Source organism: Argopecten irradians, chromosome 13 (genome assembly GCF_041381155.1).
Source record: "Argopecten irradians isolate NY chromosome 13, Ai_NY, whole genome shotgun sequence".
Classification (NCBI taxonomy): Eukaryota; Metazoa; Mollusca; class Bivalvia; order Pectinida; family Pectinidae; genus Argopecten; species Argopecten irradians.
Genome location: NC_091146.1, coordinates 4,664,052 through 4,934,742, shown reverse-complemented (window position 1 = coordinate 4,934,742; position 270,691 = coordinate 4,664,052). Strand labels below are relative to the sequence as shown.

At 36.8% G+C, this 270,691-nt stretch overlaps 5 protein-coding genes across 8 annotated transcripts; 2 read left to right on the top strand and 3 right to left on the bottom strand.

The window, feature by feature from the left end:
* Nucleotides 1-5,502: 5,502 nt before the first annotated feature.
* LOC138306612 (uncharacterized) lies at nucleotides 5,503-10,868 on the bottom strand. Its single transcript, XM_069247051.1, has 3 exons — nucleotides 9,690-10,868; nucleotides 6,671-6,716; nucleotides 5,503-6,523 (listed from the first exon to the last, which is right to left on the bottom strand). Exons 1-3 carry the CDS (start codon nucleotides 10,866-10,868, stop codon nucleotides 5,736-5,738), a joined length of 2,013 nt encoding a protein of 670 aa, XP_069103152.1. The 3' UTR covers nucleotides 5,503-5,735.
* A 15,628-nt stretch (nucleotides 10,869-26,496) lies between these two features.
* LOC138305473 (multidrug resistance-associated protein 1-like) lies at nucleotides 26,497-53,030 on the bottom strand. Of its 2 annotated transcripts, XM_069245711.1 has the most exons (29): nucleotides 53,013-53,030; nucleotides 52,700-52,828; nucleotides 52,063-52,179; nucleotides 51,678-51,739; nucleotides 51,346-51,486; nucleotides 50,748-50,999; nucleotides 50,094-50,280; nucleotides 48,820-49,140; nucleotides 48,274-48,411; nucleotides 47,420-47,504; nucleotides 47,270-47,331; nucleotides 47,088-47,172; nucleotides 45,009-45,078; nucleotides 44,759-44,885; nucleotides 44,307-44,483; nucleotides 42,640-42,807; nucleotides 42,071-42,260; nucleotides 41,498-41,600; nucleotides 40,708-40,858; nucleotides 39,961-40,219; nucleotides 39,323-39,633; nucleotides 38,486-38,685; nucleotides 38,033-38,156; nucleotides 37,518-37,619; nucleotides 37,208-37,354; nucleotides 36,727-36,885; nucleotides 31,818-31,984; nucleotides 30,173-30,367; nucleotides 26,497-26,786 (listed from the first exon to the last, which is right to left on the bottom strand). In XM_069245711.1, exons 3-29 carry the CDS (start codon nucleotides 52,129-52,131, stop codon nucleotides 26,645-26,647), a joined length of 4,194 nt encoding a protein of 1,397 aa, XP_069101812.1. In that variant the 5' UTR covers nucleotides 52,132-52,179; nucleotides 52,700-52,828; nucleotides 53,013-53,030; the 3' UTR covers nucleotides 26,497-26,644. The 2 variants fall into 2 exon arrangements, with proteins under 2 accessions (XP_069101812.1, XP_069101813.1); XM_069245712.1 differs by lacking the exons at nucleotides 50,094-50,280; nucleotides 50,748-50,999; nucleotides 51,346-51,486; ... (2 more) ...; nucleotides 52,700-52,828; nucleotides 53,013-53,030 and adding an exon at nucleotides 49,637-49,669.
* Nucleotides 53,031-122,772: 69,742 nt separating this feature from the next.
* Nucleotides 122,773-154,598, top strand: LOC138306192 (corticotropin-releasing factor-binding protein-like). The gene is made up of 8 exons (XM_069246589.1): nucleotides 122,773-123,191; nucleotides 147,091-147,139; nucleotides 147,626-147,783; nucleotides 148,284-148,494; nucleotides 149,340-149,515; nucleotides 151,105-151,213; nucleotides 152,004-152,146; nucleotides 154,384-154,598. The coding sequence occupies exons 1-7, from the start codon at nucleotides 123,126-123,128 to the stop codon at nucleotides 152,138-152,140; spliced, it is 906 nt and encodes a 301-aa protein (XP_069102690.1). The 5' UTR covers nucleotides 122,773-123,125; the 3' UTR covers nucleotides 152,141-152,146; nucleotides 154,384-154,598.
* Nucleotides 154,599-159,432: 4,834 nt separating this feature from the next.
* On the bottom strand, nucleotides 159,433-220,242 carry LOC138305926 (echinoderm microtubule-associated protein-like 1). Of its 3 annotated transcripts, none has more exons than XM_069246219.1 (27): nucleotides 208,186-209,581; nucleotides 207,623-207,760; nucleotides 207,022-207,118; nucleotides 206,538-206,701; nucleotides 205,777-205,897; nucleotides 205,032-205,234; nucleotides 204,159-204,256; nucleotides 197,911-198,085; nucleotides 197,038-197,425; nucleotides 195,066-195,137; nucleotides 194,187-194,297; nucleotides 191,670-191,826; nucleotides 191,025-191,174; nucleotides 190,687-190,753; nucleotides 189,755-189,859; nucleotides 188,775-188,861; nucleotides 177,707-177,850; nucleotides 168,724-168,864; nucleotides 167,679-167,792; nucleotides 165,792-165,947; nucleotides 164,669-164,809; nucleotides 163,848-163,918; nucleotides 162,862-162,956; nucleotides 162,271-162,377; nucleotides 161,720-161,819; nucleotides 161,028-161,254; nucleotides 159,433-160,206 (listed from the first exon to the last, which is right to left on the bottom strand). In XM_069246219.1, the coding sequence occupies exons 1-27, from the start codon at nucleotides 208,468-208,470 to the stop codon at nucleotides 160,084-160,086; spliced, it is 3,837 nt and encodes a 1,278-aa protein (XP_069102320.1). In that variant the 5' UTR covers nucleotides 208,471-209,581; the 3' UTR covers nucleotides 159,433-160,083. The 3 variants fall into 3 exon arrangements, with proteins under 3 accessions (XP_069102320.1, XP_069102321.1, XP_069102322.1); XM_069246221.1 differs by lacking the exon at nucleotides 208,186-209,581 and adding an exon at nucleotides 220,053-220,242 and having other exon boundaries at nucleotides 159,434-160,206; XM_069246220.1 differs by lacking the exon at nucleotides 195,066-195,137.
* Nucleotides 220,243-234,654: 14,412 nt separating this feature from the next.
* On the top strand, nucleotides 234,655-243,964 carry LOC138306611 (sodium-dependent glucose transporter 1A-like). The gene is made up of 4 exons (XM_069247050.1): nucleotides 234,655-234,906; nucleotides 242,313-242,485; nucleotides 242,707-242,992; nucleotides 243,882-243,964. Exons 2-4 carry the CDS (start codon nucleotides 242,318-242,320, stop codon nucleotides 243,962-243,964), a joined length of 537 nt encoding a protein of 178 aa, XP_069103151.1. The 5' UTR covers nucleotides 234,655-234,906; nucleotides 242,313-242,317.
* The last annotated feature ends 26,727 nt before the right edge of the window (nucleotides 243,965-270,691 follow it).

Below are 270,691 nucleotides of genomic sequence, written 5' to 3'. Positions count from 1 at the left end.
AGTTTGAGGACAATTCGTAGACCATGTTACGTATCCGATCGAAATAGGTTCCCTATCAGAAACAGTTTGAGGACAATTCGTAGACCATGTTACGTATCCGATCGAAATAGGTTCCCTATCAGAAACAGTTTGAGGACAATTCGTAGACCATGTTACGTATCCGATCGAAATAGGTTCCCTATCAGAAACAGTTTGAGGACAATTCGTAGACCATGTTACGTATCCGATCGAAATAGGTTCCCTATCAGAAACAGTTTGAGGACAATTCGTAGACCATGTTACGTATCCGATCGAAATAGGTTCCCTATCAGAAACAGTTTGAGGACAATTCGTAGACCATGTTACGTATCCGATCGAAATAGGTTCCCTATCAGAAACAGTTTGAGGACAATTCGTAGACCATGTTACGTATCCGATCGAAATAGGTTCCCTATCAGAAACAGTTTGAGGACAATTCGTAGACCATGTTACGTATCCGATCGAAATAGGTTCCCTATCAGAAACAGTTTGAGGACAATTCGTAGACCATGTTACGTATCCGATCGAAATAGGTTCCCTATCAGAAACAGTTTGAGGACAATTCGTAGACCATGTTACGTATCCGATCGAAATAGGTTCCCTATCAGAAACAGTTTGAGGACAATTCGTAGACCATGTTACGTATCCGATCGAAATAGGTTCCCTATCAGAAACAGTTTGAGGACATTCGTAGACCATGTTACGTATCCGATCGAAATAGGTTCCCTATCAGAAACAGTTTGAGGACAATTCGTAGACCATGTTACGTATCCGATCGAAATAGTTCCTATCAGAAACAGTTTGAGGACAATTCGTAGACCATGTTACGTATCCGATCGAAATAGGTTCCCTATCAGAAACAGTTTGAGGACAATTCGTAGACCATGTTACGTATCCGATCGAAATAGGTTCCCTATCAGAAACAGTTTGAGGACAATTCGTAGACCATGTTACGTATCCGATCGAAATAGGTTCCCTATCAGAAACAGTTTGAGGACCATTCGTAGACCATGTTACGTATCCGATCGAAACAGGTTCCCTATCAGAAACCGACAAACAAACGAGGAGAATGTACATTACACTGAGTGTACAATTGTTGGTGATCGATAATCATAATACTTACTGTAATAATTACCAACCAGACTATTTTTTGGATGAGTAAAACCAAAAATAACTAAGCGATTTACAATGGATTAAAATTTCATTGAATACCATATCCAACATATTGAGAAGCATACTATAATATTAAAAGATATAGCTAGATCTAAACGGTGTAAGACAATCGATATCATGTTATGCAGATTAGCATAACTATTTTAACTTATATTTTACAATATACCAATTATGTGCAAATCACAAAATAAATTGCCGAAAACCAACATACTTGTAAAGCATAACCATTCAAATTTAGACTGTTCTAGAAAACTTCTGGTATGAAAATGCGAAATTCAGGTCGTCACGATAATTGGTATATTTAAAGTATTTTTATTAGACTCTTTGATTAAACATGTCTTGATGCGCATGTGATTATATATACATGTAGCTATAGATAATACCATGGGCCTCTGTAACAAAGCAGAAAGCAAAATCGAATATACTGTCGGTTTGATTAAAATTTTTTAAAAAAGTTAGTTACTTTTTATTTTATCAAATCAAACTGTTGTTTATTAAAATAAAAAGTGGAAATAATGGGTGTGTTTGTGTGAGTGATACAAAAGAAAAAAATCTAAGTGAGAGCGATGAGTGGATGTAAGAGATGATAATTACATGTATATATTTTAATGACTTTGTACGTTTTGTAAAAAACAAACAAAAAGATATTCCAACAATTTATTTTACTTTATAATTGTAAAGCAAGTATTATTTCTTTTTAAAATGCCTTTGCTGAAAAAAAGGTGTTTATTTATATGTGATTAAAATGTATTCACTCTTTCCAATTCAATGTACACATTAAAATTAACATTAATTGTTAAGTTCCCGTTACATAAAATATGTTACTTTTTAGTCATTATAGAGAGAAATTACAACGTCAATATAAGGCTTGTTTTGCATCACACACCTGAGCCATTGTTTCTAAAAACCAATAAAGTCAGTCAATTGATCACCATACTGTCTTTAGACATTATTTTGTGATATTTTGTATCTATGTGGTTTTTAACAGAAGCAGTTAAATCATTTGTATATTTTGTACACAGCTCGTTCTGTATGATGTTTTGACCTTTATGAGTCACTGACGATATTCGATAAATATTAAATTTGTCACAAAATATATTGTGTTTGTTTGTGTTTCGCTCTTAGTGCAATTACAATTACAAGGTCCATTTTCAAAAACATATTTCTTATGTATGATATATTCATATGCAGATCACTACGTATCTAAAACATAGGGCGATTTTATCTAAGATATTACAAAAAAGAAATGCTACTTGTGTTTCCACAGCAGATGATAGATATATAACACTTTACTAACAGATATCTTGATTAGATGAATGGTTTACCTTTAATTGTCCATGAGGCGACCTCATCCAAAAAGAAAGAAATCCCTTCGGCAGATAAAGAAAAAAATATTACTATATTGAAATGTATTTGGTTATGTCTTTACTTTAAACCTTGACAAGTTACTGTTGGGAAACAATTAATTGTCCTTGCACTGTTGTACAACGAACTTACATTACCTTTCCAACATAAGGTATATGTATTACGTTCGCTAACAGTAAAACTGTCCTGTAAACTTTGATCTTTACGCGTGGGTGACATTTCCGCTAATTGCTTAATCGCGAAAGATGTCCTTGCGCCTAATATTTTGTACGTGTACGAACATTGTTACTAAAAGTACAGGTATATCTCGCGTAAATAACAACGCCGCGAAAGTTTTATCTGTGCTAATCAGTAAGAACAAACCCTCGCGAAAAAATCAACATTCACAGTAGGTATGTACACTATCAATAAAAAACAGAAATACAAAAAATTACCACTCTGACAGATCAAAATGCTATATGACATTTTGATAAATTTAACACTATTTAGCACATATTAATTTAAAACAAGAATATCTTTCTTAAAACTAGAACATGACCTCATAACAAGGAGTCATAGGAATAGTTAAAAACAGTTAAAATATGTTAAACATGAAGACTGACTAAGTAATGGACTAAAATGTTTTATTTGAAAAAGCGTAAAAGGACAGTTTTTTTGTACACATAGCTAATTTGACAGTTCCAAGATAAACATTCATCAACATTCACACCAAGCAGTTTTCAGATTTTTCATTTTAAATTACAGAGTAATTTATAACAATATTAAGGCTTCTCTTTTGTCTACACTTGCGTTGATGAGTACTGATTAACGTAGCTTTTGGGTTTTTTTTGCAGTATTTATACACATTTGGTTCGATCTACACCAATCAGAAATACGTTGTGCATCTGCATTCAGAATAAATACATCAGCGTACATATGGGAGTTACAGCCTCTGTAAGGTAGAGGTTAGTCATTAATGGACATCAGAGGATCAAGTATGGATCTTTTGGGAACACCAACGATAAGCTGCTCTCTATCACTCAAAGAATTTTTAAAACTTAATGTCTGAAACCGATCGATGGGAAAAGATTTTAAAAAGTTAAATGCATTTTCAGAGTAGCCGTATAACTGAAGTTTTTTTGTAATAAAATGTTGTGGTTGACCTGGTCAAAAGCCTTGCGAAAATCAAGGAATAAACACCTCTTATAAAACCTTTGTCGATAGCTTCAAACTAAATTTAGTAAGATTTGTCAAAGTTGATTGGCATGAATGACGAAACCAAACTGATTTTCTAATAACTATTTGTGTCGTGATGAAAAGTCATAGAAATATTTGTGTACATGTCCATGTTTTCAAGACATTTTGAAAGCACAGGAAGAACAGATATAGGTCGAAAATTGGAGATTTGTTCTTTATTACCTTTTCGGAATAAAGGACACACTTAGCTGTTTTCCATACTGTTGGAAAAGTACATGTATCAATACAATAAATCATAATTTTGAATAAAACCGGTGCCACACTATAAAAACAATGTTTTAAAAATAGTGTTCTTAAATTATCTAAACCAGTCGATGTACAGCACTTTATGAACTTTAAAAAGAATGAATGACACATCCATGTGTGCAATGGAAAAAAGTATCACCAAGTACTTTCTCTGATGTAAAAGCGATGGGTCATAAAGTTTTCATCTAAATATTGTTTGGAAATATTTAAGGTTTTTTTTTTATTGTTTTTGAAATTCACTATCATGATAATCTTATTCGAATAAATTCACATTCATATAGGAACGAATAGCCTTGCAGCATAGAAAGTCGCTATTGACAGGCTTAGACAAGGATGTAAGGATTCCAAACAATAATGTCTCTCAATTATTTTGGAAAAAAAAAGAATTTTTTATACTAGATTGAACTATAAGAATTATAATTCGAATATATTATGATCTGAGCGCACTTTAATCATCAACCAATTCCATATTTAATTGGAGTGCATTCAAATTTCTGTGATATGTCAGGCTTTTGCTTATAAAAAGAATCGGTGCAAAAAGGTTAGATAAACATTCATGGAATCAATGAACTATATAAGACCTTAATTTTCTTCTATTGAACACAAATATGCATAATGAATGTATTCAATTTTATAAATGGCAATTTCTGTCAACAAAGATGTAACTCGATCTGATCTTTTACCTTCAGATTCATCAGAGCGCTTTTAAATAGTTGTCGCACATGCGTATGTATGAACCGGAAGTGTTCGCTGCTCTAACGCAGCGTTACACGTTACACAGCTTCCTTTTTATGCAAATTCATGTTCATGCATTCATGATACACCGATAGCTTATGTCTCAAAACAAAATGAAAATATTCCAGAGTGTATATAATGTGTTAATGTCATGGCGTGTTCGGAGGAACTAATTAACATGCATGACATATTAAGTCCATCACAACATCATTTTCTAATTAAACATAGATAAGTACACCAGCGGGGTATAAACTGCGTATGATATGTATATCGATATATACCTAAGGTATTGAACACGGGAAACATTCAGCGAAGATCACTACCCGGGTCACATTTTATAGTGTCCAAATGAAGCTTTTTTATCTTTAGAAATCGGATATTGGAAATCAAGCCGTCGCCGTGGCAGATTGATATCAATAAATATTCTATTTGATTATTACCAGGTTTTATTTACCAATTCTGTGTTGCAACTTACATGATTTCTCTTCATTTAGAAAATCTATCAAAACATTGAATGACCCTATAATAGATAAAACTTCCGGATTGGAATAATGCCATCTTAGTCAAAACATATTTTATTTGAAACAGTCATATGTAATTAGGCACAATGTATAGAACTTAGTAACACCATATCTTTCATACAATAGTTTACATTCAAAGTGGTTATTGGAAGCATGTAATAAAGTATTTAACATATAACATAATATAAATATAAAACTAAATCATATTTCATTTTATGAAACAATGACATTTGCTTTGGCTTTAAGACCATAGAATTAGTAAAGATAAAGTGGATAGAGAGATAAGGAGCTTTCGACTGAGAAATTTGCGTTGTGCTTATCAATACATTTTTGCTGCCTGCTTGGGTACTAAGCAATCCGGTTAGATTTGACTTTGATGATATGACACATTTACAAAATGTTGATACATTAATTGAAACAAAACAACGAACAATAAAAAACTTACTTCTTCGGGCTAACCTTAGAAGACTTACACAGACACATGGATAAATCTATGGCTAATACGCTAGCAAATACTGTACACAAAACAGCAATCCCACAATACCCCAGTCCAATGGCGGACATCCGGTCGTCGGATGCACTTGTCAACTTGCGTATCGCGTTTGAAGTATTTTTCTTGTTTATTATTGTCATTTCCCTCAATTCTTTCTCAGTCCATGTCCGGTATGTTGTCTTGTTAAGACTATTCGAACAAAAACAGCAATCTTCTTTTTGTCCTGTTTGTGCAGCTGTCGTTGTGTATGCTGTTGTTGATACGGCTGTCGTAGGCTGTGCTGTTGTTGGTACGACTGTCGTTTGCTGTGCTGTTGTTGGTACGACTGTCGTTGGCTGTGCTGTTGTTGGTACGACTGTCGTTGGCTGTGCTGTTGTTGGTACGACTGTCGTTGGCTGTGCTGTTGTTGGTACGACTGTCGTTGGCTGTGCTGTTGTTGGTACGACTGTCGTTGGCTGTGCTGTTGTTGGTACGACTGTCGTTTGCTGTGCTGTTGTTGGTACGGCTGTCGTTGGCTGTGCTGTTGTTGGTACGACTGTCGTTGGCTCTGCTGTTGTTGATACGGCTGTCATTGTCTCTGATGTTGTTGGCTCTGCTGTTGTTGGTACGACTGTTGTTGGTTCTGCTGTTGGTGATGTTGTTGGAGACACAACTGTAGTTTTGAAAACATGAGTTGTTGTGTCAATATTTGTAGTTTCTTCTCCATGTAATCCGGAGCCTTCCGTTGTAGTTAGATCTGAAGAAAAAAGGTTATTTTCCAGTAAAACAGTATCATTAACTTGATGAAGAAACATATTTTAACTGCAATTCAAGTGTACCGTGAATAACAGTTTTGGTTAAATAACAATTGATAGATATACAATATATGTACAAATGTACTTACCGCTTATCCTTAATTCCAGATGTTCACAACAGGTCGGTTGGCCCTCCTAGAAAGAAATCAATAGTCAATAGTCAATTCATAATTTCAGTAACGGTTAATACAAAACAAATGCAGCAACACAAATACAATTTTATGAATTCCATTCCGTGTTCGAAAAAAAAACGTTATACAGTTGTGTGACCGCACAACGTTCCAAAAACTGCGTGCGCACATCGTGCATACATCGTGCGCACATCGTCCGCACATCGTGCGCACAGCTGTGCGATCAGGACTATTTGGTCAATCAAATTTGCGAAATCGATCGATACACGGGCCGTGTTGATGAGTCTAATTTGTTTGTACTGTCAGTTTAGCGATATCTAAATCTAATAATTAATTTCTGTTTAAACATATGTTTCTACACATGTAATATTTCATCATAATATTTGAAATATATTTACATGTAATTTTGATTTATTCATTGTATTGACAGTTTGGGTGATTTCTATATATATTAGATATGTATATAAACATGAATTCTAAATTAATGTGTGTACATTTAATAGAAGGTTAAATAAATTTGTTAATTAAAAGTGATGACATGAACATAAAATAATGGGGAGTGTCATATAGAATTCATGTTGTCACGATACATTTTAATCATACATGTATATCTGTTTTAGTTTTTATCCATACACATAAAATAAAATATTTTATCATATTACATGTGCGTAGATGTACATGTACATGTGTGGTATACCCAATTTTATAGTCACAGAAGTCTGTCACATACACTTATATACATGCACTGTACAGTGTACATATGTACGTGGGGGTCGTTATATGGTCACTTGACCTAGGACCCTTTTCTCCCACTTTTCCCATCCCCCAGCGGTTCATTATAGCATTCAATTCAATTGATAGTAAGTTGTAACCGCCTGTGTACATACCCCTACATGTAAATCGCATGTGTAATTCGCCGCTCTGACAATTTAACTAATATCCTGGCTTAGGTATACATACATGTAGATTGTATAGACTAGTGCGAAAGACCTAGTGTAGAGAATGATTTGGATACGTGGATGAACGTACGTAAAACCAGATAGTTAGACAATATACATTCGTTGTACTATGTAAATTTCAGGTAAAATATATAGTCTAGCTAGAATAAATGTAGCTACATATGTACACTGTTTCTTTCAAACGGTTTTGCATATAGCTAAATTTGAATATCTAAATGCAATTTCTTAATGAGACCACATGAAAATAGTTTTAATTAATAAAGCTGTCTTGCTTCAAAATATTTTTGTTTAAGTTATTTATAAACAATCAAATTTTAAAACTGAAATATTGTAACAATAGACAAAAACAAAGTCTGAAGATATTTAAAATTAACATTGTAAAGGTCTAATTAGCCAGTACAGAAGACTGTTTATCAGCCCCAAGTACGTAAATTGTCAAGTAAACAAAACAAAACAAAATACATATATATTATTTAATGGATATCCCTTATATATATCACATTTAATTTTACCATGTCGCCAATACAGTAGAAATAAAACCCCCTCATCGTTTCGCTTGTTTACTCAATAAAATTGAATTTCTAAATTTGTATCAACCACGATAGCTATTTCCCAGACACCGTTCCTTCCGCACAGACCGCACATTCATCGTCCGCACACCGCACATTGTGTAAAGGTACTGGCCGCTTCGGTGTTTTTTTCTCCGGCTTATCAGCTACCAACAACGCTGGTACGTCTTAAGTGATCGCGGTTGTTAATATGATGTTAAGCTTATAAAACTATAGCTAATAAGTGCTGATTACATAAAATGATATGACTGATGGCAAGGCCCTAAAGGGCGCAGCCAGATGTTTCAATACCTATTGATTGTACAGTATAATGTAAAAAAGTGCAATTTCTGAAAATAACGGAGCCGAATTTCTTGTTTAATTTTCATACATATATTTACACTCTATCCTTTTCCCAAAACCCTTACTAGAGATGGAAATCCCAATTAGAAAACTAAGAAATGTTATTTCCGTAACGGATATTCCGTTTTGGTCAGCTGGTTACTGTATATTGGAAGGTACTCTAATTCACTTGAACGCTTGCAAATAAATTGCGGATAGCACTGAGCTTCTGTCGGATAAATATTAGGTTTGTCAGATCATAAGAGCGTTTGAACCACTCGATTATTTAATTAACTTCCTTCGAAGAATCATATCCATCGTGATAATCAATAATTCCCTCCCAATAGGTATAAAAAATGGCGGCCGCAAAATGAGGTTGTCAGTGAGTGGGAATAGATTTTGAAGATTGGGTTTTTTCTTATATTTTCTTATACCTCAGAAGTGCTTCGCACTTTGTGCCCTTCGGGCACGAAGGGCTGTGCCCTTATAACATGTAACATAATCAGCATATTGACAGTGTGTGAACAGTAACAATAACGGGCGGTATCTAGTCCAAATGGTATCTGACGTAAAACTGAGATGTTGAAAAATTCAACTGTTGAGGATTAATGTGGATGATGTTATGAATCTAGAATATCGATGTAAAACTTTCATTGGCGGTTTTTTAGCGATCAAGTCATTTTTTGTGAAAGTATACTATACCTGGGAATACAATGAAAGATTGATAACATGCATAGCGTATTGCGGTTACAAATAAACAATGCGCAAGTTTCAACTCTATGCATAAAAACGCAATAAAGAAGCTATGCAGTACAATTAACTATGTACTAGTGTGTTTTTCTTACCGTATCAATACACTGGCGGATTAGAAGAATATATTCGAAGATCGGTAACAGATTTGTTAAAGTAATGCAGTTTATTCCGATTTTATGGAATTATCTCCCGTGCGGGTAGGTATGCTTTCTGAAGTCATTATTTTGTGAGCGAAATTTACGTCGTTTTCTCTGAAAAGTATGACGTTACGCTCGCAAACACATTACAATCAATATTTATCCACATGGGCAGATAACTCTGCAATATGCAAATATAGAATAGGCTTTATCAAAACCATTTGCGTATAGTACTTACATTATAGGGTAGGGGTATGAGGTTCATCACAGCAAGCTTATAAGTATTCCGGACTATGAGATGACCTCCAAATGGTGTATTAGAACTACTTGATATAAACAACAGTCCATTATCAACACTGACTGATCTGTAGCTCCAGTCCGTGCTAGCTATTTCAGTCCATCCATTATTGTTTAGAAGCGTCCCGTTAAATATGATATTTGAGATATCGTTGGTTTTAATGTATAATAAAACCATGCTGGTGTGGGCGCCGACATGGTTGTGGGGTACATACACCGTGTAGGAATGAGAGAGTAGGTTTGTTGGAAAAGGAAAGTACATCCCGGGATTGTCCTTTATTCGGATATGAGCAACAACTATCTTGAAGTTCGACGACAGAACGTATCCACCGCAAGTAAAAGAGTCCTCAATGAAATCGAATACTCTGTTCAAAATGATCGTCTTTTGTGTACAGCCACTGATGTTAACGATGGTGTTGTCTTCTGTAGCAATGATTTTGACAACATCTTGGTAATTAGTTGAGTCTATACCGACTATTACATAATCATAGCCCCATGCCTGGGTAGGCGGCAGGGCTCCCACCAGATGGTCCTCCTTCCCCTCAGTCAGAGGCATGGTCTGATTCGCACCTGCAAAACATGCCACAGGGTTGTTCGACGTCACTATTACTCCCGTCAGGTCGGAACTTGACTGTAACTGATAAACGTAATGAGCTTTCAGATCCACAACCATGTTTTTATTTGGTCCATAGGTTCCTAATTCGCCGTTCTCCATTATCAAGTCGACAGAGAACGGGAAGTACATAACCAGACTCGTGCCATCGGTAGTCGACACGACACCTATCTGACACGCTAATGTTGCTTGACAATAAGTCACAACAAGATATTCTCTACTTAAAAGGTAAGTAGGTCGAACCAAGAATGAGTCCGTGGATGATTGGATTCGGTTTATTCCCTCCACTGCGACACTTCCATTGCTTTGTACATAGATCCCGGTATTGTGTATTCCCGTCCCAAATGTGTGGCACACTTCCACCGGGCAGAATACTACTTCCGCTTTCCCCGGAAACAAGATGGCAGACGAATTGATGTGCGAGACGGTGACATGCATATTTTCGTTACTAGGGTTTATAACAACAATGTAAGTGTCGTCATTGGTATATACTGCCTCATTCTCCATAAAGCACAGGACGTAAGTATAATTACCACACACTGGCATTACTGTAAATAGAAGGGAAAAAACAGCATATATTTGTACTTTCAAAAGCTCAGATGAAGATATACAATTTGATTTTAACATATCCATGATTATGATTAGATAACTTTGTTGATTTTGCAAGACCCATGGTAGGTTAACTAAAGCTACGTGCGTACAAAATGCTTCCCAGGGCCCTGCCACAATTGTAATAAGTGTCTTGGTTATATTTTCATTTAAAATAGAAATGTAGCTGTTTGCAATAAGGTTTTGTAACATGCCAAATTTGTCATTTATATTTTCAGCAGATCATTTCGGTTCTGGAATTATGAAATCCAGATCAGTAAAACAAATGAGAACATATTATAATTACTTTTATAATTCAAATCGACAAGTAGCTTTTTACAGTCTGTTGAAGTAAAATACAGAATGCAAGTACTTTGGCCCTGGATTCATAGGATCGGATGAATGATTTTTGAAATTGAATTTAGATTCAATTCTAGATAGTATTCATTTAAGTATTGGACCATTTTCTGTTAGCATTTATTCGATTATTAATGCAAATTAGACAGCGACAAATTTAAAGTGCGTTAACGTTATATGTTAAATTGTCCGCTGTATAGTTGGCATCCATACTCCAACTTTGGCGAACTGAATGCATTTCAATACTTATATATATATTCACATTCGATAATTATTTTTTAATACAATTGCAAAGGATGTTGCATAAATGGCGAAAACAAAAACATATTCACACAGTCAGTGACAGACAACCATTCTTTAGCCAGCATCCATGACCGCTAATGGTCACGTCAAAAGAAATAATAAAAATCAGCTGATATCAGTTAGTTCATGCGCTTAACAACGCCAACTCCATTTTGTAAGGTTGCATATTGAAGTTGTAGTCAAAATGTAAGTATGTAGCTGTATTTATATAATGTCAGTTATAAACGTGGAGAAACAAACGTGTTTTTTTGTTTTGTTTTTGTTTTTTTCAAATATGAGCAGGTGTTCATATAACAGAAATTAATATCAAGAATGCTTTAACACTGTTACCACTAAATGATTTGTATTACTTATAAGCGGGATAGAAAGTACAGATTCTATTAATAAAGCAAAAGGTACTTACAAATAAATTACTATTGATAACACTGCATATACATACCTTTAATTGCCATACATAAGAAATGTAACCAAAGCTTCCGAAATCGAAATTTCACATCAAACGTAGACATGTTGGTGTTTCTAGTTTGTATATCATATGTGAAATACCACGAAAAAGCTAGCGTCTTGGTAATGCTATAGCAGTAAAGTTTTAGGTATTGAAATATCATACATTATAATGTCGCTCATCTCTGGCCTTTTAACATGCTATATGCTACATTCTAATCCATGCCAATTGCATTAAGTGTACCCTATCGCCTCTTCCATCCTCTCCCTGTCGATCCCAGGCTAATTAAAGTGCTGCCTGCTGATCAAGGTATCGAACAGCGCCGGCGGCTGTCTTTGAACGTTGACTTACCATATCACACTGGAATACTGAGATGAAGCTAACGTCTTGACACATTTGCAATATGCGGAACACTGTCAAGTTACTTTTATATCCTATGGCGATCTTCGCTTTATTCTGAAATCTAACAGGTAATTGAAATCGATTTCATTTGATGTAAGATTTTATCAGTGTGGTTTTATGGACATAAAAGGAGAGGCATCATGTAATCCAATAAAGATGTTATTACAAGAGAAAAAAATGTTTGATATATTCCCTCTATCGATCAGGCCATCTTTTCCTGATATTATTTCAAACCTTATGTATCCATGAATCGTGTAATTGAAATACATCAAATTGTAGTATAGCAATGCCTTGAAATGGAAATTTAATTTAAATATTTACGAGAAAGTAAGCTATATATAATTTGATAATTTGATTGACCAATGTGAATATGTCTTCAGGCAGTTGATTCAGGAACATCGTCTAAGAATTAAGCCCATATAGGAAGTTAGTTCATATCTAGGAAGTTGTTATTGAATCATTGCCTGACATAATTTTAGGAAATCATGACCTTTACGCCATTCCTGCTTCCTGGTATCGAATATATAAGAGACTCGAGATATTCTTTTAACACACTCTACACTCTACACTCTACACTCGACACTCCACAGACACTCTACACTCCATAGACACTCCGGACACAACATACACTACAGACATGGCACACTTCACACCAGGACACCTATGAAGATACCAACACTAGGAAGCATGGAAATAATTTTGTACATGTATTTTAGTAGACGGAGAAGTTATGATTGTAATTCCCGTCAGGATGTATAGGACTATATGGTCCTTTATCCACTGTACTAAGTATGCATATGGAACCAAATAAAAACCATGCAACTGAAAGTCAACGCCTCCATCATCATTCAACTCTACAACTACATCGACACGAACATCACGAGCCATGGGACAAGAACGACCCACATCCATCATAAGCCCATCAAACATGAAAATATTATACTGATGCCGTGACAATGCGATGGAATTTTGGGTTTCGCGGGTATCACCAACGGAGCTACGCCGCTATACGATCATCAGTGCCACAAGAACACAGCCACCCAAACCCATCACCACAAACCACACAATGAACGAAACAAGAGGAACCAAAATGCAGAGACCACCAACAACACCCTATTGACCACTACAAAACCAGCGTCATGAATGAGCCATAAAGTTAAAAGACAGAAGATCGAAGACAGAAGACAAACAAAAATGAACTGTAATTACTTCTTAAAATTTTGGACATTTATAAATGTGTTTTTATATATTGGAACTTACTTTTTGGTAATGTATAGTGTTTTATTGTTTTATAAACTGATATGATTATACATTTTTTAAAAATTAATTCCATCTAAATATCATATGTTTTAAGGTACAACGTATAAGTAAATTTATTAAGATTTTTTTTTACATACATATAACAGGATGATAATTGTTCTAAGCGAAACGTTATGTAGTAATGTAATACATTTTTTTAATTCAATATGGTAAATATAATTTACTTCATTACACTTGAATATTTGATATTACCATACTATCAATTCCATTTTCATATTTTTTTCCGGAGCTAACAGATTTTTGAGATTTTTGGATAATAATGTTTTGTAAATTTCATTTCTATTAATATGTTCATGACTTGTGCTGTTCATTTATGTCATTTACGGAGAAAGTTCCCCAACATACCTTTTATAAAATTATTATTTTTCATTTACACAAATACATTTTTTTTATACAATATATATTTAAACGTCTGGAAATGTTCTGCTGACATGGTCTAACATGCAGTTTTAAAAGTAATTGGAACTTCCAGTATGTCTGAGAACAATAGGGTGGTGAGCTATCTCATTAAGGCCCATTTTCTCGATATTAATGACATATTTACGTTTATATATATTATTTCACGTTGGGAGGAATACCCGATGCAGTTTAATGCCGGGCACACTCAAGTTTTTTTTATGTTCCTCTCAAAGTTTACATATACAAACACACAATATGGAACTTTCTTTGTAAAATGATTTTCATTTCATTTTATGCATTATAAGATCTTAGCCTGATTGGCGTGCAAGATTTCACAGCTTGATTGTTAAGACGGTATGACGTCAGCACAAGCATTTTTTTTCTTCTCATTAACGTCATTTTTTATATACAGCACAAGTCTTAATAGTACTAGATCAGGATAATTGATTTTTTTTCTTTTGAATTTAATAACTATTTACAATTGATTTTTATTTTGCTTACGAACTGTTATCATCCTATATTTTACAAAATCAAAACATTTCAATATGGAATAATTACGTTATTCATTTCAGTTAACACATTTTGTAATGGTTGGTCAGGTATCTGCCTGAAGACATATCTGCTTCCGCTTTGACAAATTGTGCCCCAGGTCAAAAAACACTTATAGATATCTTATTAATATATATTTGATAATTACGGTAGCTTAACTGTTCATATTAACAGTACAATTTTTTAAAAAGTTTTATAACATTTTATTTTTAAATTTCTAATACACGTTACATCTTACTTTAAAAAAAAAACTCATCCAAGTCGCATTAATTTTTTACAATGACTTGTTCATGATTATGCTGTTGTTATATACTTAATATTTCATATGGAAGTTCTTTTAACAATTTTTTTACTTTATTTGTTGACACGTATACACATTTTACATATTATATATACTTATGGGAAGTTTCTCTCACGTGCTAATGCATGGAGAATGAAACGTATTTATAAACTTCCCATTTTTTATGTTAGAGGCGGAGTAGTGATGTGATATAACACACACATTTAATTGTTGTTGCTCCGACGTTCTAATAACATATCACGCACAATTCACAACATTTTTTTTACACAATAACAAAGAACTTCCAATTTCATTTTCATTTGTTCCTTCTGATAACAGCATATCATGAACCTTAAAAGTCATACAGAAGTAAGGATTTTTTTTTATTGATAACATCATTAATTTACATACCACTTAATATCATCAACATATGTCAATACAAACATCATTGTTACATTGTACATTTACCCGAAAATTTATTTTAATGTGTTTTATTGAAATATTTACATTGTATGGCAAAAGAATAGTGAACAGTTATGTTAATTTTGACAATATCTTTTTTTTGCACATTTCACAGTGAACTTTCTTCAGATGTTTTTAGTATAACGATGCCTTGAAATGGAAATTTAATTTTACTTTTGTAGCATAATGATTTCAAATTTTAGCTAATTTGAAATCATATATGAGTATATGGCGAATGTAGTATAGCAATGCCTTGAAATGGAAATTTAATTTAAATATTTACGAGAAAGTAAGCTATATATAATTTGATAATTTGATTGACCAATGTGAATATGTCTTCAGGCAGTTGATTCAGGAACATCGTCTAAGAATTAAGCCCATATAGGAAGTTAGTTCATATCTAGGAAGTTGTTATTGAATCATTGCCTGACATAATTTTAGGAAATCATGACCTTTACGCCATTCCTGCTTCCTGGTATCGAATATATAAGAGACTCGAGATATTCTTTTAACACACTCTACACTCACACTCTACACTCGACACTCCACAGACACTCTACACTCCATAGACACTCCGGACACAACATACACTACAGACATGGCACACTTCACACCAGGACACCTATGAAGATACCAACACTAGGAAGCATGGAAATAATTTTGTACATGTATTTTTAGTAGATGGAGAAGTTATGATTGTAATTCCCGTCAGGATGTATAGGACTATATGGTCCTTTATCCACTGTACTAAGTATGCATATGGAAACAAAATAAAAACCATGCAACTGAAATTCAACGCCTCCATCATCATTCAACTCATACAACTACAACGACATGAACATAACAAGCAACATCAAGCCTTCCAACCATGTAAAGAAAGGCATTTCATTATAAAATATTACATGTTTGGTGCAATTTCATGTTAGCGCAATGTCGAGAACGAGGACGTTTGTGCTGTGGTGAGTCAATGGAATGAAATTATTACTAGTTTTAAAAATTACGGGGAAAAAAAATCAATTTAACACAATTATATTTAACACATATTCATGAACAAGTAGAAACACGAGAACAGACTAGCTTACTTTATCTGCATTTTTCAACACGTGCAATGTTAATTAGCGTTTTTTTCTTAACTAAAGACAACTAAAATGCAGAACGTTCCAAAAACTGCGTGCGCACATCGTGCATACATCGTGCGCACAGCTGTGCGGTTTGTATCGCATACCGCACACAGCTGTGCTGTACGGTCCGTACCGCACAGCTATGCGATCGGGACGATTATATTAGTCAATTTAATTTGCTAATTCATTCAATAAACGGCCCGTGTTGATAAGTCTTATTTGTAATATTGCATCATAACATTTGAAATATATTTTAATTGATATACATGTATATATTTGTTTTTGATTTATTCATTGTATTGACAGTTTGGGCGATCTCTATATATATATCATATATCAACATGAAATCTATATAAAGTTGTGGACATTTATTAGACGATTAAATAAAATCATTAACAAAAGGTGTTGACATGAACATCAAATAATGGGGAGTGTCATATAGAATTCATGTTGTCACGATACATTTTAATCATACATGTAGATATGTTTACAATCAAATCCACACAAAAATAAAGAAAAGAATAATGAAAATAAAAGTTAAATAGGTCGGAGCTCGCTGCTGGAATATACAACCTATGGATAAGTTATATAGCCGCGCGGTTCAGTAACGTTGGTTAACTTCAATGGTTCACAAAAGGCATCGCGTACAACATATTGGATTGACTTTACAAAGAATTGTCTTTGGTCTGCAACACTGGTGAAGGGGATTCCTGTACTGGCTCCTAAAAGGCTACGGGTGAAGGAGGAATTATCCAAATTCTCAATGAAATTAAAAATAGAAACGTAAAGTTCAGATTGAATATCTTCTATGAAAGTTTGTCTTAGGGTGTCGTAGAATGTACATTCAGAACAAAGATGAACTGCAGCGTTGTCAAAAGTCAGAGAGCAGAGCGGACACTGGTTACCGGCAAACACTCTCGGTACCGCCAAAACTTTACATAAACAGTAGATGGTCTTAATATCGGACAAAGATTCAGCAGCAAGCCACAGTATATATGGGTCGTATGAGAAATGTACAGTTTTTAAAAAGGATAAGTCATTATCATTTGCCATACGATCCTCGAGCGCCGAATTTTCACGTAATCTGATATTGGAATTTATCATACGTTTCCATTGGATCTTGGAATACAATATTTTATCATATTACATGTACTTAGATGTACATGTGTAGAATACCCCATGTAATTGGTACAAAAGTCTGCCACATACACTTATGTGCGTGGGAATATACATTATGTAGGTATACACTCTACCTGCATACAAGTAATTTTGAATGACTTGTGAACTGCAAACTATATAGGCATACAGGGCTGTCGTTATGGTCACTTGGCCTAGGGCCCTTTTCTCCCTCTTTCCCCATCCCACCACCTAAGAAGGTGACACCTTACCTGAGATGATAATCAGTCAGGCGTCACAGGTAAGGTATACCTATTTTCTTTAACCCCTGGGGGTCCATGATAGCATTCAATTCAACTGATAGCATGCTGTGACCGCCTCTGTACCTGTGTAACCTGATTAGTTTTGTAAAGTCTCTTGACTCCATGTGTGGTTTTATTTCAAACAATAATGATGTTAAACTTCTGGCTACTTTTTATCAAATTGCACTTATTCTTTCAATTGAGAATAATTGTAATAATATTGATTTTTTTTCTCAAAATGAAGATAATGTATACACATTTTTTTGTTATTTGTTTGTATTTTATTTATCTTTTTTTTCAGGAGAGGGAGATACTATAGAGGGGTTTATCAATACATGTAGATACAGCTATACTACATGTATATGTATATATGTGTATTTCAAACATGCTTCGAGACAATACCCATTAATTGGGCTCCCTTATACCCCTGCCCCACCCCAAACTGATAGCTACCTACATGTACTACAGTATATATACAAGTGTATACATTTGTAGCCACATGTAGCTACATGTATATAGCTATTGTATGTGTTTTCGCCGCTCTGACAATAATTTTGGCCATGAATTGTTTTTCCTTCAATTTAAGTAATATCCTGGCTCACATATACATATATACAAACAGATCTAGTATAGAAAAGGATGTGAATACCTGGATGAACGTACGTAAAACCAGATAATTAGATAATATACTATATAAATTTCTGGTAAAATCTATAATCTAGCTACTAGCTAATAAATAAATTTAGCTACATGCATCCTTCAAACGATTATGCGTGTAGTTAAGTTTGAATATCTAAATGTAATTATTAATGAGACCCGTGACAGTAGTTTTAATTAATAAAGCTGTCCTGCTTTAAAATATTTATGTATTTGGTTTAAAATATAAACAATCAAATTTTAAAACTGAAATATTGTTAAGTTAAAAATAGAAAAAAATAGTTTGAAGATGTTTATTAAATACGTAGTAAATCAACATTGTAAAGGTCTAAATAGCCACTACACAGTAGACTGTTTAGAAACCTCAAGTACGTAGATTGTCAAGTAAACAAAACAAAACAAAATACACATTTGATATTTTATGGATATCCTTTATATATCACATTTAGATTTACCATTTCTTCAATACAGTAGAAATAAACCCCATCATCGTTTTGCATGTTTACACAATAAAATTGAATTTCTAGATTTATAACAACCACGATAACTATCGACTAGACACCGTTCCTACCGCACATACCGCACATCGTGCGCACACCGCACACCGTGTAACGTTGTGCGGTCACACAACTGTGTTTAAGTGTATATTTTGAACAATCATCAAGATATATTCCATCAATGTCTGAATAGTCATTTTACAATACAGATACCTAATGTTCTTCAATATTGTTTTCATATAACAGCACCTTCTGAAAACGAATTCGCCGTCCCAAATTACTTCTGTAGATCGGGGTTTACCTATATTCATGACTTAAAAGCATTCCTGCATTCAAAAGTTCACCAAAGGATGAATAAGGAAGATATCTCGTGAGAAAATCTGCAGGATTTTCATATTTAAAATTAAAAAAAATCATTCTAGTTTTCCTAATAGCAATAATGAAAAATAACTTTTTATCTTTATTGTGGAGTTACGTCTCCATATATATATATATATCTATAGAAAAATAAAAAAATGAAACACGTTGTTAGTTTAGCATTAGCGCTTTCATCATGTTCTTCAGATGCTTAACAACATAAGATGACGTCATGACAGTATAGTCATTGTGTATTGTGACGTCATATTAAGGGAGGTAATTATACATATAACAATTGATTTATACAATTACAACAAACGATTCAGTTTCGGTTTCAGAGTTCTAATAAATTGTTTTTCTTGTTCTTTTCTTTGGATGGTATTATTATTTAACATTTTATAGAACGGAAATATAGTAAACCTTTTCTTTCCGCAAATGTCCAAATGTTCACTTAAATTTATTTTCCTGTACTCCGGTACATTAATATGTTGTTTATGTACACGGACACGGGCCCTCAGTGTATTACTGGTCTCTCCAATGTAAAATTCCTTACATCCGGGGCATGTTATTACATAAATAAGGTCTTTCGAATCACAACACATATTTGCATTCACTACGAATGTTCTGGAGTGGAATTTGAAAGATTGACCTTCTGTAATGTAGTCGCAGGTTCCACATCGTGGGTCCATACATTTTCTTACGGTGAAATTTTCTTCGGTTTGGAAGTTAGATTTACATAGTACTCTCTTCAGATTTTTGGGTTGGCGCCAACCCAAAAATCTGAACGCCAACCAAATAGGTTTACTATATTTCCGTTCTATAAAATGTTAAATAATAATACCATCCAAAGAAAAGAACAAGAAAAACAATTTATTAGAACTCTGAAACCGAAACTGAATCGTTTGTTGTAATTGTATAAATCAATTGTTATATGTATAATTACCTCCCTTAATATGACGTCACAATACACAATGACTATACTGTCATGACGTCATCTTATGTTGTTAAGCATCTGAAGAACATGATGAAAGCGCTAATGCTAAACTAACAACGTGTTTCATTTTTTTATTTTTCTATATGTTTACCGGACACTGAGAATTTAATGTTATTCAATATATATCTATATATATGTTGTTTTCGTCAAAAGCGTTAATCTATAAACACTGCCCAAAGTCCCAGACTTCCATATGTTCACAAGGTGATTAGCTCCATCACGGAGTGAATAGCGAATTTTATATTTCTTATTTACTAAGCAATCTCTCTAAATTGAATGTTAGGTGAAAATTGGAATATTTCAGATATTAATACAATTTGGTAAAATTTGTTTTACAAGAAATTATTGATTTGAAAATTATCGTTGAAGTGGAAAGAGCCTGAACGCCTTTTGAAAAACTGGACCATGATGTCTAATTTCCTAAGCAACCTCTGAAAGCTATTAAAGGAATATCAGCTATGTAGGCTGTAGTAGTGCCACTATACGCATGGACAACGTTAAGAATATCTACCCTAAAGATTAGGTATGTAAATATTCAAAAACATTAAAGATGCTTGTTAACAATTCTAGTATCATGCTGCGTGGTTTAGCCACACGCCCATTCCGTAAACGTTTTATCGGGTACAGAAAGGTCCAAGACGATGGATTTATTCGTGTAAGTATGAAATCGATATATTTATCAATACCTGAAGGAATCAAAATAATCAATTATTTGCCTATTTGATGTTGTTTTCTAGTCACCATTGTTGATGTAGCATGGTATTTCAGCTTGTTCATTATCACAGTTTCAGTTAAGGAAATGACTTACTTTACCTTTCGTCCCTTCCGTCAGATTTGGCGATGTTCCATAATCTATTTTCGACATTGGCAAGTCATAATATATCGATTTGTGGGTAGGAGACCTTTCTTTTAAGTAGATATGAAAATGTGGTGTTTCGGTATAGGAATCGACTTATCGAACTTCAAAAGGCGGGACTTCATAGAATTGTAACAAAACATCGAGATATGAGGAAAAAAATGTACTCTTTCACAAGTTGAAATAAGGGGCAGGGATATTCTACCGTTGGGATCGCCTTTTACCCTCGGATAGAATATCCCTATTCTTTGTATTTAGATATAATTCATTTTTCTTTGTTTTCATACCAAATCTGGCTTTCGGATTTGCCAATATTTTTTTTTTTTTTTTTTTTTGCATACCATTATGAAAGAAAAATTCCGAGAATCGCGCGAAACCCCGATGTTATTGTGACGTCACAATAGAAACATTGACGTTGCGTATTGATTCGGAAAAAAGAATCCCTTGAAAAACCACTATAATGTTACATTTAAACATACTTCATTTTATCAAATAGAGTATAAAATTAATTATAAGTATTGATGTCACTATTTTTTTAATCTTATCGGGTTATGAAAAAAAAAAATTGTTGCAAACTTTTGTGAGAATCCGCTACGCGATTCACACAGTTTGCAAACATTTTTTTCATATCCCGATAAAATTAAAAAATAGTGACATCAATGCTTAAATGAAAGAGACTCATTCCGTCTTTGCATGATACAGAGTAAGCTCCCTTGCAGGTAGGTGGATTGTTACATTGTTACGTCATTATTTTGTGAGCGCAATTCACGTCGTTTCTCAGAAAAGTATGATAAATACAAATACATAACGTCATAAGGGCAGATAAATCTGTAATATGCAAATACAGAATGTTACTATGCTAGATGACAAAACAGCGAAATTAACCTTTATTGTTAATCTAGATTTACGGAGGAGTTTACGGATACATTTGATGTTGTTTTGTTCTTTATTTAAGCCCATTTATATAAACATTTCCTTTTGATCCCTTTTTCGGAAACGGAGTGGGCCTTTACGGAAATTCAGTTATTCCAGTGAAAATCAATGATAACCATGATAGTGTTTCCATGGAATAATACATTAGTACCTGTGCACAATGATTGATGTGTATTTCTGTAGCCTGATTTATATTATACTTAAATATACGGTCACATGACGTAAGTATAGCTCATTCCAGGGGCGGATTAAGGTTTTGAGGTTAGAGGGGGCGTGTGACCAAGCAAATCAGGCGAGGGGTCTGGGTGCCGCCTAGGCCCCCAGAAGCTCTAGAATAAATGGTGCAAAATCCTGCATTCTGAGGATTTCATAAACACATTTTCCAGAAAATAATTGAAGCCATTTTAAGGATGTTTATATATGGTTTTCGTGTCAAGTGTCATATTTTTTTATTTGAAGTTTTGATTTAATTTTTTTTACTTACAGAATTGCAATATCAAAATCTTAATATTTATATGGACATAAAGCGAAGAAGGGTGGGGGTCTGGGGGCCGCCTAGGCCCCCAGAAGCCCTCGAATAAATGCTCATAAATCCTGCTTTCTGAGGACTTCATATACACTTTTTCCAAAAAATAATTGAAGCCATGTAAACATGTTCGTTTATTATTTTTGACGTCTAATGTCATATTTTGAATATAAAGTTACAGAATTGCACTACCTAAAATCTGAATATTTATAAAGGCACGAAGCAAAGAAAAGAATGGGGGTCTGGGGCCGCCTAGAACGAATATACGTACCCGGCCTACTATGCCTTTAGGCCGGGTACGAATTGGTCCCTATGTCTGTCAAAGCGCACAAAATATTATATAGTACTGTATTGTATACAGATATATCGATATCTCTCTATCTATTTCCCCACTTTTGATAAACTAGAGGTAGCTCAGGTAAACGAACACAGGAAAGCACAGGTAAAAATTATTATGGAACTGACTATAATTGGTTTTCCATTGTTCTCCTATACCAACACTTTTCTTTGTTCTCTAAAAAGTGGGCAAATGGAGAACATACCTCGTAGTGGAGCACTGCCTCCGAAAATCACTCGGGCACAGTTTTTCATACGTTTTTGAAGATTTAAGATTATTTTATGCATATAAATGCATTTACATATTATTTTTGTAAAAAATAAACATGAATACCATGCTGACTATCTACCGTACCGCTCACAAGACGCCAAAATAACATTTTGTGAACTTGCCGTATAAATTCCCTTCTGAAAGACCTTTATATGTATAGTGTAAAAAATAATGCCTCGATGAGAATTTGATATTTTATGTGGTTCAGTTTTATTGCCTAGTAGGTAAGCTTTATCAATTAAGTACGATAAAATGCAAAGAAACGTTTTATAATGGTTTGCATCATCATTACTTTGCTCCATTAGCAGTAATAGGGAACAATTGTAGCTCTAAAGACGATACCATTTTCAGTCTAAAATACTTTTGAGCTACAATATTGCAGCTAGGGGTCGCCTATTGAAGGTTTTTATAGGACTAATAAAAATGTATGTGAACTTTTTTAACGATATAAGCTTTTACTTTTATATATTATCTGTCAGATTAGATAATTTATTTGCCCTAACATACACAATCTTCATAATTCGTGTATTGGACAATGAAAGAAAAGAAGGCTAGTGGTCTGTCTATGGCCAGACGCTACCTGGAATTATTACTATCATCCTGTTTTCTAATAGGGAGCCTTTTGTCATGTGCATTAATTTTTTAACATCGTTTGTCCCATCTTATAACATTATCGTTAAGATATGTTTTTGTTGAAACAAAAAAGGAAGGCATCTGGCCATGGGGTGCACCCAGACCCCTAGAAGCTCTCATTTTCTGTTGCATTTGGTTCTCCATTTGGTTTGATTTTCCACCTTTTTCTTTACACAAATTTTCTTAGGACAAATAAAAAGCTTCTAGAAGCATTCGACGTCAGTAGTGATCTTGTAACTGGCGTTTTGAAAGTACGCACACATTTGTGAATTGATAGTCGGATTTAATACAGGACTTTAATGCTGATTCAAAAATGTGTAATGTATCATTTACAACCTGAAGAACGAAGGATATGACGTATAGTCAACCAGCGAGACATATAGTCAACCAGCGAAGACTCATGGCCAGCTACAATTCCTTCCACCCACCCCCTCCCCCTTTTCTTTTATTGCTAAGGATATCGAGATATAACCTGTCAATATTGAATATTAATGACAATAATACTTGAAGGGATTTACATTGTACCTTTTAGCGTACCTTTTAGCGATGGAGATAAAACCTTATGTTCATGCATGTATGTACCACAAAGTCGAATTCATTTAAATTTTAAAATGATAACATTAAACGGTAAAGGTAGGAAATGGAGCTTTCTGTCTAATTCTCACTCTTTATCTAATTCCTTATTTTTCCCCTTTTCCTTTCTCCCTCTATTTTTTCTTTCTTCCTTCTTTTCCTTCCTTCCCCTCTTTCTTTTTCCCTTCTTCTTTTTTTTCTCTCTCCTATTTTAGGGGGGGGGGCGTACGCCGGGTCCGCCCCCCCTTGGATCCGCGCCTGCATTCGTATATAGTAAGGAGCTATATGTATAGAAAATGTGTCATACAACGTTTAACTGTGTTTGCGGAAGGGAAGTAACTCGTACAGACCGACCAAATATTCGCAATTAAACAATTGATACCTTTAACGAAACTAGTGCTTTTTGATACACCGAAACCATGAAATGACTAGCAATCCTAATTATATATATATATATATAAACCTCGACTTTATTAGCCATTTTTGTGCTGTTACTTCTAGTGAAGTTATAATATCCGGTGTGCCGACAATAAAAGATTTTATAATTAAAATTCCTACACTATAGAAGAAAGAAGGGAACATTTAAAGATTTTCACAGACGACCTGTGATTCTCCTGTGTCTCAGTAGTCCAGGGATACATCGGCTCTCTTGCGGAGCATTTGAACAAAATCATTAAGTCCAGTTATTTCAAACGATAAGACAACGGTAACCAGCTGAGTAGTGTTACCAGAGGATGATTACAGTACCCGTTCGGAACCGTGGTTTTATCAACTGATTTGGCTGACGTTCACTGTTATCCCACCCTCCCAACCTGCCGAGTGAATTGTTTTATACAACAAATATGTTGCATAGAAATGGTACAACTCATTTACATATACTAATAGATGTATCACCCAACGTTTACCTTACGTTTTCGGAAGGGAGGTAACTCGTACATTAAGTCAAATATATAATATTTTTTTTACGTATTTCAACATCTTGCCGAAAGTACGCCCCTCATATAATAAAGAATTTGTCAAATTGTTCTTTTGACGATTTCAGAAAATTCTGAAGCCAAGGAATGACAGGCAATTATAATTTGAAATATGTTAAAACCTTGATTTAGCTAGCCATTTAGTGATATCGCGGCGAATATAGTTATATCGACGATAACTTAAGTGAATATAACAAACCGTTAATAACATTTTACAGAGTCATACTATCTAGTACCATGATGTATGCGGATTTTTTCCTTTGTATAAAAATTCTAACAACTGTAAGGACACAGTGAAATAAAAAGAACAAATGACAATATATCCCTATATACATGTAGCGGCTATAATATCTTATATATTTTTACTACAAGGTATACAATATATGCAGAAATTTATTTATAATATATACTTATATTAAATTCTATTTTAATTTCATGGTTACTTCTTGCCACATATTATATTTATAAACCTCTGAATATAACTGATATAATTAGAATACGTGTGAGTCCTTTGTTATGTACATACACACGTTCTAAAAATGGACAATTTAAATAAAAGGTTATAAAAGAAAACTAAAGTGTATTAATTTAATTACATATTGACTAACAAATAAAATCTAAATTGTTATACATATACACATGCATATTCTTCTAGCTACTGTAATGTATGTATGCTCGGTACATATCCGGTATATATATATCCGTGTGATGTGTGGACACCCTTTCACCTGAGTGGACGTGCACGTGCAGTTACATGCATATGGTCACGCATGGTTAGTGACACTTTCAAACAATAATAACAACTTACATACATATGAATTTACTTGTACAGGACATCATTTGACACAGGGACGGACATGCAAATTAAGACAATACACAGAGCATTTATTTAAAACACCTAATTTATTACATGTTATATACATGTTTATGGTGAATTTAAAAACTGCGACAATAGTCTAATGTTGACACCCCACGATTCTATGTCCACCTCTGTTTTCCCTTTCCAGGTTGGAGAAAGTTTTAGTAACCCGGCTATCTTTGCTTGTGTTCCGTATCGAACCAGTCCACGAGATCTGCGTCCTTTGCCATGCCATAAAACACTGATCCTTTGTCCTCCAACAAAGTCTGCGGTCTATCAAACTCGACAATCACACCTTTGTCAAGTACCATAACTCTAAAAATATATAGAAGATTTGTGTGAGATTATAATATATCAACGTGTTTCTGGCAATTGTACAGATCCTTATACTCAACGTTACATGAGGGGTCACGTTCTAATGACCTCTTGGATTGGCCAATGACACAATGTAATTAAAACATACTCCATCAATGTTAGTGGTAGAGCACGACGAGACACTTTTGATCATAACGTCGTGTTTAATACTAATAATCGAGGAAGGATTCACACGGCGCAAAAATGGGCTGGGTATAAATTCAAAATTTCAAGTTGTGTTTACACTAACCATTCACATCCTGAAAGAATTATCCCAAATCATGTTAAATCCAAAATACAAAACGTCACTTTTGCACTTTAATACTGAATTTAGACATTTATTTACGCCACCACTATTTTTCAGTCTACCAGGTCGCCATTTTACGCGGTACTTACAAATTACGGAATTCTTGCAGTATTTCGACTCAAATGTATTATTGCTGTAAAATGTTTCCAGAATTCACCAGAACTCATACTAAAAAAACGTGTTCATGCATTTAAACAACCTTGGTTACCTAATGTAACATTATCCTTCACTTTAAGCACCGTGCTATATTTTTTTATATTTTTATCAACCGGAATTAACGAATATTGGAATATGATTTAATCTAGATTGTACAGCGCTGGACATGATTGCTATGGGTCACCTACAAAATGTGTAATTATTCCGTGGATTTATATATTGTTATACCTATTTTTATAGCAGGATATGTTCATAGATAACTACTGATTAACGCTATGCATTTTTTTGACATTCTGATAAGTTTTCACTTCGTAATTAAGCGTCAAATATATGCCCTAGTTCGAGGGCGGAACATGCGAAATCTCACATAGGGGTCGGGAATTATATGTCGATATTGCCCATCAGAAGTTTCTCAATATCGACGTCTAATATTATTGGATTATTAAATCACAGATCCTCATAACCACTCCGTTCAATAGAGGATTTGACAATATTCCATAAGGGGTTTCGTCCAGATGACCTTTATACCACGTGTACTTCATATCACATGCAGTTTCTACACCTTTGTACATCAATTGAAAACGTCCTTTCGCCCCACTATACATACGCAATTAACTTTGTTGTGCTCTTTGGGCGATATGACTACGTTCACGAACATAATTCTGACGGCTTTCTCAAACTATTTCGTAATTACTACATTATAAACATGTAAGCGCGTTCGTTATAAACCTGTTTTACTGTACAACTAATTATCTATTTTTGAAGATAGTCAAAATTCCTCTCAGAATGTTAAATCGAGTCTCTAGTCATTTCGCCACAAATTATATAACAATCTATTAGGTTGATATATGCTGTGACGAAATGTTCCTTACAGTTGATATAGCCAAATAGTGAAAATGCATTTGAACTAAAGTTCAGGAAGGATGAAGGGCACAAGAATGTGACCAATAATGGGATGTTGTCACATGAAAAATAAAATTAAAAAAAAATATTATAGGTATTTTTATTAGAATGTGCTTCTGATATTTTCTCTCACAATTATGATTAATTGCAAGAAAAATAAAAATGCATTTATTAAGAATACAGCAAATAACGACATATATAAAGACTTGATAAAATGAATGTTATTTGAAACACTTTGTCTGGAACAACTTAATTGTCAGATAGCATTTTGTGTTTTCTGAGAGGGATAGTTTAATGTTCATATGAAATAAATGGAATTTCAAAGAAAAGTGATTACGTTATGTTGCACTTTGACCAAAAACCGGATTTCTGTTTCAAACATGTTTTTTAACTTTATCTGGCATATTCAAACTTACTTGCGATCCACGTTTTAACGAATGGTAAATTACATTATTTTTCAAATTTTACCTAATGCACGATGCTATGTAGAGAAGTGTATTGTCTTAAAGATATATGTACCCTTATTAACCTAGACTGAAACAATTTTCACCAATGCAACACAATACTAATGCCATTTAATGTGGTCTTATATAAATATTCACTAAACTCAATTAATATTGTTCTTTGTTTATCATCAGCTATCCTTGAATCTTTTCTTAGTTCGATTAATGGTCCGTGATACTATTCATAGGGTCTTATTGATCTTTCCTTTGATGTGAATATCTTCCAGTATTCTAATAATCCAGCATTACCCTAACATTGGTGCTGATTTCAATGGGGTTTTATGGATTTGTCAAGCGACCGAGCTTTCTAGGCTAAAGTGGAAATAAGAACTACGGAACCAGCTACACCTTTGAACCTTTGATGAAAATACATATAGATGTAAAAGTAAAATAAAAATAAAGATTGTCCGTGATCCAGAACCAACCATTGTCTGAACAGGAACGTTTATGGGCTTATTAGGATTAAACATGCTCCACCGCTAACAAATGAAATTTGTTCACGATCAAAAACAGGAGCAGACGATTTAGTATTTTTTTCAGTTACAAAAGTTACTCACTTTACACCATTACCACCATTGAAAAGTTTGAGCTTCTAATTTTACTTCAAGTTAAAAATATGAAAAATGATTGATTGCATCCCGAAACAATTCCCTGGTACTATACCTTATATGGAATGAAGTACTGATTGCGCATGCGACAAAGGCAAAATAAATCATTTCATTTTCTTTTTTTGTGTTAATTAGGCATACATATACACGATACACCACCAAATATTGTTCAAATGATGAATATCATATATGCGCTGTCGGCGGTGGAGCATCTTTAAAATATTTAAAGATGCTCCACCGCTGACTGATGGTATTTTTTCACTATCAAAAACAGGAGCAGACGATTTAGTATTTTCCTTCAGTTACAAAAGTTTCTTTACACCATTACCACCATTGAAAAGTTTGAGCTTCTAATTTTACTTCAAGTTAAAAATATGAAAGATAATTAATTGCATCCCGAAAAAAATCCGTGGCACTATATCCTATATGAAATAAAGAACTGATTGCGCATGCACCAAAGGGGAAATAAGTTATTTTATATCATTTTTTGTATTAATTTGGCTTATATATACACGATTAAACACCAATTACTGTTCAAATGATGAATATCATTTACGTTCTGTCGGCGGTGGAGCATCTTTAAAGATATATATATATTTATTAAACAAATGTAGCTCTTGCATAACATCATATATCATATTCTCAATGATTGCCCGTGATCCAGAACCAACCATTGTCTGTAAAGGAACGTTAATTAGGATTAAAATATTTACTAAACTATATGTAGTTCTTGTATAACATCGTACATCATATTCCCAATCTTAAAACACCAATATATTTCAATTACAACCGTAAGTTTACACAATAGCGGATCATGTACATGTAACACCTGCGTTTGTAAAGGTGCTGGATTATCCATGGTATTGTTACCTGTCGTAATCCATAATTGTGTTGAGTCTGTGTGCTATAGTTAGAACCGTACAGTCCTCAAATTCAGTCTTTATCGTCTGCTGAATCAGTTCGTCTGTTTCCATGTCAACGGCCGCTGTCGCCTCGTCCAGGATCAGGATTTTGTTCTTGTGAAGCAACGCTCGGCCTAAGCAGACTAATTGTCGCTGTCCAACACTGTTAAAGGATTAAAAAGAATATGAATATATAATTATATCTTAGCGTCACAAAAACCATGCATAATGAAGGCAATCAATATTGAAATTGACGGCAGCAGCAGTAACATGATAACGTGCTTTTATTTCGGTAAAATATTGATAACGATACTTAATATATAAAATGTGTGAATCAGTATGATGTGCATTCTTTTATAATTCATTTGCATTTGTTTTCATATAAAATCCGACTTTCTGACTGGCAGTTTATTTTCGGCATACATACTACTATGAAGACAAACAAAAGGCCCATGGGCTTTCATTGTCACTTGATATTCGATACAAATTAGTTATGTCATTTGCTACCCAGTTAATGTCTTTTGTTCACGAATTAGGAACACAGATTTAATGTGTATAAAATTTCATTAAGCTTTGTGCATATTTCCTCACGTTATCATGTTCAATAATTATTATTGCACATGGCAGTAATTCCATAATTCAGTTACAGTCTAATCAAGTTGATTTTCGAAGTCGTCCTAGAACTTTCCAATAAAAGCCTATATACAAAGTTCCATTAAGCTCGATTTATATTTAGTCAAGTTATCGCGTTCACAAGGAAATTGTAACGGACGACGCGTGAAGACGGACTAAATACTATTTCAATGATTCGAGAATGGCGTGGAAACCTAACGTTATTATGACGTCAAAATGGAGACGTCGACGTTTTGTATTCCTTTGCAAAATATAGTCAATTGGAAAATCGATGGAATCGTACGAATAAACGTAATTAATTTTATGAAGTAGTCAGAAAAAATAATTATAAGCATTGCTATCACTAGTTTCTAACTTTGTCGGGCTATAAATAGATTTTGTATGCTAACTTTTGTGAGATTTCGTTACGCCTACGACCTAATTTATCAATGACATATTATGAGAACGATCTGAAAATATATTAGATATGTATTAAACGAATCTATGATTACCGTTTAATTAAGCGCGAAATGTTCCAATACATTCGGAAAATACCGAGACAAAAAATGGCGGCCGTGGCATGATTTATCAATAGGTATGTCAGTAAATATATATATATATATAGCAGTGTATGGAAGACACGTGATCAATAGTATCAAACACAGCGAACTAGGTCCGCTTCTGGTATAAAAGTAACGTGTTTTACGGTTTTGTGTATCCTATTCATGCTTCAAGTTAGCACAGTATTTGGCCAATTTGATACCGTATATCAAACACATAGACATAGATAAAGCACTGTGTTCTTAGAGTGTTAGCCAAACAAATTTTAAATTAAATCATTTTCCGGAAACATGTTACATGTCATTGCGGATACGGTGACAAAACCTCAAAATAATCAGTGCGGCCAAATGTTGATTACAGTCCATTGTTTACATGATTTGTGGCTGAATTTGTCGGTGTATGAGATCACATGACCTCTCCATACCGTGTTTAGTACAAACCTTAGACTCAAGCCGTCTTCTCCACATTGGTGGTAGATTTTGTCTCTCTGCTCCGACACAAACTGTTTGAGATGTGCACTTTCCAAGGCTCTCCATATAGCGGCATCGGTAAATCTTGTGGACGGATCTAGGTTTGATCTGATCGTGTCGGAAAATATCACAGGATCCTAAAACAGAGAAAAACAAATCTATGATATATACCCTTGTTAAATCAGCCCTGAGTTAGGATATGTTATTAAGATATTTATTGTTGTTAGTATTACCATGGTATTGTTATCTATCATGACGCCCGTCTACTCCCGTCTAAAACGTCATTAAGCATTCATAGCTATGAATTCTAATGATATAATAAGAATTTTTTTGTACTATGTTCAAAAGTGATACATTAATAACAGTACTCGAATTTCTTTTTCATTTTAAAATCGTATTTGTTGTTTTTCACTAGTATTTATAGAGATTTAACGACGTCACCTATGATGAGTCCTTTTCATGTTTTATTTTGTTATTGTATTGATACAAGGCCTAAGTACGTGTAGTTCTGATATATAACCTGTGGTAATATGGTGATACGGGGCCTAAGTACGTGTAGTTCTGATATATAACCTGTGGTAATATTGGTGATACGGGACCTAAGTTCGTATAGGTCTGATATATAACCTGTGGTAATATGGTGTATACGGCCTAAGTACGTGTTAGTTCTGATATATAACCTGTGGTAATATGGTGATACGGGGCCTAAGTACGTGTAGTTCTGATATATAACCTGTGGTAATATGGTGATACGGGGCCTAAGTACGTGTAGTTCTGATATATAACCTGTGGTAATATGGTGATACGGGGCCTAAGTTCGTGTAGGTCTGATATATAACCTGTGGTAATATGGTGATACGGGGCCTAAGTACGTGTAGTTCTGATATATAACCTGTGGTAATATGGTGATACGGGGCCTAAGTACGTGTAGTTCTGATATATAACCTGTGGTAATATGGTGATACGGGGCCTAAGTTCGTGTAGGTCTGATATATAACCTGTGGTAATATGGTGATACGGGGCCTAAGTACGTGTAGGTCTGATATATAACCTGTGGTAATATGGTGATACGGGGCCTAAGTTCGTGTAGGTCTGATATATAACCTGTGGTAATATGGTGATACGGGGCCTAAGTTCGTGTAGGTCTGATATATAACCTGTGGTAATATGGTGATACGGGGCCTAAGTTCGTGTAGGTCTGATATATAACTGTGGTAATATGGTGATACGGGGCCTAAGTACGTGTAGTTCTGATATATAACCTGTGGTAATATGGTGATACGGGGCCTAAGTACGTGTAGTTCTGATATATAACCTGTGGTAATATGGTGATACGGGGCCTAAGTGTCGTGTAGTCTGATATATAACCTGTGTAATATGGTGATACGGGGCCTAAGTCGTGTAGTTCTGATATATAACCTGTGGTAATATGGTGATACGGGGCCTAAGTTCGTGTAGTTCTGATATATAACCTGTGGTAATATGGTGATACGGGGCCTAAGTTCGTGTAGGTCTGATATATAACCTGTGGTAATATGGTGATACGGGCCTAAGTTCGTGTAGGTCTGATATATAACCTGTGGTAAATATGGTGATACGGGGCCTAAGTTCGTGTAGGTCTGATATATAACCTGTGGTAATATGGTGATACGGGGCCTAAGTTCGTGTAGGTCTGATATATAACCTGTGGTAATATGGTGATACGGGGCCTAAGTTCGTGTAGGTCTGATATATAACCTGTGGTAATATGGTGATACGGGGCCTAAGTTCGTGTAGTTCTGATATATAACCTGTGGTAATATGGTGATACGGGGCCTAAGTTCGTGTAGGTCTGATATATAACCTGTGGTAATATGGTGATACGGGGCCTAAGTTCGTGTAGGTCTGATATATAACCTGTGGTAATATGGTGATACGGGGCCTAAGTTCGTGTAGGTCTGATATATAACCTGTGGTAATATGGTGATACGGGACCTAAGTTCGTGTAGGTCTGATATATAACCTGTGGTAATATGGTGATACGGGGCCTAAGTTCGTGTAGGTCTGATATATAACCTGTGGTAATATGGTGATACGGGGCCTAAGTTCGTGTAGGTCTGATATATAACCTGTGGTAATATGGTGATACGGGGCCTAAGTTCGTGTAGGTCTGATATATAACCTGTGGTAATATGGTGATACGGGGCCTAAGTTCGTGTAGGTCTGAATATATAACCTGTGGTAATATGGTGATACGGGCCTAAGTTCGTGTAGGTCTGATATATAACCTGTGGTAATATGGTGATACGGGGCCTAAGTTCGTGTAGGTCTGATATATAACCTGTGGTAATATGGTGATACGGGCCTAAGTTCGTGTAGGTCTGATATATAACCTGTGGTAATATGGTGATACGGGCCTAAGTTCGTGTAGGTCTGATATATAACCTGTGGTAATATGGTGATACGGGGCCTAAGTTCGTGTAGGTCTGATATATAACCTGTGGTAATATGGTGATACGGGCCTAAGTTCGTGTAGGTCTGATATATAACCTGTGGTAATATGGTGATACGGGCCTAAGTTCGTGTAGGTCTGATATATAACCTGTGGTAATATGGTGATACGGGGCCTAAGTTCGTGTAGGTCTGATATATAACCTGTGGTAATATGGTGATACGGGACCTAAGTTCGTGTAGGTCTGATATATAACCTGTGGTAATATGGTGATACGGGGCCTAAGTTCGTGTAGGTCTGATATATAACCTGTGGTAATATGGTGATACGGGGCCTAAGTTCGTGTAGGTCTGATATATAACCTGTGGTAATATGGTGATACGGGCCTAATATCGTGTAGGTCTGATATATAACCTGTGGTAATATGGTGATACGGGGCCTAATTTAAAGTTCGTGTAGGTGTCTGATATGATATAACCTGTGGTAATATGGTGATACGGGGCCTAAGTTCGTGTAGGTCTGATATATAACCTGTGGTAATATGGTGATACGGGGCCTAAGTTCGTGTAGGTCTGATATATAACCTGTGGTAATATGGTGATACGGGCCTAAGTTCGTGTAGGTCTGATATATAACCTGTGGTAATATGGGATACGGGGCCTAAGTTCGTGTAGGTTGATATATAACCTGTGTCGGGGCCTAAGTTCGGTATATATATAACCTGTGGTAATATGGTGATACGACGGGGCTAAGTTCGTGTAGGTCTGATATATAACCTGTGGTAATATGGTGTACGGGGCCTAAGTTCGTGTAGGTCTGATATATAACCTGTGGTAATATGGTGATACGGGCCTAAGTTCGTGTAGGTCTGATATATAACCTGTGGTAATATGGTGATACGGGGCCTAAGTTCGTGTAGGTCTGATATATAACCTGTGGTAATATGGTGATACGGGGCCTAAGTTCGTGTAGGTCTGATATATAACCTGTGGTAATATGGTGATACGGGGCCTAAGTTCGTGTAGGTCTGATATATAACCTGTGGTAATATGGTGATACGGGGCCTAAGTTCGTGTAGGTCTGATATATAACCTGTGGTAATATGGTGATACGGGACCTAAGTTCGTGTAGGTCTGATATATAACCTGTGGTAATATGGTGATACGGGGCCTAAGTTCGTGTAGGTCTGATATATAACCTGTGGTAATATGGTGACACGGGGCCTAAGTTCGTGTAGGTCTGATATATAACCTGTGGTAATATGGTGATACGGGACCTAAGTTCGTGTAGGTCTGATATATAACCTGTGGTAATATGGTGATACGGGGCCTAAGTTCGTGTAGGTCTGATATATAACCTGTGGTAATATGGTGATACGGGCCTAAGTGTACGGGCCTAAGTTCGTGTAGGTCTGATATATAACCTGTGGTAATATGGTGATACGGGCCTAAGTTCGTGTAGGTCTGATATATAACCTGTGGTAATATGGTGATACGGGGCCTAAGTTCGTGTAGGTCTGATATATAACCTGTGGTAATATGGTGATACGGGGCCAGTTCGTGTAGGTCTGTATATATATAACCTGTGGTAATATGGTGATACGGGCCTAAGTTCGTGTAGGTCTGATATATAACCTGTGGTAATATGGTGATACGGGCCTACTAAGTTATGTTACGGGGCTAAGTTCGTGTAGGTCTGATATATAACCTGTGGTAATATGGTGATACGGGCTAAGTTCGTGTAGGTCTGATATATAACCTGTGGTAATATGGTGATACGGGCCTAAGTTCGTGTAGGTCTGATATATAACCTGTGGTAATATGGTGATACGGGCCTAAGTTCGTGTAGGTCTGATATATAACCTGTGGTAATATGGTGATACGGGGCCTAAGTTCGTGTAGGTCTGATATATAACCTGTGGTAATATGGTGATACGGGGCCTAAGTTCGTGTAGGTCTGATATATAACCTGTGGTAATATGGTGATACGGGACCTAATTATAAGTTCGTGTAGGTCTGATATTTAACCTGTGGTAATATGGTGATACGGGACCTAAGTTCGTGTAGGTCTGATATATAACCTGTGGTAATATGGTGATACGGGGCCTAAGTTCGTGTAGGTTGATATATAACCTGTGGTAATATGGTGACACGGGCCTAAGTTCGTGTAGGTCTGATATATAACCTGTGGTAATATGGTGATACGGGCCTAAGTTCGTGTAGGTCTGATATATAACCTGTGGTAATATGGTGATACGGGGCCTAAGTTCGTGTAGGTCTGATATATAACCTGTGGTAATATGGTGACACGGGGCCTAAGTTCGTGTAGGTCTGATATATAACCTGTGGTAATATGGTGACACGGGGCCTAAGTTTGTGTAGGTCTGATATATAACCTGTGGTAATATGGTGACACGGGGCCTAAGTTCGTGTAGATCTGATATATAACCTGTGGTAATATGGTGATACGGGGCCTAAGCTCGTGTAGTCCTAGGTCAGCTATCCTTCTCTGGTCGATGGTGATACTACCGGAAGCAGCCTCCGTCAGACGGAACAAGGCAAGGACGAGGGAGGACTTCCCGGCTCCCGTCCGTCCTACTATCCCTACCTACAACACGACATACACCTGCCTGGTTACTTTGGTTTAATACTTTATCAACTCGTAGAAAAATCCTACGGTCAGTACGGACAATCGACCCACATGGTAAGTGTGAGTGGTATGATAAGACAAGGTTTTAACATGAAGTTTAATTGTCATAAATTAACATCCATCCCTGGAACTTAATTTCTTAAAAGAGTGAAAAATGTACAAATGAAACTTGTCTCGAACTAATTTTGTAAAGGACTTTCTTTAAAAAACAATAAAGGAAAACTTAAAATGATTGTAATATGTATCGTGATTGTGTAGGAGTTGTTTCGGGATACTCTACCTTCTCGCCACTATGTATTTCACAGTTCACTCCGTTTAGCACCAGCTCCAGGCCTGGGCGATACCTGGTGGTGTAATCTTTGAACCTGACTGCCCCATCATCCGGCCAGCTATCGTGAGGGCGGTGATCTGTCGTGGTCCATTCCGCCTAATAATGTAGAAATAGGAAGTGATGTGTTTATACGGTGTTATAGACTTGCCAGATACATCAAATGATTCATCATTACTCGAATCCACATAACGGTGATGCGGGTACATTCCCTCAACCTGGTTACGATAGAATATCTTCTGAATCGAGGAGGATGACCTACCTCAGACGGTAATTTGGTGTACTCCTCAACTCTCTCAGCTGATACGATATTCATCTCCATTTCACTAACGGTGTACACACAGACGGCAATACCAATCACAATCTGTAGGTGTTAAATACGCTAAATACGGTAAACCCATATATATATATTGACATGATAGTTATAAACAAATATGTAGGATTTTCCGAAGTTGTGATTATTTTAATGGGCTCCATTATGAACAATAATTTCTAAGAGCCTTTCTTTTTTGATATGACAGTAAAGAAAAAAATGTAGCATTGATTATTAAAACTATATAAAAAATCTCCAAAACACGAGAAAAATGTCAACGTCTCGGCGTAAAGGAAAACTGGATCAAAACCTGCACAAGGCCGGATGGATGAAAGGCCAATGACTAGTACACAAGACTCGACTGAGTTCGAATGATCTTACATGACAGATGCAAGAACAAATTATGCACGTGTACCTTAGCAAATGCAAATTATTATTCTCGTTAACAGATTCTGTATGAGTACCTGAGATGCGTAGGTAAGCGAGAGGCCGGCATCACTACCCGACACTGTGGGCGATAACACGGTAAATAGGGCTGCCACCAGGATCAGGAAGTTACTGATAGACTCAGATGATATCCCGATCCATCTGAAACATATATTAATACCGTGATTCTAAATGTGTTCCTACATCGATGATGTGCTTATAAAACTCAAAATAATCAAAGAACTGACAACTTTCCAAACACGCAGTACACAAGCTAGGCTTCCAATTAGACATTGTAAATTATGATCAAATGTAACAAAAGTTATTTTACAAATTGCATTTTGAAAATGTCGACCTTTAAACGTTCCAAAAGTCTTGATTTAATTCAAATTTATTTTAATATGTATGCTCACTCTGTTTCCAACACAGTTGATATATTATGTTTTAAAATATATCGAGATGAAGATTCAAACACGTAAGTAATGCTATACCGTGAAGCCCCGTTCGCGGCGTGATAGAAGGCTAGGTTGGTGTCCACCCGTCTCTCGGACTCCTGTATAAATCTGTCTACTGACCCATAAGCTCGGATCACACTGGCACCAGTGAGGGTCTCACCAAAGTGGCTGTAAACCGGAGACCGAGTCACAGACTCAATTCTCTTCAGCTGACGGGCCGTGGGTAAGTAGAATTTCTTCAAAGAAAAAACATTGTGATAATACAATTTCGTTACGTTTGTGATAAACTGTATTAATACATGTTTATTAGATCGTTTATCATTTTTCAGGGCAGGTATTAGAAAAAACAATTGGAATAAGCTGCAATAATTACGATAATAGAATGACATACTGCGGAAGGTATGTTTGACCTAAGACTTTCTATAGAATTATAGTAGAATAAGGATGTTGTACATACCTGATCGTCAAATAGCAAGCTTACATAAAATTGAAATAAAAGGCTGTCATACCAGAAGGACTATCGGTCAATATATTGTGCCTATTTCGACAGATGAACGTTAAAAAAATTATGATATCATCTTCGATGTTAGGGAATATAATCACTGCCTTATATATTCTACCATGGAATATGCTATAGTTAAACTAAATGTTACGTGCTCAACAAGAAATAAAGCAGGTCGTTTGGTCCAAAATAATCGAATAATGGTGAATTGCACTCTCTATAATTGTTCCAATGAAGTTTCTCTAGGCATGTGATTTTAGTTTATTTCCCTTAAAATGCCTTTAGATTAACTGTTACATAATCCAACCGCAGATGTGCTGAGAGTGATGTCATAGTAACCACTGCCGTATCGAGGATGCTACAACACGTACCAAAAGGACAATAAAGATGACACCACAAGGGATGATTGCGATCAGGAACTCCGGAGTCTGTATCCCTATGACGATGAAAGTCACGAGTAAGTTGAAACCGAAATAGAGCAGAAGTCGAAAGGTCCGAGGTAGACGGTCATCGATCACGTCAAGGTCACTGGAGAATCTGTTCAGAATTCGTCCGATAGGTGTCGTGTCGTAAAACGACATGGGTGAGCGGAGGATACATTTTAGCATGGAGGAGTGGAACGTCTTACTGGCTCTAATCATTCGGAAAAGGTAAAGGATGACAAACAGGAACATTGCTAGAGCTGTGGAAACATCAAATAGAAAAAAAAATGTTTCAAGTTGTATCATAAACAAACATTCAGATACAAACGTAAAGGGGATAGACAGTGCTAATCTCTGTTAAGAATCCACAAAATATTACTTTTGAAAAGAATATTTAATCAAAATAAGAAATGTTAAATAACTCAAAATGTTATGTATTTAGTTTACCTTAGGAATGTTTTTCCTAAGTAATGGTTAGATACCATTTAGAAATACGATGTTGCTTTCGATCAGAATTAATCATTATTCGTTCAAATGAAATATGACTTTGCTAATTTTCCTTTTTTTCCAAAGTTAAGGTCGTTTACTTTGCGATAAACCGATTATGAAGTAGGTCGTCAGGTAGTAAATATTTTTGTCCGTGTAATCAGGAGCATTGTTAAATGTGTCGTTCGTTAGAACAGTGACATTAGATTCCATGCCAACATCAACGTCTGCCGTCCAAAAGTCGATCCAGAAGTTGAGTAATGCTCCTAAGATGTGATTGATAGCTAGCATTGTTACCGCCAATAGTGTCGGCCACACGCCCATCGCTTTCAAGTAAGCAAAGTACACTCTCCAGCTCACCTAGAATAGCCAAAATTCTTGTAAAATTTCACATGAAAATGCAAAACAAAATCAAACATAAGTCATCAATATAGACTCGTTATGAGAAAGAATATTACTATACGCCATTGTCAATTTCCATTCGCATTTACTGATGAAAGAATATAAAAGCTCACACGTACAACGTATCTGATAAAAAACCCTTTGAATTCAACACACCGAAAATATCATCAGGGTAGAAAGTGGTAAACTACCAAGAGCTTTTGCTCTATATTTCCACACTACTACCGACTAGTGTCTGTATATGAGGGGTCTATACCATTACTTACTAACGCGTTTATATTGCGATCCTGACGTGTTAACACGTCCGAATGTCATCATATTAAAACAGTATTTTATGCTTAGCGGTTTTTGACTAGCTGATGTAATTTACTTTACGTCATGTTTGAGAAGAAAATATTCATATATAATTAATGACCTTACAATATACCAAACAAAACTATGCATACCATTCCTTCCTTTGTTGTTTCCTCCGTAATAAGACGCCCGGATGTAAATCTTTGTTCGTCGTCACATTTAGGTATTGACTGAGAGAGAGACAATAGTGAGTCTACTGTAGTGGTAGACAGTGTGCTGGTAGTGCGGTTCCTCAACGACTTCCTAGAAACGAAAAAAAACAACCGTTTACCGCCTAAAACATCAACGACGCATACATGTAGTAGGTATAACAGTACTATAATAACAAAAACATGAACAAAAGCAATATTGATTATTGAGTCACAACGTGTGGTAAACAATATTTTGAAATAATATCAATGTTCGTGAGCCTTTAGAATTAAAGCAAATTAAAAATCTTTCATAGCCATCATTATGGCTCACTTTGAATTTACTTTGGGGTACCACTACCAGCAAGGTGTAGTCGGGGTGGTACCAAAGAGTACCAGTGGTTTTGGGGTACCACTACCAGCAAAATATGCGCCATCTATTGGTTCAGAGACTTATATATAATGTCGTTATAGACACAAAAATGGAAGGAAATATACAACATAATGGACGTGCATTAGAAAATGCCTGCTTTGCAGTCGTATTAAATAATAGATTTAATGCATTGAAATGCAATGTGCCTAAAATATAACATTTTAACACTTTTGGTGATGGAATGTGAAATACGTTATGCCGTTAGGATACGGAACGATCATTGTTGCTGCTTATAATGAAGTTATTGTGTGCGATTTGTGAAAACATATTCATTGTTTTATTTCAACATTTCAATTTTGAATATATCAGCCATACACCTACTTATGCCCTTTCCTCAATACATCAATGTTATCGTCCGAGGTGAAGCCATCCGATGTCAGTTGGTGATCTATCCGCTCCCTGAGTCGTTCTTTTATCAACCGAACTATTTATAAATATTTATAAAATATGGTAAGAATTAAAGGTTAATCAAAACTTAACACTTTTATTTTGTTTAAATTTGTTTTAGTTTAGTTTCGTCTCATTTTTTATCTATTTTGTTGTTTTTGCATTCAATCTAAAAATAAATATGTTTTCTTCTATCATTTGGTCCTGTCTTACCATTAATCCATGATAAGCCGATGGAACAATTATAGCATTTATAAAGAAACAAAATCCATGGTTCAATAAAAAGTACAAACAGAAAAAACCAATACTAATCAAATGAACGTGAATATCCAACGAACATAATTCCATTTTATTTGTTGAACAGGCTTAAAGGGAGACAACACTTAAATCAAAACGATGTCCAATATTTATCTGAAAACCCAGCGTTATACTTTATCATATATACACCACATGAGGTCATGTCATAGTAATGCTCGTGTTTGTTCTTTCTCTTTTTTGTTATTTTACCTTCCTCATCAGACTCTTCATCCTCCGAATCTCCCTTTAGCAGGAAATTATTGAGGAATATAGAGAAAGCCCCCTTACTGTCCAGCAGCTGCTCGTAACTTCCGACCTCCGATATCTGCCCATTGTCCATCACAATGATTTTATCCACCTTCGGGAGCCAGTGTACCCCGTGGGTCACCAGGATTCGTGTCTGTACGATACAGAACAAAATGTTGGGAAATGTACTTATCGCTCTAAGACTAATAGGTTCAGGGAAAATGCATAAAAATCTTATTGTAATTTACGTGTCCCCTAATTTTTTGGTAATGCACTATAATTGTTTTCATCGAATGGTATTGAGTCTTTCTCGATGTGTTCAGTTTTAGAGTAAATCAGAAAACGTTTAATATGCCAAAAAATTTAATTGTAACTCCAAAACATGTTTTACGTATTTCCGAAGTCTATGGCGCTTCCGCAAACACTGCAAACCCCTTAAAGGCTCCCTCAAAGTAAAACCCTTCTCGAGATTGATACCGCATTTACCCAGTCACTGTCTGTTTGATAAAAGTTTCACTTCTTTCGTTACCTACCTTCCCCTTCAGTAGACCCTCATTTCCGATCACCTTGTCAAATATAGCCTTGCCCACGTGACTGTCCACTGCACTGAGAGGATCGTCGAATAAGTAAATGTTGGAGTTACTATATACGGCTCTGGCCAAACTGACTCTCTGTTTCTGACCACCGCTCAAATTTATACCCTGAATAATAATAAAAATGTAAATAATATTCATAATTTTACCATACCGTACCATACCGCACAACGTCATCTGATGTTCTCAGGTCAACGAAATGAGGAAATGAGACTGTACATTATCCACACGCTTTATGTATCAATCATACTCCCATATCTTTCATTTTAATCAAATTCAATCCTAAACATTTAACTTCAAATATTTATCTGAGTCAATTACAACCCATGCTAACCGTCTGTAATATCTTAGCCAATCCATGGATACGCCTACCGTATTCTCTAGGTATCAATCTAAACCCCTAATTTACCCCCTAATTCCTGCCTCCCGTTTGTGATTTATTTGACCTTATTTAAACCCCTGACTTAACCAATGGTATTAGCAACGCCGAGATTTACACAAATTCTATTACACAAGGGTTCATTCCCTAACCTATGATATCAGCTACCACATGCTATACAAGAGTAATTCCCTAACCTATGATATCAGCTACCACATGCTATACAAGAGTAATTCCCTAACCTATGATATCAGCTTACCACATGCTATACAAGAGTAATTCTGTAACCAATGACATCAGCTTACCACATGCTATACAAGAGTAATTCCCTAACCAATGATATCAGCTTACCACATGCTATACAAGAGAAATTATGTAACCAATGACATCAGCTTACCACATGCTATACAAGAGTAATTCTGTAACCAATGACATCAGCTTACCACATGCTATACAAGAGTAATTCCCTAACCAATGATATCAGCTTACCATATGCTAAACAAGAGTAATTCCCTAACCTATGATATCAGCTTACCACATGCTATACAAGAGTAATTATGTAACCAATGACATCAGCTTACCACATGCTATACAAGAGTAATTCTGTAACCAATGACATCAGCTTACCACATGCTATACAAGAGTAATTCCCTAACCAATGATATCAGCTTACCATATGCTAAACAAGAGTAATTCCCTAACCAATGATATCAGCTTACCACATGCTATACAAGAGTAATTCTGTAACCAATGATATCAGCTTACCACATGCTATACAAGCGTAATCTCTAACCAATGACATCAGCTTACCACATGCTATACAAGAGTAATTCTGTAACCAATGACATCAGCTTACCTCATGCTATACAAGAGTAATTCCCTAACCTATGATATCAGCTTACCACATGCTATACAAGAGTAATTATGTAACCAATGACATCGGCTTACCACATGCTATACAAGCGTAATCTATTACCAATGACATCAGCCTACCACATGCTATACAAGAGTAATTCTGTAACCAATGTCATCAGCTTACCTCATGCTATACAAGAGTAATTCCCTAACCTATGATATCAGCTTACCACATGCTATACAGAAGTAGTTCTCTAACCAATGACATCAGCTTACCACATGCTATGCAAGCGTAATTTCTAACCAGTGATATCAGCTTACCACATGCTATAAAAGCGTAATTCCCTTACCAATTTATACGTAGTGTACCTACCCTCTGTCCGATCTCCGTCTGATCGCCAGCTGCCAGTATAGACAGGTCGGGTAGCAGTTGACATGCCTTGATGACCTTCCTATAACGTTTGTTACGGTACTGACTACCGTACAGGACATTATCCTTCAGTGTCATGTTCTGGATCCAGGCTTCCTGGGGAACGTACGCTGTACTACCCTGCAATGGCAAAAAGTAGGTAAAATGACAATAGGAATAATATTATTATAGGAAGAAATAACCAAGCTTTTATCTGACGTGATATTGCTTAAACATTCACACAAAAAATAGGTAATTGATCCAGAAACATATTTTGTGCTAAGAATTTTTCACGTTATAAATTTGTTTTGTTATTAATTATATTCATCTGTTAATTCTGATAATAGGATAAAACGATGTAAGTAGACAATCATAATATAAGTGTTCACAAAGCAAACTGTATTAACATAACCTACCTTGATGGTGACGCGGCCCTGAATTCGCGGTATCTCTCCAAGTAGAGCAGACAGCAGTGAAGACTTCCCGGAGCCCACCAGACCGACCACAGCCACCAACTCACCATCCTCTACGGTCATGTTGATGCTGTAAAACATTATCCTGGGTTAAGATAATTTTGATCACATTTAAAAAAAATGTAGCAGCAGGTGTATGAGGACATTGTGACCCGAAGCATGATCAGTGAACCGTAACAAAACTATATCTTACTTGCGCAGAGTGGAAATCGGTGTCTCGGGGTCCCAGGTAAAGGATGCGTTGTCTACGGAAACGGCATGATCTGTATCAAATCGTACAATATACTATTATATATTCTAATGTACATTATGATATCATTTTTGCCGTTGAAAGATATCTGTGAACGCCGAAAGTGTAATACAATTACGACAAGTATCAATAGTACATGATCAAAGACAAGTGCTCCGCGGCGTCGAGAATTAAAACGTTTTCTCATTGGATGGTTCGTTAACAAGGTGGGCGAGGCCAAATATGACATGAAGGGCACATGGGTTTGGATGTTAAAATTTGGTGTTTGTGCCGCAGCTGGACGAGACCTTCATATGTACACATGTATCAGCGAGAACCGATGATATGTTAACATAGACAATTATAATACCTAAGATTGATCAAATTATCGTTGGTATTATTTTTCTTTTATTAATGTATAGTTCCCGGAAGGCTTAGTTTTCATTATTGACAACATGAATTTGGGAAGGTCAGGAAATTCATCATCTATACATCTATCCAGTTCAAGTTTGGAGATACACACATGTAATGAATGTAGAAATCTTCATCTTACATCTCTGGTATTTTTGGTATATTTTGCCTTGGTATTTTTGGTATATTTTGCCTATCATACTGAAAAGTATCACATGTATAGGCATATAAAAATTAATTCAAAATTATAGGCGAATGTTTGTGACATAAGGAAAATTAAGACGCGGGGTTTGCTTAAATTTTAATACCTCTCAAATTTGACCTGAATATAGATTTAAGATTACAAATTAAAAACCGTTATGATTTATGTAATAAACTGGTACAAATTACTATGCATGTGTTAGTAATACAGATATATGTAAGCTTATAATTAGGTGTAGTGAAACTCGTCATGATCTAATAAACTAGGAGTTTTAAAAATGAAAGGCAAATTCGTATACCAAAAACCGTAATGATTTCTCTTATAAATCGATACAACATTTGCTAAATGAATTTTAGTGATAGCGAATGTATAGTTGAAGTTATTAAAACAACTGTTATGGTAAAGAACTGAATTTCAACGATAATATAAATTACAATACAATTTTCAAATTTACAATCTAGGTGTATTTGATATGGTTTGGTTTTGAAAATAATTAACTTTATTAAATAATATTTAAAGTCGGATAAGCAGCGATCATTTACTTGAAAAAATGGAAACTTCCATAAAATGCCAACATGTTACCATCTCCAAATATTATCAAAAACAAACCAAGAAATAAAATGACTTAAACACACAAAAAAAAAAACAAAAAAAACAAAAATAGATAAAATCCACATGAATCTTCATGTATATCCCGGACTATACTCGGCATGAAATTTTGATATCTATATAAGTTTTATATATTTCCGAGAATTTAGTTTTATGACATGTCATTTTGTGAATAAAACGAATTTGTATGATTATGAAAAACGAATCTGTATGGTCATGACAAATATAATTTATTACTGTTAAAAGGAAATAGAACTTTTTGTCAACGAAAGTCTAGAGCTACAAAATTGATTAAAAAATTTATGTTTTAGGTCAATGAAATAAAATTGATCTCAAATTAAACTCTTCATTCTACAAGCAGATAAGCTGAAACACTCGCTACAGTAGTATTATAGTACTTTCGTTGTTCACAGAGTTCACATGGTTCAACGGCAGTAACATTATATATACGATAATATCTAACTGCAGACATACAATGATATTCAAAATTGGATGTTGTTGGTGTTAGAATACATCATACATTATATATCAGTTCATATTTATTTCTACTAGACAATGTTGTTTTGTATAATTCATTAACTCTATGACAATGTGTTTTTAAAGTATAAAATACCGTATATCGTACATTACACAGGACGTTTCATGTCAATTTGAGGACCAGTATCAACTTGTTTTTGTATGTTTAGAAACGGGAACATAGACCGATTCTTATTCTTAAAGTGTCATCTTATATTTAGACGATATCTAACACTCTGGCCTATTGACATCCACACACATATATATATATATCTTTAGCAAAGTGTACATTGTTTTGTACTTACCTGATTCAGAAACACGATGTACATTATCAGTATCGATATCCTCCGTCCATAGATATTTCTGTATTCTACCAATAGAAACTCGGCTCTGAAATGGGATTTTGAAAGATAAATTTAGGTCTTTTTTCAATATATTAAGTGTAGCGTAGGAAATTGACAATGTATATCACCTGTTTGTTTCTTACCTGTATGATAGCCGTGATGACGTAAGGTAAGAAGGATATGGTGTAGCGTAGGAAATTGACAATGTATATCACCTGTATGTTTCTTACCTGTATGATAGCCGTGATGACGTAAGGTACGAAGAGATATGGTATAACGAAGGAAGTTGACAACTGATAGAACTTGGAAGGCTGTAGCAGCATCTAAATACATTGACGGCTTGGCTACCACATAACTGAAGAACACCACCAGGGATAACTGTGGAGGGAATTTAAGATGAATTTAAGAAACAATTTAATTCAGAAAATGATCCTACAAACTGGCGTTATAATTTGACCGGAGGAGTGGGTTTGGCAGAATGTTTTAAGGTTAATTGATTGGGCTCAACATTCGGTGTTACTTAGGAACGGTCTTCCTTTCATGCAATGCTTTGCATGTGTGGATGTCAGTATGCGCTGTGATACTGCGTTTTTATTATTTATATTTAATAGTATAGTGTGTTAATATGGTACTGACACATGCCAAGGAAGATATTAACTAACACCACCCACGGTCACATTATGTTAACAATTGGCACACCAGTAACCCGACTGCATTTATGGTGATCGCTAATAAAGCAAAGACGTTTAAAAGTTTGCCTCGGTTAGGGGCAGATCCAGGGACTTCCTTACATGAACGAATACTCACTTCAACCCAAGCAGTGAGGAGGTATCAAGACATATGTTAGGGAGAAAATAAAATATAGGTGATAATATAAAAAATATTGCGGAATACATGTAACTTTACCGGTTGAAAATCAAAAACACGTCATATCTCAATTTGAATGTAGACAGCACCAATTATTTGTTTGATTAGAAATAAATGTGATGATGTGACGAGGAATGATTTGACATATATTTATCTTTCTTCATGTTCTGATACATGATAAATAATGTTGTGTCATTTATTTATGAAACGATCCCAATGGATGACGTCGATTCCTGCCACAACATTCAACCTTGCTGATATATAAACAGTAAACACTTACCAGAAATGGATTCTGAGTGGCGAGCGTCACTGTGAATGAGGTTACCACGGAATATTTCTTCAGGAATCCGATTTCTGCATTTCGGATGTTTAACAGTTTGTTACCAAATATGGTCTCCCAAGCATACATTTTCAACACCTGCAAAAACATTAAATAGATATTTTTTCAATTACATAAATGAAAACAAAAACATTCAGTAACATTCGGATAGTCGGTTATTTCAGGAGGGTAATTTAGTTTAGTTGGGTTAAAGACGACCCTTCGTCCATTTGATGACACTTCGTTAGTCACAGGAGCCACATCCTACTGATTTAACATGTCATTCAAGTGAAGGCTACAATCCAAGCTCGATCAGTTACCCTAACCCTCAAATATCAATACCTGACTTTGTTTGTTTGTTTGATTCAACTAACGTCCTATTAACAGATCTGGTCATGAAAGGACGGCCTCCTTTGTATGCTGTGTATTGCGTGTAAGTGGTGTGAGGAGCGTGTTTTGGGAGACTGTGGTATATTCGTGTTGTGACATATACATGTATATATGTACCTTTATTCCACCAAGAACCTCGTTGAACAGTTTCATCCTCGAACTTTTGTTTTGCAGAAGTCCTAGTTGGTACCGCTGTTGGAAACGACCGAATAGAATATTGAGTCCTATGAAAAGGGCAACAATCACTAAGCATAGAATGATGCTTTCTGCCACGGCGTCCCAGATCTCGTACAGACAAACGGCCAGCGACGTGAAGAAAGGTATCATATAGTTAAAGTAGACAACAGAGTCTTGGATTCTCTGACAATCCACAGACATCAGATTTACTATCTGGCCGACAGTGTAATCCTTTTTCACACCGTTCCCCATTACCAAAGCCTGAAATCAAATACAGAAGTTAAATTCTCGTTTATCAGAGGCATATTTAAAGCAAACTTTCCCATTTAAACGCATAAGCTATTTATATAACGGGTACATAGGATATCTATTATTTATCATATAACCTTTTATCACATGGTATATAAACCTTTAAATTCTTTTTGAAAAAAAAAGTTGACTAGTTAAATATCGCCGAAATGTGATAAGACCTAAACAGGCTCATGAACATAGAGTAAATTATTAATATATAACACAGGTTCAATACAATAACAATAGAGTAGTTACAAGGGGGAGATTCAATCATTATCAGTTTTGGATATCTCTGGTATTAAATATTAAAGAAATACTATGAATTTGTTTCGTAAAACAAAGCTAATGTGTCTCACAAATCTCAAAATTCTTTATGTTGCGTAGTATTAGTGTTGCAAATCCAACCATTTACTTACTTTTCTGTATGGGATTCCTAATATTAGAACGCCTTTGATCCTATTCTTACCTTTCTGTATATGATTCCTATTAGTGCGCCTTTGATCCTATTCTTACCTTTCTGTATATGATTCCTATTAGTGCGCCTTTGATCCTATTCTTACCTTTCTGTACGCCTTTGATCCTTACCTCTTACCTTTCTGTATATATGATTCCTATTAGTGCGCCTGTGATCCTATTCTTACCTTTCTGTATATGATTCCTATTAGTGCGCCTTTGATCCTATTCTTACCTTTCTGTATATGATTCCTATTAGTGCGCCTTTGATCCTATTCTTACCTTTCTGTATATGATTCCTATTAGTGCGCCTTTGATCCTATTCTTACCTTTCTGTATATGATTCCTATTAGTGCGCCTTTGATCCTATTCTTACCTTTCTGTATATGATTCCTATTAGTGCGCCTTTGATCCTATTCTTACCTTTCTGTATATGATTCCTATTAGTGCGCCTTTGATCCTATTCTTACCTTTCTGTATATGATTCCTATTAGTGCGCCTTTGATCCTCAAGGCCAATGTCAGAATGAGATGGAGACTGGCGTTATATATAAACGTGTTAATCTGTGAAGCAGCAGCGAACAGTACCGCTAGAAACACACCATTCCATAAAGGATAGCCCGGCTCGTTTCTATACCCAACGTACGTTATTATCTTACTGAAAGGAAAATATTTAAAAATTCAAATTAATTTAAAATGCGTCCAAAGTTGATACTCTTGCTAGTGGAATATTTCAACTTTATGAAGACATAACATCAACGCTGCTAAATAAAATCTCTGGTTAATAAATATATATTAGATCTGGTTTAAATCATAACCGAAATAATGCCTGTAAATGTGTAAATGTTTTGATTATATCTAAGGATTAACCTGAATGTATTTTTATAATATGGAGAAGCGGTGTTATTGAGATCACACTCCGATATTTGTATTATAACTCCATCATACAAGATAAAAACAAATATATGGTATAAATTTTATATTGAACCTCGCTGTAATCACGAGTAATTCACGTCGTGTGGGACTTTTTCTTTGAAATGTTTGCGCCGCTGTTCCATCCAATCAGAGCCTTCGTTACAAACGGAGCGTCATTTTTACGTTATCAGATGACTGCATTATACTTACTTGAGTAGAATCGGCTGTGCTAATAAACACAAATCGGATGTACATTTGAGCAGGTTGCTGTGGAGCCAATACCAGCCGTATGTTTTGAACAAAGCTTTATATAAAGAAGGTTTTAGAGTGTATGTACTGTCCTTATCTTGTAGGTGTTTTCCACTGGATCCGGAAGTCAACAAAGGAGTCTCCTCGCTCGTCAGGTGTCCATTTCGGATGGCTCCGTTTCGATGAATGTGTCCTTTGGTTTTGCTACGTTTACTGGAATATTAAATTTTGATCTTTTAAAACATCAATATGTTGCATTAATTAACAGCTCAATTTACTTGTTTTCCATCGTATCATAATTTTGTCTTGTGTTGAATGCCATTATGTATTGATGTGGTAATATAGTTATATATACTCAGTGTTGCTTGGAATGTTAAGGGCGACAGGAAGTCATCTTGGAATTTGATATTTAAAGTAGAAAGCAGAAAAATCCCTCTTTGCAATGTCAGACATAGATGCTTCTTTGGTGGGCGCCATGATCCTTTTGGGATCTCTTATTTGAATTATAAAAAATGAAGTATGATTAGTAATTAATGTACGTGTTCACTTTGTTACGTACCTTTGTTTAATCTCCAGTTTCCGCAGTTCTTTTGTCCATGTTAGCTGTAGTTCTCTCACAGTATTATTACTCTTCAACCTCTCCGTCTGAGTCCAAAGGTCATTTATCGTTATCTTCTGTTTGAAGGCTTTTACAACAGTCCTAAGCGATGATTGTTTTATGTTAATTCGCAAATGATGTTACCACAAACAATTATGGATTTCACATCCTAAATATTGCAGTGATGTTAATTACAAATGTATATATTTTGTATAAATTATTGTTCATAGGAAATAACACACATTTAATAGTTATTTTATGGCTAGTAGCTTTTTCTTCAATGATTCACTTACGGTGTCATCCACGAATAAACTAGATTCCCCAATGCAGACACTTCAACATCCGGACAATGGTGCTTAAACACAAGGTTTAACGACAATATTACATTTCAGATATCCAATATACCGATGGTTTTATCGCTACCAGGGTTTAAACTCTTATTTAAAAAAGAAAATCGCAAATTATATTTGTAGTGTAGACATATCAAAAAAGTATATTTTGAATAGAATTGGTCTATAAATACTTGTATCATATTTTTGGGTTGACTGTTTTGGTATACCGTCATGATGACAGCTAAGATCATTAAGAAGGATAAACTGCGTTTTTGAATGTCTGTATATTTTGGAGAAGTAAAGTGTTGTCTGACGTTAGCATGCCTGTAATATACAGCGACTTTACCTGATCTTGGTAATCCCGGATGCTGCGTTTATCCGCGAAGCTGTGTAGAATCAGCTGGCCCAGTATCATGACGAAGTAGAAAATGTGGTACACAACGTTACTGTTAGAACAGTGGAGCTGGGGAGGGAATAAATTAGATTGTGATTTGTGCAAAATATTTACTTTAAATACATTTTGATTATGTGAAAGGTCGTTGTTGCCAAGAACAAAAACTACATACAGAAGCGGTATGGTTATGGTTTCCAAGTGTGTCAGTTCTCAATCATAGCAGGAAAAGACTAAGATATGATATGTCTGGTGTCTAATACATGTGTCTAATATATTTGTGATTATAATAATTAGAAATTGCAATTAAATCATAAAAAATTGTATTTATTAACTGTAATTCCGTGTAAATTTGTTATACCAAAATTAAATACTGTTATTACTATTCCGTCTTCCCATATTACATAGTTAGCTCCCTTGTGGGTTGGTATCGATTGTTACGTCATTATTTTGTGAGCGCAATTCACGTCGTTCCCCCCAACGAATGATGTTACGCTCGTAAACACATGACGTCACAATTAATACCTACCCACAAGTGCAGATTACTTTGCAATATGCAAATTTGGAATAATATCGTTTACATGATACTTACGTCGTATGACAATGTAGATTGGAGGGGTATAATATTACAGACCAGTAGCAACAGCCAGTAAGCGTAGATCACTGCCGAACTGATGAACCCCCATCTCCTCACTAACTGTATAAATATCCCAACAACCGCCTGGCAAACAAAAGCATTGATACATACTGTGGAAGGTATAGCTCGCTGTAATAAATGCACGTCACCATACAAGTATTAAAATATCTTTAATATACATGTAGTATTGTCGATGAATGAAATTGAGTAAGGAATCGACATTTAATAAAGTCATGCGGAGTATATCATATGTTAAAAGAAAACTGACCAATGATCCAATTGGCCATCTAAAATGTCCAAAGTTTCTGTGACTTTAAGATGATGGATATCACCTCTGTTAGTTTTCGGTCAATGTGTTTGACAGTAACACTGCCGTAGCACACATCATATGGCTACATCACAACAGATGATCTGTCACTAACTGTTCGTATTGACTACAGTAGAGTATCAGCTTGGCATTTCATAAATGAATAAAAAATCATGAAATAATTTACTCGATATATTTGTATAAAGTACATATGTGAATAGTGATGGTATGTATATGCCCGTGAATATTGAAGATCATGGTTAAGATCAACACGTTAAGATAATAAACGCAATATCACGAACATATCATCTATTTAACTTACAAACGATACACAAGTCAGCCCGTATCAAAGGTAGTATGACGCGTTTGTTACGGATCGCCTGTCACAGCCAGGGCCGTTCTGGTTCACTGACAGCGCCTGCGCAATGGTCAGTATAATCAGGACCAAACAAATAACCTGTAGAACACAAAATAAAAAAAATAAAAATAAAAATGTAATCAAATTGATAAACTATGGATGTTATAGCCAATCTGACTTTTTCACATAATTATGGTGTCTAGATAAGCGACGTGTTTTTGTTTCTGCAAATTCAATGTTAAAGTTAAAAGCCTAGCTTCTTGTCATTCGTCTTCGGCAATCTCAATATGTGGGGTGTTAGGTAGGAATAACCAACATAGTATTACACGGATAATTATCTTCTAAGATAAAATATTATAACTCATCTCAAAATTTAGGAATGTTACAAACCGATTTTGCAATGCTGAATGACGTCAATGGAAGACGAACTTCCGGTGGTCTCCGAAAAATAATGATAATGTAGATAGGAAGTGATAAACAAAGCCAGAAAAATGGCAGCCATTGTAGGATGGTGTTCTGGAAACAGGCTGTGAACTTAGGGGCTGACGAACTTAGGACTTCCGAGGTCTGAAAGTTTCAAAACACATATTAGTATACGCATGGAATTAAAGTGTGACATGAACTTTTGCGTGGTATCATTTTGACAAACTAGAATACTGGCTACCGTTCGAAGAGACCCCATAACGGTTCCAGTAGTAAACAAAGTGTAACATGACTGTCAAATATGGATATATAAGTTAGCTTCTTGTGCTGTTACAAAGATATTACAGGTAGATTGTAGTTATGTCATCAGTTTTTGTTTAGATCGATTTGTAAGAATTAAAGTCATATTAACAGCTAGGGTAATTAAAATACGGCTCCCCATGTGTGTATAATGTTGCGGTGTGCGAATGTCTGTATATTTAGTGAAGTTGTGACCATCTCATAGTGAGTGACATTTGTTTTGTTTTTTTCTGCTGTCGTCCATGAACACCACAACCATTAATCTGCATGATCATTAGTAAACATGGTTATCCAGAACTCACCTTTTCCACTTTGTAATTATGCCATGATATTTTCAACAATATAGATGTTTACCGCTAAACGCAAATTAAGCGGGACGACTGGTTTGCTTTATGCAGTATACTATAGCGGATAAGGTGTGCTCTTTAGTGTCTATTTTAGCATGCTTTAGTGATACAGCATTATAAAAGAGAATCTATCCCACTATTACAGGTAGAGACGCAGCACGAATGTACCACAGCCTCCTAAACCAAACATGTACATTCATACATGTGTATTCATACAGATAGCAAATTGCATACATGACAGTGCGTCAATAAATAATCCTTATTGTTGAAGATAGCCAACTAACCGACTTATAACGTAAGAACTTTTTGATGAATTGTTATGGATATATACAAACTATTATTTTCCATAATACCAGTACAATATTTACCCAGAACGGAGAGTCACCACAGATATCTGGGAACAAGTAAATATTTCCATCGTCAGGTGAACTATTACTTGTCATGATTTTATATTTTTTCTACTTGAAGACAACGTCAGACACTTTCTCCCGAGAATCATTAATCCTGTGTCGTCTAATTCACACATCCAGCTGAAATGCCTGATTTATTTACGAGTATATCCAATGCCATGTAACAGGTAGTCAGTCACAAGTATATGTGCATAGCAGATTGATTTACGCCGATAGACTATACATACGAATCGAGACTTCGAATAAATATCAAATTACGTATGCTTGCATCACTTCGTGGAAACTCTCCGAGAATATTTGTATTGTGTATAGTTTGACCCGTAGTAAGACCTATTAAAATCACGATATGGATAGACACTGTTTTATAGTGAACTCGGTCCACAAACTGACTTCTGGGGTAGCTCTGTAATGACAGTCTAAATGGAATATATTGATGTCAAGTCATGTATATACATATATTTCCATTTACTTGGGGCTGACACTATATAACCCTGTCATACGAAAAGGAATTTTACGATGTCAAAATTATCCTTCTGTCCGTCTACTCATGTTATTGTAGTGATATGTAGAACATGTCTGGTGACTTAGTTCTGACCGACACCTTGACGAAATCTTTGTGCGTATCCTTGCGTGCTAATGGAGTGAACAACCTCAATTTTTCTATGTTATTCGCAATGATATTTGTAGTTTTTGTTTTACAAGGTTGAATATCCTAAAGATGATTTATTGGTTATTTCCATGGACCTATTTGTTAACGCGAATGTCGTCGAGGATACGTAGGACGTCACAAGAAGAAGCTAACTTAATCATACATTCTTGGAAGAATTATACATGCAGCACCATAAATCCCCCAGAAGGCAGTTTAAGGTCTAAATATCTCATCATCTGTTCATAGTATCGTCGTGTTAAGATACGAATAAAACAAAATTCAATCACATTTATTACATTGTGTTAACCATAAAAAAATCAATATTTGGTATCGTATTATGTAACATCACATTTTGAAATAAAATCTTTGTATAATTCTGAAGGAGTAGAATTATTTCTAACTGCATTGGGAAGTAGAAAAAAAAACCGTCGTATAGAGCCACGCCTCTATGATTCGAGCATCGATGATTCGATTTAGGTCCATTTATTCTCACAAATGTATATATATACATATATATATATATATCGCTTTTAGAACAAAAATCCGTGGTTCGAATTTTAACAATCGGGATTTTTGATGTAATCGAAATTTCTTGCATGCATGCTTTTTTTTACACAAAAATATTTTAATGCCGCAGAACATTTATACATCTGAAGGATGACAAGCCTTGTCCTGGAAGGGGTCAGCCTTTTAAATAAAAACACGGGGATGTTTCATTACACACACCTTGACATATTGTTAACGTATGCGTGCTGTGTTGGGGAACATAACATTTGTTTGTCTGCCTTCTTGTTATAACACTATACTAGGGTTCCACAGAAATTATAAAATATATCTTTATAATGGACAGTTATAATCTATCAGGCCGGCAACACTTTTTCGTCTTGCTGATCACTTCGAAATAGATTTTGAGGAGCTAGTAAATTGAAACAGCTTAAGAATGTACACCTCTGAGAAGTCAACATTTTCTTGTATTAAACTTTTTTTCTCATATAGATTTTTGGAAAAAGGAGTTCATACCATAAAAAATGGAAGAAAAACATATGTCGTGTGCTCGTTTTTGAGCTTTTGTCATTCAAAGACACCTAGTTGATAAAATATTAGATTTTATGTGAATTTTGCCGTTTTGACCATATATGATAGAGATTAAAGCCATAATTTCCTAATTAGGTGTTTGATATGTACGAATGTTTGTAGAATTCATTTTTAGTAGTCTTCTTTAGAAATATACCAGTTTTGATCAATTAGACTAATATTTTTTCTCAGAATAACAACATATGCTACCCCTACCCCTTAATTTTGAACTACAAAATGCACCATTTTCAGCCATTTTGCCAAATTTAACCATTTATAGAAAAAATTCTGGTATTAAACTTTTGATATTATTTTGCATATCAATAGAGAAACGGCTGTTCTTTCTAAATCAAGGAGAAAAATTGGGGGTCCGTGTGCTTACTGTTTTGCCCCATTTGAATTTTTGTTATTTTTCAGTATTTTAGAGTAAAAATAAAAGTGCCCAAATTACAAATAAAGTCACAAAAGTGTTTCGTTTCATTTATTAATGCTCAATATTTTAATCACTACGAACCTAGAAACGATTTACAGCAAAAATTAGCTAAATACAGCTAAAAATGCTGGTGCAGTAATGATTTAAGTAAAAACAATTTCAGTAAAAAAAATGGTAAAACTGTGGCTCTACTTGAAGCGAAAAAAGACACAATTTCAAAATGGCCGCCAAATGGGCCATTTCTTAAAATCCCTGTATATAAAATCTACTAAAAATAGAAATGTAATTTTTTAACAAAATTTGCATCTGACAACTTTCTACATATACTATATATATAAATTATATTTGAAAATCTCATCTTCTCTGATCTATGTTGAATCGAGACTTCAACGGGACGGAAACCTTAGAAGAATACATCCTTAAAATTATATTGCATGCTAATTTCACTGTAACGATATGTCACTTAAACATTTGATATTTGATCATTGACATGTAACTTGATGATTTAGCTCCCCAAAAGCATATATATATGTCGGCCTATAAGATAGCCGAAATCTAAGGATCATATATATTCCTGGTTTTGGATAAAGCGCCTTCAATCAACGTTATGTTCAGTGACTTTGGGTTAGGTCGGTTTGTTTGTTTGATTCAATTAATGTCCTATTAACAGCTATGGTCATGTAAGGACGGCCTCCCATGTATGCGGTGTGTTGCGTGCATGTTGTGCGAGGTGCGTGTTTTGGGAGACTGCGGTATATTCATCTTGTGTCCTCTTGTATAGTGGAACTTTTGCCCTTTTTATAGTGCTATATCACTGAAACATGCCGCCGAAGACACCCAGTAACACACCCCACACGGTCACATTTTACAGACAACGGGCAAACCAGTCGTCCCACTCCCTGTATGCTGAGCGCTGAGCAGGAGCAAAACTACCACTTTTATAGACTTTGGTGTGTCCCGGCCTGGGGACAGAACCCAGAGCCTTCAACACAGGGGCGAACGCTCAACTCATGGCCAAAAGTGAGGCGGTGCCAAGGGAGGCATTAGGAAAGATAAAGTCAGTTAGGAAGAAAAGAAAAGATAAGATCCTAAATTTAGTCGCCTTTTACGATCATGCAATGGGGCAGCAGGTACAATTTTATCACCCTACCTACAGGGCAGGGTTATGTCGGATTCCGAATCGTATCACGTGACTGACGTTCGGCACGAGCTGCAAGTGATGAGCCTGGTAACTAGTGTAAGCGCACATATGTTTGTTTATGTTTTTCTTCTGGCTTATATGAGCAAATCATGCTGGTATATATATGTACACAGAATGAGTATTTGAATCATCCAATTCACACACTGCCGTAAAATATTGTGTGTATCAAACTTTGTAATGTTCGAGCATTATTTTCGTTGTAGATCCAGTCTGCTGAGGTCGACTTCATGTTTTATTCATGAAACATTGTTGCCATTTTCGCTTGGTTTCACAACTCTCGTGTTACTTCGAGATCGTCGCGATGATGTTCGGAAGAGTCCGGAATGCTTCGGCATCTTTCAAGTCTATTTTTCATGTGTACACGTTAAAAACATTTTTTATTTTTATAATGAAATATACTTCAAATGCTGCAACTTTATAAAAAGTGGTAAAATTAGAAAGTTAAAACTCAAACAGAGGGAGAAAAATATGTATAACACCTTAAAGTTATAAGTGCCGTAACTGGTCGAAAATTTGGACATGTTATTTTTTCTTCAATTATCTATTTAAAACCATAAGTTTTAATGAATAAAGCTGTGAAAATCATTCAAATGGACAGACATTCATATATAATGCCTTAAAAACGTTAGTTAGAACACATTGGTTATGCACTGTGAAATTCTTGATTTTATGCCTTATACATGTTTAGATGGCAATATTATACCTTCAGAAACCACTTTACAATTACTAATACTGTAAAAATGTGCAATGAAATTGTGGACACCAAGATTGTAATGATTTTTGGCAGTACTGCCAAAAATAATTTTCAGTCCTTTTTGTACTTGTAAAATTAAAACCTATGCATTGAAAATATTGTAATTCTCAAAATGTTGGTAACTTTTGGATTTTAATAACATATCAAAAGCTCTTCTTGATTCGTGAATATGAAAAATTCGGCACATTTATCTTGAACAGTTTTCACTAAGACAAAAAGAGCGAAAGCTATAGACCATATAACTTCAAGCACTGTCAATTATGTTTAAATTCCGAAATGTCGAACATTTAACCTGAATAATATTATGCAATTTCACAATTATTATACAATATAAGACTTTTTTAAAGGACCTACCGATCGCATTCAGTAGGTCAGACAGGCGTTCAGGGTAAATACAAGGCTTTAATCATCGTGTGTAACAATATCTTACGCTAGTTGGTGATTATGCATATCATAAAAATAAGTACATGTTTGAGGACAATTTCTATGAGTGTTCACAACTAAGATGTCGTCAAAATAATATGAAGTAATAACCTTATTTTAGATACATAAATTCCATGGCATAGGATGGGACTACTGTTCGCCATATAGCTGAGACCTTTTTAAAAGCTTAGATGGTGCAGTGACGGATTTCACATGTGTTGGGTATGATGACAGTACATTTGGTACGTTTGAGAAATATTAACAATTGTCATTCTTGACCACTTTTTATAGTTACATAACAATGCCTACCATACACACTATGACAACAGTCAACCCCTCTTCCTAAACAATCATCAGAACTCAATTATTTTATGAAGCAAGTGTACTTAATCTTTTGTGTTTAGGGAATGTAATGTCAATTTAAAAGAATCTACTAGAGATCAGATTATGAATTTTAGTTTGAACACGAGACGAAGTCTAGGGAAGAACATTTGGTCGACGAAAAAGATGTTATAGCACTTACTCGATTAGTTGAGCCCTACGATACACCATTCTCAGATTTAAATCGATGTGTAGCGATTGTCGCCCTTTGCACATTATTACAAACGCGTACTTGTATACGTAGTCATACATATGTACCACACTTTAGGATGCCTGGTCTCCATATAAGGCCTGTAGGGGAAATATGTTATGTTTCTCTCAAGACTCATTGCATTCTGTTCTTGTGATATTTATATATTTCTATATTTCTCCGTTTTATATCCAAAATCGTATATATCATTCATTTATATAATATAAAGCTTGAAAGTTCTTTTTCTTGGATGCAAATGAGAAACCACCTATAAAATCCCCATAAATTGTACTGGTTGTTTGAATTAACATCATAGTTAGAGTCAAAGCATAAGTCTAATACCTACCTGCAGAGGTGTCCCTGGCGACCCTGTAGGTAGGGCTTTAGAGGTGTCCCTGGCGCCCCTGTAGGTAGGGCTTTAGAGGTGTCCCTGGCGCCACAGTAGTTAGGGCTTTAGAGGTGCCCCTGTAGGTAGGACTTTAGAGGTGTCCCTGGCACCCCTGTAGGTAGGGCTTTAGAGGTGTCCTGGTGCCCCTGTAGGTAAGGCTTTAGAGGTGTCCCTTGCGACCTTGTACGAAGGGCTTTAGAGGTGTCCCTGGTGCCCCTGTAGGTAGGGCTTTAGAGGTGTCCCTGGCGACCCTGTAGGAAGGACTTTAGAGGTGTCCCTGACGACCCTGTTGATAGGACTTTAGAGGTGTCCCTGGTGCCCATGTAGGTAGGGCTTTAGGGCCCTTTAGGTAGGGCTTTAGAGTGTCCATGGGAGTGACCCTGTAGAGGTGTCCATGACGACTTTGATAGGAGAGGTGTCCCTGGTGCCCATGCAGGTAGGACTTAAGTGGTGTCACTGGTGCCCCTGTAGGTAGGACTTTAGAGGTGTCCCTGGTGCCCCTGTAGGTAGGGCTTTAGAGGTGTCCCTGGCGACCCTGTAGGTAGGGCTTTAGAGGTGTCCCTGGCGACCCTGTAGGTAGGGCTTTAGAGGTGTCCCTGGTGCCCTGTAGATATGACTGTAGAGGTGTACCTGGCGACCCTGTAGGTAGGCTTTAGAGGTGTCTTTGGCGACCCATGTAGGTAGGGCTTTAGAGGTGTCCTGGCGACCCTGTAGGTAGGGCTTTAGAGGTGTCCCTGGTGCCCTGTAGGTAGGGCTTTAGAGGTGTCCCTGGCGACCCTGTAGGTAGGGCTTTAGAGGTGTCTCTGGCGACACTGTAGTAGGACTTTAGAGGTGTCCCTGGCGACCATGTAGGTAGGGCTTTAGAGGTGTCCCTGGCGATCCTGTAGGTAGGACTTTAGAGGTGTCCCTGGTGCCCCTGTAGGTAGGACTTTAGAGGTGTCCCTGGTGTAGGTAGGACTTTAGAGGTGTCCCTGGCGACCATGTAGGTAGGGCTTTAGAGGTGTTCCTGGCGACCCTGTAGGTAGGACTTAGAGGTGTACTGGTGCCCTGTAGTAGGGTTTAGGTGCCCACTGTAGGTAGGGCTTTAGAGGTGTCCCTGGGTTGCCCCTGTAGGTAGGAGGGCTTTAGAGGTGTCCCTGGCGACCCTGTAGGTAGGGCTTTAGAGGTGTTCCCTGGCGACCCTGTAGGTAGGGCTTTAGAGGTGTCCCTGGTGCCCCTGTAGGTAGGGCTTTAGAGGTGTCCCTGGCGACCCTGTAGGTAGGGCTTTAGAGGTGCCCCTGTAGGTAGGGCTTAGAGGTGTCCCTGGCGAGTAGGTAGGTGAGGTGTCCCTGGCGACCCTGTAGGTAGGGCTTTAGAGGTGTCCCTGGCGACCCTGTAGGTAGGGCTTTAGAGGTGTCCCTGGTGCCCCTGTAGGTAGGGCTTTAGAGGTGTCCCTGGCGACCCTGTACGAAGGGCTTTAGAGGTGTCCCTGGCGACCCTGTAGGTAGGGCTTTAGAGGTGTCCCTGGCGACCCTGTAGGTAGGGCTTTAGAGGTGTGTCCCTGGTGCCCCTGTAGGTAGGGCTTTAGAGGTGTCCCTGGCGACCCTGTAGGTAGGGCTTTAGAGGTGTCCCTGGCGACCCTGTAGGTAGGACTTTAGTGGTGTCACTTTAGGTAGGTTTAGGTCCCTGGCGACCCTGTAGGTAGGGCTTTAGAGGTGTCCCTGGTGCACCCTGTAGGTAGGGCTTTAGAGGTGTCCCTGGTGCCCCTGTAGGTAGGGCTTTAGAGGTGTCCCTGGCGACCATGTAGATAGGGCTTTAGAGATATCCCTGGTGCCCCTGTAGGTAGGGCTTTAGAGTGTCCCTGGCGACCCTTTAGGTAGGGCTTTAGAGGTGTCCCGTAGGTAGGGCTTTAGAGGTAGGGCTTTAGAGGTGTCCCTGGCGACCCTGTAGGTAGGGCTTTAGAGTTGTTCCTGGCGCCCCTGTAGGTAGGGCTTCAGAGGTGTCTCTGGCGCCCCTGTAGGTAGGGCTTTAGAGGTGTCCCTGGCGCCACTGTAGGTAGGGCTTTAGAGGTGCCCCTGTAGGTAGGGCTTTAGAGGTGTCCCTGGCGACCCTGTAGGTAGGGCTTTAGAGGTGTCCCTGGCGACCCCGTAGGTAGGGCTTTAGAGGTGTCCCTGGCGACCCTGTAGGTAGGGCTTTAGAGGTGTCCCTGGCGACCCTGTAAGATAGGACTTTAGAGGTGTCCCTGGTGCCCGTGTAGGTAGGGCTTTAGAGGTGTTCCTGGTGCCCCTGCAGGTAGGACATAAGTGGTGTCACTGGTGCCCTGGCGACCATGTAGGTAGGGCTTTAGAGGTGTCCCTGGTGCCCCTGTAGGTAGGGCTTTAGAGGTGTCCCTGGCGACCCTGTAGGTAGGGCTTTAGAGGTGTCCCTGGCGACCCTGTAGGTAGGGCTTTAGAGGTGTCCCTGGTGCCCCTGTAGGGACTGTAGAGGTGTACCTGGCGACCCTGTAGGTAGGGCTTTAGAGGTGTCCCTGGCGACCCTGTAGGTAGGGCTTTAGAGGTGTCCCTGGCGACCCTGTAGGTAGGGCTTTAGAGGTGTCCCTGGTGCCCCTGTAGGTAGGACTTTAGAGGTGTCCCTGGCGACCCTGTAGGTAGGGCTTTAGAGGTGTCCCTGGCGACCCTGTAGGTAGGACTTTAGAGGTGTCCCTGGCGACCCTGTAGGTAGGGCTTTAGAGGTGTCCCTGGCGACCCTGTAGGTAGGACTTTAGAGGTGTCCCTGGTGCCCCTGTAGGTAGGGCTTTAGAGGTGTCCCTGGCGACCCTGTAGGTAGGGCTTTAGAGGTGTCCCTGGCGACCCTGTAGGTAGGACTTTAGAGGTGTCCCTGGCGACCCTGTAGGTAGGGCTTTAGAGGTGTCCCTGGCGACCCTGTAGGTAGGACTTTAGAGGTGTCCCTGGTGCCCCTGTAGGTAGGGCTTTAGAGGTGTCCCTGGCGACCCTGTAGGTAGGGCTTTAGAGGTGTCCCTGGCGACCCTGTAGGTAGGGCTTTAGAGGTGTCCCTGGCGACCCCGTAGGTAGGGCTTTAGAGGTGTCCCTGGCGACCCTGTAGGTAGGGCTTTAGAGTTGTTCCTGGCGCCCCTGTAGGTAGGGCTTCAGAGGTGTCTCTGGCGCCCCTGTAGGTAGGGCTTTAGAGGTGTCCCTGGCGCCACTGTAGGTAGGGCTTTAGAGGTGCCCCTGTAGGTAGGGCTTTAGAGGTGTCCCTGGCGACCCTGTAGGTAGGGCGTTAGAGGTGTCCCTGGCGACCCCGTAGGTAGGGCTTTAGAGGTGTCCCTGGCGCCACTGTAGGTAGGGCTTTAGAGGTGCCCTGTAAGAAAGGCTATAGAGGTGTCCCTTGTGCCCGTGTAGGTAGGGCTTTAGAGGTGTCCCTGGCGACCCTGTACAAAGGGCTTTAGAGGTGTCCCTGGTGACCCTGTAGGTAGGGCTTTAGAGGTGTCCCTGGCGACCCTGTAGGTAGGGCTTTAGAGGTGTCCCTGGCGTGGCGACCCTGTAGGTAGGGCTTTAGAGGTGTCCCTGGCGACCCTGTAGGTAGGGCTTTAGAGGTGTCCCTGGCGACCCTGTAGGTAGGACTTTAGTGGTGTCACTGGTGCCCTGTAGGTAGGACTTTAGGGGTTTCCCTGGCGACCTAGGTAGGGCTTTAGAGGTGTCCCTGGTGCACCTGTAGGTAGGGCTTTAGAGGTGTCCCTGACGACCCTGTAGGTAGGGATTTAGAGGTGTCCCTGGCGACCATGTAGATAGGACTTTAGAGATATCCCTGGTGCCCCTGTAGGTAGGGCTTTAGAAGTGTCCCTGGCGACCCTTTAGGTAGGGCTTTAGAGGTGTCCCTGTAGGTAGGGCTGTAGAGGTGTCCCTGGCGACCCCGTAGGTAGGGCTTTAGAGGTGTCCCTGGCGACCCTGTAGGTAGGGCTTTAGAGTTGTTCCTGGCGCCCCTGTAGGTAGGGCTTCAGAGGTGTCTCTGGCGCCCCTGTAGGTAGGGCTTTAGAGGTGTCCCTGGCGCCACTGTAGGTAGGGCTTTAGAGGTGCCCCTGTAGGTAGGGCTTTAGAGGTGTCCCTGGCGACCCTGTAGGTAGGGCGTTAGAGGTGTCCCTGGCGACCCCGTAGGTAGGGCTTTAGAGGTGTCCCTGGCGACCCTGTAAGAAAGGCTATAGAGGTGTCCCTTGTGCCCGTGTAGGTAGGGCTTTAGAGGTGTCCCTGGCGACCCTGTACAAAGGGCTTTAGAGGTGTCCCTGGTGCCCCTGTAGGTAGGACTTTAGTGGTGTCCCTGGCGACCCTGTAGGTAGGGCTTTAGAGGTGTCCCTGGTGCCCCTGTAGGTAGGGCTTTAGAGGTGTCCCTGGCGACCCTGTAGGTAGGGCTTTAGAGGTGTCCCTGGCGACCCTGTAGGTAGGACTTTAGTGGTGTCACTGGTGCCCCTGTAGGTAGGACTTTAGGGGTTTCCCTGGCGACCCTGTAGGTAGGGCTTTAGAGGTGTCCCTGGTGCCCCTGTAGGTAGGGCTTTAGAGGTGTCCCTGACGACCCTATAGGTAGGGATTTAGAGGTGTCCCTGGCGACCATGTAGATAGGACTTTAGAGGTATCCCTGGTGCCCCTGTAGGTAGGGCTTTAGAAGTGTCCCTGGCGACCCTTTAGGTAGGGCTTTAGAGGTGTCCCTGGCGACCCTGTAGGTAGGGCTTTAGAGGTGTGTCCTTGGTGCCCCTGTAGGTAGGGCTTTAGAGGTGTCCCTGGTGCCCTGTAGGTAGGGCTTTAGAGGTGTCCCTGGGGCCACTGTAGGCAGGGCTTTAGAGGTGCCCCTGTGTCGCCCTATGGATGGCTGTGTTGGTCGATATTACGACAAGGAGTAGGGTAGAAGCTTGTTGACGGCTTTTATTCAAAGTGTAGACAAGAGTTCTCACTTTCTCTCTCTCTCAAAGGTGGCCCTAGAGGAGGCGGTGACGTAGGTGTATGTGAGGCGGAAGTACCCAGTCTCAGTCTTATTCCCGTCTAATGTCCGTCTAATTTCAGTCTAGTTTCAGTCTCCGTCTGGTTTCAGTCTGACTGGGGCCTATTGCGGCCCTCTATTTATAATGATTGGGTACGTGACTGGTACACGTGCCGTTGGGACAATGCTTGCCCCAAAGGTTACCCAGCTCATCATAAACTGTCAAAATTTACTAATTTTAATTCAGAATACAGCCTTACCGGCGCCTGATGCAGGCTTAACAAAATAGAAATGTTTTGATTTTCTGACTGGACTTGGTTGAGGCTGGACAGAACCGCCTGTAATATGCACATTTTGCACAAACTATACTGCACAGTTAAACAGGTGTGTGGACCACGTGATGTCCTGTCATTCCTTCCAGAACATTCCACGTAGTCCCTACCATACCCATACCTATTTGGTAACAATTAACTAATAAATTGGTCACCTAGTTTAACACGTGCATAGACCGTGCGATGTCCTGTCATGCTTTCCAGAACATCCCACATAGTCGCTACTAAGTAGGTGCCGTAACAATTTACTGATATTTCGGTCACCTAGTTTGGCCATGCCTTAAAACAACAACCTAACTCTGGCTGCAAACATGAGTAAACAATCCCGCGTTACTGACCTTTAAATATACTACACATCAATACTAGGTCTAAGCAACACTATATACACCACAATAATGCACTATGAAATTAAACACAGCCTAATAAATATATACATGGTTGTTATTAAATAACTAATACTTGTACTCTTATAAAATACACTATAATTTAACTCAGCCCCGCGATCCACAATTATACACGGCTAACATAACAACTTCTGTCAAGGTTCAACAGGTACCCCACTTCCTGTTTACCTGGCGGGAATATTCAAATATCATATCTATTAGTGATATTCATGGGGACTTAAGCAGGGCTACTAGCCTGTCTATCTCTATAGGGTTACAATCATATATCACCAATAATATCATTGGGGCTTAAGCAAGGCTACCAGCCTGCCTACCTCTATAGGGTTACAATCGCCCCTTTCTTCAAACAAGACAATATGTAAGGCATTTCTCAGAATGGCTTACATATTTCTTAACGCAAAGTATCAAGTATTATTAATATTTCAATTTACCACCGCCTCCTTTAAAAAAAACAAAAACATTCCCTGAATAGTAACTAGTGGCCATTTCATTCATTTCTCCTTTCAACCTTCTTTCATTCGCATGCGTCATGCAGTATATTTTTAATTATCGCGAAGCTATCCTATTAAACGTTAAACTATTAAACTCTTTTACCTTAATGCACAATATGTACATGTAATATAAAGTCTTATTTACAGTCACAGTTCTATGGTCACAACATCTTAAAATTGACCAGTAATTATATTCCACAGTTCGTCCATTGTAGTTCAAACATATTTCACAGTTCGTCCATTGTAGTTCAAACATATTTCACATTCACTTCCATTGTAGTTCGAACATACAATGTATTTAACAGTCACACAGTTCCATGGTAACTACATGGTTGAAAATCAGTAATATTATTTCACAGTCACGTCAATTTTAGTTTGAACCTATTCAACAGTCACACAGTTCCATGGTCACTTCATCGTTAAAAAATCATTCGTAATAATATGGCTGCTCATATATAAAAATCCACAGTTTATCTCCACAGTTGCTGCTTATTTAATTATATCCAGAGCTTCTTTATGTTCTTAGGTCCGTCATCCACCACGGTTCTTGAAGAGGTCACATTTTGTCTTATCCACATTAAGACATTGTGATTTTTTTTAATTGATTAACGTTAATATCCAGACAAGAGTTGGGCTTGTTAACACCAAGACGTTTCCGTATTGTCTTGTAATAACCGAGACATTATATGTATACCTTTGTCTCGTAAGTATCTTTAATCGTTAAATATCAAGGCATAATGTTTCACCGGGTCATTATCATTTCCTTCTTCACATTTAGACATTGTCTTGTTACGACCAAGACGTTACTTTATATCTGTCTATGGAAGACTGAGATTTTTTCTTAAGTCTGGGTATATTACACTTCGTACTCGGGTTGTAAGGCAGTCTTGTTTACCCGATTCAATTCCTCCACTTCCTAATGGGGCAGTTACATCTGCCTCGGCGAGGTCAACGCCCTCAGGGTAATTTCCTGACATCAGTGTAGGTTTTTCTTTGTTTTCTTGTTCCTGGTGGATGAGTTCCTTGATGTATGTTGTCATCAATTCTTCTAAGGCTGTCATGTCTTCTGTGGATTGGTTACTTTTGTGTCTTTGCATGGGTCTTGAGGCTTGCGAGACACTCGACTCTGACTTTCCCCTTTTCACTGACCATTTACCTAACCTACATTTCTGACATTTATCCCTAATTCTCCTACGACATAAATATATCACTATAACAACAACTACTACCACACCTACTATCGACAAGTAGGTCGAGAGGGGCAAATCAGATTCCATGGGTTCAAGATCAAATGAATTGTCAAGTTCATTTATCAACTCATCAATGGGGATTTCCTTTATAGGCTTAAGTTTATGGGGTATCTTAATGTTTTTTTACATTTGGTAGTCTTTGGGTCATTGGCTTCCAGAGTTCAATGGAGCCTACATAATAATTTGAAATCACCTGTTGAAAATGATCTGTTAGGTTATATTTACTCTCTGAATGATAATATGAGGGCAAGGTCATATATTCATTTGATGCAGAACAACCTTCCGCAAGGGATAAGGTGTCAATAGGGTATCTGGTCACCACAGTACCAGATTGGGTTCTATAGGGGCATTTCAGTGTAAAGGTCAAAGATCTATCGTGGACAACTATCCATTGGCCATTGGTCAAATACTGGGCCATAGGGGAAGTGTTTGTATTTTGTACTACTGTAGTACAATATTTAACTAAATTATTGGTCCAATTCATAAAAAGATTAACAATACATTTCTTATTTCCCATTATAGTATACATTGGACTACGAAACCTGCAGTAGTTTTTAACGCTATTTACACATTGATTCATCTCTTCAATTGTCATTGTAACCAATTGTGTTTTCGCTTCATTGATTGCAAGAGCTTCTGCTTCTAATTTATAAGTCGCCAAAATATTTGTTTGATTCGATCCAAGGTACGGAAGAGGAAGGTTATGTGCTCGGTACACAGCAAACTTGCCAATCATGTCTATTAATGGAATGGAAATAACTACAATAAGGCTATCAGTACTAATAAGTGTCGTACAGGTCACTGTCTTATAAAATTCCCAAAGGTCAGTTTCCGGGTCAAAAGGTACTCTTACACCTGGGTCAAGGTTGCTTTCTACTTCTATAAGGAGTTCGTACACGTCTGGGGGTGAAATGACTGAAGGGCTTAAATGTCCTAGAGTTAGCATATTGATCTGAAGTTTCAAATGATTAAGATAATCTCTAGCTAATCCAACTAATTATTTTGCTTCACTAAGGGCCCTGTCGATCTTAGTGTATGAACCTAGATATTCATCAATAGCTTAGATTAAGAACAAAAGCTCATATTTCTTTTTCTGAAACGATAAGAAACGATTCACTAATGAATCTCGTTATTGATCTCGAAGAAAATATTTCAGACATTTTTTAAATAGCTCTGAATTGTCCTCAGAGTCTCTTGATATATCTCTCTTAACTTCATCTTTTCTATTGTGGAGTCTATCATCTTTACATAGTTTATCTACTGCGGTGGAGATTTGGGGCGTAACTTCATTTGCTAATTTATTTATCGCATCAATCTCCATGTCATCAGCAGTACAACCAGTCTCAGACGCATCTACAAAATCATCATCATCGTCATCTGTCTGAGTGTCAGCGTTATTGTTTTCTTTTAACTTACCTTTCAATTGTGATAAGGGTATAAGTTCATCATCTGAATCAATAGGACTAGCTTTGTCCAATTCTCGGGTCCGGAGCCTTTGTCTTAGCTCTATTAACGGAATATCATCCTCAGAGTCCGAATCTGACCTTTCTTGTCTTCTATATCTTATGACTCTTTTTAAGGATGTTTCCTCCTCAGACTCCTCTGAACTGCTCTCAGGGGGAACTACATATGTCGATTTCCTTAAAGGTCGACCTATATTATCTTTGGGCAACTCCCATTCATCAACATTTGCTAATCGTAAATGCCTCGCGTGTGTCTTCGTGACTTCACCTGTAAGCTGGTTTCTTACCTTAAAACTTACTGGTCCAGTTTGCTCAATAATCCTATAGTAAGGTGTCCATTTATTGTCCAGTTTTGAGGTACGCTTATGGTTTCTTATGTAAACCGGATCTCCTGTCTTAAGATTCTCGTCTTTACAGTTCCTATCAGCGAGTTTCTTCTGTTTCTTCTTCGCTTGCTTCATGTGTCTATGCACTAGAACAAAGGACTTATGTTGCTGCTCTAAGGCGATCTTGTGTAACTCTTCACCGGCATACCGCCGTCTTGGCTTTAAGATTGTGTCCAAGGGGAGTACTACATCGCGGTTATAAAGCAGGAAGAAAGGCGAAGCCTTTGTTACCTCACTGGTATGAAATCTTACTGCGGCCAATACTTGGTTCAAGAAAAGATCCCACGTGTTAACGTTTTCTTTGATCTTCTTGGCCAAAATCTCTACCATCGTTCTATGAAATCTCTCCACTTTTCCATTTGACTGAGGGCAATAATAAGAATTGGTAACATGGTGGATATTCAATGCTTCTAGTGTCTCCTTTACTGATCTAGCGATATTCTCTGAACCGTTATCTGTAACCAGTTCTAATACGCTACCATATCTTGGGAATAGTTCTTCCAAGATAAGATGTACAATGTTTGCTGCTGATTTATCAGGGACTGGAAATGCTTCCGGAAAGCCAGAGTAAACATCTATGAACGACACGATGTATTTGTTTCCTGATAATGTCTGGGGGTAAGGGCCTGACAAATCCATTGCTACCTTAGCAAAAGGGTATGGGGGTATCTGGCTGTCTTGAAGAGGAGGATGAGGGTTACTGTGACTTCTTTTCTGACAAGTCACACACTTTTCAATGTGTTGGTGAACCTTCTTGTATAACAAAGGAAAATAATACTTCTCTCTTATTACGTCATATGTTTTGTCAACTGCCATATGACCTAGGAAATCATGATACTGTCTTATCACCATTCCTTCAAGTTCCTTCGGAATGTAAAGTCTCAAGACCGGGTCATCTGATTCCGCGTTTGACAAATAATACACTAAGTTATCTACAACCAAGAAGCGCTCCTCCTCACTCTTGGTTGCTTGTCCATTACAAAGTCTAAGTCTCAGCTTTGATATGTCTTCGTCATTGTCTTGCGTTTTTCTTATGTCTGTGTCTTTAGGGAGATCCATATGAGGTTTAACAATATCGTCTGGAGTATCAACTGTACTACTGACAAAGTCTCTTGGCTTAGATTTGTTAGAGTTGAGAGCTCCAATCTCTAAGGCTCTGTCATCTACGTCCAAGACATCATGAATGTCTTTAGTTTCCTGGGTTTCTCCTTGCTTATCCTCAGCTTCTTCCGCTGTATCTGTTGGTAGTCGCGATAGTAAGTCCGCGCAACAATTAAATCTACCTTCAATATATTCTACCTTACAATTATAGGACGCTACAGTAAGGGACCATAAGGAGAGTTTCTTATTCAATGTCTTCTTGTCTGAGAATATGTAAGAAAGTGGGCGATGGTCCGTTCTTATTACAAAGGAACTGTTGTGTAAGTAGTTATCAAGCTTCTGAAGAGCATATACCACAGCAAAAGCTTCCTTCTCTATCACAGACCACCTGCGCTGTGTTGGGCTAAGCTTATGTGACAAGTAATAAAGTGGCATTTCTTCACCTTCCTTTGTCTTCTGTGTAAGACAAGCTCCAATGCAAGTATCTGATGCATCTGTATAAAGCACATATGGTTGCCTTGGGTCTGGGTATGCTAGCAGAGGTACTACTGTAAAACTTTCTTTAAGATAGTCAAATGACTTCTGACATTCTTCAGTCCATTTGAACCTAGCATACTTCTTGGTTAGTTCTGTAAGACATTCCGCTATTTTTGAGAAGTTGGGGATGTGCTTCCTGTAGTAACCGCACATTCCAATGAATGCTCTTACATCTCTCACGCATGTAGGGGTTGGTAAGGCCCTAATAGCTTCAACTATCTTTTGGTCCTGCTTTACACCTTTGACTGTAATCATAAAGCCAAGATATTCCATCTCTTTCTTGAAGAAAGTGCATTTCTTAAGCTTTAGTTTGAGTCCATGTTGTCTTAATTTGTTGAAGACTATCTGTAAGTGTTTCAGGTGTTCTTCAGCTGTCCTACTGTAAATTATGACATCATCAAGGTAAGCCGTGGCGAATTGTTCGCATCCTTGTAAGACAATATTCATCAGTTCTTGGAAGACAGCAGGGGCGTTACTTAGTCCGAAAGGCATTCTGTTGAACTGGAATAGTCCTTTGTGACAGGCAAAAGCTGTCTTTTGTTTACTTTCCTCGTCGAGTTCTACTTGCCAATATCCACTTTTCAAATCTAATGTAGTGAAATGTTTTGAGTGTCCTAGGAGGGTCAAAATGTCATCTATCAAAGGAAGAGGTACTGACATCGGGGTAACGATCTTATTTAAACTCCTAAAATCTACACACATTCTCTTACTTCCATCTTTCTTATCAACTACCACTAAGCCAAAACTCCAGGGACTTCTAGACCTATCTATGACCTTTGCCTTTAACATCTCGTCAATGGCTTCGTCCACTACTTGACGTTTCTTCAGGGGTGTCCTGTAAGGTCGGTTCTTAATTGGTTTGTGATCTCCTGTTTCTATATGCATCTTAACTGTCTTTGTATGTCCAAGCTGAGAATCCTTTTTGGCGAATAGATCCTTGTTTCTTCTTAATATCTTTAGTGTCTCAGCACTGTACTCGTCTGGTACATCTACCTCCTTAAAGTTTTCTTCGTCTTTGTCATCGTCTTTTGTCGCAGTTATACTTGAAATGTCTTTGTCTTCTAAGGCCTGTGCTTTGCCTACTACACTTCCTCGTTTTAGGTTAATCGTCCTGTTTGTTTGGTTAAGTATCAAGATAGGTATCTTGCGAGGGTTCGTGACCTTTGTTACACCGTTTTGTAAGGTCAAACCAGGTTCATCATATATACAAGTGTCATTTGATGATATCTCTAAGAGCTTTGATCCTGGTATCTTAAAAGTTCTTGGGAGTCTTACCTGACATATCGTTGCCGTTTGCGGTCTTAACAATGTCTTGTGGGTGGTCCTTATTATTGAGGCAATATGTATGTCTTCCTCTAATTGAACATAGGTCTTACCTATACGCATACATGCAAGGTCAAAATACATTCTAACGCCATTTTGTTTAAGAAAATCTAAACCAAGGATGCAGTTTCTGTTCATGCCATCAACAACATAAAATTTATGTCTTAAGGTCAAATGTCTTATTTGAAATGAAATGTCTGCTGAACCTATTACCTTGAGCGGTGTACTGCTGACGGATTGGAGAGTCATGCTTTCTTTTCTTAGTCGTGGTTTATTCGGTAACATCTTAAAAATCCTATTGCTGATTATGGAAACCTCAGCACCTGTGTCTAAGAGAGCTCTTAATTTTTGTTTACCTATTTTTATCACAGTTGGTACTTGGGTTACCCGATATTTCTATTTTCTTAGACACATGCTTCTTATTCTTTTTCAACCTCGCCCCATCGGTTTCCTTATGAAGCGAGGTCTTTAGTTTAACGGCCTACCTTTTCTATTTAATTGGGGACAGTTCTTTCTTATGTGACCTTCTTCATTACATTGAAAACATCTGAATTGTGATCTTTGTTTATTTCGACCTAATGACTGCACTTGTGGGGGTTCTGAGTTTGCACTCTGTTACCTGTACTATACGACCTATTTTGAGTTTGGTTATGATATCTGCTATTGTCTGAATACCTATTTCTAGGGGCTCTATTAAGGGGTGTCTGTCTCTGTGTTTCCCTAAAACTATTTCTGTCTTGTACTGGGCGTGGTCTATGTCTTATGATATTGTTTTGTTTACATTTATAACACTGTCTCTGTCTGGTGTGGTCAATGTCCATTGGTACTTCTCGCCTCGTGTTAGTTTCGTTATGTCTAAGGTTAAAGTAGGTGTCTTGCGTAGGGGCTACCTGAGGGTCATATACATGTTCCTGTCTTGGCCTTAAGACTATGTCATTGTCATCATTCATGTCTTGTCTTAGATTGAACCTTTTCCTAAGGTTCTGTTCGCGCATAGCTATATGTACCGCCCCTCTCTAATGTGTCTGGGTCCTCGCGCATAACCTTCATCTTAACATAGTCGAAATGCAACCCATCACAAAAGGCGTTAACTAATTGTCTTTGAACAATGCCCTTTTCACATTCCTGGGCATCAGGATACGCGTCTTCTGCTACTTGCAGGAGTCGTTCAGCGTATATCTGGACGCTTTCGTCCCGTTTCTGTATTGTTTTACGTAATAAGGCCATAGCTTGATGCGAATCTGTTATGTCAGCGAATCTTTGTTTGAGGAGTTTCTTAAGGTCCTCCCAAGACAGATCTCCCTCTAAATCGTCTAAATATCGTTTGATAAAATCCCCTACTGAACCTACACTTGTTTGATACGCTATATTAGGGATTGCCTTGTCATCTAGCCCTACTAATTTCGCGTATTTTTCTATTTCTTTTATCCATGTCTTGAATTTAGTGGGGTCACCCTCAAATGATCTAACGACCTGGAAAACTCCCTGCGCTGTCATAGCCGCAGAGAAGTTCTTAAAATGTTGCGCCATGTTTCTAAACACTACCTCACTATCGTCATGAGCAATATTCTGATCTGTGGGCATATTTTGATTTTGTTCTGTCTGTGTTAGACCTGCCATACGCTCAGTTAATTGGGCCATGTCTACATCTAAATTGAGAGACATTTTTTTTTAAATATTGCCAAAAATATGTATACTGACAGTACCTGGTTTCTAACTAACCAAATTATACCACTAAATACCTAATACAACATTAAAAATGGTCAGCTACTAGAGGTACTAATCAAAGTAGAGAAAGTTCGCTTACCTTTAGCCCTGTAGGTAGGGGGTCTTGTATAGTTCTTTCTTGACTTCTTTACCCTGAAGATCCTGGTAGGGGGTTACCCCACCTTGTCGTCCTATGGATGGCTTGTATAATGTCGACCTTACGACCCTGTAGTAGGGGGTAGACTTGTATGACGGACTTTTATTCCCTGTGTAGGGGTACAAGAGTTAATCACCCTTCTCTCTAGGTAGGTGTAGACTTGTATAATGTGACCTTCTTTACCCCGTGTAGGTAGGGGAAGTACTTTAGTGACTCAGTCTTATTCCCGTAGGTAGGGTCCGTCTAATTTGTATAATGTGACCTTCTTTACCGTCTAGGTTTCAGTCTAGACTGGTATAATGCGACCTTCTATTTATAATGTTGGGTACGGACTTGGGTAGACTGGTACACGTTGTGACCGTTGGGACAATGCTTGCCCCAAGGTAGGGTTACCCAGCTCATATAAACTGTGACCTTCTTACTAATTAGGTAGGGGTAGACTTCAGTATACATGCCTTCTTTACCTGATGTAGGTAGGGGGTAACTTAGTATAATGTGACCTTCTTTACCCTGACTAGGGGTACTTGTATAGGCTGGACCTTCCGCCTGTAGGTAGGGGGTATTTTGCATAAACTGTGACTGCGCAGTTACCCAGTAGTGTGGACCACTTGTATGTCCTGTCTTTACCTGTAGGTAGAACATTCCACGTATGTGACCCTTTACCCTGTAGGTATTTGGGTAGACTTGTAACTAATAAATTGGTCACCTAGTTTTAACACGTGCTTTACCGTGTAGGTATGGGGGTATGACTTGTATAATGTGACCTTCTTAGTCCTACTGTAAGTAGGGGGTAACAATTTATAATATTGACGGTCTTTACCTAGGTAGGGGTCCATGCCTTAAAACAACCTTCCTGTAGGTAGGGGGTAGACTTGAGTAATGACCGACCTTTCCCCTGTATAGGTGACCTTGTATCCCGCGTTACTAGACCTTTATAATTTGACCTTCTTTACCCTGTAGGTAGGGGGTAGACTTGTATAATGTGACCTTCTTTACCCTGTAGGTAGGGGGTAAAATGTGTATAATAGAGGGTAGACTGTATAATGTAATACCTTCTTTACCCTGTAGTAGGTAGGGTATAACTTGTATAATGTGACCTTCTTTACCTGTAGGTAGGGGGTAGACTTGTATATAATGTGACCTTCTTTACCCTGTACCCCACTTCCCTAGGTAGGGGTAGACTTGTATAATGTGACCTTCTTTACCCTGTAGGTAGGGGTAGACTTGTATAATGTGACCTATCTTTACCCTGTAGGTAGGGTGTAGACTTGTATAAATGTGACCTTCTTTACCCTGTAGGTAGGGGGGTAAGACTTGTATAATGTGACCTTCTTTTTACCCTGTAGGTAGGGGGTAGACTTGTATAATGTGACCTTCTGTAGGTAGGTAGGGGTGGGTAGCTAGACTTGTATAATGTGACCTTACTTTACCCTGTAGGTAGTAGGGGGTAGACTTTATAAATGTGACCTTCTTTACCCTGTAGGTAGGGGGTAGACTTGTATAATGTCCCTTTACCCTGTAGGTAGGGGGTAGAGACTTGTATGGTGACCAGGTGAACCCTGTTCTTACCTCTTTACCGTGTAGGTAGGGGGTAGACTTGTAGAGGTGTCCTTCTTTACCCTGTAGTAGGTAGGGATTTAGTATAATGTGTCCTTCTTTACCCTGTAGGTAGGGGGTAGACTTTATAATGTGTCCCTTCTTTACCTGTAGGTAGGGGGTAGTACTGTATAATGTAGGTGTCCCTTTATATGTAGGTAGGGGTAGACTTGTATATAGGTGACCAGGCGACCCCTGTAGGTAGGGTTTAGAGGTTGTCCCTGTGACCTTCTTTACCCTGTAGGTAGGGCTTGTTAGAGTGTCCCTTTACCCTGTAGGTAGGGGTAGACTTTAGTAGGTGTCCTTCTTTACCCTGTAGGTAGGTGGTAGGACTTTGTAGGTAGGGTGACCTTCTTTACCCTGTAGGTAGGGGGGGTAGAGGTGTCCCTGGCGACCCTGTAGGTAGGGGTAGACTTTAGATTGAGGTATGGGACCTTCTGTGGTAGGGGTAGACTTTGTATAAATGTGTCCTGGTTGCTTACCCTGTAGGTAGGGCTAGGGTAGACCCTGGCGAGACCCCTGTATAGGTAGGACTTTAGAGGTGTCCCTGGTGGTAGGGGGTATAGACTTGTATAATGTGACCTTCTTTACCCTGTAGGTAGGGGGTTTAGAGTCCCTGGCGACTTGTAGGTTTAGAGTGTGTCCCTTTACCTGTGTAGGTAGGGGTAGACTTTTAGAGTGTTTGTAGGTAGGGGGTTACCTGTAGCAGACTTTACCCCTGTATGGTGTACCCTGGGTAGACTTTATAGGTGTCCCCCTGTAGGTAGGGCTTTAGAGGTGTCCTGTGCGACCCTTTACCCTGTAGGTAGGGGTAGACTTTTGTAGGTAGAGGTGTTTACCCTGTAGGTTGGGGGTAGACTTGTACCCCCTGTAGGTAGGGTCCCTGTTAGGTAGAGGGTGTCCCTGGCGACCATGTAGGTAGGGCTTTAGAGGTGTCCCTTAGTGTAGTATAATGAGGTGACCCTGGCGACCCTGTAGGTTAGGGCTTTAGACCCTGTAGGTAGGGCGCTTTAGAGGTGTCCCTGGCGACCCTGTAGGGTCTAGACCCTTTAGGTAGGTTAGGCGACCCTGTAGGTAGGGCTTTTTGAGGTGTCCCTGGCGACCCTGTAGGTAGGGGCTTTAGAGGTTTGCGACCCTGTAGGTAGGGCTTTAGAGGTGTCCCCTGGCGACCCTGTAGTAGGGGGTAGGGGCTTTAGAGGTGTCCTTCTTTTATGTAGGTAGCTTTAGAGGTGTCCCTGGGCGTAGTGTAGGAGAACTTAAAAGGTGATCCTGTAGGTAGGGCTTTAGAGGTGTCCCTGGCGACCCTGTAGTAGGTAGGGCTTTAGAGGTGTCCCTGGACGACCATGTGTAGGACTTTAGAGGTGTCCCCTGGCGACCCCTGTAGGTAGGACTTTAGAGGTGTCCCTGGTGACCCCTGTAGGTAGGTATTAGGTGACCTTCTTTACCCTGTAGGTAGGGGGTAGACTTGTATAATGTGACCTTCTTTACCCTGTAGGTAGGGCTTTAGACTTGTATAATGTGACCTTCTTTACCTGTAGGTAGGGGGTAGACTTGTATAATGTGACCTTCTGCTACCCTGTAGGTAGGGGGTAGACTTGTATAATGTGACCTTCTTTACCCTGTAGGTAGGGGGTAGACTTGTATAATGTGACCTTCTTTACCCTGTAGGTAGGGGGTAGACTTGTATAATGTGACCTTCTTTACCCTGTAGGTAGGGGGTAGACTTGTATAATGTGACCTTCTTTACCCTGTAGGTAGGGGGTAGACTTGTATAATGTGACCTTCTTTACCCTGTAGGTAGGGGGTAGACTTGTATAATGTGACCTTCTTTACCCTGTAGGTAGGGGGTAGACTTGTATAATGTGACCTTCTTTACCCTGTAGGTAGGGGGTAGACTTGTATAATGTGACCTTCTTTACCCTGTAGGTAGGGGGTAGACTTGTATAATGTGACCTTCTTTACCCTGTAGGTAGGGGGTAGACTTGTATAATGTGACCTTCTTTACCCTGTAGGTAGGGGGTAGACTTGTATAATGTGACCTTCTTTACCCTGTAGGTAGGGGGTAGACTTGTATAGATGTGACAGTCTTTACCCTGTAGGTAGGGGGTAGACTTGTATAATGTGACCTTCTTTACCCTGTAGGTAGGGGGTAGACTTGTATAATGTGACCTTCTTTACCTGTAGGTAGGGGGTAGACTTGTATAATGTGACCTTCTTTACCCTGTAGGTAGGGGGTAGACTTGTATAATGTGACCTTCTTTACCCTGTAGGTAGGGGGTAGACTTGTATAATGTGACCTTCTTTACCCTGTAGGTAGGGGGTAGACTTGTATAATGTGACCTTCTTTACCCTGTAGGTAGGGGGTAGACTTGTATAATGTGACCTTCTTTACCCTGTAGGTAGGGGGTAGACTTGTATAATGTGACCTTCTTTACCCTGTAGGTAGGGGGTAGACTTGTATAATGTGACCTTCTTTACCCTGTAGGACTTTAGGGGTAGACTTGTAGGTAATGTGAGGTGTCTTTTACCCTGTAGGTAGGGGGTAGACTTGTATAATGTGACCTTCTTTACCCTGTAGGTAGGGGGTAGACTTGTATAATGTGACCTTCTTTACCTTGTAGGTAGGGGTAGACTTGTATAATGTGACCTTCTTTACCTGTAGGTAGGGGTAGACTTGTATAATGTGACCTGTAGGTTTTACCCTGTAAGGGGGGTAGGTAGACTTGTATAATGTGACCTTCTTTACCCTGTAGGTAGGGGTAGACTTGTATAATGTGACCTTCTTTACCCTGTAGGTAGGGGGTAGACTTGTATAATGTGACCTTCTTTACCCTGTAGGTAGGGGGTAGACTTGTATAATGTGACCTTCTTTACCCTGTAGGTAGGGGGTAGACTTGTATAATGTGACCTTCTTTACCCTGTAGGTAGGGGTAGACTTGTATAATGTGACCGTCTTTACCCTGTAGGTAGGGGGTAGACTTGTATAATGTGACCTTCTTTACCCTGTAGGTAGGGGTAGACTTGTATAATGTGACCTTCTTTACCCTGTAGGTAGGGGGTAGACTTGTATAATGTGACCTTCTTTACCCTGTAGGTAGGGGGTAGACTTGTATAATGTGACCTTCTTTACCCTGTAGGTAGGGGTAGACTTGTATAATGTGACCTTCTTTACCCTGTAGGTAGGACTTAGACCTTCTTGTTACCCTGTAGGTAGGGGGTATACTTGTATAATGTGACCTTCTTTACCCTGTAGGTAGGGGGGACTTGTATAATGTGACCTTCTTTACCCTGTAGGTAGGGGGTAGACTTGTATATAATGTGAATTTCTTTACCCTGTAGGTAGGGGGTAGACTTGTATAATGTGACCTTCTTTACCCTGTAGGTAGGGGGGTACCTTAATGTGACCTTCTTTACCCTGTAGGTAGGGGGTAGACTTGTATAATGTGACCTTCTTTACCCTGTAGGTAGGGGTAGACTTGTATAATGTGACCTTCTTTACCCTGTAGGTAGGGTGTAGACTTGTATAATGTGACCTTCTTTACCCTGTAGGTAGGGGGAGATTTGTATAATGTGACCTTCTTTACCCTGTAGGTAGGGGGTAGACTTGTATAATGTGACCTTCTTTACCCTGTAGGTAGGGGGTAGACTTGTATAATGTGACCTTCTTTACCCTGTAGGTAGGGGGTAGGACTTGTATAATGTGACCTTCTTTACCCTGTAGGTAGGGGGTTAGACTTGTATAATGTGACCTTCTTTACCCTGTAGGTAGGGGGGGACTTGTATAATGTGACCTTCTTTACCTGTAGGTAGGGGGGTAGACTTGTATAATGTGACCTTCTTTACCCTGTATGGGGTAGACTTGGTGTGACCTTCTTTACTGTAGGTAGGGGGTAGACTTGTATAATGTGACCTTCTTTACCGTGTAGGTAGGGTGTAGACTTGTATAATGTGACCTTTACCCTGTAGGTAGGGGGTAGACTTGTATAATGTGACCTTCTTTACCCTGTAGGTAGGGGGTAAGTGACCTACCTGTATAATGTGACCTTCTTTACCCTGTAGGTAGGGGTAGACTTGTATAATGTGACCTTCTTTACCCTGTAGGTAGGGGGTCTACTTGTATAATGTGACCTTCTTTACACTGTAGGTAGGGGTAGACTTGTATAATGTGACCAGCTTCTTTACCCTGTAGGTAGGGGGTTTAACTTGTATAATCAAAATGACCTTCTTTACCCTGTAGGTAGGGGGTAGACTTGTATAATGTGATATTTTCTTTACTGGACCCTGTAGGTAGGGGTAGACTTGTATAATGTGACCTTCTTTACCTGTAGGTAGGGGTTAGACTTGTATAATGTGACCTTCTTTCCTGTAGGTAGGGGGTAGACTTGTATAATAATGTGACCTTCTTTACCTGTAGGTAGGGGGTAGAATTTGTAATAATTGTGACCTTCTTTACCCTGTATAGGTAGGGGTAGACTTGTATAATGTGACCTTCTTTCCCCCTGTAGGTAGGGGCTAGACTTGTATAGTAGGTGACCGTAACAATTTACCCTGATACCCTGTAGGTAGGGGTCACTTGTATAATGTGACCTTCTTTACCCTGTAGGTAGGGGGTAAACATTGTATAATGTGACCTTCTTTACTACCTGTAGGTAGGGGTAGACTTGTATAATGTGACCTTCTAATTACCCTGTAGGTAGGGCCTAATAGACTTGTATAATGTGACCTTCTTTACCCTGTAGGTAGGGTACTTGTATAACTAATACTTGTACCTTGTATACTTAGGGGGTAGACTTGTATAATGTGACCTTCTTTACCCTGTAGGTAGGGGCTAACATAACAACTTCTGTCATAGGTTGTGACCTTCTTTACCCTGTAGGTAGGGGGTAGATTTGTCATAATGTGACCTTCTTTACCCTGTAGGTAGGGGGTAGACTTGTATAGCCTGTGACCTTCTTTACCCTGTATAGGGGGTTAGACTTCTATAATGTCACCAATGTAGGTAGGGGGGACTTGTATAATGTGACCTTCTTTACCTGTAGGTAGGGGGTAGACTTGTATAATGTGACCTTCTTCAAACCCTGTAGGTAAGGCATTTCTAGAATTGTATAATGTTTCTTTACCTGTAGGTAGGGGGTAGACTTGTATTAATGTGACCTTCAATTTACCACCTGTCCTTTAAAAAAGGGGGTAGATTTGTATAATAGTGACCTTCTTTACCATTCAGGTAGGGGGTAGACTTTTCATGTGACCTTCTTTCACCCTTCGTATGGGTCAGCTTGTATATGTGACCTTCTTTACCCTGTAGGTAGGGGGGTATAGATTATTATTTGTCTTATCGCGAAGCTAGGGGTAAACTTTAAACTATTAAACTTCTTTTACCTGTAGGGGTAGACTTGTATAATGTACTTTACCTGTAGGTATAGATATAAATGTCTTATTTACAGTCACTGTTCTATGGTACAACATTGTATAATTGACCAGTCTTTATATGTCCAGGTTAGGGGGTCCATTGTATAATTCAAACATATTTTACCACTGTAGGTAGGGGGTAGTTTGTATATATGGTCACTTCACTTCCATTGTAGGTAGGGGTACATACTTGTATAATGTGACCCTTCTTTACCCTGTAGTTAGGGGGTAACTTGGTGAAAATGTGACCTTCTTTACCCTGTAGGTAGGGGGTTTAGTTTGAACCTAATGTGACACAGTTCCATGGTCACTGTATCGTCTTTAGGGGTAAGAATATTGTATATATAAAAACCTTCTTTACCCTGTAGGTAGGGGTTATTTATTATATCCAGAGCTTCTTTATGTTCTTAGGTCCGTCATAATCACCACGTTTCTTGAAGAGGTGACCTTCTTTATCCCATTAGACATTGTGGTAGATTTTTTTTAATTGATTAACTTTAATATCCTGACAAGGTAGTTGGTAGACTTGTTAACACCAAGACGTTTCCGTATTTCTTGTAGGTAGGGAGACAGATTGTATAATGTCTGTAAGTATCTTTACCCTGTAGGTAAAATATCAAGGCATAATGTTTACCGGGGGGGTATAATGTGACCTTCTTTACATTTAGGTAGGGGTTAGACCTTGATGTTACCTTTTTATCTGTAGGTAGGGGTAGACTGATGTGCTTTTTTCTGTAAGTCTGGGTTCTTTACACTTGTACTCGGGTTGTAGGCAGTAGACTTGTTTACCCGATTCAATTCCTCCACTTCCTGTATGGGGCAGTTACATCTGCCTGGCGAGGTCAACGCCCTCAGGGTAATTTCCTGTAGTGTAGGGGGTCTTTGTATTTGACCTTGTTACCCTGTAGGTATGGGTAGACTTCTTTACCCTGTAAAAGGGGTACTTTAACTGATGTATATAATTGACCATCAATTACCCTGTAGGTAGGCTGTCATGTCTTCTGTGGATTGGAATACTTTTTGTGTCATTGCAATGGGTCTTGAGGCTTGCCGAGACATCGACTCTGACTTTCCCCCCTTTTCCACTGACCATTTACCTAACCATACATTTTGTATAATTTATCCCTAATTCTCCTACGACATGTAAATATATCACTATAACAACAACTACTACCACCCCACAACCTACTATCGACTAAGTAGGTCGAGAGGGGCAAATCGTAGATTCGCATGGGTTTCAAGATCAAATGAATTGTCAAGTTCATTTTCAACTCATCAATGGGGGATTTCCTTTATTAGGCTTAAGTTTATGGGGTATCTTAATGTTTTTTTACTTTTGGATAGTCTTTGGGTCATTGGCTTCCAGAGTTGTCAATGGAAGCCTACATAATAATTTGAAATTCACCTGTTGAAAATGATCTGTTAGGTTATATTTACTCTCTGAATGATAATATGAGGGCAAGGTCATATATTCATTTGATGCAGAACAACCTTCCGCAAGGGGTAAGGTGTTTGTCCTATAGGGTTTCTGGTCACCACAAGTACCAGATTGGGTTCTATAGGGGCATTTTCAGTGTAAAGGTCAAAGATCTATCGTGGACAACTATCCATTGCCATTGGTCAAATACTGGGCCATAGGGGAAGTGTTTGTATTTTGTACTACTGTTAGTACAATATTTAACTAAATTATTGGTCCAATTCATAAAAAGATTAACAATACATTTCTTATTTCCCATTATAGTATACATTGGACTACGAAACCTGCAGTAGTTTTTAACGCTATTTTACACATTGATTCATCTCTTCAATTGTCATTGTAACCAATTGTGTTTTCGCTTCATTGATTGCAAGAGCTTCTGCTTCTAATTTATAAGTCGCGCCAAAATATTTGTTTGATTCGATCCAAGGTACGGAAGAGGAAGGTTATGTGCTCGGTACACAGCAAACTTGCCAATCATGTCTATTAATGGAATGGAAATAACTACAATAAGGCTATCAGTACTAATAAGTGTCGTACAGGTCACTGTCTTATAAAATTCCCAAAGGTCAGTTTCCGGGTCAAAAGGTACTCTAACACCTGGGTCAAGTTTGCTTTCTACTTCTATAAGGGTTCGTACACGTCTGGGGGTGAAATGACTGAAGGGCTTAAATGTCCTAGAGTTAGCATATTGATCTGAAGTTTTCAAATGATTAAGATAATCTCTAGCTAATCCAACTAATTATTTTGCTTCACTAAGGGCCCTGTCGATCTTAGTGTATGAACCTAGATATTCATCAATAGCTTAGATTAAGAACAAAAGCTCATATTTCTTTTTCTGAAACGATAAGAAACGATTCACTAATGAATCTCGTTATTGATCACGAAGAAAATATTTCAGACATTTTTTAATAGCTCTGAATTGTCCTCAGAGTCTCTTGATATATCTCTCTTAACTTCATCTTTTCTATTGTGGAGTCTATCATCTTTACATAGTTTATCTACTGCGGTGGAGATTTGGGGCGTAACTTCATTTGCCTAATTTATTTATCGCATCAATCTCCATGTCATCAGCAGTACAACCAGTCTCAGACGCATCTACAAAATCATCATCATCGTCATCTGTCTGAGTGTCAGCGTTATTGTTTTCTTTTAACTTACCTTTCAATTGTGATAAGGGTATACGTTCATCATCTGAATCAATAGGACTAGCTTTGTCCAATTCTCGGGTTCCGGAGCCTTTGTCTTAGCTCTATTAACGGAATATCATCCTCAGAGTCCGAATCTGACCTTTCTTGTCTTCTATATCTTATGACTCTTTTTAAGGATGTTTCCTCCTCAGACTCCTCTGAACTGCTCTCAGGGGGAACTACATATGTCGATTTCCTTAAAGGTCGACCTATATTATCTTTGGGCAACTCCCATTCATCAACATTTTGCTAATCGTAAATGCCTCGCGTGTGTCTTCGTGACTTCACCTGTAAGCTGGTTTCCTTACCTTAAAACTTACTGGTCCCAGTTTGCTCAATAATCCTATAGTAAGGTGTCCATTTATTGTCCAGTTTTGAGGTACGCTTATGGTTTCTTATGTAAACCGGATCTCCTGTCTTAAGATTCTCGGTCTTTACAGTTCCTATCAGCGAGTTTCTCTCTGTTTCTTCTTCGCTTGCTTTCATGTGTCTATGCACTAGAACAAAGGACTTATGTTGCTGCTCTAAGGCGATCTTGTGTAACTCTTCACCGGCATACCGCCGTCTTGGCTTTAAGATTGTGTCCAAGGGGAGTACTACATCGCGGTTATAAAGCAGAAGAAAGGCGCAAGCCTTTTGTTACCCTCACTGGTATGAAATCTTACTGCGGCCAATACTTGGTTCAAGAAAAGATCCCACGTGTTAACGTTTTCTTTGATCTTCTTGGCCAAAATTCTCTACCATCGTTCTATGAAATCTCTCCACTTTTCCATTTGACTGAGGGCAATAATAAGAAGTGGTAACATGGTGGATATTCAATGCTTCTAGTGTCTCCTTTACTGATCTAGCGATATTCTCTGAACCGTTATCTGTAACCAGTTCTAATACGCTACCATATCTTGGGAATAGTTCTTCCAAGATAAGATGTACAATGTTTGCTGCTGATTTGTCAGGGACTGGAAATGCTTCCGGAAAGCCAGAGTAAACATCTATGAACGACACGATGTATTTGTTTCCTGATAATGTCTGGGGGGTAAGGGCCTGACAAATCCATTGCTACCTTAGCAAAAGGGTATGGGGGTATCTGGCTGTCTTGAAGAGGAGGATGAGGGTTACTGTGACTTCTTTTCTGACAAGTCACACACTTTTCAATGTGTTGGTGAACCTTCTTGTATAACAAAGGAAAATAATACTTCTTTCTTATTACGTCATATGTTTTGTCAACTGCCATATGACCTAGGAAATCATGATACTGTCTTATCACCATCTCCTTCAAGTTCCTTCGGAATGTAAAGTCTCAAGACCGGGTCATCTGATTCCGCGTTTGACAAATAATACACTAAGTTATCTACAACCAAGAAGCGCTCCTCCTCACTCTTGGTTGCTTGTCCATTACAAAAGTCTAAGTCTCAGCTTTGATATGTCTTCGTCATTGTCTTGCGTTTTTCTTATGTCTGTGTCTTTAGGGAGATCCATATGAGGTTTAACAATATCGTCTGGAGTATCAACTGTACTACTGACAAAGTCTCTTGGCTTAAATTTGTTAGAGTTGAGAGCTCCAATCTCTAAGGCTCTGTCATCTACGTCCAAGACATCATGAATGTCTTTAGTTTCCTGGGTTTTCTCCTTGCTTATCCTCAGCTTCTTCCGCTGTATCTGTTGGTAGTCGCGATAGTAAGTCCGCGCAACAATTAAATCTACCTTCAATATATTCTACCTTACAATTATAGGACGCTACAGTAAGGGACCATAAGGAGAGTTTCTTATTCAATGTCTTCTTGTCTGAGAATATGTAAGAAAGTGGGCGATGGTCCGTTCTTATTACAAAGGAACTGTTGTGTAAGTAGTTATCAAGCTTCTGAAGAGCATATACCACAGCAAAAGCTTCCTTCTCTATCACAGACCACCTGCGCTGTGTTGGGCTAAGCTTATGTGTGACAAGTAATAAAGTGGCATTTCTTCACCTTCCTTTGTCTTCTGTGTAAGACAAGCTCCAATGCAAGTATCTGATGCATCTGTATAAAGCACATATGGTTGGCTTGGGTCTGGGTATGCTAGCAGAGGTACTACTGTAAGACTTTCTTTAAGATAGTCAAATGACTTCTGACATTCTTCAGTCCATTTGAACCTAGCATACTTCTTGGTTAGTTCTGTAAGACATTCCGCTATTTTTGAGAAGTTGGGGATGTGCTTCCTGTAGTAACCGCACATTCCAATGAATGCTCTTACATCTCTCACGCATGTAGGGGTTGGTAAGGCCCTAATAGCTTCAACTTTCTTTTGGTCCGGCTTTACACCTTTGTCCGTAATCATAAAGCCAAGATATTCCGTCTCTTTCTTGAAGAAAGTGCATTTCTTAAGCTTTAGTTTGAGTCCATGTTGTCTTAATTTGTTGAAGACTATCTGTAAGTGTTTCAGGTGTTCTTCAGCTGTCCTACTGTAAATTATGACATCATCAAGGTAAGCCGTGGCGAATTGTTCGCATCCTTGTAAGACAATATTCATCAGTTCTTGGAAGACAGCAGGGGCGTTTACTTAGTCCGAAAGGCATTCTGTTGAACTGGAATAGTCCTTTGTGACAGGCAAAAGCTGTCTTTTGTTTACTTTCCTCGTCGAGTTCTACTTGCCAATATCCACTTTTCAAATCTAATGTAGTGAAATGTTTTGAGTGTCCTAGGAGGGTCAAAATGTCATCTATCAAAGGAAGAGGTACTGACATCGGGGTAACGATCTTATTTAAACTCCTAAAATCTACACACATTCTCTTACTTCCATCTTTCTTATCAACTACCACTAAGCCAAAACTCCAGGGACTTCTAGACCTATCTATGACCTTTGCCTTTAACATCTCGTCAATGGCTTCGTCCACTACTTGACGTTTCTTCAGGGGTGTCCTGTAAGGTCGGTTCTTAATTGGTTTGTGATCTCCTGTTTCTATATGCATCTTAACTGTCTTTGTATGTCCAAGCTGAGAATCCTTTTTGGCGAATAGATCCTTGTTTCTTCTTAATATCTTTAGTGTCTCAGCACTGTACTCGTCTGGTACATCTACCTCCTTAAAGTTTTCTTCGTCTTTGTCATCGTCTTTTGTCGCAGTTATACTTGAAATGTCTTTGTCTTCTAAGGCCTGTGCTTTGCCTACTACACTTCCTCGTTTTAGGTTAATCGTCCTGTTTGTTTGGTTAAGTATCAAGATAGGTATCTTGCGAGGGTTCGTGACCTTTGTTACACCGTTTTGTAAGGTCAAACCAGGTTCATCATATATACAAGTGTCATTTGATGATATCTCTAAGAGCTTTGATCCTGGTATCTTAAAAGTTCTTGGGAGTCTTACCTGACATATCGTTGCCGTTTGCGGTCTTAACAATGTCTTGTGGGTGGTCCTTATTATTGAGGCAATATGTATGTCTTCCTCTAATTGAACATAGGTCTTACCTATACGCATACATGCAAGGTCAAAATACATTCTAACGCCATTTTGTTTAAGAAAATCTAAACCAAGGATGCAGTTTCTGTTCATGCCATCAACAACATAAAATTTATGTCTTAAGGTCAAATGTCTTATTTGAAATGAAATGTCTGCTGGAACCTATTACCTTGAGCGGTGTACTGCTGACGGATTGGAGAGTCATGCTTTCTTTTCTTAGTCGTGGTTTATTCGGTAACATCTTAAAAATCCTATTGCTGATTATGGAAACCTCAGCACCTGTGTCTAAGAGAGCTCTTAATTTTTGTTTACCTATTTTTATCACAGTTGTACTTGGGTTACCCGATATTTCTATTTTCTTAGACACATGCTTCTTATTCTTTTTCAACCTCGCCCCATCGGTTTCCTTATGAAGCGAGGTCTTTAGTTTAACGGCCTACCTTTTCTATTTAATTGGGGACAGTTCTTTCTTATGTGACCTTCTTCATTACATTGAAAACATCTGAATTGTGATCTTTGTTTATTTCGACCTAATGACTGCACTTGTGGGGGGTTCTGAGTTTGCACTCTGTTACCTGTACTATACGACCTATTTTGAGTTTGGTTATGATATCTGCTATTGTCTGAATACCTATTTCTAGGGCTCTATTAAGGGGTGTCTGTCTCTGTGTTTCCCTAAAACTATTTCTGTCTTGTACTGGGCGTGGTCTATGTCTTATGATATTGTTTTGTTTACATTTATAACACTGTCTCTGTCTGGTGTGGTCAATGTCCATTGGTACTTCTCGCCTCGTGTTAGTTTCGTTATGTCTAAGGTTAAAGTAGGTGTCTTGCGTAGGGGCTACCTGAGGGTCATATACATGTTCCTGTCTTGGCCTTAAGACTATGTCATTGTCATCATTCATGTCTTGTCTTAGATTGAACCTTTTCCTAAGGTTCTGTTCGCGCATAGCTATATGTACCGCCCTCTCTAATGTGTCTGGGTCCTCGCGCATAACCTTCATCTTAACAATAGTCGAAATGCAACCCATCACAAAAGGCGTTAACTAATTGTCTTTGAACAATGCCCTTTTCACATTCCTGGGCATCAGGATACGCGTCTTCTGCTACTTGCAGGAGTCGTTCAGCGTATATCTGGACGCTTTCGTCCCGTTTCTGTATTGTTTTACGTAATAAGGCCATAGCTTGATGCGAATCTGTTATGTCAGCGAATCTTTGTTTGAGGAGTTTCTTAAGGTCCTCCCAAGACAGATCTCCCTCTAAATCGTCTAAATATCGTTTGATAAAATCCCCTACTGAACCTACACTTGTTTGATACGCTATATTAGGGATTGCCTTGTCATCTAGCCCTACTAATTTCGCGTATTTTTCTATTTCTTTTATCCAGGTCTTGAATTTAGTGGGGTCACCCTCAAATGATCTAACGACCTGGAAAACTCCCTGCGCTGTCATAGCCGCAGAGAAGTTCTTAAAATGTTGCGCCATGTTTCTAAACACTACCTCACTATCGTCATGAGCAATATTCTGATCTGTGGGCATATTTTGATTTTGTTCTGTCTGTGTTAGACCTGCCATACGCTCAGTTAATTGGGCCATGTCTACATCTAAATTGAGAGACATTTTTTTTTAAATATTGCCAAAAATATGTATACTGACAGTACCTGGTTTCTAACTAACCAAATTATACCACTAAATACCTAATACAACATTAAAAATGGTCAGCTACTAGAGGTACTAATCAAAGTAGAGAAAGTTCGCTTACCTTTAGCCGTCTGTTTCTTCGTCTTCAGGTTCTTTCTTTTCTTCTTTATATTGAAGATCCTGGTCACAGCACCAAATAACATAACCCCTTACCCCACCTTGTCGCCCTATGGATGGCTGTGTTGGTCGATATTACGACAAGGAGTAGGGTAGAAGCTTGTTGACGGCTTTTATTCAAAGTGTAGACAAGAGTTCTCACTTTCTCTCTCTCTCAAAGGTGGCCCTAGAGGAGGCGGTGACGTAGGTGTATGTGAGGCGGAAGTACCCAGTCTCAGTCTTATTCCCGTCTAATGTCCGTCTAATTTCAGTCTAGTTTCAGTCTCCGTCTGGTTTCAGTCTGACTGGGGCCTATTGCGGCCCTCTATTTATAATGATTGGGTACGTGACTGGTACACGTGCCGTTGGGACAATGCTTGCCCCAAAGGTTACCCAGCTCATCATAAACTGTCAAAATTTACTAATTTTAATTCAGAATACAGCCTTACCGGCGCCTGATGCAGGCTTAACAAAATAGAAATGTTTTGATTTTCTGACTGGACTTGGTTGAGGCTGGACAGAACCGCCTGTAATATGCACATTTTGCACAAACTATACTGCGCAGTTAAACAGGTGTGTGGACCACGTGATGTCCTGTCATTCCTTCCAGAACATTCCACGTAGTCCCTACCATACCCATACCTATTTGGTAACAATTAACTAATAAATTGGTCACCTAGTTTAACACGTGCATAGACCGTGCGATGTCCTGTCATGCTTTCCAGAACATCCCACATAGTCGCTACTAAGTAGGTGCCGTAACAATTTACTGATATTTCGGTCACCTAGTTTGGCCATGCCTTAAAACAACAACCTAACTCTGGCTGCAAACATGAGTAAACAATCCCGCGTTACTGACCTTTAAATATACTACACATCAATACTAGGTCTAAGCAACACTATATACACCACAATAATGCACTATGAAATTAAACACAGCCTAATAAATATATACATGGTTGTTATTAAATAACTAATACTTGTACTCTTATAAAATACACTATAATTTAACTCAGCCCCGCGATCCACAATTATACACGGCTAACATAACAACTTCTGTCAAGGTTCAACAGGTACCCCACTTCCTGTTTACCTGGCGGGAATATTAAAATATCATATCTATTAGTGATATTCATGGGGACTTAAGCGGGGCTACTAGCCTGTCTATCTCTATAGGGTTACAATCATATATCACCAATAATATCATTGGGGCTTAAGCAAGGCTACCAGCCTGCCTACCTCTATAGGGTTACAACTGTAGGTAGGGCTTTAGAGGTGTCCCTGTAGGTAGGGCTGTAGAGGTGTCCCTGGCGACCCCGTAGGTAGGGCTTTAGAGGTGTCCCTGGCGACCCTGTAGGTAGGGCTTTAGAGGTGTCCCTGGCGACCCTGTAGGTAGGGCTTTAGAGGTGTCCCTGGCGCCCCTGTATGTAGGGCTTCAGAGGTGTCCCTGGCACCCCTGTAGGTAGGGTTTTAGAGGTGTCTCTGGCGCCACTGTATGTAGGGCTTTAGAGGTGCCCCTGTAGGAAGGGCTTTAGAGGTGTCCATGGCGACCCTGTAGGTAAGGCTTTAGAGGTGTCCCTGGCGACCCCGTAGGTAGGGCTTTAGAGGTGTCTCTGGCGACCCTGTAAGAAGGGCTTTAGAGGTGTCCCTGGTGCCCCTGTAGGTAGAGCTTTAGTGGTGTCCCTGGCGACCCTTTACGAAGGGCTTTGGAGGTGTCCCTGATGCCCCTGTAGGTAGGACTTTAGTGGTGTCCCTGGCGACCCTGTAGGTAGGGCTTTAGAGGTGTGTCCTGGTGCCCCTGTAGGTAGGGCTTTAGAGGTGTCCCTGGCGACCCTGTAGGTAGGGCTTTAAAGGTGTCCCTGGCGACCCTGTAGGTAGGACTTTAGTGGTGTCACTGGTGTCCCTGTAGGTAGGACTTTTGGGTTTCCCTGGTGCCCCTGTAGGTAGGGCTTTAGAGGTGTCCCTGGCGACCCTGTAGGTAGGGATTTAGAGGTGTCCCTGGCGACCATGTAGATAGGACTTTAGAGGTGTCCCTGGTGCCCCTGTAGGTAGGACTTTAGAAGTGTCCCTGACGACCCTGTAGGTAGGACTTTAGAGGTGTCCCTGGTGCCCCTGTAGCTAGGACTTTAGTGGTGTCACTGGTGCCCTTGTAGGTAGGACTTTAGAGGTGTCCGTGGCGACCCTGTTGGTAGGGATTTAGAGATGTCCCTGGCGACCCTGTAGGTAGGACTTTAGAGGTGTCCCTTGTGCCCCGGTAGGTAGGGCTTTAGAAGTGTCCCTGGCGACCCTGTAGGTAGGGCTTTAGAGGTGTCCCTGGTGCCCGTGTAGGTAGGGCTTTAGAGGTGTCCCTGGCGACCCTGTACGAAGGGCTTTAGAGGTGTCCCTGGTGCCCCTGTAGGTAGGACTTTAGTGGTGTCCCTGTAGGAAGGGCTTTAGAGGAGTGTCCCTGGTGCCCCTGTAGGTAGGGCTTTAGAGGTGTCCCTGGCGACCCTGTAGGTAGGGCTTTAGAGGTGTCCCTGGTGCCCCTGTAGGTAGGGCTTTAGAGGTGTCCACTGGTGCCCCTGTAGGTAGGACTTTAGGGGTTTCCCTGGCGACCCTGTAGGTAGGGCTTTAGAGGTGTCCCTGGTGCCCCTGTAGGTAGGGCTTTAGAGGTGTCCCTGGCGACCCTGTAGGTAGGGATTTAGAGGTGTCCCTGGCGACCATGTAGATAGGACTTTAGAGGTGTCCCTGGTGCCCCTGTAGCTAGGGCTTTATAAATGTCCCTGGCGACCCTGTAGGTAGGGCTTTCGAGGTGTCCCTGGCGACCCTGTAGGTAGGGCTTTAGAGGTGTCCCTGGCGACCCTGTAGGTAGGGCTTTAGAGGTGTCCCTGGCGACCCTGTAGAAAGGCTATAGAGGTGTCCCTTGTGCCCGTGTAGGTAGGGCTTTAGAGGTGTCCCTGGCGACCCTGTACAAAGGGCTTTAGAGGTGTCCCTGGTGCCCCTGTAGGTAGGACTTTAGAGGTGTCCCTGGCGACCCTGTAGGTAGGGCTTTAGAGGTGTCCCTGGCGACCCTGTAGGTAGGGCTTTAGAGGTGTCCCTGGCGACCCTGTAGGTAGGGCTTTAGAGGTGTCCCTGGCGACCCTGTAGGTAGGACTTTAGAGGTGTCCCTGGTGCCCCTGTAGGTAGGGCTTTAGAGGTGTCCCTGGCGACCCTGTAGGTAGGGCTTTAGAGGTGTCCCTGGTGCCCCTGTAGGTAGGGCTTTAGAGGTGTCCCTGCGACCCTGTAGGTAGGGTTTAGAGGTGTCCCTGGCGACCATGTAGATAGGACTTTAGAGGTCCCTGGTGCCCTGTAGGTAGGGCTTTAGAGGTGTCCCTGGCGACCCTTTAGGTAGGGCTTTAGAGGTGTCCCTGGCGACCCTGTAGGTAGGGCTTTAGAGGTGTGTCCTTAGTGCCCCTGTAGGTAGGGCTTTAGAGGTGTCCCTGGTGCCCTGTAGGTAGGGCTTTAGAGGTGTCCCTGGCGACCCTGTAGGTAGGGCTTTAGAGGTATGTCCTGGTGCCCTGTAGGTAGGGCTTTAGAGGTGTCCCTGGGGCCACTGTAGGCAGGGCTTTAGAGGTGCCCTGTAGGTAGGGCTTTAGAGCTGTCCCTGTAGGTAGGGCTGTAGAGGTGTCCCTGGCGACCCCGTAGGTAGGGCTTTAGAGGTGGTCCCTGGCGACCCTGTAGGTAGGGCTTTAGAGGTGTCCCTGGTGACCCTGTAGGTAGGGCTTTAGAGGTGTCCCTGGCGACCCTGTATGTAGGGCTTTTAGAGGTGTCCCTGGCACCCCTGTAGGTAGGGCTTTAGAGGTGTCTCCTGGCGCCACTGTAGGTAGGGCTTTAGAGGTGTCCCTGTGTAGGAAGGGCTTTAGAGGTGTCCATGGCGACCCTGTAGGTAAGGCTTTAGAGGTGTCCCTGGTGACCCTGTAGGTAGGGCTTTAGAGGTGTCACTGGTGACCCTGTAGGAAGGGCTTTAGAGGTGTCCCTGGTGCCCCTGTAGGTAGGACTTTAGTGGTGTCCCTGGCGACCCTGTAGGTAGGGCTTTAGAGGTGTGTCCCCGTGCCCCTGTAGGTAGGGCTTTAGAGGTGTGTCCCTGGTGCCCCTGTAGGTAGGGCTTTAGAGGTGTCCCTGGCGACCCTGTAGGTAGGGCTTTAGAGGTGTCCCTGGCGACCCTGTAGGTAGGACTTTAGAGGTGTCCCTGGCGACCCTGTAGGTAGGGACTTTAGGGGTTATGTTGTCCCTGTAGGTAGGACTTTAGGGTAGGTGCCCTGTAGGTAGGGCTTTAGAGTGTCCCCTGGTGCCCCTGTAGGTAGGGCTTTAGAAGTGTCCCTGGGACCCTGTAGGTAGGGCTTTAGAGGTGTCCCTGGCGACCCTGTAGGTAGGACTTTAGTGGTGTCACTGGTGCCCCTGTAGGTAGGACTTTAGAGGTGTCCGTGGCGACCCTGTAGGTAGGGATTTAGAGATGTCCCTGGCGACCATGTAGATAGGACTTTAGAGGTGTCCCTGGTGCCCCTGTAGGTAGGGCTTTAGAAGTGTCCCTGGCGACCCTGTAGGTAGGGCTTTAGAGGTGTCCCTGGCGACCCGTGTAGGTAGGGCTTTAGAGGTGTCCCTGGCGACCCTGTACAAAGGGCTTTAGAGGTGTCCCCTGGTGCCCCTGTAGGTAGGACTTTAGTGGTGTCCCTGTAGGTAGGGCTTTAGAGGAGTGTCCCTGGTGCCCCTGTAGGTAGGGCTTTAGAGGTGTCCCTGGCGACCCTGTAGGTAGGGCTTTAGAGGTGTCACTGGTGCCCCTGTAGGTAGGACTTTAGAGGTGTCCGTGGCGACCCTGTAGGTAGGGATTTAGAGGTGTCCCTGGCGACCCTGTAGGTAGGGCTTTAGAGGTGTCCCTGGTGCGACCCTGTAGGTAGGGCTTTAGAGGTGTCCCTGGCGACCCTGTAGGTAGGGCTTTAGAGGTGTCCCTGGCGACCCTGTAGATAGGACTTTAGAGGTGTCCCTGGTGCCCCTGTAGGTTCCTGGTGCCCCTGTAGGTAGGGCTTTAGAGGTGTCCCTGGCGACCCTGTAGGTAGGACTTTAGAGGTGTCCCTGGTGCCCTGTAGGTAGGACTTTAGAGGTGTCCCTGGCGACCCTGTAGGTAGGACTTTAGAGGTGTCCCTGTGGCGACCCTGTAGGTAGGGATTTAGATATGTCCCTGGCCCTGTAGAGTAGGGCTTTAGAGGTGTCCCTGGCGACCCTGTAGGTAGGGCTTTAGAGGTGTCCCTGGCGACCCCTGTAGGTAGGGACTTTAGAGGTGTCCCTGGCGACCCTGTAGTAGGGCTTTAGAGGTGTCCCTGGCGACCTGTAGGTAGGGCTTTAGAGGTGTCCCTGGTCGACCCTGTAGGTAGGGCTTTAGAGGTGTCCCTGGGCGACCCTGTAGGTAGGACATTTTAGAGGTGTCCCTGGCGACCCTGTAGGTAGGGCTTTAGAGGTGTCCCTGGCGACCCTGTAGGTAGGGCTTTAGAGGTGTCCCTGGCGACCCTGTAGGTAGGGCTTTAGAGGTGTCCCTGGCGACCCTGTAGGTAGGGCTTTAGAGGTGTCCCTGGTGCCCCTGTAGGTAGGGCTTTAGAGGTGTCCCTGGCGACCCTGTAGGTAGGGCTTTAGAGGTGTCCCTGGCGACCCTGTAGGTAGGACTTTAGAGGTGTCCCTGGCGACCCTGTAGGTAGGGCTTTAGAAGTGTCCCTGGCGACCCTGTAGGTAGGGCTTTAGAGGTGTCCCTGGCGACCCTGTAGGTAGGGCTTTAGAGGTGTCCCTGGCGACCCTGTAGGTAGGGCTTTAGAGGTGTCCCTGGTGCCCTGTAGTAGGCTTTAGAGGTGTCCCTGGCGACCCTGTAGGTAGGGCTTTAGAGGTGTCCCTGGTGACCCTGTAGGTAGGGCTTTAGAGGTGTCCCTGGCGACCCTGTAGGTAGGGCTTTAGAGAGGTGTCCCTGGTGCGACCCTGTAGGTAGGGCTTTAGAGGTGTCCCTGGTCGACCTGTAGGTAGGACTTAGGGTGTCCCTGGTGCTGTAGGTAGGGCTTTAGAGGTGTCCCTGGCGACCCTGTAGGTAGGGCTTTAGAGGTGTCCCTGGCGACCCTGTAGGTAGGGCTTTAGAGGTGTCCCTGTGCGACCCTGTAGGTAGGGCTTTAGAGTGTGTCCCTGGCGACCCTGTAGGTAGGTAGGGCTTCAGGTAGGACTTTGAGGTGTCACTGTAGGTAGGACTTTAGAGGTGTCCCTGGCGCCCTGTAGGTAGGACTTTAGTGGTGTCACTGGCGACCATGTAGATAGGACTTTAGAGGTGTCCCTGGTGCCCCTGTAGGTAGGGCTTTAGAGGTGTCCCTGGCGACCCTGTAGGTAGGGCTTTAGAGGTGTCCTGGCGACCCTGTAGGTAGGGCTTTAGAGGTGTCCCTGGCGCCCTGTAGGTAGGGCTTTAGAGGTGTCCCTGGCGACCCTGTAGGTAGGGCTTTAGAGGTGCCCTGGCGACCCTGTAGGTAGGACTTTAGAGGTGTCCCTGGTAGGACTGTAGGTAGGGCTTTAGAGGTGTCCCTGGCGACCCTGTAGGTAGGGCTTTAGAGGTGTCCCTGGCGACCCTGTAGGTAGGGCTTTAGAGGTGTCCCTGGCGACCCTGTAGGTAGGGCTTTAGAGGTGTCCCTGGCGACCCTGTAGGTAGGGCTTTAGAGGTGTCCCTGGGCCCTGTAGGTAGGGCTTTAGAGGTGTCCCTGGCGACCCTGTAGGTAGGGCTTTAGAGGTGTCCCTGGCGACCCTGTAGGTAGGGCTTTAGAGGTGTCCCTGGCGACCCTGTAGGTAGGGCTTTAGAGGTGTCCCTGTGCCCCTGTAGGTAGGGCTTTAGAGGTGTCCCTGGCGACCCTGTAGGTAGGGCTTTAGAGGTGTCCCTGGGACCACTGTAGGTAGGCTTTAGAGGTGCCCCTGTAGGTAGGGCTTTAGAGGTGTCCCTGTAGGTAGGGCTTTAGAGGTGTCCCTGGCGACCCCGTAGGTAGGGCTTTAGAGGTGTCCCTGGCGACCCTGTAGGTAGGGCTTTAGAGGTGTCCCTGGCGACCCTGTAGGTAGGGCTTTAGAGGTGTCCCTGGCGACCCTGTAGGTAGGGCTTTAGAGATTCCCTGCGTGGCGACCCCGTAGGTAGGGCTTTTGAGGTGTCCCTGGCGACCTGTAGGTAGGGCTTTAGAGGTGTCCCTGCGAACCTGTAGGTAGGGCTTTAGAGGTGTCCCTGGCGACCCTGTAGGTAGGGCTTTAGAGGTGTCCCTGGCGACCCCGTAGGTATAGGGCTTTAGAGGTGTCACTGGCGACTCTGAACGAAGGCCTTAGAGGTGTCCCTGGTGCCCCTGTAGGTAGGACTTGAGTGGTGTCCCTGGCGACCCTGTAGGTAGGGCTGTAGAGGTGTCCCTGGTACCCGTGTAGGTAGGGCTTTAGAGGTGTCCCTGGTGACCCTGTATATAGTGCTTTAAAGTTGTCCCTGGCAACCCCGTAGGTAGGTCTTTATAGGTGTCCCTGGTGCCCCTGTAGGTAGGACTTGAGTGGTGTCCCTGGCGACCCTGTAGGTAGGGCTTTAGAGGTGTCCCTGGTGCTCCTGTAGGTAGGGTTTAGAGGTGTCCCTGGCGACCCTGTAAGTAGGGCTTTAGAGGTGTCCGTGGTGCCCCTGTAGGTAGGGCTTTAGAGGTGTCCCTGGTGCCCCTTTTACACTTGATGTGACAGATGAACCTAGATTGTCAGGTACATAAATGTGACATTTTCTATCAGACGGAGGCTTATGATTGCCGCGGTAATCCCTTTATTACAGAAAATATGGACCTTCTCATGGTTTCTCATATCTAATGAATATCTTTAACTTTCTGGTATTGTAAATATGAATTTTTGTGTGTGGTAGAAGCCATCAAATATCGGTAATCCGGGGTGACGCTGACGTAGTATTAAACCCCAAAATTGCTATTCTCTATATATAATCTATTTGTAATCTTCGGAGTAAGGCTTCTCTGTGATCGTCTGTTGAGTTTCTTATGCTAGGAAAATGGATTATCATATCTGTAATGCTATCAATCAGCATTATGAGGGCAAAAACCGTCGACTGGTGTAGATTTACATTAAATCTGTAGGATTGCCGATACTCTAAAATGTCCATCTCTATCACAATGCTAGTTCATTATTCGGTATTCAAGGAGTCCGACAACTATGTCCTTAATAAACATGGTTACCGGATTTATTGTACTGCCAGCAACCGTGGCGATATGGTGCGAAAAGTAATTAATATAAAATATCTCAGCTACGACAATAACATCTTAATGCATGACATTCTCTTAATACCTGCGCGCACATGACGTGGTGTCACAATATTTAGGCAAATCTTGGTGAAAACGAGATAAATATATATAAATGGTCTATCACTAATAAGCCCTTACAATAAGGCCATGTATTTGCCTTTCACTACTGCAATCTGCCCACTATTCTGTAAAAACTTTTAATTGATTTCAATCAATAGTTTACCAGCAGCTATTTACCAAAGATCGATCAAAGTCAACCAATGTTGACAAAAGTTTCACTATTACAAAAACTCACTGCATGAACATACTGCAGTCTCCCAAAACACGAACGCTCATCATAAACGGCACAAACCGCATGCACGTTAGATCGTCAGAAAGTGAGACTAGCCGTTGACATTAATCTAATAAATCAAAAAGTGAACTACAGTTGACTTTTGAGAGCTTTTGAACGATCATGGTCAAAATAAAATTAAAAAAATATTGAAGATAGTGAAGACATTATATAACACTAAAATATACTGAGAAAACTAACTTCTTTTAGGGTAATTGTTTTACCCTAGAACTCCGTTGGTGTCAAGGCAGATCGAACATTCAGACCCTAAACAAATTGATGAAATGTGACAAAACACAAAGTACATTTCTCATGAACTAATCAACCAAAAAGATACAGACATCACCGTGTCACCACTGTGGGAAGCTGACAAACCCGATAGCATGTCATTGTTGGTTTTTTTGGTATTGGAGCATCAGAGGGGTGAAAAGTTACAACGATTACATTGAGGTGCCTGTGAAATGATCGCCGTCTTGCGTTAGTAACACCATTGATTTCATGAAACTTTCCTATTAAGTTATACAATTCTGTGGCATTTTAAATTAATTTCTAGACGCGTCGGGCATTGAAAAGACTTCAGTGGAAAATGTTGTAACTTGCATTTCAAATCAGTAGTCAAATGTCTAGTGAACTTCGATAATACAAACACTTTTTATGTTAATATGTTATACTCTGTATTATTAATTTAAATTATTTAGAGGAGAGGGCTTCATATAAGTTGGAAAAATTGCGCCCAATCCCATTTTATATAAAATATCGCAATAATTTTTTTTTAAAATAAAACTTGCGATTTACGCCCACACCGTCCGAAATAATAATTCAACTCATTGACATGGATGTTGTAATAGTTCTGTTACCTGGACAAGAAATCCTACTGTGTCAAAACCTATAAATAATGACGTAACAATCATAACCTACCTGTAAGGGGCTACAATGTAATAAGCAAAGACGGAAAATTACTTCACGATTAATCTAGTATGAACAAATAGCAGATTGATGGTTGTTCTGTGTACAAATCTAAGTTACCGATTTGCAAACTGTTGACAAAAAATGGTTTAATGTTATTCCGTTTACCGTATCCATAGCATCGTTCCTACAGCAATAATAATCGTCACTTTTTATACCTTAGATAACCTTATTGTTAAACTTATGGTCGTTTTTCTTAACGGATGTAGTTGAATTGTGTTGGTTAACTTATAAACCTCCAATTACAGCTGAGGTCATTTATATAATTAAGGATGGCCTTTCCTGTATGCAGTAAGCAATAATGGACCACAGGTGGTATATACGTAACATATGAATGAAAATTATATACCTATATCACTTGACCTATCGGACTACACAGGTATCTGTACATGTTTCACGATTAGTGACCATCACGATATCGGATGTGATCCACGTAATCCCTTATAAAACGCCGGCTTTGGTCTATCTATGTTTATTGCTAATCACCAATTAATTAAGCACATAAAATAAACATGATGTGTACTGAACGTTCCTGTCTAGTAAGCAAAATAGTTATAAACAGGTTTTATGTACAGGTTACATAGGAATATTACGTGAGTGACGGTAATTAGTCTATAACATGCTGGTTTTAGCAACAGAAAAGAAGATACATACAACCTTACACGAAAAACCTCTATCACATCATCATGTGTTTTCGTGTAATCGTCTGTAAATACAGATGATCAATTTGTTAGTAACCTGTATATATATTGAAAGTAAGAAAGATTTCTTTTTGAAGCCATGGCATCCAACATGAAAGTGATAGTCTTATAAAACAAAATGTACACAGGCATGACAGAAAGCGCCTGTAAACGACCTGTTTGTACATAGAACGTAACGCAAAATTAAACAAAAACATTGCGTATACCGGATATTGGTACAAGAAATGAACTCCCGTATACAACATACATATATGTTTTTCTCTACCAGTGTATTCGTTTCGAAACGTAGCTTAGCACATTGTATATCGCCTTCAAGTCTTCAACATTAAAATGATATTCGCCCTTTTCTCTAGATGCCTCATTCTAACAATAGATATCATACACACTTTGATTGTAACATGTCATTCCAATTTACATTAGGCATGTCCCGAGGGTCACTAACTAGCCTGATTTGTGATTATTGTTTTCTACAACTAATTTTCCGTCCTAATTTAGATTTTTACAAATCTGTAATCATGTCCTTTGACACGTTTTAAAAGACCCTCACAATGGGTGTTACAGGCAAATATAGAATATCTAGGTCATGTGTTACATGGTAATGAATTTTGACAAAGCCTTTACTTTGAAACATCAAGGACAGTATTAGACAAGCATCACATATTGTGGAAATTTCGAACAAAATTTCAAAAATAGACCTGTACTCATTAGTAAGATTCTCATTTGTTCTAATTAGGTGTAGATTTTACAAAAACAATATACCTCGCATGCTAGTAATGAGTTAATTTGTCAAACCCATAGGCTAGATTTAGAAATGAAAACACACACTACAGTTTCGTGGTATTTTGCATTTACTAAAGGGAAAACAATATCTAATGAGAGCTGACGTCTGACTTTCGCGGAATCATATAAACTTCAAAATATCACGATATTTACTATAGATAATATAGCCCTCAAGCGTAAATTCTGTATCGCAACGGAATAATTTTATTAAATATAAAAAATTCCTGTATTCTAACGCTAAATTGTATCGGTGTATTTAATTTTGTGTTGATTGGGTAATTAATTTTCATTTTAACATCTCGTCGCATAGGCTTACACAAAAACAAGCCTCGAGTTGATTAGCCAAAATATTTCACTCGGGATGAGATATCCCTGTCCACCTGACAGGCTCATGTAAGATTATGACAGTTACTCTCACTGAAATATACCAATGGAGATACTGAAGAGCAAACGCACCACGAGTTTTTTTCCAACATATGTTAATTCTACGTTTGTCACTATAATCAGTACATTATTTGGTATTTTGATATATATTCATCTCTATATCAATGGGTTTGGTTTGGTTACTAGGTCTAACATCCGAGGTCTAATCAGCCATATTTATAGTGTTTGGTTATTTCATTTCTGTCGTTTCCTGATTCATGATTTCAGATGTATGATTGAAAAAGCGACTGTTGCTTTAAACCAAAAAAAAGCGACTGTTGTGTTAAACCAGTGAATCAAATAGTTCAACACTGAATATTTGATTTCAGGTGAGTATGGGAGTTGGAATTTTTACGTCATCAGCCATGTTATAAGGATCGCTTCACAGAAACCGTACCTCAGCCCAATATCGAATATATGTTTACAAATCATTAACAAGAGACAATCAGTTATCAGATTTTACAAACTGATCTGGAGTATTTATGTACCCGTACTATGTCCGATTTATAATGGAAGGCGTGTTAATATGGGTTTACAGTCGTACATGGGCCTATTACAGAAGTCGGAATGATGATGTGAGTGAACGATTGTTTACAATGTTCCGTACTGGTTATTTAGTAAAGATTAGTAATGACATTCCAGAGTAATTGTTACAACATTAAGTGATGTCATTGTTATGACTTATTGATTTGGTAATTACTGACAACTGTTGAGTTCTGAGAGCCGGTTACGCCTCTCCTGCATTCCATACATTAGTTTTGTTTTGGTATTTCTTTTGTTCAATATTTTAGGAAAATACCGTATTTCACCATAGAGTTGGAGGATCGGTTATGAAATTGAATTATTTTAACGAAATTGTTATAAATAGATCAAATCCATTATTTCGATGTACTACTGCCTTCTTTGTCAGTACTATATTATCATTAACACTGATAGCTTACCGTAAACCATCCTAGTTTTGTTAATACTCCGACCCTTCCGTTATACAAATGTAACAGGAGGGATAGGTGGGTCGACGCTATCTCGAACCCCCCGTATCGCTCCTGCCCCAAGGTCAACCCAGGTTCAATGGGTGTACTGTTTTGTTGAAGGAGAACAAGACTCAGAAACTCAATTAATACAATTTATTACATGTAACATTAATATTTACAACGTTGACGAACGAGACAACATATACATTCATGTGACAAGGATACAACATCTACTTAACAAACCTAACAAGAACCATTCCTCACAGTATTTACCTTTATACTAATGGCAGCCTCAGGAACTTAATCCAACTTTCTGCCCCGTTCAATACCTGACTATAGACCAATCACAACGAACAATACCTAACAAGACAACATTGCACGAGAAAATACAGACAGAACACATGTATTACAGGTGACAGTCAAGGACAGATGACATGGAACATTGCACAGGGACTTGACACACCGACAAATAAACACAGCCGATCACACTGAGGTACAATTGACACGTGATTATAGCTTAACTTACAAAGCTGATCAATATCGTTATGTAGCACGAACATAACTTGCCATGTATTCCAATCCAATTACTTGCACATGTTATGTATTTTGTTTTAGCAATCATATAGTCTGGACTAAATGGCACAACCTCAAGTGGTATCCATACAACATATTTATTATAAAATTAAGTACATTAATGAAAAAATTTTGTGGATAGAAATTGTTTGGTTTTGGATTCAGACACTTCATTGATATATTTCCTTTAAAAGCTATAATGCAGAGATGAGACACCATATCCTGACATTCATTTGGTATATAATAATGTATTTCTGTTTGCTTTTTCCCTTCTTTTTCCATTTTTAAATCTGAGGGAGCAAAACGAGTCCTGATGCAACTTAAGGACGACCGCCTCAGCTGCTGCCCCTATTGCATGATCGTAAAAGGCGACTAAATTTAGGACCTTATCTTTTCTCTTCTTCCTAACTGACTTTATCTTCCTAATGCCACCTTACTTCTGGCCTTGTGTTGAGCTTTCGCCCCTGTGAGGAAGGCTCTGGGTTCTGTTCCCTGGCCGAGACACACCAAAGTCTATAAAAGTGGTAGTTCCTGTTCCTGCTTAGCACTCAGCATAAATGGAATGGGACTACTGGTTCGTCCGTTGTCAGTATAATGTGACCGGGTGGGGTGTGTTGCTTGTTGTCTTCGGCGGCATGCTACAGTGCTGTAGCACTATAAAAAGGACGCCAGTTCTTAAATACAAGAAGACACAACACGAACATACCGCAGTCTTCCAAAACACGCACCTCGCACTTCACACATGCTACACCCTGCATACATGGGAGGCCGTCCTTACATGACACTGGCTGTTGATAGGGCGTTAAAATAATCAATCAAACAAACAATGTATGTATGAATTTATCTCTGTAGTATGTGTGAATATTTATATGTAGTACGTGTGAATATATATATGTAGTACGTGTGAATATATCTCTGTAGTATGTGTGAATATATCTCTGTAGTATGTGAGAATATATATATATATGTATTATGTGTGAATATATATATGTAGTACGTGTGAATATATCTCTGTAGTATGTGTGAATATATCTCTGTAGTATGTGAGAATATATATATATATGTATTATGTGTGAATATATATATGTAGCATGTGTAATTTTATATCTATAGTAAGTATGAATATATATATATGTAGCATGTGAGAATATATATCCGTAGTATGGATCGCTTGATTTTAAATAATTAACTCATTGCAATGAAATATGTTGAAAAGAAATGCAGCGGTGTCAATGTTATAAATAAAGAAAAAAAACCTATAAGTTGTTTGTAAATAAATCCAATCAATACACACACATAGAACAAAGGGAATCTTGAAATAAAATAATCATTTGGTCCGTGCTCTAGTAGCAAAATACACATTGATGAATAATGATGTTATGAATAGTTTTTGTAATGTGGTCATTTATGAGCTGCTCCAGGGTTATGTTAAACAACCTCGAACGATGAAGGTGATGGTTTATTTTTGCCATTATTCATTTGTTAGTTATACGAAATCAACGACCAAATCCAAGTCATAAAGATATACAGAGGACCCAGTTAATTTATTTAAAATTAAGTAATGGTCCTCATAGGCAATTACTCGTTCATCGAGCATAACACCGAGGGAGTCGCATAGTTACGTCACCAGCCGAACCTGGGAATATACGACAAATCGGCATTTTTGGGGGGCTCTGTTGGGCAATAAAAAGTCTAGCCATTGTCTTGTCACACACGGATTTATTCCCAAAACAAACGTTAGACCATTGGTGCCGAACTCATAACTACATTTATATCTGTCTATGTCTGGTATTGTCGTGATTTAACCAGATAATATGTAATACATACCAAAGGTGCACGGATATTCTGACAAAAATTGAATTTGAATAAACATGAAATTTTCTTGCATATGCTAACATGTTTATTTTGGGTTTTTTGTTTAAACAAACCATATCTCTTAAGGTATTAAAGAAGTTTAATAAAATACAATGGTGTTGCCAGAGGCCTACCCTTCATGTATTATATGTATACCGTATCTATTTCTCTTGGTTAAAATAGTCTTGTGCAAGGCCGTTCAAATCCAAATAAAGTTTAGTTTATTTTTTTTGTGTTAAGTTTTAGACACAGCCCTGACAGGATAGGTGGTAAGTCATTATTGTTATCCTTTCTTGGCTTTGCGTTATGGTAACAAGGTATCCATTTTTGCTAGATCCTAATCACTTATATCAGTTAAGGCATATGCATTAACATCACCTTATGCGAAAAAGTCGACGGTTCCCGATTACTTCAACAACATTCAGTATTTCACTGTTGCGGCAAAATAATAATTGACAATGACCCCACACCTAGAACGTTTTCACACGAAAATGAAGATATAGTACATGTATGCGTGTGTTTCGGTCTTTTGATTTGATTGCAATATTGGTTTGAAAACAAACACTTATGTTTGAAATTATTTCTCCATGGAGGTGTCTTTACTTAGTCTTATAGAGAGCTCCGAGAGAAAAGTTACGTTCTTTTAAACACTTGAATATATCTCCTCGATTAGAAATCCGCTGTCATTAGTCCTAACGCATCAAGTGTCATTTTAATATGGCTCGACACATTGAATGCGTAGATTCAATTTGCGCAGAGGCATACATTTGATATCGTGCATTGCATTATAAATATTGATGTATTTCATCATTGTTATTACGATAATTTACATTTATTTGAATATTTTCAAAATACAGCAAGTGCCAATCTGATTAAAATATAGATCCCTATAACCACCCCGTTAAATATAGGATCTGACATAGGGGGTCACGTCCAGATGACCACGTGGTATTTATACCCAATCCATTTTTCTACACCTTGCTTCATTAATTGAAAACGATATTTCGTCCAAATATATATATTTAATTAGCTTTGTTGTGCGCTTTGGGCGAAATGACTACGTAAACCAAAATAAGTCTGACAGCTTTTTCAAACTTTTTCGTCCCCAGAAATTCACTGTCAGTATTTTACAAGTAGCAAATTGATTGGCCATTTTCCAAAGGTCACCAGAACGTGGCCCCCAATGGGATTTTCTCAGATCCTCTTATCAAACGTAATGACAATAAGGATCTGTATTTTAATCAGATTGCAGCAAGTGCGTGCATGACACTAATTTCATTGGATTGTGTCTCCTTTTTGAAAACCAAATTACATGGCCAAAATTTCTAGAAGAAAAAAACAACAACATATGCTTAAGGCCACTGCATTTCATAGAGGATCAGTCAACATCCTATTAACCCCCCCCCCCCCCCAAAAAAAAAAAAAAAAAAAAAAAAGTTATTGTAAGTTATATATATAAGAGTTACCCAAAATATTACTTCCAATATTCCGAAAGTCGAAATTTGATTGACCAACAGTTGATTGATCTACTTGTAATTTTATATCGGTTAATTCGCTCCAACGAACGACTAACTGTCAAACTAGAACAAAACAAGGAGGAGCTCTTATCAGTTAGTCACTAATAGTTATAGCTGATGAAGGGCAGATAGAATTATTTGATTTTCATTAACAAAACAATTAATTCCACGGATTACTGGCTATAGATTGAATGAGAAATCCAAAATGCCCATCTGGGACCTATTACATTAATCCGACAACGTCTAATTAGACAAATCACTTATAAAATAATTATGCGTTGTCATGCGGAAGAGGCTAATTGCAACACAATTAATTTAGTTTCCTGACAATGTTAGTCGTCACACAATCAGAAAATTATAGCCGTGGCGACCAGGATGAATACATCTGTAGTAACAGCAGTTACACGACTATTTATTTATAAAAATCTGGTTCAATGAATAGCTGGTTAAGCATAACGTTATATTAACCATCGATGTGTCTAGTGACGCACACCAGTCTGTTTACGATGTGTCTAGTAACGCACACCAGTCTGTTTACGATGTGTCTAGTGACGCACACCCGTCTATTAACGATGTATCTAGTGGCGCAAACATCTGTCTGTTAACGATATGTCTAGTGGCGCAAACCCGTCTGCTAATAATGTGTCTAGCGACGCACACCCGTATATAAACGATGTGTCTAGTGGCGCATAACTGTTTTTTAACGATGTGTCTAGTGACGCACACCCTTATATTAACGATGTGTCTAGTGGTGCATACCTGGCTTTTAACGATGTGTCTAGTGACACACACCCGTTTGGTTACGATGTGTCTAGCGGCGCACACCTGCCAGTTAACGATGTGTCTAGTGACGCACAACCGTCTGTTTAAGATGTGTCTCGTGGCGCACACTCGTATGTTAGCGATGTGATTAGTGATGCACAACCGTATGTTAACGATGTGTCTAGGGACGCACACTCGTATGTTAACGATGTGTCTAGTGACGAACACCTGTAAGTTAACGATGTATCTCGTGGCGCACACCTGTCTATTAACGATGTCTCTAGTGATTCACATCTGCCTATTAACGATAAGTCAAGTGACGAACATCCGTATGTTAACGATGTGTGTAGTGGCGCACAACTGTCTATTAACGGTAAGTAGTGACGAACATTCGTCTGTTAACGATGGGTTAAGTGGCGCACATCCGTTTGTTTACCATTTGTCCAATGACGCACACCCGTTTGTTTACGATGTGTCTAGTGACGCACAATCACTTTAATGATGTGTCTGGTGACACACACCCGTCTGGTAACGATGTGTCTAATGACACACACCAGTCTATTACAATGTGTCTAGTGGCGGATACCTGTCTTTTAACGATGTTTCTAGTGGCGCACACCTGTCTGTTAACGATGTGTCTAGTGGCGCACATCCGTCTGTTAACGATGTATCTAGTGACGCACACCCGTTCGTTTGCGATGTGTCTAGTGACGCATAACTGTGTGTTAATGATGTGTCTTGTACACACATTCGTCCGGTTATGATGTGTCTAGTGACGCACACCCGTTTACGATTTCTAATGTGGGTGTGTGGTTTGAAGGGTTTGAGGAAACCTAGGAAGTTATAAATTGCTACGGGCATTGCAAATGGTGTATGATAACAATAAGGTACAATGTGCCCTGCAGGTAGGGCGTTAGAATTGTATCTGCTGCCTACATGATCGCAAGAGGCGACTTTGTTTTGGATGCCATTTCTGTTCTTCCTACTAATGTTTCCTTGTCACAGCTTTGCAAGTTTTTTTGTATGTTTAGATGTGATTTTCAGATATCTATTGATGATTTCAAAACAATAATTGGTTATCTGAAGCGTCCAGAGAATGTGAAGTATATTAGCCCGACCATGTGGAATACAAAACGAGTTGGTCCTACGTTATACAAGTCTATAATTGAACAATACAGTTATCGGGTACCCGGTGTCACGTTCAGTAAGAAATATCCGTTTTCCATATACTTGGAAGTGGTTTTTAAATTTACATCATTTAGATATTTGATATGATGACCTTCGCTTGGAAAATGACAAGAGGCTATTCTATTCCATTTTTATTACGGTTGAGCTAGACTCTCGACAATTTGCCTGACCTTTTATATTTGTTAGAAAGCATTTTCTGTCGCGACAATTTATTAGAACAGGTAGTTTCATTCTTTTCATATTAAGATTTTTCTATGAGGTCCTGGTTCGGAAAATGAATTCGATTTTTCATAGATAAGATCAACAGTATTGTCGATTATAGCTGTATAAAAAGAAATCAATTTCGTAAACGCTAATTCTAATGTTAAGTAATGTCAATGGTGGCATATTGAAATTATTACAAATCTGAAATGGTAAAAGGAAATTTCTATTGAGAATAATATTATCATGATGTTGACGAGTTAAATAGGATGTAGTTAGTAAAAAAAAGCCACAATATCGAGACAAAATCTACAATGACAATAAAACTAATCTATATTTGAATGAATAACACAATAAATCCCAACATCAATATGGACACGAAGTCAGATATTATCGCGATAAGGGATCACAAAATAGCATGACAGATCGGACGACGGTCCATGCTATCATTAATTTGTCCTGTGTAATGCCCACCTCCTTAATTACATAACCACCTGTATTTATCACCCATTTACATAACAAAGCTTTGATATTGCATTCCATTTATTTTCCTATTATCACACTACTAATGTTTGTTGTGTGAACACAGTCAAGACGAACTACATTATACAACGACATCTGACCTTATACAATATTGCCTACCAATAATACGTTGCCTCTTTGAGGCAAACAGAGAGCTAATTCTGCAGCTACAAGAGATGTTTAAGAAGTTCAAATGGTGCGAGGAAGGTAATCATATTTTTTCAATACAAGTTTTGTCCGTTATAGTGCGTCATATGTTAACTTTTCCTTGAGAACACGATAACTATTTAGCGACCTAATGAAACATGATGTCCAGACTTACATTGGTACGACCGCGGAGGAGTTATTCCCTTTACATAATAATAAAAAATAACATTGTGGACACAATCACTAAACCAAATAATAGTCACTAAGGTGTATACAACAGCCCCTAGTATTAATAAGCATATGATAAGTTATGAGTTCGAAAATTAAAAATTATAGAGCGGTAATTGCCCTTTTCAATATTAAATTTTTTGAGCCATGTGATCATTATTACTTTAGTAAATATGTACCAATCTGAATGGGACTTTTAATATTTTAATATTTCAAGTCATAACATGGAAATTGTCTGACAGTAACCTTTAAAGTCATTGCTCTTTGTAATGATGGATTTATTTAATTTGATTATTGCTTGATGCGACTGTATGCTGCCTAAACTTATTGAGAGAGTTGAAAATGGAAATAGTTTTCCATTAACATATGGAACGTTTGATGAATCCTAACGACAGCTTTGTATCGTATGTCATTTTCAGGTGACAGTTAAGGCCCGTGGGCCTCTTGTTTAATTTATGTGTACTTAATTTACCCCACATTTTAGTACACAAAACAATTATATTATTTGTAGGACGACTTTCTCCATTCTGACGTCGCCCCCTTGACAACGGTTCAATGGTTCCCGCATTCATATTCTAAAAGCATACTGTGTAAAACAGCGACTACAGATCTCAATAACTCTTTATCCCGCAAAGCAATTAAGGCATTTAAAATTATCAATTAGGGAAGCATCATAGTATTAGTGGGGAATTGAATGCTGTTAATAGGACGTTAATTAATCAAACAAACAAACAAACAAACATGACGTATGAAGCACAAGAACTTGCACGAGATACAACTTGAAAATCAACTACTTTTATCGATTTGGAAGCGTTTAGTGAATTGTATTGTCTTTGTTTGCACGTATAAAACAACATTATAAATGAATTGTGTTTTTGATAACTGACGCTTCCTCATACTCTGAGTATTTCTCAAACTAATAGTGTCCACCTGGTCTCTTGTATCAGGCCAATCCTTAGACAACAGTCATTAGTAAGTGTCATTACCAGACATCGCCGATCTCGTCCTCATCACAACCGGTGTGTGTTGTCGACACGTATCGCTGGTACTGACAGGTGGCAACAGTTCCTTATAAGGTTAGACGTCACAGCATCTGGTTAGGAAACCTAACCTGGCCTAATTGCCAGAAATATCCGAAATTGATTGTCGCAGATCAGTGGGTGCTCATTTTATGTGAATTATTATCTTTATTAGTATGAAGTGTAATCTAAACGGGACCTCTATCATGTCAAAACATTTTATTTGATATCCTTATTTGTTAACAGTGTAAGTTAAACGGGAAATCTACCCTACCATGACATTTCACTACTCTTCATGGATAGCTCAATTATCAATGTATTCCTACTAAAAAAAACACACAAAAACGGGGAAAACATGCAAACCATTCGTAATTTTGTCAATTTGGTGACAGACTGTTTTAAGGAAATTATCAATGTCGCAATAGTTATTCGCGATACTTTAGCTGGCGTTTTGTGACCGCAGTAATAAAACAAAACATATTCTGACAAAAATCATTACTAGGCCGATTATGTCATAGAGACCGTTAGAGGGCGTTAGAATTGTACATGCTGCCCCTATTTAGTCGCCTTTTTCGATAAAAGAGGAGCTAAATTTAGGATCTTATCTCTTCTCTTCTTCCTAACCGACTTTATTTTTTCCTAATGCCTCCCTTGGCACCGCCTCATTTTTGGCCTTGAGTTGAGCGTTCGCCCCTGTGAGGAAGGCTCTGGGTTCTGTCCCCTGGCCGAGACACCAAAATGTATAAAAGTAGTAGTATCTGCTCTTGCTTAGCGCTCAGCAAACCGGGAGTGGGACGACTGGTTCGCCTTTGTCAGTATAATGTGACCGGATGGGTTGTGTTGCTTTGTGTCTTCGGCGGCATGCTTCAGTGATATAGCACTATAAAAGGGCAGCAGTTCAACAAGAAGACACAACATGGCTATACTGCAGTCTTCCAAAACACGCACCTCGCAAAACATACACGCGATACACCGCATGTATGCGAGGCAATCCTTACATGACCATTTCTGTTAATAGGACGTTAATTAATCAAACAAACAAACAAAAGAGACCACGCTATATATGTACATATTTTTTTTAAGTTGTTAAGTTTCTGCCACGTGGAGGTGGTACGATTTGTATGTTAGGTTGATTATATCAACATCATATTAACAGCCCTAGTAGTTTACAGACGGTGTGTTCAGTTTGTGAAGTGTATTTTGGCTGAGTGCAGTATGCTCCTGTTATGCCTTCTTGTAATTGTGGAACTCTTGACCTCTGCTATTTAACTCAGAATGGCAGCTCTTGAGTAAAGAAAAATACCCAATTTACAAGATGGAAGTTTTCATCAAAATACGTATTTCAGTGATAAAGTCACTGTGTAAGGACTTTTACGTCCGGGTACAAGTATCCCACGTGTTTCTCATCGGTTTGTAATGCCTCTGACTTAACATTATTCACTGTACGGTTTTTTTCTGGCTGGAAAATGATATTTGCGACATACTGATAATTTGATGACAGGTGTATTGAACAGCAGAAGAACGGGAGTTGATTATATAAACTTGAAAGAAATCCTTGACGAATTTTGTATTTAGATATCAGTTTGAAGCCATTTGTATAAAAATGATAATTCTGCTGACGGAGTTCGTGATGAAAGATTTGTTTGTTTGATTCAATTAACGTCCTATTAACAGCTAGGGTCATGTTAGGACGGCCTCCCATGAATGCTGTGTGTTGCGTGAATGTAGTGAGAGGTGCGTGTTTTCGGAGACTGCGATATATTCGTGTTATGTCTTCTTGTATAGTGGAACTATTGTTCTTTTTATAGTGCTATATCACTGAAACATACCGCCGAAGACACCAAGCAACACATCCCACCCGGTCACATTATACTGACGACGGGCGAACCAGTCGTCCCACTCCCGGTTTGCTGAGCGCTAAGCAGGAGCAGAAACTACCACTATCATAGACATTGGTGTGTCCCGGCCAGGGGACAGAACCCAGAGCCTTCCTCACAGGGGCGAATGCTCAACTCACGGCCAAAAGTGAGGCGGAACCAATGGAGCCATAGCTAAGATAAAGTCAGTTAGGAAGAAGAGAAAAGATAAGATCCTAAATTTAGTCGCCTTTTACGATCATGCAATAGGGGCAGCAGGTACAATTCTGACGCCCTACCTGCAGGACAGGTGATGAAAGCAAACAAATCGAACGGGTCGCGTAGGAGGAGAAGACAGATATAAACAATATATGTATTTAAATTTAGCACCTTTTACTTAAATAAAACAACATTGTTTTCACACAAAGTTGTTGTTAGTCTAACGAAATTAAATGCGAGCATTCCAGTATGTCATTCGATATGATCGGGAATGTATATGATCCTTTTGTATAATTATACAAAACAATAATCTGTCTGACGTCACGTAAAGTTTTAAATGGCTAGTTAATCGGCCGCAGTTCTCCTGTTACAAAGCGACAGAGATTAAAGCGCCATTGTACAAAGCGTGTTTTGCATTTCGCGACTCTGTTCACGTGAGAAAAGGCAACAGTATCCGTTAATATAAGGCTTGACTATCGTTTATTGACACAACAGTCATCCCTTTTGCTCTATCCAGTCATAAGCCCATTAACAGAAATATTGAACGTGTTACGTGGTCATTGAACTAGATATATGTTAAAACTATAATACAAGGCGTAAACAGTCTTCTTATATTTCATTTATGACGTCACAGTTGTCTTCCATTTCATTTATGACGTCATGTCTGTGTAAGTGACCACGTTCTGTCAGACGATATACCACTTTACATTAGTTAAAACACTTGTTTAATGGTACTTTCATGGGTGTTTATCCTTTACTTACATTACTTAATCAATCATTGATGAAAAAAATCAGAAATAACACCGGTGGTTCGGAATTAAACATTGCACATTATCTCGTACTAATGCATTTAAAGTGTACATTTTAAAGAGAAGAAATATAGGATCTTTTTCGGAAAAATAAATTGTGGATCGAATTATAGTTTTTCAATGCAAATTCTCTACCATAAGGTCTACGTAGCTTTTGGAATTTTTTTTATTTTTTTTTGTGTGTGTGTTCGTTACATGATTTTGAGAGAACTGGTTTTACATTTTCAGTATAATGTGACTGGGGTATGTTTATTACAAGAGAATAGCGCAAAAAAGACGAGAGTTTCGTTAATATAGCACAATAAAGACAAGAGTTTCGTTAAGATATCACAAGGAGACACACCAGGAACAGCCGCAGCCTCCAGAGACATTCACATCGAAACACATTGCACACATAAGAGACCGTCATGTAAAGACTCCGGAAGCTAATACTGTAGAACGTGCAACCTAAAATACACGTATACATATTTCTCTATCCCAACAATCTATGAAATCGTATTATTTTATCTGCATTCTATTAACCGCCAGGATCAATTAAAGGCGGTCTCCACTGTATGTGATGTGTATGTACATGTACAATGTATTTTATAAATTTACCCAAAAGCTGTGAGGGTAAATCCCATATCAATAGAATAAAATCATAGATTTAAAAAAGAAACGCATACACAATGGAAAATAAACTGAACATGGTATGAATGCCTATTTTGTAATTGGAATATTCCATCTATTTATACATGTAGGTTGTAGTATACAAAGTAAAACTGCTTTGGGGTAACAGCAAACAATTTTGTAATAGCCGATAAACCATCATAATCAGATAAATGCATACAAAGCAAGTTCTTTAGGAAAATCATAACAACATTTTAAAAGGCGACAAAATTAAGGATACTGTTCTTTCTCGTCTTCCTAACGTCTTCCTTGAAACATCTTTTGGCGTTGAGTTGATTATTCGCCACAGTCTTTTGGCTTTGAACCTGGTTGAGACCACCGTAAGGATTTCTACTCCTGCTTAGCGTTCTGCATAACGGGAGTGGGACGACTGGTTTGTCCGTTGTCAGTGTCATATGACCAGTTGATCGTGCTTACTTAGTATGTGATAGCAATAAAAAAGTTTCCACTAGATCAGAGAGACAACGTAAATATACCGCAGCCTCCCAATACATTAGAGACATTCCCACGCGCAACACATCGCACAAGAACGGGAAGTGTTAGAATTGTACCGTTGCTCAAACAAGTGACTAAATTTAGGATATTTTGTTTTTCGTAACTTGTTTTTTTCTTCAATAACGTTTCACTTGACACCGTCTCACCACATCTGTGAAAGGGTCGTGGTGTGGTTTTCTCTAGCCGAGACACACCGTACTAGTCTTTAGTAAGTGGTAGTTTCTGCTACTGGTTAGTGGCAGCGAAAAGGGTCGACAGGTTTGTCAGTTTTCAATATAATTGGCCGGCAGAGTGCACTTACTCGGCGTCTTCGGCAGTCTGTAATGACATAGGACTTTCAAAGGTCCACTATTGAAAGAAGACAATATTATAAACAATGAACTTCCAATACACTTGTCCTGAAGGTAGGGCGTTAGAATAGTACCTGTGTTCCTATTGCATGATCGGAAAAATAACTTGGATATTTCAATGATGGTAGTAAGTAACTTTTGCTACTGAAGAAAATCACTAAATTTCTGCACTTGTTTTTTTAATAATTATAACATTCGATTCAAACGTCCTTAGGTGTTAATGGGACATTATACTCTTTTCATTCATCAATGGCCATGATATACAAGTGTGAAATGTACGTCATCGGCTCGAGTACATTCCGTTATCAGTGTTATCAAGACGATTGATTTCAAAGCATACTTGTATAGTTCTATTCTATACTGTAAAAAGGTCGGCATTGTTATTTGCTATTTTTATGAATGAATACAACATGCACATGTCTGTAGTCGTGATTGATAAAGATCTATATGAAGTACGCTGTGAATGTACTGATAGTATATAAAGTGTCCAGAAGATATGTCCAGATTTGGCCATTCAAGCACTCCCTGGACATTATTGCTAATTTTAAATAGACACGACTAGCACATTTAATTACCATCTTAGAATCACAAGATCACAAACCATTACAAGACCGGAAATGGCACGGAAGAGCTCCACTTCACCAGTCGTCCCAGGGGCATAGTTTGCAGACCAGACCGAAACAAAATGGCGCCGATGGGAGAACAAGTCGTCTAGGCCTAATCGCGTTACGAGCCTTCTTTTGGAACATGACGTCACGTATCTACATTTAAAAAAGGAACCTGAAGTAAAAGAGCCCATGAAGTGATTGTTAGGTTTATATGGTATTCTATATTTCTATATGGTGACATTGAATCTATTTGGATGTGATAATACCATTTACACAATCGGACATTGGTATCAATTAGATGATAGTAGATAAGTGTCACTACCGCTTTCTGCCAATACAATAAAATCAAATACAAAACATATTTAACAAAAGACAAAATAAATGCATAAGTATGACGGGATGTAAAGAAAGTTTGAATTGATGTGAACAAATGGTAGTAAAAAGTATCTTCTGAATACAAGTGACAAATATATTGATATATGTATACCACAGTCTTCCAAAATAAACACTTCGCACTTCATACACACAAAACACGGCATATTTGTGAGGCCGTCCTTACATGACCCTAGATGTTCATAAGATATTGATATGATAAAACAACCAAACCAGTAATGATATATATATGTCCTAACGTCTAAGAACAAAAAATATAACTTGGACAATGACACACTTCATCACCAGAATCAAACTGGTGGAAACATATGCGTACGTGTCGCAGCCTCCGAAAACGTGCAGATATCCACCTATCACAGCACACACATGAAGACACCCCTACCTGATCCTGGTTGTTAATGAACCAAACCAAATCAATATGTTGCCAATACATTGCTCAAACATTGCTAATATATTGTTAATACATTGCTAATACATAAAATTATAGATGTGCCTTGAGGAACATAGTAATTTGGCTTCATTGACACACCTGTTCCGTTACGTAAGTAACCTATGTCTAAACCACGTTTTAAGCAATGGTAGATGAGATTTTATTGGAAAAAAAACGGTTGTCTGTCCCAACGCCCTTCTTACAGATCAGCCTGCGTGTTTGAGAATTCTGGCAGCGGATCCAACTAATAACCTATATCTATTTCTAGCCTGGTATTATCGAAAGTCGTAAAACCTTTTTGTCCGGGAGTGGAGTCATTTGATTGACCATTGTCCAGCAACACACTTAATAGTGATCTCGTCACAGAAGGGTTTAGTCGGCCATGGCCGCAGCAGGGTTGTAAGCTTGACTATATTCCGAAAGACTGTGCTATCAATCTGAGAAAAACAGATCTGTAATATCACTCCGTTTTACAGAGGATGTGACGACATCATGATAGAGGTCGTAGAGGATACGACACATTTTGTGCGTAACTTTAAATGCATTGTCTCCATCCAGCTGCCATTTTGTAGCTCAAAAGACTTCTACACAGATAATAATAATGTTTTAGAAAAAAGTATTATAATAGGCTGGGTACATATATCCGGCCCTATGTCTCCACCTAGCTAAATATAGCATTAGACGATTTTATATCTAAAACATATTAGTATTCGGCAATTGGAATTTACTAATAAGCTCATAATTTCTTTACTCCAGAGAAATACCATTGTGTGTACAAAATTATGTAGCAAGGATTACAATCAATGCAGATGTTCCGTGAATATTTTTTGTACAACACATTATATGCAAATAATGTTATATATACTTAATATCAACCTTGATCGCAAAACAAGATAAATAAAATTAAGATTTAAATTAACAATTCATGCAATATAATATAGGTGAAATAAAACGATTAAGAGTCATTCATTCCAATCGATTCCATTATCACTTCTGGTTGCAGTGAAAGAAAACATTCTTAAATGAAACTTTACACCTACTTCTTGTTGAACCTGTAAACAATGTCATTAAGTCTTTTATCGGTATTATTGAAACACCTTAATCTCCTTAATGACGTCAATCTAGATAGAAAAAGTTCAAACCCTTTTGTCTTGAATTTCTTGACACTGTCGCTTGCACTGCTAACATTTCGATAAAACCACATTAACTCGATACCTTAAGTAGTATGCCACAAACGATGAATTCTTTGTCAGACGAAGCGTTGACACTAGCTAGAAATTGTCACTTTAATATCGATATCGTTAGGTGCTAAAATTATTATTTAATTCTATTAAAGAATACAATTCACAACATTTGGAACCTGGTGTTGATGCTATCGTTGTTTAAGAAACAATGCATCATTGACATGCAGTGAACCGGTTACTGGAAAAGAAACATATGATTTTTTCCAAAGCAATAATATATAATTTTAACGTAAATGGTTTCGAGATGCACATGTATCTTTCGCGCGGGATAGGCTCTGGTTTCTGCCCCTTACGAGCCACGCCAAGTTATACAAAAGTGGTACTGTTTCTGCTTAGCGGTCAGCATATATGGAGTGAGACGACTAATTCGCCCGTAGTAAGTATAAGGAGACGGGATGGGGTGTGCGGTTTGGTGTCAGCATGCTACAGTGAGAACACTATAAACGGATTAGAGTTTCACTATACAAGGGAAAACACGAATATACCGCAGGCTCCAAAAACACGCAATGCATATCCGCACCACACCGCATACCATACCCAGGAGATCGTCCTTAAATGCACAAAGCGCAAGGGAATTTGCCCATTATATCTATGAACATTTCAACAATCACTGGCATCTTTCAATACACTCACATAAAAAGCAACTGTAAATAGGTGTTCAATACAACTGTGGTTGATAATTCAAGCATGTTGATATACCGTGGGGAGAGGGAAAGGGCGGTTTAGGCATGATGTATATTGCCTAATTCCTACTGCCTTTAAAATCTGACAAAAACATGACCTGAAATGAAAAGTTTCACTGTACAGGTGGTTATTTGCATGACGTGGAAGTGTTTGTGGTTTTAGATTCAATGATTGAAGCTATTTGAATATTTCGCATATTGACTTTTAGGGAATGCAACATATACGAGAAACATTCGCGCTCATGGCAATGTCACAAAAACCGAAATATGGTCTAAATGGTATCATCACTTTCTGATCCTCGAGGACAGAAACATCATTTTTCTTAAATGGATTACACTGGTCAGTGGCCTTCAGCATGCCTGAGATACGTCCCACATCTAAACGTGACACACCGCGTAGTTTCTCAATATTCTGCCCATCGGGAACAAATGTGGACGACCTCTCGGTCTCATGTAAATCTTTGTCTGTAAATTAAGTGTAATTTTATTACGAATAAGAACGACACAATTATCCAGATCCACGCGGTTTTGGCCTAAATCTGTCCAGTTTTTCTCCCTTTTGGTATTTGGTATCACGCGGATGTGCATAAAATTTAGTTTATAAAATTTTTAATAAAGGAAATAATTGTGTTTGCAAAATTCACTTGCTGTTTTCAATGGTTTTCATCTCGGAAGATTCATTTGATTCAAGCTTGTCCATGTATTTTGTAATATATACCTCGCCCCTAAATGACCTTGGGCGTGTATCTCGTGACATATATAGTTCGGCCCTAAATGACCTTGGCTGTGAATTTTGTAACATACATAGTTCGGCCATGAATAACCTTGGCCGTGTATTTTGTAACATATATAGTTCAGCCCTGAATGACATTGGCCGTGTATTTTGTAACATATATAGTTCGGCCCTGAATGACCTTTGTTGTTGATGGGCTGTTAAACTGAAACAAACAAACAACTTAAGTACGAAAACTATCTTACTCTTACTACTATTTTTTTAATCTTATTATTTCTGGCTATTCTTTGGGCGCATACATGGATCATAAAAAGCCTTTTTATAGATTACAAGTTGTCTGTTTGTTTGATTAATTAACGTCCTATTAACAGTCAGCGTCGTAAGGACGTCCCCGCCCTCATGAATGCGTGTGTATTGTATGTTTAAGTGCGAGGTACACGTTTTAGAAGATTGCGGTATATTCGTGTTGTGTCTCCATGCAATTGTGGACGCCACTTGTGCATTCTCCCATTGTCGGCAGGTTCAAATGATATAGCACTATAGAACAGATAGGGCGTTATGATTGTACCTACTATCCCTATTGCATGATCGTAAAAGGCGACAAAATTTAGGATCATATCTTTTCTCTTCTTCCTAACTGACTTTAAGTTTCCTAATGTCTTCCTTAGCAACGCCTCACCTTTGGCCTTGATCTGAGCGGTCGCCCGGGTGACGAAGGCTCCGGATTATGTCCCCTGGCCGAGAAACACCAAAGTATATAACAGTTGTAGTTTCTGCTCCTGCTTAACGCTCAGCAAACAGGGAGTGGGACTACTGGTTCGCCCGTTGTCAGTACAATGTGACCGGATGGAGTGTGTTGCTTGGTGTCTTCGGCGGCATGCTTCAGTGATATAGCACTATAAAAAGGGCAACAGTTCCATTTTACAAGACGACACAACACGAATATAACGCAGTCTCCCAGAGCACGCACCTCGCACTTCACACACGCTACACACTGCATATATTGGAGGCTGTCCTTACATGACCCTGACTTTGAATAGGACGTTAAAATAATTAAACAAACAAAGAAACAAATAAAACGACGAGGTTTATACTATTATTAGTAACAGATCAATATGCCACAACCTAATAAAACCTTATACAATCACTTATGTAACGTATTGCAGACAAAAAAGACCTGTCTGTTTATTAACAATATACAACCTTACATTACCTAAAATACTAGGAGGATTGCGATACTTTTCCATAGTATGGCCCTGCAGGTAGGGCGTTAGAATTGTACCTGCTGCCCCTATTGCATGATCGTAAAAGGCGACTAAATTTAGGATCTTATCTTTTCTCTTCTTCCTACTTGACTTTATGTTTCCTAATGCCTCCCTTGGCACCGCCTCACTTTTGGCCTTGAGTTAAGCGTTCGCCCCTGTGAGGAAGGCTCTGGGTTCTGTCCCCTGGCCGAGACACACCAAAGTCTATAAAAGTGGTAGTTTCTGCTCCTGCTTAGCGCTTAGCAAACAGGGAGTGGGACGACTGGTTTGCCCGTTGTCAGTATAATGTGACCGGGTGGGGTGTGTTGCTTGGTGTCTTCGGCGGCATGCTTCAGTGATATAGCACTATAAAAAGGACAATAGTACCACTATACAAGAAGACACAACAAGAATATACCGCAGTCTCCCAAAACATGCACCTGGCACAACATACACGCAACACACCGCATACATGGGAGGCCGTCCTTACATGACCATAGCTGTTAATAGGACGTAAATTAATCAAATAAACAAACAAATTTCCATAGTATTTCTTGTTACTATTTATATTCGATAACTAATTTAAATATATTGAGTCATCAATGATATATCCAAGTCTTTCACAAACCGATTAATTATTATGTCAAAAGCGCAACATATTGTGAAAATTTGATAGCAGGAAAATATATTGTGTGTTGAAAAATTACAACTTAATTGCCAACTGATGGGATTTTGTTTCTTATTGATGGTAGCTTGTTGTTTATCATTCTAATATAAATATACGATTTGGCTCTAAAGACGTATCGTCACTCGTTAGTAAGAATACAAATTACTTTTGCTGTCATTGTTGTGTTTTAAAACGTAATATATGGTTATGCTGGTGTTGTAATTTCTATTTTAATTCCTTAAATATATGTTATCGATTGTGTTTGAAATACATTTTATAACCCATGGGATATAAATTATTGAACTATTAGTTAACCAATACTTTATTGACGCAATGGAATGTAATGCATATACCGCAATAACAATCTAAATAAACAAATGCAATCAGAAAGTAATCATTCTTCAGATTGTGTTTCAGTTGGACAGTAGACTCTTGTGTAATAGTATGCATTGAAAATGAATTTATTCCTTCCTATCTAAGATTTAGTGGATTCGTTTTCTAGATAAAACTTCACTAAATCATACCTTCACTATAACGTATTGTAATTATTTTTTTCTCGTTACGTATATTTTTATTGGCAACAATGTTTTATCTGTTTGTAAAGGACATAATAACGTTACCGTTTTTAACGTCGCATATGGTTGGCTGATCAAATGCTTCAACATAAAGGATGTGGGACGAATGGTTTGTCACTTTTGTGACCGGATGGGGTCCAGTGTCTCTGACCGTATTTCACTATCAAATATGCAATGGTTTTCATTTTGCAAAGCGGCACAACACGAATTTACGATAGTCTCCCAAAAATATATAGACTGTTTTGCTGCTCATATTGCATGATCATAAAAGGCGACTAAATTCAGATCTTTACATCTAGATTTTTTCTTTCTTCCAATCTTACTTTCCTCTTCCCAAGCCTCCTTTGACATCGCCTCACTTTTGGCCTTCCGTTGAGTGCTTGCCCCTTTGAGGAAAGTTTTGGGTTCTGTCTTATGGCCGAGACACACAAAAGTCTATAAGAATGGTAGTTTCTGCTTCTGTCTAGCACAAAGCACATACGGAGTAGGACGACTGGTTCGCCTGTTGTCAGTATAATGTGACTCGGCGGGTTGTGTGGCTCGGTGTTCTCGGCAGCATGATACAGTGATATAACAGTAAAAGGGTTAGAGTTCCATTCTACAATAAGACACAACACGAATATACCAGTTTCCTAAAACTCAGCATATATTGGAGTCCGTTCTAACATAGCTGTTAATATGACGTTAATTTAATCACACAAACAAAGGTAACAGTGTTTAAATATAAAATTTATTTATTTTTAGCAACTTATGTAAATCACACTTGATGACCCGGATGTAAGCGCACGAGGGGTCTTAGTGTGGAAGGAAACCGGAGTGCCCGGAGAAAATCCACGTGATCGGAAAGGCGACCCCTGACCTTTTCACGTCAATGCCGGGGATCGAACCCCGGCCGGCTAGGTGAAAAGCGAGCGGCTTAACCACTACACCACCCGCTTACAGTGTTTAGCCATACCAAATCCTCCCTGAATAATATAACGTTCACAAACTCACTGCACTATATTTATATCCGCCCGGAAATGACTGTTAATAGGACATGAAATATAATGACCCAAAACATTAATACACAAACTGTTGTATATCACTGACGATGTTATATATCTAATAATAGTAAACAAAAGTTTTAATAAAGTGAACAAAAATGATACAATTTTATTGCTGACGCACTCATCTTTCAATAATCAGAATTAGTATTAAATATCTTCTTTTGTGTTTGGTTTGCTATGTTTAAGTCCTATTAAAAGCCTCATTAATATGATGGAAAATAACATTATCACTACTATGCTCTCTCTACATAGGTTGTTTAAAGAATAAAAAGGTTTGAACCATTGTTAACATAGTATTAGGGATGTTCTATAAATCTATAATAAATAGGTTGTGAATTGTGGACTGGGCTCATCACAGTTGTAAAGTCCGTTGTAGTATTTTACCACATGTTTTTATCAATACTAAGTTTTGTCAATACTAGTCATTATGTTTAAAATCAACTTCGGAAACTGCTTCATTGTCATTTTTATCAATGCATGTATCTGATACTTTATTCATAATCAAATACTCACATTTCTATTCATAAAGTTATGTCAATTCTAGTAATTATGTTTAAAGATTAATTTCGGAAACTGCTATATTGTAATTATGATTACAGTATGTACCTGATACTTCATTCATAATCAAAGGATACTTATTTGGCCTTGTACGATCCCTATTTAGATAAAGGTAGAGATACTCTGTGACGTGTTACATTATCTAACATTGGGAACAGACTTACACGTGGGCTGGGTATGACGAACTTCCCCTAACCTGAACTTCCCGTTTACTGCCTTTACGGCCCCCGCGCGCTCACGTGCCAGCCTGCATTCCCTGGTACTACAGTAATCTCAAAGTGTGACAGGTACTTATCATAATCAGCAAGATATCGGTTGTGAAGTCACCGCAATCGTATTTAAAACCGTCAAGGATTGCCGTTTGGTCTTTCAGTCGTAGGCGACACTAGAACATCACTGCTATCAGAACCGGCCGCGTGATACCATCGGGAAGTCCACAACCAATACGATCAACAGTTGATGCTGGGCGGCAATAGCAGTACCTACAAGACTATTTAAATTCATATATGTTTATATCGATAACACTTAAATTAGAAACTCGGCTGAAAGGGTAATTAATACTAAGCCTATTATTTTTATACGAGGTCGATGCAATCAGAAGTCAAACGGTCGTAGCAATAGAGAACAGATTCTTTATTTGACAGAACTTATAAATATCATATTTCCGAAAAAGCACTCGGACATACACTTTTATACATCACCATGAAAACGTCATTGCTTATCACATGGATTCTTAATCTGGCTGTTGTATTTGCCCTTCCAATGCAGGTAAGTCTTTACATTCAACTTTGTATTATATTTCTGTAAAATTACTAATGGAGTGAAAACGACTCATTATTGATAAACATGTTCGAATCATCCCTTTTTAAAGATTATTGCCATGGTATTCATGATATAACAAACCTTCCAATATCTTCTTCTTTTACATCAAATGTGACCATATACCATCCGCAGTTCTTGCTCTCAATTTCATTTTCAATGTTTTATTTATACAGTTTTCGTTACAATTATCCACAAAGGTTGAGTATTGACATCCCTGATTATTCTTAAAAAACCGAAATATAGGTAAAGGAAGCAATAATGCAACATTATTTGTGGAATTAACTATGAAAGCTTCGCAAAGAAATATTTCAAACCCTACATTGCTGCATCGTCTTGGCACTTTCAATGCATTTGGCACAAGGCACGATAGTATTTTACGTTTTAGTGCATTATTAATGATATACATCTGTGATAACAATACAGATATATAAATTGTGGTATTGCGAGTAAAATGCAAATAATTAAATGCTTACTTTGCGGAAATCACGTTTTCGTTAAATACTTAATGAGTCTGCGAATATTGGGGGGGGGGGGGGCTATAAAATATTAAATTATAGGGGTTGTCATAGCATTTAAGGAATTGATTCATGTCATAAAATTATCTAAAATCATACTAAAATTTGCTGTAATCTACACAGACGCACAGAAAAAATATGATTTAAAACAAAGCACGGTTGGTCATCCGTTGGTTCCGCCCGTCTCTCTGCTTGAGTAGTGAAAGGTATATGAATCTATGACAACGGACTGTCATCCTAAAGGTTTCCGAAACTAGACCACAAACAGGTTATACGATTAATGAGGGAATACATTGATGATATCTAGTATAACTTTATCCATGTAGTTATGTGAGTAGCAAATACTTTGTTTATGAGAAGTAGGTTTTACCATTAGTTCTACTCAATAGACTGTCCTAAGCATCTCCATTCGTCCGTTAAGATTGTGTAGCCAAATGACTTTCACCGGCGGATCAGGTCATTGATCGAAAAAAAAAGATGAGTACGTTATTTGGACGTTATTATTTCAGATGTACTGGGTACAATTGTACGTAAGTCAAATGGGGTAAAAGGATTTAACAGATCGTTATCTATGACTTTGATAATACATCATTATTGTATCTGTCCATGTGTAGTATGACAACGAGTGATTTACAATCTGTTTCGGGTAAACACCATGAAATGGCATGGTTCGAGGATGGTGTATTATTTTGGCTGTCTATGCTATATGTGTTTGTAGTACATATGTCTTTAAAATTCGTTAAAATGTAGGTTATGTTATGAATCCTGGCTCAAAAAAGAGAAAGCTGAACAAACGTTAATATTCCATAAATTATTGAGAGCAAAATGTGAAAAAGTTAGTGTAAAATTAACGTTGTTTTCCTAATTAGGTAAATTTTACGTGTGAAGTATTGAGCTTGCTCCAAGTTCTACTGCAGTATTTCAAACCAGTTTGCTCACCATATGTTACTAATCCATTTAATGACCATTTGAAAACGATATTAATTTATATTGTACTTCGTTAATAAATACCTCGGTATATTGCAAAATTAATTTACTCTGACGCGACTGTCGGTGTATGAAACTTAATAACAACATGTATGAACCAGAAGCTGATTGCAATTCGATAACGTTGTAATTAATTTCACCTTCGGTGGCGAGCTTCTTTGTTGGTCCTCCAGCGGCTGAGTAGTAGAAAGGCGAGTATTCGTGAACTATCCCTCCTCTACCGTAAAGCCGGTGTTTTTGCGAAGATGATAATTTCGCGATTTCGTGGGACATTGCTAGAATAGCGAAAATTTTATCCGCAAAATATTGAAAAATGGTTTAATGATGTCTACCCCTCAATCCAAATCGCATATGATCTTCTTGTATTAAGGTCAAATCGCAAAATTGTTTGTCTGCGGTATTTCATTAATTAGTGAAATAAGGACAAACCCGCTGGCGGATCCACATATTAGGCGTTGATTTGTCACCACAATTATTAAATTTAGCTTCGGAAGTCTACTGAAAATAAATGTTCCCATTCATAATGGTAGTATCACAATTTTGAAATATACATATTAAATATTCATATGTTAATAAGGCGCATTTTTTCCTAATTTGTAAAATCAAATCATTATGTAAAAAGAACACTGAAGAACGCAATGTAATCATGTAATCAGGCACTACTCTGCTCTTAGTTGGTATCATTTATAGTTATTGGAGGATGAACAACAAGGTTAATTAATGTACACAATTATTGACCAGGGACAGCTCTATCTTCCTGGTTATATATATCTTGTAGTCTTCTGTACCTAAATTGTAGTCTTTAGATTAAAAATGATGTGTTGAGGTCCCATGTTTCTACAGATATTTACGAGGGATTTCAGATCATGATTTGATACCATCTTTGGTGATTCCAAGTCAGAGTCTTTAGAACACACTAAATCACGATTCGGTACTATAATCGTCGATTCTCGGTCAGTGTCGTTGACAGGATAATGGCATTAACACCAATTTATTACGTATACGTATGTCAATATTTGTATGGCGATGTCACTTGAGTAATAAACCGCAAAAAGGGTGTCAGTTCAATAATCTGTGGGTGTCATCCAGCACTTTACCACATACTATTGATATTGACCCAATAATAATTGAATATTGCAACATTTACCTTAGTTCTATCTTAATGGTATCGAGGTTATCAATGGGTGTATGATGATGTCATCAATACCAAGTCCTTAATTAAAGAAACTACTGACCCGCATTTTAGTCAAACATAGAATATATACACTTAAATGACATTGTTGATTACTGTAAACCACATTATTGTCACTTGATTAAGAGAGCGAATAATTTCAAATAGTTCGCAAATAATTGCTTAAAACGTTGCATGATTGCACGAATGTCAGTTAGTTTTCCTTGATCGCATATACGTTGAAAATAACAAGTGAAAAATATAGCGGGTCACAGTAAAACGTCTAACTCTGTTTCAGTTATTATTCACTATTTATAATCAAATCAATCTCTACAGCTTACCGATATACTTATAAAAATGACATAGCTTTTATTTTTAGTAATATTTGCGTGTGTTGCTTTGGCAATAATATGATATAAATATATATTGGATTTCAATTTTTTAGATAATCAATACAAAGTGAAACAGTTGAGATATATCAAATCACACAAATTACAAGAGAAGGAATATTAAACTCGTTCAAATATGAAGCCAACAAGACGACGCAGCTGGGATAACAATTATAAGTCAGGAGCTCTCATCAATGATCATTAAAAATAAGTTTACTCGTGTCTCCAGTTTCCTAATATGACAATAAAGTGAACGGTGCCTATTTAAAATTCATAATATAACATAATAATAGCATTTAACTCATAAGAAATATGAATTTAATTGGGCGTCATATGGAAGGCGTAGATTCACTTTATCTTTAGACTATCGGCGAAACGTTTTTGTATATATTAAGGTTACAAAATGAGTGGTTGTTGAATATTTAATTTATTCCACACGAATGAGTTATTTTTTAAAAAGTTACAAAAGACACAAGCTTTAGCGAGTGTCTTTTGTAACTTTTTTAAAAAATAACTTACGAGTGTGGAATAAGTTAAATATTCAACAATCACGAGTAGTGTGACCTGTTTCTACCACAATCATATTAGTTTTTAGCCGATAGAAATACGGCAGGGATACGGTAACGTGTATTTTCCGAAATATGCAAATAAGGTGCAGTAATATTTTCACCAGCAAAAACACACTAATTAGTACTCAAAAGTCATCGTTTGATAAAGAATCCATCGATATCAAATTCTTTTTGTGAACACCTTTAGGGTTAAACAATACTCATTCAAATTCTTATTGAGTTCAAATCTTCGTAGTTGCTTCCAGAAAATAAAACCCGATGTCGGACTTCATGTATACATGTATACATGTAAAAACATTCGCATGACACGGCATCGTCTATTTCCCGCCAGATAATCATCAAGTCATTACCATCAAGATCAAGTTCATACATGTTAAATCTACAAAACTCATCAGTGAACTTCTCATCCGTCAAGATGTATTATTAGTAATAAAGGTCAATTTGAGTTTTATGAAAACGTCACATCTTTTGATACAACGACCACGATGCAGCGCTTTCCAACAATCTAACATGCTGGGTATGATTTACTGCTTTAAAGTCTTATTAATGTGTATCCAGAACGTTTGATGATGTGCTAGTTTTTGGAAGCGAAAGACCGAGAGTGAATATGACCGTACTCACGACACAGAGGTTTATTGCAGTGTATCGGGAAATCGTCACCAATCAGCACCCAGATGTCCCGAAGCCACAAGCCCTCAACATCTTAGTCGCGAGTTCAAGTGAGGCACCATTAGATTCAAACAATACGTAGAAATAACACACTTCCACTTCCATATCCCGTAGATAACCACTTTGCAAGGTCGTAGAAGTTCGATCCCGCATTAACAATAAAATGAATTGTTTACACTTTCAGGGATTCAACCTTTGTCGTAAAGTAACACATTTCTACTTAAATGATAAGGGTTAGCAGTGAATTGATCTTATTGTTGTTTTGTCTCTGTGCCTTTGTATAGAAAATTCAAAAGAAACTAATAGTAATGAACATAAATGTGTTTCTAGAATATTAAAATCGCTATAACGCAAATCCAGTCTTGAATGTCGTAAAGCATCTCGATCATTTTTCCTCTTACTCTTCTATATCTCAATAGAAGTTCTATAGTTGGTAATCGGAGTTTCAGTAGACAATCTGTTAATGGTAGATCTGGGACCCCGTGTATTTGGTTGGTTGCTGCTCTCTGCTGTGCAGCATCGAGCTTAAGCACATGTTTTGATTCAAAGGGATTACACACTTTATTTTCATATCATAATAGAGTTTGATGACGATACATTTGTATGCTAGAATGACTGTTTTACCAATTGTCATAATATTGTGACCGGGTATGCACCGTACAGACGGTAACTTTAGACATACATGTATAATCCATTTAGATACCAATGCATGGTGTATTAAAGTTTTCACTATCGCAGGTAGATAGGGATAAAGCGCAGTCTCCACAACACGCTCAGTCATCAGATTAAATACAAGGTTAATGTCCGTAAATGACCCTATATACTAATAGGACAGACAGTATAATCAACTGACCTTGAAAATCCACCCGTGCAGGACAGAATCTGTGACTCGTTACATTCTGTCTCACATATACACGTTTATCCGTACTCTTGCGCCATTATATAGCCTTGACTTTAGATATCGTAATGAACTTGTACATAAGTCTAGTACAGAAACGCCATTTCACGTCTATTAGGTAGGACAAAATTGCACTTGTTAACCTTATCGCAAGCCAAATTGGATGACAATATCTGGAACTCTATTCCGAATGATAGGAGTTTTCCTAGTGATACAGTAGTACATGTATACTATTTTGTACATAATTGAACACTATGTTGTACCCAACCAACAATATAATTGTAATAAGCATTCTTTGGTCGTTTCTTAAACAACAATTAATATATTATTCGTACACAAGTTATTGGTTTACAAGAATATATTCGTTGGTTTGGTGTAAAGCCTTCCTTTTAATAGCATGGGTTAGTTAAGGGTACCAGATGAAAACACCAAATAGTGGATAGTGCCTTTCAACTTGCCCATATGGGATCCGCCCGCGCGACAAAAAGGTAGAGAGTATTCGATAATATGGCATATGAACATCGTTACCATTTGACCACCGCGACCGCAATATAACCTTTGAGTTCTATACACTACTACTCTTGGCCATACGATGTAATCTATAAATTATGGATGTATATTTTACTATTCTCTATCTATTTTAATCAATGACACTAGTCCATGATTTCTCTATATATTATCCTGTTATGTGCTTAGCATGAAGGAAGTGGAACGACTGGTTTACCCGTTGTAAGGGTAATATAATTATTATTTTTATTTGTTTCATACTAAATCCAACTCTCTGGTTGGCAGATTCTTTTCCTTATAAGCTATGAAGAAATAAATCCGAGAATGGCATGAAAATCCGACGTAATCATAACGTCGCAATAGAGAGGTCGACGTTGCGTATGGATTTAGAAAAAAAATCATCGAAAAATCAAAAGAATTGTTCGTTTAAACGTACTCTATCATGTAGTCTGAAAAAACATAAGCATTGATGTAACTATTTTTTAACTTCATACGGTAATGAAATAAATGTTGTTTGCAAACTTTTGTGAGAATCCGCTACGCAGATTCACACAGTTTGCAAATAAAATTTCTTTCATACCCATATGAAGTTATAAAAAATAGTGAAATCAACGCTTAGGTGAATGAGTTTGTTTGGTGTTTTTGGCGGAATGCGTCTGTAAGATAACACTTTAAAAGGGACATGAGCTCCATTACTACAAGTAACCATTACACGAAAATACCGCAACCCCTCAAGGCATACGGATATTCATACACCGCACCAAATTTCTCTCATGAAGACCGTCCTTAAATTACCCTGGGTGTTATAGGACAATAAACCTAATTAATCAAATCGTTTTAACACCATTTCTATGATAGAAACTATGTAAATCCGTACTCGTGGATAAAGTTAAACATGATCTTTATGATCAATATCAAACAGATGACAGATCGCAGGATCACTTAAAAGGTGATAGATTATTGTTATCAGTGTGAACAGAGAAGTGGACGGACCCAATCACTCTGTATCTCCATCCCTTACTACACATACCATACAGTGTCAACACACTTCCTATCCCAATGTCAATAGGCGGAGATACGCCGTGAAGATATCGGACCAAGAAAACAGTTATTTCCTATGTAAATACTCCACGTGTCTGGGTTTGACAGATTTGATAAAGGAGGATTGTTCATTGGTTAAGGGTGGGGACGGGACATTCGCAATACAGAAGTGGTCTACGATTTCAATATTCGATAAAACGCTTCAATATCTCAGTTCTTTAGTATAGTTTAGGAATGCATTTAAAGAGGGAGGTATTTCTGCTCGAATGTGAGGGTTTAAGAGACAAAAAAAAAAAAAACAGAATGAATTATGTTACATTGTATCATCTTTGCTCTATAGTTCGACTATCGTCATTCATTATGGTTATTATGATTTTTGACATCCCTGTTAATAGACATAACAATTACAATTAATAACCTTATTATGTTCGCTTCTAATTAACATTATATTCTATATATGCATGAACTCAAAATACATATCTGATCAATATGTGATATATTAGCGACACTCCAATTAAAAGAAATCATATTTCAATTATTTTGAAGTTTAAAAGTGAAACTGTAGCAAAACAAACGTCATCATAGTGATTGAGTCTGTCCAATAAAAACATAGGAGGGTTTTCAACAATATTTATTACAAACATATGAGCTTGAACTACACTAAAATGCATAGAGAAAATTTCCCGAAAACAATTTCACTTGCGTCCGTCATGTCGTATCGAGATGTATTTTTTCCCCACAATGACATTTTAAACTGACCAAATACTCTTTCAGGTATGCTTAGAAAATATACAATACGATTTGTTTAAACAGATGGTTATGATGTTGATACATTCCGATGACGTAATTGTTCATTAGGTCAGTGACTTAAGGATATTTCCGCGGTCTTCAGCATTGCTGTAACTGATGGTTTAAAGCCTTACTAGACGCCAATATATGGCTCTATTTTGATTATTCGCAACTGGTCTGGACAACAGAATTGCTGACCTTTAGCATGCCGAAGTTTAATGGCCGCTCTCACATCGATTCACAAATTAATTAGTGCCTTTTCATACATAATTAATGATTGTAACATTGTTATAAGCACCAACGCACATATCATCAAAACCGTATTCGGAGAAGGTCTTGGTGTGGATAGTTTTGTTTTGTTTGTTATATCTACGCTCATTTACCATACAGCGTTATGTATGGACGCCCTCCAATGTATGCAGTATTTTGCGTGCATGAAGTGTGTGGTACATGTTTTGGAAGACTGCGGTATATTCGCATTGTGTCTTCTTGCATAATGTAACTTTTGCCCTTTGTATTACTATATCATTGAAACATGCCACCGAAGACATCAAGCAACACAACCCATCCAGTCATATATTGCCAACGGGCGAACCAGTCGTCCCACTCCCGGTATGCTGAGCGCTAATATAATTGTACGAAACAGGGTAATTCGTAATTTTCAATAGTTCAAAAAAACTTACCATCTTCAAAATTATATATCTGGAGGATACCTGCAACGTGTCATATCATTTCAGTGAACTGGATATGTTTGAGAAACTGAATATAAATACGTTTCAAAAATAAATTGAAATAGTTTTATTCAATGGTCACGCACCACGCCTTTTGCCATATTAAACAAGAATCATTGTATTCATGTGGTTAAATTATCCCAGACAACGCAATTGAAATATAGAAAAAAATCAATCCCTCAAGTACGCGAATTTAGCTGTTAGCAAAATACTCTGAGATGAAATTTGTGGTGGAAGGAACTTGTGCAATCATGTTAAAGTTAATTGGAAATCGCCAATATTCACGTAAACACGCGAGATTTGTGTAACATAGAGTAGGACCGTTCAGACTAGAGGTATGTAATTACAGAATATAATTTGAAGCGGAGCTTTGTGACAAATGTCAGCTATACTGCTAATAAAATACTTCAAATGTTGAATCATAAAAAAGAGATACCGACTTACCGTAGATTAAAATACTTACCTGAATTTCGCTTGACTATATTACCTCTAAAAGTATAATTGATCCACATTATACAAATGGTTGTTTGTTTATAAATGTATTCGATTCACGTTGGACGAGGTATCTAATGATAATCCAAACACACACATATATATATTAATATTTTTAGCCGTCTAATAGAGATGTAATCATTTTTCACTCAAAATAAACAATACCATTAAGGATCTGTTAATCACGCACTTAAAATACTTTGAGTTACGTCTCAGATTCAGTAGATCCTGTTCCAATAAGATCTACATTTCAAACCAGCAGACACTCTTACTGAATAAAGCAATCATTCTGTATGTTTAAAGTAACGGCATATATATGTAAATTCATCTTTCATTAGTTATACAGAAAATAAAAACAATACACATTCGGATTCAAAAGCTTGTTTTAGTCTCAGGAACAATGTCGAATTTCTGATCATTACAATACTAGACTTCTAAGTCGGCGCCACATTGATCTGCAGGAGTCTTTAAACATTGGATACTTGCATTTAATATTTAAATCCTGACTTATGTCAGTTCCGAATGACATGTTGTAGACGTAACATGTCTTTGTAAACAATTATTTATACTGTTACTGAAAAGTAAGATAATCGTTTAAGCATTATTCTCAATATCTTTTATGAAGTTATAGGAAAAAAATCTTTTTTATAAACACTTATTTCGTTGTTTGTCTATGACTCCATAAACCCAAAAGATATTGAAAATAATAGTTATAATTACAGTTTTTTAACTCAATGAGGTAATTATTAGACATTGATACTCGTGTGAACATGTACTTTCTGTTACATTAAAAAACTAAGTTGTGGTATATTGATACATTGCCCAGTTTAGTTTGACCAATGACTGAAAACGTTTTGTATGTATGTTGCCATAATATTTGACGTACAATGCTTTCGGTCTATGGACAAAATACTTCAAATATCGATATATATCATTAATAAAAGTAAGTGTAACTAAATTAAATTATTATATTTTTACATAGTAGAAATTAAATTATTACATTTTGACATAGTAGGAATTAAATTATTACGCTTTGACATAGTAGAAATGAAATTATTACTTTTTTGGCAAAGTAGAAATTGAATTATTACATTTTGACATAGAAGAAAATAAATGATTACATTTTGACAATGTAGAAATTAAATGCGTACATTTTGACATAGTAGAAATTAAATTATTATATTTTGACAAAGTACAGAATTCAGTGTAGCTAATAAATCCCGAAACGCCAAAAAAGCAATCCATTGATGTTTCATAATCTTGCGTAATACCTAACGCCTTCCTGTACTCGTTATTACACGACTCGTTTTCTCAGCACGCTTCCTTACAAAATTGTCATATTGAATCTACAAAATACATCATTTATTCTTTACAAGAGATGCTCAATTATCGCAAAGCTAGCGTTTAACTGCTAGCAATGATTCGCCCATGTCATCCGATTAATTAGTGTTGGTAAGAAAATTTCAATATATTTCCCCGATTAAATAATTAGAAGAGAAACTAATTTCCTTGTGGTAAAATTTACTAAACGCTGCCGCTATGAAGATTTCCCTAGACACTCATATAAGAACTGGGTCAAATATGTATTGTCTGCTAGTAACAGTACAAAAAAACGTGCGAATTCTGTAAAACTACGACACTAATATCTAAATGAATGCCAATATTTCTCTAGGCATACCCCCGTTAGAGGGAAAGAAACCGTATTTTGCATCATACTCACGAATGAAGAAGGGTTTTCAACATGTTATTCTCCACCAAAAGTTGCCATAATGTTTAAGAATTTCAAAACTTACGATGCAAATATTTTAAATGTTTACAGTCAAATGAAGTTAGTGGTACTGGCCAAAACGATCCTAGTTAAATCTACATGTACATTTCAGTGAAATGAGTACCCACGGCTTGATCATGAAGCCAAGTGCTGACTTATATATCTATAGGAGTATAATACGTGATATATTGACATTGATATATTATTTTTAATACTTACCTTATTTGTTTAATTAATATGGTGTTAGATTTATCAACTGAACACATGTTTATAATTTATTTGTATAATCTTTGGCTAAGAGAGGGCCTATATAAGCTTAGCCTGTTGCCCAATTCTATTAATTTATTCAATAAAATTGGTTGAAATGAAAGCGAAGTGGTCATGTACCGTTTTATTTCACATTTTCAGTGATTTAGTAATTCAAAAGTGATATATGCAGGTAAGTTTTCATCAAAACATACATAAGGCATATCGACAAGAATTTCAGAGCGCTTAAATTCTGCGTTGTAACTATATGTGTAATAATTATAAGACATGTTTTAACTCTCCATTTATGATTTCCACAGATTAATTAATCAAACCTTATGGTTTCCAATAGATGACTGAAGGAAATATCACATTTTTTCGCCTAGTTACGACACATATAAATGATTAAAGTTCTAAATTATTCGCTTTTAAATCTATTTCCGAATGCATATACGTGCCTTCAGTTTCAGACAAGCACACTTTGTTCTGCTTTGGAAGCTAAGATCAATATCTCCGGGGATATTGGAAAAAACAATCGTGATCTCGACGGGTTAGGTGCAAAATGCTTCAAGAATAAAACATGTTAAGGTTTTCAAAAATTTGATCATGTTTCCATCACTGGGAAAATGAGTCTGGTATAAAAGGCTAAATATATACATGCTACATGTAGATGCATGATACCCCCCAGACAATATACTAATCGGCCTTGACATTGTTTATCGTAAAGTTCGGTTCACCGTTTGATTACATGTTTGTTCTGAGATTCAAATGGAAAATGAAACCAACAACTTATATATTGCCCTCGAAAAAATAACACGTTATTATTCACAAAGTACATCTGATAAATGTCTTGAAATTGTAAATGACGAAGTATTAATAATACATTATATAGATATAAATATGGTATGCTGGTGTCTATAAAAACTCCGTATTTCAATTTGTACTTTATGATGAAAATAAATGTAAAACATAATGTCTGATGGACATCGTATTAACGGCTAACGATATAAGATGAAGAATAACTGGTTCACCAAAGACTAGTAGGTAATCGGATTTAGAATAATTGGTCAATGTCTGTACCATATCATTACTATCCACCGTGTCCACACTTACAGATTGATATAGATACTTTTCTTCAGCCTCAGTGTCATCATTGTATCTTTCCATTTGTTACTGATTATTGAATATAAAAGTTCACATTATAAAAAAATTAATCTTCATAGCACTTATTTTTAATTTGTCCACAGTTTCGAAAAAACGTTCTCGCTAAGGCTACGTATATACTGGGATGTTACTAGCATGAAAAAAGTTTAAAATCTAAATCTATGTCTACGGTTTGAGTCTGTTCGACTCGGGAATTATCGACATCTTGAATTATCCGTTCATCTTGAGTAGGCCATTAATGCCTCAAGGTCGCCATGGCAACAAAATATAATGACGAGAAATGGACATTGTAATGGGACAGTCTTAAGCTTTAAGTGTGAAGTCAGATTTTCTGATAACACCTGAAACTGTTTCATGAAAATTACACTTAATCGTGAGACGAATCTTGATCACGTCCTTCAGATCTGAACAATACGATGCGGCCGCACTCCATAACGAACAGACAGCCACTGTATACCACATAGCGCAAATCCGTTCGATATAATTCTGAATCGTTCACACGATGATCTTTAAAATCTTCATATCGCTTAGGCGCTTTAGTCACCGTGGTTAACATATCGGACTGCATATTTTTTTGTATTTGATTTTATGTTGAGCTGTTTTATTGCTAAACTTGTTTTCCTGACAAAAACATTAGTAAACATTAATATGGAGTCAATGTTGACGTCCGAAGTGTTTACGCCCGGAGAATTTTAGTACCAATCTAACATGTTTTTAACATGAGTGATCGTAGTATCTAAAACATATTTTAGTTGCTATCATTGATGCAAGAAGGTTTTAATGGGAGGTCTTATAAGGATTATAACTATCCTGACTGTTAATAGCACTTTTATCTTATAAGGATTGTAACAACCATGACTGTTAATAGCACTTTTATCTTATAAGGATTGTAACTAACCTGACTGTTAATAGCACTTATCTTATAAGGATTGTAACTACCCTGACTGTTAATAACACTTTTATCTTATAAGGATTGTAACTAACCTGACTGTTAATAGCACTTTTATCTTATAAGGATTGCAACTACCATGACTGTTAATAGTACTTTTATCTATTAAGGATTGTAACTACCCTGACTGTCAATAGCACTTTTATCTTATAAGGATAGTAACTACCCTGACTGTTAATAACACTTTTATCTTATAAGGATTGTAACTAACCTGACTGTTAATAGCACTTTTATCTTATAAGGATTGTAACTACCCTGACTGTTAATAGCACTTTTATCTTATAAGGATAGTAACTACCCTGACTGTTAATAACACTTTTATCTTATAAGGATAGTAACTACCCTGACTGTTAATAACACTTTTATCTTATAAGGATTGTAACTATCCTGACTGTTAATAGCACTTTTATCTTATAAGAATTGTAAGTACCCTGACTGTTAATAGCACTTTAATCTTATAAGGATTGTAACTACCATGACTGTTAATAGCACTTTTATCTTATAAGGATTGTAACTACACTGACTGTTAATAGCACTTTTATCTTATAAGGATTGTAACTACCCTGACTGTTAATAGCACTTTTATCTTATAAGGATTGTAACTACCCTGACTGTTAATAGCACTTTTATCTTATAAGGATTGTAACTACCCTGACTGTTAATAGCACTTTTATCTTATAAGGATTGTAACTACCCCGACTGTTAATAACACTTTTATCTTATAAGGACTGTAACTAACCTGACTGTTAATAGCACTTTTAATCTTATAAGGATTGTAACTACCATGACTGTTAATAGCACTTTAATCTTATAAGGATTGTGACTACCATGACTGTTAATAGCACTTTTATCTTATAAGGATTGTAACTACCCTGACTGTTAATAGCACTTTAATCTTATAAGGATTGTAACTACCATGACTGTTAATAGCACTTTTATCTTATAAGGATTGTAACTACCATGACTGTTAATAGCACTTTTATCTTATAAGGATTGTAACTAACCTGACTGTTAATAGCACTTTTATCTTATAAGGATTGTAACTACACTGACTGTTAATAGCACTTTTATCTTATAAGGATTATAACTACCCTGACTGTTAATATCACTTTTATCTTATAAGGATTGTAACTACACTGACTGTTAATAGCACTTTTATCTTATAAGGATTGTAACTACCCTGACTGTTATAACACTTTTATCTTATAAGGATTGTAACTACCCTGACTGTTAATAGCACTTTTATCTTATAAGGATTGTAACTACCCTGACTGTTAATAGCACTTTTATCTTATAAGGATTGTAACTACCCTGACTGTTAATAGCACTTTTATCTTACAAGGATTGTAACTACCCTGACTGTTAATAGCACTTTTATCTTATAAGGATTGTAACTACCCTGACTGTTAATAGCACTTTTATCTTATAAGGATTGTAATTACCCTGACTTATAAGGGCACTTTTATCTTATAAGGATTGTAATTACCCTGACTGTTAATAGCACTTTTATCTTATAAGGATTGTAATTACCATGACTGTTGATAACACTTTTATCTTATAAGGATAGTAACTACCCTGACTGTTAATAGCACTTTTATCTTATAAGGATTGTAACTACCCTGACTGTTAATAGCACTTTTATCTTATAAGGATTGTAACTACCCTGACTTTTAAGGGCACTTTTATCTTATAAGGATTGTAACTACCCTGACTGTTAATAGCACTTTTATCTTATAAGGATTGTAACTACCATGACTGTTAATAGCACTTTTATCTTATAAGGATTGTAACTACCATGACTGTTAATAGCACTTTTATCTTATAAGGATTGTAACTACCATGACTGTTAATAGCACTCTTATCTTATAAGGATAGTAACTACCCTGACTGTTAATAGCACTTTTATCTTATAAGGATTGTAACAACCTTGACTGTTAATTGCACTTCAATCTTATAAGGATTGTAACTAACCTGACTGATTGTAACTAACCTGACTGTTAATAGCACTTTAATCTTATAAGGATTGTAACTACCATGACTGTTAATAGCACTTTTATCTTATAAGGATTGTAACTACCCTGACTGTTAATAGCACTTTTATCTTATAAGGATTGTAACTACCCTGACAGTTAATAACACTTTTATCTTATAAGGATTGTAACTACCCTGACTGTTAATAACACTTTAATCTTATAAGGATTGTAACTACCTTGACTGTTAATAACACTTTTATCTTATAAGGATTGTAACTACCCTGACAGTTAATAGCACTTTAATCTTATAAGGATTGTAACTACCTTGACTGTTAATATCACTTTTATCTTATAAGGATTGTAACTACCCTGACTGTTAATAGTACTTTAATGTAACAAGTCAAACCTATTATAGTTTTTTTTTCTTGTTTTTATGATATGGTTTCTAATGGCTAGAAAGGTTTTTTGGTGTTGACGAAATATAAAGGAGTTACGAATTAAAAACAATAATATTAAGATATAGTCGTTATGTGTGACAACTGTATAGTTCTAGGAGGGAACGTATCATGACAAATGTGCTTTCGTCACTGAATTTATTAAGATACATTTTAGCAGGTATCGATTGTATTAACATATCCATATCGCCACTAAAAGGGACTCATTTAAACCTCGATGAGACATGTCGGTTTAATTTCAGTATGTAAGTTCCTACCAAGGATATTGATACGGAATTTACTAGTCTAAACACAGTAAAACGAATTAATGAATTCCCAAAGTTATTTACGAAAATAATCCTTGTAGAATGGGTGATTTATATTTACACCTAAAACACATTTGGAAATTGGAAAATGTTTGTCAAATAACTAACTGCCAATTAAATAAATGCTGAATGATGTATGGACTCCTTATGAAGAGACACGACGGGCTCTAATAATATTTACTGATATGTATAAGACATCTATTAAGTTGATGTTTCTCCTTATGTGTCATCAATATTTAAAACACAATACATGTTTGGCTTGATTTAGCGTAGGGGAGCTTTCATCTCAAGAGTGTATTGATTTATACAAATGCCTCTGTTATGTGTTTCTTTTCGTGCAATGTGATTTGGTTTGCATTTAAGATGCATTACATGTACGTCTCTGAAAATAATATTTTCTGTGATATGTATTTGTTAATGAATTCGCATATTTCGAATCATTCAATACTGGGGCTATAGAAGATTGATTTATCATTTATGTAATTTTCTTACAAATTATGAATCTGCATATTACATAGTTATCTTCACTTGCGGGTAGGTATTGATTGTGGCGTCATGTGTTTGCGAGCGTAACGTCATAATTTTCGGACAAAACGACGTAAATTGCGCTTACAAAATAATGACGTCACAATCAATACCTACTCGCAAGGAAGCTAACTCTGTAATATGCAAAGACGGATTGTCATCCGCGGTACCCTAGAGGTAACTGCCACTTAAAGGTAGATGTAACTCCTGGCTAGCCAGTGAATATTTATTTAAAACGACATTTTCACTACACTAAGGCCAAAAAAATAATAAGTCTGTTTAGGGTTACCCGACCGACCCTAATTCTTTACCCCAGACACAATTTTTTCCCCACTTTTCTACAAAAAATTGAAAGTCGGGATTTTGATCTCAGACTCCGTTTCCGGCCATTACATTAGAGTGAAAGACACTAAAAAATCCTCCCGACTTATCGACCCTATTTTTTCACAATGTTACCCTAAACAGACATATATTATGTTGGCCTAATTAGATGCTAATCATATTTGTGACATCCATGTCTTAGTGCTAAAATGTTGCACTCCTTAACCACTAAGCCACACATGTCTTATGTTAAGTTAAATCCTCATACTACAATATCACATCGCCATTAGCGTGTTCTTATGTCTGACATTTGTCATTCGAACTGAAATCTATATAGCTGTTATGTAACTCTATCGTACGCAAGAACTCGAGTCTTTAATTCCAGTGTACCCAGTCACATCCAGTAGAGATTATTCCTGCTCATTAAAATCAGCATTTATATTGCCTGTCATTTGCTAACGCTCTCAGCATGTTGCCAACTAAAGGCTACACTTTGGTTCTGACATGATGACTCTGGCGAGAATGCTGTAGGTGTCACATAATAACGGACACCAGGTCGTTACATCCAATATTTCATACTATGTAATGAAATTGAAGACCTACTCCCGAGAGACTAGAATCATTCTATGCAGTGAAAAAACACAATGTGCAATTAAAGGATTTTTTTCCCATTTCCTATCTTTGGAAAAAAGACATGAATATTGAAATGCCTACTTAGTGGTCATAGTTTCGAAGTCCTATTACTCCATCACTTAGCTTTGTATCTGTTTCGCTCGATTTGCTTTCTAAAATAGATTTACCGTTTTACATTAGTTTAGAACTCAACAACAAAAAATATTCTTTATTTTATTCAACATGAATATACCACAATCTCCCAAAACACACACCTCGCACAACATACACGCAACACACCGCATACATGGGAGGCCGTCCTTACATGACCATACCTGTTAATAGGACGTTGATTTATCAAACAAACAAACAAACAAACCCGATAATACCAGGAAAACATACGACAAAGTTTTGTCGTTTTGCTCATCAACCCTTAAAACCGTTGGTCCAAATTTGGCTTATTGATGTAGGAATCAAGTGGTATGACTTCCTGAATGATACTTAGCCTGATTTTCTGTCTGTTATTATATAGGCTTTCAACGAGTCAGATTAATAGCAATACAAAAGGAAGCATTTCTTGTTATGTGTATTAGTTCGCTTTAATCATTAATGTTGTGTTTATTGGATCATCAAACTATGTCAAAACTACTTTTTGAAAAGATTCAGAGTGAGACGGTTATGAATGATTTCCATACACTGTATATTTCCGATTTGTTTGTCTACCAACAGTGGACCATCACAGTCCTCTTCTTCGCTATAGACACAGTTGGCCTATGTAAGACTTAAGTACACTACGCTCAATCAGTTCACTCTCCTGAACGTAATCCGAGGTCCCTGGCGGAAGTCAATTTGCCTTTTAATCGTGCGCTTCCATTGTGTTAAATTGATTAACGTTGATAAAGACGTAACCTTGACCTTGACTCACGTGAGGATTCTGTAGTGGTTTCCTTAGATACACTGAATGTAAACGAACGATCGACACGGCTGAATGAGCAGAGGAACCATTCACGAGATAGATGAGTTAATATATTTTGGTTAAACGAATGATGCGGAAATATGTGTTTAGATAAACTATCGTACGGTCATTGACAAATATAGCTGTATTTTCCAGGGCACACCTCGCTCTCTAAACAATGCCGACAGAATAGGAACGGGTCGGTGTGATTTGTATATAGTGTAATTATCGTATCTGTCACTCAGCATACGGAACATGCTTCTTTGGTTCAGTCATTAGAGCCGTGGATTTTCACGCCCAGCCCCGGGTTTGATTTCTGATGAGGTATATTTTCCTTGTTCTTCTACATCGAGAGAGAAATTCAATAAAAGACTTGATATCCTAGACTGTCAAATAGCAACGTATTGCATAATCCCGTTGATTTCATTTCATATCTCTATTTTTCTTAAGTGTTACTTTGATTTACAAACTTTTATTGTCATTTTTTAGAAAGGTCGATTTTTGTAATGCGTCATTGTATTACCGCTTTATGTTGTATGGGACTTAGAAACGTCACGTTCATTATTTATTTCTGTAGTAGTCCCTACACTGTACATGTGTCAATCATAATTCCGCTCATAATCATTCCTTGGGGAACACTTCTTATTGATAGATATTACTTGTCATAAATAATATATCAATCTTACCAGACCATTGTCGCGGTAATAAAGTCTGATATACAAAGGTTATCTCCCTTGAGAAATACGGGACCATATCGGATTAAAACGGATGACATCAATCGCGCATGCGTGGGATAGGTATTATCTATTCACAAAATGTCGTTTCACAAAAGAACAATGCTAAGACAGCAACTATTTTCGTCTTCTTCTTTTTTTGTGTTGTTTTCCTCTTTTCTTTGAGGTGAGATTTTACAACTTAACAATATTGTTTGGAATTGGGTGGTAAAGAGAGCAACCAACTAAATGATTTTACATAGACCACAGTGTTAAACTTTGTTAAAGTTTTGTACTGTATTATTAAAACAAAGAAATATTAGTTAGGTATTGTGTTCTATAATTAAAGTCTAGGTTCTCATATAACACTAGATAGAAAAAAAAGTTTGGGTCCTTCTGCTCAAACTCCAACCAGGGTAGCTTTATTGAAATCAGGCGCATTTTGCAGTAAAATATCCGGAAATTCTAATGTTTTTACCTATTCATTATCAAAATCGATATTTTGAACCTAAATCTCAATATGAATTTCCAAATTGATATTATGGTTATCTAGGAATAATTACCTGTCAGAAAACATTTTTACTTTTGAAATTCATAATTAGCCAGCCAATCAGCGGCCGGGTTAAAATTCTATCCTGGGCTCAATCTTGTATACACAAGGGCCATTTCGAAGGTCTTTTTTTATTTAGTTGGTTGATCCCTATACCACCTTCATGCGTTATCTGTATGGTTTTCATACTAATTCAATCTAATCAGTACGAAACAGTACCCTATATGCTAAAGCCAAAATTGAACAAGGACGTCAAATTATGATATTACAGCAAATAAAGATACCAACACGTCCACAAAAAATAATTAGTGTGCCGTTATGTCAAATGTCACAGACACACAATTCAACTTTTATTCGTGCACTGTCATTTGAACTGAGTAATGATCATCATAAAAGACCACACCCGGGGCCACCTCTCCACATCAGTATACTTAGGCTGATTGGTAAGCCATTGTCCTCCGCCATAGATGATACCATTACGTTTATAGCAGGCCGTCCAATGGCTGGTGTCAACAATATAAACCCTTCGTGTAGGCCGATAAACTGGTGCACATCAGTTGGCTAATGTGCAGGGGGTTTTTAACATCTTATTTGTGTAGGTTCTATTACTGAAATGTATCAGTGAATATGATTCAGCAAGTGCTGTAAAGGTTTGTTGTAGCATTAGAATAAAAAATCACTTACCATAAAACGATGGGATCTCGTTTGTCTTCCTTGATGAGGCACTATAAAAAAGGCAAAAGTTCCCACCATACAAGAAGACACAACACAAAGATAGTCACCCACTACAACATGAATATACCGCAGCCTCCCAAACCATACAGAAATTCACCCACAACAACATGAATATATACCACAACCTCCCAAAAGACACACACATTCATACAAACAGCACGTCTCCTAAAGGGGAGGCCAACCGTAAACCTATAAACTACTTCTTAAGTGTTTCTTTTGTGTGTAAAACGTCATCGTCGATCATCTGTTTATATTACATAGTGATACAATGACAACATTATACTTTATTTATAGAACAAATGCACGCAACCGTTGCAGACCCTCTACAGACGCTACAGGCTTTAGGAATACAATGTAACCATACCAGAGTGAGATACCAGACGTAGTAACAAATTACATAACAGCTATCGCGATATTGATGTAATAGATTGGTTTTAACAGTCCTAATTAACAGAGATATGTCAGTAATGCACTGTTATAGTGTCGTAATTTGAAACACGATAGTCCGAATTAGCCGCCAATAAAAACCATTAGTGTTGTTTATTTTGAAATTGATTGACGAAAAGGTTCCGATCGATTCTGCTGCAGGTTTTGACCGCTTCGGCAGAAATGGAAATAAAGGAGAGGAGTAGAAATAGAATGAAACGTTCGGTTTTGTGATGCTCAGGGAGTAGTATCATGATCACTCACCGTCCGTCATCTAAAGTGGCTATTAATAGAATCGCCCATGGTAGGAATCGCGTGCAGAACCTGGCTGTTAATAGGACGTTATTTTTTTTTAATTTAAAGAGTTGAAAAGAATGGTATATAACAATTAAACATTGTTAAGTCACAAATGTACAAAAAGGAGAATCTAAAATCGTGAAGTCACGAAATTAAGAGTTATTTTATTGTTTTTTATTGAGCTTTCACTACCAAATACATAAATTTCTTAATATATCTCACGGAAGTAAAACAGAAAATCTGCAATGGTGACGTCGCTGAATTAAAAGTGAATTTTATGCATGCTTAAACGAGTCTTCATTAACAAATACATCAATATTTAAGATGATATTATATAAATACTACCTGCACTAATGCAGGTAGTATTTATTTTATTATACCAAAAGTCTAGAAACAAAACTAGTTTTGCAATCTATTGAAACATTTTTACTGATTTTAGCAAAAGTCGAACAGTCACCGTCGGCAGTAGAATAGCATATCAGCTTCTACTCAGTAGCGCTAACTATCATTGCATTATAAAAAAGAATACTCACAATAAGCATTTAGTGAAAAATTCTTGTTGTCTTGTCTTCTGCGTTTGTCTTCCGTTCACCTAATCACCGACGGGTTCATAAAAACCAACATATAGCGCTTTGGCGGTAAGCGAAAAGGCGTGAACGGGAAGCTCCGTATGAAAAAAAAATGATAAACAGACTAATTTGGCAAAACTATTACTAAATAGGTCCAGATAATTTTTGAAGCGTCGCTTCAACAACAAAGATGGCGTCGAAAAAAGAAACGAGTGCGCATCTTTTTCGGGCGGTTAATATTTTGCACTGTCAAAAATACACTATCACCCGTTGCTAGGGGGTTGCTACGAACGTGTTTATTGTTTCCTATTTTTCTAATGTTACCTGCCGTGTGATAGTTTAAAATACCAAATATCTCTCGACCAATCAGAATGCAGGATTCTCACTTGAGGTATAATAATCCATATTATCTTATGATGGGAATGCACGGTCAACATTCACTATTCACAAGGTATTTTTCAATCGCAGTGCAACGTGAATGGAGTCAGTTTGGTTAAGAAAAAGAGACAAATGCTATAGAATAATTGTTGATTTCGTATTTTACTACAGATATGACAAGTAAAGAATTTAACAAATGTATGTGTTGGGTGTACACCTGAAATCAGACAAAATAACAAAAACAGAAAATTAAAGGTTACAAATGGAACTTTCTATTTTTCTGAGGAAGATATTCATCCGTGGAGATGGATTTCTGCAATTTTGTCCATAATCATGAAATTCACGAAAGTATATCCAAATCGAAAGGAATGTTGGATTTCTTGGTTAAATTGTTGCTTGCTTTACATTAACAAAACAAAAAATACTAATAAGAACTTAGACAAAGCTCATTAAGTGATAAACATTATAGAAAAAAAAAGTTTTAATGCACGTGATTATGTCGTAGACGAGGCTAGGAATTTTAACTGACTACCATTCTCTGTATAGTCATCCTAGGCATTGTAATGTTGTCTTTGATTTTTTTGTATGTCTGGCTTAAGTAATTGGTCTACTCTTTGTGCTTTATGGCTACTAATTAATCAGCATTATGACATGCATCGGCATTTCGGTACAGCAACCAAAGCATTAAATTCCAAATCTTCCGGGTCGAGGCCGACGATTTGTCAATTATCTCGGAATAAACTACACTAGGGTTTTTTCTAATGACTTAACTAACCAAAATATGTGTTTATCGATCTTGGTTACGACGTTGTAAAAAGACTAGCTGTCAAACTACCGGAAAACAAGGAAACCAATATGTTTTCTTTTGATTTATAATAGCATTATCACAATCTAATTTGCGAAACAAACGCTTAACGATTTTTTTTTCATATTTAAAAAAACTGAGCTATAAATATTCCAATACCTGTTTAAGTCTTTGTTCCCGATGTACATAAACGAGATGTTAATTGTGTTCAATAAGGATATTTTGTCTAATATCGGTCATGTAACCGACTGACCTAGATAATTTGTAGTGTTTGTATATGTGGCTTCAGCCTTTTGGACGTTAGTAGGCGTCATGCATTCCGTAATCTAAAATATATATTGAGCTTACAGTCCAAGCAAAACAACGCAAACTTGTGTAATAGTGGACATCCATGTTAATGTAAACTCTATAAGTCTATTTAAACAAGATACCATTCGAAACAGTAAAACAAGGATTATTTGATTATCAAAGTACAACAAATTATTCGATTCCCGAAGTACTATATATGAGCTTTAGGTAATCGTATTTGTGAGTATAAGGTGCTGCCTAGCCTACGTCCCTACGAAGGGACAGGTTTCCAATAAAATATATGAGTATAAGGTGCTTTCTAGCCTCCGTCGCTACAAAGGGACAGATTACCAATCATTCTTTTACCAATATTTTATATTTATTTAACAGCCATATACAGTATCCCTCGAGTAAGAGACAATATTAGAATATAAAAATTTGTTAATAGAATATTCATTATCAATCACATCGAAATGCAAACGAAAATAAACATACCTTAATGAAATCGAGCTAGATTCATTGGAACAAGTTTAGTATGATCAAATTCGTAATAAGGAGCGTTTCCTTTACTTGTTTGTGCCCACTCCGTGACGCCGTCATTTTCCCTCCATCCACGAGTAATCCGTTCGCACATTGAAGGATAGTTTTCTAATTAACATCATCACTTATCGCCCGTTTAAACTTTGCCTGTGATGTCCGGGAGTACCTTAAATCTTATAGTGGTTCGAATATGTGTCGCCATGTACTGATGTGCTGTATATATATCAGACTAAAACATTCTATGTCGGATACTCAACAAATTTCTCAAAAAGGTCATTGTAGAAATAAAATTACGCATGGTTTTGCAGATAGTTTGATATCAAATAGTTTGTACTTTGAGCACATAATGATAAGTATCTGTTTAGATCAAATTTATGCAATACATGACTATCGAATCGATATATATATTTCTTTTTGACATCGTCAAATGATGAAAATAAATCATATTCTTGCGGTATCAGTTTCGATGACATTTCAACGTAATATATTTGTTTTATAATTTTATCTTTACAGAAACGATCACCTTCAAAGCGTAATGCCAGAAGTAGTGCCACAGTTGTTCGTAAGTGTTTTATATAGTGTTCTGTTCATCATAATCCCGGTGTCTTTAAATGATTAGTCATTTATTCGCAGGATCCATTTTACATCTCCACAGCCATCTATTTAAATAACAGAAAATAGAATGGTTTTATGATCTTTATTCCTCCTTGTTTCTAATATCCTTGTCTTCGATAATACTCACAATGTTGATTCAATAAAGAACCCGTTCGTAGCATTCATTTTTTCATTGCGACAGATATCTATTTAAATAACAGAAAAAAAATGGTTTTGTAATATTTATTTCACCTTGTTTGTCATATCCCGGTAATATAACAAACATATTCGGTAATACTCACAATGTCAATTCAATGAAGATGAAGTACCCGTTTAAGTATTTACATGACATAGTGTCATACCGCTATCTTTACGATGTCCTTTATTGGATAGAACAGACAGAATTTATTTTGAGTGAAAAAAATTCCAATACTTTGTCTTATTTCTATCGCAGAATGCATGGATATGCACAGTTTTGCTGGGGAATACAAGTTTACGGCTGACGGCACCGGCAGTGTGTGTGGACTTTACTTAATTTCTCTTCCTGAAAAATTAATAGAACTGGAATTCCTCGAATTTGACGTTGGGTGTGAAGCGGGAGGACTTGTGGCGGTAGGTTTCAATGGCGTTTCTCCACCATCATATTATAGACTGACACGGATTTATTCTAGGTTTTCAGGGAAAATTTTGTCGCCCTTACTCTTCCAAAACATCCTAATCTGTGGCTCATGTACTTTAAGTAGTTTTAACATTTTCGTACAGTATTATATTTGTTCGTGCCAAAATATTTCTATCAAACTTAAGCTTGAATGGTTAATCTATCATAATGGAGGTATTCGATGGTATTTTTTTATTTTGAAATTGAGTATATGCTTTTAGCATTACGTTGGATAATTTTTTTTCCATATCTGTAGTTTAAATTTCGATTTTTTTTTTGTTTTAATTATGATACTTATAGTACATAATTTGATGGTCTTTATTGTTTGCATTGTCATGCTTTTCATGTAATGTAAATAAAGTCAGTTTTGAGTTTGAGTTAGACTTTCAATGTTTCTTTAATATACTGAAATACTGAAAAGTCATATACTAATAGAAAACTGTCCCTTATTTAGCTTGTAGATGGCTGGGAGATGAATGGTCAGTTTTTCCCGCCACCCAGTGACCATCATCTCAGTCTGGACGAAAGGTACATGACCTACTGTGGCCAATCAAAACCAAGGAAAATACTGGTGTCGTCACAGAACGTGTTGCTCATACAAAACAGAATACCTGTCGCAGGTCAAGGTTTCACCATCAAGGTCAACTTCATCGACAACCCACAACGTACGTGATTTATTTGATACTAGGTTTATAAATTTGGTTCAGTATTGACATCTTCTGCCTTGCGCAGATGGCTGCAGATATTATGAAATATTGTCATTTCCGCGTATAAATTTTTTTTGCATCAAGTCTTTTTAAATATACAGTTTGTTTTTATTCTGACAAAAAAGTATAGTTTGAAGCGTTGTAATAATCCTAGCTTCCTATATATACGTTGAAGGGATCTTTAGGGATAAAACTGAATCATTCAGAGTTTTGTGGTATACTTCCATAACGTAAAACATATATTTGATTAATCATTATAATTTAATTTACTAAAGATAATCTCTTCAAAATTCCTTATTCTTTTTAGGACTTTTTTTCTATGAAATCATTACGCCGTTATATCAGCCATTCAGAAGCGATGTTACAGACGGTAACATTATTTGACGTTTATGGGCTGATGAATTAAAAGAAAATGCTTGCTGCAAGCAAATTGATCAGTATACATAATTTGTTATGGTATAAGTAATTAATCATGCAAAGTAATATGGTGTAAACTTTGTGATATTGACGCGGACCTTCTCATGTTAAGCAATAATATCTGCAAATTTTGCTAATTTTTTTTCATTATGCATAATGAGAAGATATTCAGTGCAATTTACTGTAAGAATAGGACAAAAATGCGGGTTGCAAATTAACCTAGCTATTTTACTTTGACAGGATGTTTTACTTTGAAACAACAATGTTTTTTTTAAGTAATAAGGTCCGAGTACATGGCATCGCTAGATATTTATACAAAACTATTTTTTTCTTTTGTCGTTTGTTTGTTTATTTGTTATTTGTATCCATTTTTTTGCTATTTTCAGCATGTAATGCTGTATCCATGTTCACACAAGGTGTATATACGTTAAAGAATTTCGGCCAAAGACGGAACTGTTCTATCTCGATTATCTACCCTGAGGTCGTACACTTAGTCTCCGTGGATGTCGGTGTCACTGCGAAAATGAATGAAATTGACAGCGACATTGGACTATCTGAGCAGGTAAGGCAATTTCTACTCCCGAGTGTGAAGGGTTAGAGTGGGTATATTAAAAGGGGGATATTCGTTAGGCCGTCTTAAAAATCTCTATTTTGTTTCACGAGAAAAAAACTTGCTTTGCTTTGTTTTATATGAAGTTAACGTTATAATACATATTAAAATATAATTTAAATGATTTATAAAAAAAACTATGACAATCACATTAATTTGTGCAATATATTATAATTAGCGTTACATCAAATATCATAATTATAAAACACGTATGTGTATATCGAATAATATAATGTGTCCAACACGACATGACTGAGTCACATCGGCCTAGCTTAGTGTTATAAATATCAGAGGAAATGATTGCACTTTCTGCATTAATCTTGATGGAAACAGCAGACGAGGGAGCTATCATTATTATGACTAAAAATCAATTTCAATGATAAATTTGAAATAAATATTGCGTGTGAAACTATTATCAAATATAATTCTTTCGAAACGAACTCGATTAATTTCATTTATTTGGATTGCATTTGTCCGCTTTTTACTGGAAATAATTTCTTCACCGTATAATCGTCTTAAGAGCAACCTGAGAACGGTACATTGCTTTTTTTATCCAGAATATGAATTCCACTAACCAATCATTCAAATGTCATCGACACTTTATGATGCACTTGATGATCAGCATGATGGACTTTTACATAAATGTGTTTTTCCAATGCACACAAATGATTTCGTCGTTATAAGAGTTCTCTATATGTCTTTATATACTTCGATTTGAACTACTACCTGATTTCATAAGTGACTGAAATTGTTCTCTATAATGTGATGTCGGTGATGGGATCATGTCCTAATAAATACTCGCTGGTGCCATCACTATTCATATGTATTGTATATTGTTGACGGAAATAAGCACACTGTTATTGCAACATTCGAAAGCAGAGATTTTCTTAGAATTTGAGACAAATAACAAAAACTAATTAATGTAACAATCAATACCGTAAGTGTACTCTTTTAGTACAATCCCGATTTAGTACAAAAGAGATGTTGAACAAAATAACGCAATGGTCAGTTTATGGCTATATAAACACAAAACGCAAAATCAAATTAGCGCATCTTATTTAAGAACAACATTGTTCAAATAATGTTACCGCTGAAATATCACATTAAGTTTACAGCATTGCTTCAAAGAAGATATATCGAGATGCATGGTTAGTGTCTTAAAATATAAGCTGTATTTTGGCTACGGTTAAGAAAGACAATACTAGCGAGCCACTTTTGGGTTTCTGTCCCGAGCCAAAATACAGCTTATATTTTAAGACACTGACTATTTATTCTTTTTGTTCTGTAACATTGTAAAAAATGCATATGATTTTTATATTTAGCAATGTTACATTGAATAACACATTCGTATTACAAAGTTAAATAAACATGTCCTACAGTCAATTAAGGGATCAACCAATAGGAAATACAGCCATTTTCCGTCAGTGCGGAATACAACAAAAATATATCTGGTAGATGTATTCCGACAATGCAAATGGTGGTAAATATGAAACAAAACTTTATCTTTAATCTCTAAAATCATTTTAATTTATCTTTGACAGTGCCTAAACAGGATGGGGAGTGATTACGTAGAGGTGAGCGGAGGAAACGGATTTGAACATGACACCAGGAACAGACGTGAACTAGTGTGTGGACTCAATGCTGGCGCTGGTACGGTTTACTCTATAACACTACTTATTAGTTATGTACCAGGCGTTAAACGTATACCCGTAACTTGATAGGAATATCCTATGATACATCACTCTATCCTATGTAATATTATCTGCAGTTGTCTGTCCATTACAACTAGGAATTAATCTTGACGTCTTCGAGCGTAAGTGAGAAAACGTTGTGATTGTCGCTCAACATAATTGCATTATAATCGATAACTATACACATTGGAGGTAATATACAAAGAAGGGATAGTCTGTTTTCATAACTAAATTAGATATGTAGGACATTATCTGGTATCATCATCTACTTTAATATGACGGATTTCATGATACCACCAGTGCGTAATCGAACGGTTTTTTACTGTATTAGGAAGGCATTAAGATATCTGTCTCACAAATATACGATAGCGAACTCTACAATGTTAGCATTGTTACAACCGCCTTTAAAAACTAACGAACTTTAAAAATAGTAATAGTAAGTTAAACATGGTGCTGGTTCAACGCAATTGGAAAAAAATCGAGCGCCATATTTAACCCACTTCCATATTTAACGCACTTTAATTCAAATTGTAAAGTATGATAATGTTTTCAAAGCGTGTTGTAACAGTGGAAGTGTCATGATCAGCTATAGCTTAATGTTCAGCACAACGGGCATGGCGACTTCTGATTTGACGTTTTCAGTTAGCATTGTGGTCGGATGGGGTGTACACTTGGGTGGTTGTCATGGTATTTAACCAATGTGGTCACTAAGACGGGTTTCACTAGATATGTGTTTAATGTATGAACAGAAAGACGTGGTATCCCTGTAGCCTGTACCAACACTGTGGTCCGACTGGTGTCCAGTGGTGAATACTTCAACACCGTCACATTCGTGTACACCCAGCCAAGCCAACAGGACGTCATGCAGGACGAAGGCTCATGTTGAGACAAGGTCAGTACATGTTACAAAGTATCTAACTCGATTGTGTTCTGTCCCCTGACCGAGACACACCAAAGTCTATGAATGTGGTATTCCGTTTTTAGTGACCAGCATAAAACCGGTTGCTGTCAGTATATTTGAGCAGGTGATGTGTGCACGTAAAGTTAATTTGCTCGTTTGGTGTTTTTCAGTGAGATAGCACTATAATAAGAAGTCCAATTATTAAAATTAAAAAGATATGCCGCAGCCTCCCAAACACACAGACATCTAAACAACGCTTCATATTTCTACACACGGCTGTTAATAGGATGCTTACCCTAATGAACCAACAATCCAACCTCCTTAACAAATATGGATATAAATATATCATACAACACATGGTTGTGGACTGACATAATCGTACATTATAACGTAATTTATTTCGTTCAGTAATCGGAATAATTATTTTTGGATTTTTTTTCAAATATATATCACGAAAATAATTAAATAATTTTTAGCAAACAGTTTACCATGCCCCCCATGAAATTAAAATTTACATCAGTTCATACGTATAATTGAAATTCTTCCATGTGAATTTAAACGCCATGGTCTTCAGTTTATTCTCCTCATTGATAGAAAATGGGTAATGAATTCACCCACACGTACATCCGTGACTTTGAAAGCGGTTTTTTTATCGTTTTCGGTTTTACGATATCAATTCTACTGTAAACATGAAATGCGTACATAAATATGTCAACATGATGTTTCTCTTCGTATTTTATATTTCAAAATATGCTTTTATAACGTGTAATACGTCTGTTATTTACCTTTGATTATCTCTGAAGCAAGGCTATATGAATTATGTGCTGAGGTGGAAATGTTAACTGCATAAAGACAATACTCAGTTTTAAAACGACTGAGCTATGATAGATGTCATTGTTGCTGAAAAAGGCGAGGTCAGGGGGAACAACTACTATTCTACTCACTAGGTGGCGTTATCAATACCAAGTGTCAACTGATGACAAAACATTAAAGTGAAACCGTTTTAAGGAATTGCAGAACGGGTACAAAGACCAATTAATAGTTCAAACAATGATAGTGAAAATTCACCTCCGCCAATATGGTCTGTATAGGAAATATTGACCTCACGAAATTCAAACACTGTACAGTAATAGTTCGCTGATATTTTCTGTTGATATTAGACCCCGATGATGTATCTGTTTTTCCGTAGTTGAAATGAGCGATTGCGTGACAATGGGTCTTTAAGAATATTGCTATAAAACACATTTGTATTATGTGTCTGCAAGCCACTTACCAGTTAAAAGCTATATCTAGATATCTACAAGTTATATATAAATATATTATAAAACAAACGTAATGATTCATGTTACTAAATGTATTTATTTGATTTGCCTGTGTAATTATACCTCATATTGTCAACAGGTTTTCCTAGACGAAACACAAATTCGCGTGACAATAACCTGTAACAAAAATCTTACTTTTCGCCACGAATTATATAAAAACTCGGGACGCACCTATTACTAGATTTATTCATTTGGTTGTGAACATTGAGTTCGTTTCCACTTCTAAATTACCCACTTTTTACCATATTGGAGTAGAAATAACTTATTCAGTTATCTGCAATTGTCATAGATTTTGTCATAGATGCGCACTATGATTGTCAACAAGGTGGGTGTGGCTAGGATCATTGGTCAAGTATCCAACAAAAATATACTTCTAACCAAACTCCAGACATAGTAAACAGTATCCGATGATGATATGATTCAAAGAAAGAAGAAAACCTGACTTCGATTGTATTTATTTATTTATCTTTTTGGGGGGTTGGTTGGTTGTTTTTCTGTTTTATATATATATATATTTTTTTTTTTGGGGGGGGGGGGGGATGGGAGTGCGGAAGAGGGTTGAACCATATGTCATGTGCATAATACAAAATACGGTTGCATTTCTGGTGAATTATGTAAACATGTTCCTCTTTGTAAGCTATATGTGTATATTATATATCATTGCATTCATATTACCTAAAAACTACCATTCTACAGCGATATGTCATTGATCAAATATCCTTGCGAAAGCGATATTGTACAATTTACTTCAAGTTGATAGTAACACCCTGCTAAATGTCACACGAGATGAGGCATTGATTTTGTGATGTATGTGTAAAATGTATATTTTCACATATTCACTTATTTTGAACGAATAAATGACCGAAAATGATTTCTAAAATATTTCTCTGACATTGTTTGTTACAGATTGGTGACGATGGTTGAGTTTACCTACGACATTGCCCCGTCTCACACAGTTCGATTACCAGATTCACCAAGTCGCGAGGAATGTGATCTGATAGAACTTTGATCTGATTGACTGCTCACAGGCCATAGCAGCCCCCATTGACATGCATTATTGTATTTTTATGTAATACGGATTCATTTGTCAAAGCATATTAAAGAAGTATTTTTAAAACTGATGCCTACTTTGATTGTGAAATGATAATCCTACACACTAATGTATTAGTTGATATTCTGTAATTCATCACGGCAATGACGGACGTCTTCAAAAGTGTATCACACTGTTTCAGTGAGGTAACACTAAATAAGTACGAGTGTCGCTGTCACAAGGAGACACAGCACAGGTATGTATTGTACTCTGCCAAAATATACACATCCATACAATCTACACACTATGGCAATGAAGGTTTCAATGGCTATTTATAGGACTCTACACATGATTAACCAGACCAAACCAAACCTAAAAAATTATTTGATTAATTAATGTGATTTGCAAAGGTTAGTTGCCTCGCAGATGCTTAGATCATATGGGAGAGGTTTTCACAACATATTAATCTATAATAGATACATAACGCACAGATTGTTACATTGATCAATATGTATTAGAGATATATGAGCAAGGAATGTCACAGTCAATAGTCTATTAAACATACACGTAAGTGTTTCTATCCGTGTCTAACTAGACTATTTGCCAGCTTAAGAAAGGCTCACCGAGTGCTTATCAGATAAATTTTGACATGAGACTTGTTTTTTTGTTACCACAAAAAGGACTTCCATATTTGTAATTTAACTCAATCTATTTTTTTCAAAAACCAGATAAAGATATGCTTCGTGGACAGAAATAGATTAAGAGTGTTAACAGTATCAACAGAACTAACTAACCGCTTTATTTCCAAGATGTGTTTCTTCACCAATTCCACGATCACTACCAGTTAGCTATTTCCTGGAACCTTCAATCGTGGAATGACTGACCACATTGTCAACATCAAAAGCTATCAAAGATCAGTTGGTTGAGTCGGCATATGTTCATTTTCATCGATCACCTTTGCTTATGTCTAATCCCGTAGGTATAAAAATCACCTCCATGCGTCCTTCGGCTGTCGGGTTAAATTAGATAAAAGAATATATACGTGTTATGTTATTTAAAACTACTCAGTCGTCGTCAGTTTCAAAGAAAGCATTATAATGAAGCCTATTGATTTCAAAGGTAACTACAAAAACAGATTACATGTTAAACAAATAGGAATGAGAAGCAGAAGCAAAATTATTTCTGCCTTTACTTTTTATGCTCAGGGTCAAATATCCAATGACAATGAACAAAAATGGATGTGAACGGAGAGGTAATGCGATATGACTTTAAACATTCCGTATTTCACTGATCAGAAAATATAGCATTTCATTATTTTAACGGTACAGAATTGTAAATTTTAAACTGGAATACGTTGCCTAGTCTCCCGTTATAACAGTATTTCCTTAACATTGTTTTCTTAGATTACACTTTTGATGGAAATGGAAAAGTATGGCACTTACACGAAAGTCTTTATTAGAGATGTCTAGGAAATGCACGTCTTATCAAGTCCGTTATTTCATTTGAAAAGTTGCAATGGAATAAGTGGTTCATTACTCCCGTTATGCAAAAGATAAACGTCTAAAAACACACAGAACTGCCACTTTTTTTTCGTTTGTCTTTTCGATTTTTCGTTATTGAATCTTAAACAATACATGAGAGCTGTCAAGCGTGATGTTTGTAGGAGCCCATGTCTTTGATCTCCATAAACGATGTGATTACAGGATCAGAATATAAAAATTCAAACGGCAATTTCCAAGGAATAATAACTACTGTCGCAAACAGATATATAAACATTGACAAAAACATAAATTGTTGCGCTGGAAACACCAAAGACCAAAGTTAATCGACATAAACCAAAATAATATATATACTTTAAACTTGATAATTAAAGGAACATACATAAATCGTAGAAGTGCTTAGTTTCCAAAATGTAATTATAAAACAGACGGATGCTTTTGTAATCTTAAAAGTAAGATAGGTTATTATCCTGCTGATAATACTACAACGATCATATTTTTTTAGTATTACGTTAAATGTCAATTCCAAAAGCAGCGGTCGACTGATATTTCCAGGATCGCAGAAGTTGGCAAATATAACACCACCAGGAAAAACTTCGAAATGAATGACAGTTCATAATTTTGTTAGCATATATTCACACTTGGTAACTTGTATCCCTCTCGTGCTCTAATCGCACCGTATGCCATTGATAAAGATTTTTCGACATCCTGATTGTTATCATTAAACATTTGATTTTGTTTAAAGTTATATGTGCCGTAACTGAGCGAAAATTGTATCATGTTAATTTTTCATCATTAATCTATTTAAAACCATGAAGTTAATCCGTGAAAATCATTCAAATGGCTTCAGATGCCTTATAAACGTTAGAAACAATACAGAAATTATGAACTGTAAATTTGTTGTTTTATGTATGTGTAGACGGAAACTTTCCTTCAGAAATCACTTCATAATTACTAATAACACCGTAAAAGATGTGAAATACTGTAGACCACAATTTGGCTTCATGGTTTGACCGAAAGTTCATATAATGATTTTTGGCAGTACTGCTAAAAAAATATTTTGCTCTTATTTCTATTTGTAAAATAAAAACGAATACATGTATATCAAAAGTACAGTTAATTTTAAAATTTTAGCGATGAATAACATATATAGAGCTTATCTTGATTTGTGAGTATGAAAAATACGGCACATATAACTTTAAATTATGAAAAGAGAGTACACGTGTATATACCAGCATACCTTCAAGGTTAGTTGCATCCGCATTTTTATACGTGCTATAAATCATCTGCAATTATATTTCGCGAGTTCCTGTACTGGAATTACTTAACGGTTTTATTTAAAGTTATTTAATTTTATGTCGAATTTGCGGTGATTGATTTGTGAACTGCTAAATTAAACTGCATACGGGAATGTTGTTTTACAATATGGTAGATGTATATGAGGTGTTCTTTGATATAAACCTATGGATTTTGTCCTACACCAGATGTTAGTGATGCTGAGACTAATAGAATCTTACATGGGTCTGTGAAGTGGACAGGGATATCTCAACCCGAATGAAAGATTTTGGCCGGTCAACCCGAGGCTTGCCGAGGGTTGACGGCCAAAATCTTTCGCGAGGGTTGAGATACCCCTGGCCACTTCACAGACCCATGTTTGACTCTTTTTCTCTCATACTTAGTAGAAAAAATGATGAAATGTCACTTAGTTTCCAGCTTTCTCATCGCGCCATGATCGCAGGAACGTCGTTATGCGTCAAAATTGATGACGTCATCTACAATTCGCGCCGCAGTTACGCCGCATGTATTGATGACGTCACGTTATTGTCTAGCGCGTGTGAGCTGTCTTACACCCCCTGTGTAAGATAGAGATATCTTTTTCCTAGCAACCACGGGATATCCCTGTGAAGTATGGGAGAAAAAGATATCTTTGTTATCGACCCCCAATGGTTCGATAATCGATGCTTACCATCACGGAGAGTTCGTCACGCACATGTCGGTATCATTTTACGAAAGATGCATATAGTTTACTTAAACCAGTAAAAGCCTATCTGTTGTACGCACTGTTATATGTAAAAGGCCTTACGAGTGTAGGTCATCTATCTCTATATTCGGATCAACTTTTGTCCTTACCTTGTGACGATTCCCGTTTGGATAATCTGAACTATGAACAAAAAACTTTAATATTAAAGATAAAAAGGGAATGCGGACTACTTACATTGTCTTGACGCCGCACTAAGTAGATTACTAAACGAGTACGTGAATGATTTTTAGTAGAACGACAGGTTATTCACGTCCTAACATTTCAGAATATAAACTTTTATAGTCTGAACCACTTTACTACTTTGGCCTTTAGACGGTAATCCAGGTGCTTTAAAGTATCACGAGAGCCGTAAAATGGAAGGGGAATTGTAGTACAAACAGTTTACATTTTAGTGTGTTAAATTAGGCTTTTTTGCTTTGCTTGATTTGGGTTTTTTTCATATTTGGGTACTTGTATTCAATCCTGACCTGGTTTGGGTTACACTAATCCATAAAATAACAAATTTTAATAATAGAAATTGAAACTTGTCAATTGTTATCCGTAATGTGTTCAAAATCACAAAACGACAGGTCGTAGTAAATCTGATAGACGAAAGTGATACATGACTTATATATATCGACACGCAATGTCATTATAGATTCTGTGGTTCCATGGAGGTGTCTGACTCAGCAGTGTGACCGATATATTCCATTGTCAGAAACCATTAATACCAGTCCCGGTAAAGACTAATATAATCTTACATGGGAAATCCTCGTGAAAGATTTTGGTAGCTAAATTCTTTCACTCGGGTTGAGATATCACTGTGTACTTCACAGACCCATGTCAGATCATTTACCCCCATATTAAATAACGGATTAGGAATTATCATTATGAGAGCTGTCTTGTTTTCCTACCCCGGTAAAAGACCCCTTTTCCTAGCAACTGCGGGATTACCCTGTCATGTATGGGAGAAAAGTGTGGATCATCTACACAGGTCTTTGTATTAGACATCGCTCTGGTTCTTTTGTGGTGATCGGCGGCGCACAACTTCAACAAATGGCAATACGTTAGCTTTCAATGTGATTGCATAGTGATAATGTTTGTGTTGTACGACTCTATAATTACTAATCAATTTTAAGATTGTTGATAGCATAAGGCATCGTCACATCAAACCGTTGTCATAAGTAATAGATTGACTACTGTATAACATGTATTTTTCGGGTGTATTCTCATTCGTAGTATGGAACTAGGGCAAGCCGATGAAAAAAAAACATAATTATAATAACTTATAAAACCCTTCATAGTTAGTTTATAGTTCCGTTGCCACTAAATTTCCTACACAATAAAGCAAGCATGTTATACAGTATTAAAATTAAATCTCACCATGATTAACGACTTACCACTTCAAAGTACGTTAAATATTTATTTTCATACAGGTAACATCGTTATACAAACATATCAGTATCATGATATGAAGCAAGCATTTTTCTCTTATTTTTTATTATAATTGTCTTTTCTTAAACAGCACTCAATGAAACAATATACATGTATATATGTTTATATCACATTTTCATAGATCGATACTACTTTGCCTTTAAGCATACAAACTCACTAGTCTGTGCGATGAGAAATTTATAGTAAAACGATAACAAATAGCATGCATCTCCTGCATGCTTTCCACATACATATGTATGTGAATTAAGGATTTAAGTAAATACAGAACCTGAAGTCGTAAGTAATTTGTACTGCGTAATCACCTTGAATCTTAGGTCTCATTTTCAGGTCTAAGGAATATCAACTAATAAGAATACTAATCATACAAATTATCTTTTGTCATAACGTTACAAATCCTGTTATTGGAGGTTCCTCAACTGTCAAGACATCTGGACACCGACTGTCAATTTTGCATTGTCTATGCTCTGACATGGAATATGTATACTAACGTGTGAGAGCAGAATGCGCTGCTAAATTTCCTCTGGACATCGGTCACATGTGACGTATAATTCTGACAAATCCATCATAGCCACAGCAACACAAACTTGAATACTTCCATTCTGTCATACAATCCTCCATTGTAGAATGCAGGAGTCATCTCCACCAATAGTGATAACAAATATCTTGTCGTACACAAACAGGACCTTCTGTATGGAGGTGTGACTCTTGTAGGTGTGGCAAAAAGCCTGGAAGAAAATTGAAATATGAACAATAAGCCGCTACGTGTCACATCTGTCGCGCCAAAAAACGTCATTTTCTCAACAAAAACGCATCAAAAGATAAAAAATATTGCAGACATTTTGGTTAAAGTCCTCCCGTAATTGAATAAATATATCCCTTCTGTTTTTCAATTAAAAAAATAGTATTGCGCTGATATTATTTTACTGTTTAACGCTTTCCCAATGAAATTCCGGCGTGACGTAAAAGTGACCGAACATTCTGCGTTATGTCATAAAAGAAAATGCTCACAAAATTTAATATTTTCAACTCTGAGTGGAAAAAAGCCGATCTTAATCCATAGTTTTTTAGTTTCAAAATCATGTCTTCCAGTAGATTAGATATTGATTCATAGAAAAATCAATGGTAACACATTTTAAACGAGACGCTGACTTCTTTTGTTAAAAAAAATATGCATGTTTGACCTTAAAATTTGCCTTGTTATTCTACTTTAAGATATTGAGTCGTTATAACATACACACGTCTTAAAATAATTTGATGTAGAAAGATCACATACCACTCTCTTTTTGTGCATGGATATCGAAATACTGATTCGTTACAACATACACACGTCTTAAAATACACCATTTGATGTAGAAAGATCACATACCCCTCTCTTTTTGTACATGGATATCGGAATACTGATTCGATACAAGATACACACGTCTTAAAATACATTTGACATAGACATATCACATACTCCTCTCTTTTTGTACAGGTATATCGGAATACTGATTTGATACAAGATACACACGTCTTAAGATACATTTGACATAGAAATAGCACATACTCCTTTCTTTGTACAAGGATATCGGAAGAGACTAAGGTATCCGTTGCTGTCTCCCATAGCAACTAGATTCCCAGCGCTGTTTACATCAATACAGTTCACGTCACTTTCCTGAGCCTGTTTTGACCACCACAGACCATACACGTGGCTGTCTAGTTTACAGCGATGCGAAGCCCACTGGATGGCCGAAACGTCTTTATCTGTCACTGCTGTTTGGTCATCAAGACGCCCTTGTGAATCGAATGCAAATACAACACAATTTAGATACACTGTCTGAACGACAATATACGTTACATAAAGTTTCAAAGGCAATGTAACCATCAATTCGAAAGAAGAGATATTGGAAGATTATGCTCCCTTTGGAAATGTTTTGGCAATTCATCGAATACAACTATACGAGATCCACAAAATAGAAAGTAGCCACAGTTTCATAATGCAAAACATGCGTTTCCATTTTTCACATATTGCACTAATATTTAATTATTCTTTATTTGTTGATAACAATGCTTTTTATCATGTAACTTCATGAGATGCGTGTCTATTGAGGTCGTATGCTGATCTCAGAAGAATAACTCCTTGGATGTTAGCATTTTGGTTTTGTTTGTTTTCTAAAAGTTGCGATGCTAAAAGTAAGCGCAATTCGTTTCTTTAAAAAAAATAAAAAATAATGAATCTACATCTTCGTTGGTACTTACAATATTCGGTATCTGGCTTCGAGGAACAACTTTTAACCAAGAAGGAACCATCAGCTTTTTCGAGTGAGAAATCTAAACTGTTCACTGGTCCTTTGTGGGCCTGTTCAATAACAATGGGATATGTCAGTACCTATCATTGTCATACGCAGGCTTAAAATGAGGAATGAAAAAAAGTACAAACTATAAGTAATCCCAATATTCTTTATCCGCTTCTGTAAAAAAAAATCAATATTTTTTTTCGCGGATTACGATTCTCGCGTAATATCGCGAGATCACTTAAACTCGAATCAAACGTTTCGCGAATAATATAATACACTCAAAGATAATGTGGCTTATTGTAAATAAAAATACTTGTGTATCAGTATTAAAAATTATTCACAGGGCGAGAACTTACGCTAATTCGTCTAATTTATAATTCATATATAAACTTACGAATATACCAATGTAAATGACAGACTCATAACATTACTATAGGTAAATATCAAAGAAGACGAGTTAGGCATTTATTCATTGTTATTGACTTATCAACCCAATATACCAGAACAACTCACATTATACTTTCCGATAAATTCCCATGCTGTTGATCCGTCCTCTTTCTCCTTCAAAGAAAACACATACACACTGTGATCATGACTGCCGGCCGCTAGATGTTGGTAATCTGTATTAAAAGGAATATTTATATCATTTTGTTTGAAAACATGAAAACGGCTACATTCGAGAGATATTGGAGGCATTACAATCGATTTTTTGCGTTACATTGCATCACGTAGTTTTTTATTATACAGTATATGGTTAATTAATGTTCTTCTCGGTCTTAGTTGAAACAATACTTTATTCAGGTGAACTCTTATACATTTCAGCTTAGGATCGGAAAACAAGCTTACAATTACATTACTTCATCCCATCTTCCCTCGACCATCATTGCAATACCAAAAGAAATATGCTTCAAAGATTAATTATTTTGCAATCACATTTTAACAAGGATATTAATTCTACACATACCTGGTGAGAATACTAATTCTAAACATACCTAGTGAGAATTCTAATTCTAAACATACCTGTTGAGAATATTAATTCTAAACATACCTGGTGAGAATACTAATTCAAACCATACCTGGTGAGAAAGCTAATTCTACACTGACCTGGTGAAAAGTTGATAGTGTCTATTCTGTCCTTACAAATTTTCTTGTTGAATGCGTCCGAGCTACTCTCGCCTTCTATTTTAATCAGAATAATGCTATAAATAGAAAAAAAAAGACAACTGAACAAAATTGTTCATTTTATGAGGACAACTGAGCAAAAGTATCCATTATATGATGAAAACTCAACATAACTGTTCATTACATGAAGACAACTCAACATAATTGTTCATAATATGAAGACAACGCAACAAAAGTGTTCATAATAAGAAGACACCTCGGCAAAAGTGTTCATTATACGAAGACAACTCAACAAAACTGTTCATCATATGAAGAAAACTGAACAAAAATGTTCATTTTATGAAGATAACAGAACAAAAGTGTTATTATATGAAGACAAATTAATAAAAGCGTTCTTTATATGAAGACAACTGAACAAAATTGTTAATTATATGAAGATATCTCAACAAAAGTGTTCATTATATGAGAAAGAATAAACGAAAAGTATTTAGGGGCCAAATATAACTCGAAATTCATAAGAATTGCCTCATTTTGATATCTATTAAAAATAAGTGTTATTTCAAACTTTATTGTGGGTTCATGAAAATGCGTTTCCTTCCGAAACATCTGATACTATTATATTGAGATATTCACACAGATAAATTATACAGTTGGATTATAAATTTCAGCGGCAATCTCAAGCGAGGTTCGTAATAAACACATGCCTATATATTTCTCAAATACCCTAGTTATTACTATCTTCAATGTTATATTAAAGTAAAAATTACATTGCGACGAATAAGTTACATTTTGTATGTTTATAACAAATGAAACATATATATTAGTAGTATATTTTCTTATAATGTCGATTTCACAAATTTCGATAATGATTATTTTGACTGATTTTTATTTAATATCTCAGGACCACTACACTGTGTATGTGTCGCGATCCTAAACCGTGATAAAAAACATTTATCCTTGTCACTTACTGTCCATCCTTTGTCCCCAGAGCGATCAGCTTACCAGAGGGGTTACTGTCTATACAGAGAAACTGCTGCCCCTGTGTAATAATAATCAATATCGACACTGTATCGTTACATCCAACAATCTCGATCACAAATCTGAATTCAATCACATAACTATTTACAGTATATGACTTGAAATTTATCATGTTACGGATATTCAGAAACACTAAGATTAGGGTAAATGCAATTGCAAATTCTACGAACTGTAAGCAATTCCGAATTTCCATATTACAGAGTTATCTGCCGTTGCCATTATAGATTGTGACGTCATGTGTTTGCGAGCGTAACGTCATACGTTTCGGAGAAAACGACGTGAATTGCGCTCACAAAATAATGACGTAACAATCGATACCTACCCGCAAGGGAGCTAAAAATGTAATATGCAAAGACGGAATATGCACTACCGTTGAGTATTACATGTATATTTTGAACTAATAACGGGCCTTGCCCTTGCTATTGTGTATAATTTTTTACAAATATATATGATGAATTTCTTGTTATCATTCACAATTTTTATCGATAGTTTAATTCAAAATACCCAAATCTAACTATTCTACTGAAACCATGAATATATTTGCAAAAAAACAATTCAGAACGATCGATATGATGACCGTCAGAAAATGAACACATGTTTCGTAATAGTCATAAGCATTGCATTGCGAAATATTAATACATATTGTAAGAGAAGTAGCTATGAAACCAAATATCTGTTCAAAGACGAAAATTCATTTACGAGATATGCAATTATAGAAAAATAAAAAAGGATTATATAAATATTTATATACCTTAAGTACGAGTTTACAGACTGGATCTCGTCGACTTGAATCAAACCAACATATAATTCCGTCCAAACCAGCTGTGACGAAATCGCCCCCAACCTCAGAACGAGGCACACAGGCAATTCCACGGAGGTCATCAAAATGTCCCTATAAAACGTACAACGTATTCTAACATCAGACAATATATTTTATTATATTAATGAGAAAACGTAGGTAATATCTATTTTTATCGGCCTACACTTATTGGTTGTAAAATGCCGGAGACGTTTAAGCATGATTGAGCCATTGCAAGGTACGGTAAAGTTCGGTCGTTTCTATATCAGTACAGGAAAGTATAATTGTATGTTTCCATTTGCGATTTTACAATTTCTTTGAGAGGTCCATAGAAAGGGGGAAATCGACCACGTGATACATGTAGTACCTACGGGACACGAAGACGTTATAATCAAGACAAATACAACTGTGTTGCAAATATGTATCCTTTGATTATATATGCCGATCTGAAGTGGCATCTGCTCCGCAACGTAAAATGCCTTCAGCTACACTTACCTCCTACATATATATATGTATATAGTAGCCATATCTATCACACACAAATTAAATTATGTGAGGAATGAAAAACATCGTTTTAGTAAATATGTCATTTTGTAACCGGAATAGGTAAACATTTACTATATGTACACTGTTCGTTCGTTTGACCCATTTAGAAGACATCAACTTATCCTAATTTCAGCCTCTATATGACAGGATGTTGTGTGTTTGTTCCGTATCTTTGGCGGTATGTGTCAGTAAGAGAGCACTATACAAAAGACAAACGTGTCCACTATCGCAATGAGACTCAACACTAATATATCGTTGCTTCCCAATACATACATTCATACAAAGCACATATCATACATGTGAGTCTGTCCATAAACGACTTTGGCTGTTAATAGGACGTTACGCCAATCAAACGACCATGTCCCTCAATGATTAAGGGAAAGGGAATGTTTACTGGAATAGCGAATGACCAAAACACCATTCTCGATATTCCCCTTATCATAGTTTTCGTTTGGTTAAGACCATGACATAACTAAACTGGGAATGAAGAATGCCAGTTTATAAATTGAATACAATGAATATGACTCGCCTGTGTGATGGGTATGGCGTCCAGTGTGACGTCAGCAGTTGGTGTCTGTTTACCGGCGGGGAAGAGTGAGGAGAGCATGGAGTTCATAGTGGTACCAAGAAGTAGGGACTCGTTGTGTATCTGTATCATCCGCACTCCACCCTCCGATCGGGGAATCTGTAATCATACATTAAATTAACTGGTGACTGATATTGGTTATGCCATTGGCGATCCCGCCATTCGAAAAGTGACAGTACTCAAAAGGACAAGCAACAATATGCTATACGCTCAGCATTTGCATTAGACTTGGGCATTGTCGCTCTTTACTATGTAACTCTTTGTTTCGCGCATTGTCGCTCAGCCAAGATCAGCTGTCATAATTACTGGGTTTTACTCACTCTTCATCAACACACTGGACAGATCCACATGCATGTGATGATGCACGACGGAACAATGTATCAGCGATAAGATTCATATAAATGGATGGCAATTTGAAATATATAACACTATAAATAGCAACGAACGTATTATCAAATGTAAACCATACGTATCTGCAATGCATTGGTTGGTACACTATTGCTTGAAATAATCTGAATTGATGTGATTATTTCAATGACATTTCAAGATTATGATATTCATTGTCTTTGCCCTAAATAAAGAATATCAATTTCTGTTCATATTGTTTCATGATTTTTGTAACATAAAAATATTGTGCATTGCTACATGTTGGAACATAATAGCGTTGTTCAACCGTGTAATTTGTTTGAAATTCGGAAAATTAATTCGACTGTTTTGTAATAAGGTTGCGATGTCCTACGTAAAGCTTTAATGATATGATTTTTGAAAGTTCAAGTGCAAAATTATACGTATTGTCTGCTTATTTGATTGATACATTAAAATAGCCATCAACGAGAGTCGTTTAACTCGACTGGCAGATCGAATACGATGTGAAATTAAAAAAGCGATCGAGTGGGAAAACAATCAAAGAAAAGAATCACTCTAAGTATTGAAATTAAATGATAGATATTTAAAGCGCGAAGACATATTTCGCTTTAAGACGCCATGGTGAATTATTCGTTAGTTTGTCTCATATAGGAAAACGATAGCGTCATTACTCTATCAGTACATGATATAAGAACATAACGTTTTTGAGATTAAAACGAAGCTGGTCCAATACCTAAGATCTGGGTCTTGATATGGAATTGACAAAAAACCAATAACTTGCCAACCGAACGCATACCTTTCTAGGGTAATAATCGATGCTGTATATATTAAAAGGCACATTAACATCTCTACACTTTTTCTTGACAACAGATTTGCGTGTCTGGTAATCTTTTTTTCATATGTTCGACGTTTGCGTTTATTATAGTTCGTTTCGGTAACATGGTTTTCAACGCGTTCCTCAGACAATAAGAATTAAGTACCGTATATATGGCACAAGTGTCTGTATCTGTCAGCGCTGTCCAAATAACACATTCCTTAACATTCGAACGGTTACGGACGGAAGTATAATTCGTTTTGATTTACACTCAAGTTTATGATATGTAATATAAAGACAATAGCTTTTTGGATTTCTGAGCCCTGGCAAAAATGATTTAATTTTTCGTCTGGAGTTTTATCAAGTTTATCACAGAATTTATTAATAAAACCTAATTACGAAGAATTTAACGTCAGTTTGCTGCACAAACAAAAAAAGCTCACTGGACCAGGATGACCTTGAATTTTGACGTCACATCAATTGCACAATAATGATAAAGCATGATCTCAGAATGCCCACCACATGTCATACATGTATTACACATATACAAAACATGTGTATAAGCAAAATCAAAGGGTATCAAGTAGATTAATGTATAACTATAATGCGGTTACGTACTATAACGGTATTGACTAAATGACTCTACCTACCTGAAGTGATCCTGCTTGGTCCATCGTTTTGTTCCATGTCCACCAGAAGACCATTCCATCCCGACCCCCGGACAACAACAGGCCCTTGGAGTACAACAACGTAAACACAGGACCCTGGAATTTCATTTTATTCGATTATTCATGCATATATAAAAAAATATTTTATCAGTGTTATCTATAAAAATGATTTTAATTGCAAATATTGTTGCGGTATTCATATTCCGTAGCTATTTGCAACAGACGTTTTGGACTAACATATAAATGCGGTGATGTATTTTCTGTACAAAGTTATAATAGGTATTCTTACGAAAACGCAAGATCGTCACGTTTTTAAATTTTTCATTATTATGTTTGCAATAACATATGACTGCACAAAAATAAGTACGCTTACATTTACATTTCCGGTTTTTTTCCTTTGTTTTAGTCGGTTGTCGCGAAGGAATACATACACCGGAACATTGACTTCCGCAAGTAGTTTTAATGCGCCTCAGATTTAGCCTATTGTTTCTGTATTTTTCTAATTCTTCAATATAAATAATTTGAATGATGTGAGAATATTTAAATATATTTCAGAAACAAATGAGAAATATTGCATCAATGGAATGGAAAGAAACAGGTAATGTTATTGTGGAACTATATTTTGTGTACCTTCTGAACTTGGACAACATATCCCGCCATATTGTTTCGGGACTCCATTAATTGACCGACTGTTACATCAATCGTATAACGTGGAAAAAACGAAGTTTCATTTATATATCGGAACATTAAATTTAAACGAAATAGTCGATTAAAATGTAAATATAAGGAATTAATCTCTTTTTTTGTTTACTGATATGTGAGCTGCATTTGTTGGACAGATATTTTAACATGAAAATGTCTGTCCAACCAACAAATGCTGTTTAAACACCAGTGCACAACAAAAAACAACCCTTAAGTAAATAAGTATCAAGCACAGGTATATATTTCAACAAAGAACGAGTGGGCCACGTAATCTTGTGGATACAAGACAATTAACAATACGCTGTATGTTATAGCTATAACTTACGTCATGTGCATGTTTGATGAAGTTGGTGATTTTGTTGCCCCCGTCGCCCCAGATGTATATGGTGCCGTTTGAGTCGCCTGTGATGAGGTCACCTTTGTCGTTATGTGTGAGACATATAATGAATCTGGCACGTAGGTAAGTCTGGGAGAAGTAAAATGGACTAAAATTAAATCATTCAACACACAAAGTGGGCATACACCGTATCACTATTATAAACAGTGGAAATACCTTATTATAGCAATTTTCTCCTTTCGGTAAAACAAATAAACCCTATTCCAATGTGGTGTTTCAAGGTGATTAGATTTTATGAGCGTTCTGTGCGCAATATTAGTTCTTCAAAGCCACGGTGTCTGTTCATCATATATGACACAGCTATATTTTGTATCTTCGAGTGATCCAACAAGAGTGCCAGTTTTTTCAACCTTATCTGTCATTCCAAAATTTATCATCTGCCTACATGAACACACATTTTTGAATTAAGAGGTACAAACAAGGACATTTTCTAATGTATGGTTTGTGCCCTAATATTTTGGCCCCTAAATCCGCCAATTTTTCAAAACTGTGATTTAGTATTTAAATTGTTGTATTCCAACTCTGCAGTACATCCATGATTTAATCATAATGCATTTTTTCTAATTTTCCGGTTTAATTTGCAATGGTTACTATCTAAAATATGCATAAATATTGAAAATATGGAAAGTTTGATATTTTTTTCTGTTACGTTTCTCTTATATATGAAACCATGGAGTGCATCCTTGAACAAGCTTAACATTTTCTGAGAATATATATCCTCTCTAATATATCTCTAGAAGAAACCCACAGTTCAAATATGTGCTCAGTTGTTCTTAGACAAAAACGTGGTAAATTATGGCATTGCAAGAACCTGAAAAATTAGCGATAAGTACAAATAATCAATTGTAAAAAACTCTATTGGAAGGAATGATGATCTTGTTAGAGCCCTGAGGATGAAACTTTAGTCTGGTCTTTCAGGTATGATTCAGATCAGTACATGTTTTATACAAGACTATTCTTTATATGAATTAATGACATTGATGTCTAGTTGATCCCTATCCATATTGCAAATCCGTCAACATTTTACAGGGCAAATGATTGACCTAATCATAAATTCATACGCTCCATTTTTATTATTATAAAACGGAAGAAAAATAACGAGTCTCAAACTTTACAATATTAAACTTCTCCGAATCTCGTCATTTTAAACTCTCCCGGCGTGTTATCTTCCGATTTCACTTAGCGAAGAAATATAGCTTTTATTATAGCAGGTTCGACTACACATTTTCTGGCTGTCAAATACTCGTTTATCATTTGCAAAACAAAATGCGATAGCCATTTTTCTCAGGAGAATTAAATGATGAGTAACCAATCTACTTTCAATGTTTTAATACAACATTCGAGACACCATATTTCGTTCATACCGTCAGGTGTATCACTGGCAGGTCTCGTTTTTTTAGAAACTATGTTACTTTAAAACCAATCATATTAAAATACATACGTTAAATAGAGGATCTGACCACATCCCGTAAGGGGTCATGTTTTGATGACCTTTGTACCACGTGTACTTCAGACAAAATGCGTTTTCTACACATTCCTAATCAATTTACAACACCATTTCGTCCCAGTATACATATACAATTAGCTTTGCTGTGCTGTTCGGGCGACATGACCTTGCACACGAAAATAATTCTGACATCTTTTTTCAAACTATTTCGTCCCCTTAACGTCACATTCAAGATTCTGGCAGCAACGATTTCATTGACCATTTCTAAAGGTCACTTAAACATGACCCTTAATGTGATGTTGTCAGATCCTCTTATCCAACGCAGTGATTATAAGGATATGTATTTTAATCAGATTGCTTTAAAGGGTACTAACTACGGGAATTGAGTTGAAAATATCACCAAATTTTCGTATATGGAGGATTGACTTGCAGACCCGTTTTCTTTCGCAGGTAGGGCCTTAGAATTGTACCTGCTGCCTCTCTTGCATGATCGTAAAAGGCAACTAAATTTAAGATATTTTCCTAACTGACTTTATCTTTCCTAATGCCTTCTTTGGCACCGCCTCAATTTTGGCCTTGCGCTGAGCGTTCGCCCCTGTGAGGAAGGCTCTGGGTTCTGTCCCCTGGCCAAGACACACCAATGTCTATAAAAGTGGTAGTTTCTGCTCCTACTTAGCGCTCAGCAAACGGGGAGTGGGGCGACTGGTTCGCCCGTTGTCAGTATAATGTGACCGGATGGGGTGTGTTGCTTGGTGTCTCACGCGGCATGCTTCAGGGATATAGCATTATAAAAAGGGCAATAGTTCCACTATACAAGAAGACACAACATGAACATACCGCAGTCTCCCATAACACGCACCTCGCACAACATACACACAACACACTGCATACATGGGAGGCCGTCCTTACATGACAATAGCTGTTAAAAGGACGTTAATTAATCAATCAAACAAACAAACAAAAGAGTTTTCTTTCTAATTGATTTCAAAATAGCGAAAATTATATTAATAAAATTGCAGTAAAACGTCCAGATATGAGAGAAAAATACTCTTTGATACGTGGATATGAATGGTGGGGTTATTCAACCCTCGGTATCAGAAATGTTGTAAGAACCTCGGCGAAGCTCGGGTTATACAACATTTTGTGACCCTCGGGTAGAATATCCCTTTACTTCATGTCCACATATTTGAGAGTATTCGATAATTACATAAGCAGCCGGGATGAATGCACGGTAACGTACCTCAGGGCCCGTTTACAATAACAATTACTCATTGGTTTGGAAATGATATGTGATTAGGGTACATATTTCAATTAATGTCATAATAATCAGTTACTATTTTCAGAAAATAGCTTATGATCCATGAGGACGTCAACATTTCTGTAATATTACGTCCATATTTTTCCAGCCTCCCACGTATTTATTTGCATTGACGGACCAGTTCATATTTAAAAACGTAACTATTCCTTGAAATGATCATGTGCATATGTGGCACGTACACGCTTAATCCACATGGGTACTGACCATTCGACGCTGATTATTACTGCCTTTCATTTCTGAGGTGAATAATTCGTTAATTGCACGAACTAAAACAATCCCATTTAAGGATTGATTAATAAGGTTGTTGCTTGCAATTCATGATTAATGGAACTGATTATCCTGCAAATGAAACGACCTCAGACGCATTTCAGGAACCATTTACACGAGGATAAGAATCCGTTGGGACGGGATTAAAATGGACGGACATGATGGAATTATCCACAAAGGACGGACATGTTGATATTCCGTGGCTCATTTTATTTCTTAATTTTTCCAACATTTGTACTTTGGCAGATGACAAATTACAGACAGCAACCTTCTATCTAATGGGATTTAACAATAACTAATTAACAAATTAACAAATAATAATTATAACGTCAACATATTTCGAAAAACTGTAATGTTAATAACAATGTGGTTAAATATTTGATAAATGTTTGAATTTTATGCAACTTTATCACATAATTTGCCTGATATACAGAGGCTTCGAGCATTAAAGCTGACAATGCAAGTTAAAAAGCATGCATTTGAAATATAAAAAAAATATGATTTTTTGATTTTTTTTTTTTTTTTGTTTTTTTTTTTTTTTTGAAAAATTGTTTCTGAGACATGCCCCAGTTATGACAGTGTCGTATCCAAGGAAGTGGCAGCCAATTTTATTTTTGCTGTGCTTAGTTACTTTCACTGGCCAACCCCCTATATAAAGCATGGGACTAGACACACGTGAGTCATTTCAAACATAACTTGTCTCTTATACACATACCACGATATTGCGAACATCAATGTCAACCTGAAAATAAACACTGCACTCACCTGACAAGGTTTCATTGAAATAATACATGAATGTGTTGTCAGCTAAATCACAAATAATATCCAAAACGAGCTATAGCTAATGAAACACTTCAATATACCCTTGGTATTACACGTACACCGACACGTGTGTGTCCTCGGTACAGTAGTTGTCGCATGTTCGGGACAGGTAGTCACGTGCACATGGTCAGTCGAGTACATCGGTTACGATGATATGTGGACGGTTCATCATTTGGATTTCTATTCATTTGTGTGGAAATTTTATTTTGACAAAACATGTAAATGACAGCTTAGAGGATTTGATGTATTTCGTTTACGTAATATTGGTGATACACAGTGGACAACTGCCAGGTGTGTATGTACGTGTATAGACTGAGCGCACGTGTGTCGATTCACGCGCTTTATATAGAGGTCGGTGAGAGTAGAGCGAAAAACAAAAATGGCTGACCTCGATAGGGAGTTGTCTCATAAACGATTCTTGAAATACAAGTGTGCTTAATTTTTTTAATCTCAATTTATAACTTTTTAACTTGCATTGTCAGCTTTAAGTATTCCTACAGTAATAAACTCGCCAAAACCCGAACAAATAACATCTTTATAGACTATATGTAGACTTTAATTTGAATAACTCAGTAACTAATAAGGCATTAATTTTATTGCTTATTTTTTCAATAAAATAAATTCAGATATACCGCATTGATATCTTAGTCTATATTGGATTTTGGCCAATGACTGTACCGTCTATAAAATTTACCGCAAAAGCGTGGTTTGTTTGTTAAAGTATAGACATTAAACTTTCAAATAAGATAGAAATATATTCTCTTACATTTTTCCCGGTTAAAGCCTAATCTGACACAATCCCTATTTTACTTGCGTGAGTATGATACTTTCCGTACGAGTTACCTCCCCTACGAAAACGTATGGTGAACGTTGGATGATAGATTCTTATATGCAAATTAGCGGCACCAATATTATCCAACATATGTTTATATAAGATTAATTATACGGGCGGTTGGGAGGTCAATTTACATTAGCTAACTATAGCTTGTCTGATACAGCCGTGGTATACAGATATACTTGTGCCATAATCCCCTGGAAACACTACTCAGGTTTTCACTGCATTGTCAGTGAAATATCTCGAGTTTTTACATTCTACTATTATGAGATATAGACGTTGTAAATAGTGTTCCATTACAGGTAGAGTCTAGTGTACCTGAAGGCGTCTCTATAGACGTATTTGACAATGTGTAAGGTATATATCAGGTGTACTTTCGCCATATATTGAGATTTTATTACAAAAACTTTACTCACTTATATTAATTGTAATGTGTAATTGCTACAGTATAGTTACTAGATTGATGTAACAGCATTTGGTTGACTATGAATTCCGTTTCCAATATCTATGTTAATTTGCGTTGTGTACGGCGTATAGTCAATGAAAATAACATCGAGTACGGATTATAGCAGGAAAGGTGTATGGAGTCTATGTAATTGGCTTTTGTTGTTTCAAGACAAATTGATACCCTGTAAAATGAAGGCTTTTATGAAAAAACGCAATGTTTTTTAGCGATCTTTATCCTGAGATTTCCGAATACTAGAATAATAGCCGGGTGGTCTATATCAATTGCTCTACGTCCCAGAGATGCAAGTTCCTGTGAGGATGTGTTGAAAAAATAATTGTCTAATGCTTCATAAACCCAAAAAATATTGAAAAAATGCTTACATTATAGTTTCATAAGCTTAAAGGTAGGTGTAAAATGAACACTAGTTTATATATATACATGTATTGCACGTCAACCTTTACCTTTCTCAACCACATCATGTATTGACATAAAACACCATAACTGTATCACAATAAGCCAGTCGGTAATACTTATTTGCAAGCCTAATGCGGTTTTAAATATAATTCAAATTGTTCTTAATCGTAATCATTATGTTTTAACACAATAATGCACAGTTGCACATGGCAACCTTATTTTAGCTTATTGTTTTCTACCTATGACTTCAAAATCTATTTTTGATTCACAGTATGTTAGTGTATATCCTGTAAATGTTTACACTTTGCTATATTAGCATTTATGTACATTACACTTCAGTGTCTTAACCTATTTTGTGTAACATTTGTGTGACATACAAGTATATGTAATTATTAAGTAATTACCTTTAAATTAAATTTTCTTATTTCTGCTAAATTGTGATAGCTGTTTCCAACTAAATATCATGTATCTATAGCATGCTTGCTATAGTTAAATTGTTGCCTGTCTATATATATTTTACCTGTATGTACTGCGATATTTTCAACATGTTTGTCGCAAGAATAGCAATACAGTGCTAATGTTATTATGTTTCCTTATGTATGCGACTCTAAATAAAACTTCTCGACTCTTGACTCTTGACTCTTGGATAAATAGCGGACGCTAGGTGGAGATACGATCAAGGGACTGTAACACATTGTGTAAGTAAACATCATGACACGTAACCTAAGTATGTTTGTTTGGGTTCCGTGAATGACTTTGTCTTGTCAATTACCACTAAATATGGTTAATAAGGCATATTTAACGGCGAGACGATACAAAATGGTCGCCTTCCCATTAAAATACACTACGGTTAGTTCAATGATAGACTTGTACAAGTTTGTCGAGAAATTACAATACAGATGAAAACATACAAAATATTTGTACGTGTCTACATAGGTATTGATTGACTACATTTAAAATGATATCTGTAACCCCGTAAACATGTAGGTCATGGTAATCACTCTACATAAATTGAGAGTAAAATGAGTTTGATAGTTTTTATTTACAACTTCATGGAATGAAGGCGTTTAGTATGACTCTCGTATATCCGTCTCTCCTATCCAAACAAACCCCACCTTCATTTCATATACCGTATAACCAAACTGAATACTGGAAAGTATTGTTTTTGGCAGGCAGAGGTTCATAGAGAGGTTAATGCCCACTGATTGCGTTTCAGTTTCAAAAGTTTAATATGTGGGCTGGACAATACATGTATATGTTAAATGTATAAAGCAATTTCAAACGTCTACCAAACTTTGTTTTTCGTTGTTATATTTTTTGTATTTTGTTTTGTGCAGAATTTAATACGAAATGAGATCTTCATCATGGGCGTTTAAAATATGGATAAAGTTAACGGTATCGGTTATGGAAAACAAGCAATTTTGTACTGGGGTCTCTGTAGACATCGGCCGGGTATTGCCCGACTATGCCTAATCTGAATTTTGGAATAGTCCATCATACGCTGCATGTTAATCATATGTTTACCATACGCCTAACAAAACTGTATTCCATCTTAAAGCAAACACAAAAAATTTACACAAAGGGAAATAATTATTCTAACCGAGGGACACTGCTTACTCTGTTACCACGGACCTGTTAACGTCAAACCCAGAAAACGTGTATGACGGCAGATTTTATCTATAGCCGAAATTCAATGAGAGTACTCAAATGATTAGTCAAATATGCCCCTGACCTTAATCGTATTGCTGCTTGGTCTGCGGGTTCTATTGAAAGTTTTCATTATGGTTGCTTATTATGATTTTTAAACTTTCAAGGTAAATGTTCTTCACGATGTATACATGTTCCATGCAATTAGCTTGCATTAGATTTTCAGAATGTTGTTGTTTTATGAGATCATGAAACGAATTTTTTTCACGAAGGACATGTTCGTTGTATGTCATCTCAGACTCTCAATCCAACCATTATTAAGATGGATTATGGATAAAAGACCATGTGACGTAATTCAATTTTCACCATTTTGTTGAAACTGGAGTAATTAGATATTTCGACGTATACACATCATAGCTAACAATGACATGACACGGCAGAGGTGAATAACCGTTTATATATCATGTTTCCTATATCAATAAGCCAATGGTTTGGAAAAGAGATTATTGTGTCATATTTCAACTAACGTTAAAATAATATGTTTGCATTTTCAGGTCATAATCCGTGATCAAATATATCTTATAACCCTTTATCCCCAGTTTTGGTAATCAGCTTTCCTATTTACACCAACAGTATAATGACGCAGCGTATATCAAATACATTACTACAACCCAATAATAATCCTGTAGCATAATGCACGCAGCACCTTCGATCATAGCACGTGTACTGCGCGTACTTTATACTATAAATAAATGTCGTCGCATGCAAAGCGATATGACGGGATGTTTTATAGAAAGCTACACTAGATATAATGAAACCATTTAACAGACGTTAACCTTCCTATGCCAGACTTTTTACTTTAAGTCAATCATAGAACTGTTATTGCGATAATATGTTCATATTCCTGACTTTTTGTCGACTTTACTCTTTACAAAAGTATAATTGAATTGTGATTAATGAATGTCCGACATTTGAGTTCATTGCTTAATTAAAATCTACGATTGCAAGAAATCGTGAATTACTTAACTGGTCTCATATTTACAGTTATTAGTAGCACGTGTTAGTCGACCACCTCAGTATAAAGACCATTGTGTTATGAATACCATTATCTTCGTCTTATTTAAAAATATAATGATGATCCATGTCCATTGGGTGGTCGTTAGAGACAGGTTGTACTATACAGTCATTAAATACCATCTAAAAATAAAGATGTTGGTCTTTATACAGAGGTGATCGCAAAGGCAGGCGTCACTGTACAGTTTATACAGACCATTCATAGGACCAAGATGGAATAGTCTTTTAGAATGGTAGTCTATATATATATGAATTCAATGGTGTTGAATTGACCATATGTGACCAACAGAAAGTGGCCTTAATAAGCCGTTGGCATTTATACAGAGGCGGTCGCAAAGGCAGCTGTCACTGTGCAGTTTATCGACCAGCCGAGTGACCAACAAAAATGGTCTTAATAGGCAGGAGTCTTTATACTTTATACTGATCTGTAATAGAAATAATCTGTCAAAGGGGAGGGGGCTGGGGCCGGGACAGATAACTCTACTATAAATCCGCGAAGGGGGCTGGGGCCGGGACAGGAAGCTCTACTCTAAATCCGCGTCTGACTTCTAGCTTACCTCATAGTCATAATAGGTCTTTAAACAGAGGTGGTTGGCAAGACAGGTTTGATCGTAACTGTAAACCATTCATTTTACCTACCTCATAATCAGGCTGTGCTACGGACTGGATTGTACCGATGGTTCTGTACATCTTCCACCACGCTATATGCTCCTTCCCAGTAGTAACCAGTAAGTCGGCATACTTTGGATTGAAATTGATGTCACAGATCACGTCTACGTTGATCTGTAAAATAACAAATACAAAACATGATATCAAAAATTCATCAAATAAAACGATGTTTTGATTACTTCTTCAGGTTTCTATCAGATGACCTTAAAATAACAATAAATCATGAAAAATAGAAAAAATAAAACTCAAATCTAAAATTATGTTTTATTTCTTTATCAGGCTGACATCAGACAGACGACCTAACAAAAACATTACCAATCATGATACCAAGAACAAGAATTTTCCAAAAAAAAAAATAATAATAATAAAAAACAAAAAATGTGTTTTGTATCTCTTCGTAAGATCGATTGACATCTGATGAACTTAAACCCTTGCTAAGTCCCCTGGAAAGTCCCTTTCAGCTTTGCTTGTATACGTATAAGCCGACATGTAAAAAACAAATAGGAACTGAATTTGTGGATGTTTGAAGTTACGACATATCAACAGCTGAAGCCATTAGGGGGTGTTCGTTTTGGTTTTTGTTCTGCTAATGCCATCTTAACATCAAAAGGTATCTAGGGATTTACTCCTACTACGACATACATAGCGATGATACGTATATGTATTGGTCTCACCGGCGGCAACAAGCAAACACTGGGATGAGATGAACATCGATAAAGAAATTTCACTATTAATGTATAAAGGATATTACAAGAGTGATAATTTGCAGTTCTGGAGAGGTAAATCAAATTATTTAAGTTTTGCGAATCCAAAATAATGTAGTCACGAATGTAACATTCTGTTTATCAGATAGCAGATGGAATTATATACAATATTGTATAATATCTTTTTCGTCTCTGTATAGCACAGCAGAAATAAGCTTCGGATTTAATGTCTTCCATTAACTTAGACCATCGTGCGACGTCATATTTTGTTTCTTTTTTTAACGGGAATGACTATATTAATGTCAATATAAGCATTGGTGTCATAATTTTGACATGCATTGGTGTGTGACATCATTGGGTGTTTTAGCATATTAGCATATATATCATGGTGTGCTAACGCGCAACAATTCGCTATGCTAGAACACCAAACCTAAGTATGTTACACACCAATGCATGTCAAAAATATGACAGCCAATGCTTAAATGTCTCTTACGATATCCATGACATGCAGATATGGTCGAGCTGAACAAAGCTGAGCATGGCTGAACGGGATGTCAGTTACATGCATGTAATAGTTATAAACCAATATATAAAAATGCAACATATTTGTATCCTTGTGTCGTGATATGGGGCATTGTATTTTGTCACCAGTATTAGAAGTCTTGGTTGCTTGTATATTCAAAAGACAATAATCAGTTGTGACTTCAAATATCAATGCGCATTTTGATTGTAACGTTTCATCACTCGCCTGTTTAACCCAGCGTAGGTCATGCACGGAAACATAGACATTTGATGGTTTGTGTTGGTGTCTGTCCACGTTATTGTTATAGTGCACAGATTATAATAATGACATAATAGTGCTGTGACAGTTATACAAAGTCTCGGTATTATAGTGGTAGTAAATAGTCATTACAAGATAATTACAAGCTTATTTCCCTCTGTGCGTATATTGACATATGTCAAATGAGTTGCGCGTGGAAAACAAAGCGACCCGACACACCTAATCAGTATGCGGTCGACTAGGGTCTTATTGTATATGTTCATTTATAATACTGTATAGTTATATGATAAAACTGGGATATCTCCTCGTTAATCTTCAATATATACACAAAATATACACGGATTATACTTTCTCGTTTACTTGAATTTGCGTTTCTGCTTATTACGAAGTAAATTAAAGTCCCCGCCTTTTGCTTTTCTTTACTTATACTTCTATAAGAAAACGTATTATAAATTCTGTTTTGATACGATTATGTGTGGCACCATCAAATCAATATTTCCTTTATTACAATTTTGTTCCGTATAATTTTCTAAAAGATGTGAATATATTCTTTTAAATGAAAAGGGAAATCGATTGATAGAAAATCAAACACGATTAAACAAGAAAACAATTAATTGTCGATTAGGGAAAATATTGCTTAGCAACCACATGTACGTTGGATCAGGGTACAATCAGACTACCACTTTAATTACCTTATAGTTTTTATGTCGAATTTCTGTTAAAACCATTTATTTCTCCAGGTCCTATGGTATCCCTTATAGAAACGTTTTAATGTATAGAGCGATTAAGAATAACAATTGTGATGCCGGAAAGCCGTATCACACTCAGTCTTTAGAAACAACTTCATTTCCACGTACACTACTTCCCGATTCTTCGTTAATTTCCACATATTTGTGAATACACTGGCTATCACGAACTGTTAGATATATTTACATTTGGTAATTAAATTTTACTATTATAATTTAATTATTCGAGAACTATTTGAATTCGCGTTTGCTCTCTCTCTCTCACAAAGTTACGAAAAAAATGTATAAAATGACAATGAGGTGGTTTACGGTAGGTTCATATCAGTGGCAAACGAATTCAAAGATGCTGCACCGCCGACACAGCATAAGCGATACTCGTCATTTGGGTAATAAATGGTGTTTAAACGTGAATATAAATATATCAAATAAACACAAAAATAATGTAAAATAATTAATGTTGGTTTTTGGTGCATGCTTAATCAGTATTTCATTCCATATACGACTTAGTGCTGCGGATTTTTTTCATTATTCTTTATATTTTTATATAAAAGTAAAATAAAAAGTTTAAACTTTTCAGTGTGGTAATGGTGTAAAGTAAGCAACTTTTGTAAATGAAGAAAAATACTTATTCATCTGCTCTTGTTTTTGATAGAAAAAAATGCCATTTGTCAGTGTTGGAGCATATTTAACCTTACAGTAATTGTAGCATTTGTGAATTGGCTAACCTCATTGCACTTTCAGATTAAATGCATGATTATTAGGGCGTATTGAATACACGAATTAACAGAGGTCATCCATATAGTTATGGTAGATCCGGAAAATAATGTTTCACACCGCTTTTGGCATGTGTTTATAAGAACAGGAAGTTCATGCTGTTGGTCCAATTTCATCCGCATGGTATCGTGACTACGGCTTTTATCTATATACATTAATAACGTTACTAAAAGATGCTCCACCGCCTGCGAATGGTATTTTGTCTCTACAAAATTAGGACCAGACGAATTAGTATTTTCTTCTTCAGTTACAAATTTTACTCATCATTGCCACCATTGAAAAGTTTGAGCTTCATATTTTACTTAATTAATTGCGTCCCGACAAAATCCATTGCACTATGGCCTATATGGAATAAAGCACTGATTGTGCAGGCAACAAAACCAAAATAAATTATTCATCTAATTTTTTTAGTTAGTTAGACACATATAAACACGAATATATAGTAGTTCTTCCCTTAACTATACAATAGGGTAAATAAACCAAACACATTAAACGCATTGTCACCGCGACGGAGGCACTGACTGTCTTAATATTACAAAATCACCAACATTAGATACATTATATTTTAGTGTATAAATCAGTAATATACTGAATGTACATTCCGTAGGTATTTACTAGTTAACATGAACACAGTTGTCCTTTCTTCATAAATCATCACAACTAAAACTAAAAAAATACCGTGTACTCGCCGCTACCTGAGTTGCCTGAATGACGATCCCCGGTAGGTAGCAGCGACACGTGTATAGCCGTTTTTACGCTCCTAGCACGCCTACCACGTGCAAATACGCGCCAAACTATGGGCGTTGATATATTACGAAGAAAGCGATTTCAACCTAATGCACCAGTCAAGCGGTTGAAATTGTATGTTTTGTTCAAATTAAGGGTATCGTTTATGCTCTGTTGGCGGTGGTCATCTTTAATGTTCTGAAGAGCTTCTGTTTCACGTCCTACCTATAGCCATATATTTTAGGGCTATGGGAATGTGAATGCAGTATATTCATATAATATTTCCTTGTTAGAGTAATAATTCCTCACATGGCAGAAATCACAATATAATGTAATATCAAGTATTACATGTAATTCTAGAAATGCATTGCAAGAGCAAACATTTTTCACAGTAAATCTTTGACGTTGAAAAAAAATTATAATTGCTTGGAATTTTATGTTAAATTTCAAAATGAATTCAAACGAAGCTTCTTCAAGTCAATTTGATAATACATTGAAAAGCCAGAGAACATCAAAGATACTTGTTAAAACGATTCCTGTAAGAAATATATATTTTACCAGAAAGATAAAAGGCTGTTTTATCGCGCTAGGCGATGGCATGACGTCAATAAGACGACAAACATTTGACGCCGTAATGCAGCACCCATACTCCAAATTTCTTATGGCCGTTCTAGGGTACATTTCTTATGAATACCTGTCTTTAAAGTATAGCAGAAACTAATCACATAAGACTTTGTCAGGCAAACATCTATGTGTTAATACGAGTGAACGATTTGTCTGGTAATCGCCGGGCTCACTCTTATACTGATCTATCTGCCCTGAACTCTATCACGTTTTTGTCATATCTTTTGTATTGCGTTAGTCATTTGTGGTGTCAAATTTTAAAAATCAATAGCTTAAATCACATGCAAATGTCAGCCCTAGATAGGAAGCACTGTTATAGCGGAAATAAAACCTTTGAAAATAACCATTTAAAGTATATACCACGGTTAAGATTTCTTTTAACAAAGATAAAACCGAAAAGTTCATTTAAACATTAATGTTACTATTCATTAATTTCATCCGGGTATGAAAGAAATTTTGTTTGCAAACTGTGTGAATCCGCTGCTACGCGGATTCTCACAAAAGTTGGAAAACTAAATATAATTGTATAACCCGGCGAATTTAAAAAATACTGATATCAATGTTTATAATTATTTTCCAGACTACTAAGACGTCACGATCACATCGGGATTTTGCGTCATTCTCAGTATTGTCTTTCATAGTGGTGTGAAAAAAGAATCGCCAATCAGAATCCCGGATTTAGTATGAAACAAAGAAAAAAATAATTATGTTGCTTAAAAATTGACCGAATGACTGAAACAGTCTAAGTCTTATTTCTTGCAATATGTTCTGTACTATACTTAAACGACAATTCGTAACTCACGCCGAGGACTTGCTCCTTTTTGTAATTATACAGGACTTATTATATCAGCATTTGATAAATGTGATATTTATGTAATTATTGGTGACGTACAGAACAAGACAGATCGTGTCAGACGGCGGATTATTGAGTTTGACACTACTACACGGATACAGTAAGCAACATATCAGGATCCTACAAAGACCCTCAGTCTGGGCGGTATTATAATCGACACGAGTTTACGTCCTCAGGACGACGGTCACCATGGTCAGAACGTGTCCGGAAGTAATTGAATCACCGTCTTATCAGTTAAAGTTGAACCATGCTCTTATATATACATCCCCAATAAGGCTTTCACAAATTCAAAGAGTTGTGCAAAATTGTGTCTAACCATTTCTCGCGACAACTGAAGTGGATAAGATGCCATGCATCCTCCATGTATTTATATTCAGACAATGGCCTATGCTCCAAAAAGCGACAAACACTTAGGAATCATGACATTTTTTTCACGAAACATGATTTTAATGGAGTATATTTCCATTGTATTCGATAAACCAAATGAAAAATGAGAAATACGATGATTGAACACACGGTGTTAATAATGGTTTGTATCCCCAATATAGTTTGTTAAAATAGGTCTATAGTGAGCAGGAAATCACTGAATAACTATCAAACCTACACGCGTAGATCTGGCTGATCTAGGGCAATACACTCATATTGCCTGGAGCTGTATGGTATGGCTATCCATACAATAATGCCTCGATACAGTTTAACAATTCTTCTCAGAAACAAGGCTGGATTTACTTTAAAACATACAAATAAAGGGATTTGCGTTTAAAATATCACGCAATTTTCATGTACGAAGAATTGACTTGAAGTCGCGTTTGATTCGAGTTTATTTCAAAATGGCGGAAAACATTGTAGACAAATTGCAATAAAACGGTGAGTTATGAGAGAAAAATACTCTTTAATAAGTGGATATAAAGGATAAGGATTTTCTTCCCTAAATATAAGATTTTACAACATTTGGTGGCCCTCGGGTAAAATATCCCTATTATCCATATCCACATATGAAAGGGCTTATAATTATATGACATATACTCTAATTGACTGGTTTGTATTAATATAACACGGATACACATGCAATAAAACTTTGAGACGTCACGGCATCTATATATATCTTTAAAGTAGAAATTCGTATCAAGCAGATTCGTCTTAAGAAAGTTTTACTTCGTGATATTTAAATCAAACGATTACAGAATCGTCGAATAAAATGGTACGGTAATACTGTGTTCTCTGTTTGTAATCAGTCATATATCGGACCTGTCTGTAATTGCGTACAATGCACGTGCGTACGGCCCTAACTGTATGTTTCATTTATGGATCCATAGGTCAAGACAGTTAAATGACCCCCTACATGATATCAATAGAACCATTCGTATCATACCCTTTTTGTGATTATAAAGCAACCAACTATTCCCTGTTGTTCAAACAATAAATCGCGACGTTGGCTCTCTACTTTTAGACACCAGATTCAATAAGGCTAACGAAGTCTTTCTTACCATTATGATTGATCATATCTCCGCTAGGAGGCTAAGTAGTGGTCATTCAAAGGTAGCATCCCATACGTAGAACAGTTGTATAATGACAAAAAGAATAAACTTAATAAGGGGAGACAAATACATAACATAATGAATTTGATTAACCGAACATACTCCAACATGATTGACTCCAAATTGTGTGGGTTTATTTCCGCTCTACCTCCATTAATGATAAGTTCATATCAGATACTTACTCAGGGGCCGTCCTTAAATGACCCTGGCTGTTAATACGACATAAACATAATGAACTAAACCAAACTAATGAACTATAAACAAATATATTGAAGGTAGACATCATTAACTTACAAGAACATCCTAGATACTCCAGAGTTTCCGATCACTAACGATATCTACACCCCTGGATTGTTTCATAGTAAAACTTAAGGCAGCTCAGAGGTAAAAATCTTAAAGTGAATAGTCGGGCAAAGGAAACCAGTCTAAATGCGTTCTTTGGCCTTCCAAAAGTCATTGTATACCATAATGATGGTCAAGTTCTGCTTACGGTGTCCAGTTTTGACCATTAAAATTTTGGGGAAGCCCCGTGTAAATTTAGCACAGTTCTAAATATAAATTCTCCAAACTCTTTGAAAACGAGGCTGCGTGGAAATGTCAACATGGACATGTGTTTCTCAGTCGTGTCGGTTTCGTTTCGTGTGATAAACCACTAATGCGGTATGCAAATTGTTGTTTTGAGATGATACATTTGATGCAAATGAAGTATTCTTACATTAATGACAATGCTTTGTAATCATTTTTCGATAAAAGCATCTTGTACATGGAAATCGACACAAATATTCGGCCGATGCAGAGATGGGGCCCCGGCAAGGGGCAATTATTGCAGCATAACATTCGTCGTATTTTACATCAACCGAATCATGAAGGTTCAATACAAATAATCGTAACATAATTTCCCATTTAAAACCACACGAAAACGTTCCATAGAACGTCCGTGCATGTAGCTGTCAAAGATGTGAAAATAAATTAGCTCATACATAGATATTTTACAAGTACAATATATGTGTTCAATTATTCGTGTAGTTTTTTGCAGAGATTTAATTAAATTATCTATGTCTCTGGTTGGTTCTTTTTTTTGTAAACAATATTTGAGTTCTGGAGAGAGATGACATGAATGTCCAGCTGGAAGGAAAGAAACTTTTATGATGTATATGTATCGTACAATGTATATATGTAAACGTACATTCCATGTAGCTGCTATAGAATTACAACTAGGAAATTCTCTCAAACGTCGATAGTATTTAATTCTTCACATTCATGTAGGCCTATGCTGTGAGAATTAACACATCATATATATTTCCAGAAAACATATAGGCCTACATGTATGTTACTTTCCTTTTCTGTTGTTTCCTGTTCTTTTTTGTGCTCTGGAGAAAAAAGATGATTGAGTTGAAAAAAAGTAATTAATTAAGAGAAATGTGTACCACAGTACTTTGTCTGTAGCCGAGGGGTTCTATACTGTTTTAATAGTCCAGTAATTAATAATTAAATTGAAAATTTCAAAATTAAGATGAAATTGTAAATTCCATTTTTGAATGAAGTGGTTCCCCTCCTTTGAGAGTACACAGTGTGTATACCCTTTTTGGTTTTTAGGAATAATACCTGAATAGGAACCTGAAATAACATGACAATCAATCAGGTATGTGTGTGTTGGGGGGTGGGGGGGGGGGGGGGGGGGGGGGGGGGGGCTAAAAGACAGAAGAATCATGAGGATGGGAAGTTGTAACTTGAGTGGGGGGTTGAAATATAGAAGAAATAGCTACAGATAACTGGAAGTGGAAGGGTGCTTTATCATTGATCTGGTCATTGCATATTTGGGGTTTACATGGCTTTTTTTTGGTTATTTAGTCTCATTGATTTTGGAGCAACTTTGAATCCATATGGTACTGTATATCTTTCTTTTTTCCATGTGTAGCTATTTCTTCTGTATTTCACCCTCCGCCCATTTCACCCTCCGCCCAAGTCACAACTTCCCAATAGGTACCACTTTTTTGTTTAGAACTCAAATCAAAGACAGATGTACATAGTACTACATACTACATTTTAGTCTATGTGTTTGTAATCACTGTTACTACAGTATTAATACATAAATGGTCTATGTACAAGTTACACATAGACAATAAATGTGAAATTTGGTTCAGACAAAAAGATTTTTAACATTTCAGATAACTTGCTAGTTTTATGGTTTTATTTATATGTTGAGTCTACTCTCTTGTAAAGTAGAATTTAGAAATCCTAAGACAATGTTATCTATATTGCTATATGTAAAAAAAAAATCCTTATATTTTAAAAGTAATTGAAAAGCTATCTCACAAGCCCTGACAAACAAATGGGCAGGCATATGGATGCAAGAATTATAATCACTGGATCTAGAGGACTAATATAAACAAATATTTCTACAAAGTTAAACAATGAAAAAGTATTGCATCATAATTTTATTTAATGATTACAATTGAAAGGAACATTTATAAATTAATACTGTTTAAATGTTCTGTTCATGATCTTCTAGGTCCATATTGGAAAAGTTTACTTTCAAGAGCACTCAAATCAACATTCTTCAGTCTTCATATGATGCTAATTGTATGTATATGTATACATACACTTTTATACAGGTCCAAGGGATGAACTTTCTGTATTCATGTCACTATGCATGCATGCATGGTGCCTGAAAAAAAGAACCAGCAATTTTTTATATCTGTTGAATATGACAAAAATTGAAATGATCAATTTCAAATATATATAAATGAATAAATGCAGGTTCATTCTACAGGGTTTTTTTTTATTTTAGAGAAAACATTTTATAAGTTGTGAATGTGTCACTGATGCATTTGATAGAATCAAATATTGTTTCAAAAAAGATACAAAATTCATTATCTATAGTTCCAACAAAAATTCAGAATAATTATAAATGATACATGGCTGCAGAACATTTCAACTCTGTAAAGTTTGTCATATACACATGAACCAGGTACAGTTGTAATAAATATACAAACACTATTTATTATTATGACCAGAAATAATATTGTATGTGTCCTCCAAATATATCTAAAGAACAAGCTAAAACCTACATGTACATATGTATATGTGTATATCGGAACATATACAATACAATTTTACCAATTAACCTACAATGTAAATCCTATATACAATGTATGTGTATAACACTACCAGAACATGTACAGAACAAAAATTTACAAATTAAAAATCTATAAATATATACATCAGAACTGTATGAATTGACCGGTAGCATACAGGGCATTCATTACCCCTAAAGAGGCCCCACTAAAGAACCGCTATTTACCCCAGGGTTACGTTTTACGCGATTGGGGAACAGGTATGAAACATGTGACCATATGTGACCACTCATTTATGAAAAAAATACTGCTAGGGACTATTTACATAATGATCAAAATACGAAGACTCACTCACAATCAGCTGAGCAGGGAGTACCGGGTACGTAGTAGGCCTAGGTACGTACAGTAGCGGTCCGGAGCCGCGTGCTCGTTTGAACTGTTCTCTTCACTATAACAAGTTGTATTAACACTCTCCATGCGTCGTAATGTTTACCGAGTCAGTTGTTGGGATTGTCGCTGCTCCATTGCCTTTCCTTTCGCATTTTAGGTGAGTCAGTTGGTTGTTTTGGCGGAAACATTTTGGTTCAAAACTACGGTAGCCATGTTTTGTTTATACGGAGAGTGGTGGGTGTTGCGCATGCGTTAAGATTGAACTGCACTCTTAGCCGTCCGGGAGGACTTTTAGGATTCCCATAGATATTATTATTTTCTTCGCATGTACAGCGATTTTGACGGAAAGTTTTATTTTTCTAATTCATAAGAAATTATACCGGATATATTAATACCATTTTTACCGATTTTACAGTCACTTGCCCGACTATTCGCTTTAACCAATCCCAAAGGGAGCGACGCCCAACATCAAAGCCAAACATTCAACCACAGTGTACCGTTATACGGCTCCTTTGATGTACATCAAACGACTAAATCACCTGTTCTGTTCTGTTGCCTCCAGATTTACAATGAGATAGTCCTGGGATGTAGAGATCGTGAGTGATCGGAACCCCTGGAGTATTGAGGATGATTGAGAGAAAAACAGATATATATCTATCACAACCTCCGAAAATAAATGAAATATGAGGAACGATTTGACTGTTGCAATAAACTTATCCTGGATCGAGCTGAGTATTAGAATCAAAAGAATAATTTATTTAATAATCGCAAAAGGACATTAGAATGTTTTAAAGTAAATATTTAGAGACAGTGGATATCATTTACCGTTGTTTCGGCAATCAAAGTTCCAGATACTACATCCCATAGTGTTAGCTTCTTCTCTAAACTATTATCCACGGCTGCCAACAGATCCTGTAAACATATCAATATTCCTTGTTAGTATTTCTTATGATTTAGATAGAGTTACCTAACATATCAATTATGTACTTTCATATTAAACAATACCATTATGAGCCCAGTTGTTCGCCAGGATTAACGTAATCACAGGATTAATGTAATTGTCTTTCCTTACTTGCTTCAACACCAATGCTTGTAAATGTGTTAGTATAGGTAGAGAATGGAATACTCCAATATTTTATAAAACGTTTGGTTTTCCTTAATTTGAACATTATTATTCAACTGTGATTAGTAAGTGCGTTTGATCAGTTTGGGTCCTGAAGACTATGGCTGTTGTTTGAATCTTTCTCTGATCTTGTTTTAAGGCAAACTTGATTTGTACAAGATGAAAAAAAATAACTCAAATAAGCAGGTAAAAAATTATTTACAACACACCCACATGCAAATATGTGGCCACTGTTACATACACAAAGAGAGATAACTCTCCAAATGTATCTACATGTTAACGAAATATGGGATTCTTACTCAGAACATTGACCCAGACGTAGAGGGTTTGTGGTAATATGTTGGGAAATCGTGAGAGAATTCAACTATAGAAACTTTACACTTGTGGTTTCCATCGCATACGTTATAAATAACAAAACACTGAGTAACGAAAAAATGGGAAAAAGAGTATAATTTTCACAAAATAACAGGGTCACGGGATTAGTTAATGTTTCATTTCTCATATGATGCAAAACCGGTAAATATATTTATCTAAAATGAGAAAACATAAGGTAAAAATTAGAGTTTTTATGAACCCAGTGGAATGTTGGAGAGTTAGTATTTAGATATGATTTGAAAATTGTCTTTAATCTGTGATAATACTAACCATCCTTTGAACAACTAGGCCCAGCAGTTGAACTTACCTGACCATTGGCGAACGATATGGACATCACAGCCTTCTGGAATTTGCCTTCCCCGAGTACAAACACCGTCTGTAGATTGTCTACCCGCCAGATACGGATGTGAGCCTGAAAGATTCAGTTGAACAATTTCAAAATGGAATTGGTTTTATATATTGACTTTTATATGTGCCATTATCAACGTATAATATTCCCCTTATAAGAAATATCTTCAGTTTGCGCTCGATAACCTTATACATCGTAATTTGTTTTACGTGGTTGACTTCGCCATTCACGATCGGCGTTCTTAAAAGCATACATGTATTGATTCTAAATATTTTCAATTTTTAACAAAAACAAACAAAAATGACGTTTTCAATTCCAAATGTGCATAATCTATAATGACTCGGTCGGGTTTTTTCTTTATATATATTTTTTTCTTTAATTTAAAGGTAAATTAATCTGTGCAGTATTTGACTACCTTTATCTTTACGCCATGCAACAAAACAGTTAAATCGTCAAATGTTGTTTTCATGTGTTTTTACAAATCATGGATTTGATTTAACTTATTATTTTGCGATTGATAAAGATTTCCGGTGATGAAATTAATAACAGTAAACGTTTTTTGTTTATTTAAATCTGGAAATGTAATAGAAAGTTAACTAATATGAATCTGGCCAAATAAAACATAGTAATTCAATATGATGGCTTGTGTTTAATGATGCATGACTAGAATTTTTTTTCTTTTACCTCAAAGTTCATTAGCTAAGATGAATTTTCTCTTGCATATTACAAAGTAATCCGTGCTTGCATGTAGTTATTGACCGGTTACATCATTATTCTGTAACGTCATTTTATTTCATAGAAAACGATGTAATATTTGCTCATAAATTAATGACGTCACAATCAATACCTACATGCAAATAAAATAATTTTCTAATAATTGTCTTACTTACGCAAACATTGTCCTTTCCAGAGAACTGTCCCGAAGCAATCATCGACAGGTTTGAATGAATTGCTATACTGCATGACACAAAAATAAATACAAAAAATATACCGTCAAATAAAATCGAAACAAGGTTAATCTTTAAGACATCGTGATATTCGCTTGGTATTTCAAAACCACAAACAGGTGAAGGAATGTGTAACTTCGGATTAGGCTGATTTGAAAAAATGATATTCTTTGATTTTTTGTGACAAGCTTTAAGGAATTATGTAATTAAAGTTTTATGAAATACTGACGCTAACTAATATCACATGACTTATGATTTTAGACCAATGAAATTCCTCGTACCATTTGATATCCTCGGTGTGTTCCCGGTAGTGTCGCTGTCTGTGACTAGTCCGATCGTACAGTACTGCTATCTTAGACACAAAGTAAACGATTTCGTCATTACCCAGCACGTGGATGTTAGACCGGCAGTCATTACCACGGTATCCATATCTGTAACGTGGTGACATTTAGTATTCTGCTGTTACATGTTACAGATGTATCTACCCTTGTGGATAGGTATTGATTATGACATTATGTGTTCGCAAGCGCATTTATATTTGCAGAAAAAGCGACATGCGTTTCGCCTAGATAATAATGATAATAATTGATACATATCCGTAACAGATATAACATGCAAAGACGGAATTGTTTGCTTTGATATGAGTAAGATATTCTAGATAGTTGAAAGGAATATTTGTATATTAAGCTTAATAAAATATAATATAAAAAGAATTATCTATCAAACTATCATTATATATTTTTTTGTGATCTCAAACAACCCTCTTCCTTCTCCAACGCGATAACAAATAGAAAACTACTGATAATCAACACGACATAAAATGATTCTTTTAATAAATATCTAAAAACATTACGTTATATAGATAAGCAATAGCGAGATAGCGTTATGGTATTTTACACCACATTAATAACAATAAATTTCCCTACACCCAGTCGAGAGCTAGACGTTCCTGGGGAGGGTCCAAAGTGGTCTCCTGTTTGTCGTAATTGGCAGGCTTTGGGAGCTTGATGGTCTGGTCCCCACGTTTGATACACAGCATACCTCCTTCCCCTTCCTCCTTCACCACACTGCTAGTATCCTTTTCTGACAACAACATACATCAATGTTAATGCTAGGCAAGCATCTGGATATGACATTTCACCTAACAAGTTGGTCGATTTAATTACAAAAAAAAAAAAAAAAAAAAAAAACTCAAATAAGGTTATACATGTAAAAGGAAAATAGAATAAACAATGGCTATATTCCTATAATGTAGGCAATCGTATAGGATTATAGGCAATATATTTAATTTTGCTCGACGTGCATATTGGCACCCCTGTTCAATTTAAAATAAGACATATTTGTTACCCAATACCATGTGAAGCCTCCAACAATATATATAACGATGTTTGATTTTGAATTAATGACATAAAAAGATCAACCTTTACTACCGTTTCATTAGAAAATATTTTAGTTGCTTAATTACATGACATACTGTATATATGTCTATGTATATTTAGCCTGTTTAAGTCCATCTTACAAAACTGAATCGTGCGGGTTTTTAGGTCACCTGAGACGAAGTCTCAAGTGACCTATTCTAATCGCCTTTTGTCCGTCGTCGTGCGTCGTGCGTCGTGCATCGTCCGTCGTGCGTCGTATGTCCGTAAACAATTTACATTTTCGACTTCTTCTCCAAAACCGCTGAAGCAATTTCAATGAAAAATTTGCACTAACCTTCTAAGGCATAAGGCCAATCAAAATTGTGAGTTATATGGTCCCCACCCCCCAGGGGGCTGTGGGAGGGGCCAAAAGAGGTAAAATTGAGAAAAATCTCAAAAATCTTCTTCTCTACTCACTGATGTGGTAGAATCAAGTACTCTTCATAGATAGAAAGGTCTTAAGGTCCTTTACAAAATTTGTGAATTATATGACCCTGGGGTCTCTAGTTTCCCCCTGGGGAGGGGGTTAAGTTTACTATAGTTATATTGGGAAAACACATTTTTGCGCATTATTTGGTCATTTGTAATAGGAAATGAGTCAAATGTTGTCAGAATTATCAGTATGAGATGGCCATTTAATCCTATTAACAAATTTTCTATGATTGACTCCCAGGGGCCTTAGGGGCGGGGTCAAAAGGGGTCAAATAGGCTAAAACTTCAAAAATCTTCCTCTGAAATTCTGGAAATGGTACAATAAAATACTTCATAAATAGAAAGGTCTTAAGGTCCTTTACAAAAAATGTAAATTATATGACCCTTGGGTCTCACGTTTCCCCCTGGGGAGGGGGTCAAGTTTACTATAGTTTATATAGGGAAAACACATTTATGAGCATGTTTTGCTAAATTTTCATTGGAAACGAGTCAAACTTGGTTAGAATTATTAGCCTGAGATAGCATTTTAATATCATAATCACATTGGTCCTGGCAGACCCTCTGGGGGCAGAGGGGCGGGGCTAAAAAAGGGTCAAATAGGCTAAAATTTCAAAAATTTTCTTCTGAAATTCTGGAAATGGTATAATCAAATACATTTTATAGATGAAAAGGTCTTAAAATTTGTTTATAAAAATTGTAAATTATATGACCCTGGAGTCACCTGTTTCCCCTACGGGAGGGGGTCAAGCTTACAATAGTTTATAAAGGAAAAAACATTTATGAGCATTTTTTGCTCAATTTTCATAGGAAATGAGTCAAACTTGGTTAGAATTATTAGCCTGAGATAGCATTTTAATATCATATCCACATTGGTCCTAGCCGACCCCCTGGGGCAGAGGGGCGGGGCTAAAAAAGTGTCAAATAGGCTAAAACTTCAAAAATCTTCTAAAATTCTCGATATAGTACAATCAAATAATTATAGATGGAAAGGTCTTAAGGTGATTTATAAAAATTGTGAATTATATGACCTTGGTGTCTCATGTTACCCCCTGGGGAGGGGTCAAGTTTACTTAACTTGATTAGAATTATTCGCCCAAGATATAGCATTTTAACATCCATATCCGTCCTCGATGACCCCCTGGGGGACCAGAGGGGCTGGACCAAACAGGGTCAAAATGATTAAAATTTCAAAAAATACCTCTACGTTCACAGGTTTGATGGAAGCAAATACTCTTCATAGTCTAAAAAGTCAAATTTATAAATCACTGACCAACTTCAAGGCCCAGCATATAGTGTTTATATGTCTTTAATTTGTTTCATTATATATTCTAACTCGGGTGACCTTTAAGGCCCATGGGACTCTTGTTATTTTATTTTTTTTTATTTTTCTATTTTTAGAATGCAGTGGTTTAGTATTGTTTCACATACATAGGACAAGAATATTACTCGTCAAAAGCGGTTTTTTCCGATTAAAGGTTCTGTATTGCCTAATATTAGTGAATTATGTTGTCTCTAATGGTTTAATTATATTATTAGAATATGATATTGTGATTATATATAATTCCAACTACATATACATTCAGAGAAAAATACCTTTACTGTCCTCTTTGTCCTTAGATTCCTGTTTAGGAATGGCCTTTGCGGATTCGGCGTCCGTCTCAACCTGAGGTGTCGGTTTGCTCTCCGTCTCTAACTTCTTTTTGCCTGTCATGATATCAGGTATAAGTGATAAGTGGGGATTAAAACATGAGGTTATATATCAAGAATACGTAAGTTTCTAAATATCTTCTTTATTGTTCTATACCATTAACAAAAAATAACTAAGACTCGCATAAAGATAACTTTCAACCTCGTTTCGTATTATAAATCATTTAATGAATTATTATTTAAAATCCTAAATAATGGGGTATAATATCAAAATCTCTACTTTTCATCTTTATTGCAATACCTGGTTCATTTTAACATTAAAACATTTACACGCATTTTATTAATCTTTAAGCAAATATTATCTTCGCAACAAAGTAAGTCAGCAAATAATATGTATATACAGAAAAAACCCATATATGTGCACAATTGATACAAAATATAATGCAATATGAATTATAGAACATATAAATTTGATATTGAAATAGAAGTAACTGAAATGACGACGTCAGAATTGGGATTAATGGGGTCATAAATCAAATGCTGCATAAAAATAAGGTTGATAGAAATACATTATTACCTTGGCTGAAAATATCGAAAAGAAAGAAATGAATATCAAACAACTAAAAAACTAAGTAAAAATGAAATAAAACGAAAGATTTGTTAATAAATAAATTAATCCAATAACACAACCAAATATGTATTTTGTTTTAAACAATGACGCGGACAATGTACATTTTTATGAACACGAAACAAAATGAATTAATACGTTAATCTCACCCTTTACACACATAGCGTCAGACCTGTCGTCACAAAGTGACGTCATACCTGATATAAACGATTTGACGGAATGAATGAATCCTGATGAAGTCTTCACAAGGCCCTTCATCTTGCGCATGTCTAAAGCGAGATGCAGTCATTAAGGAAAACAGATGAGCATGCATAGAGACTAAGACATGGTATACAGTGTGACAGTTTCCAGACATTTTACAAAGGTGTGGTGAAGAAAAAAGTGAAGATTCTGTGCATTTATATAGCAAGAATAACATTTATAATGTAGTCAAAGAGGTGAAAACATGCACATGATTATATGAATGTCACTTCTTTTGCAAATCCCAGGATTTTGGTCATCCTCAGTTCAATCAAAAACTAAATGTTATCTTTAATTTTCATTTTCATTTTTTCGTGTACTCAATGGTATCCATTAGATCAAATATTTACAAAAGTCGACACATTTATTTTGCTTTTAATATGTAATGACATTTTAAAAAGTTGAAAATTTAAAAGCATGCTGTTTCAATAAATCACAAAAATCAAATTTCTCTTTTCGATTCAATACCACATTTGGTAATCAAGATATTTAGTTAATGTTCAATATGTCATATTGAGAAAGACAAGTTATAAATAATTGAATTGAATAATTCTTATACATACACATGGATAGTTCTAAACAACCCTATATGCACGTAACTGCTTCGAGTGAGCGTTATTCAGAAGTCAAGATTTACCATAAATCACAATCAAAACTGTAAAATCATCAATGTTAATTAAGAGTTGTCTTTCTTCCACATCTTACAGATAGCGTGATCGTAGAGTATTTCTCAGAGAGATGTTGTAAGCTACTTAGTAGAGTTAAAGACGTCTAGTAGTGAGGCATGCAATACAATATATATTGAAAGTGATAATTACTTAATCGAAATTGACGCTGTATTTGTTTTATCATACATATCTATAATTACTTGTCCTTTGTTTTCATACTTTATTCTTTAGGATCCGTATACCTCTATGAAGAAATCATCCGAGACTGACGCAAACAACTGATGTTATCGTAACGTCACAATAGAGATATCGACGCTACGTACTGATTTGGAAACTAATTCCTTCGATAATCAATAGAATCGTACGTTAAAATTATATTAGTTCATCAGGTATTCTGAGAGATTATTTATAAGTGTTATCATCAATATTTAACTTCATATTGGTATGGGGAAAAAACCATTTTGTTTGCAAACTTTTCGCACAATTGCAAAATAGAATATCTCATACCCCGATAAAATTGAAAATAGTGACATTAATGCTTAAAGAGACAATTCATTCTACGAGAAATTAAAATTTGTATATATATCGGAAAACCCCCAGTTCTAATGGAAATCAGATCAGTCGGTTTTACTGTGATATGTCAGAAAATCCCATGGTGGTGAAATGCGTGTGAAATGTTCAAACTCACTCGCTGTCCGCCATTACACATTGTGGTCGAATATCTTGTATGCCGAACCTAGTCCCTTGCTCCTAGAGTAATGCTACTTTTGTCTAGAACAGCTCAAATCGCTCTGACAGAAGTGTGTTTACCTTATTAGGTGAATTGTCTTGCCTAAAAAATCATTATATCACCTCCACAGTGGTTATGTAGTTCATTTGTTTAACGTGCGTGACTTTGGCTCGGATATTGGTATAGCGTATATATAGTACCTGCTTAATCGTATTGATCAACGATTTGTAATTACAACGTTATCAATTAAAAATACTAAACAATGACGTGGAATTTGTCAATATCTTATGTTATATGTTTCATAAGAAATGTAGAACAATACATTTATGCCATATTTTGCTTCTTGGTTATGTAAAAGAATTAGCGTGAGTGAATTGTCCCTTTAAATGACAAGAATACCATTGTGTATTAAAAATGACAGATATTAAGACAGAATACGGTAAGTTCCAGAAGCATGGTTATAAAAACGTGCATACTATCTATTTGAAAGAAAATATTATTTTAAAAGCATAAAATTCGAATATATCTTACTTTCAGTGTGTTTCTTCGACTTTGCTTCACTGGATTCAGGGTTGGGTTTATCATCGGCTTTCACTCGGCTGTCGTTTGTAGATTCATTAACGACTTCTGGTGTAGTGTTGTCCTCTGGTTTAGTATTATTTGGCGAGACTTCTGTTGTTTTATCGCTAGGGGAAGTTCCCTTGTCTGGGATTTGCTTTGTCTCCTCATTTGTGACCACTGGATTCACATCATTTGTCTTCTTACCATCGATATCACGCTTTTCTTCCTTATTTTCCTGTTCTGTCATTGGTGTCTCTTTAGTTGTTTCTTGGGTTTTATTTCCATCATTGGGTTTATTTTTCGCCTGTGCCTGGGCTTCTTCTTTCTTTTTGGCATTTCGGACTTTAGAAAGAGACGCCTATTAAAACATTAAACGTATGTCATTAATTTACACAAATAAAAAAATCATATAAAATCGGGTTGAAGCAATTTTATAGCCTTTATACTGAAACTTTTTGATGTATATATAATCATTGCATCTATAGTTTTGCCATTTCCTATACAACATGGTCACTATGAAAAATCAAATCATCCGATAACTTACGATTTTGTTTTCATTTAAAATATATAAAAAAGACGGAAAGCAGCCGAATCAAATACCGTTCATATTGATACTATATGAAGCCTTCTCAGCATTGAAACCGTTTGCTTTATGCATTTCCCGTTAGTGGTTCATATACATGTAGTAATTATATCGAAAGTAATATTAATACAATGCGCTAATTTTTCGTTATTTTAATCTGTTCAACACTTAAGTAAAATAAACTTTTAACAAAGATGTTTAGAATTCCCCTTATAATTCACAATCTTTAAGTCATGTAAAGAAAACAAATTTAAAATTACCTTTTTGCTCAAAAGCTTGCCAATAAGTTTTGACTTTGTCTCTTCGGAAAGTTCCACGATTGGATCGGCTTGAATCTGGGCTTTCTTTGCTTGCTCTGGTAATTCAGCCATTTCCGGATGTTTCTTCCAGGTAGTTTCCTGTGCCTTTTCTAAGAAACTGAGGAATTCGGGCCAGCTATCAGAAACAAAAATATCGTTCGTTTTAAATTGATCTTTCATTCATTGTTATTGTCACTATTTTTCGGTTGGTTAATGATAATAACGTCTTGTTAACAGCTAATGTACTTTAAGGACGGGCTCTTGCGTGTGTGAAGTGCAAGGTGCATGTTTTCGGAGTCTGTGGTATTTTCGTGTTGTGTATTCTTGTGTAATAGTGAAATTTTTCCCGTTTTTTAAATTTCTTAAAACAATTGTAACATAAAATGTATATAGATGGCCTTTATAAGATTACAACACCAAAACCTCCCTGGTAATTTATGTTAACAGTGGAGATTCATCTAACGTACTATAATAAGGATGACGATGGAAGCATCTCCCAGGGGCGTAGGAAGCGGGGGGGCAGGGGGGGCAACTGCCCCCCCGTTCCCCAGGACGGGGGGGGCAAACATGTCTTTTTGCCCCCCCATTTTCGCCGACTGAAATTTTCTAAAAATGCTTATTTGAAAGAAAAAAGGGTCCTCCTACACATTTTTCGTACTTCATTCTAGAAAATTTTCCGCTGCGCGGCGCATTTCCTAAAACGTTCAAGCACATAATGTCAAACCTTAAATAGTGAAAATTCAATACACACAAACTAGACTAAAAATGTCCATCAAGGGATTCTATGTGCTATTTAAAAAAAATGTCTCTTAAAAGATCAATTTGTTTATATGTCTTAGCGAGACAATTAATTCATTTTTTTATGTTACACAACAATATGCCGATGGTGTGAAGCCGGTATATTCAGATCGAGTAGGGTTGCATAATGTTATGACGACACAATTATCATTTCTAAATGCAGGTAGCTTTAAATCGAAAAATTACCATGTTAAGAACGCTTTATAATCATTAAACTTTATCGTAAAACTCATCTCAGCCATTCTTAATCGTAATTTTTTCCCGGGGGAGACCCCCGGACCCCCCTAGCACCAAATTCTCACGCCTTTGGGCGCTCGCAAATTCATCAAAATGCATCGTAAAACTCATATCAGCCATTCTAAATCGTAATTTTTTTCCCGGGGGAGACCCCCGGACCCCTCTAACACCAAATTCTCACGCCTTTGGGCGCTCGCAAATTCATCAAAATGCATCTTAAAAATCATCTAAGCCATTCTAAATCGTAATTTTTTTCCCGGGGGAGACCCCCGGACCCCCCAAACACCAAAATCTCGCGCTGTCGGGCGATCGCAAAATCATCAAAATACATAAAACTAATCCCGGGGGTCACCGTCAGACCCTAATAAAACACCAAAATCTCGCGCCTTCGACGCTCACACGCTAATTCGGCCAATTTGCGTATTCGTTAATTTCCTTTTAGCGACCCCACTGTCTATAAATGTGTACAAGGATTAAATTTAGTGATATATGAAAAATGAACATAAAGCATACATTATATGGTTGGGAGTTGAATTAATCTCCTCCTGTAGGTATGACGTTTCATCTTCCTACGCCACTGTCTCCTACATAATTATCACACTCGTTTTACATTCCTATTATAAAATTAAGAAGCATTTTCGGAAGGTTGTGGGCCTTTAATAAAGCCAATTATCTTAATGAAGTCAAAGAAACTGTCCAACATTCTATATCATCCGAACATCTCGGAAATCTTTATCTTTCAAATGAAGAAGATATTTCGTCCCAGAAAACATATACATGTAGCTATATTCTGCTTTTTTGTTTGGTCATGATGACTATTTACACGGAAATTTAACAGACTTAACATACCATTTCGTCCCGTTTAGAAATAGAAGCAGTATTTTTTTTTTTTTTTTTTTTCTTTTTTTGTAACGGAGTTAGACTATTCTGTATTTCAATCAGATTGCGTTATATTTATATATACATACAAATTACGCTTTTTGAAATGTTTGTTGATTGACTTATACTTACAAAGCATGACAGTTTGAATTTTACACACATAATTTGTAAGGAAAGATGGACTCAATCGTTTTCAATTTAACCGGACACTGTAAAGACGATACACAATATTTATATCATATTCAAAATTGAGCTACACGTAAATATTAAAGGCCCATTAACTTTCCGAAACGGCTTTTAATTTTTAAAATGAAAATGTAAAATGACATCAATATTTTTGTAGAGTCGCAAAAGATATTGATTTACCGTTTGATTAAAATAAATAAAATGTTAATTTTCATAACGCGGGTCGTCTTATGTTTCCTGATTACCACGCGGTAGTTGTTATCACTGCGTCAGACGGCAAGGAAGCGAAATGACTCTCCACTATTATCATATATCATGTAGGAAATCTTGCATATATTTCGTGTTTTAATCTCATCTTAGGCCATCGGTATACATTTTCTTACTGTACGTTATTAATGCTTTTATGAAACCTTTATATTTTGCTCTGGAAAGGTAGTGGGCCTTTAAGTAATCATATCACATATAAGTGTGAAAACTCGTATGTCACCGATCAAATACAATTTACACAGTAAGTGATATACAAACATTTATTCCAAACTGGTTCGTACGGTTTTGTTCATGATTACATAATGTATGCGTAATTTATGAACCTTTCTGAGGTCCATATGGTGTTATATGAACAGAAACAAAAGCACTTAATTTTTATTAGATAAATGTATATATTTTTTACAAAAATATCATACAAAATTATCTGGTGTAAATGTTAATTACATTAAAAAAAACATTTGCCATAGAACGCCACCTTGAATAACTCAGCGTTTCGGCAATGAAATTCACAAAGGAATATAGAGTCGATTTCTAAAAATGGAAACACCGAGTTGATATGATTTATACAATTTGTATTGAACTCCACGTGACAATGGATTATCAAATGAGAATAATAGAAAATCAGAGCATACCTAATATATATGTATATAAACATTTGTATTATATTATAGGCATGCATTTTACATATGTATAGCACTCGTGTACATATAACAATGAAATTGACAAGGTGATCTACCGCCAGTTAATCTAGGTGATAGACCATACTACAGGTAAATTACAATATAACAGTAATAAAAGTATTATCAAATACATGCATTTTTATCAATACTTTTGATTGTGCAAAACTAAAAATATTTTTCAGAATTTAGTTTTGACACGATCAAGGCACGAGCTAACGTGTGTGGTGTTTAAATATAGACCTTGTGTACATACACCTCTCAACCGTGACGCGCACCTTATGTACTCAGCTAATATGTATTCATATCATAGACTTAGAAAGGATGGCTCGGTGTGTAAAAAGTGTTAGCAATAAGAAAAACCATGACTCATAGTGAATAATGTCATTCATTTGAGTTATGAATGACGTTATAAAATTCAGCTTCATTTTTAGTACAAAAGTGTAAAAGGCTATCTGTAAAAATGCAGATGTAACAAAATAGTAAGAACCCCATTTATACACAGGTGGGACTAAACTTGTGTCATATATCACTCTCATTGTTATATATAAGTGAGGTTCTCTTTACCATTTTAAAAACATCATTTAAATTTAGAACGAAATTTCAAGAGAGAGAGAGTACATATGTGCTTACTACACATACGCAACAGAAATGCATTCTTGTCACCGCAATTATCTTTATAGACCGTGAGAGATTATATAAAGACCGAAATGTATTTACGCTTGTTAGTAAATTTAATACACATGTAACTATATTTGCAACTTGTCATAACGCAACATTCAAAACAATTGGTCAAAAAATTGCTGCTCCCTCAATTATATATACACCATATATATATATATGTGTGTTACATATTCCATGTGTGTACTGTACATATACTGTATATTCCAAATGCGTGAAACTTGCCGAAATAATTTGGGTTTCTTGAATCTATTTATATAATATGCCAAAGTTGTAATCAAATGCTCCGCAAGGTAACAGAAAATCATTATGAAACCTGGTGTTGGTTATTATCATCTGTTTATCATCGGTACATGAGATATAGCTACACACGACACGGCATATACCTATATCAAAAGTACTATATGTGGTGTCATGCTTTCGGTATTTCAAAACACATTTTAGATTCGCTACAGTTATAAAATGTTATATTTGAAGACGTCACTATAACACTGATTGACAGTAGGTAATGGTATACATGGTATATACTTTTGGCGAAATGTTAAAATCGAAAGATTGCCAATATTTGACCTGACTTTATGAGTTACCTCCCTTACAAACGTAGGGTAAACGTTGGATGATACATTATATGCAAATTAGCATTTCCCCTCTCATGCAATATGTTTGTTTGGATAAGATGAATTATACGACAGGTCGGGAGGGTGGGATGTCAAGTAGACAAATACGTCAAAAATCCCCCTGTTGGAAAAGTACAGGTACCGTAAAACTACTCATCATCGCATTCTCACCCAAAATAATCGGAGTGTCTTACGGTATATACTTATGCGATGTAAATATTGTTCAACTGTTCTTAACCACAATACAAATTTGGACAGATTACAGGATTTCTTTATAGTGTTTCCATATTCATTATGACAAACAATTGAGTGAAAATCCCAAATTTTATCTTTATTTGTTCTATAGTATATCCTTCTGTCAAGCTAGACAATAGGAATGTATTGTAGTATTTAACACTGAATTCAGACAACGCTTCGTTATACAAAGATGTTGGTGTATAATGAAAAAAAAAACGGGAAATTTTATAACAAGCAATCGATCATCGATACCGCGGGTATTCAAGTAGCCATTATCGAAGACACAACACAAACTACGGCTAATTAAATTAAAGTTGTTGTTTTTTATATAAAATTACATTGTTCTGATCTCCTTGTTTCGATGTTTCTAAAAGCGTTCTAGTTTCGCTAATTGTATAAACTGTTACATTTGAAGGCGTTAGTATAGAATTATTCGACATTATGTAATGGTATATATTTGTTATACTTTAGCTTACGAGTTGCCCCCCTTCCGAAAACGTTGGGTAAGCCTTGGATGATACATTTAATACAAATTTAGGGTACCCCTGTCATGCAATATATTTGTTTGTATAAGAGTACTCCAAACCAAGTTGGGAGAGTGGTATGTCAAGTACAAATTCAACTGACACAAACTGTTCTCTAATAACGCCACATTACAAACGTAGCGGTGCCACACTACTCTGGTAACACTACTCCGGATATCATTGAATTTACAGTGAAAGTTCCGTAAGTTTTCCAATCTATTTATATCACTTCTAGAGGTGGTAAATTATAAAATTTGAGCGAAAATCTGAAATATTATCCATATTCGTTACATAGAATATACTCCTGTCAGGGAATGTGAAAAATTTCAAGTATTTTCTTTTCAAATTAGATAACAATTCGTTACTCAATTTCTTTGTATAACAAACAAAAACTGGAGTTATAGTATCAAACACCTTCGATACATCAACCAACGCCAATTGGCTTCTTATAAAGTCACTATACAATTTTATTGGTACCACAATCCCCAGTTACACTACTATAGCATTCTTATCATTGCATTATATTTGTCATTTGAATAACTCGAGTTTCTGACAGTCTACTGTTATGCAATGTTCACATTGTTAATATTGTTCTTTGAGACAAAACATTAAGCGAAAATCTGCAATTGTATCCATCTTTGTTTTTTGGTATACCCTCCATTCAAGGGTCCAGTAAAATGTTGTATTTTAGCATTTAATATTGTTTAATTCATTATTCATAGGCTTATTTTATAAGGAATAAAACGACAATTATAAAATCAAACTCCGGCTATTATCAGTACACATGTACATGAGATAACTCATCACAAAATACGACTAATTAAATCAATGTGTTTACCTATATCAAATTACTTTCGCTTGCATGTTCTAGTTTCTATGTTTCAAAAAGCATTTTATTTTCGCTTAACTGTGCTAACTGATACATTTGAAGGTGTTCCAATAAACTATCTTAAAATATGTATGCTGTACATGGAGTGTACTTTCGTCAGAAACTATTTCATTTGATGGCAAATATTTTGATTGACTGAGCAGCAAAATTCAATGTTGTGGTATAATAACGAAAATCCAGAGATTTTGATGACGTTGCATGATTTGATATCACATACCTTACTCTCCCATTGTTGTCTCCATCACAGCGTTTGACCAGTGCCTTCAGCAGGGCTCCATACACCGGCACATTCCTCCTCCCACAGATGTCGAACATCTACAACATGGGTGTGACTCGATTACCGAGGATATCGTATTAAAGGGGATAATGGGACTACCATATTGTTGAGAAAATCATCACAATTTCGTTTCCGTTTTGAAAACAAATTACTCGACGACATGGTACCAATCTCATTTTCGTCTTCTTATCACTGGAATTATTCTCTCAAATCATATTTTTATTTGAAAATGTGATGTAGAAAATTGCAGCTCCTAATTAATTACTTAAGCAAAACATGGGATTTATTTTACATAGCTTATAGAGCTAGTTATAATATTATTTAAGTGAGCTAGTTTTAAAATTATTTAAGTGCAAAATGAATGCTTGAAAAACACACTTTCTTGATACATAATTGATATAACTCAACAAGAATTTGTTTGTTTGTTTGATTCATTAACGTCCTATTAACAGCTATGGTCATGTAAGGACGGCCTCCTGTGTATGTGGTGTGTTGCGTGTATGTTGTGCAAGGTGCGTGTTTTGGGAGACTGCGGTATATTCATGTTGTGTCTTCTTGTATAGTGGATCTGTTGCCCTTTTTATAGTGCGACACCAAGCAACACACCCCACCCGGTCACATCCTACTGACAACGGGCAAGAAGAAAGAAATTGCGACAATTGCATACAAGTTATCTACACTATTATATGTTATGATATATAAACTAACACATTTAGCAATACCATAAAGGAAACAATAAGTATTTAAGGATATAATTACAACTGGCGTGTGATATTCTATAAATGTTCGATTTGCTATGATTCAGCTTCTTACTTCTGATTTTTCGATCCGGCCGGTTTTGTCACGGTCTTTATATTGGAAAGCTTCCCTGAGTTCCGGTAGGTCGAAAAATGTATTACTTCGCACAAGCAGGTCCTCTAAGCGTGCTAAAATATCATTGTCCCTCTCTTCTGACGTCATTTCTGGTCTCGGTATCAGGTCGTTTCGACACTGTAACGCTAAAACACTATCCCTTCCTGAAAAACCAAAATGCGATATGCGAGTTGGATAAACATATCAGAATCTACATGTATATTGATACCTATTACGTAATATTTTGATGGCTTTTGTCCGGAAACCGTCATTCATTTGTAATATGGTTAGATAAACCTTTAAAAGACAATGCATTTTAAATAATCCTACAAGTTATATTACACAGGATCCTCAATAATATTCAATATGTGTATTCATTTTTGCTAATGACAATAGTTTTTTCCATATCTGTGTATGTCATCTGATAATGACATTTGTCTGTGTTAATTAACTTCCATTGAATTCAACCATAAAACCCTATTATACAATTTAACATTGTGAAACCAAACCTGGTCGTTACCATATAATTTCTGTCAAAGTGATATTGATTCATATAACTACAATGTATACTCCAATTTTAAATAACTAATTGCTCTAGTGTTCATTACCTGAGCGAATACGGGATTTCATTAAATCCTTTTACGTAAAGGAACATGGTTTAACCACATTGGATTTAGACAGAATTATAATATAAAGTGTCCTTCACCTGAACGAGTATGGGCATCCTTTAGGTACCTGTACATTTTCTCGAAGTCGACGCCATGTTGGTCCTCGAACCTCTCCAGCAGCAGTTGTACAGTTCTGTTTGAGAGCTTCACGTGGTTCTCCTACCGTATAAAATGAAACAAAAGTTTTAAAACCAAGCCAATAAAAAATAGAAATATAGCAAAAGAATACTGCAAATTTAAGTGTTCACAAAATAATAATTTGCATTAATGTAAATTTGAACAGAAAAGATTCAGCTCTCCATTCACAATATTCCAAATTGCTTTAACAGACAATATTTTCATGTTTTCCTAGGATATACTAATGGAAGACGGATTATTTGAATGCGTATAGTCACACTCTTATCGGGTGTTTGGCTAGGTAATTGTTTATAACCTTATCTCTCAATGGTTGATCTTATTTGGTCAGCCTATCGGGCCACTAATTGGTTCTACTATCTTCTCTATGTTGCATGGGTTAGGATATAAATAAATAATCAATTAATGTTAGTCTAGATATTTTATTAAATCTTATTATACTACTATTGCAAACCAATTTATTTTCGCGAGAGATAGAAATCGTGAAATTAAATCGACACGAACATGTTTAAATTGACAGTTTAGTAAACCCGCAGTTGTCAAGATAGCAAAATTAGATCGATGAAAAAAAAAAAAAAAAAAAAAAAAAAAAAAAAAACCTTGAAGTAACTGGTATTGCTTTCGTATTACATGTATATGAAACAACAACTTAAACATAATATACCTGAAACGCCTGGCCGAGGTCTTTTTGTGACACCCTCAGTTCCACGTTGCTATAGTGACGTAGACTCATGTGTACAGCGCGCAGGCGCTGACGACTATAATCCTTAAGGTGTTCTGCCATGAATTGAAGTGCCTTCTCCTCGGGGTCGTTCACATCCTGTATCACTGTAAAACAGAGGTGTTATTATGTTAACCTTTGCTTACGATGAATATGCTACTTACACAAATATGTCCAGAAATGAAATACAACCATTGCAAAATTAGCATTATAATTCAAAGAAGCCTCAGGTATATATTTTACTGATTGCCTAATATTAGCATTTAGACAACAATTTTATGCTTAAATTTGCCAATTATATATACCTTTCTTGTTGAACTACAATCACAGCTATTTTGCGTCCACAAATTATTTTTGATTTGACTTAGCAGTAAATAAAGATATGAGGTGTAAAGGAATATACATATATATCCTATGTCCTCCTTACGTTCTTTATTCAGAGTATTGGTGGACTCGACGATTTCTGTTGCCTTCGGAGTCTTTCGAGTCTTTTTATCCGCAGTTCTGATGTTGCGTCTTGAATCCTACGTTCAGCATTTAAGATATGTATGAACGAATTGAACTTATTTGATCGCTTACATTTCAACAGCAGTGCAGAATTACAAAAATAAAATAACTTTTAATAGCAGATGATTTAAGTTCACTTTTTAAATATCGTACATTGTATTACTACATGTATTATGACAGTATTTTTGAAGTATTTTGCTTGTCCATATCAAATTCACAATAGTATTCAAAATAGCTGAACACCAACAATTCTATTACGCATATTCTATCGTGCAAATTAAAACTGAAATCTTAATTTTTCATTATTCTAGAAAGTGTAATACTACTATTCGTCGACGAAATTTTCCAAAGTAGCAGTAAAGTATGTTTAATGTATTAGGCAACTGATTACAGTTTATATAACATACAAATACTCTGGTAAATGTTCTATTTAGTATGTCAACAGACATCAAAGTTAACGAGTCTAATATAAAAAAAGTCGGGGAAATAAATCGCAAAACAAAAATGAAACGTCCATTTACCTTATCATCACCAGTGTCTGTCTGGTTCCTACGCCATGAGTTAGTAGAACGCCCACTTTTTATCCGTGACCTTGCTGACCCGGATATGTTCTGGTGAGCAGGCATTTCCGATTCACTGACGTCACTTCCGGAACTATCCTGGAAAAGTAAGATATCATATTTATTCATAACGTTCAAAGAACAGCAATAGTTTGTTTGTGAACGTTCGCAAAATAAATCGATAAAAATACGAATGAAAAATAACCGAATGTACCATTTGATTTCCGATAAAAGCCTTTGTGTTTAAATCATTAGATATGATGTGCGACAAATGTAACAACCAATTGAACTAATTAGGTCGCACTGGTTTGTGAGAAAACCAATCATTATATCATCAAATCTTTACAGGTTGGTCACAGACATAAGGTTATCCCTCACAGCAAGGCTCGGTAGATGTTTTGAGTTTTGCTGTCTATACGCCAGATATTTTCTGCATATGAAACTATAGACATGTGAAATGAGGTTATAGACCACAAACTACATATGAAATATATATGATAATTGATATTGCTGCTGACACCTACAAGTTGCGACGCAGGCCTTTGGTTTGATTTCTTCTCTATGGCGATATCCTCTAGGTTAAGATGCAGATCCGAATCATTCACCTTTTTCTTGTCTTCATCCATATCTTTATCCAGATTTTGTTTTATTTCTTTTTCAACCTTGTTCTGTACATTATTGTCCTTTCCAAACGGAACCAGCTTTTTGTTTATTTTGGATTGGTTCGGAGTTTTCCTGTATACTCGGTATTGACTATCCGGTGAGGGCTTTATTTTGTTTAGTTTCAAAAACAAGGATGGTTCATCCATGGTTAATTTTACTTTCGTTAACCTGTTAGCTTTAGTGTGATGTATGATAACGTCTTAACGGTATCAATCAGCGGATCTCGACTTACGACATAACTTAGATATCAAAATTAGATAATAAGAGATTAAAGTGGCACATCAACAATAGCTCTGTGTACAATGGTAACTTAAGTGTAATATATCCCTATTGTTTCTATCAGGTTCATCGAGAAATCAATGTTATCAACAAAACTTCAGATATTTTTCGGTACTCAGGATACAGACAAACATCCATCATAAACACATCAAAGCATGTCAGTGCCGGTGTCGCATATATCTATGAATCAATCTGTTTGTATAGAGTTAAATACGAGTATTTTCACACAAAATGCATAAAAATCCTTTGGCGATAATTCACTGCTGTAGTGAAGGTAAAGAAAATAGTTCTTGAAGATCCTGATTTCATTTAAAGAATATATCTATAGATCCATGTTATAAACAACTCTTCAAAGTTATGGTCGGATGAGTCCATGTTATAAACAACTCTTCAAAGTTATGGTCGGATGAGTACACTGTATCTGAAGGTCGAAGTAGATATGACATGGTAAAACAACTGTACAATCAAGTATCGTCCGGAAAACGTCCTCAATACGAAGCCAAACATCCTCTCTGAATCCACATGAACATTTATAATCATTTTGTTAGTATTACATCGTCTTTAATGTATAAGCTGGAAATCCAAGTAATCAATCACCGACCTACACCATATGGTTAAAATTCCATGTGAACCTCTAACTCCCGATCAGGATGACATCCATTTGAAACACTTCATCAGCACACCTCTCTTCGGTTAAGTCAGAATTTCCCGAAAGTTTGTGTTGAAATGATTCCAGTAGCGCTGGCCATATACCATTTCAAATGCCCTGAACTGCCATGTCGCATAGTAATTATGATAGAGGTCAGCGACACTCGAACTTAGAGATTATCGCCACTTTCGTGTTATTGAATCTCCATTGAAAACAGATGGAATCGGTTAATATAATGATTAGGGTACTGGTAAACTGTGTAAAGCAAACAGCGAGCCTTATCTGAGTAGGATGGCGACGCTGTGTCAGAAACCTCCCCTAATGAGCACGCTGGTGTATTCGTGTCAATATATGGTAGAAATGGTCGAGGAAACCTTACAAACAATAGGTAACTACAAAACAAACTTCAATTACCAGTCAACACCGTCATCGGTGAAATCTGTTGTGTTTAATGATCAATGTGGTTTTCAATTCTCTCATTTCAATGATTGGTTTAATTGTGTTCAGAGTACCATTAACAGATTAGTTTATTTCACAATAGAAATGGTTTTTAAAGCAAACGATTTCTAGATTTGCTTCCCGATGCAGTTCAATCTTTGCTCACCCGAGTCAATGTGATTGGAATGTCATTGTTCACCGGGATAGTTAGTCTTGTAGGGGTTTTTCTACATCATTACGGATACAGGACATCAATACGGTTGATCTACCGCTTTATATGAGTCAGTGAAGTAAAGTTATATGTACTAAATGTACTGATCGTTTAAGTTATATCCCCCTCACCGAGACACACCACGGGCAATAAAAGGAGTTTCTGTTCATGCTAAGCGCTCCGATAAAGATTTTCCATATAATGTGACCGAGTGGGTGTGTTGTTGTATTATATGGCCACATGCTGCAGTGATATATCACTATAACAAGAGGCCCAAAGGGCCTTAAAGGTCATCTGACTACCTTGGCAATAGTAAAATTAATTATATATGGTGTCACTTTGTTAGGACCATGTCAGGATCATTTTCAATTTCTTTCAACAAATTTTATTTCAAACAAGAGGCCCAAGGGCCTTAACATATAGGAAATTAATTAGATATAGTGTCATGGTAGCCATCTTCGATTTGTGATCAACCAGAGATGAAACAATACTTTGTGGGGCCCATGTCAGGATCATTTCATGCAAGTTTCAAATCGCACCGGTAGAACTTGAGAAGAAGTTCGATATATGTTTTCAAGATGGCGCCTATGGCGGCCATCTTGGATTTCGGATCAACCCGAAAAATAACAACACTTTGTCAGGACCATGTCAGGATCATTTCATGCAAGTTTCAGTCAAATCGCACCGGTAGAACTTGAGAAGAAGTTCAAAATGTGTTTTCAAGACGGCGGCTGTGGCGGCCATCTTGGATTTCGGATCGACCCGAAAAATAACAACACTTTGTCGGGACCATGTCAGGATCATTTCATGCAAGTTTCAGCCAAATCGCACCGGTAGAACTTGAGAAGAAGTTCAAAATGTGTTTTCAAGATGGCGACTGTGGCGGCCATCTTGGATTTCGGATCGACCCGAAAAATAACAACACTTTGTCGGGACCATGTCAGGATCATTTCATGCAAGTTTCAGCCAAATCGCACCTGTAGAACTTGAGAAGAAGTTAAAATTGTGAAAAGTTAAAGCACACCGCACGGCGGACGACGACGGACGAAACATGATGACTATAGGTCATCCTGACCCTAATAAAATATATAATGTAAACAACCAATAAAATACATAGTGTATACAACCAATAAAATACATAATGTATACAACCAATAAAATACATAAAGTACACAACCAATAAAATATATTATAATGTACACAACCAATAAAATGTATAATGTATACAACCAATAAAATACATAATGTATACAACCAATAAAATACATAATGTATACAACCAATTAAATACATAATGTATACAACCAATAAAATACATAATGTATACAACCAATAAAATATATAATGTACACAACCAATAAAATGTATAAGGTATACAGCCAATAAAATATATAATGTATACAACCAATAAAATATATAATGTGTACAACCATATTAGGATAGCATAGGTGCAGAAGAGCAAAGGGTCTACAATGTAACCAATAAATATTTCATTGAATTGAAATTGAGTCAAAGGTCAAAATATAGGTCCCAGTGACCTGGTTTTGGTTTGTGACATACCGTCTCATCTAAGTTGACCAACATACCAAGTATAAAGACTGGACAAGCTTTTTGTTGAACTGAGGTCAAAAGTCAGGTCCTGGTTTTGGTATACTGTAAATTGGGATATTTTGGCATCTGGAAATTTGGCGTTTTAGTATCAAAATAGGGTGGTTGAATTTTGGTGTGTTTAAATTTGGCGTTTTCCCATGTTCTGTAATTGGAGCAAAACTCTTATCTGAATGAAAGATAAAAATCTGTGAAGATTTACTTGTTTCATCGGTCCTTTTGTCACATGTTGACAGAACACACCTTTAAAGTATGCTTACATCATGTGATTGAGTAACTTACCCGTGGCTACTTGTTCACATAAGTGATAAATAGCATGTAGATGTATTGATCTTAATTGATATACAAATAAACAAGAGGCCCAAGGGCCTTAACGGTCATCTGACTCATGGCACAAAACAACAGTCACAGTATAATGGAGTGGTTAACAATTAATATAAGCAATACAAGGAACTTTTTTTTGAATATGTAAGTTTCTGAAATAGGTAAAGGTCATTTGTTGAACAAACTTGGTAGCCCTTCATCCATATATGGTATTAACCCATTCAAGGATGAAGGAGGATTCGGATTTCAAAGCTTAAATTAAGAAAATTTGCTCTTTTGGGGCCCTGCCCCTCTGACCCTAGGGGTCGGACCAAGCTCATTTATATACAATATGACTGTCCTTCCCTAATGATGTTTCACACTAATTATGGATGAAATCAACCCAAGGCTGAAGGAGGAGTAGGATTTTATAGCTTAAAATAAGAAAATTTGCCCTTTTGGGGCCCCATCCCTCAGCCCCTAGGGGTCGGACCAAGCTCATTTATAAAAAATATGATTGTCTTTTCCCAATAATGTTTCACACCAAATATGGATGAAATCCATCCAAGGATGAAAGAGGAGTAGGATTTTAAAGCTAAAATTAAGAAAATTTGCCCTTTTTGGGGCCCCACCCCTCAGCCCCTAGGGGTCGGACCAGGCTCATTTATATAAAATATGACTCCTAGGGGTCGGACCAGGCTCATTTATATAAAATATGACTATCCTTCCCTAATGATGTTTCACACCAAATATGGATGAAATCAACCCAAGGATGAAGGAGGAGTAGGATTTTAAAGCTTAAAATAAGAAAATTTGCCCTTTTGGGGCCCCACCCCTCAGCCCCTAGGGGTCGGACCAAGCTCATTTATATAAAATATGATTGTCTTTCCCCAATAATGTTTCACACCAAATATGGATGAAATCCATCCAAGGATGAAGGAGGAGTAGGATTTTAAAGCTAAAATTAAGAAAATTTGCCCTTTTTGGGGCCCCACCCCTCAGCCCCTCGGGGTCGGACCAGGCTCATTTATATAAAATATGACTATCCTTCCCTAATGATGTTTCACACCAAATATGGATGAAATCAACCCAAGGATGAAGGAAGAGTAGGATTTTAAAGCTTAAAATAAGAAAATTTGCCCTTTTGGGGCCCCACCCCTCAGCCCCTAGGGGTTGGACCAAGCTCATTTATATAGAATATGATTGTCCTTCCCCAATAATGCTTCACACCAAATATAGATGAAATCCCCTAAGTTCAAAATGTGAAAAGTTAACGCACGGCGCATGGCGCACGGCGGACGACGACGGACGAAACATGATGACTATAGGTCATCCTGACCCTTCGGGTCAGATGACCTAAAAAGGATCACAGTGTAACATGTTGCCAACCCATAGATATGAATCGGTTCAAAAGCAATTGATGCAGTAGAAAAACAAATGTAGCACAGGATCAGTATGATATCGGCATGTCATCGCATGTTTATATCGAATTAATTTCAAACTTAACTTTCATGTTTGCTCGTGCTGAAAATAGTAGTCCCTGTTTAGATTAGTGATAATTTGTATATATCTGTATCATTGCTCCATATATATGTCATATTTGAGTGATATAATCTGCAATTATCATTTGCATGACAATGTCAAAAACAACTTGACGCATATGTTTTTGTCGAATCTGGTGAAACAGGCACTCTTTATACCTGATATACACACAAGTAAACATAGTTAGATTTTTGTCTTGGTGACAGAAATATTACTAAAGCAGGTGGACTTGTTTTCACTGAAATATACATTTTTTTGCATATTTTGCCGAATTGTACAAGCACCAAAATAACCTACGAGTAGGCAGTTATACCTAGTGTTAGGCCTGATGTTATAAAGTAAACAGTTATACCTAGTTTTAGGCCTGATGTTATACAGTAAACATTTATACATAGTGTTAGGCCTGATGTTATACAGTAAACAGTTATACATAGTGTTAGGCCTGATGTTATAAAGTAAACAGTTATACATAGTGTTAGGCCTGATGTTATAAAGTAAACAGTTATACCTAGTGTTAGGCCTGATGTTATAAAGTAAACAGTTATACCTAGTGTTAGGCCTGATGTTATACAGTAAACAGTTATACCTAGTGTTAGGCCTGATGTTATACAGTAAACAGTTATACCTAGAGTTAGGCCTGATGTTATACAGTTAACAGTTATACCTAGTGTTAGGCCTGATGTTATACAGTAAACAGTTATACCTAGTGTTAGGCCTGATGTTATAAAGTAAACAGTTATACCTAGTGTTAGGCCTGATGTTATAAAGTAAACAGTTATACCTAGTGTTAGGCCTGATGTTATAAAGTAAACAGTTATACCTAGTGTTAGGCCTGATGTTATAAAGTAAACAGTTATACCTAGTGTTAGGCCTGATGTTATAAAGTAAACAGTTATACCTAGTGTTAGGCCTGATGTTATAAAGTAAACAGTTATACCTAGTGTTAGGCCTGATGTTATAAAGTAAACATTTATACCTAGTGTTAGGCCTGATGTTATAAAGTAAACAGTTATACCTAGTGTTAGGCCTGATGTTATAAAGTAAACAGTTATACCTAGTGTTAGGCCTGATGTTATAAAGTAAACAGTTATACCTAGTGTTAGGCCTGATGTTATAAAGTAAACAGTTATACCTAGTGTTAGGCCTGATGTTATAAAGTAAACAGTTATACCTAGTGTTAGGCCTGATGTTATAAAGTAAACAGTTATACCTAGTGTTAGGCCTGATGTTATAAAGTAAACAGTTATACCTAGTGTTAGGCCTGATGTTATAAAGTAAACAGTTATACCTAGTGTTAGGCCTGATGTTATAAAGTAAACAGTTATACCTAGTGTTAGGCCTGATGTTATAAAGTAAACAGTTATACCTAGTGTTAGGCCTGATGTTATAAAGTAAACATTTATACCTACTGTTAGGCCTGATGAGTTATACCTATTGTTAGGCCTGATGTCATAAAGTAAATAGTTATACCTAGTGTTAGGCCTGATGTTATAAAGTAAACAGTTATACCTAGTGTTAGGCCTGATGTTATAAAGTAAACAGTTATACCTAGTGTTAGGCCTGATGTTATAAAGTAAACAGTTATACCTAGTGTTAGGCCTGATGTTATAAAGTAAACAGTTATACCTAGTGTTAGGCCTGATGTTATAAAGTAAACAGTTATACCTAGTGTTAGGCCTGATGTTATAAAGTAAAACAGTTATACCTAGTGTTAGGCCTGATGTTATAAAGTAAACAGTTATACCTAGTGTTAGGCCTGATGTTATAAAGTAAACAGTTATACCTAGTGTTAGGCCTGATGTTATAAAGTAAACAGTTATACCTAGTGTTAGGCCTGATGTTATAAAGTAAACAGTTATACCTAAGTGTTAGGCCTGATGTTATAAAGTAAACAGTTATACCTAGTGTTAGGCCTGATGTTATAAAGTAAACAGTTATACCTAGTGTTAGGCCTGATGTTATAAAGTAAACAGTTATACCTAGTGTTAGGCCTGATGTTATAAAGTAAACATTATACCTAGTGTTAGGCCTGATGTTATAAAGTAAACAGTTATACCTAGTGTTAGGCCTGATGTTATAAAGTAAACAGTTATACCTAGTGTTAGGCCTGATGTTATAAAGTAAACAGTTATACCTAGTGTTAGGCCTGATGTTATAAAGTAAACAGTTATACCTAGTGTTAGGCCTGATGTTATAAAGTAAACAGTTATACCTAGTGTTAGGCCTGATGTTATAAAGTAAACAGTTATACCTAGTGTTAGGCCTGATGTTATAAAGTAAACAGTTATACCTAGTGTTAGGCCTGATGTTATAAAGTAAACAGTTATACCTAGTGTTAGGCCTGATGTTATAAAGTAAACAGTTATACCTAGTGTTAGGCCTGATGTTATAAAGTAAACAGTTATACCTAGTGTTAGGCCTGATGTTATAAAGTAAACAGTTATACCTAGTGTTAGGCCTGATGTTATAAAGTAAACAGTTATACCTAGTGTTAGGCCTGATGTTATAAAGTAAACAGTTATACCTAGTGTTAGGCCTGATGTTATAAAGTAAACAGTTATACCTAGTGTTAGGCCTGATGTTATAAAGTAAACAGTTATACCTAGTGTTAGGCCTGATGTTATAAAGTAAACAGTTATACCTAGTGTTAGGCCTGATGTTATAAAGTAAACAGTTATACCTAGTGTTAGGCCTGATGTTATAAAGTAAACAGTTATACCTAGTGTTAGGCCTGATGTTATAAAGTAAACAGTTATACCTAGTGTTAGGCCTGATGTTATAAAGTAAACAGTTATACCTAGTGTTAGGCCTGATGTTATAAAGTAAACAGTTATACCTAGTGTTAGGCCTGATGTTATAAAGTAAACAGTTATACCTAGTGTTAGGCCTGATGTTATAAAGTAAACAGTTATACCTAGTGTTAGGCCTGATGTTATAAAGTAAACAGTTATACCTAGTGTTAGGCCTGATGTTATAAAGTAAACAGTTATACCTAGTGTTAGGCCTGATGTTATAAAGTAAACAGTTATACCTAGTGTTAGGCCTGATGTTATAAAGTAAACAGAGTTATACCTAGTGTTAGGCCTGATGTTATAAAGTAAACAGTTATACCTAGTGTTAGGCCTGATGTTATAAAGTAAACATTTATACCTAGTGTTAGGCCTGATGTTATAAAGTAAACAGTTATACCTAGTGTTAGGCCTGATGTTATAAAGTAAACAGTTATACCTAGTGTTAGGCCTGATGTTATAAAGTAAACAGTTATACCTAGTGTTAGGCCTGATGTTATAAAGTAAACAGTTATACCTAGTGTTAGGCCTGATGTTATAAAGTAAACAGTTATACCTAGTGTTAGGCCTGATGTTATAAAGTAAACAGTTATACCTAGTGTTAGGCCTGATGTTATAAAGTAAACAGTTATACCTAGTGTTAGGCCTGATGTTATAAAGTAAACAGTTATACCTAGTGTTAGGCCTGATGTTATAAAGTAAACAGTTATACCTAGTGTTAGGCCTGATGTTATAAAGTAAACAGTTATACCTAGTGTTAGGCCTGATGTTATAAAGTAAACAGTTATACCTAGTGTTAGGCCTGATGTTATAAAGTAAACAGTTATACCTAGTGTTAGGCCTGATGAGTTATACCTAGTGTTAGGCCTGATGTTATAAAGTAAACAGTTATACCTAGTGTTAGGCCTGATGTTATAAAGTAAACAGTTATACCTAGTGTTAGGCCTGATGTTATAAAGTAAACAGTTATACCTAGTGTTAGGCCTGATGTTATAAAGTAAACAGTTATACCTAGTGTTAGGCCTGATGTTATAAAGTAAACAGTTATACCTAGTGTTAGGCCTGATGTTATAAGTAAACAGTTATACTAGTGTTAGGCCTGATGTTATAAAGTAAACTGATGTTATAAGTACCATTATACTAGTGTTAGGCCTGATGTTATAAAGTAAACAGTTATACCTAGTGTTAGGCCTGATGTTATAAAGTAAACAGTTATACCTAGTGTTAGGCCTGATGTTATAAGTAAACAGTTATACCTAGTGTTAGGCCTGATGTTATAAAGTAAACAGTTATACCTAGTGTTAGGCCTGATGTTATTAAAAGTAAACAGTTATACCTAGTGTTAGGCCTGATGTTATAAAGTAAACAGTTATACCTAGTGTTAGGCCTGATGTTATAAAGTAAACAGTTATACCTAGTGTTAGGCCTGATGTTATAAAGTAAACAGTTATATACCTAGTGTTAGGCCTGATGTTATAAAGTAAACAGTTATACCTAGTGTTAGGCCTGATGTTATAAAGTAAACATTTATACCTACTGTTAGGCCTGATGAGTTATACCTAGTGTTAGGCCTGATGTTATAAAGTAAACAGTTATACCTAGTGTTAGGCCTGATGTTATAAAGTAAACATTTATACCTAGTGTTAGGCCTGATGTTATAAAGTAAACAGTTATACCTAGTGTTAGGCCTGATGTTATAAAGTAAACAGTTATACCTAGTGTTAGGCCTGATGTTATAAAGTAAACAGTTATACCTAGTGTTAGGCCTGATGTTATAAAGTAAACATTTATACCTAGTGTTAGGCCTGATGCTATAAAGTAAACAGTTATACCTAGTGTTAGGCCTGATGTTATAAAATAAACAGTTATACCTAGTGTTAGGCCTGATGTTATAAAGTAAACAGTTATACCTAGTGTTAGGCCTGATGTTATAAAGTAAACATTTATACCTAGTGTTAGGCCTGATGTTATAAAGTAAACAGTTATACCTAGTGTTAGGCCTGATGTTATAAAGTAAACATTTATACCTAGTGTTAGGCCTGATGTTATAAAGTAAACAGTTATACCTAGTGTTAGGCCTGATGTTATAAAGTAAACAGTTATACCTAGTGTTAGGCCTGATGTTATAAAGTAAACAGTTATACCTAGTGTTAGGCCTGATGTTATAAAGTAAACAGTTATACCTAGTGTTAGGCCTGATGTTATAAAGTAAACAGTTATACCTAGTGTTAGGCCTGATGTTATAAAGTAAACAGTTATACCTAGTGTTAGGCCTGATGTTATAAAATAAACAGTTATACCTAGTGTTAGGCCTGATGTTATACAGTAAACAGTTATACCTAGTGTTAGGCCTGATGTTATAAAGTAAACTAGTGTTAGGCCTGATACGTGCCCACTGTATTTATCAATTTAGTTATGCTGAAGTAAACCTTGTAAGTGATATTCTATATTTGTATATTACAGGGTTATCTGCCCTTGTGGGTAGGTTTTGATTGTGACGTTGTGTTTTTGCGAGCGAAACGTCATACTTTCCGTAGACTGGTTCCCTTCCCTTAGTTCTCTACTCTCCGCCAGGCTGCGCTCCGCTCACTAGGGACCGGTAGCGGGTAACCATGATGATTTTTTTGATTGGTCAATCTACATATCCGGTTCGCTGGCATCACTTTTTTTAGGCGTGGGAAACCCCTTTACCCACGAAGCGACGGATCTTAACGTAAAGAATAAATAATTTATTTGAACGATATATCAACAAAATTAAATAAGATCTTAAGTTTTGAAATCATTTCGTGCTAACAGAGTTTAGAGTGTTCATAAGAACGACGTTAATGACGTTATTTTCTCTTAACGGAAGTAGCCGTCTCCATGATGACATATCATGCGCAGAAATGATGCGCACTACTCTGGAGTTGGAATTCCCACTCAAGATGGCTACTCGCTACCGGTCCTCAGTGAAGCGTACGCAAGGGAGGTAACTGAGGCGGGAACCAGTCTAAACTTTCCGGAGAAAACGACATGAATTGCGCTCGTAAAATAATTACGTAACAATCGATACCTACCCGCACGGGAGCTAAGTCTGTAATATGCAGGGAGGGAATATACCAAATATCAGTGTTTTAAACAGGGGACAAAGCCCTTAAAAGTAATTGTTGCTCTTGGCGATGTATCTTTCTCTACTGATGCAATCGCTTTACAATTTTGTCCAAAACGTCTAGTTCGATGGTTTTATCTTCAAACAATAAACCAATTCTTTTTTAGCCTTTCGTGACTGTATTCAATTTACATCGCATGCAAAAGTTCAATGAATCTCTAATTTGTTAAAAAAAAATAACAAACAAAAAAAAACCATTATCTATCGCATAACCATGCATTACTCTGGGTTTTATTGCTTTTAATACCATTGCACAAAAACGAATTAACTCTTATTAGTAATGGCGGCGATTTATGTATTGGAGTAGCGTATATATTTCAGAATGGACACAACGTGGTTACCGAAATATATTAACATGGTATTCACCCAAAAGTAATTTTGTTCTATAACTAAAGTTTCCTTGATTTTACAACTGGTTTAATGAAGTTATGTTTAATTTGCCGTTTAAAAAAAATAATTTAGAATACTAACTTTATCTTCGGTATTATAAATTAAATAATCACCTACCAGGACACTAACTGCTTTACAATATCACTAGTAACTGATCCTTCTTGCATGACGTTAGACAAGATGCTTTATTCAGTTAAGACGGAAATATTAAATTTTCTGTCCGACGGTCCGATCCAATGGGAAGTAGATAATTTCATAAATATAAGATTTATAAAACATAGTCTACTATCAATTCCATAAAAACGAAGAAGCAAAAGCTAGTTAAAATGTTACCATAACATAAATTCGTATTACTATTCCTTCTAACATACCTTGTATCCCGCCTCCATTGTTACGTGGCGAATTGGTCCTAAAGAGAGTTATATTTTATCACCAAGTCCAAATCCAATACATCATGTTTCCAGAGATTTCCTAGCATACCATTACCTTACGTTGAATACGTGAGTGGTTCTCTACGTTTTTCTTTGAACCAAACACCCCATGTGCTTCAACGCCATTTAGACTGGTTTTCCAGATTTTATATTCGTAATCACATGCTCGTTCTTGTACCTTGACAACAACTCTCTGGTTATTTTTTTGTTTTTGTATACTCTTAACACGAAAAAAAATGACAAAGTAAGCAGAACACCGATCTACGTCATACGGTGTTCAGTATTTTTCCTATGTGAAAATTGACTCTTAGACACGATGTTAAATGTAACTTCAATGTGATATTTTAGCCATAAAGTTGACTATGAATTGTGCTATTCGGTGTAATTGAATGGCAAACAATCTTGATTGATTGTTCCTGATTAACGTGACTGAGCCTCTCAATGCCTGGTACCGGACACTGCGAATTACAACTGATTACCTCGAACAGGAAAATATTGGACTCGGGCGCCAGGCCTATGTAAAGGACTGTAAAGGGTTTAATGTGGAAGTAATGCCTTAAGAGTTTTCTGAATCGGCTTCATTCGGCTCTGGCTAAATCTCACTAAGAAAACAAGTTTTCTGATTTATTAAATCTTATCAAAAGTTTTAAGTCATTATTTGGTTCATTACATGGTGTTAAATTTCCTAAGTTGAGAATGTTAACGAACTGATAAAATAGTGCAAAAATCAATAATTGTCAGGTTAACAAGAGGTAGAAATATAACGTGGAAATTTTTTAGTGTGGGATTCATTTCCTGAAACGAAATCACGGCCCTACCCGTGTTTAGATCGATTTCTTTATATACTATGTACATGTTTATACGATAATGTATTAAAAACAGCTGCTTTGATTTTGGTGAATTTCAGATGCCGACAATTGTTTGGAAATATGTATATCATTAACTTTGAAAAGATGTGTTTAAAGTTTGAAAATAGTACCGTAACAGTTATTGTCAAAAATATCATTTCCCCAAAATCTCGAACAAAAGTGCAAACATTATGTATGTAATTTGTATGAAACCTTTTGTATTAACTTTGCTTCGAAAAATTAGTTTTTTTATATCATTTTAGCCATTTACAAAAGGAAACCTAGGTAAAATAGTGAGAATAACTATCTTAATTCCCATATGATTGTCTGTAAATACATTTTTTATATATATATTCTTGTCCACACATGCTGTACGCGTTCATATTATTGCACTAACTAATATCTTAATGTGATATCTATATATTGTAGATATTGCCCACATTCATAATTGGAGTTAACTGTTCAAAATTAATTTTGGCTATATTTTGAATGCGACTAAATAAATGCGTTTATATTCGTGTATTTATGGAATAATATTTTAACTCTTTGGCTTTGCTGTCCAGACAATAACAAACATCACTCCACATTCAGTACCATACCAAGCTATAGAACACAGCTTAGAGCTTAAGATGGAATTACAAAAACGAGGGATATACATATATATAAACTGTAACTAACATTTGACATGGAAAGGTACTCCTAACCAATTACTGCTCTGGAGTTTTCATTGATTACCGCAGGTCCAAGGCCTACAATGGATGCCTGGTCTAATCGATAACTAAAATTGCTCTACGGTAACACAATATGCCGATACAGACCAGGTACGGAATCCCGGTCGATATTACAAATCAATAACCATAATCTCTTCGATCAACCGCTTTATTTGACGGCAGCTCGCAAGTTTATGGTATTCCGTTTAGAAAAAAAAAACGTTAGAGGTTTAGTCTGTAACGAGTTGCCTCCCCTGGTACTTCGAACCGACAAGGATAGTATGTGTGCATATATCCTTTTTAGGATATAATCCAGAATTTTAACAGATAATTTATGACATTTTAAGATGCATTTAACTACAAGCCGTTTACATTTTAAAGAGACAATTCCACATAAACACGAAGTAAATGATAATATAAAACTTTTTTTTTCTATTTTTCTAAATTCTTTTCGAAAAGTAAAATACCTATTACTTGTGAATTCCACAGTATTGTTAAGTATCTTACGGATGCATTCTTCTGAAGTTTCATTCCCGTTGAAGTCTCGTTTCGACATAGATCAAAGAAGTTATGAGATTTTCAAATAAAATCTATCAATAGATTAGCAATAGTACGGTGGCTGGGAGCGGACATGAAATAAATAAAATTATTGCGTTCGAACGGAATATTATTGCGTGGGAACGAAATGCTTTTGCGTTCGAACGAAATATTATTGCGTGGGAACGAAATACTATTGCGTGGGGACGAAATACTATTGCTTTCGAACGAAATATTATTGCGTGGGAACGAAATATTATTGCGTGGGAACGAAATACTATTGCGTGGGAACGAAATATTATTGCGTGGGAACGAAATATTATTGCGTGGGAACGAAATACTATTGCGTGCGAACGAAATATTATTGCGTTCGAAATAATTACTACGGAGCTAATTTCTGCTGTAGATCTTTACTAGGTTCGTAGTGATTAAAATATCAAGCATAAATGTGTGTAATGATACAAGCACACGGGCCCCCATTTTTCTGCCGGATTTAGAAAGAACAACATTTTTCCTGTTGATATGCAAAATATTAACACAAGTTTAATACCAGAACTCTTTCTATAACGGGTTAAATTTGGCAAAACTGTCAAAAATTAAGGGGTAGGTGTAGCATATGTTAAGGGGTAGGTGTAGCATATGTTGTTATCCTATTAAAAATATTAGTCTTATTAATCATAACTGGTTTAGTTTTAAAGGAGACTACTGGAAAATAAATTCTACAAACTTCCATACATATCAAACACCTCATTAGGAAATTTTTCTTCCAATTTCCTTTATGGTATGAATTCCAAAAATGTGTATGAGAAAAAAAGTTTAATACAAGAAAATTTTGACTTCTCAGAGGAGTACATCCTTAATTAATAACAATAAAAACCCTGATTGTATATAGCTAAACGATTAAGTAGGTCGGATGTGTACGTTATACTGATAACCGAGCCAATATTATTTTTATTTAGAGTGCGATCCAACCGAATCATATCAAGGATACGACATACATGTAGACATGTGCTGTACAGTACCTGTTTACAACATACCCAACTTCTCCACCTTTCTGGATAGTCCTTGTCAACATACACCGTTAGAACAAACTACACATGCTATAGTGAGACAGTAATACATAAATAGGCGCCACAACTTGGTGTCTTATAAAATTTTAATGTCTACCTATTAGTAAGCTTTTTATTTATTCAGAAAATCTCAAGGGAGCATGCACTAATTAAAACCATTTCTGTTGCATATGGGATAATATGTTGACATGTAATTAAGCTGTTCTGGTAGAAATAAATAAGTCTCGCTTTTATGTACAAAGACTTCATCAAGTGTTCAGTACGGTATGCTTACTAATAGTAAGCAACACTTTGGTTTAAATGCTGTCTAGCTGTTTACCATTTCCTAAATTTAAACTCTGCATGTTAGTTACGCATGTGATAATGGATATCTGTTAATGTTATCCACTTTGTTATATTTAATCACATGAGTAGATAAAATGCTCATGTTTGAATTAAGCAAACACGATGCGGAGAAGCGCCCGCAGATTCCATAACGAATTAAGGAGTTTTTATATCGATTTTAGAGATGATGTTCCGTTAATTATCCCACCCAGCGTTTCTGCCTGTCAATTACCGTACACACCTCAGTGAGTTCCATCAATTATACAGTCTAGCACCTTTAATGTTCTCAGCCGGATAGTAATATACTGTCACTTACTCAATCACGTGTTAACTAGACAAACGTGCTGCACTCATGTATCGCCATTAGATCACACTGATGCAGACACCACCATATTGTACGTAGGTGTACGATAGCATTTCTAATTTTGTCATTCACTGAACATATATTATTTCCTGTTAAAGTCTTTTTTGCTTCCAAATGTTTCATTTTGTTTGTTTGATTAAGTAACGTCCTATCAACAGGCAGTGTCCTGTAAGAACGGCTTCCCATGTATGTTGTGTGTCGCGTTGTGAAGTGTGTGGTGGGAGACTGCGGTATATTCGTGTTGTTTCTTTTTGTAAAATGGAACCCATGACCTTTTTATAGTGCTATATCAATTAAGCATGTTGCCAAAGACACCAAGCAACACATTCCACTCGGTCACATTATACTGACAACGGGTGGCGAACCAGTCGTCCTGATCCTGGTATGCTGAACACTAAGCAGGAGCTAAAACTATCACTTAAATGTATAGAATGTGTTGTGTTTCAAACGGCCAGAGGACAGAATCCAGAGCCTGCCTTACAGGGGCGCGCGCTCCAAAGTAGGCAAATACTGTGGCGGTGTCAATGGTAGGAAGAGGAGAAAAGTGGCGGTGTCAATGGTAGGAAGAGGAGAAAAGATATTGTTATGTTATATTTTGTTATGCAATAGGGGCAGCAGTTAAATTCTAACGTCCTATTTGGCATCGCATGTGTGCAATGTGTTGTGGTGTGATATGTTTTGGGGATTTGTGGTGTGTTCTGTTTCTGTTTAATAGTTGAACTCTTGAACTTTTATGTTTTCTGTGTTTTGTCACTGAAGCAATCATGCTGCTGAAGCCACTGAGACTCAGGGTCAAAATAAAATCGAGATGGTGCTTAGCAGACATTAGGGAAATGAAGGATTAAATTGATAAAACAACAAACCAAAAAGTAATATATTTTAACCTAAGGCATTGTTTTGTTTTATCATGTTTAAATGAGTTGTCCACCCCCGCATGCCGGTATTACTAGTTAGATTAACCGGCACTCCGTTTTCCTCCCACACTAGGACCCCGCGCGCGCTTACATCTGGGCCATCGAGTTATTTATATAAGTTGTATAACTTGTTTCTCAATCGATGTAAAATAAATAAAGTTTATATATTCACGTCATATCAATAGCCATTAAGGACGGCTTCCTGTGAATGCAGCACGGTGCGTGTGTGAAGAACGAGGTGTGTTTTGGGAAACTGCAGTATAGTCATGCTGTGCCTCTTTTTAATAATGGAACGTTTGTCCATTTGATAGTACTATCTCACTGAAGGATGGCAGGCAAACTCGTCCAATCTAACTAAAACAATATCCGTATTATCATTCCGTTTGATAACAGCCCAAAAGTGGTCCCATTCTGGTGACCTTTAAAATTGATCAATCAAATTCCAGATTCCAGAAACCTGGACATGCGGTGGGTGTGTATGTGTTTGAAAGATACACAGATACAAAGCTGAAAATATCTTACATATTGATACATTTACTTTTTTTATTTCATAGTTTGGAGATCCACTCAAACGGACATCTGTCGGAGGTCTGTTGGAAGCTAACAATGGTCTTTAATTGCAAAAATCAGCTGGATTTGGGAGGCAAATTTGTTCACCGTACGTGAACTACTTCTTACTTTGCTGCACAGTTTGATTTCTGTTAATCAAATGTTTTTCTTAAGACTTCAGATTTATGAAGGAATATTGTTGGTATTGAAAGAATAATTCTATCGTTAATGTGTACCAATATCAATCTAATTATTCCAATGGCAAAACTACTATTGGCAATTAAATTATTAAATTTAATAAAACACAATAGATCAAAGTATAAAACGTATCTGGGCGTAGTGTTCGTAGATGCTTCATACTACATATGTAGTTACATGTAACTTATTCTGCTACAAGTGATGATTAAAAACTTATGAGTAATTTCAACATCATAAAGACATGCTCTGCTCATTACGTTTTTGTCATTGGAATTCACATCTGAATCAGAACTCTTATGATTGGAGTCGAAACGTAGCACTAGATGTATTTATTATAGCATCAATAAATAGCTTTAAAGTTGCTCTCGAACATTCAATCATAAATAAAATTTAACTTACCTTGTTTTCCTTCAATTAATATGGTATCAAATGGGATGTTATTGGTGCGTTTCCTTTGCTTACAATAAATATCCGAATGTCATCAACTTGGTTGCTTACATCCCAACGACCAAATATTATATAATGAAGATCTGAAGTACATGTCTGTAAAAATAAAACTAATGTAATAGAGTCTTTCATAGAGCATCTCACATGACTTCAGAATTGGCGCATGTCTAATCGATAAATTAATTGTTCAGAAAATTAATTTCCAGTCGGACGTTTCTCGTCGATAAAATGGATGTTGTGTTATTTCCGCCCTAGTATCCTGCGTCTAGAAGTTGTACCCAGATAAACTCGTGATTCTCATTTACCTGTTCATGCAGTGAATAGATAACGCTAGCACGTCACTGTATGGGACATGTTCCAAGAAGAGGTTTCTATTTGTTACAAGCTCCATGCACTGATAATGCCACTAATGTTGTTACAATAGATGTATGGAACGTATGAACGTTGATCGGTTTTCTTCTAAAACGTCGAAAAGTGGGAAGCACAAAATCTGAGATTTCGTATGACTTTTATAAGCTAAAATACTGTTTCGTTGTGAAATAATCTGTTCTCTTCGCGATAGAAAGTGATGGTTTTTATGTTTGCTTCAGTAAGCACTTTAATATTGGCAAACTAGTATAAATTACTACGGAAACCCAATTTAACTATTTTTAAGTGTGTGTGTCACACTCATGCTTTTATTTGAAATTGTGACTTGCAAATTCACTCATTATTGAGGAAGCAAACGAAAAGGGATTTGTTGCAATTGTGCTTCTATCTAGAGGTCCTTGGCTATCATTTTCTTTTTATAGTGCAATCACACTGAACATACCGTCAAAGACATTACCAAACGGGCAAACCAGTCGTTTCACTCTCTTTATGCAGAGCCTAAACAGAAACGGAACCCACTACTTGTATAGACTGTTCTCCAGGGTGCGTAATCCAGAGCTCAAATCTGATTAAAATACAGATCTTTATAACCTCTCCGTTCAATAGAAGGATCTGACAACATTCAATAGGGGATCATATTTGGATGACCTCTATCACGTGTACTGCGGATCAAATACAATTTGTACACTTTGCTGCGTCAATTGATAACGCCATTTCGTCCCAGCATACGTAAACGTTTATCTTTGTTATGTTGTTACGGCGAGATGACTACGTACACGAAAATAATTCGGACAGCTTTTTCAAACTATTTCGTCCTCAGTCAAGATTCTGACAGTGCCAATTTGATTAGCCATTTCCAAAGGTCTACTGGACGTTACCCTAATGGGATGATGTCATATCCTCTTATCAAACGTATTGATAATCAGGATCTGTATGTTAATCAGATTGTCCGGATCATATTCACACTTTAATGGAATACGTTAGGAAAAAATCTCTTATTTAGTCGCCTTTTACATAAAGGGCCATCAGGTTCAATTCTAAGGGCATATAGATGTATTGAAAATCTATTAAAAGAATTTATAGTCAAAACCTGAAGATATATTTTGAAAGCAGGCGATAAGATGTTCCTGAAGATTAGCGATTATATGAGACAAATTGATCATTAAATTATTATTTATTGATTATTATATCCCGCAACGAAGTTAAGGGGGATATTTGAACCGGCTTGTCCGTCACTAAGTCTGTACGGCGAACGCCTAAACAGATTTTGATAGATGTTGGTACATAAACATCTTTGTTAACGATGGTGTAAAATAGGTAGTGATCCTTAGATGTGATAAAAAGGCTGCTTAATTATAGCTAATTATATAAACATCTTTGTTAACGATGGTGTAAAATAGGTAGTGATCCTTTGATGTGATAAAAAGGCTGCTTAATTATAGCTAATTATATAAACATCTTTGTTAACGATGGTGTAAAATAGGTAGTGATCCTTAGATGTGATAAAAAGGCTGCTTAATTATAGCTAATTATATAAACATCTTTGTTAACGATGGTGTAAAATAGGTAGTGATCCTTAGATGTGATAAAAAGGCTGCTTAATTATAGCTAATTATATAAACATCTTTGTTAACGATGGTGTAAAATAGGTAGTGATCCTTAGATGTGATAAAAAGGCTGCTTAATTATAGCTAATTATATAAACATCTTTGTTAACGATGGGGTAAAATAGGTAGTGATCCTTAGATGTGATAAAAAGGCTGCTTAATTATAGCTAATTATATAAACATCTTTGTTAACGATGGTGTAAAATAGGTAGTGATCCTTAGATGTGATAAAAAGGGTGCTTAACTATAGCTAATTATATAAACATCTTTGTTAACGATGGTGTAAAATAGGTAGTGATCCTTAGATGTGATAAAAAGGCTGCTTAATTATAGCTAATTATATAAACATCTTTGTTAACGATGGTGTAAAATAGGTAGTGATCCTTAGATGTGATAAAAAGGCTGCTTAATTCTAGCTAATTATATAAACATCTTTGTTAACGATGGTGTAAAATAGGTAGTGATCCTTAGATGTGATAAAAAGGCTGCTTAATTATAGCTAATTATATAAACATCTTTGTTAACGATGGTGTAAAATAGGTAGTGATCCTTAGATGTGATAAAAAGGCTGCTTAATTATAGCTAATTATATAAACATCTTTGTTAACGATGGTGTAAAATAGGTAGTGATCCTTAGATGTGATAAAAAGGGTGCTTAATTATAGCTAATTATATAAACATCTTTGTTAACGATGGTGTAAAATAGGTAGTGATCCTTAGATGTGATAAAAAGGCTGCTTAATTATAGCTAATTATATAAACATCTTTGTTAACGATGGTGTAAAATAGGTAGTGATCCTTTGATGTGATAAAAGCTGAGGCCATCTTTGATACGAGACAAGATGGCCGCCGGGTTCAGATGTGTTGTGTCAGCTCTGATCATTTATACAGTTTTATATCATTTTAAAGATGATTTTAAACACCAAAAATCAGCACAGAGTGTTAGAAAAGTGCATGGAAACAGTTGGACCATTTCAGTACCTAAACTAAAGTGGGAAGGAAAAGATATCTTACTGAAAACTTTCTCAACTATATCCTATATACAGAACAAAAACATTCAGAGATCCAGAAAAGTGAGCACTAATCAGTATGTATTTATCCTTCTACTGCTCCTGTCCAGTGACATAGAACTGAACCAAGGACCCACAGGTGAAGGGATTAACTCCACACACTGTCCATTGTGTGATTTACCTGTGAATTTTGAAAGCATTGAAGTCTATTGTGTTGGATGTCTTCAGTCTTGGCACAGTCAATGCCTTACCAATACTGGTCATACTATACTGAACGACAACTCAGAACTCTTGCTCTCCTGGTTTTGTGATAATTGTACAAGGGAGCCTTGTACTCAATATCAGGAGGTATCCAATCTTCTACCGAGCAATTTACCAAAGGGACTTTCGTTTATAACCTGGAATGTGAGAAGTCTTCCAAAACACTTTGAAGAAATTTCATATCAAATTTTACAGTCAAATTCAAGTGTTGTTGGATTATGTGAAACTTGGTTAAATAGTAACCACTGCAGTAGTAGCTATAGTATTCCAGGATATGATTTTATTCGGCATGATCGGGCTAATAGAAGTGGTGGTGGAGTAGGATTCTTCATCAGAGAAGATATAAAATACAAAGAAAGACCTGATCTAAATCATAGCGGCCTTGAAATATGTTGGATAGAGATCTGTCTAACCAACACCAGACCGCAGTTGGTTAGTTCATTCTACAAACCACCGACTTTCAGAAGTGACTGGAATGAACTTCTGGTGGCCAATGTAGAACAAGCTGCAGCCGAATCCGTTGATGTTATTCTAATGGGGGATTTTAATGTTGATTTGTTCATCGCATCCCCAGAAAACCGGAAGTTAAGTGCTGACATGGAAAGTGTTGGCCTCTACAATGTAGTTACAGTACCTACGAGAGTAACTAACAATACTTCTACATGTATAGACCATATATGGACCAATACTCCCAGGGATTTTACCTGTAGTGATACTTCTAACGTAAACATAAGCGACCACAAACCTGTATTTGCCGTCAAAAAGTATCAGGGAAATGTGAAACAAACAGGTATAAACACCATTAAGTACAGGTGTACTAAAACTTTTAATGAAGAAAATTTCTGTTCCGACTTGGAGTCTGCCTTTCAAGCCTCCCCCCATGATACAAATGATGATGTTAACCTTGCATTTGATTCCTGGACTGAGCATTTTCTTTCATCCTTTCTCTTTTCCCCAATTTTTCCATAAATATTATCGATACATATAATATGGTAGCAGCGCTTACAACAGTTATACAGACCAATTTTCATATTGCATAACATTTGCTTCAGTAGTATTTAACTTCACAGATGTTGGTTAATATTAACATTTGAAATTGAGTGTATTCAGTGTGGATACTTCGGTTTTTATCGTCGTTTTGAAACTAACAGACTTTATCAAAAACTATGCTAATTAGTATTACAGTGAACTCTTCAATGTCAGAGTGTTATTTTATATAATATATATTTGGTATTACAGTGAACTCTTCAATGTCAGGGTGTTATTCTTATCGTTGATATTTAACTTCACTCCCATATTGAAGGCGCATTGTGAAGTCAGTACTCCGAATTATTATCAAATGTCAGAAATGTAATGTTACAAAAACACACATGTCATTTATGTTAATGCTATATATATATAATGCACTCTTATATGTGCGAGAGCAGAGTAAATTTAGTTAAAAAACAATATTACAGTTTTTGTTTATTTTAAGATAGTGACCATTGCCGTTCGTAATTGTATAAAATATTGGTATTCTTGTAAATCCAAACGATATTATCTACTAACTTTCCCCATTACACCGCATCATCTTTATCTTAAGTTGACTGTAGGTTTGTAGATTGTGTCCGTTTCCCATAGTCCATGTCAATTATAATGTGTATCCCTGCTAAGTATTCGGATGCGGAATGACTGACTGATTTGCCTATTACAACATTATTTAAAACTTTTAGTTATTCAGGCAGAGGGTTTGATATGGGATGCGACTAAATTTAGTATCTTATCGTTTTCACTTAATAGTGCTTTAAATCCGTGGTTTTATATTCGGAACATATTCGCGGAGGTTAAACTCTGAGGTTACCTAAGTCCTTTCATATTTTGAGTCGTTTCACAATGAACTTCTGAATATTTCGTTGGTGTTAAGAATTCGCAGATTATAGTGAAACACTAAAATAAACCATCCACGAAATTAATGCAGTTGTTTTATTGTCATTTCATCTTCCTGACAATGCTTGCCCCTGGGGGGAAGGCTCAGCTGAGAAACACCACTCTATATGCAACTTATGTATTAGCGCTCGGCATGCGGGGGTGGACAACTCATTTATCCGTTGTCAGTATAATGTAATCGAGTGGTGTGCGCTGTTTGGATTATTACATGGTATGGTTTATCGCGATAGCACTATAAGGACATACATCGTGATATTGTACAACTCCGAAAAACACATAAATCCACACACCGTATCGCATCGCCTACAGAAAAGGCTATCCCTGAATCTCCATTGTTGGTAACAGGACTAAACATCCGATCCATTAAGATGGCTGTATGTAGTTGTCCAGTAGGAGTGTGACAGGGTACGTATTGAACACCCATTCCATCTCACACATTTGTCGTAATGTAAGCTGGTTAAAATGCAGATCCTCATAACCACTACGCAATCTTATTAAAATACAAATCCTTATAACCACCCCGTTCAATAGATGATCTGACAACATCCTATATGGGGTCATGTTCGGATGACCTTTTACCATGTGTACTTCGGATCAAATACATTTTGTACACATTGCTACGTCAATCGATAACTCCATTGCGTCCCAGTAAACTTAATCAATTAGCTTTGTTGTGCTATTTGGGCGAGATGACTACGTACACGAAAATAATTCTGACAGCTTTTTTCATACTATTTCGTCCCCAGTCAAGATTCTGGCAGTGCCAATTTGATTGGCCATTTCCAAAGGTCATCTGGACGTGACCCCAAATGGGACGTTGTTAGATCCTCTTATCAAACGTAGTGATAATAAGGTTCTTTATTTTAATTGGATTAAACCACTACGTTCAATAGAAGATCTGACAACATCTCATAAGGGGTCATGTTCGAATGACCTTTTTAACACCTGTAGCTACATCAATTGAAAACGTCATTTCGTACCATTTTAAATAGCATTAAACTTTCTTGTGCTATTTGGGCGGTATGACTACATATACGAAAATAATGCTGACAGCTTTTTCAAACTATTTCGTCCCCTGAAATTTACATTCAGGATATTTATGGAAACAATTTGTTTGGTCATTTCCAAAAGTCATCTGAATATGACCCCTTATGGGGTTTTTCAGATACTCAGAGTGGTTATACGGATCTGCATTTTCATCTGATTTAATTTGCTGAGTAGTGTAAGCGTAAGACGAGGGAGGATGAATTGTTTCTTGTAATGTTTCCTGAATCCTGCAACCCTAAAAAAAATACATCGAAATATCGTAAGTTTAAGATATATATGTGAAATGGGAAACCAAAAATATAAACAAGTGTGCATATCATCATTTGGTATTATATTAAATTTTAAGTATTTTATATAACAATATACATTGTATTTATAATGTTTCACATATAACATAAGAAAAGGTTCATCTCTACATTGGCAACAAAAGTTTATCAACAATGCAGGTTTCTACAGTATCTACTTTATAAATATCAATATGTCATTTATCTGAAATCAGCAAGAGAAAAATGACAGCAAGTGGGTTTTTTTAAATACAGCCAAATTGCTGGAAATTTATATATATTTCTTTTTTCAAAATTACTAAGTGAAATGAAATGCAGGTAAAACCTCGAAATGATACATGAATAACACTGTCACACTAAAGTTTAATATATAGGATAATCAATTCCTGGGTGAAATACAATGTATCTGTTTTCTAGCAATAGGAATCCCAACAAAAATCATCATCAACAGCAATAGGCGGGGTTTTACTCTTAACCTCTGACCCTAAGTTAGTACAAGCAGCAACATCTGACATTGTGGTGGTACATTGTACGTTCATTGCTCCAGACAACAGAACTTACACACACTGTAGCCACCATCCTAAATGTTTTACAGGTATTGTCTTTTGTTTGTTTTACATCAACAAAACTGTTACAATACCCATTTCACTATCACAACCGTTTGTCCCTTGAAAACATTTTCAGATGTTCACAGTGAGGTTGAGTCCATCATAGACAAAGGGAAATAGTTACGCCGTCCTCGTTGATCACACACGAAGGTCTAACAATATGTTCTTCACTTTATTGTTTGAGAATGTTCATAATATGAACAGGACACATGGTTGAGAGTCATTCATGCATATCAAAGTACAAACATACATCAATCGCTGACCATATGCCTCGTGCGGGAACACGAAAAATCTAAACTATCATCAAACCCGCAGCGAAATCACATGTAACGACATATAAAATAAAACGCTACATCAGTCCGATTAGGATTCCCCACTGTTATTGTCTTGTTGGCATGTTGACCCGGGGAATCGATATTTAGTCGCTTGGTGGAGAGGTAGTAAAACAGACCATCTTCATTCTTTTTTTATTCACCTCCTTTTTGGGCAGTTCGGCACAATGAGAGAGAATACATAACATACAGTAAGACAACACATAATGATACAATATACACAAGAGGATGACTTGTAAATGTCATATGTATAACATGTGTATTTATTTTTTCTGTTACATGATTTTTTTTCAAACTTAAAGCTGACAATGCAAGTTAAAAACATGCAGTTGAAATTTTAAAAAAATATTAACGATTTTTTTTTTTTTTTTTTTTTTTAAAAAATTGTTTCTGAGACATCCCCTAGTTATGACAGTGTGGTATCTAAGGAAGTGGCAGCCATTTTTCTTTTGCTCTGCTTAGTAACCTTCACTGGCCAACCCCCTATATAAAGCACGGGACACTTGACACGTGTATCATTCTAAACATATCATGTCTCAGATACACATGCCCCGATATTGCAAATAACAATGTCAAATTGAAAATAAACACTGCACTCACCTGACAATATTTCATTGAGGTAATAGATGAATGTGTTGTCAGCTATATCCCAACATATGTCCAATACGAACTAATAAAACACTTCAATATACACTAAGTTTTACACGTACATGTACAACGACACGTGTGTGTCCTTGATAGTTGTCGCTCGTTCGGGTCAGGTACGTAGTCACGTGTATATGGTCAGTTGAGTGCGTCGGGTACGATGATATACGTGGAGATATGTGGACGGATTATTTTTGGATTTCTATTCACTTGCGTTGGAATTTTATTTTGAGAAACATCTAAATGACAACTTAGAGGAGTTGACATGTTTTCTTGCTAAAAAAAGTCCCATATAGTTTTACAGGTGAGGGTTTTGTTTACCTATTTGTAGGTGATATAACCTGTGGACTGCTAGGTACGCGCTTTATATAGGGGTCGGTGAGTCGTCGGAATGTAAAACAAACATGGCTGTCCTCAACCGGGGAATGTCTCATAAACGATTCTTGGAAAAACGAGTATACTTATTTTAAAAAAAAAATCATGTGAATAATTTTAACTTGCATTGTCAGCTTTAAATCCATTATTATATATTTCGTCGATACGTACTCCTATTTTATTCTATACAATCGTCATGTATATTTTGATATTATACACAGAGCGTGTCATAATTTACGCACTTTATGGGTGAAGTACACTTGATATACATATACGTTACTTTGTAATGTATGCAATTGGCAGTCCCGTTTGATTACAGCAGTTACACACCAACACTCATCATACGCAGCATCTGATGCAGTAGCTTCGGTAAGAATTTGCTTTGCTGATGATAGTTAGTGTTATATAGTGTAAATACTTCATACCTTACCAGTTTATTTTTTGTAGTCTTGAAACTGACAATTTTTGTTGATAGATATGTTAAGTGTGCGCGGCATTACACATGGTTGGGCTGCTTTTGAATGTCAGTTACTTATCTTCATTTTCGTTAAGTAGGTCATAGTGCAAATGATACAAATTACACCAGATATAACATTACACACAACCCGCATGTGCTACTTATATTACTGCAGCTGTACATATATGAAACTGAATGACAAATGCATAGGTAGTCGATGTCAAAACTGTGGGTGACACATACGTGTGTGTGCAAGAGGTAAGTGTTTACTGAATCCGTAATAACATGGACACAAGTCTTGACTACGGGAGAATTTAGGTTATCTTTATCGCTTACAACTTTAACAGTGGGTACGATTTCGGACTAAAATGTAAATGTAATATCATTTTACTGTTAAAGCACAGTATTTTAATAATTAAGAGCCTTGTAATAACTTTTTGTACGCAGTTTTGTTTGTTTGTTTGATCTACTTGTGTCCTATTAACAGCCAGGGTCATGCAAGGACGACCTCCTATATACCGTATGTGGTGTCTGGTATGGGTGATGTGCCAGGTGCGTGTTTTCGCGGACTGCAGTATATTGTTATATATAGCATATTGAGAACCGTGTAATATTCTTACAATACAGCATATTGAGAACCATGTAATACACAGCATATTGCGAACCTTGTAATAATTTTGTAAAACACAGTAGATTGAGAGCATTGTAATATACGTGTAATACACATTAGATTGAGAGCATTGTAATATACGTGTAATACACAGTATTTTAAGAACATTGTAATATACGTGTAATACACAGTAGATTGAGAGCATTATAATATACGTGTAATACACATTATATTGAGAGCATTGTAATATACGTGTAATACACATTAGATTGAGAGCATTGTAATATACGTGTAATGCACATTAGATTGAGAGCATTGTAATATACGTGTAATACACAGTAGATAGAGAGCATTGTAATATACGTGTAATGCACATTAGATTGAGAGCATTGTAATATACGTGTAAAACACAGTAGATTGAGAGCATTGTAATATACGTGTAATACACATTAGATTGAGAGCATTGTAATATACGTGTAATACACGGTAGATTGAGAGCATTGTAATATACGTGTAATACACAGTAGATTGAGAGCATTGTAATATACGTGTAATGCACAGTAGATTGAGAGCATTGTAATATACGTGTAAAACACAGTAGATTGAGAGCATTGTAATATACGTGTAATACACAGTAGATTGAAAGCATTGTAATATACGTGTAATACACAGTAGATTGAGAGCATTGTAATATACGTGTAAAACACATTAGATTGAGAGCATTGTAATATACGTGTAATACACAGTAGATTGAGAGCATTGTAATATACGTGTAATACACATTAGATTGAGAGCATTGTAATATACGTGTAATGCACATTAGATTGAGAGCATTGTAATATACGTGTAATACACAGTAGATTGAGAGCATTGTAATATACGTGTAATGCACATTAGATTGAGAGCATTGTAATATACGTGTAATGCTCATTAGATTGAGAGCATTGTAATATACGTGTAATACACAGTAGATTGAGAGCATTGTAATATACGTGTAATACACATTAGATTGAGAGCATTGTAATATACGTGTAATGCACATTAGATTGAGAACATTGTAATATACGTGTAATGCACAGTAGCTTGAGAGCATTGTAATATACGTGTAATACACAGTAGATTGAGAGCATTGTAATATACGTGTAATACACAGTAGATTGAGAGCATTGTAATATACGTGTAATGCACAGTAGATTGAGAGCATTGTAATATACGTGAAATACACAGTAGATTGAGAGCATTGTAATATACGTGTAATACACATTAGATTGAGAGCATTGTAATATACGTGTAATGCACATTAGATTAAGAACATTGTAAAATACGTGTAATGCACAGTAGATTGAGAGCATTGTAATATACGTGTAATACACAGTAGATTGAGAGCATTGTAATATACGTGTAATACACAGTAGATTGAGAGCATTGTAATATACGTGTAATACACAGTAGATTGAGAGCATTGTAATATACGTGTAATACACAGTAGATTGAGAGCATTGTAATATACGTGTAATGCACATTAGATTGAGAGCATTGTAATATACGTGTAATACACAGTAGATAGAGAGCATTGTAATATACGTGTAATACACAGTAGATTGAGAGCATTGTAATATACGTGTAATGCACATTAGATTGAGAACATTGTAATATACGTGTAATACACAGTAGATTGAGAGCATTGTAATATACGTGTAATACACCGTAGATTGAGAGCATTGTAATACACGTGTAATACACAGTAGATTGAGAGCATTGTAATATACGTGTAAAACACATTAGATTGAGAGCATTGTAATATACGTGTAATACACAGTAGATTGAGAGCATTGCAATACACGTGTAATACACAGTATTTTAAGAACATTGTAATATACGTGTAATACACAGTAGATTGAGAGCATTGTAATATACGTGTAATACACAGTAGATTGAGAGCATTGTAATATACGTGTAATACACAGTAGATTGAGAGCATTGTAATATACGTGTAATACACAGTATTTTAAGAACATTGTAATACACGTGTAATACACAGTAGATTGAGAGCATTGTAATATACGTGTAATACACATTAGATTGAGAGCATTGCAATACACGTGTAATACACAGTATTTTAAGAACATTGTAATAACTTTGTAATACACAGCATATTGAGAACCATGTAATAATCTTATAATACAGCATATTGATAACCTTGTAATAATATTATAATACAGCATATTGATATCCTTGTAATAATATTATAATACAGCATATTGATAACCTTGTAATAATATTATAATACAGCATATTGATATCCTTGTAATAATATTATAATACAGCATATTGATATCCTTGTAATAATATTATAATACAGCATATTGATGTCCTTGTAATAATATTATAATACATTATATTGATAACCTTGTAATAAAATTATATTTGGGGCCGCTGTGGCCGAGTGGTTAAGATGTACCGACATATGATATTACCATATGCCCTCCACCTCTGGGTCGCGAGTTCGAATCCTAGCACGTCCTTAAATGACCCTGGCTGTTAAAAGGACGTTAAACTAATCAAACCAAAATAATATTATAATACAGCATATTGATAACCTTGTAATAACTTTGTAATGCACAGCATATTGAGAAACAGGTAATAATATGATAATACAGTATATTGATATCCTTGTAATAATGTTATAATACAGCATATTGATAACCTGGTAATAATATTATAATACAGCATATTGATATCCTTGTAATAATATTATAATACAGCATATTGATAACCTTGTAAGAATATTATAATACAGTATATTGATAACCTTGTAAGAATATTATAATACAGCATATTGATATCCTTGTAATAATATTATAATACAGCATATTGATATCCTTGTAATAATATTATAATACAGCATATTGATATCCTTGTAATAATATTATAATACAGTATATTGATATCCTTGTAAGAATATTATAATACAGCATATTGATATCCTTGTAATAATATTATAACACAGCATATTGATTATATACCTTGTAATAATAATTTTATAATACAGTATATTGATATCCTTGTAAGAATATTATAATACAGCATATTGATATCCTTGTAATAATATTATAATACAGCATATTGATAACCTTGTAAGAATATTATTATAATAGAGTATATTGATATTGATACCTTGTAAGAATATTATAATAGAGTATATTGATAACCTTGTAATAATATTATAATACAGCATATTGATAACCTTGTAGTAATATTATAATACAGTATATTGATAACCTTGTAATAATATTATAATACAGCATATTGATATCCTTGTAATAATTTTATAATATATCATATTGATATCCTTGTAATAATATTATAATACAGCATATTGATATCCTTGTAATAATATTATAATACATCATATTGATATCCTTGTAATAATATTATAATACAAAATATTGATAACCTTGTAATAATATTATAATACAGCATATTGATAACCTTGTAATAATATCAAAATACAGCATATTGATAACCTTGTAATAATATTATAATACAGCATATTGATATCCTTGTAATAATATCATAATACAGCATATTGATAACCTTGTAATATAAATTATACAGCATATTGGGGGCCGCTGTGGCCGATAATATGTATAATCCAGACATATTGATATCCTATGTAATCCACCTCTGGGTACGCGATTTCGAATCCTTTACTTATTAAGTACGTAGGGGCATTGGTAATAACCTTGGTAATTTCTTATTATAATACAGGTACTTGATTACCTTATCCTAATGGGGACCAAAATATTAATTACCTTATCCCAGTCATAATTGGCGTTTAATCCTTGTAATAATATTATAATACAGCATATTGATAACCTTGTAATATATTATAATACAGTTATTGAAACGTGTAAGATATATAATACAGCTATTGATATCCTTGTAATAATATTATAATACAGCATATTGATATCCTTGTACCATAATATTATAATACAGCTATATTGATATCCTTGTAAATATATATAATACAGCATATTGATAATCCTTGTAAGAATATTATAATACCAGTATATTGATATCCTTGTAAGAATATTATAATACAGCTATTGATAACCTTGTAAGAATATTATAATAGAGTTGCTATTGATAACCTTGTAAGAATATTATTATAGAGTATATTGATTATCCTTGTAAGAATATTGTAATACAGTAATTGTGTACAAATGTTTATTACCTTATCCCGAGTTAATGGGCATTGTGTACCAAATGTTTAATTACCTTTATCCCGAGTATAATGAGCATTGTGTACCAAATGTTTAATTACCTTATCCCGAGTATAATGGGGCATTGTGTACCAAATGTTTAATTACCTTATCCCGAGTATAATGGGCATTGTGTACCAAATGTTTAATTACCTTATCCCGAGTATAATGGGCATTGTGTACCAAATGTTTAATTACCTTATCCCGAGTATAATGGGCATTGTGTACCAAATGTTTAATTACCTTATCCCGAGTATAATGGGCATTGTGTACCAAATGTTTAATTACCTTATCCCGAGTATAATGGGCATTGGTGTACCAAATGTTTAATTACCTTATCCCGAGTATAATGGGCATTGTGTACCAAATGTTTAATTACCTTATCCCGAGTATAATGGGCATTGTGTACCAAATGTTTAATTACCTTATCCCGAGTATAAATGGGCATTGTGTACCAAATGTTTAATTACCTTATCCCGAGTATAATGGGCATTGTGTACCAAATGTTTAATTACCTTATCCCGAGTATAATGGGCATTGTGTACCAAATGTTTAATTACCTTATCCCGAGTATAATGGGCATTGTGTACCAAATGTTTAATTACCTTATCCCGAGTATAATGGGCATTGTGTACCAAATGTTTAATTACCTTATCCCGAGTATAATGGGCATTGTGTACCAAATGTTTAATTACCTTATCCCGAGTATAATGGGCATTGTGTACCAAATGTTTAATTACCTTATCCCGAGTATAATGGGCATTGTGTACCAAATGTTTAATTACCTTTTCCCGAGTATAATGGGCATTGTGTACCAAATGTTTAATTACCTTATCCCGAGTATAATGAGCATTGTGTACCAAATGTTTAATTACCTTATCCCGAGTATAATGGGCATTGTGTACCAAATGTTTAATTACCTTATCCCGAGTATAATGGGCATTGTGTACCAAATGTTTAATTACCTTATCCCGAGTATAATGGGCATTGTGTACCAAATGTTTAAATTACCTTATCCCGAGTATAATGGGCATTGTGTACCAAATGTTTAATTACCTTATCCCGAGTATAATGGGCATTGTGTACCAAATGTTTAATTACCTTATCCCGAGTATAATGGGCATTGTGTACCAAATGTTTAATTACCTTATCCCCAGTATAAATGGGCATTGTGTACCAAATGTTTAATTACCTTATCCCGAGTATAATGGGCATTGTGTACCAAATGTTTAATTACCTTATCCCGAGTATAATGGGCATTGTGTACCAAATGTTTAATTACCTTATCCCGAGTATAATGGGCATTGTGTACCAAATGTTTAATTACCTTATCCCGAGTATAATGGGCATTGTGTACCAAATGTTTAATTACCTTATCCCGAGTATAATGGGCATTGTGTACCAAATGTTTAATTACCTTATCCCGAGTATAATGGGCATTGTGTACCAAATGTTTAATTACCTTATCCCGAGTATAATGGGCATTGTGTACCAAATGTTTAATTACCTTATCCCGAGTATAATGGGCATTGTGTACCAAATGTTTAATTACCTTATCCCGAGTATAATGGGCATTGTGTACCAAATGTTTAATTACCTTATCCCGAGTATAATGGGCATTGTGTACCAAATGTTTAATTACCTTATCCCGAGTATAATGGGCATTGTGTACCAAATGTTTAATTACCTTATCCCGAGTATAATGGGCATTGTGTACCAAATGTTTAATTACCTTATCTCGAGTATAATGGGCATTGTGTACCAAATGTTTAGTTACCTTATCTCGAGTATAATGGGCATTGTGTACCAAATGTTTAATTACCTTATCCCGAGTGTAATGGGCATTGATGTACATTCTGTGTACCTTATCTCGAGTGTAATGGGCTTGTGTACCTGTTCTGCCTGTTTTGGTTGAATAACTAATTATAATATATATTATTAACGCGTCAAAAAATTTTATTAAAACAACATATCCAATTAAAAAATCTTATTCAGTAGCAAAAATGCCCAGCCATTAATTTGCTTACGAGACCCTAAAATCCTATTGATATTTAACGTTAAGGATGGAAGACGGTCCCAGTATGCAATGTGTTGTATGTGTTTATATATATTGTGAGATGGCGTTATAATAGAGTTGGTCTCCTTTTAATAAAGAAAATCTTGCCTCTTATAGTAATACCTTACTGAGACATGCCTTTGGTGTTTTTTTTATTCATAACATTAGTACTTTTAATATCTAGTCAGTCAAGAACGGTCTGCCATGCGTGAAAAGTTTACTAAGTATGGAACTGTACACAACGAAAGAGAGTACCCACAAACAGCCCATGTTATACAGTACCGAGTTAACATGACGTGTATGTCCGTGTAGGTCATGGGACAGAATTTTACAGTATAGTTAGGTGATGAAGTGCCAGCTGATATTCGCCATCGTCTATTTCAGATATAATGTCAGAAGAGGAAAGGACTGGACCATCTAATGCCGGGAAAGGGTCTGAGGTGACTACGTCACGTTCCACTAGCTGCTGTGGCGTCATCAACAGAATTAAAACGGAACCCTTGTTTCATCAGAGTCTCATTAGAACAGCCTGTCTGTACCTGACGTTATTTACTCTTGTGAGTATTCTGAATAAATTTATTCAAAATAAACTTGTCAATATTTCGCGACGTAGTGTTAAGTATATACCAAATATTTTGCGCGGTTGAAATCTTCGCGCTAAAATATCGTTCGCGTTTTCCCGTTAACGTTCACGTCTAATTATTTACGAATATAACGATATTCTGCTTATAAATGAAACTGTAAATATTATGTTTATAATATATGAATTATAACACAGGGGTTTTCTAAGGGGCAGATTGGTCCTTCGCTGCTAGATCTTCAAATCATCAGCGGCGTCGGCCTGAAAGAGGGGTCCATTCTCCTTACAACATTCTACGCCGGGTATATGGGCGGAGCCTGCGTAGGAGGTGCCATTTATGACAGAATCAGGCGTGTCTTTACTTTGACCGGATCCAACTTCCTGTTGGCTTTAGTTACTCTGGCAATACCATGGTGTTCAGTATACTTGATCATGCTTGTTGTGTTCGCTTTTTTCGGCTTAAGTCTTGGCATAACGGATTCAGGTAAGATACATAATTTTTAGCTCGCCTCTCGAAGAGAGGGAGGCTTATGGAATCACTTTGGCGTCGGCGGCTTTGGAAATCACAGTTAAAGGTTTTGGTGTTGAAATACTGTTATCTGTCTCAACTGACATTGATTTCTACATTTGTTTTACAATTGTTGATATTGGTATGAGCAATCATTTAAAGCAGCCAAAATACTAAATTGTAAGAATTGTAAGAGGACCATATACCGAATTAGCCAGGTTTGGATTTGGGTGTAAGTGTTGTAATACTGCTATCAATCACAACTGACGTTGATTTTGAATTATAATTGTTTTAATTGGTATGGAGTATCGCGTAAAGGGGAAATGCTGAATTTTGAGAATTTAAAGGGACTCAGTGGACTGAAAAGTTAAGTTATGTAACAGTATTGCTGTATTTTATAATACTGGTAAATAAAAGGAACCTGAATCAAATCAACCTTATTCCAGATGCGAACTTTTCTGTTCTAAAACAGCTCTTGTTTTTAATATGCAGAAGATGATCCGCTTTATGGCAATTAACACTTTATTTACCTATTCAAAATTGTTTATTCAGAAGTAATACGTGTGATATTAACAGCAAGCTAATAACTTTTAAGACTCTACATACAGAATCATAACACTCATTTTACAGTTATAGTTTTAAAATCAAAGACCGTTTTGGTTAGGGTATTACCCTTAAACGCGGAAAAGATTCCAGAATAGAAATATATGTAACAGCTACACACCGTTTTGCTTTGAAGGAGGAAACATCTGAGTAGATATTAATTAACACAATCCTTAAAGATGCTACACCGCCAATGAATAGTAATTTATATGCATTAAAAACAAAACAAAATGATTGAAGAATTGAGTTTTATCTGTTGCAGTTGCAAGCGGCGACCTGCAGTACACCTGGGGGTTAGATGGACGACGACGTACATGCAAGGGATGCAACTCATGTACGCAATAGGAATAGGCGGTTTCCCCTCTTATTACATATAACACAGGGGTTTTCTAAGGGGCAGATTGGTCCTTCGCTGCTAGATCTTCAAATCATATCAGCGGCGTCGGCCTGAAAGAGGGGTCCATTCTCCTTACAACATTCTACGCCGGGTATATGGGCGGAGCCTGCGTAGGAGGTGCCATTTATGACAGAATCAGACGTGTCTTTACTTTGACCGGATCCAACTTCCTGTTGGCTTTAGTTACTCTGGCAATACCATGGTGTTCAGTATACTTGATCATGCTTGTTGTGTTCGCTTTTTTCGGCTTAAGTCTTGGCATAACGGATTCAGGTAAGATACATAATTTTTAGCTCGCCTCTCGAAGAGAGGGAGGCTTATGGAATCACTTTGGCGTCGGCGGCTTTGGAAATCACAGTTAAAGGTTTTGGTGTTGAAATACTGTTATCTGTCTCAACTGACATTGATTTCTACAATTGTTTTACAATTGTTGATATTGGTATGAGCAATCATTTAAAGCAGCCAAAATACTAAATTGTAAGAATTGTAAGAGGACCATATACCGAATTAGCCAGGTTTGGATTTGGGTGTAAGTGTTGAAATACTGTTATCAATCACAACTGACGTTGATTTTGAATTATAATTGTTTTAATTGGTATGGAGAATCACGTAAAGGGGAAATGCTGAATTTTGAGAATTTAAAGGGACTCAGTGGACTGAAAAGTTAAGTTATGTAACAGTATTGCTGTATTTTATAATACTGGTAAATAAAAGGAACCTGAATCAAATCAACCTTATTCCAGATGCGAACTTTTCTGTTCTAAAACAGCTCTTGTTTTTAATATGCAGAAGATGATCCGCTTTATGGCAATTAACACTTTATTTACCTATTCATAATTGTTAATTCAGAAGTAATACGTGTGACATTAACAGCAAGCTAATAACTTTTAAGACTCTACATACAGAATCATAACACTCATTTTACAGTTATAGTTTTAAAATCAAAGACCGTTTTGGTTAGGGTATTACCCTTAAACGCGGAAAAGATTCCAGAATAGAAATATATGTAACAGCTACACACCGTTTTGCTTTAAAGGAGGAAACATCTGATTAGATATTAATTAACACAATCCTTAAAGATGCTACACCGCCAATGAATAGTAATTTATATGCATTAAAAACAAAACAAAATGATTGAAGAATTGAGTTTTATCTGTTGCAGTTGCAAGCGGCGACCTGCAGTACACCTGGGGGTTAGATGGACGACCGTACATGCAAGGGATGCAACTCATGTACGCAATAGGAATAGCGGTTTCCCCTCTTATTACATCACCTTTCCTGTCATCGTCAGCAATTTCCCATATCCGAAGTAATGATTTAAACATCAGCGCATGTTTGAATAACTTGAACGAATCATCGTCTAATTATTATATGTGCATAAATAGTATAAATTATACCTTTACGAATGATTCAGTTGGACCGTCTAGACTGTATTTGGCATATACATTTTCGACGAGTTTAAGTGTTTTTGTCTGTGTGACATTTATTGGTTTCTACGTTCGATTTGAGAGACAAACGGAAACAGTCAAACGTCATATGAACATGAAGAAATTCGACACTAGAAAACTCCCTAGAACACTTAGATATACCGCGATTGCTATTGTTATCCTTTATAGCATTGTACGTAGCCTCTGTGAATCTATCCAACCTTGGAGTATGCATAGCTGGCCTTGCATTCGGGTATGGATGAATCTATCCAACCTTGGAGTATGCATAGCTGGCCTTGCATTCGGGTATGGGAAGTCGGCCATTTTACCAAGCGTCTTCTCCTGGATCGAAGAGGTCGTTTCACCAGTGACTGGTAAAATAGCAGCTGTGCTTTTCTTTGTAAATACCGCTTTGACTTCTGTTAATCCAGTTTTATTGGGGAATTTAATGGAAAACATGACAGGTATATGGTTTGTGCTACTTCTATTGGGGGAGAGTTCTTTATTATTCCTAGTCTATATAGCCACAGCGGTGTTATCTAAATATATTACCTCGAATTATGGAAATACCTACCAAACAACTGAACAAGTGGTAGAGGCCCCACTAACAGAACAGCGTGAAGTGTAACATGAGTTGGATCATCGATATGTGTGTAACCTACAATGACCAGTTGTAGTGAACTAGTCTCTTTGATTTAAACATATTTTATTGTGTAATTTTATGTACAATGGGATTGGGCACAAGTTTTCCAACTTATATGAAGCCCTCTCCAACTAGTCTCTGACTGGGTTAAATATATTCCGATGTATGCATCTTCTCAAGAATTATTCATAAAGCACTTTGTCTTTTTTATGATTTGGTCGTGATCTATTTGAATAGTTTCTCGTGATGAATTTAAGGTTTCATTTTAAAGTTAAAATTTTACTTCCTCAAGTAGTAAATAGGAAATCCATTGCTGACCATGCATAACTGACAAAATGTGCCCAGATGAGGAAATTAAGATGCGTTGATCACGTTTTATGTTATATCAAGCATTTAAGAGAAACGTGACTTTTAATGATGTAATATGTACACTGTACATTAAACTGCAAAATTACCGCCGTCAAATCACCATGGATCTTGACATAATTTATCAAGGCTGTGGATGAAGTTCAAAATGTTTTGGAAAAGACTTAATTACATGTAATATATTAACATATTTAGCTTTAGTTCGATCAGAGCGACCTGCTTACTGGACAGAATACATTGAATATGTATATATCCGTTCTATCATAAAGATATTCAGTGACATGAATGTAAGCGATGACCTTGTTAATGTTTAATTTAGTATAAACCTATATTTCACAGTTGTGTCGTAGGTTCGTTTGAAGCACCGTCACATTGGTTCGGTGTACCATTTTGTAACTGCTTGTGTGAAGTAATATTTGAGTAATAAATATGGCGGACCACTGAACTGTTGTTGTTTGATGTGTAGGAACACAATACGTCCACACTGACAGTAGAACACGAAACAACAGTTACGTTGTATTCAGTGTCCCGTATATATCTGCATATTTCAGACTGAAGCATTATATAACTTTAAAACTAACTTTTGTCTGCAAAAATATAGTTGCTAGGTATGTAATTGATATCAAAAGTAAATAAAGACATTCATGGATGAATTTATGAAATAATAGTTATCATCATACCATATCGACACTAAACGACAAAAAAGCTACATAGGTTGAACACTTCCCTCCTTGACATCTCAAATGGCTATTCTGAAATGAAGATTCTAGTTCAGGAGGTTACCAAAATGCGAACAAAACGATGTTTGTTGAACTATTTATTGTACATGTATTGTCGTTCGATGCGCATGTGTGCGGTGAAAAACAGAAAATAAATATCTGATGTAACAAACAGTTATTTCTGTACAATACAAAGGTGTAAATTATTTAAAAAGAAATTAAATTAAAACCATCCTATAATCCAGTTAAACATGTTCAAATTCGCATCTACTAGTATTCGTACAATAATAACACAAATCGAAAGTGTTATATTTACATATATAGTTAGACACATTTTTCTCAGAACTACGCCGATCCGGAATCGGTTCTAAAAATAGATAGACCTCGCTATCTTATGCGACTGAACAAAAAGTATGAAAAAAATTACACTATGACAGAATAAAATTGACATGTCTACTTTTTCCTGAACATTAATGAACTCATTTAACCTAATTATACCCAACTTACATCTTGATTTAGTAAGGGATGATCAACTTTTGTGTAGTACACACGAACAATTCGGTGTACAATTCGACGACTACAAATAAGCCGAAAACCGGAGCGGAAGCAAAAATTCCGGAAATATTTTTTCCGTGTCAGAACTTAAACCAATAGCATGTTTTAACAAACCATGTTCACATAGCATGGGAGCAATAAGTTTTGGAACCGATGTAAATTACTCGTAGTTTCCTCCCTTGGACCACGAAAAAGACTCGCCATATTGATATTTTGCTTGTATAGACAGGCCCAATTAGGAAAAATCATGTCATTAACGATGCTCCACCGCCGACAGAACATACACGACATTATTCATTTGAACAATAATTGGTGTTTAATCATGAAAAATTATGTCTAATTAACACAAAAAATATTTTGCTTTTGATGCATGCGTAATATTTACTTTACTCCATATAGGCCATCCTGCCAAGGAATGTTTTCGGGATGCAATTAATGATTTTAAATATTTTTACCTTGAAGTAAAATTATAAACTCAAATATTAATTATGTTTAAAACGTCTAAGCGACGGCCTATGATGACGTTACAATAGCAAAGCATTATATTATTTCCCGTATAAATCTATTTTAACAAAATTGCTTGTATTGGTACATGTATAGTACTGCGCGATAATTAGGGCGACGCTTGAAATACATGATACAGTCTACGTAATTTTTAATATTATATTCCATTTATTTTAAAGATGCTTCATCGCCGACAGAGCATAAACGACATTCATCACTTGAACAGTTATAGGTGTTATATGTATATGTATGTCTATTTAACATAAACAATTATTTGAAATACGTGTTATTTCGGTTTTGGTGCAAGCACAATCAGTATATTGATCTAGTATTTATTTATGTATATCAAGCAAACTTTGCCAAATTCAGTAAATATGTTATCACGTTGAATGTAAGTATGATATTTGTAGCATTATTTTGCGAAAACCGTTATTCCACAGATTAAAAATATGCGGAAACAACTTATGTATATTCTAAGCATTAATTTGCTTCTCGATCAGACAGCTATATATATGTACATGTAGACTACATGTAGATGTTTAGGAATATATATATATGCCTGACACTATCATGGGTATTACTGCAAGTAATTATAATTTTCTAATTCTGAAATAAAAATAGTTCAGTTATGTTTTGTAAAGGATAATTATATTATTAAAAATTACCCTATTATATTTTTTTTTAAATCTGTATTCAAACAGACCCGTTTGAACAGAAAAAGAATTGTAATGTACGAGAATGCAAGCTCATCATACTACTTTATTATTATTATTATTTTTTTTTTTTGTGATTTTTTTAAATTGGGAAATTTCACGTGAGATTTATGTGAAGTTCACGTGAATCTTTTCACGTGAAATTCACATGAAAATTTTCACGTGAAATTCACGTGAAGAAAATATTCACGTGAAATTCACGTGAATTTCACGTAAAATTCATGTGAAATCCAATTCACGTGAAGAAACATTGCCTGTGCACTTCATTTCATATAGGACATAGTGTTATGGATATCTTTATCTTGAAGTAAAACTAGAAGCTCTTTTTCAATGGTGTTAATGGTGTTAAGTAAGTAATTTTTGTAACTGAAGAAAAATATAAATTCGTCTGCTTTTTTTTGATAGAGAAAAAATACCATTTTTCAGCGGTGCAGCATCTTTAAAGGCAGCATGTAGTATTAACGGTTTATCATTAACTTTCGCCACTCTACAAAATTATCGAATACATTTTACATTTACATTTTTAAAATATCCATTTATGTTTAGGTGTGTATTTGTTTTGTTCTACGTCATCAGAAAGCGCTGTGTGTCCTTTTCGATGACAGCCAACTTTATACCTTTGCCTGAAAAACAAACCGAGACATATTTTGCTCGTTTATGTTTCGCAAAGGATTCACTTCCTATAAAATCATTACACCGCTGTATCAATTACAAAAGAGAAAAAATACAAACGGTGACGCATAGTATTTAGGTCAACTGACCATAGGTCATGGTGACCTATTGCGATAGTCGTTTGTCCGTCTTCGTGCGTCGTCCGTTAACATTTTCTTGTGAACGCGATGACTTGAATAAATATAAACCGAGCTTAATGAATATTTGTATGCAGTCTAACATTTGTAAGATCTCGGAGGAGTTCGCAAATCAGCGTGATTCGACTGTAATTTACGGAGTTACTGCTCTTTGCACTAGTAATTATTATCGGACCTTGTGGACGCGATAACTTGAGTAAAGGTGAAACGAGCTTATTGAAACATAGTGTGTAGACTTCCATTGGAAAGATCTCGGACGAGTTTGAAAATCAGCTTCATTAAATGGTAATTTAAGGAGTTAATGCCCTTTACACAAATAATTATTATTGGACCTTGTGAATACAATAACTTGAATAAGTATGAACCGAGCTTAATGAAACTTTGTATGTAGACTAACATTGGAAAGATATCGCATGAGTTAGAAAATCAGCGTGAGTCGACTTTAATTTCGGAGTTAATGCCCTTTGCACTACTAATTATTATTGGACTTTGTGGTCGCGATAACTTGAGTTTATATAAACCAATCTTAATGAAAATTTGGAAAAGTGAAGAATCCTATGTATCTGCTTTAGCATGCTTATGTAACTTTATGTAATTTAAGCTAGATATTTTCTATTTGTATTCCACTTAATTTAAAGTTGCATGTGATATAACTGGGCAACTTTGACTTGATATTATTTTCTTAAATAATCTATCGCAAACCACCAGATTTGATAAATTGAGAAGTGGAAATCATTCAAATGGAGACAAACGTGTCGGATGATTTGGGACGTCTGGTTCGACCGTTGTCAATATAATGTGACCGGTTTGGGTGTGTTGCTTGGTGTCTTCGGCGGCATGCTTAGTTCTACTATACTAGAAGACACAACATGAATTTACCGCAGTCCGTGACGTATGTATGTTGAGATGGAATGATAGATGCGGAAATAACTTTATAGTTACTAAGAACACTCCAAAAGTGTTAAATGAAATTGTAGACCACAACTTGGCTTCATGGTGTGACTGACCGTAGATACTCAATTCTTACTGTAGATGTAAAGAATGATTCTTGGCAGTTCTGTCAAAAATATGTTCAGCTCTTGTTTATACTTGTAAAATTTAAACTTTTACATTATAAGTATTGCAATTTCCAAAAAGCTTGTAATTACTGGTAATGAATAGAATGTTAAAAGGTCTTGAGTTGTAAGTATAAAAATTACGGCTTGATATAACTTTAAGATAGAAACAAGGTCCACTCATACACTAGTGAGATTCAATTTACAGGGGAAAACAATATTTTTGACCTTTATTCCGCTTTTATGTAAGAATGGTCTACTGTGTGTCATCGCGTTGCCTTAGCACCGGTGTCCGAGACACCTACACTGTATTGCACAAGGCCATTGTTTAAGGTCACCCGAGACGATCCAAGTGACTTATTCTAATCCCCTTTTGTCTTTCGTGCGATAAACAATTTACATTTTTAACTTATTCTCCAAACCCACAGAACCAAATTCGTCCATATTTTTCGGAAACCTTCCATAGCCAAAGGACAACAAAAAATGTGGACGATATGGTTCCAGTCCCCAGGGGTCTGAGGGGTGGAGCCAAAAAGGGACAAATACACTAAAATCCATATATGGGGAAAAAAACCCACTTTTCAGCATTATTTGGTGATTTGTCAGGAAATGAGTAAAATGTTGCTGGAATTATGAACATGAAATGGCAGTTGAACAAGATGTCCCTGCCTGATACCCAAGGGTCATAGGGGCGGAACCAAAAGGAACCAAATAGGCTTCACATTATTGAACCGTTTAAACTTCGAAAATCTTCTTTTCAAATTCAACAAATTGCAAAATTTATTTCCCTTCACACATTGAAAAAAATGAGAATGTTCTTTTAAACAAAATTGATTTAAATGATTCTGGGGTCCCATGCCTCGCCCCTTGTGGAGGTTGTAAACTCTATTTAATCCACAAGCCATTTTATTGGATATCAATTCGATAGTAAATCTTCATGATGGTCCTAACATGCATTGTATAATACCATTCATTACCTTATATCAACATTCAGGTGACCGTCAAGGCCTCTTGTTTTTAAACGTCGTACTTCACACTTCAATTCACAAGCCGAAGGTAATGATAGCTATTGAGCCTTACATTATACAGAGCATGCATGCTATTGCCTAAATAATACATCACTGTTATCAGTCTTTCCTTATGGTTATGACACCAAAGACAAGTTATGCACGAACGATTCACCGTTGATACCAAGACAGTACTGTATGATTTATTAATGTTACAAACACAACGTTTACAGCTCAGAAAAGAAATATTGTGTAGTAACAACGGTGTTAAGTTCGGGTAACAGTGCCGAGTACGGTAATGAAAACCATGGCAGCTTTGTCTTACGTTGTTGGACGTGGAAAGACGTCATCTTCAATCAACAGAACACATCTCCGACCAATGTGCTGGCTTGGCGTGTGGGTGTCGATATCAGGTAAAACGGCTGTATAAAGATATGATTATGATAAGGGTAACTTTTCGATAAGGTGATTTTAGTAAGATTTAAATACAGATATTTATGATCACTTTGTTTTATCTCCATTTATCAAATGTAGTGATAAAAAAATTTACATTTAAATCAGAGTGTCTGTGAGACTTATGATTTTGTCTTGTTGGCATGAAGGTTTCAAAACTAAAATCAAAAGTACGTATAACAGAAGAGCAACACCACTAGCTAGAGCATTAAGTTCATCCAACTTAAGGATGTATTCTTCTGAGGTTTCAGTCCCGTTGAAGTCTCGTTTCTACATAGAAAAAAAAGAAATCTTATGAGATTTTCAAATACAATTTATCGATGTCTGCACCAATTTGCTAGTTTCAAATTTTGTCAAAAAATTACATTTCTATCCTAGATTTTTTACACAGGGATTTTAAGAAATGGCCCATTTGGCGGCCATTTTAAAACTGTGTCTTTTTGACTTTGAGTAGAGCCACAGTTTTACTATTTTTCACTTAATTGATTTTATTTAAATCATCACTGTGCCAGCATCTTTAGCTGTATCGAGCTAATTCTTGCTGTAAATCTTTACTAGGTTCGTGGTAATTAAAATATTGAGCATTAATATGTGAAATGATACTCTTTTATCACTTTATTTATATATTTTATCATACTTTATCATATATTTCATGCATGTGGTCAAAACGACAAAATTCCCATAAAGTCCAAGATTTTGTCAATTAGGTATCTTTGAGTGACAATAGCTCAAAAACGAGCGTACGGACATGTGTTTTATCTTCTATTTTCTTTTATGGTATGAACTCCAATTTCCAAAAATCTATATGAGAAAAAAAGTTGAATACAAGAAAATTTTGACTTCTGAGTGGAGTACATCCTTAATCATAACGGTACCATAAATTTGAGTATTTCATTTTCTTTGTGAGAATTCGATTTCCTTTGTGAGTATTCCATTTTTTGTGAGTATTTCATTTTCTTTGTGAGTATTCCATTTTCTAAGTGAGTATTTTACTTTCTGTATGATAATTCCATTTTATTTATAAGTGCTCCATTTCTCTGTAAGAAATTAATTTTCTTTGTGAGTATTTCATTTCCTTTGAGAGTATTTCATTTCTTTTCTGAGTATTCCATTTTTCTTTGTCAGTATTTCATATTCTTTGTTAGTATTCCATTTACTTTGTGAGTATTCCATTTTCTTTGTGAGTACTCCATGTTCTTTGTGAGTATTTCACCTTTTGTATGAGTATTCCATTTTCTTTGTAAATGTTCCATTTTCTTTGAAAGAAATTAATCTTCTTTGTGAGTAATTCATTTTCATTATGAGTATTCCATTTTCCTTTTGAGATTCCATTTTGTATGAGTAATCCTTTTTCTTTATGTGATTCCATGTTATTGTCAGTATTTTATTCTTTGTGAGTATCCTATTTTCATTTTGAGTATTCCATTTTCTTTGCGAGTGTTCCATTTTCTTTGCGAGTGTTCCATTTTCTTTGCGAGCAATCCGTGTTCTATCTATCAGCTGCAGCTAGATGTTGCACGCCGTTCCATTGGGAAAAAGATCATTCCAGTGTGGACGTGATCTACACCAACACCATACTGGTAAAGCAGGCAAAGAGCTACATCGTATGTGCAGACTTGTGCAGTGATTTAAAATGTGCATCATACAGCTACACAACAGATTCCCATGACTGCCGTGGATATCGCGATACACTGACAGGCCCTGAGTCTCGGCGTAATACTTCTCACTGGAAAAGTAAGTTTGGTTTTACACATTGTTGTTTAGTTTTGTGTCGTTTATTAACATCCTATCTACAGCCAGGATCATTGGTAGACGGCTTGCTAGTATAATATAACCGGATGGGTGTTGCTTGGTGTCTTCTTCGGCATTCTTCAATGATACAGCACTATAATATGGATAAGAGTTTCACAATACAAGAAGACACAACACGAATATACCACAGACTCCAAAAACACTCACAAGACAACATAACCTACTGCATGTAAGTTGATTAAAGTTATATGTGCCGCAATTTTCATACTCGGGAATCAAGAAGAGCTTTTGCTATGTTATTCAACATCAAATGTGACCACTATCTTGAGAATTAAAATACTTTTAATGAATAGGTTGTAACTGTACAAGTAAGAAAGCATTAAATCATTCCTTCACGTAAGTGTTGTCATATGAAATCATTTCGCTGCAGGTGTGCTTCCAATCAAACAGACAGGAAACAAAAATTTTACACTGCATAAATTCTGTGTTGCAACTAATGTTTGGTAAGACATCATACATGGTTTTATGCTACTTTAATTTCCTTACAACTTAATTATCAAACATTATTGTTTTCAATAGATTACTTAAGAAAAATCAACATGTCAAAATATAAGCCTAGTTATATTTCACATATAACTTAGGCCACACCAAATAAATAAGTTGTTTTTCGGGAACTGAGGCAGAAAAAGGGGAGTGAGAGAGTGATTTTATTTATTTAATTATAAAAATGTTACAGGGCTGACTGTTACATTGCTGATACAAATGTAACTAGAATCTAATCTGAAAGAAAAAAAATAAGATATCTTTGAAATTTGATTTATTAAAATCTATTGACAATTATTAATTTAATCAACATATGTTTTAGTCTTTACTGTGAAATAAAAAGATTTAATGTTATATTATAATTATTGGAGTTACATTGTATAACTGCAATCTGGGTGGCAGATAAATTGAATAGCGCCGTAAAATCTATTTCATTTCAATCTTTTCATTGATCAGTAAATTTGAACTCTTCATTTTAACTGAAATATGCTTTACAGCAATCTGGTTAAAATACAGATCCTTATAACCACTCCGTTATATAAAGGATCTGACAATATCCCGTAGGGGGTCAAGTCCAGATGACCTTTATACCACGTGGTCTTAATTCATATAAGATACATTTTCTACACCTTGTCACATCCATTGTAAATGATATTTCGTCCCAGTATACATATACAATTAGCTTTATTGTGCTCTTTGGGCTAGATGACTACGAAAACGAAAATAATTCTGACAGTTTTTTTCAAACTATTTTGTCCCTGAAATTCACTGTCAAAATTTTGCAAGTAGCAATTTGATTGGCCATTTCCAAAGGTCACCTGAACATGACCCTTAATGGGATTTCTCAGATCCTCTTATCAAACGTGGTGATAATAAGTATCTGTATTTTAATCAGATTGGCTTTGCAGTAGTGTCAACTTTCCTAATGAATACCAAGTAGTGCTTCAATGCTGATTCACTTAGCACAACGTTAATACAAACATTGACATTTTTTCAACTTTTCAGGAGTGTGTAAGCGAACAGAATACATATATGATCCTATATTAGAAGCATGTGTGAAACTATTTACCATAGAAAAGACGTGGGAGGAAGCAAAAGAGTTTTGTCACAATTCTGGAACGCATTTACTGATACTCGACACCCCCGCAAAGTTGCAGGCAACCAAATATGGACTGCACGGCACTATATTTCAGAGTAAGTGATCATTCGAACAAGTATCCATACAGTCAAACCATTGAATTTCTGTTCAATGAAACTATTTGATTAACTCCTATGCTGCCAAATAATAATTATGCTGCGATCTATAGCCACTTCTTTAAAGTTACAGTATATTTTTGTCGTCTGTATTTTGATAATAGTTCATTGTCAATTTCTGACACGAAAATGTGGTGCCTAAATTAGTTCTCTCCGAATAACAATGATAACAATTTTAATATATTAATATAAGCTATTTAGAAGATATGTCATACTGATTCAGCATTTTGAAATAAGGGAGATATTTAAGATCTCATAGTGTAATATATACCATTAGCTTTCATATCATTTAATCATTTATTAGAGATTTAGAAAATAATTCCACGGCGTGGCATCTTTCATTAGGAAAATTTGCATTTTTATTTCATTTCTTTATTTTCCTTATGAACCTTTATTTACCTTTAATATGTTGTAATATATACAGTTTCCTTTACAAAACTTATACATTCTTTGCAATTGTCGTCTTGAGAACTGATATCTTATTCTTATAGGAAATGTCACCACCTTTGGTATAAAACTATTTTTGGGTTTGGTCAGTCTTATTAAGCTAGGCTTTTCATACTTTCTTGAGTACATAATCCTTAACAGAAAATTATAAACATTGGGGTTGATTTAGTGCACATAGCATGTTGGGTCGAAATAACCCGCCGTATACATCAAACGAGCCGAGACATTTTGTACCTGCACACAATAGATGTAAACAAACATGTAGACGAACACGTTGTGTTAGTGTTATTTCGGACTGAAGAAGGCCCTATAGTGGCTGAATATATATTCCATAGAAATGATTTTGATTTTACTTTGAATTTATTTTGGCCTTTTATTTCGGATTATTAATATACTAGCTTTATACCGTTTTTCCTCATTATGAGAAAATTATACATCTTCTATTTACCGAAAAGCTCAAACCGCATTGACTCTTCCGGTCAGTTCTGACACCGAGAACAATTTTTATTGTCCGAGAATTAAGACAAGGTGAGCACTTGCAATTAGTCCCGGTCAAAGCCATTAGCATGACGTAACAGTATTAGCGACGGGTTGAGTTGTTGAAATATTTGGGCGTAAAACCCCAGCTTACGTTTGACCAATCAAAGTTTCGTCATTGATATTTGTATTTTGAGTTAATTTTTATTATCCAATCAAATTCTCGCCTTTTCGCGGACAGTCACTTTAAAGTGTCTCTAGTGCCCAAATTCATCACTTCTCTCTGGGACAGAATAAAGACAACATTAAGCTTAATCGGCTTTTTCCTCATATTTTACAGAAACTACATAAAATATTCACCGAACACACAACAGCACGGTGAAACATCTACAGTTAACATGACAGTTTTTATCATAGTTTTATTTGCTTTCGGTGGTTACCTAATTTTATGGACTCCGCCCATGGTTCATATTTTTCCCGGGTCAACAATATCATATATGAACCTCATTAAAATGTCAATATAGTATGATACTAGTAAATGTCCATTAAATGATCTTTAAGAGGATGAACAGACAGTTCATACATTATACTGTTCGATAAATTTCAGCCGACAACCTTTGGTATGTAGGAGCATCAATCTGATTAAAATGCAGCTCCTTATTATCACTACGTTGATAAGAGGATCTGGCATCCTATTAGGGGTCACTAGGGGCGAAATAGTTTGAAAAAGCTGTCAGAATTATTTTCGTTGATATAGTCATCTCGCCCACAGAGCACAACAAAGCTAAATGCATATATTTACTGGGACGAAATTGAGTTATCAATTGACATTAAATGCATTTGATATGAAGTACAGGTGGTATAAAGGTCATCCGCACATGACCCCTTATGGGATGTTGTCAGATCCTCTATTGAACATAGTGGTTATAAGGATTTGTATTTTAGTCAGATTGGTAGGAGCATACGACTACCAGTATATGTCCATTAAATGGTTTACAAGACAGTTCATGCATTATACTGTTTGATACATTTCAGCCAAAAACCATTGGTGGTTAGGAGCCTATGATTACGACGAAGGCCCCGGGAACAATTTCAAGTGGATAAATGGAGAACCTCTAAGAGATGATCTCTGGAATCCGTCTGAGCCAAACATCCCTGACGAAAGATGTGTTAACCTGTACTCCTGGCATACATCTCTGAATGACTATATGTGTTCTAGGAAGGAATTCTTCGTTTGCCAGGAATATTAACTAATTTCCTGAGAGGACAAGACAACAAAATTAGTTTGGTTTGCTTTATTAGCGTCATAATAACAGCCAGGGTCATGTCAGGACGGCGTCCAATGTACCCTGGTATGGTGTTACATGTCAGGACGGCGTCCAATGTACCCTGGTATGGTGTTACATGTCGGGACGGCGTCCAACGTACCCTGGTATGGTGTTACATGTCAGTACGGCGTCCAATGTACCCTGGTATGGTGTTACATGTCAGAACGGCGTCCCATGTACCCTGGTATGGTGTTACGTGTCGGTACGGCGTCCCATGTGCCCTGGTATGGTGTTACAAGTCAGGTCGGCGTCCCATGTACCCTGGTATGGTGTTACATATCAGGACGGCGGCCCATGTACCCTGGTAAGGTGTTACATGTCAGTACGGCGTCCCATGTACCCTGGTATGGTATGGTGTTACATGTCAGGACGGCGTCCCATGTACCCTGGTATGATGTTACGTGTCGGTACGGCGTCCCATGTGCCCTGGTATGGTGTTACAAGTCAGGTCGGCGTCCCATGTACCCTGGTATGGTGTTACATATCAGGACGGCGTCCCATGTACCCTGGTATGGTGTTACATATCAGGACGGCGGCCCATGTACCCTGGTAAGGTATTACATGTCAGGACGGCGTCCCATGTACCCTGGTATGGTGTTACATGTCAGGGCGGCGTCCCATGTACCCTGGTATGATGTTATATGTCAGGACGGCGTCCCGTGTACCCTGGTATGGTGTTACATGTCAGGACGGCGTCCCATGTACCCTGGTATGGTGTTATGGTGTCGTGTCAGGACGGCGTCCCATGTACCCTGGTATGGTGTTACATGTCAGGACGGCGTCCCATGTACCCTGGTATGGTGTTACATGTCAGGACGGCGTCCCATGTACCCTGGTATGGTGTTACATGTCAGGACGGCGTCCCATGTACCCTGGTATGGTGTTACATGTCAGGACGGCGTCCCATGTACCCTGGTATGGTGTTACATGTCAGGACAGCGTACCGTGTACCCTGGTATGGTGTTACATGTCAGGACGGCGTCCCATGTACCCTGGTATGGTGTTACATGTCGGGACGGCGTCTCATGTACCCTGGTATGGTGTTACATGTCAGGACGGCGTCCCATGTACCCTGGTATGGTGTTTCATGTCGGGACGGCGTCTCATGTACCCTGGTATGGTGTTACATGTCAGGACGGCGTCCCATGTACCCTGGTATGGTGTTACATGTCAGGACGGCGTCCCATGTACCCTGGTATGGTGTTACAAGTCAGGACGGCGTCCCATGTACACTGGTATGGTGTTACATGTCAGGACGGCGTCCATGTACCCTGGTATGGTGTTACATGTCAGGACGGCGTCCCATGTACCCTGGTATGGTGTTACATGTCAGGACGGCGTCCCATGTACCCTGGTATGGTGTTACATGTCAGGACGTCCTGGTATGGTGTTACATGTCAGGACGGCGTCCCATGTACCCTGGTATGGTGTTACATGTCGGGACGGCGTCCCATGTACCCTGGTATGGTGTTTCATGTCGGGACGGCGTCTCATGTACCCTGGTATGGTATGGTGTTACATGTCAGGACGGCGTCCCATGTACCCTGGTATGATGTTACGTGTCGGTACGGCGTCCCATGTACCCTGGTATGGTGTTACATGTCAGGACGGCGTCCCATGTACCCTGGTATGGTGTTACATGTCAGGACGGCGTCCCATGTACCCTGGTATGGTGTTACATGTCAGGACGGCGTCCCATGTACCCTGGTATGGTGTTACATGTCAGGACGGCGTCCCAGGACGGCGTCCCATGTACCCTGGTATGATGTTATATGTCAGGACGGCGTCCCGTGTACCCTGGTATGGTGTTACATGTCAGGACGGCGTCCCATGTACCCTGGTATGGTGTTACATATCAGGACGGCGGCCCATGTACCCTGGTAAGGTATTACATGTCAGGACGGCGTCCCATGTACCCTGGTATGATGTTATATGCCAGGACGGCTTCCCGTGTACCCTGGTATGGTGTTACATGTCAGGACGGCGTCCCATGTACCCTGGTATGGTGTTACATATCAGGACGGCGGCCCATGTACCCTGGTAAGGTATTACATGTCAGGACGGCGTCCCATGTACCCTGGTATGGTGTTACAAGTCAGGACGTCGTCCCATGTACACTGGTATGGTGTTACATGTCAGGACGGCGTCCCATGTACCCTGGTATGGTGTTACATGTCAGGACGGCGTCCCATGTACCCTGGTATGGTGTTACATGTCAGGGCGGCGTCCCATGTACCCTGGTATGGTGTTACATGTCAGGACGGCGTCCCATGTACCCTGGTATGGTGTTACATGTCAGGACGGCGTCCCATGTACCCTGGTATGGTGTTACATGTCAGGACGGCGTCCCATGTACCCTGGTATGGTGTTACATGTCAGGACGGCGTCCCATGTACCCTGGTATGATGTTATATGTCAGGACGGCGTCCCATGTGCCCTGGTATGGTGTTACATGTCAGGACGGCGTCCCATGTACCCTGGTATGGTGTTACATGTCAGGACGGCGTCCCATGTACCCTGGTATGGTGTTACATGTCAGTACGGCGTCCCATGTGCCCTGGTATGGTGTTACAAGTCAGGTCGGCGTCCCATGTACCCTGGTATGGTGTTACATATCAGGACGGCGGCCCATGTACCCTGGTATGGTGTTACATGTCAGGACGGCGTCCCATGTACCCTGGTATGGTGTTACATGTCAGGACGGCGTCCCATGTACCCTGGTATGGTGTTACATGTCAGGACGGCGTCCCATGTACCCTGGTATGGTGTTACATGTCAGGACGGCGTCCCATGTACCCTGGTATGGTGTTACATGTCAGGACGGCGTCCCATGTACCCTGGTATGGTGTTACATGTCAGGACGGCGTCCCATGTACCCCTGGTATGGTGTTACATGTCAGGACGGCGTCCCATGTACCCTGGTATGGTGTTACATGTCAGGACGGCGTCCCATGTACCCTGGTATGGTGTTACAGTCAGGACGTCCCATGTACCTGGTATGGTGTTACATGTCAGGACGGCGTCCCATGTACCCTGGTATGGTGTTACATGTCAGGACGGCGTCCCATGTACCCTGGTATGGTGTTACATGTCAGGACGGCGTCCATGTACCCTGGTATGGTGTTACATGTCAGGACGGCGTCCCATGTACCCTGGTATGGTGTTACATGTCAGGACGGCGTCCCATGTACCCTGGTATGGTGTTACATGTCAGGACGGCGTCCCATGTACCCTGGTATGGTGTTACATGTCAGGGACGGCGTCCCGTGTACCCTGGTATGGTGTTACATGTCAGGACGGCGTCCCATGTACCCTGGTATGGTGTTACATGTCAGGACGGCGTCCCATGTACCCTGGTATGGTGTTACAAGTCAGGACGTCGTCCCATGTACACTGGTATGGTGTTACATGTCAGGACGGCGTCCATGTACCCTGGTATGGTGTTACATGTCAGGACGGCGTCCCATGTACCCTGGTATGGTGTTACATGTCAGGGCGGCGTCCCATGTACCCTGGTATGGTGTTACATGTCAGGACGGCGTCCCATGTACCCTGGTATGGTGTTACATGTCAGGACGGCGTCCCATGTACACTGGTATGGTGTTACATGTCAGGACGGCGTCCCATGTACCCTGGTATGGTGTTACATGTCAGGACGGCGTCCAATGTACCCTGGTATGGTGTTACATGTCAGGACGGCGTCCAATGTACCCTGGTATGGTGTTACATGTCGGGACGGCGTCCCATGTACCCTGGTATGGTGTTACATGTCGGGACGGCGTCCCATGTACCCTGGTATGGTGTTTCATGTCGGGACGGCGTCTCATGTACCCTGGTATGGTATGGTGTTACATGTCAGGACGGCGTCCCATGTACCCTGGTATGATGTTACGTGTCGGTACGGCGTCCCCATGTACCCTGGTATGGTGTTACATGTCAGGACGGCGTCCCATGTACCCTGGTATGGTGTTACATGTCAGGACGGCGTCCCATGTACCCTGGTATGGTTTACATGTCAGGACGGCGTCCCATGTACCCTGGTATGGTGTTACATGTCAGGGCGGCCCATGTACCCTGGTATGTGTTACCAGGACGGCGTCCCTGTACCCTGGTATGGTGTTACATGTCAGGACGGCGTCCCATGTACCCTGGTATGGTGTTACATGTCAGGACGGCGTCCCATGTACCCTGGTATGGTGTTACATGTCAGGACGGCGTCCCATGTACCCTGGTATGGTGTTACATGTCAGGACGGCGTCCCATGTACCCTGGTATGGTGTTACATATCAGGACGGCGTCCCATGTACCCTGGTATGGTATGGTGTTACATGTCAGGACGGCGTCCCATGTACCCTGGTATGATGTTACATGTCAGGACGGCGTCCCATGTACCCTGGTATGGTGTTACATGTCAGGACGGCGTCCCATGTACCCTGGTATGGTGTTACATGTCAGGACGGCGTCCCATGTACCCTGGTATGGTGTTACATGTCAGGACGGCGTCCCATGTACCCTGGTATGGTGTTACATGTCAGGACGGCGTCCCATGTACCCTGGTATGGTGTTACATGTCAGGACGGCGTCCCATGTACCCTGGTATGGTGTTACATGTCAGGACGGCGTCCCATGTACCCTGGTATGGTGTTACATGTCAGGACGGCGTCCCATGTACCCTGGTATGGTGTTACATGTCAGGACGGCGTCCCATGTACCCTGGTATGGTGTTACATGTCAGGACGGCGTCCCATGTACCCTGGTATGGTGTTACATGTCAGTACGGCGTCCCATGTACCCTGGTATGGTGTTACATGTCAGGACGGCGTCCCATGTACCCTGGTATGGTGTTACGTGTCGGTACGGCGTCCCATGTGCCCTGGTATGGTGTTACAAGTCAGGTCGGCGTCCCATGTACCCTGGTATGGTGTTACATATCAGGACGGCGTCCCATGTACCCTGGTATGGTGTTACATGTCAGGACGGCGTCCCATGTACCCTGGTATGGTGTTACATGTCAGGACGGCGTCCCATGTACCCTGGTATGGTGTTACATGTCAGGACGGCGTCCCGTGTACCCTGGTATGGTGTTACATGTCAGGACGGCGTCCCATGAACCCCGGTATGGTGTTACATGTCAGGACGGCGTCCCATGTACCCTGGTATGGTGTTACATGTCGGGACGGCGTCCCATGTACCCTGGTATGGTGTTACATGTCAGGACGGCGTCTCAGGACGGCGTCCCATGTACCCTGGTATGGTGTTACAAGTCAGGACGTCGTCCCATGTACACTGGTATGGCGTTACATGTCAGGACGGCGTCCCATGTACCCTGGTATGGTGTTACATGTCAGGACGGCGTCCCGTTTACCCTGGTATGGTGTTACATGTCAGGACGGCGTCCCATGTACCCTGGTATGGTGTTACATGTCAGGACGGCGTCCCATGTACCCTGGTATGGTGTTACATGTCAGGACGGCGTCCCATGTACCCTGGTATGGTGTTACATGTCAGGACGGCGTCCCATGTACCCTGGTATGGTGTTACATGTCAGGACGGCGTCCCATGTACCCTGGTATGGTGTTACATGTCAGGACGGCGTCCCGTGTACCCTGGTATGGTGTTACATGTCGGGACGGCGTCTCATGTACCCTGGTATGGTGTTACATGTCAGGACGGCGTCCCATGTACCCTGGTATGGTGTTACATGTCGGGACGGCGTCCCGTGTACCCTGGTATGGTGTTACATGTCGGGACGGCGTCTCATGTACCCTGGTATGGTGTTACATGTCAGGACGGCGTCCCATGTACCCTGGTATGGTGTTACATGTCGGGACGGCGTCCCGTGTACCCTGGTATGGTGTTACATGTCGGGACGGCGTCTCATGTACCCTGGTATGGTGTTACATGTCAGGACGGCGTCCCATGTACCCTGGTATGGTGTTACATGTCGGGACGGCGTCCCATGTACCCTGGTATGGTGTTACATGTCAGGACGGCGTCCCATGTACCCTGGTATGGTGTTACATGTCGGGACGGCGTCCCACGTACCCTGGTATGGTGTTACATGTTGGGACGGCGTCCCATGTACCCTGGTATAGTATTGCATGTCAGGACGTCCAGGTTCCATAATACTGACAAAGAATGCCAAGGAACTCGGTTTGTCTGCTACCCCGGGAAATATAAATTTGATAATAAGATGATTTCCTGGAACTCGCTCTCTTCACACAGCGTGGATCGCCACACAAAATATAGATGTCAATAATGAGCAAATGAGAGGGTACGTGAAACTCAGTATGCCAGTCTTTCACTGAGCATAGAAATAGCATAGAAAGATGTATTTCGATGGATCGTGAATCATAAAAACTAATGTAAGTAACACAAAGAATGAGATATCTCAATTTTATCGACATAATCAGTCTAAAGAGACCAATAGGTACTAATTTATTGCTGATGACCTCAAAATGCACGTACGGGATTATTCGAGTCTATGCGTTATTAAACTGAATAATTGATGCTCTTTCCCTTTAAAAGTGACAGTTTCTGCTCTTACTAACAATATTACATTCATACACCTTATGTACAATTATTCGCGTATTTTTTCCTATTCGTGTCCGAGCTCTCTCGTGAAAATTTTCTTTCGTGAAACATAAAGTGGTTTACGATATAAGTTGCATGTATATGTGTATTAATATGGAAACGCCTTTGCTCATAGTAACGTGGCGCCCTGTGCGTGTGGTGTTGAGGTCATGTAGTGAATGTCCATATTTGGTGTGGTTGATGAGTCCTATGTAAAGGTCAGGTTATGAATGTCCATATTCGGTGTTGTAGGTATGTCCTATGTAAAGGCCAAGTTGTGAATAACCATATTTGGTGTTTTTGCTATCTAAAGGTCATATAGTGAATGTCCATAATATTTATTCTGTTGGTTGATCCGGGGTAAAGGTCATGTTATGAATGATCATATTTGGTGTTGTTGGTATGTAAAGGTCATGTTATGAATGATCATATTTGGTGTTGTTGGTATGTAAAGGTCATGTTGTGAATGTCCATATTTGGTGTTGTTGGTATGTAAAGGTCATGTTGTGAATGATCATATTTGGTGTTGTTGGTATGTAAAGGTCATGTTGTGAATGTCCATATTTGGTGTTGTTGGTATGTAAAGGTCATGTTGTTATGATCATATTTGGTGTTGTTGGTATGTAAAGGTCATGTTGTGAATGTCCATATTTGGTGTTGTTGGTATGTAAAGGTCATGTTGTGAATGATCATATTTGGTGTTGTTGGTATGTAAAGGTCATGTTGTGAATGTCCATATTTGGTGTTGTTGGTATGTAAAGGTCATGTTGTGAATGATCATATTTGGTGTTGTTGGTATGTAAAGGTCATGTTGTGAATGTCCATATTTGGTGTTGTTGGTATGTAAAGGTCATTTTGTGAATGATCATATTTGGTGTTGTTGGTATGTAAAGGTCATGTTGTGAATGTCCATATTTGGTGTTGTTGGTATGTAAAGGTCATGTTGTGAATGTCCATATTTGGTGTTGTTGGTATGTAAAGGTCATGTTATTATGATCATATTTGGTGTTGTTGGTATGTAAAGGTCATGTTGTGAATGTCCATATTTGGTGTTGTTGGTATGTAAAGGTCATTTTGTGAATGATCATATTTGGTGTTGTTGGTATGTAAAGGTCATGTTGTGAATGTCCATATTTGGTGTTGTTGGTATGTAAAGGTCATGTTGTGAATGATCATATTTGGTGTTGTTGGTATGTAAAGGTCATGTTGTGAATGTCCATACTATTTATACTGTTGGTTGACCCAGTGTAAAGGTCATGCTGTGAATGACCATATGTGTATGTGGTGAATTTTTATGAGTCGCAGGTAGGTTTGGCTAAGAGATCGGGTGCTGTTGATCGAAAGTTCAAGGCCAAGAGTTGGCACATCACTTTTTATATATGTATTCTAGTTAAGCAATTCGTTGTCGACAGTCATATCAGTAGATAATGTATATTTCAGTGTAAGCTTAAAAGACTATTTCTATGTTTTAGGGTTTTGGATGTATGTCCTTTGTTTCCATTGTAATTAAAAGTGAAGCCCACAACTGTTTTGTTTTTCTTCCTGTGATATGTGATTAAAGGTTGTGGAACTATTAAACTGTTATCTCTACAAACAATGCCTTCGCGTCCCACGTGTAAAATGTGGGCGTTTTTTTTCCGATTCAGGAGGAATCTTCACCCCGAAGTGATTATGAGGATCTGTCTTTAAATCAGATTGGATTAAATTCTTACCCAGTGACGAACGTCCTAATTCAGGCCGTAATTGAGGAAGAACTAAAAGGAATATTTAAAAAGAATGAGAAATATAATCATGTCTCAGACAGAGATACCCAGTACAGCGGAAACAAAGAATAGATAAGTATAGTTAATTATACGGATGATTTAATATGCAAAATATACGTAACACAAACGAATTCACTGTGATGTATCTTGAGGTTTTAAAGCTTTTTTTTTTGATATTATAATTTACTTGGAGAATTTAATAGACCATGTTTCAGGATGTTGAAACAATATTAGACGCGCATTCTTAGAAATTCCTGCTAATCCTTGGTAGAGTCACAAGATTTTTGTTTGTTTGTGTTTTACGGCCGAGGTCACGGAATCACTGATATGCTGCTAACATCATACGAAAACACAATCTACGTAAGAACAAACATGAAAGAATAAAACTTTTTTATATATTTTATCTTAAATTTTCTGCATTGCTTTGTTATGTGTGATGGAAAACATTTACCAGAACAAAAACAAAACAAAAAATTCTTGCTATGTTGGAGTTATCTCCCTCCATATGACTTCGATAATATATCTGAACGTTGTCTGATATAAGGAAAATAGTGTAAATATTCACGTACGAATTTTATAATTCGCTAGAATATAGTGGATTCTTTTGATAGAAAAATAAACCAACTTTACAGTACTTTATCATTTTTATGACCAGTTCAAAATAAATACTCTTTAAGATTTTTTTTTCAGACAATACAATTCAAAATCATTAATAAATGTAGCGTTTACGTTTATAATCAAACAAACATCAAATTATTCCGTTATGCGGAATAAATCCTAAACAAATAGTTCATGAATTTAAGTCTGATTTGCTAGTAGCAATTAAGGAATGGCTAATTATGGTGACAAGACAATGGAAAAGATAAGCAGAATGTAAGTAAGGAAAGAAAGTTATACTAAGATTAACATCATACGAAAACACAATCTACGTAAACATCATACGAAAACACAATCTACGTAAGAACAAACATTCTTAAGTTACGTCTAGTTTAGTTTTTCGAAAAATCAAAATTTAGTACTAGCCCATAAACCCATGTACATGGTTGAAAATAATTGTATTTCGTTCTACAGAAAATTCAGAACTTTCATATAGTAGTGCTTTGAAAATAATGCTGACATTCTAAATTGTGAATAAAACAAGTCCTTGTCAGTAATAAGTTTCAAATTGTTTACACTCAAAGAAATAGTGACAGGCATTTCTATATATGCATTTCTGCAGATACATGAGGGATCATTCACAAGGTTTGCTCTGAACATATCATACTTAAAAGAACTACAATGACATCTTACTTTAATGTGAAGAATATTTATATTCCTGTAGACAATGCTACAATAAATTGAAGGAGATCACTGTGTGTTGATGGTTTTTTTTAAATACAATAGTGAATGTAACGAGTTCCATCTAGGGAGAGTCAACACTCTACAAAGAAATCATGTACGGTATTGCGTATAGGCCGGGATCTAGGGGGGGGGGTCCACGTGCACCCCCACAACTTAACGAACCAATGTTTTTTCTGAAGCCTTATGACCCACTGATAACGAAATCGAGAGGTAACATTGTATAAACTGGGATGAACTTCCGGTTATGACGTCATCAAGATTGCCGCCATCTCGAATTTCACTAAAGATTGAAAAATAGTCATAAGATTGACATTTTTCAGCCGAAGAAGACAAATGAGGCATCAAAATGACCACAAGAGAACAACAAATACACATCAGGACCATATAATCCAATATATGAAGTTATTTCTACGCAGGAAATGAAAAAAAATCGGATTATAAGCTCAAAATGGTAATTTTTAAGCAATTTTCTCATATCTGGCTTGACGCAGCAAAAATGTTTGCCTACAGCAAACTATTATTTCTAATCAGTTATTTGACCTCTTATCAATCAGTAAAAACAACACTAAAAAAAACAATGTTAACATTGTATAAGCTCCGGTTATGACGTCATCAAGATGGCCGCCATCTCGTATTTCACTAACAATTGAAAAATAGTCATAACATTAACATTTTTCAACCGAAGTAGACAAATAAGGTATCAAAATGATCATAATAGAACAACAAATTCATATCGGGACCACATAATTCAATATATGTAGATCCCGGCCTATACGCAATACCGTACAATACCGGTTCGTTAAGTTGTGGGGGGTGCACGTGGACCCCCCCCCCCCCCCCTAGATCCCGGCCTAGTAAAATCAATCTTACATACCGTTAAACTTAAAGCTATGGGATGGCCAGCCAACCTTTGTTTGTTTGATTAATTAACGTTCTATTAACAGCTATGGTCATGTAAGGACCGCCTCCCATGTATGCGGTGTGTAACGTGTATGTTGTGCGAGCTGCGTGTTTTGGGAGACTGCGGTATATTCATGTTGTATCTTGTATAGTGGAACTGTTGCCCTTTTTTATAGTGCCATATCACTGAAGCATGCCACCGAAGACACCAAGCAACACACCCCACCCGGTCACATTATACTGACAACGGGCGAACCAGTCGTCCCACTCCCTGTATGCTGAGGGGACTTTTTATAGACTTTGGTGTATCTCGGCCAGGGGACAGAGCCCAGAGCATTCCTCACAGGGGCGAACGCTCAACTCAAGGCCAAAAGTGAGGCTATGCCAAGGGAAGCATTAGGAAAAATAAAGTCAGTTAGGAAGAAGAGAAAAGAAAAGATCCTGAATTTAGTCGCCTTTTACGAGCATGCAATAGGGGCAGCAGGTACAATTCTAACGCCCTACCTGCAGGGCAGGGCCAGCGAACCACGGAAGTAATGTATTAGTACCATATACAATTACATGGATGGCCACTCAAAGATATACGAGGGGGAAAATATTAAGTATGATAAAACAAAAAGAAGATCACACTTTACTAAACTTAATTAAGTCCTCTTAACAGCGTGGGTCACTTAAGGATGTATAATGAGTGTCGGTGTGTGAATGTCTGGTTGTTTTGGGAGACTACGGTATACTCCTTGTTGTTAATTGAACTTTTGATCTTTTTCAATCTGATTAAAATACATATCCTTATAACTACTCCGTTCAATAGAGGATCTGACAACATCCCATATGGGGTCATGTTTGGATGACCTTTTACCATGTGTACTTCGGATCAAATACATTTTTGTACACCTTGCTACGCCAATTGATAACTCCATTTCGTCCCAGTATATGTATGCATTTAGCTTTGTTGTGCTAGTTGTAGAATACGGTTTGTTCGTGTTGCCCCTTTTTGTAATAGTGAAACTTTTTTGGTTGTTTTTAGTACTATCTCATTGAGGCAAACACAGACGACCCGGCCACATATATCATTCATGTAACTGACAAGGATAAACCAGTCACTTAATCCGGAGTTCTCAGCAGGAGCAGCAATTGTCCGCTAATCCTACCTATATTATTAGGCTTTTTATTTTCTATTCTAATATATAGGCAAAAATTAAAAAGCCTTATAATATAGGCATGTTTAGCTGACTTGAGCAGCAACTACCTGTATTGTTAGACTATGGTGTGCATCGGTAAGGGGAGATAACCCAGTCCGTCTTTGTAGGACATTAAGCTTCCTAAGCCATCCAAAAAGCAAGGCTATTATATATCCTGAATGTAAATACAGATCGTATTGATGTATTCGTGTGATCGATTTATTGATCATTGCTAGGCTTTCTGTTTGTATATACCCCGGTATATATCCCATATCGAATATCAATAATCACGTTCCAACGGGTTGTATAAGCCGGAGCGATTTAGGAATCCAATAAAATTATTAAAATAGTTATTTATTTCAAAACCTCATGTAAACTCTGTTAAATTCAGACCAGAAATTTGATATGAACGTGACACCATACTTTGTCCAATTTTCAAAATAGCACGTGTGTCGATTAATTTATTTTTTTATTTAATAAACGATCATACGTGTATGTAACTCTAAATTGGCGCTTTACTGAAAAACAGTCGCATATACAAGTGTTTTATCAATTGTAAGCCAACGTCTGGTCTATTCGTCGCCTTTTGAAACTGTGATACAATTTCTCCAAATTAGCAATGCCCATTCCAAGGTAGAGTTGTAGTTTCCTCACACATTTCTACCAGATTAAGACATTCTTAAACGTTAATGTTAGATATGCGGTGAGTCAGTTGAAACTGCTATATTTTAAAAATTTTGACGACAGACGCAACTATCTTTTTGAAAATCCTATTATAATTCGGTTGCATTGTAATGACAAAGCTAGCTTGAAACAAATAATACTTAATTTGATAATAATAATTAATGTAATAATATTCAGTTCT

Excerpts from the sequence above, each read along its gene's own strand:
- LOC138306611 (XM_069247050.1), top strand. The coding sequence starts at position 242,318 with ATGTCAGAAGAGGAAAGGACTGGACCATCTAATGCCGGGAAAGGGTCT. Across the intron at positions 242,486-242,706 it reads ACCTGACGTTATTTACTCTT|GGGTTTTCTAAGGGGCAGAT; the intron begins GTGAGTATTCTG and ends ATTATAACACAG. Across the intron at positions 242,993-243,881 it reads TCTTGGCATAACGGATTCAG|TTGCAAGCGGCGACCTGCAG; the intron begins GTAAGATACATA and ends TATCTGTTGCAG.
- LOC138305473 (XM_069245711.1), bottom strand. The coding sequence starts at position 52,131 with ATGATACTGGGCCAGCTGATTCTACACAGCTTCGCGGATAAACGCAGC. Across the intron at positions 48,412-48,819 it reads AGGTTCTTGGTGGAATAAAG|GTGTTGAAAATGTATGCTTG; the intron begins GTACATATATAC and ends ATGTTTTTGCAG. Across the intron at positions 39,634-39,960 it reads CATAATCGGTTTATCGCAAA|CTCTAGCAATGTTCCTGTTT; the intron begins GTAAACGACCTT and ends ATGTTTCCACAG.
- LOC138306192 (XM_069246589.1), top strand. The coding sequence starts at position 123,126 with ATGAAAACGTCATTGCTTATCACATGGATTCTTAATCTGGCTGTTGTA. Across the intron at positions 149,516-151,104 it reads ACATTGGACTATCTGAGCAG|TGCCTAAACAGGATGGGGAG; the intron begins GTAAGGCAATTT and ends TATCTTTGACAG. Across the intron at positions 151,214-152,003 it reads TGGACTCAATGCTGGCGCTG|AAAGACGTGGTATCCCTGTA; the intron begins GTACGGTTTACT and ends ATGTATGAACAG.
- LOC138306612 (XM_069247051.1), bottom strand. The coding sequence starts at position 10,868 with ATGGAGAATGAGGCAGTATATACCAATGACGACACTTACATTGTTGTT. Across the intron at positions 6,717-9,689 it reads TCATACCCCTACCCTATAAT|GAGGGCCAACCGACCTGTTG; the intron begins GTAAGTACTATA and ends ATTTCTTTCTAG. Across the intron at positions 6,524-6,670 it reads TCTGGAATTAAGGATAAGCG|ATCTAACTACAACGGAAGGC; the intron begins GTAAGTACATTT and ends TTTTTTCTTCAG.
- LOC138305926 (XM_069246219.1), bottom strand. The coding sequence starts at position 208,470 with ATGGATGAACCATCCTTGTTTTTGAAACTAAACAAAATAAAGCCCTCA. Across the intron at positions 197,426-197,910 it reads GCAAGCTTTTGAGCAAAAAG|GCGTCTCTTTCTAAAGTCCG; the intron begins GTAATTTTAAAT and ends ATGTTTTAATAG. Across the intron at positions 189,860-190,686 it reads CTGGAAAGGACAATGTTTGC|GCTCACATCCGTATCTGGCG; the intron begins GTAAGTAAGACA and ends TGAATCTTTCAG.